We start from the raw sequence: 288,358 nt of genomic DNA, 5'->3' as shown, positions 1-288,358 counted from the left end.
CTTCTATTTCTGTCAACAAGCCCAGGGTTACACAGATGAGTAGGACCCCTGCTCAGATGGGCTGCCTTTCTGGATACACTGCTAAGAAGTCCTTTATGGTACGCATCTGGAATTCCTAACACAGCCAGAGAAAACCAGTTACAGAATGTTTGTCCTGAGCGGGGAATGCAATGACTCTGTTTATGCCTAGGCCTAGCAGTGTCTGTAATTATTAAATCTCCCCGCCAGGTTCCATCCAAACTGTATAACCAGCTTCTTCTGTGTGTACTGGTTTAAGAAATCCCTCCTTCAGTTGAGATCATGAAGATATTCTACATTATGTTAGAAAAGCATCAAAATTTTGACTTCTATATTTAAGGTCTTAATACACATGAAATTCATTTTGTAACATGTTATGTGATAGAGATCAGCCAACTATCTCAGCACAATTCATTCCTCACTTACCTCTGATAACCATTTCTGTTTCAAATCAAGCATCCATTTATGTGAAGATCTGTTTCTTAATTCCTCACAGTTTATTAAAGGATGGTGAGATCACCACTTACCATAAAATAAATAGACAATGCTGTTATTTATTGTTTACTAGAATAAGGGAGAAGTCTGCTCATCAAGACCTGTCTCTGAAAAGAATAGGTGATCTTCTGTAAGGTTTTAGAAAGCACACATTTTGAGAAATTTGAATGATATTATCTGGAAATGTGGTTAATTCAGATAAAACAGTTATTCATTGATTGGCACTCAGAATTAGAACTGTGTTTATTGAAATGAGTCTAGCATGGATTAGCTGACTTTCAGAAAAGAGGGAAGATACCGATTGATTGGTTTGCAAAATTGTGTTTGCTGCAGCCAGTTACTGTTGATTATTTGAGCAAACTTAAAACTGGCTCAGATGACAATTTGTTACCAGGGCTGTAGAACAATCAATCTTTTCCTAGTTCCTTTGTGGGAATTCCCAACACGTTGGTTCCATTGGTCTACTTGTCTAACCAGGTACCACTATCACACTGTGTTAATTACTATAGCTTTCTGATTTAATTTTTCTGATATTAAGACTTTAATATCTGGTACAACAAGTTCACCCACTTTATTCTTTGTTTTTTAAGAGTGTCATAGGTATTCTTGTCTCTTCTACTTCTATATAAATTTTAGAAATTGCTTTTTAAGCTCTATATGTGTAAACTTGTAATTTTGTCTATATCCCATTAAAGCTCCAGATCAGTTTTAGAGAATTCACTCTCTATAATATTGAGTGTTTTAATCCAAGGGTATGGTGTATTATTCCTTTTGTGGAGGTCTTCTTTCATGTCTCTCAACAATTTTTGAAATTTTCTTCATAGAGATTTTGTATGTCTTTTGCTACCTTTATTCTTAGGTTTATCATATTATTTTATAGTATTAGTAGGTATTTTCTAGTTATCTTTTAAGGTAATTATTCCTAGATTAATTATGTTGTGTTCATATATCATGTATTTAATCCTTCAACAATTGTTAAAACCTGCTACCAAAATTCAGATCAACTTTCATAAAGAGATATATCGGGGAGCCTGGGTGGCTCAGCGGGTTAAGCCACTGCCTTCGGCTCAGGTCATGATCTCAGGGTCCTGGGATCGAGCCCCATGTCGGGCTCTCTGCCCAGCGGGGAGTCTGCGTCCCCCTCTCTCTCTGCCTGCCTCTGCCTGCTTATGATCTCTCTCTCTCTCTCTCTGTCAAATAAATAAATAAATAAATCTTTAAAAAAAAATAAAATAAAGAGATATATCTATATGTAGTCAGAAAGAGTGAGTATTGAGCAGTTATTGGAATGCAATATTCTATATGTACCTTAGGTCTAGTTTGTAATAATATTGGTTAGCTATACTCTATCCTTACTGAGTTTTGATCTGCTTGATCTACCAATTACACAAAGAAATATGTTAAAATCTCCTATTGTCATTGTGTAACTTTTTTTATTTCTCTTGCAATTCTGTTGAATTTTTGCTTTACATATTTTGAAACTGTGTTATTAGCTGCATATGAATAACAAATTATAACTTCCTAGTGAATAAAAGGCTTATCATTATAAGGTGACTCCATTTGCTCTAATAATCATTTTTGCCTTATACATTGTCTGATATTAGTATCATTGTCTTTCATTTGGTAATTTTACAGTATATCTTTTTCCATTCTTTTAGTTTTAACCCATCTATATTATTATGTTATATGCATAGCTTTCAAATAATATTAGTTAGTTGTCTAGTATGACAACCTTTGTTTGTAATTTCATAATTTCACCCAGTTACATTTTAATATTTTTACTAATCCACTTTAATATCTTCCTTCATCCTTTCTATTTGTAAACTTCTGTTTACTCTTCTAAATTCTTTGCCTCTCATTCTTTATTTTCGTTTGGAATTTTGTTAATTTATCTTCACCATTTACTTGTCTAGGGGTAATGTATTATTTTTCTGTTCTTTTGAAATATGTATAACACAATTAACATATCAAAGTCTACATTTAATTAATACCCTTACCTTACCTTCTTCCTGAATAGTCTAGGACCTTAACATTTTTCTTTCACCATACCCTTGACGTTTATGCTACTGTTTTAGTAATTCTTATTGTCTTTTTGTAACTCCACAACTTATCTTTCCAAACCTCACTCTTCTAATACTTCTAGAGCCTGGCAAAGATGGGATGCCTGAGCACACAGCATCATGTGATTATACAGCCAGAGCTACCCATGATGAACAAGGTTCCATCAGACTCACCAAATCATATGGCCTGCTAGATTCAGTAATGACCCATCGTCACATAGAGATTTTGTACTTGTGACTAGACACAAGCAGGGCTAGAGGACATGAATAAGGTGCATTGGCAAGTATCTCAGAGGTCCATGCCGTTTACCACTCTTGCACTAATACTTTTCTCTCCACTCTTACCTCTGGTTGCACAGGAGTCTTATATGACCATTTGATGGAAAAGAGAAAAAGCTGAGCTTAGGTTATGGATAGGTTGGCTCCATATGTGGATACAAGCTGAAAATGGAAAGCAACTGCACTAAAGCTCCAATCAGGAGTAGCCCTGAAAGACAGTTGTAAGGAAAAGTTTTTCTTTTCTTTTCTTTTTTTTTTTTTTAAGATTTTATTTATTTATTTGCAAGAGAGAGATCACAAAGAGGCAGAGAGGCAGGCAGAGAGAGAGAGAGGAGGAAGCAGGCTCCCCGCCAAGCAGAGAGCCCGATTCAGGACTCGATTCCAGGACCCTGAGATCATGACCTGAGTCGAAGGCAGAGACTTAACCCACTGAGCCACCCAGATGCCCGGAAAAGTCTTTCTAAAGGACAAATCTTAGGGCTAGAAAGTGGTCTGAAGTAAGAACAAACAGAGATTCATGGTCAGTGGCAAAAGTTTGTCTGGTTGGGCAAAGGCCTAGAAGGAGACAGAATAGAAGATCGAGGAGGTCTAGAGAAGAAGCTTATAGATAGGCATAGGGGAAAGGGCAAGAAGTGTAAAGAATTCTGTATTGTATGTTAATTCCAGGGAGCACCTATAACAAAAGAGTCAGTAAACAACCAAGTAGATAAAATTACCTGGCCAGTTGATGTAGGTCACTGTCATTCATTGTACCCTCCCAATTCTGCCCAGTGGCATAAAAGGATTCTGGGGGGAAAAGGAACAACAACAAAAAAAAAACTGTGGAAGTAATCTTGAAGGCAATGGATAAACCCAATACCATGGTCTCTCCCTCACCAAGACTGATCTAACTACTGTCACTGTCTAGTACCTAACATCGTAGAAAAAAAGACCAAAGCTAAACCCAAATATAACTGCATCTCCTTGAGAAGACCAAATCATCGCTTGGTGATAACTTGATTCCATTATACCCCTTCCATCTTGGAAAAGGCAAAAATTGATATTGGTTGGAACTGACACATTTTTTAGGTATGTTTTTCTTTCCTGTAGGCCACATCACTAACCAAGGACTAAATAGAGCATTTGATGCACAGATGCAGGATCCCAGATAGCATCAAACTATTAAAGAACCAAGAATCCAAATCTGCAGCAAATGAAAAGCAGTAATGGTCACATAATCTGTGGTCTTCTGACATACTGCATGACCTAAACACTGCTAGCATAGAAGAGTCGTAAAGTGGTTTTTTTGAAGTCAGAGCTAATGTACCAGGTTAGAAATGGTATCTGTGAGATTGGAATGGCATCCTTGAGGAAGCAGTGTGTACCTAAATGAATGACCATTATACAGAACTGTCACCAGTAGGTAAAATACTAGGGTATAGGAACCAAGGAGTGGAAGTAAAAATGGTCTAGCTCTTTGATCATTGCCAGTGAAACACTTTGGGAATATGGGCTTAATACTTCCACAATGTTAGTCTTTGTAAGTCTAGAGCTAGTGTCAGACAAGATGCTACCTGGAAGAAATGGTAAACAAAGAAAGTGCCATCTCTCACTCTTTACAATGATTGAGACAAAAAGAAAAGTTAAATAGTAATAATAAAGGGCGCCTGGGTGGCTCAGTGGGTTAAGCCGCTGCCTTCGGCTCAGGTCATGATCTCAGGGTCCTGGGATCGAGTCCCACATCGGGCTCTCTGCTCAGCAGGGAGCCTGCTTCCCTCTCTCTCTCTGCCTGCCTCTCTGTCTACTTGTGATCTCTGTCTGTCAAATAAATAAAATCTTTAAAAAAAAATAGTAATAATAATAGTAGTAAGGGTCGGGACACCTGGGAGGCTCAGTCGTTTAAGTGTCTGTCTTTGCCTCAGGTAGTGATCCCAGGGTTCTGGGATCAAGCCCCACATAGGGTTCCCTGCTCGGCGGGAAGTCTGTTCTCCCTCCCCAACTCCTGCTTGTGTTCCCTCTCTCTCTGTGCCTCTCTCTGTCAAATAAATAAAATCTTTTAAAAAAATAATAATAGTAGTAAGGGTCTTATGAAGGCACAGAGAAGGGGTCCTAAGTCAAATAGATGTGTTTTGTTTGTTTGTTTGTTTTTTGGGCATGGGGGAAGGTAAGGATTAAAAGAGAATTAGAAAAGGCAGGAAAGAATTCCAGGAAGAGATAATGACTGAATTGGATTTTGTAGGAAAGAGTGCAATCAATCATGCAGATGTGAAGGTGAAAGTCATTCAGGCAAAAGGCAGAGAAACTTACATGAAGACAAGGAGATGTACAGATTTCAGTAAGTGAAATGGAGTTTGAGAGGGAAAGGAATGTGCCAAAAGGTTAGGCTGCAGAGGCAGACAGAGGACAAAGCAGAAACCTTTAATCCTAAGGATGCCTGGGGGCAATAGGAAGTCATCAAAGGGTGCTAATCAGGAGAAAGAGGTGATTCCTTGTCCACTGAGCAAATTGAACTGAGAATGCTCATTCTTGCATACCTTGTCCTCACCTCATTCAGGAAAGAAACACCAGCCTTTTGACAACAAACCCATACCTTCAAAAGATTTATAGACTTCTGGAGAAATTCCAGTGTAATACTCCAAGTTCAGAACCAACTTTTTTTGAGAGAAACAGAGAGAATCTTTACTTTTGAGAGTGTGAAAATGTTTTTTACTTTTTTTTTTTTTTCCGGGGAGGGGAGATTTTTGGAAAACCAGGCCCTGATTACAAAGGCAGAGGGTATAATTATTTCAATAATAAGTTGTCTCAGGAACCAGAATTTCCATTAAGAAAAGAGGACAAGGAAAGCTACAAGAAAATCCTCCTGAGGTGGAACACTGAGTTTTAGTTCTGCAAAAAATCACAAATTCATGAAATCCAGGGCAATACTTTGCTAAGAGAGTCCTCTCCGGAAATAATGAAATCAGATCACAAACAAGCACTTGCTAGTTGGCCCCAGGTTAAAAGTGACTCAATTTTCCTGGCCATTAAGGAACATTATTAGCCCATGGGCAATACTTTCCCATTTCCTTTGAGACTTTGGAGTTAAAGCCCAGGATGCACTAGAAACGTTGCGTTGAATAAATTCTCCTCTGCGCGTGCCACCTTCCCTTTGGACTTGATATTTATCGCTAACTGCTCCTTTCTCAGTGCTCATGCAGCACTTTCTGACAGTCAATCCCTGTACCCGTCTTAATTCACAGGACTGTGATTGCACAAATCAGTAAGCTTTTCTGTGAATTGCAAGAAACAGGGCATTTTAGTCAGAGGGACTTTGAATTGCAAACTTGCCACTTGCTAGTGGCCTGAGCCAACGGAACCTCACCAGGTCTCAGTTTGCTAATCCATGAATTGGAGACGCAAGACCTCTCATAAAATCTGATAGCTGTGCTCCTTTAATAAGGTTCTCAGCCCAAGCCACCCATTGCAAGCACTTGGGGAAGCTTTCAGAAAGACCCTTGATGGGGTCTCAACTTGGAGATGCTGATCTAGTGGACCAGGGCATTAGTATGTCTTAAAAGCTCCTCAAGAGATTCTAGTGCGTAGTCATGTTACCTGCCACCTTGAACCGAGCCATCCCAGCCAGGAAACAAGTACAAAGTAAGGTGGGCATCCGGCCTCAGGGCACTGCCCTTCACCTTGACCTAGTGAACAGAGTATCGGCTCTCTTTCCTCTGCATGTCGGTGTCCTTTGTCTTCTCTAGCCGCAGGGAGGAGGGGCAATCTCTATTTCAGACTAGCAAACCTTGATTAACCTGAAAAGAAAAAAAATGAGTAGAAGAGTAGGGAAGGAGCCTGATGCCTTTGCTTCTTCTGTGGTGGTAGGACCGTGTGAAGAGGAGACCAAAAGGCGAGAACTGTTCCCTTGCAAACATCCCCAGACCTTCTGCAGACAGTAACCCCTGGCAGGAAGCTTTTTCTCTTGCCTGGAGGCCTGGAGAAACATCTCGTGATAAGCATAGGAACTAATACTCTGTGATCGTTTGCCAAACATGGAGAATTCTGCAAACACATGCACAACATTGAGGCCTCTGGTGTCAGTCTGTAAAGGTGGGGGGGGGGGTCTGCCAGCTCTCAGGGGGATTGAGAGGTCTGGAAGGTTAAGCAGGACCTCCCCTCAGGACCACAGACAGTCCTGTCTGCTACACACTGAGATTTCTCAGCTGCTGGGTTACTCTAGGACAGTTGGTTCTCAAACGTTAGCATGCATCCGTTACACATAGGGATTCATAATTAACTATATACAAAGATGCAAGGATGAGCTTAATCAGTTTTAAAAGGCAGGCGACAAAAAGATAATGTTAAAATAAAAAAATATAAGCATGTAGAAATATACAAATGCAAACTAAACAGAGACTCCTGAGTGTCTCCTCAGAATTCCTGACTTGGTAGATCTGCGTCTCTAACTAGTTCCCAGGGGAGGCTGCTGCTGGCACTTAGAGACCCTCTCCTAGGGCACCAGCATGGAGCAGCTCCCTCCAGTGGGGTTAGCAATTAGATATGTTTGCTCCTCAATGTGTTGATGATTCTCTTCTTTTCAGTGTAATTTAAATAATAGGTAACTAATGAAATACAAGTGTAAACAAAAGAGTTTGTTCTGTTTCTCTCTGAAAATTAAATGGAATATTTTGGAAATATCCCATAGGAATTTTGCTTTAAAAAATTCATCCAGGAATACCTGGGTGGCTCAGTGGGTTAAGCAGTCTGCCTTTGGCTCAGGTCATGATCCCAGGGTCCTGGGATCGAGTCCCGCATTGGCCTCCTTGCTCACCAAGAAGCCTGTTTCTCCCTTCTCCCTCTGCCTGCTGCTCTGCCTACTTGTGCTCTCTCTCTCTCTGTCAAATAAGTAAATAAAATAAAATAAAAAAATCATCCAGTTAGTGGCCTCTCAGGTGAGAATACTGAGTGTTGGGGTGGGAGGTGGGGAAGCAGAATGTTATAACTTTTGAACTCATCTATTCAGGGTACTTCACATGGGTTTTATACTGTCTTTGCTCCACTTTGAAGCTCAATGTGTATATACACACTTTAAAATATAGAAAAATGTTTCTGAGAAATCTTCCCCCAAAGTTGTTTGATATTTTTATTCTCATCCATTCATATATTTTCTTCATTCTTACTCATATATATTGACTCCATAAATCAACCAACCAATTACTGATGTTTGCAACTACTAAATTCAAATCATACTTTTTTTTTTTTTTTTTTTTTGCCCACATATTAACTACCTTGTTTCTCTTAACCACAGAAGTTTCTCTTTGTCTTAAGGACTGGCAAATAGAAAAATAAATTCACTTAGGAGTTATGAAAGTATTCTGTCACAAAAGGGAAAAAAGGAATCTTGTTTTAAGGACTTGGAAGTAAAGACTTTCACACATATACACCCACACCCATGCTCCCACACCCATACACACAGAGCTGGCGGTGTGACTGAGTACCTTGGGTTACATCACAAATATTGTTATGTAGGATTTCATTTTTTATAAATCGCTTCTTTCTCCTTTACCTAATATTGAATTATGTAAGAGTTTTATGCTATTTTTTAGAAAAGATTTCATTTATTTATTTGAGAGACCCTACCCGCGGCCTGAGTAGGGGGAATGGGGATAGAAACAGACGCCCCCTGAGCTGGGACCCCAGCAATGGGGCTCAATCCTAGGATCCCAAGATCATGACCTGAGCCGAAGGCAGGTGCTTAACTGATTAAGCCACCCAGGCATCTCTCTATGTGCTATTATTTTAGATTTGCTTAATATAATACAATTTCTCTTTTAAAAAAATTATTATTTTTATTATTATTGTAAATTATTATTGGAGACATCATAAAGCATTTTAATTCTTGCATCAAAGTTGGCTATATATCTAAGAACGCTGCCTAATTAATTGCATTTTATCATTGTTTTTGATACCTTACTGTTCTGGAGACTTACATGCTATGTTAAAGACTTTCATTAAAACTGTGTCCTAGGGGCGCCTGGGTGGCTCAGTGGGTTAAGCCGCTGCCTTCGGCTCAGGTCATGATCCCAGGTCCTGGGTTCGAGCCCCACATTGGGCTTTCTGCTCAGCGGGGAGCCTGCTTCCTCCTCTCTCTCTGCCTGCCTCTCTGCCTACTTGTGATTTCTCTCTGTCAAATAAATAAATAAAATATTTAAAAAAAAAAAAAAAACAAACAAAACTGTGTCCTATTCTGCCTGGGAAACTCCTGGTAATTCTTAAAGTTGCAAATGATACTTTACTCTTTGAGTCTCTCTAACTAGAGCTTACTTCTACTTATTTTCTCTCTAACTAGAGCTTACTTCTACTTCTATTTATATTGCATAGGTTTGTTTATTACTTATGGTAAACCAAACCCCATATCTTATTTGGGCAAATTTTTTCCTTAAGCTTGTTTAGAAGAAAAAAAAATCAGAAATAGTTTTTAAAACTATGAATAATTAAACCAATGAGAGAGGAAAAATCCCTACCAATTATTAGAATACATTATAAAGCCACAATATGATATCAGCATAAGAACGCGTAGTTCAGGGCGCCTGAGTGGCTCAGTGGGTTAAGTGACTGCCTTCGGCTCAGTTCATGATCCTGGAGTCCCAGAATCGAGTCCCACATTGGGCTCCCAGCTCCATGGAGAGTCTGCTTCTCCCTCTGACCTTCTCCCCTCTCAAGCTCTCTGTCTCTCTCAAATAAATAAATAAAATCTTAAAAAAAAAATACGTAGTTCAGTAAAAATAATATGTTACCCAGCAGTAGAACCCTTTATAGACAGAGAGAGGGGCACTAAAAATCAAAAGTAGAGACAGTACCAATCAATATAGAGAGTAGGGATTAATGGTTACAATTTGGATTAAAAATAACTTAGAACCTTATCTCATCCTGTACATTCTTTACTTCTAGACTCAAACCATTTAAAAAAATTGTAAAAAAAGTAATCATGGTCAAGTATATGGACAGGAGAGCATGTTCCAAAATTATCAGTGATAAAATATGTGCTTTCATGAATATAGATGGCGATAGATGATAGCTGATAGACAATTACAGATCTTTTTTTTTTAAGATATATTTATTTATTTATTTGACAGATAGAGATCATAAGTAGGCAAAGAGGCAGGCAGAGAGAGAGGGGGAAGCAGGCTCCCTGCCAAGCAGAGAGCCTGATGCGGGGCTCGATCCAGTACCCTGGGATCATGACCTGAGCCGAAGGCAGAGGCTTAACCCACTGAGCCACCCAGGCACTCCCTCAGATCTTTTTTTGATCGACCATTTTCACATGGTTAAAATGAAAAACTGACAGCAGCAAAAAAAGATAATCTGTCAAAATCAGATTCTGAAAATTGGATAAAAACATATACTTGCTGATAAAGAATTATGAAAATTAATGTGAAAAATAATGAAATTCTAAAATAAATACAGAGGAAAATAAACTTTAAAGAGGAAGCAAAGTTAGCTCATAAAGACGGAAATGTGTTCATCTCACAGGTACTCAAAAAAGGCAAATTAAAAATCATGAGATACGATTTTCCACTACCAAACTTAAAACCATTTGAATGGTAATACGTAATGCCATCCAGTGTGCAGGGCAATGGGCACTCTTATCAATTATTGCTTAAACTCCTTGGAAAGTAAATTACAATTATGTATAAAATATTCATTCATAGTTCTTAACATTTTGGGAAAATTATCCTAAATAATTTTCTAATAAATGTGTATTTTTAAAGAGAAACTTAACCTTGCACCTAATATTCATATTCCTTTTCCATTGGGTACGGTTGTTTCTGGGACGTGACTGCCCAGCCCCTTTTGTGTTAGATAGAGCCATATGGCTAACTTCCAGTGAATGGATTGGGGGGAAAATTAATCTAAGCCAACCCCCCCCCACATACTGGTCAGATTCTCTAGGTTCAAAGCCTAGATTTCTATTATTGATATATAGCCTTAAACAAGTTACCTAACTCACACTTTGTGCCTCAGTTTCCTCATCTGTGTTAAAAATTTTATAAGAGTTAAAAATGATTTAATACATAGTAAATTCTTAGGCCAATGTCAGGAGACCAGTAGTGCTGGAAGGCATAAGCATGGCTAGAACCATCAAGAATGGATGGCAACATAAGGTTTCACCCCAGAACAGATGTTGTCTGCCTTGGTCCATAGGGTGGGTCATGGATCCCAAACTGAAGGATACTCAGGTGGCCCAGGGCATGCCCTCCTTTCTCTTGAAAATTCTGGACAGCTCTGTTGAGATCATTAGGCAGTGTTCACAGTGGCGTGGAACTATATTGAGATCTAGCAGACCCTGTCAAGACCATCTCATCACCACACATCTGGGAACACAATCACCCTGACCTCTCCAGAGAATGAAAAGAAGGGTTATCTGCTTGAAGCTTTCCAGGGAGTTTGGGTATGAATCCACTTAATGTCCCTGAAGGTGACATTTTACTTATATAAGTAAAGGTCTGTGGCTAGAAACTGTGATAGGAACACAGCTAAACTAGAGTCTCAAGAAAACACCTCTATTGCCCTGAGCATCTATTGACCTGGAAATAACCAATGTCTTTTAAAACTTTATTTATTTAACAACCACTTATATAGCACTTAGTATGCAAAAGGCATTGATTTAAGAAGCACAGCCATTAATTCATTTAATCCTCATAACAAACCAGCAAGGAATATTCATTTATTACCCATATTTTGCTGATGAGCTTAAGTAGCTTGCCCAAGGTCACACAGAGAGTAAGTGATAAAACCACAATTCAAGCCCAGACAGTACGACTCCCCAGTCTGTTCTCTGAGCTGCTAAGCTCTCTCGCCTCTCTCGCCATACCAAAGGAGATACCCATTAATGCTATTTTTAATACTATTTTATATTAGTATAGTATAATGTAAATTTGCATAAAGCAGTCACAGTGATTAGCCACAGATTCTCGCCATAGTCCCAGGGAGCAGATAAGATTGTTACTGATTCTCATTTTCCATAAGAAAAATTCAGGTTCAGAAAATCAAAGTCATGTTCAGAGGAACACATATCTGAAATTCAGATCCTAGTTATTTGACTACTGATCCATTTTTCTTCTCTTCACTCCACACTGGTTTTCTCAATTCTCTATTTTCCCTTAGGGAGAATTGAAAATAAGATTTTTTTTTTCTTTCTTCCAATTCTCTTCAATGTTAGGAGAGTGATTATATCAAAGAAATGAATTTTTCTTTAACCCAGAAAGTTAAGCAATTCTTAAAATTACTAGGAATGTTTGATTTCAATCTTTTCAGGTAACCCATTTACTTATTAAGAGCCAGAAGGGCTTTTGAAGCTTGACACAATTGTACAGGATGACTGGGTAGAACATGGCAGTCCCTTTCCCCCTTCATCTTCAGCCAGCACACTGGATTGCTCCTTTGCCAGCTAGTGAGGCAGGCATGTTGGGACAGTGCATGAGCAGGAACTGAAAGATGGGTAGAGAAAACACTGAGGCTTCAAGAAGGGGACCTGGGTTCCAGTTCAATAGGCACTCACGACCCACTGCGGAGACCTCAGCAAATCCCTCACCCTTCAGACTCAGTCTCCCATCTGTTGAGTGTGGGGTTTGGACAAGGTCATTGCTGAAGTTTCTCCCCACTTCCCACTCCTCTAGTGGTTCTAGCCTTTCCTCTGTCTTTCCACGCGACTTTGAAAATGGTGGGTCGCAGTTGCCTCATCTGTAAACCAGGAGTATCTCCCTGGATTGATGAATGCATCAAAAAGGACACTAAATAAAAATGCCTTGAAATAAAAAATGTGCTTTATCACAGGCAAATAACTTACTATCCTTAAATAAACAGTAGAAGAAAGGCAATTAATATTTCAGCAAGGGAAGGCGTCATTACAGATCTTCATAAAGCTCTTAATGGGTTAAATGCTCGGGCATCTGGTGAAATACTAGCCTCAGCTGTGTAAGTGACATCTTCTTGGGTCAAATTTCTCTCCTCTCTCCAGTCCATCTGCTCACAGCTTGTCATGATAAACACTTCTGAGTTACAAAGCAAAGAGTACACAGCAACAAGAGAGGGACAGCATCTTGGATCTTAACTAGACAATAATATCAGAGCAAAAACAGTGCCCAGTCATCTATTTTTCATTCGTCCCCCCTCCCCACACTGACTGCCCACCTCTGCCCCATCCATCTACGTCTCATGTGTCACAGGCGCATGTCAGGCAATAGACAAGCTGAAGGGAAGAAATCAAAGCCATCCATAAGTAACTGAAAGGCAGACAGGCCTAATGGGTAAGAATAATGCCAGGTGGAAAATCTAAGTGTCATTTGCCCTTGGTTCAATGAAAGTAGAATGTGTTATGTGATTGATACTCCCTAGAATAGAATTATGTCAGTGTGGTGTCCTAGGGGTCTAAGGCATTTGGCTCATAAAAGGCATTTGTTCTGAGACCCGGGCCAAAAATCGCTGAATGGTCAGCCTCAGTTTCCTTACTTGCAAAAGCAGGGGGTGTTTGGTGTTAGCAAAAAAGAGCTATGCCAGTGCTGTCATTAGGCTGACATAAAAAAGTCTCCGACAGAGCGTGGCACGTAGTGGGTGGTAAACATTTTTTATTGACTCTGAATCTGGTATACTGGGAAGAGCACTGGACTAAGAAGTCCTTGCACTCCCAACCAAGGACTTCAGCCTTGTAACTCCTCAGGAGCAAACCAAAGTTTCAGAGCAAGGGAGTACAATCTTCAGAGTCAGGATTAATATTCTTGATTCTATTGTTTCCTCTCATGGAAAATGACTGAATTATGTAAGCATAATTTCTCTCCCGGCTTTGGTGTTGGGAAAGTCCATGCTGCTGCCTTGAATGTCTGATTTCTTTTAAAACCCAGAAGTTGTACCATTCCGAATGCATTTTATATGAATAAGCACACCCTAAAAAAGCTACTTCCTCCAAGCTTTAAGTCACTAACATCAAAATGACCTCAGTAACCATTAAATAGATTATGGGACATCCATACAATGGAAATAATGGTTATTTCATAATGGTGCAATTTCAGATGATAATTTTTAAAAATTTTCCTTGACTGTAATTTCTTATTCATCTCTCATAAACATGCATTCCTTATGTACTGAAAATGATAAAAGAGAGAGTTGTCCAAGCCAGGAGGAAAGAAAGAGTCAGCTGTAAATTGACTCAGCACTTATTATGTTAGGTGCAAAAAAATGTAATTTTGCCTACAAATGCATTCTTTATCAATAAGGTCATTCGTTCCCTCCCACAGGAAGAAAAAAATACGTATGTTCTGTAAGTCCCTAAAAGAAACTGCCTTCTTTTCCCCTAGCTTTGCATCAGCATCCAATCTCCTTATTCATCCATCTGACTTACCAGTGCTCTCCATGTGGCTAGTGTGTTGTGGGATCAGGACACATAAATGAATGAAATCACTTCTGCTTTCAGAGATATGAAATCATGGAAATTGTCACACTGCTGGCAGGAGAATGAACTGGCACATGCATTTGGGAAAAGCAGTTTGAGCTGTTGTTACAATTAAAGATGTGATTTCTTATTTCAGGACCCAGCATTTCCATACCTCGACGAAGTTCTTGAATATATGCACGTATGGTGTGTGTGTAACTAGCAGTCCCACATAAACATGTGTGTAGCAGCACTGTAAGGAATAGAAGTGAACAAACCAGAAACAGCCCAAACATACATGTGCGTGAACTACAGCTGTGTGGTTCACTATTGGTGAATATCAAACACACAATGTGGAATAGAAAAGAAGCCCTGAAGACCATATATAATATGGTTTCATTAGAAAAAGATCAAAAGAGTCAAAATGAAACAATATATAATTAGGACCACATATGTCTGTGGAAACTACAAGGAGCAAGAGAACAAAGGACAACATTCGGCAGAGTGGTTACTTCTGAGAGTAGGGAACAAAATTATTTAAGAGATGAAGAGCACTGGGAGAATTTCAAAGGTGTTAAAAATGTAATTGATATATGAATCATAATTGTATTATTACTCTTTAAACTATATAAATACAATATAGAGCCTTTGTATGTATAACATTTCAATTAAAAATGAAATAAAATGTGAAAAAAATGGGACAAAATACACACACACACACACATACAGAAAAGAAAAGAAAAGGAAAATAAAGAAAAGTAATCAATCTTGCCTTTAATGTACAAATCAAACATTTTCTGCTACATGGAGTCTCTCCTGACCTCCCTGATATTTCCCCCCTCTTTTGATTGCTTTTCATATTTTTTTTTATTATACTTTCTTCCTAGAGCTTTTAATTTCTACTTTATGTGAGCTTGATTTAGGTAAAGATCTTATCACCTGGGTACCTGGATGGCTCAATCGGTTAAGGTCTTCCCTGGGCTCAGGTCATGATCCAGGGGTCCTGGGATCGAGTCCAGTGTCAAGCTCCCTGTTCAGTGGGGAATCTACTTGTCCGTCTGCCCTTCCCCACCACTTGTGCTCTCTCTCTCTTTCTCTCTCTCCCTCCCTCTCTCTCAAGTAAGTAAGCAAATAAATGAATCTTTAAAAAAAAAAAAAAAGATCTTATCACCTACAGTCTGCAAACATCTTGAGTGCAGGATCTTTGTGACATAATCTCTGCTTCACCCACAGCAAATCTCTTGGGAATCACTTGTACCAGATACACAGATACTGGAATTGCCCTCAAAACTCGAGTTAAAATCCTGGTTTTATGACTTAAAGCCTACAAGATGTTGGCATTAGCTTCTACTATGAAATGCTAGCAATGTCCACTTATCAGAATCAGAAATTGAGAATTTTTGAGAACTCATTGAGATACGGTTTGCTAAACTGCACTATGAAGCATTACAAAGATGTTTATCTAGGCCCTTGACATACAAATAATTTTGGTACAGTGTTACTGTATCGTGTTCCGGGCCCCTAATCAATGTGCAAGAGAGAGACATGCCTTATAAAGGGTGAATGTCTTAAGTGAAGGAAGGTAACAAGGTGGGTCAGGAATGAGCCATGTAGCAATACAGAGTTCTCTAGAAGAAGTGAATGAAAATTTCTCAACGTTGCACATTCTGAGCTATTGATCACTTGGCTTCCCAACTCTCTGTGAGAGGACAGCACATTTTGGGGTCATGGAGCAATGTAAAGTTTGCTCAAAGATGTAAAGAGAAGCAGCTAGGAAGCACATGTGTGACAGATCTGATAACAACTAAAATAACAGAACCTGCTTTTACCATGAAATGAAGTCATTATTTGTCAACACTTTTCTTAAAATATAAAATTGGAATTTTTTAGACTCGCTATTCTAGACAGTGTTAAAAAACTCAAAAATTGACTTCCAGTTTGTTTAAAATACTTTAAAATATGTTCTAAAGGTGTTTACCAATGTTTTTATGAAAAAAGTGTTTAAAGAGAATAAACAGGGGAGATTGGATTTACTTTATATTCAATACGTATATTAAAATGTCATCCTTGATTTGCATTTTCTTATTTCTACAATGCTTTAGGACATATTGTTTTATCTGTGAACTGAATATTATAAGCCCCATTCAGTAGAAGACAGGTCTGAGGTGTAGACAGTAAGTGACAGAGACAGTTTCAAAACATAAGTTTACTGAGTTTGGACTTCTGGCAATTTTGACCCATTTGTCATCCATTTACCTTGGATAAATCACCTCCCCTCTCTGACTCTCATGTACTTTATTCAAATTAAGCTATGCTTAGCACATAGTAGGCATGCATTACATGCTTATTGAATAAATGAATTCATTTTTTTTCATTCAATATCTTTAAAGACCTACTGTACATAAGACATTTTTAAACACTCAATACTATGCTCCCTTAGTCCAGTATTGCCACAAAATAAAGACATTTTCAGATATGTCAACCCCCAAATTTGTCTCCCATATACCTTAGCTGAAAAAGTCAACTGATAACGTATTCTAGAAAACCACAAAATAATGAAGAAGAAAACATGGAATCCAAGAAACGTTCCAATCCAGGATTACAGGGAAACCCCACAACGATGCCCTTTCAGGAAGACATAGAGACAAGAGTTCTTTCTGACTGTAGTGAAGTGTCAGAAAGCCTGGGAGAGAGAATTTCAAGAGCGGAAAAAAAAAGAAGAAAAAGGGAATTTCCTATAACTGACTGTGATCAAGAGCCCAAAACTGTGGGGAAACAGTAAAGCCGTGCTACTTGATTTTCAAGATTAAAAGGATATTAATAAAAAAAGAAATTATACGGTGTCATGGTACAAATATAAGTGAACTAAAATGGAGCATAATATTGAATGATTGATGGGATATAAGAAAAGTGAATCCAGTTCACACAGATTCTAGGAACATTATCCGCCGAATAACACAAAACAATTTTATTAGACTTTTTAGAGAAGGAAATTAACCCTAAAACACTAGCATATTTAGTCCTGAAATGAATAAGATTTATAGAACCATATTAATGCTATCTGCTTAGTGCTATTCAACTTGTACTGTCAAAGCTTATATACCAAGTACAAAACTCAGTATCATAGGTTTCAGAAGATAATACAAATGTGAACCTTGAACATGCATATGAAGAGGTATGGCTGACAGAAACTGGAGTTGAAAGGGAAAAGTGGTGTGAAAATCAGGATGGGGGTACCAACAGGGTACCAACACTTTACATAGTGAGGGGCCGTGCAGTGCTGTCTCAAGTTGGTAGAATAAGAAACAGAAGCACAAGTATTATATGATCTTAAGTAGTATACCTAATATTTAAAGTGACAAATATTATTAATAGAAGAACTGAAAATAATAATGAAACTGTTTAAATATTGGGAAGAAATGGGAAACAGTGTAGTAATGTTAAATCCTCATCTTTAAAAGAGTGATAAGGTGTCATATAACACTTACAAATAAAAATGATAGAGATATGAACACATCATTTTGGGTTTTCGAGGCAACCAGCAGATGAACTAAAGCCATAATTGGGTAAATGTCCTGGAGAGTGTGAAAGGATAAGCCAGAGGACTTATGATTTTCATTGGAAGACTTTCTGGTATTTTACTTTCCTTGGTGTGCATTTAACTCTAAAAATATATCAATAATATTAATGGCAAAAATTTTAAAAAATGAAAGTCACTAGAAATGCATCCCTAACATTTACACAAGTATGTTAGCTGCAGTATGTTCATTTTCTTTTTTTTTAATTAAGTTTTAAATTGGATTGAAAACATACATCAATCAATAAGAGAATGTTGTATATCTTGTATTGAGTTTAATGCAGCCTTTGAGTAATGATGTTGGGAGAATTATTCTGACATTGGTGGATTTCTAACAAATATTGGTGAGGGGAGGAAAGCTGTAGAATGTGTTCAATGTGATAACGTATAAACACATACGTTTTTATTTCCACAGTGCAAATGCATACAGGACTTCAGGGAATGGGGACAACAGTGTTAAATGGAATGATGAAGGGAAATTTAAACTGTATTCTACCGTTTGTTTGTTTTCCTCCTTCAAGTTTTTTTTAAATCAATATATTTTTTCCACTTTTTGTTTTGGGAGAGTGGAGAGACAAGCATAATAAACCCTTATGTATGCATCTCCTAGCTTCAAAAATTATCATTTTAAAGCCAGTCTTATTGTATCTATACCCCTACACATTTCTATCCTCCATAGATAATTTTGAAGAAAATCTCTGACATCATCATATATGTGAATATTTTAGTATATACAGCTATCTAGAGTTAAAAAATAATTATGAAATGTCACCAAATATCCACTCAGTATTCAATATCCCGATAAATTCATGAGAAGTACTTTTTCTACACTTTGTTAGTTTAAGTCATTGTACAATATACCTTCATTTTCTAATGTTTTAATTTGTGTCATGAAATATTTAAGATACACAAAAATACAGATAATAATTAACATATGTGCATCTAAATATCAGCCAGATTTATACATTGTTTATAAATGTTTTGCCATATTGACCTCAGAATTCAAAAGAAACAAAAACATTATTTTTGGGAGAAAAGGTATAATCATTTTTTAAGAAATACAACATGTTTTAGAAACATAAAAAAATAAGAAATAGAAAGTTCATGTTACAAATTTGCCCTACATCTCCCTTAAACTCAATTCCCCTATTTCTTCCCCAAAGATCATGTCTGTCCTAGCATTAATATATATCTTTCCCATCTGTTTTATGAGCTTAGTATACTTTATATATTTTTTTTAGTTTTAAATGGTACTATGTTGTGTGTACACAATTATAACTTTTTTTAACCTCAACACTATGTTTCTGAAATTTATCTTTATTAATACATGAAGATTAAGTTCATTTATTTATTTATTTATTTTAATACTGCCTCTAATTTTGATGTTTATATATTCACTCTCCTATTGATGGACATTTAAATTATCCCAACTTTAGTTTTACATTTTCTTTTTTTTTTTTTTAAAGATTTTATTTATTTATTTGACAGAGAGAAATCACAAGTAAGCAGAGAGGCAGGCAGAGAGAGAGGAGGAAGCAGGCTCCCTGCTGAGCAGAAAGCCCGATGTGGGGCTCGAACCCAGGACCTGGGATCATGACCTGAGCCGAAGGCAGCGGCTTAACCCACTGAGCCACCCAGGCGCCCCAGTTTTACATTTTCTATCATAATGATTATTCTCGAACAGATATCTTCATGTAGATATGTGAGAGTTTACCTAATAAGTATACTTAGAAATGGGGTGCCTGGGTGGCTCAGTGGGTTAAAGCCTCTGTCTTCGGCTAGGTGGTGATCCCAGCGTTCTGGAATCGAGCCCCGCATCAGGCTCTCTGCTTGTCAGGGAGCCTGCTTCCCCATCTCTCTCTCTGCCTGCCTCTCTGCTACTTGTGATTTCTGTTGTCAAATAAAGAAATAAAAATCTTAAAAAAAAAAAAAAAGAAAAAGAAAAGAAATGGATTTCCCAGTCATAGGATATCTCATTTTCAGTCTTACCTGAACTGTCCACAGTTGTGCTCCTTAGTGATTTTCGCAATTTACCCTATTGCTAATTGTATAGGAGATTCTTTCTATCAGAGTCTCATCAATCTTGGTATTTTTCAAGTTTTTAATTTGCTAATCTGATGAGTGTGAATGGTAATTCATTGTGATTTTGATGACCATTTCTCTGATTGATTCTTATATTTAGGGGCCTCTCAGATTTCCCTTTCTTTGAAATTCTTTTATTTAATATCTGTCCCTAGTTCTACTGGGTTATCTGACATTTTCTCATTGGTTTTAGGAGTTCTTTATGAATTCTGAACACAATTATCATCATTCATTATCATTTGAGTTACAAGAATCTTCTTCCAGTGTTTAACTTGCTCTTAAATTCACAGTGTTCAATCATAAAGAAGTTTTAAATTTTAATGAAGTCAAAATTAATATTTTTCTTTTATGGTTTGTGCCCCTGGAGACGTGTTTATGACATTCTTCCTAATTCCAATATCACTAAAATATTCTACATTTTCTTCTAAAGTTTTATAGTTCCAAGTTTCATATCTGAATTTGTATAGTAAAAATATTTTTATTTCATTGTTAATTAAAACTTAGTGCCATTATTTTAAAAATAGAGCAGAAATGTGAAGATTACTCATGATTTTAGACCTCAGAAACCAAGTGTTATTAACATTTACCCTATTTACTTCCAGTTTTATTTTATACAAATATGTACCCTTTTGTTATATGAGATGATATAATATTTATATATTTATACTGTTTTATACTTTTTTAGTTTTACATTTTCTTTTTTTTTTTTAAGATTTTATTTATTTATTTGACAGAGAGAAATCACAAGTAAGCAGAGAGGCAGACAGATAGAGAGAGAGGTGGAAGCAGGCTCCCTGCAGAGCAGAGAGCCCGATGTGGGGCTCGATCCCAGGACCCTGGGATCATGACCTGAGCCAAAGGCAGAGGCTTTAAACCCACTGAGCCACCCAGGTGCCCCAGCTCCCTTGTTTTTATGTAGCTTCTACGTGGCCCCCACTGTAGAAACTTACTTACTCTTCCTAGTAATTGTCATTCATATTTCTGCCTCTTCCATAAAACCATTGACTTCTTTAAGCAGGGAAAGATCTCAATCTTCACATCACTAATTGCTCCAGAAAGTAGTAGGTGCTCAAGAAATGTGGAAAGGAAGGTGGTGAAGTGATACTAAATTAAGAGTGAGGAGATGTAGGTTCTAGTTCAGTAGGTAGCTACCAAAGTAATGTTGTTGGACAAATTTCTTCTAAGACTCAGCCTCCTTGTGTACAAATAGATAGGAGGGGACTAGATGACCTATAAGTTTGCTACGTCCTCTGACATTCTGGCTCTCCCATTGTGGAAAAAGAGAGGCATTTAGGGGATCCATTAATATTCTTTAAAATATTTATATTTCATGATCCTATTAAGTAGCACAGTCTTTCAACAACCTATGACATCTAATACTAACAGGTGCTTACTTAAACACAGATGGAAATCGTGGTCCCTTAAGACTGCCAATTTTTCAGTAGAGATGTCCTTGCAGGTTTGGATGGATGAGCTGTTTTCTGGTAAGTAGCCATCAGAATACCAGAGAGTGAGCTTAACATAAGATACCCATTGGAGCTCTCTTACCACTGAGATTTCTGGCAGAACACAGGACTATGTCATTTCCTGGCTAGTTTGCCTTTGCATCTGTCCTCTGGACTCCAACTTGATAAAGAGAGTTTGTGATTACATCTCCCTCTAGCGACTAAAATCTTGGCATAGTGCAAAGTCTCGTGTGGCACATGAAAAAAAAAATTGGCTAGAAAAAATGTAAATAAAAAAGATAATATACAAGTCCTTTGATAATTCAAGGAATAGTCTCTCACTGTTGCTCTGTAGGAGGAGCAAAGTTCATCATGTATTCCAATTCTACTGGGGGAACTAATGCTCCGGAGGCATTTTCTTGGTGTGTCTGAGGACTTAATAGTCAGCTGTCTCACCCATCAATATAATGCACCAGACTGACCATCAACCAAAGTCTCATATAAATATGTGATTGGATAATCTCCAGTGCAAATATACATGAAAATAACCCCTCTTCTATTCATTCTATGTATAATTATCCTCAAAACTGGTTCTAGTTGAAACAGCCATGGAATATTTTTTTTTTATTCTAAGGAAATAAAAATATCAGGAATTCAATTTTCAACCCAATAGTGCACATTTGTAAGAGAAAGTAGCATAATTAACTCAAAATCAATAGTGAGCCGAGTGAAGGCACTTCATCTCTTAGGATTATGATTACCTCCAGGAAAGCTGGTAGCAATGGCATCATATGCATCTACACCATCCCTTCAGCAATAGTCCATTGTAGTTCAGGGAAAAATATTTGGCAAACAAATAGCTACCTTGTTTTCTCCTTCTTCTGTTTGTCGCACGTACTGTTGTGATTGACCAGTTCTTATCACAGACAAAATAAGCAGAAAATCTCCCCTGCATTGGCATAGAAGTTGCTAGAGGTCTCATGAGTAAGGAGCCAAACCAGTCCTATCACTTTACAACTTGAACCTCAGGACATCTCACCTTTCACATCAAATACCCTAATCCCTCCATTCAGTACAACTTCAGGTCAAGGGATTAGAATGTCCTGGATCCTAAAGAAAATATTTGCCATCACAAACAGGTTCATTTCAGGAAACTTCTTTTCATTAAAACTCTTCTCTCTGAAATGGAAGCTAGGAAATGGACTCTGGAGAAGAAGGGATTTTCACCAGCTCACTGGGAAGTCCCTCTGATTTCTAAGTTCCATTTCTCAGTTCATTTTACCAAGCTCTTAATACAGCTGGCCCTGTCATTTTAGACTGACAAAGCTAGCCTTTTTTTTTTTTTTTTAAGTTGACCTTGCAGATGGGCAATTGAAGAAGTCAAGTTTGTGATTTCTATAGAATTGTCATTGGATCAACCTAGACTTTACAGACCAATCTGGCAAACTTCTTAATTTTATAACAAGGAAAACTAAGTTAGAACTAAGTTAGGTCCACAGTGGGAGAAGAATTCCCTTGGTCACACAGAAGGGTAGGACTAGAAGGCAGACCTCAAGATCCCATGGTCTTCTGTGCCATGTTAAACTGTTTTTATCTTTTATTTTTCTAAAACAGACCATCGATCACATACCCTGAAATAGGTAGATTTATTTTTGTCCAGTCACAATAGTCTTAGAAACTTATAAATATGTCAATAATGCTACTAGGATTCAAAACATATTTAGCATTTCTCTTTAGGCATGATGTCCAATCTATGGCACATTATTAGTGATTTCCTTAGCCACTGAACTGTTAGCTCATTAAAGGTCTAGTCTGTGCTTAATTTTGCCTCTATCTCTAGCACTTAGATGCTGTTTTATACATAGTAGGTCATCACAAACATTTTTTAAATAAAATTTGTCAATATTAAAAGGAAAATGATCAAGTTCACAAAATCAATACTGGAGCTCGGTAATCTGCAGCATATGATTCAGGTTCCCTATCTGGAGTTAAGTCTGGTCCCCAAAGGTGCAGAGTAATTTGAGTGCCAAGACTACATCTTATTCAACTCAAAATATCACAGTCCTAACTCCCAATTCTTGCACAGGAGGACAGTTATCATAGATATTCAATAAATGTCTGATAAATATTGGAGTAGTACATAGGAATTTGGATGAAGTCAGGGACTACTTTTTACAGGTTGCTGAAATAAGAAGGTAATGATAATATTTCTTGATTGGAAAATAAAAATCACCTGGGGCTCCTATCGAAGCTATAGCCCTCAACTAGCCACTGTGAACCCTGGCCTGAAATGGGAAGGCATTGAATGGACAAGATAGTACCAGGAGCTGACATCAAATTTCTTTAGCTGCCAACATCCTGATTCCAGAGTGTTGTTAAAGAGACTTTTCTCTTGTCCCAGCATTTCCTCTTTTGCAAAGATCTCATCTTGCTTGTTCCAAGGTGCCACATACACTCATCACCAGCAGATTTTCCATACTAAATAAGGAGAATTTATGCCTATAGTAAGTTCTCTGAATACTTATTGGTGCCGATTGTGATTCGTGTTTGGAATTGCATGTATTTTTGCTTACCTGGGGTATCAAGATATTAGAAAATGTGAATAATGTACCATGGGATATTTTCTGAAAACACACATACACACAATCAAAAGCTGTTAGATAAATGTGCTTGGGCAAAACCAGTGAGACCTAGCTACCTGTGGTGTCCCTCTTGAAGTCCATGATTAAATAATGAGACTCAGACTCATATTTCCATCTGATCCCATATTCTACTGGGGAGAAGAGTTAATGAACCTTAACTTTTGCCACACATTGTTCTGGGAAAGGGTGGAAATGAATCAGCCCTGGACTAATAAATTTCTGGATTTTGAGATCCCATGTAGTGTAATTAAAAGTATAAACAATAAGGGCACCTGAGTGGCTCAGTGAGTTAAGTGTCAACTCTTATTTTCCTCTCAGGTCATAATGTCAGGGTTTTGAGATCAGCCCCAAGTCAGGGCTCCATGCTGTGTAAGGAGCTTGCTTAAGATTATCTCTCTCCCTCTGCCCTCCCTGCTTGCACACGCTCTCTAGCATGCTCTCTCTCTCTCTCTCTAGAAGGAAAGAAAATGAAGAAAGAAAGAAAGAAAGAAAGAAAGAAAGAAAGAAAGAAAGAAAGAAAGAAAGAAAGAAAAGACAGTTATAAATAATAAATTCAGTCTTGGAGGTAACTACCAGGGTAGTCAACAGTACCTTGGGAGTTTTCTCACCATCTCAAATTATATTTCTTTATGGAGAAATATGCTTGAAATATTTTATCTCATTCCATAATGAGAATTTTCCCTACTTGTTTAATTTATTCTAGTTTAGCACACATGACTTATTTTTTACGAGATGTGTTTTATCACTGAACTGGTTTTGTGGAAGAGACCAAGAATTGGTTGCATTCAGTCCCATCCATATACAAATATGGGTGTTTGGTTGGGAAGGGAAGGAACTTTGTTTTCCACACTGTTCTGCCCTTCTAGTTGCCTTGACATAACTTGCCATCTAGAGTGTGTATAACTATTTGACACATTAAAATGAGTGTCCCCATATGGAACAAGTCAGATGGGGATTGGGCAAAGTGTTAGGTTGTGATGAATAACACTTCTGCTGGAAAGCCAAAGAGGCAACTTACTGGTTATAGTCTTGTCAGTTAGATGCCAACAGGGAAGACAAGGGGAAAAAATCCCTCAGCCCAGGCAATGTGCATTCCTCATTCCAGTGAAAACTGAGTGAGAGGCTGTGACTCTGATTCTACTCCCACATAGTTCCTAAGCCCTAGCCAGCAAAGTCTCTATGTTAAGTGTGTGCACCAGTCAGAGTTGGAGGTCTTCAGCTGCTAATGCTGCTACTCTGCAGCACTCAAAGTAGACTGCTCTCTTCCCACATCCTCCTGAGCTCCCACTCACCATTAACACCAGCTTTCTTCCCCCACAACCCAAGACTTCTATTCAGGTCTCCCAAACAGAAGCATTTTTTGTCCCCTTCCCACACTACAACCTCTCAAATCTGATTTGAAGCATATGAATCCTACCCAGACCCCTGAAATTAAGGCTTTCAAAACTCAAAAACTAAGGGTTAATTCTATTTTTCTTTCCATTTCTTCTATGTCATCTTTTCTTTGACACCATACAAATAATGCCTCCCTAGCTGAATGGAAGAGGAGGACAAGAAGGAGGTGGAGAAAGAGGAGGAGAAAATAATAAGACTAATGTTCACATCACACAACTTCAAAAGTATTATCTTACTATGACTTGTATATGCATGAAGAGGGAAAAAAAGGTATATAACTCAGAGCTGTGCTCTAGTAGTTTGTTATTTTAAGACTATAGAGATGGAACATTTATAGTGGGAATGACCAAAATCCAGAGGATAGAAGTGCCTTGTTCAATCTGACAGTGTAAGTTATTGGGGAAAATCCATAGTCTTATCAATTTAGTTTACAGAAGAGAGTAGACACTTTCATGTTAGTCAAATTCATGTTTTCACTCATATTGGAAAGCAATTTTTATTAATTAGAAATGAAATTAGTAAATTGTGTCATTTACCAGCATGTGCAATCTTCGTTAAATATCTCAACAGGTTACCTATAAGTCAGTATAACGTTACACTGTATAAACTTAAACTGTATGTGAAATACCTAAGTATTTGGCACATACTAGATTCTCAATAATTCATAGCTTTGGCTTGTAGTATGATGTTATACTGTAAATACTATATTTCTAGTTGCATCTTATCATATGGATGTTCAGTGAAAGATGCTAGCTACATGTTTAAATAAATGAACATTTGATAATATGATATTTTGAAGGACAGAATATCCCTTAAGAGCCAAGTCTAACCCAAAGTACTCTCAAACTCCTATTATTTACTTCCAAAATGTATGCCTTAAGTTAGGAGCACTGAAATATTTACAAATAGAATTTTTTGACATATTCATTAGGATAATTCAACCAATCAGAATATTTGCCAGGGAAAAGTAGTAGAAGAGCAAAGATAGATAAAATGTCTAGTACCTTCCCTGCCCCCATACACAAGAAAACTGAGCTTTACAGAGGGGAAATGACTTTCCTAAGGTGGCAGATGAAGGCTTGTAGAGCAAGGCTTAGAATCTCAAAAGCAAAGGTCACTTAAATGGGTCTCTGTCCCATTTGTAATTTAAGAGCTAGGAGACCTAAACCTCAAACTTAGAAGTAATCCAGACTCTTCATCTGCCTTCATATTACACCTGATATCAACTGTCAAATGTACTGTAAATTGCCTTATATAACTCCTTAGACTCACTCCACGCCAACGAAGCATAAATTACAAGAGACAGGCTGACCGTCCCAAACTTCTTTTCAGTAGATTCCTTGTTTCCATCAGGTATTTTTTTTTCTTATTTCTAGTGCATTCTAAAACTATCTAGTTATTTACATGTTATTTTTAAATATTTTTAAAGCTATTCTTTGCTGTTTTTTTTTTAATTTTTACAATTCCTTGTCATTTGTTCATTTTTATTTGTTCATATCTTCACTCAAGAGGAGGGAAAAAAAACCTGGTTGCTTTGCCAGAGTTTCAACATATTCTTAAATAAAGGAAAAAGACTCATTTTCTCATCACTTCCTTTACTTAAGTAGGTTAAAAAGATAAAAACAAACAAATGCAGGAGTGATTCAAGAATAACAAAGGAATTTTCCCTAAACAGTCCCAATTACAAAGACACAAAAATGCTTAGTTAAATAGATGGAACAAAGGAAGGACAGTGAGAACTGGCTCTATCATAGACACACCTGAAATATGTTCTCAACCCAGTCATATTCGACTTAATAATAAGATGCTAATGCTAGAGTATTTTTGTAAAGATTTTTCTCTAATTAGACCTCACCCATTTATAATCCATGATGTAGAGACGAAACACAACATTCTCAGCATCAGTACTTGGTAAACGTACCGTAAAAGTGTGAGTGAAAATAACAACAGTGAAACTCAGGAACAGGTTCAAACACCATGAGCTTGGCTCCTGAGAAAACAAGAGTTGTATCCCCATGGTTGGGAACAGGGGATTTTTCTTCTATATGAATAAGAACATTCTTCCATCAGCATGAAGCACAGTCAAAAATTATTATAACAAATGTTTTTGACATGACACTACAGAAAAGAATTCACAGGGCAGGAAGGAAACTATGTGACCAATTATTTTCCAGTTTCCATATTCTAACTTTTCAGAATACATTTTTGCTCCATGAATTTGGCCCTTGTATCCCTCAGTCCCAGAATAAAATTGAAACAATAATATCTGCCTCACCTGTCATTTGGTGTAAAATTTGGAGAAAAATAAATAGTATTTCTTACAGAATAGGACCCAATGGTAAGAGAAAGAGAGGTATTAGGAATAACATCAAGGTCTGGAAGGATGGTGTTGCCATAATTGAATTGGAGAAGCCTGTGGAGGAAGTAGGTCTGAGATCAATTCTCTTCCAACAGAGAGTGCCTAGCTCACTGAGCACACGCACTGGAATTTGAAGGAGTCAGAATTTTATTCAATCCGTTATTTAGCCCAGGCCTGGTACGTGTACACTATACTTTGTTGGATTCTTTGGAACCCTGTATTTCTATGTGTGGCCTCTTGAGATATTTCATTATGAGCCAAGTCTATTTATAAGAAAGTTTTTTATCTCACAATAAGATTACCAGCAGAAAGGTGGGTCATAGTTACCTAAAAGTTACCTAAATGATAGACTCTACTCCATAGGGTACTTGCATTTCCTGATTATTTTATTGTTTAATATATTTTTCTTGATGGAAAATATCTTTTTTAAAAATTTTTAAATATAGTACTAAAGATTTTTGAGAGAGAGAGAGAGCACGAGCAGGGTGAAGGGCAGAGGGAGAAGCAGACTTCTTTCTCAGCAGGGAGCCCGATGCGGGACTTGATCCTGGGACTTCAGGATCATGACCTGAGACGAAGGCAGATACTTAACCGATTAAGCCACCCAGACACTCCCAGAATACTATTTTTTAAATATCATAGACTTCTATAAATAATCAGAAGATGAAATGGAGGATACAGTGATCAAAGGACCAAGGTCAAAAGCAGTTTTAACATGTCATTTTTCTATTAATAATTCTAAGAATTCACGACTCCTTTCTGGTTGACAGATTCCCTCCCTTAGGAACTGTAGGAGTGTTAAATTATTCATCTTTCTTATTAGGAAGTTAATAGATAGCTAAAATGTATAAAGAAATAGAAATTGTAAAATATTTTTTAGAGTTACAAAGGTATCTAGCAGTGCAATAAAAAAATGAAGATCTGTTCCCCTGAGTCAATGTTGAGAGCAAGTATATAATCTTTATAGGAGGGAATCATTAGATACTATGTGAGTTGAAGACGAGGAGAAAACAGATGGCATACCGTTTTTGAAAAGAGTTTCATGAAAAACAGTTTACAAATCTGTGGACCATGTTTAGGTAAAACAATGAAGGATGACAAAGCACCCAGATTCTACCAAGAGACAGGAGAAAGAAGTAATTAGCTGTACCTGGTGTGACCTATAGCTGTGGAGGAGGGACTGACAGGAGCTGTGACTGTAAGGAGATACAGTCATAGATAGGAGATATTGCCCCCGACATGGTCCAACAGAAAGGTTGCCCGCAGGACAAAGGTCTCCCATTGGGCAAACCTATTTGGGAAATGCAAGGCATGGGGGTCTAGAGAGTGACTTTCAAGGTCAGCCCTGTAGGTCACAGTGCAGGGTAAAGAATAGTAGGGTATGGACTTGGAGAAGCACAGAGAATTTCAGCACAGATATTCTGTTTAAGACAGGAAGCTTAAACATATTAAAGCCTGGGAAAGCACATAGATGTCTACAGAAAAATATGATTATTTTTACAAATGTTATCTTTTTAAAAATGATACTAATAAAGATTGCAGTAGAGAAACATGTAAATTTTGAACTTCACTTACACTTTAAATATCTTAGATTTAACTTCCATTGTGCTCAAGTAGTAGTATATTTTTTTTAAAAATTTGTAATGTAATATCACTAAAATGTCTTCTATCTTTCTGCTCAGCCACATAACTATTTTGATTATCTCTCTACCGACCCACCTACCTACCTATCTGTCTCTCTTGTGTTCCAAGACTGAAAAGTTGACAATGGGGATAGTGGTTAAGATCAATTACTGGAAAAAATCACTGTTAGATGCTGTGAGATAAATAGGAAAAGTCCCAAAACATACATTGAAGAGACTGAGTTAAGGAACAGACACAGAAGATAGCCAAGATACCTGAGAAACAAGAACAGAGGGAATGGTCACTAAGAAAATCCAAGTTATGTCAGATTGAGATCACCACCTTCTAGAATAATTGTCATGGGTTCCTATTATACTTTCTGGCTGTCCCTACATTATTCTAACAGGGCTACCTAGCTCCAGATGCCAATTCACTTTCCATAGTGTTTTATTTACATTTTCATCATATTCCTTCAACATATTTTGCCTACTTTTAAAATTTATACTTTATGTCACTCATTAAATGCTCCATTTAATCATTTTTAAAGTATTTACATGCATTCACAGATTTGTGTTTTATTCTATTCTTATCATTATTAATTTGGGAGCTTAAGTTATCCCAGATTTGCCCAGTAGGAACCCCTTTAAGATGGCTTTTCTGTCCTTTTGACATGTTCCCCATCATTCTAAGAGTACTTCCTTACTTTCCAGAAGTAAGTAAACTTCACTTATTTCCTGGAACAAAATATTCCAAGCTTATCTTGAGCTTTCCCTGCCCAACCTCTGGAAATAGCTATCACTTCAAGTCTCTGGTTCCTTTTACTGGAGAATTCTATTTCAAAACTAATATCTAAGTGATAATTATACTCATTGATATGGCATATCACTTCTTCCCTCTTAGTACAGAGCTAGGAAGTGTACACACATGTACACAATCACATTTATATCTTTATTTATATGTCTATCTATTAGTCAAACTACGTATATATCTATCTATATTGAAAATCATGAGTTCACATTCATATGAGTTTTCAATTTGCTTTTTCCCTTTCCATATTTATAAGTTCCTCTCTAATAGTGAGACACTTGACTCCCATTATACTTACTAGTTGTTTTTTTTTTTTTTATTAATCATCTTTTATGTTAAAAATCTTCCTTCCATTCCTGCTGCCCACACTCACCTCCCTCTTCCAAAGCTCCAATATTTCACATTGAGCTATGTCTCTCCAGATACACAGAAACTCTCCTTGCTCTTATAGGGTTCCAACAACCTACATTGGGCTCCAGACTCTCTGCACTGGGACACCTCTCTCACACCAGTTAGGCTATGAAATCTCCCTTGGGGTCACCATAGTTTTTCCTTGTTCCTGACATGGACATCAAACTATCTTTGGACTGAATTGTTCAAGAAGCAAAGGAAGGGAAAGAGGAATAACAGAAAAAATTATTTATTATTTTAAATGCCTATATCAGAAAAAGATAAGCATAAAATTAAAAGCATTAATTAAGCATGAATTAAAATTCCATCATAAAGAAAATTTTTTAAAAAGAATAACAGATTAGAAGAATGGAAATACTTAAAAATATGTGGAAATTAATAAGATAGAAATTGGATAAATAGGAAAAAATTCAACAAAAGCAAAAGTTAGTTCTTTGGTAAATAATTTAGCAAGAGAGCTCAGAGAGAGAGAGGGAAAGAGAGAGAAGTAATTAGCAATATCAGTGATAAAAGAGGGGATACCACTATAGTTAGTAAAAGGGTAATTATATAACATTATAAATAATATTATGCCAGTAATTTTGACAACGTAGATGAAAAGGACAATTCCTTGATAAACACAAGTTACTAATATGATCATAAGATGAAATAGAAGATCTGAATGTCTGTTACATCTATTAAGGAAATTGAGTTCTTGATCAAAAACCTTCCCACAAACAAAGGTCTGGTCACAGGTAGCTTCATGGTGAATTCTAGCAAACAACTAAGGAAGAAATAATATCAATATTGCAGAACATAAAGTATGGGAAAACACCTCCCAGATTATTTTATGAGATCAGCATAAGCCTGATACCAAAATCTGACAAAAATGTGATAAGAAAATAAAATTATAGACCAATATAACTTATGATCAAAAATCTCTAACAGAATATTAGCTAATTGAACTAGAAATATTTTTAAAAGACAATATATCATGACTAAGTGGTTTATAACCTAGGACTACAGCCTAGTCAATCAATGTAACTCACCATATAAGTAGGACAAAGGAGAAAATCATAAAATTATCTCAATAGGTACAAAAAATCATTCAGGATAAAATTCTGAATAAACCAGTAACAAAGGAAAATTTCTTCAATCTGACCATGGATATCTACAAAATAATCTATTGTTAGCATTATCCTTAATTGTGAAGGACTGAATGCTTGTTCTCTAAGAGTAGGAACAAAGTTATAGTGTCCCTCCTCAAGCTTCCCTAGAACTTTTTAGTGGGAGTCTTAAGCAGGGCAATAAAGGGGAAAAAAAGAAAAAAGAGAGAGAGATAGAGGGAGATAAAGATTAAAAATGGGAAGTAAAACTATTACTATTCATAGATGACATAAATATCAACTTTTTAAAAAAAACTTTTTAAAGATTTTATTTATTTATTTGACAGACAGAGATCACAAGTAGGCAGAGAGGCGGCAGAGAGAGAGGAGGAAGCAGACTCCCGGCTGAGCAGAGAGCCTGATGCGGGGACTCAATCCCAGAACCCTGAGATCATGACCTGAGCTGAAGGCAGAGGCCCAACCCACTGAATCATCCAGGTGCCCCGACATAGGTATTAACTTTAAGACCCAATTAAATTCACAAAAAATACTCCTAGAATAAATGCATTTACTGAGTTCACAGGACACAACCTTAGAGTCAAAATCAACTTTCATTCTATATACAATGAATACTTAAAAAATGAAACTTTTAAAATACTATTTAATATATCATCAAGCATAACAAGTATCTTGGAATAAAGCTAACAAAAGATGAGGAAGATATCATTGCTGAAAACTTGAAATATTGCTAAAATAAATGAACCTAAAAATACTGGAGAGATATACAACATATGTGGTTTGGAAGACAATATTGTTCATACCCTCCCTCCCCAAACTGATCTCTAAATTCACTGCAAGTTCAATCAAAATCTCAGCAGGCTCTTTGAGGAAACTGACATGACAATTCTAAACTTTGGAGAGGAATGTCAAGGATCCGGATCACCTGAATAATTTTATATTTGTACCTTGTTGCATTTGTAAAATTCCTGAATCAGAAAGGGACAATTACCACAATAACAGAGTGACTCAGATTAAGGAAGGCCGAAAAGAGAAAATAAAAAATTAGGATTAGTAGCTGTTTCCTGTGATCTAGGCATTATTTAGGGTTTTGGAGTGTATTATATCCCTTAGTCCTCACCATCACCCTATGAGGCCAGTGTAATTAGGACTTCTACTTTACAGGTAAAGACACTGTGTTAAGTAACTTGTGTGAACTCATACATCCATTAGACGACTGAGCCAGAATACAAAGTAAGGGTTTTCATATAGCACCCATAATTGAAAAGGAACAGATAAAAATGGCATTTACATTCCATACCCTTACCAACAAGCCAAAACATGTTCACCTTTCCAATGTATTATCAGGATCTCTAAATAAGAGCTGATGTTTCTTTATAAAGTGACACCTTGCTCTTTAGAATTCAGACTAAAAATATTTCCAAAATCTTTCAAAATGGTTGCATGAACAATCCTTTAATGGGAAGATTGAACAACAATGCGAACGTAGAAATAAAATATTCTGCCAGGGATAGACTAAATGCCAAGTGATTATGCCCAGCAGTGAATGCAGTAAAGAGGATAGACATGGACATTCTCAGACATCCATTCATTCCAGCAAGGTGGGTCCACACATTTATATTAAAGAATTACATTTAATTTACATTAAAGAATTTTGAGAGAATTTAATTTACATTAAAGAATTTTGAGAGAATCAACTTTTATTGCTGTGTAAGGATCATTCTCAGAAAATAGACTAGTCCATAGGCTTTCCTGTATTAGTAAGAAAAAAAAAACTAAAAAGAAAAAGATTAATTTCCTTGTTTGCTCTGGGAAACAATTAAATGTGTTATTAAATATTCATTCTAATAACATTGTTGAGTCTTCCCATAGGGAGAGAAGACCATGAAAGCACAGCTATTGCATTTAAGGAATTCACAGTTTAGAGAGTGAAAAAATGTATATGCCCAAAACTGAAATCACAGTGAATAAGGACTAAGAGAAGGCTGTAAATTGCCAAGGGATAAATGGACTGTGGAGGGCTGGGGAAGAGCACAGTCAAGAGATGGATGCAAGCATAAGACGGTTAGGAAGGAAATATGGTAAATCAACCGCAGGGCAAGGAGAATAAATGTATTCTGGATCAGGGATTGCTATCATCAGAGACACGGTGGCTTACAAGGATACAGCATGTTCAGGGAATTGCAAGTAATTCAATATGGCTAAAGAAATATATGTGGTAGCTGGACAGGTGATGAGGTTCCGGAGGCAGAAAGTGCAGGATCTAGAGTTTTGTCCCGAAGGCAAGGAACCATTGGGGTGATCTATTAGTAGCAGATCACAGTCAGGCCCAGGTTGGGGTCTGGGTGATAATTTAGAAACCTATCGCAGCAGTTCATGGGAAATATGATGTGGACCAAATCTGCAATGAGATTGCAACGTGAATTGGAGGATACTTAGGAGACAGAGTGAACAAACTGAGTAGGAACGTGCAGGAACTGCAGAAGGGAGAGACAGAGCTGACAGGGACAGGGGCACTGTAGCTAGATGACCGTAAGCCTTGCTGAAGGATGACTGATTTGATCTTCCCTCAAATTACAGACTTCCACGAGTAAGTTAAGAGAGTCCAGAGCCCAAGAGAAGTCAAACCCCTAGTTTCTTAATGGGGCTTTCACCCACACTTCTTTTGTGAATTAGGCTTTGGTAAAATAGAACAACCCTGGATTTTCCCCAGCTTCGACTTTTACCAAATGGCAGAATGGCCACCACTGAGTGTATTCGGCATTCTTAGTTTTACCCGGACCCTGAGATGTCAGTTTTCTTTGTCATCAAGACTCAGACATGTAATTCCTTTCTAAACATTGCTCATGATTCACTCTGTCTGACTAATGACCTGACAGAAGGCAAAAAAAAAAAAAAAAGAAGAAGAAAAGAAAAGAAACAAAGAAGGAAAGCGAAAGATGAGAAATTGCCACAGAACAGATGAAGGTGAGGCCAAACCAGTGTGTTGAATGTGAACACCTGCCATTCCACCCTTAATAAGTTATTTTAGAAGTTTCAGGTTGAATGAGCTCAAAATCCCCTGCGGAAACAGAAACATCTCCACCCAGAAGGCTCTCTCCCCTTACCGCTCCCTGGGGTTCTTACTGTGTGCTACCCAAAATGAACTAAGCACACCTATGACTGCACACTCTTGGCATTATTAGCACCTAGTCCAGGATATGATGCACAAAGTGATCTTCCCTCACGTGTCTTCCTCCTGTCCCCTACATCTGTTCATCCCCTGACCCCATTCACAATCTCAATTAAGCTCTGGAAATCCAGCTTCACACCCTATGTTGGGCCGCTGCATTTTTGGGAACTCCCTGTCCCTGGGCGTCTGTCCACCTCTGAGGAATACTCTCACAGATAGGTGGTTTATTGGGAATTCCCAGGACTGAGGATCAAGAGACCCAAACCACCATCACCTAACTTCGCCTCACTTCAAGTTTCTGTTCCTTAAAGTGGGAACAGTCATGACTCAGCCCCTAACAACAGTACTACACGCGTAGTGAAAACCAAATAGAATGATTTTATAAAATGGTCTTTGCACACTTAAAATGTGATACAAATGTGAGGGATTATAATTGTGATCTAATCTTTCTCGGCCAGCATATACATCTTGTCTGAATTACATCAAGAACACACTTCAGTGTCTTCTCCTGCATTAGGAGGATAAAAATACTGCCTTAGCAGAAAGGTTACCGGACAAAATGAGTAAACATGTGGAGCATATTGCACAAGTCATGACAGCGCTGAACACTGTATCAAAGATGCTACTCTTGGTAGAAATATGGCTATTATTAGCATTCCTCCTCCTGATCCAGTCCAAGGCAATCAGTATTTGATCCTAGCCCATCTACAGGTTGCAAAGGCAGATGGTGCAGGAAGCTAGTACAACCCCGCATCATGAGTGGTTGCAGTAGTGGGTTGCTTGTTAAGGGGTAGGTGCAGCCCAGGCCATGACTCTTGCTTGGTGCTAGTGCAGCACTACCCACTGCTAGTAATAGGATTTGGTGAAACAGTGAGGCTTAGGTTTTTTTTAGAATTGGGTCACTTGGAAAGAGGGCTGAGCTAGTGTCCTGTGTGCATTTGCGACCTTCAGTGGCAGTGAGCTGGAGCTCTCCCTTCTAACACCTCCCCTGGGGGTGGGGCTGCCAGAGGCAGGTTTCACCGCCCTTTCAGGTGCAGGAACTGCTTCGCCTGCCTTGGAGTTCAGATTCTAGAACCTGAGAATGGGACATGCCCCTGGGTATCATCCAACTTTGCCTATTTACTGCCCAGATGGTGAGATTATGGTATGGAGAGCAGTGACTTCCTAACGTTGTACTGCTTATCATTAGAGAAACCAGGTCGGTCTCCTGACTCTCAGCTAGCATTTGCTTCCTTTCCGTCCTGCACTCAGTTAATTTGGTCTCTGTTGGCCCAGACCACCTTGTTGTTGGCTTTCGGAGGCTGAGCACCTGGGTGGTTTCTTATCTGAGTCTTGGACTGCAGCCAGGCATGCGGATGGGTAGGGGTGGCTGACTCAGACTTGGGAACACTTTGCGCCTAAGGGGCCAAGGTATAGTCTGAAAGGAGGGTGTGGGCTCTGGGCACTTCCCCATAGCTCTGAATTTTGTCAGAGTGGCCGGAGGAGCAGGGGGGAAGAAACACAATCTCACCCTGCAGGGCTCCTGCTAATGAGTTCTGGTACATGGAACGACTTTGATTACTCACCCAAATGAGGATATGTTTGGCCCAGGTAAGCTGAGCAGTAAACTAGGGGAGCATCACCCTATATGAAAGAAGTAGAGGAGAGCTTTGCTGTCACAGGGAAAAATCCTTGTGATTATTCATGCATTCCTTATGCAAGAGATATCTATTGATTACCGGCCGCATGTCAGGAGGTGTACAAATGTTCAGGTGTACAAAGGCAAATAGCATAATCCCTTTTCTCAAAAAATGAGAGATGGCAAGTAGAGAGCCAAATTTTACACAGTGAGGTATGTGTTGGAACAGTGGTAAAGCACTAGGTGTGCAGAAGCCCCAGGGGGGAGGATGTTGCTTGTGTTTGTGTTGGGCATGTGTGCAGTGTTTGGGAAGACTTTCCTGGAAATGATGTTTTGAGATGAGTCCTTAAAAATAGAAGAATATAACATCAGAGGTATGAGACAGGATGGCTGTTGTGGGGAGTTAGTAATTCAGTAAGTGTGGAGCACAGAATCAAAAATAAGGATTGTTAGAAGACGCTTGGCCTGTCGCTATCAACTCATTGTAGAAATGTTCCATCTCCCTTTTTTGTTGAGCAAATGGAAGCTTGTGGAGATGAAGCCACTCTCCCAAGACTCAGGAGATACCAAGCACCAAACCATGATGGGGCCGGACATTCATCTGTCCTGTACCTCTCATCCTAGGCTCTGAAGACTCTAAAGGGCATATTGGAAGAGGGTTATCTTCAAGTCTCCCTCAACTTAGACATGGACAAGTATTTTAGAACTGGAATCTTGTTTTGTTTTGGAAAGCATGGCATATATGTTGGATAGCGATCCAAGTTTATGCCACAAAAAGCTAATTCATCCCTAATGTACCTATACCACTGTACTAAAATAGTAACAGTAACTGACTGTCAAATGCAACCAAGTGTGTGTGGGATGATGTGCTTCAATTTGGAATGCTCAGGAAACCCTCCTCTCCCTCCTGAAGTGGGATATAGAGGTCTCAAATCATACTTAAAAGGGCCAGGAGGACGGGGTGAGAACGCAAAGGAAGAATACAACCACAGGACACTGAGGTCCCCCAAAAGTGTAGGATAGAGCAACTTTTCCAGAAAAAAAATTCCCCAAGCATACCTCTCAGCCCAGCAGTCTCTATAATCATCCTGTCCCTTTCTTTCTTCAGGAAACCCTTCCGTGGTGCCACCTGAAGGATGGCCTTTGATGTTCCATAGTTCCTTTCCCTCCAGAAACAAGCACCTCAAAACTTGAAGTTTTTCCATCGACCTCCCATAGCCCTTACATTTTGTTTTTCCAAGCAGATCCTTTGGAGAAAGCTAAAGAAATTGTGTGATCAGATCCACTTTTATTTGTAGAGAGGCCAGGAGTTCTTTTTTGGCTAAGGATCTTGGGCTCGTCTGAGTTTAATGCCCAGTACAAAAGTGTTTGGTAGGTTTTGTCTCATATTTACTTTGAACTTACTAAAAACAAGCAACAGAGTGAGACAGAGTCTGCACACAGGTGCTTCTCTGTATGTGTATTCCTGAGGAATCCTGTCACCCTAGTCCTGGATGCTCAGGAACAGAAAAAGGGGGTGGGGAAAAAAAACACTACAGACATGATATTGTTATCCTTTCACCAGTTTTATCTTCCTATTCTGACAATAACAAAAACAAATATTTATCCTGAGCTTTAACATTTCCCCAAAATGTTTTAATACTTAAAAAAAAATTAAGATACAGTTCTTTAGGTGTGAATTATGGATTAATTCAATATAAATACTGGGAGAAATCTCAGAGATGAGCCAGTGCAACTTATTTATCTTGCAAATGAGGAAACCAAGACACATGAAGATAAGCCAGTTTGCTCAGGTTCACGAAGGTAACTAGAATTGTATTCAGCATTAGAACCAATAGCCTGCTTGTCCTCACATAAAACCCCAGTGTCGCTTTATACTACCACTGAACTTTGCAGTCATCTGAGCCCTTTCTTACTCATTGTCTTCATGATTTGTTAGTCACAAAATTCTGAGTTTGCCCCACATCAGATTGGTTAAAGTGATTTGCCTAAAGCCACATAATTAAATAAACAGATCCCAGATTGCTTAAAATTCTTATAAATATGGACTTGTAGGATTCCCCAGAAAACATTTAACCCATGGGTTAGGTTGAGAACTTAAAAATAAATGATCACTGCAAAAAATTCCTCCTCCTACCAAATACAAGTTTCCAGATATCTTTCTTAATTTCAATCTGTTCCTCAGTTAAACACATGAATTATAATGAAAAAAATTAAAATGTATCTATTGGCATATATGCCTCTGGACAACAAAGATAAAAACAAAGAGATGATAGAAAAAATATTTTATTTAAAACTCCCCGATTCGTTTATTGTCCCTTTTTAAACTTCTTTTATTATCATTATTCCTTTCCCCTTAGTCAGTGTATGTTTTTTTTTTTAATTTGATATTAAAAAGTCCATGCTTAACTTGATTTAGTTCAGAAAATGATCTTTTCTCCCTGTGGTTCCAATCACGTAAATTTATTCTCTTTCCGGAGCAGATATATCTCTGGACAAGTCCTATATGTCACAGATGAAAGCGCACAGCCCAGCAGTTTTACCTCCCTGGGTCATGTGATGAATCTGATAGCAACTCATTGTTATGTAGCCACCCAAAAAATACGTTACTGATGCTGAACACTGGAGTTCATTTCAGCTGGTGTGACTGAGAGCCAGGCTAGGTTGTTTAATGAGGGTCAACATTTAACTCCATTCTGGAACTGCTCTCAGAATCATGGAACTTCCTTTAACTTTCATAAAACAAAATCAACATACAGGTTTAAAAACATTATTTCTTTAAATGAAAAAGGAAAACTGTATCTTTTTCAGTAACTTAAAAAAATTTTCTTTTTTTTTCTTTTTTTTCTTTTAAAGATTTTATTTATTTATTTGACAGAGAGAGATCACAAGCAGGCAGAGAGGCAGGCAGAGAGAGAGGAGGAAGCAGGCTCCCCGCTGAGCAGAGAGCCCGATGCGGGGCTCGATCCCAGGACTCTGAGATTATGACCTGAGCCGAAGGCAGCGGCTTAACCCACTGAGCCACCCAGGCGCCCCCTTTTTTTTTTTTTTTTGTTAGGACGTTTTTCTTTGCAAATAACAGATGATCCATCAAAAGTACAGATCGTCCTCCGCCCACAATGGGGTTAGGTCTTGATAATCCTACTGAAAGTTGAAAATACCTTAAATCAAAATTGCACTTACTACACTTTACTTACAGAATATCATAACTTAACCTAGTCTACCTGACATGTGCTCAGAACACTTATATTAGCCTGCTAATGGGCAGAATCACCTGACACAAAGCATATTCTATACTCAAGTGTAGCTTGTTGAATACTGTGCTGACAGTGAAAACCAGAATGGTTGTATGGGTACAGAATGGTTGTCAGTGTACTTGGTTGTTTACCCTCATGACTGCCTGGCTGACTGGGAGATGTGGTTCCCTGCCACGAACCAGCATCATAAAGAGTATTGTACCACATAACACTAGCATGGGAAAAGATCAAAATACAAAATTTGAAGTATGGTCTCTCCTCAATAGTGTATCACTTTGTCACCATTGTAAAGTTGAAATATACCAAGTTGAACTACTGTAAGTGGGAGACCATCTGCAATTCAAACAATAAGGGGTTTTCTATCTCCCATAAGAAGTCCTGAGGTCAAGAGTTCAGGGAAATCTAGTGCTTCTATGGGGTAAACCCACATAATCTCCTACTACAGACAACAGTGCCTTTTTAAAAAGCCAGATATAAAGTCAATGGGAAATAGTCAGTAATGTGGTTTAAATAGGTAGTTTAAGGGATGCCTGGGTGACTCAGTTGGTTAAGCACCTGCCTTCAGCTCAGGTTATGATTCCGAGGTCCTGGGATCAAGTCCTGCATTTGGCTCCTTGCTTAGAGGGGAGTCTGCTTCTCCGTCTGCCTGCTGCTCCCCCTGCTTGTGCTCTCTCTCTCTCTGACAGATAAATAAATAAAATCTTTAAAAAATAAGTAAATAGATAATTTAATATTTTAAATTATAAGATGAATCTATGATAATAAGATGTTAAATAGTTTACTTATATCTTTATTAATGTGCATGTCATAAAATATTTATGAAATGTCAAAACTCATAGATTTCTAAAATTAAAAATTGGACTTCTGGGGCGCCTGGGTGGCTCAGTGGGTTAGGCCACTGCCTTCGGCTCAGGTCATGATCTCAGGGTCCTGGGATCGAGCCCCGCGTCGGGCTCTCTGCTCAGCGGGGAGCCTGCTTCCTCCTCTCTCTCTGCCTGCCTCTCTGCCTGCTTGTGATCTATCTGTCAAATAAAAAAAAAAAAATCTTAAAAAAAAAAAAATTGGACTTCTAACAAATTAAATAAGTCTGATTTCAATTATCCTATTATTGATAAAAAGTTATAAGGAGTACATTTCAAAACTTGACTTCCTTAATAAAAAGAGTACTAATTAGTGATATTTATTCTATAAAGATTATTTTAAATATTTAACCCATATACACACATAAGCTTGGTCTGCACTATTTTGAATTCCCCGAATGGCAAATATACAGTCTTTCTTTTTTTTCTGTTAAGTGTAACCTGTATTTTTTTTAAACCAGAAAAGTCATTATGTTCTCAAATTAACTGATTATAGAATAAGAGTGAATCAAATGGGGAACTTAGTGCATGTATACACTTCCTTCTCACATTTTACACCTTTAGAGATCGCTATATGTGTATGTGTGTTTGTGTGTATGCGAAATTTAAACACAGAATTATACACAAAGTACTTACATCTATTACATATATGGACTTTGAATCAATAAATAAAGAAATGGGGAAGATCCACTCTGTTGAACACACAAATATATATATTATACACACAGGATTTGATTGTTGAGAAAATCACAGCTCATTAAACATAAAAGGAGTACTACCATAATAGAAATGGCTCTGGATATGTATTTGCCAAATTTGAAGGTAAGAGATTCTTACGAATGGAAGTATCCTGAGGCAAACTCTAGGATAATATTTAGAGAGATCTCTCCACATCTCTCACTGCCCAGGCAATACATAATGCAATAAAATAGGCTTCTACTCTCAGCAAAGGTAGTAGCTATGAACACTTAATCATGAAGCACGGGGTGTAGGGCATTGGATGTTGGTTACATTTTAAAAGAAGAGGAAATCTTCATATTTTCAATGCCAGATATTGGCATAATCTGACAAATAGCACATTTCCCCCTCTTTTACAATTCTGGAGATAGGCTAGGAAACACAGAATTCAGATTCTAAAAAAGGTTAACATTCTTACATGAAAAAAATGAAGAGACAAGCTAAAAATCAGTATTTGAGAGAAACCAATAACATGAGAGCCACCAACTTCAGTAAACATGAGAACCAACACTCAAGGAAATAGAGTTCTTAGTGCAAAAACATACTCTGAAAATTATAATTAGTATCCTCAGAGTAATTAGTATCTTCAGAGTAACTGATGAGTCAATAACTCTGTTGTGAGAAACTACCACTTAAATGTCTTGAAAATAAAATGTGATTGCCCAAATCAAAATCCCAATAAATGGATTGAATAGTAGAATAGCTATAGATGAAAATAAATCTGATAAATTCTTCTAAAACACAGAAGAAAGATCAATGACAAGGTATATAAGAAAAGTTACAAGATAAAGAGAATAGATACAAAATTTTAATAATCACCTCAAAAGAAATTTAGAAAGAGAGGGGCATCAGTCAGAAGGGCATGCAACTCTTGATCTCAGGGTTGTGAGTTCAAGCTCCACCTTGGGTAGAGATTACTAAAAAGTTAATAATAATAAACAAGCTTTAAAAAAAATTTAGAAAGAGAAAAGGAAGAAAATACAAGGGAGATAATAGCTTGATAACAACACTATTACTACTATTGACAAAATTCCCAGAACTGAAGACATGATTCTTCATATTGAAAAGTCTACCAATCGGGGCGCCTGGGTGGCTCAGCAGGTTAAGCCTCTGCCTTCGGCCAGGGTTATGATCTCAGGGTCCTGGGATCAAGCCCCACATCGGGCTCTCTGCTCAGCAAGAAGCCCGCTTCCCCCTCTCTCTCTCTGCCTGCCTCTCTGCCTACTTGTGATCTCTCTCTCTGTCAAATAAATTAAAATATAAAAAAAAAAAAGAAAAGTCTACCAATCATGTAGCAGGATGAAGAAGGATGTCTCCAATCTAGAAACATGAAAAGCAAGAGTGGGCAAAAACTTTAGAAGCTTCCAGAGAGGAAAAACAGCCATCCTAAAAATAAGAGTCAGATCATCAATCCTGAATATAAGAATACGGTTGAGTAATGTCTTCACAACTTGAGGAAAAGCACTTTGATCTTCTAATTCAATAACTGACCAAACTATTATCTAAGTGTAAGGACAAAATAAATTCACTACCAGCATGTGAGAACTTGGGAGTTTAACATCATGAAACCTCTCTAAAAAGAATTAGTCAATGTAGTCAATGAAGAAAAATAAAACCAAAAGGAAAATGCTAGGTACAAGGAATACGGAAGAGCACAGAAAACAACCTAAACAGCCATTTATTATAATAAAAATTAATGAATATTTGAAAGTAAAACCTGAGATGTTCAATAACAGATGTGAAAGAAAGTTGGGGCAAGGGAAAGGGAAAAAATGGAAAAAAACAAGGGTTCTTGAGTAGCTCAAGGGAAAGGTAGAGATGCTGATCAGGTCTACATCTTAATAAAGATACATTATTTGGGGGCACCTGGGTGACTCAGTCAGTTAAGTCTCCAACTTTTGTGTCAGGCTCCATACTGAATGTAGAGTCTGTTTGAACTCCTCTTACTCCCTCTGCCCATCCCCACTGATGTGCTCTCTAAATAAATAAATAAATAAGTAATGAATGAATGAATGAATGAATGAATAAAATCCTTAAGAATGATGTTGTTTCTGTAAAATTGGTGCAGTTCTATTTTACTTAATTATTCAGAAAACTAGAATAATAACATAATTACCTGAGATCCCATAACTATAGATAACATTGGATGACAGCCATTTCAGACATCTCTTGTATTCACAGATATTGACCAAAAGAAAGAAAAAGATGAACACAACACAGAGAAATATATTTTTAGAAAAAAAATATGGTCTTTAAGTGATTAATTAATATATCATGAATATATAATATGTATTTATAATAATAAAAGGTGATAACAGTAGCAGAGTGCTCTTACTTAAACTTAGCAGAAGGAAGCAAAAGTGAAACAAATCAGAAGTTGCTGATGTTTCTTAGAAATGTTTCTTTGCTATAAGAATTATTTTGTCCAAGATTATTCTAGGTTTAAAAATTTAATTATAAAAAAAGAAGTGAAGTCATTATGTTTTAACTACATACTTTGAATGTAAACAGGATTGTGAGTCCCTTAGCTAAAAAAGATGAGCATATGAGAACTCTGACAATTAGTGCATCATTCCTCTTCCCAGCTTGTGGTTTCTATTAGTTTTACACCACTAATGTTTATAAAATATACGTTCTGTTCTGCTATCATAATTAGCAAAATTGTTTGGCACCCATTCTGTTTTTAAGGGGAGTCACTGCTTACCAGCAGTCACGTTTTGTTTTGTTTTGTTTTAATCATGCCTGTTTCATTTCTGAGCTCTTTGAGTCCTCCTTTAATTGGCTAGATATTGTCAAGAAATGTTTTCCAAAAGGGTTCACATTTCATGTGGGAGAATGTCAGCCTCTTAGTGTCTTTATACATGAATGGTATCTTGGCTAATAGAATATTCTTTTATTTTTAGTATTTATTTATTTATTTTACAGAGAGCGGGGGGAGAGAGAGAGAGAGAGAGAGCAACAGTGGGAAAGACAGAGGGAGAGAAAGAATCTCAAGCAGACTCTATGCTGAGCAGGGAGCCTGAAGCAAGGGTTGATCTCCAGTGACCTGAGCCACAACCAAGAGTAACTGACTTAACAAGAGTAACACTTAACTGACTCTGCTACCTAGGTGCCCCCAGCTAACTGAATATTCTTTAGTCACAGTTTCTTCTCTTAGAAACCTGAAGGCACTAAAATTGAATGTCCAGAATTGAATGTCATTGGAACAATATCTTATTTTGGCCTAGATTTTTATCCCTTGTAGATTTGCTTTCTCTAACTGGATGCGAAACAATCCCATTATTATTATCCTTCAGATTGTTTTCTGTCTTTGTTCTTTTTCAGAGAGATAAAACATTACAGATACAATTACAGGTAAAATATTACCGATAGAATCTGCTTATAATTTCCTTTCTGATTCTATTTCCACCCCGTACCTCTACAGAACCCTTACTTTGACTTTGTGTTTATCACCTCTCTGTAGGCTGCTCTACACTTACTGTCCAAATCCCAAATTTTGAGATGTATCTATAAGACTGTATGTGGCTTTTGTTTATAAGTATTAACTGAACTTAAATTTTATTTTATGTTTTCAGGGTTTCAAGATTCATTGTTTATGCACCACACCCAGTGCTCCATGCAATATATGCTCTCTTTAATACCCACCACCAGGCTCACCCATCCCCCAAACCTCCACTCCTCCAAAACCCTGTGTTTCTCAGAGTCCACAGTCTCTCATGGTTCATCTCCCCCTCAGATTTACCCCAATTCATGTTTCCTTTCCTTCTCCTAACATCCTCCATGTTATTCCTTATGCTCCACAAGTAAGTGAAACCATATGATAATTGACTCTCTCTGCCTGACTTATTTCACTCAGCATAATCTCCTCCTCCCATCCATGTTGATACAAAAGTTGGGTATTCATCCTTTCTGATGGCTGTGTAATATTCCATTATACATATGGACCATATCTTCTTTATCCATTCATCTGTTGAAGGGCATCTTGGCTCTTTCTACAGTTTGGATATTATGTCCATGGCTGCTATGAACACTGGGGTACAGATGGCCCTTCTTTTCACTGCTTCTGTATCTTTGGGGTAAATACCCAGTAGTGCAATTGCAGGGTCATAAGGTAGCTCTATTTTTAATTTCTTAAGGAATCTCCACACTGTTTTCCAAAGTGGCTGCACCAACTTGCATTCCCACCAACAGTGTAAGAGGGTTCCCCTTTCTCCACATCCTCTCCAACACTTGTTGTTTCCTGTCCTATTAATTTTTGGCCATTCTAACTGGTATAAGGTGGTATCTCGATGTGGTTTTGATTTAAATTTCCCTGATGGCTAATGATGATGAACATTTTTTCGTGTGTCTGTTAGCCATTTGTATATCTTCTATGGAGAAGTGTCTGTTCATTTCTTTCGCCCATTTTTTGACATGGTTATCTGTTTTTGGGGTGTTGAGTTTGAGGAATTCGTTATAGACCTTGGATACCAAATCTTTGTCTGTAGTGTCATTTGTGAATATCTTCTTCCATTCCATGGGTTGCCTCTTTGTTTCGTTGACTGTTTCCTTTGCTGTGGAGAAGCTTTAGATCTTGATGAAGTCCCAAAAGTTCATTTTCACTTTTGTTTCCTTTGCCTTTGGAGACATGTCTTGGAAGAAGTTGCTATGACCGAAGTTAAAGAGGTTACTGCTTATGTTCTTCTCCAGGATTTTGATAGATTCCTGTCTCATGTTGAAGTCTTTCATCCATTTTGAGTTTATCTTTGTGTATGGTGTAAGGGAATGGTCAAGTTTCACTCTTCTATACATAGCTGTCTAATTTTCCCAGAACCATTTATTGAAGAGACTGTCTTTTTTCCACTGGATATATTTTCCTCCTTTGTCGAAGATTATTTGACCAAAGAGTTGAGAGTCCATATGTGGGCTCTCTACACTGTTCCATTGGTCTATGTGTCTGTTTTTGTACATTCTTTTGATAGATATTGTGTTGTTTCTAACTCTTCATTGATATCATACTACAATGAACATTCTAGTACCTGTCTCTTAGGGCACAAATACAAGAGCATCTCTTGGGAAGATGCTGACAAGTCAAAAAAAAAAAAAAATGTTTATCTTCAGCCTTATTAGATATCTCTAAAGTAGTTGTATAATCTTATTTTTCCACCAGTAGTTTAAAAAAATTCCTATTTTACCACTTCCTCTTAAAATAGTATGTGCCCTGCAGCAAAGTGTCACATTGGCTTTACTGTTATTGAGATTGAAGTAATATCTACCTCATGGCATGTGGGAGGCACATTTACTATATATTCTGGTTAATATATGTATGACATATTCCTTCAAGTTTTGGAAAAAGTCAGCATAAAAACACACACTTTCTATATTTTGAAGGCGATAAGGAGGTATTTGATTATAAATTGAATTATTATCATTGCTATTAATTCAATTCATGTTTATTCTTTTTTCTTGTTTCATGTTCATTCTTTCTCAAATTTACAATTAACATTTTTCTAGAAAATAGTCATTTATCTGTAACCTTAATATTTGACAATTTAATACTAATTACTTAATGTTTATTATTGAATATTTAGTATGATTCATTTATTATCATCTATTATTCATTCATTATTATTCATTATTTTTAAAGAATTGACTTTTAATTCTATTGTTTACTTTCATATTTAAACTATTTTTGACTTTGGGGCACCTGGGTGACTTAGTTGGTTGAGCATAAGACTCAATTTCAGCTCAGGTCATGATCTCAGCATCTTGAGATCAAACCCTGTTTTGGGCTCCATGCTGGGGGTGGACCCTGCTTAAGATTCTTTCTCTCCCTTCTCCCTCTGCCCCGCCCTACTCCAGGTGCTTGTTTGCACCTGGAGTAAAAAAAGTGGTTTTTTGTTGTTGTTGTTGTTTTTTTACTTTTGCCATTTGTTTTTTTCTTCCTCCATTTTTTTTTTAAGTTTTACATGGCTTCTCTTTTGTCACTTTTTGAATTGAATGTGATTTGCTCATTACTCATAACCTATCTCAGACTGTGTTTCTTCATTTACTGTTGTGTGTGGGCATGGGCTTTTTCTAACCTAAATGATTTCTAATTTAAATCTACTTTGGTTCAAGAAACACGATATTGATTCTGTGAAAGCTGGTGCAGAAATCTGGATTAGCTTCCCTGGTGACCAACTGCTTGGCTAGGAATGAAGAACTAGTCTATATAAACTAGTTAATTTTGTATCCAAATCTGCTATGTTTAGTGCTAAATTTTGATTGCTAAATTTGTTGCTGAGAGATGTGTGATAAAAATCATCCACGGTGGTTATAAACTTGTCCAGCTCCCCTGTGAATGAACTATTTTGAGACAACATTGCTTAGAAACTACAAGTTGATGATTGCACTCTGTTCTTGATCAGTTGTTGCATTTATCACTATCATTATTATTGTTATTACATTGTTGTTGGGCCTTTCTTTTGAAATACGATAATGCATTTTGTCTTTTAGGAAACATCTGCTGAATTATCAGACATATTCTAGTTGCAGATGCATCTGTATTAAAGTTATTCTTATTTTATGTATTTCCCAAAAGTGTTAATAAAGGATTTTATATTGTTCAGCAGTCCCAGTCATGAAAATAATTAACTGGGGGAATCCGTGAGAGAGTGCATTGGATTAATGGAATGGTGGCAGTGGTGTTACTGGTGCAAGTGTGCACCATACACCATACACATGCAAGTGTGCATAAATATAACTTACAGAATTCAGGACTAGATAAGTAACACTTGGTAGACATAAAAACTTTTTTTTTTTTAAGATTTTATTTATTTATCTCTCAGGGAGAGAGAGAGCACAAGCAGGGGGAGTGGCAGGCAGAGGGAGAAACTGGTTCCCCACTGAGCAATGAGCCTGATGTGGGACTGTATCCCAGGACCCTGGGATCATGACCTGAGCCGAAGACAGATACGCAACTTACTGAGCCACCCAGGCATCTGGGTAGAACTAAAAGCTCTTTTTTTTTTTAAAGATTTTATTTATTTATTTGACAGACAGAGATCACAAGTAGGCAGAGAGGCAGGCAGAGAGACAGGAGGAAGCAGGCTCCCTGCTGAGCAGAGAGCCCGATGTGGGGCTCGATCCCAGGACTCTGGGATCATGACCTGAGTGGAAGGCAGCGGCTTAACCCACTGAGCCACCCAGGCGCCCCGAACTAAAAGCGTTTGAAGTATGGTGAGGATATCATACTAAAAATCATCACAATTTTTGGAAAAAAAAATGTTGTGATAGTCGTGGGGGTAAATCATGGAAAAATTGTTTTCATAGTCTGTAACAATTAATGACATTAATTATGATAAAATTCTTGAAAAGCCCCTTTCTTATCCAAGTTACACCTTTTCATTACAATCCCACAATGTGTTATTAGTTTACTTAAATTCTTACTTCTAGAAAGTTCTACAAACTTCAGTGATATCTTTGTTGGAGTTCTCATGATTTCTCATGAATTTACTTTTTTTGATATCTACATGCACAATGACATCTAATTAGTTCAATGACTATACATACAGTATTTATTTGAAACAGGACTCTCTCTAAGGTTCTCCAAAGAGGAGAGTAAAGGGCACTATTTTGTGGACTTAAGAAGCTCACATTTTGGGGCGCCTGGGTGGCTCAGTGGGTTAGGCCGCTGCCTTTGGCCGGGTCATGGTCTCGGGGTCCTGGGATCGAGCCCCGCGTCGGGCTCTCTGCTCAGCAGGGAGCCTGCTTCCTCCTCTCTCTCTGCCTGCCTCTCTGCCTACTTGTGATCTCTGTCTGTCAAATAAAAAAATAAAATCTTTAAAAAAAAAAAAAAGCTCACATTTTAGTAGTAAAGACAAATAAGTAAGGATAATACCATGTGGAAAATGGTACAGAAGCACAGAAGCATTTGGAGTTCATCCCACCAGGTGTTGCTGGAAAAAGGGCTTGGTACGAAAAGACCTCACAAATGAAATGTGACAGGATTCAAACATTAAATAAGAAAAAAATATCAGGGGCGCCTGGGTGGCTCAGTGGGTTAAAGCCTCTGCCTTTAGCTCAGGTCATGATCCCAGGGTCCTGGGATAGAGCCCCGGATTGGACTCTCTGCTCAGCAGGGAGCCTGCTTCCTCCACTCTCTCTCTCTCTGCCTACCTCTCTGCCTACTTGTGATCTCTGTCTGTCAAATAAATAAATAAAATCTTAAAAAAAAAGGGGGGGGCGGAGAAGAACATTTCAGAGAGAGGTTGAGTGAGGGAAGTTTCTTTCATTAGCATGAACTATTTGAGCAGAAGTGAAGAAAGGGGAAAGCGCATCTGTTCAGTTTTGTTGGAGCACGAGGGGCAGAGCAAGAACCACGATTGGTGGAAATAAATACATTAATTAAGAATAATTAATAGTATTTTATCTAACACCTTTTATGATGCTTACTGTCTCCAGGCACTTTTCTAAATTCTTTACATGTAATAATTTGTTTAAGCCTCAAAACAACTCTATGAGACAGGTACTGCTATCTCCGTATTACAGACGAAGGAACTGAAGTACAGAGTAGCTGAACATTTGCCACGGTCCCAGAGCTAGAAAGTAGTGGGAGTGGAATTAAAACTAGGTATTGGGCGTCAAGCCAGAGCTCTTAAAAATCTCCACAGTATTTCAAGTAACTGCATATGGAGGGAATTTTTACAAGATCAGCTGCTACCATAGGAAAGCATACAGATTTCATTATTTTTCCATTTCTTTGGCACAAATGACTCCCCTGGGACAGTAGTAATTTGTAAGAACCATCCAGATACAAAGGCAGAGGCAACCCAGATGGGAACTGACAAGAACCCTAAAACCTGGTAAAATTATTGTCATTTTTTAGAGTAGATTATTGGTTTTCATTATGAAAAGCTAACCCTTACGTGCTGTGAAAGAGAATGTTAAAATAAGCCCTCGAGAGAAAGCCCAGAGTAGGCAACGTCAGCTGCTCCTGTCACTGTGTAAATGCACACTTGTGAATTATTTCAGCCCTTACACAGCCCCAAAGCTCTTCTGGGCAAATGGTTTTATTTAAAACTATTTAAACCACTTTAACTTAATTTACCAGTGTATTCCTGAGTTCTGGCCTGCGGCCAGCCTCTTCCCAGTCCTAATTTGGTCCCTAGTTGAATTCAAATTTTAAATGTTATGTTCCCAGTGAAGCTCATTCCAGTTTCATTTACATCCTTAGGGACTTAGGAAGAGCTCCTCCCTGCAACTTCCCATGCTTGTGTGTGCTTTACTAAAAAATGCAAACGTATCTTTCCAAATAGGGACATAGTTAACCTTGTCAACCTGAAGACTCTTTAAATTCCAAAGTTAATTTTAAGACACTCTGTGTCCCAGAGCTCCCATCATTGCCTGTTTCATTTGGCCACTTTACATATAACTCAAGGACTCCCTCTTCCACAGGAAAGTCCAAACCCAGAGTCTCATTTCCAGCTTTTCCGTGACTCTGGGTCTATCAGTGTACTGGAGATTCTCCCCAGGTACTGTACATTCTCTTTCTTTCAGATTTTATCATGGCTTTTTATTTATTTATTTATTTATTTATTTGGTCCCTTTGAAATATCTTTGCCCATTCTTCCCACCCCAAATTTTCCAAAATTCTACCCAAATTGCAAGGTCCAGCTCAAACACCATTCTCCTGGAACTGTGCTCTTTCTTGGGTTTACATCCAAAATGTCCTTTCAAGACCTCTAAGAAAGTGTTCATTTAAGTCCACTCAAAATGCATTACCTGGTATTAGTACTTAATAGAGGTGCCCCTTACTTTCCCAAATGTGAGCTCCCTAACAGTGACTCACAGAATTTGCACCAAAGCTTTCACAGTGCTCAGTATAGAGAAGATGCTCAGTAATGGTATCTGGAATTGGAAAACAAAATAGATGTGCTGAAATGTACAGCTTTATATTTGAGGCTGGCAGGAATAATGAGAATATAACCAAAACAGCACACACACACACACACACACACACACACACACAGCACCACCACCACAAACAATAACAATGACACTTGGGTTCAAAGCCTGGCTGTGCCACTATTATTTTGTCACTGAGTCACAGTGAGTCTGTGAGTATCTCCTGTGAGTCACAGGATAGTGCTTTAGACCTTTTCTGAGATCCCTTATAATATTTAGGATTTGTTATTTTATCATTTCTTCACTAATACAATGCACATACAATCCTGATTACTTCCAATCCCAACTCCCAATCCAGCTTGAGAATCTCTCAGATTACGATTCATAAAGCCTCATCATACAGGGTCAGCTAGTAGATCTACACAGCACAGTCTGACATTCCCTGGCATTTCTGGCAATCTGAAAACATGCAGCAACACCAAAAACAAGAGACACCCACTTTTTAAAAAAAATTTATTTATTTATTTGAGAGAAAGAAAGATCGCAAGTAGGCAGAGAGGCAGGCAGAGAGAGTGGGGGAAGCAGGCTCCCCGCCGAGCAGAGAGCCCGATGCGAGACTCAATCCCAGGACCCTGAGATCATGACCTGAGCTGAAGGCAGAGGCTTAACCCACTGAGCCACCCAGGCGCCCCCAGACACCCACTTTTAAAGAGACTTTGAAAGCATATTTAGAATGGAAGCCTCCTTTCACTGAAGAAGAAACTCAGGTCCAAAGAGGTAAATTATTTTCTCCCATTACACAAATAGTTACTAGCAGAACACAAGCAGGCTCTAGCTCTGAGCTGTCATCAACCAGGAAGAGTTTTTTCCATTGGAACTAAGAATTAAAATATTTAACTGACTTAAAAGGTTGAGATGAAGTTAATGAAGAGGAAAAACAAAGAAACAAGGATGTGTTTAGAGCTTCATCTGGGGTACTTAAATGTGGTGGAAGTAATCACTGGGTTTTTGAAAGGCACTATAATTGCAGTATATATGAATTGTAGTTCAAACATGCAGGTGGGCAAGACTTTTCATTTTCTTTATTTTTATATAGTTCAACCTATTGTATATGTAGAATTCCCATTCTGCCAGGTGGTGGAAATGTAATCTTGGTCACTTTTCATTTTTTCTCTCCTCTTCTGAGGCTTTCATGTAAGCCCCGAAGGACCCTGTTTATGCTGTGACACCAGGAGGCATCTGGTCCTATCTACCATCTAACCATCCACTGAGACATCCACCAAGATTTGGACTCTTATTCCTGGGGCCACACAGGTCACGCCTGTCATCCCTTATTCTCATAGACAAGAGGTATGATTCTCTCTGTATATCAGATTCCTCCCCTACTCCCTAGCTCCTCCTGGGCCACATGGAGCCATAGAAGACTTGGTGAGGCCAATGTCCTAGTTACATACATGGAGAGAGCAAGATGGGTTCACTCTTGTCAAACAATGGCAACTAAGAAGACTGCAGCTAAGACCAGATATCACTGAAACCAGCACCATCTGATGAGACATTCAGAACTGATAACCAGCAGAAACAGAGGAAGTCTTAAAGCCCAAGACTGATTAAATCCCTCTAAAAAGGGAGGGTTTTTGCCGCAAACTGTCAGACTCTTTAGACACCGACCCCTCTACTTCTGATCACTTCAAAAAGGCAGCTGTCGTGAGAAGCTCTGCCCAATTGATCTTGGAAGAGACCATAGATCCTCTACTGCTTGAACATAATAGACAGTAAGCTCAGGGAGCCGACCCAGACCAAACTGAGGCCTCATCTCAACTGGGCGTCCACAGCCTGACTTTGTGTTTGGTTTGTCATCTTCCTACCCCCTGTTCTAGTTTGTTGTATGACTTGTCTTTTGCTTTGCTTTGTGTGACATGTAAGAAGCCAAGTTAGACACAGGATGAAATGTCATTGAGTTTGAATCCTGAACCTGCTTTATCATTATGCTTACCTTGCTTTATGACTGAATAAATCTGACATGTGGAAAGACATAGCTCATGTGTGAGCCTTCACAGCATGCTAATGACAAAACACCATGCCATTCTTTCTGCATTAGGATTTGCTTCTTGCCCAGGATTTCCTGGAAAGCAAAGCATAGACCTCTCTACTCTCCAATCCCGAGAATCTCTGTGAGGATTCAACTGTCCTCCTCAGGGCTTCAGTCTGGGGCAGAGAGAGCGGCAGAGTGACCCTTTCAGGTCTCATATCTGCATGTTCACTGCTTTGCAACTCAAAAGGAAAAGAAAAGAAATATTTTCTTTTTTCAACTTTTTAGTTATAGAAAATTTCAAACATAGGCAAAAATAGAGAAAATATAATGAACCACATGTATCTGTCACCCAGGTTCCACAGTTAACTACTCAAGCCAAACTTGTTTCATTTATACTCCCACCAGTTCCCACCAGTGGTATTTTGAAGAAAATCCCAGATATCATATCGATTCGTTTGTAAACATTTAGGTAATTTCTCAATGATAGGATTATCTCAAAAAGAAAAACACAATACTATTATTACAGAACACCAGTAATAATTTTTATCATCAAATATCTGTTTAGTGTTCACATATTTTACACTTTGGAATCTGAGAACTATTTTGTTTTTAAACAGCTGGTTTGAATTAGGATCAAAACAAGAACATTGCATTGCTGTTGATTAATATGTCTTATAAATGTATTTTTATCTGCAGGTAATTGCTCCTTAAGTCTCCGTGCCTCTCCCAACAAAAACAAGAAAAAAAGAACAATAAATAAAAAATTCTTTCCTTGAGGAAACCAGATACTTTATCCTATGTATTTTCCTCTTTTTTTTTTTCATTAGTTTTAGACGTAGAATTCAGTGGTTCATCAGTTGCATACAACACCCAGTGCTCATTACATCATGTGCCCTCCATAATGTCCACTACCCAGTCACCCCACCCCTATACCCACCTCCCCTCCATCAACCCTCAATCTATTTCCTGGAGTTCAGGGTCTCTTAAGGTTTGGCTCCCTACCCTGTATACCTTCAAGAAATCCTCATCTGTGCTCTAGGTGGGGCACTCCCCCACACCGACCTCCCACATTCATCAGACATCCTCCTTAATCTCCTCTTCAAACTCCTTACCATTGCCACCTGTATTTATGTATGACACCTAAGCCCGGACTGGCATGTTTTAACACAAAACAAACTCATTTCTTCAAGTACAGCTTAAAACAGGCATTGCTGATCATGTGAACAGTGGTTCTCCTTCATACAGTGATAGATATAAGGACCTAGGATCTTGCGTCCCTCCTTGTGCCATTTGCCTTTTGAGTTTGCCAACTGGACTTCTCATTCTAGCCAGCCAACCAGTGGGAGAGGGAAAAGGAGCATGGTTTATCCTCTGTGGCAGTGGTTTAATTTTTAATGCACCCAGCCTGGATATGCTGTCCCTCATCTCCACTCACACCATATAGCCACTCTGAACTGAGAGAAGCCTGGAACTAAAAATTTTGTTGTGTGCCAGGAGGAAAAAGAAATAGGGTTAGTCTAAAATCAGGTAGTGTCTCTTTTCTCCAAGGGTTATTCTTTAGAAGGGCGAAATCCAAAATAATCACTTTTTATCCCCTTCTCATTCTGCTCTGTTATCTCTTTGCCAATTAATATACTTAGATTTTTACATTTACCTAGTTTGACCAGGTAGCATCATGGTGTCAAAGGAAGTACTGGAGTTGAGGAAAAATAATATCTGTTATAATTTCAAAAAATTTTCCCTCCATGCAATGTTGTTATTTTTTAAGGCAGGCTTGCAGTGTAGCTGGATTGAGTTTGGATCTTTGATCTACCATTTTCTACTTGTGTGAACTTGGTTATTTTAATTTCTCTGAGATTTGCTTCCTACATCTTAACACTAATCCTGTTTTATTTTGTAAAACTGAAGTAAAAGTGAAATAAAATAAGCAAAGGTTTTAATATAATGCCTGATGTAAGGTAGAATATCCATAAATGGTAGGTAGTAATAGTAAAGCAAATAATGAGTTTTCTCAGACTGTTAAGTCATTCCCCTTAACTTTAAGGCTGGTACTAAAGATCAAGCCTCTAATATAGATATCTAATTTCTGAATGTGGTCATCAAAATCCACTTGTAAAGTTTTGAGTACCTCTCTCCTCATCCTAAGTAAGAACAACCACAAAAATCAGAAGCAACAGAGTTAAATGAGCCTCAAAATGATATTAAATTTTGTTATTTTGAATACTATAGGTTGTACCATGCATATCATTCACATTTTTAAATGGATCATTTCCTTTGAAAAAGGAATCGCATTAGAATAGTGTTTACTGTTCTGGTTCTTGTTCTTTCTTTTGTTTTGTTTTGCTTTGAATTTGTCAACTATTTGCCCCAGCAGTCCATGCAGCTGAATCTCCAAATGCCTGGAAGTGAGAATTCATCAAGGTAACTCCTGCTTTGCCCTTCGCCACTGCAGTCTGAGGATCCAGCTGGAAATAAGAGCAGCTGCTCATGGTGCCCTAGTTTAGGACACTTCAAACACAGCTTTAGCTTTATCCTGTTTTAAGTACAGACATTTCAATACCCCATGGAATGGGACACGACCCATCTACTTTATATTTGGATGGTACTTTTACTGAAGTTGGCTGCAGGGGTGGGGGAGGGGAGGGAAGAGCTGGAGTAAGGACCTTCTGATGCCAGGTCCATGATATCTGTATTTTTAGAGTACCTTTCAATTCCAAGAATGTGTCCACTCTCTCTCAGTATTCTCGGTCACATCTGCCCCTCAAAACTTAGGTGGTTTTAAAAAAAACCAAAAAAGTTAGATGTGGTGTTTCACTTGAGTTGAAAGAAGGTGAATCTGGCTGGGAATTGGACCTGTCCAACTTTGAGGGTTACTCTCCTCACAGAGAACCTTTCTTCCTCGGGTAAAAGGGAGTCACCATTCCACTGCTCTGCTAACGGCCTATTTTTATGTTCAGGAAGTAGAGTTATTGCAGAATCATGAGAATTGGATATGGAAAGAATTCACAAAGCGATCCATTCCAACTCAGGCCACTTCAGAAGAATTTTTAGTCTGCTCTCCGATGGTGATTAGGCCACCACTTCCCCTCTCTCTGTGCGTGGAACTGATTTCACCCAAGACTAAAATTCTGTTAATTTTGTAAACAAAAGCAGAGAGGTATGAACAGACTATTTACAATTATATTTAAATAGATTGGCTTCCCATGAAAGAGATCACATTTCTATAGCTATTTTCTTTCATAGGATAGTCACATTTCGGTGAACGAAACCCCAAACCACCAGGTATTGATGAAAATATATACATATTAAAAATTAAATTAAACAGGGGCACCTGGGTGGCTCAGTGGGTTAAAGCCTCTGCCTTCGGCTCAGGTCCTGGTCCCAGGGTCCTGGGATGGAGCCCCACATCGGGCTCTCTGCTCAGCGGGGAGCCTGCTTCTTCCTTTCTCTCTGCCTGCCTCTCTGCCTGCTTGTGATCTCTGTCTGTCAAATAAATAAATAAAATCTTTTAAAAAATTACATTAAACAAAAATTCATTATAAAGTACTTGAATATTAGCAAACAATGAGACTCCAGTCAAAATATGTGTGACACAATACGGGATTTTGATAAGATATTGGAATCTGGTCATTATAACCCCAAATATCTATATGAGAGCCAAAGTTGATTTATTGAGCCAGAATGTCAGGGGGGAAATGAGATCTTTAAACCAGCCTCATCTTAAAGATAAAATGAGGATCTACAGAAATTAAAGGACTGGCTTAAGGGCTCCCAGAAAATTATTAGTAGGATTCTTTAGTGACTAACCTACCAGGGGACTCTGCACCGTAGAATACCACTGCCACTTAATTGCTTAGAAACTCTACAAATATCTGATTAAAGTTTCCAAGCATCATTGTTACCAGATAGCTTCAATGAGATTTGGTGCAACGTCTGGTGAACGAGAAGTCTCTGAAGAACCTATAATTAAATTAAGTTTGTGGTGAAATGGTTGGAATAGGGAAAAGGACCTACTTAAAAATACCTTGACCTTACAGGAAAATGGCATCTGAGGATGGAAATCAACAGTGCAATGTTTTAGTACCATATCTGCCTCTGCATTGTTGGGTGAGGTATGGTAATTACTGAATGTCTCTAAAATGAAAGGCTTTAATGAAGTCATTCCTAAGACCCCTTTGAGATCTCCACTACTTTTCCCAGCATAGCTGTTCTTGCTCAATAAGTACTTATTAGAGGAATTTTGTACATATGTCAGTGTAAGATTCTTTCATTATATAAAGTTCAGAGCATGACTTTCATTAGAAGAAATTAACAAGGAAATGTCAATCAGGCATATTGATTTATTTCACAAACAACTAAACTCTAAACAACCTTTGTGAGGTTATGCCTTAATGTTCTGGATTAATAAATATATGCATTTAGTACTGAAAAAATCAAAGACTTGAAAGACAATATAAAAAAGAAGTAACCCCCTTATTGAAATGGCTTGTATTCATAGTAAAATTTTTAGGCTGGGGATTTACCAACACGGAAAACATAAAAGGAAGGGTAAGAAATAAAAGTAGGCAGAAAACTAAAATGTTGGGGAAATCCTTAAATTGAAAAGTTTCTGCAATGTCCTAAGAAGGAAAGGGGACCTGCCTGTTGTAGACAAGTATGTTAATATTGCACAGAATATCTTGAACAATCCCCTTCCTGACTCATTCTTCAGCAAATTTTTAAAAATATTTTATTTACTTATTTAAGAGAGAGAGTGATCACAAGCAGGCAGAAGGGCAGAGAGAGAGGGACAAACAGATTCCCCAGTGAGCAGAGAGCCCGACGTGGGGCTCGATCCCAGAACCCTGAGATCATGACCTGAGCCGAAGGCTGATGATTAACCAACTGAGCCACCCAGACACCACACCTCAGCAAATTCTTTTCAAAATCATATTTTGAGATATTTATCGCCATGGAAATATGTTTGATTTATAAATTATGAGTCATGATAAGTCATATTTGTTTTACAGAAACGAGCATCACAGTCAGTATTTCTAGATGGTATTTTTTCTACCGTAAATTCTTATTAATATGTACTTTACATATTGAATTGTTTGATGACAAGAAATAGAGTTAGAATAAAATGTGGTTGAAATATATCAGACAGGAAACTTTCATAACTTAGGGATTAACAGAAAAAAGTATGACTTCCTGTCAAACTTTAGGTACTTTAAGTCTTTTATCACAGCCCCTATAACTCATGAGGGTACCCCCTTGTTTACACACTTGACTTTGTCCACTACACTTGCCTTTGATTGCCTTTGAGGACAGAAAATATCTCATCCATCTTCACATACCCCAGGAAGTCCCATTTCCAAGACATATTACATGTTTTTCAATTAACGAATGAAAATTAAGTTATGTATTTTGATGACATTACCACACTTACTATCTGTGAGAAGTTAGCAAAGTCCACCACCCTCTCTGATCCCAGATCTTGAACGTGAAGAATGAGAGTAATGATGATTACTCGGCTACCTCATAGGATTATTGTGTTAATTAAATGAAAGAGGCAGTGTGATTGTGTACCGTAATTGTAACTGGCTCTCTAAAGTGAATTATTAAGTGTGTTTTCTGCATGACTGTGCAATTTATCCTTCAGGCTGGTTTAGCTCAGAACATGATGTGGAGGATAGAAGATAGCAAAGACTCGCAGAGTCTGGTCACTTCCTTCTGTATCACACTGATCCTTCTCTGACATTGACCTTTCCCGTATCTGTTCCAGTTTGGTGCCTCTTCTACCACTAGTGGAATTAGTTTAAATTGCCTCTTTGACATCTCCTTGAGACATATCACTTGCCAAATAAATCCTCATTGGTTGATTTATTAACTTATATTGCTTTCACTGTCCTCATGTCTGCCTCAAAATCCTACCCTTTCTAGTTTTGCAGTTACTATTAGAAGTTCCCTAGAACCCAGACTGGAATCACTGTGTCCAGTATGTGGACCCATCACACTGGATTCAAATGCTCAACAGAGTCAGAGTATGACTTAGAGCCACTGAGGACAGGACTTCGGAAATGATTAGGTCCACTGTTTTCAATGTAAGGATGAGAGAGAAAAGGGAGACAAAGAGAAAGAGGGAGAAAGGGCATTGTTCAAGGTCACTCAGCTTATTAGTGGAAGAGCTGAAATTAGAACTTCAGTTTCTCAGCTCCTAATTTAGAGCTCTTTCCACTGAAACAATTCTGTCTCTTTTTCTAGTGCTAAAGTCTGAAATACTCAGAATTGTTCAATACCTTTAAATGGCCTGGTGTAAATTCCAAGGGCCATTAGGTTCATTCCTCCTGGGGTCACCCTGACACACAACCTTAAGCCAACCACTTCAGACCAACCCAGGGACGAGGAAGGGGACTATGTTATGGAGTGTGTGTACATTGGTTACTACAAGTATCTGCAGTTTTAAGAACTCTCTATGGATCGCATTTCCCTGCAAGTTGCACTGCAGTGACCCAGACACAACACTGACAGCTGTGGAGTAAATAAATAAAAACAGAGTATTTTGATCCTAATGGGAGGGGGAGGGGTGGTGAGAGCCTGGGGACAAGAAGAGAAAAGGGCAGACAGAATGAAAGCGCACAGCTGTGAAAAGAACAGATGCTGGCCAGGAGAGAGGGAGAGAGGGAGAAGGGAGGAGAGAGAAGATTAGGGTTCCGCCAATGTCAGAAATGTTGCAGCACTTGGAAAGGGATGCACATACTTGGGACAGGTGGGAAGTGTTTACATTAAAACCAGAATATCAAATGCCTTCCTGAATGCTAGCCAGATCATTAAAGACCCAAGTTGACCCAAGGGAAAAAGCTGAAGTCCTTGCCCAGGGAGCCCATTAAGAAGAAAGCCTCCTGAATTCTTTATATTCCATTCAAATACTGGCTATCAGCTGTGTGCATCAACACATTATGCTGTAGGCCAGAGGATCTCGAAGTGTGGTCCGGAGGCCAGTATCATCAGCATCACTAAAGAAACTGATAGAAAAACCAATTTCCTGGGACCACTCAGAAAATTGTAGATTTCCTGTCTGGTTCAATAGGTGAGTCAGACTACTGAATCAGAAATACTGGGGGTAGGTCCTCAAATTTGTGTCTTAACAAAGCTTCCAGGTGATTTTGATGCATACTCAAAATTGAGAACCCTTGTTCTCTTCGCATGATTTTGCTTAGCTTTCTCAGGCTTCTCCATAAACCCACCACCCCTAGTCAATAGGTGTCCACTAGACCCCGCACCTTGGTCAGTCTGGGTTCTGCAGGACCCATGCTCTGACATCACCAAGCACCAGTTTCCCCATAGAAGCAATAAAAACCTGAAATCCATGCATTGAGATTCCATCTAGTAAATGGCATCCCAACACACACCGCCCGCCAGAGACTGGCCCAGGGCAAACACAGCAGCCTCAGTCTCAAGGCCATTTTAAACAGACTTCAGCAGGGGCCCCTGGGTGGCTCAGTGGGTTAAAGCCTCTGCCTTCCACTCAGGCCATGATCCCAGGGTCCTGGGATTGAGCCCCGAATCGGGCTCTCTGCTCAGCAGGGAGCCTGCTTCCTCTTCTCTCTCTGCCTGCCTCTCTGCCTACTTGTGATCTCTGTCTGTCAAATAAATAAATAAAATCTTAAGAAAAAAAATAGCCTTCAGCAGCACCTTTCATTTACAGAACACATAATATTTTCCATTAATTAACTGAACTTGAACACATCAGTGTCTAGAGATTTGGAAAATTTAGCAGAAGAAAGTTCGGTTAAACATAAAGAAAAACGTATTCTCTACCCCCTTGGCATTCTTTTTAAGTGTTAACTGATGTAGTAGCTAGGAATCAAGAGATCTAGCTTTTCAGGCTACCTCTTCTACTATCTGTGACCCCTGAACAATAACTGTGACTCTCTTCTGACTTTCCCCTCCTATAAAATGAGAAGCTTGATTAGAAAGGATACTTAAGGTCTTCTTTCAGCTCTCCCAGATAATATCTTTATAGTAGAGCCGGCTGTAGTAGAGCCAATTAGAGCAATTAATTAGGTGAAGGTTCTAAGTTCAGTTCTCTGTGTGGTCTTCAGGGTTTGGCTCTGCATGGCCCTTCCTCCTTTAATAAACATTGCTTTCTAAAGGACTCTGGTGATCGAGTGTATGGCATTGCAACAAAATTTCAGTCACCACTTGGGGGTAAATGACTCATTTTCTGTACATACTGCTTTGTACCCAAGAATGTTATGGGCTCAACTGGAAGAAAACTGCAGAAGTATTATCAAAGAAGCTATCTTAGAGGTAGACTAGAAAAGAGTTTATACGCCCAGGAAACCATCTCCTGACCTTTTCTAGGAGGTTCTGTCCTTATGTCAAATACCTCAACAAGACTAAGTTGCCAAAAAATGTGATTCTAAAATCACAGAATGTTAGAACTAGAAATTCCTTGAAAAAGAGTGGACAAGAATGACTACTTGGTCCTAACCCTGTGTCAGAAACTATGTTACATGCTTTACCAAGACTATTTTACTTTGCTGAAAAATATCTAGGCTTACCCTTCCTAGTTCACTGATGGGAAATCAGAATTCTCAGAAAAGAAAACCAGGGTGACAGGTCACATGATGATGTAGAAGCAGACTCAGGACTAGATTCCCAGTCCAATCTGTTTTGTTCCCTTTCCTGATATACCCCGCCCCTCAACTCACTCACTTCCAAAGGCCTGTTACCCTTCCAGAAAAATTAGAGGTGATGCAGAAGTGAGAAAATTTTAAAAGGGAAAAAAAAAAAAAAAAAAACCTTTTTGATTTCCCACTGCTACTGCCCTCTATAAAAATAACTGCATTTTAAAACTGGGGAATAATAAAATCTTTGAAAATAGTTAAGGATTAGCTCAAAAGAGCACCCAGGCCATCATGTCAGTGGATCTCCAGAAAGGCTTTGCTCTACTAGACTGGGGGATCACAGCAGCCAGAGTTTGGAAACCCAGAATAACAGTGACAGAAAAATGTGCCCGTTGCTTACTATGTGTCAAGCACGGTGACACTGCTTAACTTAACCCTCAAAGTAACCCATTCAAGGGACTGTTATCACGGCCATTTCAGATGGGGGAACCTGGGAGTTAGCAGTTACACAACGCACCCAAATTCAAACAGCTTATACGTGTCCAAAGCAGCATTTGAACAAACTTTAATTGTAGACCCTGAGCTTCTCACCACTATTTTGTACTCCCCTTGGGAACCGGTGATGATAGTTAATACTTATGCTGTCTTTCGGGGTTTATAAATTTTAATACCCCCATCCTATTTAATTTCTGTAAAAATGTGGGAAGATGTCATGGTAGGAATCGTTAAATCCTGTGCAGGAGATAAAAACACTGAAGCCATGTGAGGCTAAGGATCTAGTCTTGGGTTTTAGGTGGAAAGTGCAGAAAGAGAAATTCTGAGCCCTGGGACACTACATTTTCCCTTACACCACAGTGACAGGCTAGGCTAACCAAGCAGGGATCATGGAGATAAGTCACGGTCAAGCCTCAGTCAGTCACTGCACAGGGAGTTACCTGAACACCACCCCCATCTCCCTGACCTTGAGGAAAGAGACGTGGTAGTTCTCTGAGGTCATCGTAGTGTAATACTAAATACATTCTCCTCTCCCCACTGAGTTCCATGCAGGCTGCACAGGCAGAGAGACCCTAGTTATTCCTCTAAATGTAAGAGCGGGAAGGAGAATGGAAATCACAGAAGATGGCTGGTCTTCCTGATAACCTGAATTGGCTTCTTATTTTTCTATCTATAAATGAACCAAGGAATCTTTAAGCTCTGACATCTGCTGGTTGCACTGGCCTTGGGTGGTAGTTTAAGGGGGGAAGTCAGGGCTTCTCTGCTTCTCCCTTATCATAAGCTCCTCCTTTACAAGATGACGACCGCCATCCCTGTTGGTTCCCCTCCACCAAGTGCCACACCTTCTCTCCATCTCTGCTGAATGTGTTCTCATCAGGCTTTCTGGCAAAATATGTCTGGTGGTCTGATGAGTCCTTCACACTCTGAAGTACATTTCCAAGACAGAATATAAATCATTATAGGAAATTTAATCCTTATACAACATTGATTTTTTTTAAATGTCCCCTTTTTATAAGCAAATGTTACAGATGCTAGACTTCTTATTCCTAAAAAAACAAAACAAACACCAAACATTTTAAATGAAGGGGGGAAAAGGTTTATATGAACACAGTTCTTGAATTATTCAAATGCTGATTATTTGGAAAGTCTTCATTGATTTTTAATGGAAAGTAAAATTATTTTGCAATCACTCCACTGCTGCCTTAAAATATCTGGAGTTCATCTTTTCCTTTTTTTTTTTTTTTTTTTTTTTGCTTATGCCTGTACTTACTGGCCATCAAAACTTCATATGATACATACTTGTAAGCATACACACACATTTTGATATGCACACTGTCATAAAATGCTAAGCTGTAAACGCATAAGCACTAATATAAAGCTCCAAATGCAAAGGCTGTTATGAACCTCTTCTCTTTCCTGTTGCTAAGAGCTCAGGCAACATTTTAACATGACGGGCTCTTATTTTCCATGCCTCTCAAATGGCAATAACCATTTTCACCCTGCCTTCTCTAAGATCTCACAGAATTGTTTTAAAGATTAGAGTGAATCACTTATATTAAACAATTTTGAAAACTCTATGGCTCATGTACATGTGAGGCATTTTTACTACATTTATTTCTCTTTTTAACCTCCTCCCCAATCTTTGTTCCACATAATGCGAGTCTGCCATCCTATTATGGATATTCTTCTCTATAACCCTGCTTTATGTCTTATGAATATACAACTATTTAGTTTTACTGCACAAGTCTTTCTATTATTAGCACTTATTCTCTTAGTTACCTTACTGTGTCATTGTTTCAAAAATTAGAGGCTAGGTGCCAAGCTTTATTAAGAAGGTGCAGATGAGGGCGCCTGGGTGGCTCAGTGGGTTAAGCCGCTGCCTTCGGCTCAGGTCATGATCTCAGGGTCCTGGGATCGAGGCCCACATCAGGCTCTCTGCTCAGCGGGGAGCCTGCTTCCCTCTCTCTCTCTCTCTCTCTGCCTGCCTCTCTGTCTACTTGTGATCTCTCTGTCAAATAAACAAATAAATAAAATCTTTAAAAAAAAAAAAGAAGGTGCAGATGATAATATTGTATTTATTTGTTAATGATTAAAAAGAGTTATTTTTCTTTTCATTCACCTTTCTATTAACTTATGGTTTTTATATGTTTTTTATTGAAAATATCCCATTCAATATTTTCGTCTGAATATTTATTCAAGTAGTCTATACTATAAAATCCAGACCCTGATAGTAAATGTGTTGCCACATCAATTATATATATTTTTTTCTTTTTGCAAAGAATAAAGGAGGCAGGAATCACTGGGACCACTTGATATGTCTGCCTGTAACAGCCATCTTAAATGTACTCAATTAGCAATTACACATAGACACACACGAAAAGGAAAACAATATCTAAGGCCAACAAAAATTTTCATTGTTTTACTTAGACAAGGGTGACAGCCATAAGATATTGGGAAAGAAAGACATTTCTTCTCTCTGAGCCTCAGTTTCTTATCACTAAGATGAGGTTAATAATACCTCTTATTATACCTTATGGGTGAGTATGGGGAACAATTGTATAAATGGGTAGGAGTGCGATTGATAAACTGTAGAAAGTGATCCAGAAGGGAAAGAGTGTATTGTGAATTCTTGGGTGCTGGTGGCGTTTGTAGGTAGACCTAAGCCAGGGACCAGGGTGAGCATTCACAGTCCGTGAATCATGCCTCAAGCCCTCAGTCCCAGTGTGCAAGACAAGACTGGGCTATTCCTTCATTTGTTGTGGCTTTATGCCCTTTCAAGACACGCCTACCTATATAAGAATGAAGAACTTATGAGAAATTCATTTGAAATGCTTATTTTATTGGGAATACCAACCTTAGGTCCAACCCTTTCATGATAAGCCCAGGTCGATTTTGTTAAAGGCTTGGAACTGGTTTCCAGACCTGCCCTTACAGAACCCCAGTGAGTCCTAAATCAGCCCCAAACTTTAACAATGACAGCAACCTTGCACATCAGGGCAAAGAGCCCCTGTTCTCACCAACCTTCAATCAGCATAGCTTGGGCCTCCAAAGTGACACAAAAGGGACCAGTGTTTCACCATTTAATAACCAAGCAGACCTCATAACCATTACCCAGTTTAAGGGCACAGAGACCACAAAACTACCACCGTGTATACCGCAGCAGGTAAGGCACTGATTCCCAGCTTCTGGATCATCACAGGGTCAGGGAAATGTTGAAAAGCACAAGGCCTCGGGTAGCCTCCAGGAGAACTACTGGAATGTTGTTTATCTTCAGACCGCAACAACTGGCCCAGTGTTTCACAACAGGAAGGTCTGTCCTGGAGCTCAGACGTTGAAGGCTTAGAGAAGCGAGGCCTGAAATAACCCCCACTTCTCTTCTGCCTCTGTCTCTCTACCCTCCTGGACCCCCTTCCTGGCTCAAGAGTTCAGATTTAAAAAAAAAAAAAAAAAAAAAAGGCACAGCCAGGGCTGTGACCTTGAAATAGATACAGCTTTCCTAGCAGCTTGCCGTGAACCTGATACTCTAGCTGGGATGGGAGACAGCCTGATCCAACAGCACTTGAGATGATGGGGAAACCAAAAACTGTGCCTTCTTTTATTGTCTTGAGCCCTTGGTTCATAAAAATTACCCCCACCTCTTTTTTTTTTTTTTTTTTTTCCCCAGAGTCCGTGTTTTCAGAAGTTGAGATATAATCTCTCAGGTCTCTTGAATAAGAGAAAGAAGAAACTGATTATGATTCAAACTTTAAAATAACTGTCAATGCTTGGTAATATCATTTTAGCTCCATGTGATTTGGGAAAGTTAGTTTTAAAAAGTCCTAGTAAGTAGCTCTGTGATCTTGGACAAATCAGTTAGCCTCTCTAAGCCTGTGTGAATGTCTGGAGGAGAGAGGACGAGGCCTGTGGAGTGGGAAGATTGCGTGAGTCCTGCACGTTCCAGCTCCTGGGATCTCTGCATCTCCCAGGCAGAGAGCACAGAACTAGGAAGAATCTCGGTGGCTTTGTTCTTTAATGTGATAGAAGCAGACTGATTGAGAAAGGAACATTTACACAGCAGGCCCTGAGCAGGCTCCTGAGCAGGCTCCTGAGCCTTCAGACTTGAAGGAGGGACAAACGGATCTGTGGTATTTGTGACCAGGTCTCATCTGGGTTTACACAACTTGCTTCAATGCAGCTCCTCTTCCCTGAAGAGAGAGAAGAAGGAAAGCTAGGTCCAAGGAAAATGTTCTTTTTCCAGACATGCTAGGATGGAGAAGTACTTGACGTAAAGACAAGTGACTCGATCCTAATTATTTCAGAAAAACATAACCACTCCAAGCCCAGCTCCTTCTTCAGGACACTGAAGCCCTCTAGGTGGCCGTAGTATGCCTACTTCTGGACAAACTGAAGTCATTTATTTATTCAGCAAGCAAGTACCATTGCCCTGTCTTAGGCCTAAGGTGAGTCATACATCTTGCACTCAGGAAAGGCACAGAGAAAACAAATTGGTAAAAGAAATCATCTCTCATATCAGGCAAAGTAAAACACAGGTACAACAGGTGATGGAGATGGAAAGCAGAAAAAACACAAACAATTAATTCCAATTGTAGATTTCAAAAAAGGCCTTCATGCACTCAGTGCTCCAGGGGCCTGAACATAAGGGACAGACAGGTTTTGATAGGGGTGATCTTGATAAAGGGGTGATCTTGATAGGGGTGATCTTGATAGAGGGGTGACCTCATTTCAAATTGAAGTCAAAGAAGCAGCAAGACTGTGAAGAAGTGGGAAAATATGTGTGAAACTTGTGGAAAACAGTGACAAACTAGACTTGAGGTCATACGGATTGTTGACCACACCTTTCCAATGCCTCCAGAAGGACTCCCACTTTCAAACTGCCCCGTAGAGCACCTTCTTTATGAGGTTAAAAACACAGTCCCTTGGTCCAGTTGCCTGGGTTTAAGAGCCAGCCCTGCCACTTACTGGTTGTAAGACTTTAAAGAAGTTGGCTGGCGCCTCTAAACCTCAGGCTCCTCTTCCATGAAATGGGAATCCTAATACTACCTGCTGTGAGATGAAATAATGAAGGAAGGTAAAATACTTGGCATAGTGCCGGGCACATAATAAGGATCCAATGGTCTTGTTTTGGTTATTTGTCTCTTTTATTTCCCTTATTAGAAAAGTATCCTAAAAAAACAAAGAACCATCTCTTTCTCATTCTACCCTATAGGCCCAGAATTTAGAATTGTGCTTTTGCACAAAAACAGGATTTCTATAAACACTTAAATGAATGAATGAGTTCATTAATTAATCATAAGTGAAGAGTTCACATGTAGGTTTTCCTATTACTGGGATTCGACTTGGATTCACATCATTGAGCTATATAACTGTCTTAAAGCTTTTTATTTTAAAAATGCTAGCAGACATTCTGGTCGTGGTGAGGTGTGCTCAGGAACACATCTGGAGAGTGCCAAGACATGGGTAGAACATCCTAAGAGCTAGTGCGCTGCACACAGTCTGGCCTTTCTCTCTGGAGGATGTATGTTTGATCTGTGACAAAATTCTAACTGTAAAATAAGAATAATTACAGTGACTGCTTAATAGGGTGAACTTATTAAATGACTCAAAAAACAAAAAACCTTTGAAAAGGCATTTGCCTAAAACCCAGCAGGATAATGAAGGGTCCACAGAGAATTGCAAGACACAGTACCAATCCAAATAAGCCACTTGAACAAACTCCTAGGTGATTTTTTTGCATTCTGTACAGATTCAGAATCAGAGATGAAAAAGAAAGGCCACTATTAGCAGCTAACATGTTAACAAACCTTCCAGATGTTTATCACATGTATTTGAAGACAGAGAATATATAGATAACTAGTCCTTTTGGGTAAGGAATGGGTTGCATAAAAACTCTCACTCCTTTCTAAATTTCCATGCAAGCTAGCTTAAAAAGTTTAATACCAGGAGAGAGTAAAAGGTAAGGACACAAAATATAAACCCTGTACAGAATGGATGGAGATTTTTAGAGGAACAAATGTAGAGAACTACAAAAAAAGAAAAAAATGCTCTGACAAATATCTTTGTACTAATGGCTTTGGAAATAGGTTTGAATATGTTTCTTCCATGGTCCTGGACCTTCCATGATCTGCTTTCTGCTGGACACACTCTTCCATCACGTCTTCTTGCCTAAAACCTAATTACCTCTCAAAGTCACCCCTGAAGGCTACCACTACCGCCACGTCTTCTGCCATTTCTATCACAGCATGTGGCATAACACGCATCTCTGCTGTCCTCGACTTCCCCTTCCATCAAGAGCTCCCTGAGGCCAGGACATTGCTCGTGTTCACTGCTAACCCCACAGCGACAAAAGCAGCCAATACACAGGAAGTACTAACATATCATTTGTGGAATTTCCGAGTAAATGATAATAACAATAACTGCTCAGCTTTGAAACTCTGGGTTGCAAACTCCGAGAAGGATAGCAAGCAAAGCAGATCATGCATCTGAGTTCTACATGAAGTTTTATGCACATCCTAGTGGCTTCACTATAGTCTTTTTGTTTGGCAAAAAAATGTCTGAGGCCAACTGAAGCATGCAGAGACTGTAATTTTGCTGTGTCGATCTTAGCTGAAACCGAAGTGCATTTGCATGAGACGGTAATCACTTAACTGCCTTGCTGCTAAGAACACTAATATTTTGGCCTTTCCAGACAGGCTGGAGAATGTGATTAGGAGCCATTTGAAAACTGACACCCCACAGTCAAATGGAGCTTTGTGGCCTCTTCTTCAATCCCAGCTTCTGATCCTTTAAAACCTCCTTTAGAAACATTTTTTTTTTCCTTTTCTTATGTATGTTTATAAAAAGGCGCGAATAAGAACTCTCTTCTGAAACTACCAGTACCTGCCAAATTATCCACTATTTATTTAGGCAATATTCAAGTCTCTGTATTTAAAATAAACCTAAAATCTTTCTATATCGAACCAGCCAATGAATTCTATGCTAGATTATGTAGCCACTCATTATTCTTCTTTGTCAAATACATATAAACAGAAAATTATGTCATGAGTTTTGTCCTGACTTTTGGTCTTCTGCCTATCTTGCTGAGTCTTTACAGATAACGTTTGTCTCAGGCAGTGTTTTCACAGTGCCATTATTGGCTAATAGAATCTCAGGTTTGGGCAGAAACTCAATGCTGGATCTTCTCTATATAGTTTTCTGCCAAATGGCTGTGGAATTTCTGATGAAGAACTAACCAGCTAACGCACTCATTCATTCCGGGGAGCAGCTCACCCACCTTTGAACAACACTGGCTATTTCACCTTGTGAAATTATTTTTTCTGGAGCTTCTATAACGTTAGTCCTAACTTATCCCTCAGGGCCGCAGAGAGTAAGTACAATCTGTCCTCCCGGCCAGCCCTTCAGAAACCTGAAGATGATAACAATAATTCCATTGAGTCTTCTGCAAGTGACTCCCTCCTGGGAAGTCGTTTGAGTCGTCTGAGGATTCCTCTGACTGTCAGGGTCACTCAAAAGTCTGGTCCCTAGATCCGAAAATGGCCATCCACATCTTTTCTGACAAAGCAAAAGAGCAGGACCATTATGAACGTCCTTTATCCGTTAACGTGAGCCCTACATCTCTTTCATTCATCTTCTATTTTCTATTCAGCTTTCAACTTGACCTTTCAGCTCATTCTTTAAGTTCATACGCTCATCCTATTGCCTTTTCTCACCTGTGCTATTAAAATGTGTAGCACAGAAAACAAACATGCAATGAAATCTGCAAGATGGTCATATAGGATCTTTATGGAGCCTCTGCCTTGCCAGGGGGCAAATAAACAACTTCATATTTGCCATTCTGGGTAACTTTCATCACTTTAAATCTGCCTTCTGCCTTCTTTGCAAGAGTGCATTGAAGCTCTGAGAAGATTGATATCACACCATGCAGAAACATTTGTGGCCTATACTGTATCAGTTGTGGAAGCTGGTATTAACCGAGAGGTGTCTATCTCTACCTGCCAACATCAATGCCCATGTGTTTCTCTACCTTTCCTTCTCTCTCCACCTGTACACAAGATCTCACCTCCACCAGAAAGTAAAATAGACATCCCACCCTTAACATATCTCACATCAATTCCTGATATCCCACAACTTCAGACCTCCTTCTCCAGTCCTTCCAAACTCCAGAAATGGCAACCCTACCCTTCTAGTTGCTCAAGCCAAAAATGGTGGACTTCTCTTTGACTTTTTCTCTTTTTCTCATACTCAATATTTATTCTATCCTAAAACCCTGTTGTTCTTATCTTCTAAATGCATCCAGAGTCCAACCACTTATACTGGTCTACCTTGCAACACCCTGGTCTAAGCCACAATCCTGTTTCACCAGGATTATTGCAGTAGCCTCCTTACTGCTGCCTCTGCCTCCCCTTGAGCACTATGAACTATTTTAATCAGAGTATCTAACGTGATCCTATTAAAAATTAAGTAAGACCATGTCACTCTTTGTGTAAAACAGTAAAAGGCTTCTCACTTCACTGAGAGTAAGAGCCAAAGCTTACAATAAACCACATGGCCCTACGTGATCTGGATACATGTGGTTTGTCTGACCTTGACTTTCCCTACTCACTCCTTACTCAGATATATTGGCCTCTTTGTTCTTCAAAAACTTTAAACCTATGTCTGCCTCAGGGCCTTTGCACTGAGTGCTGCCAGGTGTCCCCTTGGTTCTGTTTCTTGCCCCTTCAGGTCATTGCCCTAATGAGACCTCCCCTGATTACCATATTTAAAATCAACTACCTCCCTCCAGGACCCTTCATCCCACTTTACTTTTTTGTGTTTTTGTTGTTGTTGTTGTTTTTGTTTTTTGTCCATTGCACTTTTCAATTTCTTAAGTATTCCTTTATTGAGTACGTGGGGTGGGCTCAGCCGATTAAGCATCTGCCTTCAGCTCAGGTCATGATCCCAGGATCCTGGGATCAAGTCACACATCAGGTTCCCTGCTCAGCAGAAAGCCTGCTTCTCCCTTTCCTTCTGTTGCTCCCTCTGCTTGTGCTCACTCTCTCTCTCTCTCCTCCTCTGTCAAATAATTAAATAAAATCTTTAAAAATATATTCCTTTATTGTATATATTTTCCCTTCCTTTCCCTCTGGTCGCATCATCAAAATCCTTCATGAAGTCAGAGATTTTAATGTTTTCTTTTCTTTTTTCATTAGTATACCCCAAGTGGCTAGAACAGTGTCTGGCTCTTAGTCAGCACTCAATAAGTATTCACCAGTTGAAATCCCACAAGTCTCTTGCTATGTATTTCACATCACATACTGCTTTGACGTTGCCTTTTGTTGACCGGGTGACTTTTTCAGTGTCTCAGGACCCTCCAAATAGATGCATGGATGATTTCTGGATACTTCCCACACCACACTGGAGCTGTCTTTGGTCTCCTTTGTGCAGACATGACACAGCACCACTCCTTATCAGTGTGATCAGTACTCTGAAACCTGCCAGAATCCATTCAGGAAGTAGGCCCCTGGTCAGCTGTAATCGCAGATCACCTCATCTGAGGGAAGTGGAGTATTTACCCACTCACCTTTCAACTTGTTCAAGTTCACTGCTGAGTGTGGGAGTCACTTCCTCAGAAACCTTCCCTAGCCTCTTACTAGTTTGGCTACCTCTCTTCCTCATCCTCAGATTTTTAACTCCTCCTGGTCGATATGGAGACGATTCTATGCTTAACACTCTGCCAACATCAATCCATGCCAGAACCTTCATTATTGACTTCTAAAAGACTGAGGCTCTTTCAAGTCCCCCAAGGTTTTCTCTGACAAGTTTTTCTTTTTCTCTTTCTTTCTTTCTTCTTCTTCCTTTTTTTTTTTTCCAATCTCTGTCATCGGCTTCAAAAAACCTATTTTGAAACAAAAAAAAATGAGCCTCTTCACCTTCCTGGTATCTGAGCTTCTGCAGTAACAATTCATCCTGAGGGCATGAGACTAAAGTGAATAGCCCCAGGATCCAAGAAATCAGAAGGGGATGAACTCATCAATTAATATTTAAGATCTTATTCAGTGTTCCAGAAAATTGGAAGGTTTGGAATCCTTGCCAGGAAAGAGGGGTTAGCAAGCATTTATAATCTAGAATTCCCATAACCCCAACCTTTAAATCATCTAGGTTCTCCTGTTACAGAATCCCAAGACACATTCTGAGAAGAGCTGGCAGAGTATCTTATTCCTGTACCATTCATCTCCCATCCAGGCGACATCACAGGATTCATTACCCCCTTCTGACTTACCTCCTGTGTGAATGAGTTGAGATACTCACGTATAAGTTATAAGAACTCATTTGGCCCCTAACATCTCAGTAATTACTGGCCCTGCACGGAATTGTATCAGCATATGGATAGAGCATGTCCTAGGGATCCACACTCAGACTGTATCCTGGCAGGTTCAGAGTGGTGAGGAAGAGGGAGGCTGGGTCTGTGTAAAAGGCACTCACTTGTTACAGTGGTCTGAGTAACTGGAAAGTGTTGGCATTCTCCTGGATTAAAAATCAGGATGCTATGAAAAAACACAGGCCAGAGCAGAAGGCTAGTCCACCTCTACCACTGTGTGAGCAAGGCAGATTTCCATTGTAAGAGGACCTTCAAAATATGAAAATATTGAAATTGACCCATCATTATTAGTCATCTCCTTATTGACTGATATTCAAATTATGTGGTATTTGCTAGATCCTGGCCTCAAGATCAGATGAATGAGACAGTGTGTGGCCACTCGGGAAACATCAGCGAGTCCCAGGACTGGGGGCAAGCCAGCGATGAATAGTCAGAATGGAAAAGACAGTATCAGGGCTCCAGTAAGTGGGTGCAACAAAGGAGCTGGTGAAAAAGAAAAATCTCAGTGCCTGGGAGAGACAAAAGGGAGGAAGCCTTAGCCAGTGGTGTTGCTTTTACTGCATTTCTAGCACATTTCTCCTCTGCACCCTGGTTCTACCATAACCCACTCTGAGCTCAGGTAATGCAAACTCATTTTCACATCAGCAAAAGGGATTAGGAAAGTAAATCTTCAGAGGAAAAACATATCCATGGTGTATTTTAAAGTCGCGAGAAGTATAAATGATGTTTTTATCCACTCTTCTGTATTATTCACGCTTCAGTTCCCTGTCATGGCCATGCATAAATGAAATTGAACAAATGCTGTTTGGTCCACAGTGGCCCACAATCACCCTAGAAGCTGAAGATCAGCTGCAGCTGAATCCAAGGACTTACAGAGTGTGAATGGGAAGGCCTTGGAGATAATCAAACTTAAAATCAAAATCAGAAGACTTCCACACTCTTTACAAACTCCCTTTGAGAAATAAAAATTCCCACACCCACACTTAATTGCATTTGAAATTCAAAGTAAATTAAAAATTGTTACAAAAAGGCAATTCAGATCAACAGAACAAAGTGTGCTGTTGTGTATTTATACCAGACATTCCCCTTGACCTATTATAGACCCTCCTTTGAGAACTAAAGTGTAGATCAGGCATCGGCAAACTACGGCTTGCCACCTGCTTTTTAAATGGCCCATGAGCTGAGAATCGTTGTTCTATTTTTAAAAGGTTGAGAAAATCCAAAGAAGAATAATACTTCATGACATACTTCTACCCCCCAAAATGATATGAAATTCTAGTTTCAGCGTCCATGAGCAAAGTTTCATCTGGAGCCCAGCCATGCTCACCTGAACGGTCTGTGCCTTGCTTTTGCACATGGCAACGAGGCAGCATAAGTACAACGTTAGAGCGTATAGCCTGCAAGGTCCGGAATATGCACCAGTGACACCTGACGGAAAAAAATTATCTGTCCCTGGCATAAACCAATGCCCTCTTTTGAGGATAAGGAAACACAAACCCAGAGGCAAGCAGTACCTCGGGCTCCCAGCACTGGCATGTGGCAGTGATGATGCTGGGATCACTTGAATCTCATCATGTAGGGGCTTTTCTCATTATACTCCGTGGCCTGGAATCCCAAGGACCATAGGGTGCAAGTCAGTGACTGAGCGGGCCATGGTCACAAGACCCACTTTTGGGGGTCTTAGCATCAATGAATATTTCCTAGAGAGAGGAGGAAAAAAATAGACAACAAAACCAAAATGCTGGAACTAGTTATGAAGGTGTTGTGGCAAATTTATCGTGTCTTCTCATGTGCCCTATTGGGTGACATGGCCATATATGGAACCTTCTGGTCTGAAGCAGATGCTGCCTGCCCTACAGTCAGAGTACCCATCTGCTGCTTGTACCCATCCCCACCTCGTGGCTGCGATCTAAGAGCCACCAACGCCGGGGTGTGGAGTGCTTCATGTGAAGGAGAGTACTGGGAAAAGACAAAAAAACAAAAGGGAGAATCTGGGAGCTGGGGGGAGTCAAACTTGGTTTTCTGCTGGAGGCTACATTTTTATTTTTATTATTTTTTTTTCTGACTGGCACGCGTCTTCTTTGTTTTGAATAATGGAGATAATTATACATTCAAGGGATCATACTCTAAACCCCTTGAACGATTAAGAAATCTTATTGCAGGCAATCATGAGAAAATGTAAGGGAGGATTACCAGGAGAGACAATGGAAATCATACTTCTTCAAGTCGCTTGCTTAGCAGAGAGACCTAATCACTATTCTCCTCTCTTTCCCATGGTGTGATTGTTGATATTCCAGGTCTGTCTCAGGGAAAGGCCATGCTGTCTCCTAAAGCCTGTTCATGTGAAGTTAGAGGTTTGGATGGCTCCCTCTTGGGAAAGTGCTGCCTCAGTGATTTTGACACTGACCTGTAAGCTCCCACTTAGCAGCCACTAGGAGTACAAGAAAACCTCTCATTATGTTCAGGCTGCAAAGTTCTTTGTGTAGGGAAAGGAATCCTGTGGGTCGTTTGCTTAATTTGACAAATATTTATTGAGCCGCTATCCCATGGCAGACATTATTCTAGAAGCCGGGGATAAACCTGAAAAACTATAGTCCCTGACTTTAAGGGCTATGTCTACTCCAGCCAGACAGATAGACAAGGAAGTCGAAAAATCAAATGTGTGTCATAAAGAAGATGAGAAAAGTAAGGACAGATGATTCAGGAGCTGTTTAGTGGAGCTGAGCGAATTTGAAGAGTAAGTGGAATTAACTTGGAAAAAAGGTTGGAGAAGACATGGGTCATGAAGCCGTGCAGATGAGGGAGATCATGGGTTATTTATAAAACTAGGGTGGGACTGATCCAACCTTGGGGAAGGAAACAAAAGGCTGGTAAATTGGGAGGGAGAAAGACAAAGGATGGGGCTGGGAACATCTGTCAAAACCCAGCACTGAGCCTTATCCCAAGGATAAGGAAAGCATCCTTAGACTCTGAAGGCAATGCAGAGCCTCAAGAGTGTCTTTCTTTTTTTAAAAAATTTTATTTACTTATTTGTTTCTTTGTTTGCTTGAAAGAGAGGGAGAATGGTAGAGAGAGTGGAGCTGGGTGGTGGGGGAGGAGCTGGAGCAGAGGGAGAAGGACAAGCAGACTGGGGAGCTGAGCACAGACCCCTACTCTGGTCTAGTTCTCAGGACCCCAGATCATGACCCTAGCTGAAATCAAGAGTCAGATGCTCAACCAACTGAGCCATCCAGGGGCTCTGCCTCGAGAGTTTCCTCATGACAGTGGGTGATTGAATGACATTTGCCTCTTTTTCATGACCATAAAATACCCCTCTCTCCCCTCATTAGGGACTATATATTTTGACCCACTGTGCCCTCAGTTTCATGGCATAAAAATAATAACAATAATAGCTAGTACATATTGTATTAACATGTGCCTGCCACTGTGTTAAGCACTTTACCTGAATGTATATCATTTAATCCTTACAATAATCCTGTGAAATAAATAGTATTTCTGACAGATAAGGAAATTGAGGCACAGGTGTTAAATAACATGCCCCAAAATGCACAGGTTTGTTTGGTTTTTTTTTTTTAAGATTTTATTTATTCATTTGAGAAAGAGAGATTAAATGAGCATGAGCAGGGGGCCGGGGGGAAGAGGCAGAGGGAGAAGCAGTCTCCCCACTGAGCAGGGCTCCATCTCGGGACACTGAGAATTTGACCTGAACTGAAGGCAGATGCTTCATGGACTGAGCCAACCAGGCACCTCCCAAAATGTACAATTCTTTTTTTTTTTTAAGATTTTATTTATTCATTTGTCACAGACAGAGATCACAAGTAGGCAGAGAGGCAGGCAGAGAGAGGAAGGGAAGCAGGCTCCCTGCTGAGCAGAGCCCGATGCAGGGCTCTATCCCAGGACCCTGAGATCACAACATGAGCTGAAGGCAGAGGTTTTAACCCACTGAGCCATCCAGGCGCCCCCAAAATGTACAATTCTTAAGGCAAGAAGCTGGAATTTAATTTAAATCAATGCAGTCTTCTTCCAAAGCTGAAGCTGAGCATGAGCCTAAGAATTCAAAAAACAAAAACAAAAAACAGAGCTTCCAACTCTGCCTCTCAGAGACTCTGCAATCATGGGCTTTTGCTGGCCGAAGCCTTCCTTTCATTTAAATGAGAAAGGTGGGTTAATAATCCCCTACTTCAAGTCTAATATCAAGATGTTTCATTTATCATGGTGCCTGGGTGGCTCAGTGGGTTGAGCATCTGCCTTCAGCTCACATCATGATCCCAGGGTTCTGGGATCCAGCCCTGAGTCTGGTTCCCCACTGAGTTGCTTCTCCCTCTCCCTCTGCCCCTCCTCCCTGCTCATGTTCTCCTTCTCTCTCTCTCTTTCCAATAAATGAATAAAATCCTTTCTTAAAAAAAAGGTATTTTATTTCTCGTAGATGTCTGCAGAAAAAGAGGAGTTCAGCATAGCAATTTAATTCTTGCTATTCCTAAGGCAACAACCAAATTTATAAGAAATCAATGTTACAGCATACATATGATCTCTCTCAGGGATAATTCCCAATCTCTCCTCCCCTCCCTCACCTTCTCAGTCTTTTTTCTCAAGAGTTGGGTGGGAAATCCAGTGACAGACTGATTTCCATAAACACATCTTGACTGTCAGTGGATCAGAAAATATAATATCTCTGGAACTTCTCCCCCCATGTCACTGTCATCAGGTTTTGTCTTCTTTATGGTCCATCAACAGTGACAATAATCCAGGCTCTGTTTTCTCTGTCAATTACACTTTAAGCTGATCAGAGTGAGATTTTATTAAGGAAAAATGAACAGCTCTGAAAAGGCAGGTGTTAAAAACTAACAAAAGGGGGGGCGCCTGGGTGGCTCATTGGGTTAAAGCCTCTGCCTTTGGCTCAGGTCATGATCCCAGGGTCCTGGGATTGAGCCCTAAATCGGGCTCTCTGCTCAGCAGGGAGCCTGCTTCCTCCTCTCTCTCTCTCTCTCTCTGCCTGCCTCTCTGCCTACTTGTGATTTCTGTCTGTCAAATAAATAAATAAAATCTTAAAAAAAAAAAAAAAGCTCGCAAAAGGATTCAAAGGATTCTATGTTAAGAATGGCTAATATATGGGACGCCTGGGTGGCTCAGTTGGTTAAGCAGCTGCCTTCGGCTCAGGTCATGATCCCAGCGTCCTGGGATCGAGTCCCACATCGGGCTCCTTGCTCGTCAGGGAGCCTGCTTCTCCCTCTGCCTCTGCCTGCCATTCTGTCTGCCTGTGCTCGCTCGCTCTCCCTCTCTCTCTGACAAAATAAATAAATAAAAAAATCTTAAAAAAAAAAAAAAAAGAATGGCTAATATGTTTGGTAAATTTGGAGTGGCCAACAGGTGCCTTTTTCTGAGTTTATACCATGATCCATAATAGAGAATAAAAGTCACGATTGGAAAAGAAGAAGAAGGAGACGGGGAAGGAGAAGGAGGGGGAGGGGGAAGAGAAAGGGGAAAGAAAGGGTATGAAGAAAGAAACATCTAGAAAAGGGTTGAGAACCATCTCGTGTTAGTTTCCTAGGGTTGTCAAGGCAGTATCACCCTTCAGTTGGCTTTTGATGCTGGAAACATAACTCAGTGGTCTCAGCTTCAAAATTCTTAGACTTCCTGGAACCACAGGTTTAAAGTCTTGGCAAGCTTGAGTCATGGCTTCAGTCTCTGTTTCCTTAGAAAAAAATCTGAAGAGCAAGTGATTTATGGTATGTTCTTCTAGAAGAGCTCTCCAACCCCTGGCCACTGAATGGACTTTGAAATATGCCCACAGGGAGCCTTTATCCAAGGACAATCTCTGAGTGCTTATTATTCACTTTACTAGTGTAGAAGCTCTTTAATCATTGTCTCTGCATTTGCTTTAATCTACAAACTGTCAATTTATTAGCTTGTAATGTGCCTGAAGCTTCTCACCATCGTCCTGGAGAAAGACTAGTTTAAATTCAAAAGTTGATTCTAAAAGTCAGATTGATATGAGAGGATAAAAAAGAAAATAATATAACAATTGTAGTAGAAAATTAAATTTTATTTAGGAAAAGAAGCATTCTATACTTTAAGTGGAATAAAACCTCTTTTTAGCTCCAGCCAACACCTGAAGGATTTTCAGCACCAAAACTTTGAAAGATGTATGTTTGAGAGATGCTCCTGAAAACAAAAGTGCTTAGGAGATACCAAACAAATTATTATTACACACACACACACAACACACACGTGCATATGTATATATTACATCATATACAAATTATATGTATATACATATATAAATATATATATTTATGTAACATAAATATATATATATATGAGAACAAGAGAGCATCAAGAAAAATAATATTTAAGATACAGGAGTCAAAATAGTACAAGACCAAAGCAGTAATGGGACAAATGTTAAAGAGAGGATGACATAAACGAGTCCAGGGAAAAAGGACTAAAGAATAGCAATGTCCTTGGCTCCTGGATAACCTACAGACTGGCCACAGATGGTCTCATCACTAGAATCATTGAGCTCTACTTATGGGATTCCTAATTTGTTGCTATTTGTTTCAGATCTCTTCCCAGTGCTGTTTCATTCTTAAGCAAAATGTTCACTCTTTTTTTCCCTTACAGAAGAGACCTTAAAGATTACCTGGTTCAATTCATTCACTTTACAAATGAGGAAACCAGGTCCCTAAGAGCTTAAAATGAATCTTTCAAAGTGGCCAAGGTAGAAAGCACCACAGACAGGACCAAAATCCTGGATCTTCTAATGCCCAAACAACACTTCCTTACAAGGGCTCATTCCTCCTCTCAAATAATCACCACTTTGCTCTTAATCAAAGTGGTGATTTCTGCAAAGGCATAGAAATACCACAGGGAATTGCAAATGTCAGATGTTAAAATGAGCAATTGGAAACTATGTATCTATATAGACTCACCCCAAAGTGAGAAGAAGAAAAAATTATCCTGTTCCTTTTCAAGAGGGTCTCAATACAATCTTCCAGCCTATTGGTTAAAAATCATAGGTTCTTCCTGCCCTGTCAATTAGCCATCCTGTTAGTTTCTTACCAGAAATAGAATTTAGGGATTCAAAAGATCTTAGACATAACCTGGACTTACTTTCTTATCTTATGAATGAGAAAGTTGAGGTTCAAAGAGAGACACAAAATGACAGAACATTAGAATTTGAAGGGGTAATAGATATTTATTCAATCTGAAGTTTAATTTAGAGAAATAGATGTACAAAAAGTACTCAACTATTACAACACCTGTGCTTCCCACCACACCTCTTTGACAACTGTTCATATTTTGCCATATTTATTTCAAACATTTTTATTATAAGAAATAAAACCATGCAGATATTGTCGAAATTCTTTTTCCCCAACCCTAAATCTCCCTGCCCTCCTTGTCAACCCAGGGACAGCCAGTATTAGAAAAATGTTTTAAATCCTTGTAATCTACCATGTATAAAAGTCCATCTGCCCATGTAGATATCAAGGGATCATATATATTCTCTACTAGTTTCGGGGGTTTCAGGATCCTTCAGTCACAATTATTCTGCTTCTGTCCACTTCTATATTATTTTTCCTAGAAATAGTTAGTAGAAAACTACCGTAACATAACAAAACTGTAAACAATTTCAATCTGACACACCCATTTAACAGACACGTCAAAGAGGTTACCAGACTTGCCCCAAGTGATACAGTGTCGTCTTTCAGTTAGAACCCAGACGCCCTCCCCCTCTACCCATGTCTTAAGTTCCCTTTTCACTAGAAAACCCCACCTGGTTGTCTTGTTCCCCCTCTTCTAAGTGCTGTGAATGCTTTCTTCATTTTTTAGAAAGCCACACTTCTCTCTCACACCTCCATTCAAAAAGAAACAATTCTGGGGTTGAGAAATCTCATCCAGAAACAATATACTCTTTAACTTCACACTTCGTTCTCAACAACGAGGCAGCCAGGCTCACAAACCATTATGAATCTGTCAGCAATTAGAATTCTAAACCCTGTTCGGTTTTTACTTGCTTCAATCAACTTGTCACTGCAGCAAGGATTATCTACTTTCTCAACATAAACATCAACAGGAGTGAGTGCAATGGCTTGCGTCCTGGGCCAAGGCACCGCCAAGGAGAATGTTAAAGAGCACATTCTGCAGACAGGAGGGATCTGGGGCCTTAATGGGCCCTAATTAGAGGGGGCAGAGCCACTAGCCTTTGTGAAAGGCTTCAGAATTCTGCTCTCTTTAGGATCCGGAGACATTTGGGGAAATGCAAGGAGACTTTTGTCTGCTTCTCCCTTCTCCATTTCCTGAGCTAAAGAAAGGAACACAAGAGAATGCATCCATGCAGTGTTTGCAGTCAGATTCCAAGGGCCCAGGAGGATCATGCCGCCCAACACCTTCATTTAAAGGATTAGGAAACTGAGCTCCAGAGAGGGGAAGACCAGGCCAAGGTTAAACCTGTGAGAGAACCCAGTGTCCTGACTCCTAACCCTGTGCTCCATCTACCTCACCACACTGCCCTCTGTAGGATGGGGCTGAGGGGTGGAAAGAACCTGAGAAATGAGGTTCATTCTCCTCCCACCCTAAAGGCTCTCACAGATTTCTATTTGTAGTTAACGGTGCAAAAGACAAAGAGAAACAGTACAAGTGTGAAAACAAACCAAGCCCAGGGTTTCAGGGACATCTAGAGGAGGGTCTCATTCTACCTCAAATCCCTTGTGAAAATAGTGTGTAAGGACACAAGGAGAAATTGGTTTAATTCCTTTCAACAAACTATTTTGTAAATCATTGTCTAAGGACATTAGAGTTGGGTGAGTGGAGACAAACAGACTTTGACATCTTCCACTACAAATAATAGCTAACATTATGTAGATCAACTTATTAAATCTTCATAACAATTTTACGAGGTCAGCATTATTATCTTAATCTTTATTTTACAGATGAAGAAACTGAGGCACAGAGTGTTGGGTGACTTGATCAAGATTATGCATTGACAGTGGCAACACTAAGATTTTACCCCAGATGGTCTGGCCCTGGAGCCTCCACTCTTGCATAGAAGAGTGGAGTGACCACCATCCTGATTTGCTTGGGATTATCCCAGGAAAGCCCTTGGCCATGGAGAAACCAGGACACTTGATCACATTACACATAACTGCACTCTTTTATATGTCAACAATTAAACTCAAGCCTTAAGAAGTGATCCAATCAGTCAGGTTGCCATACTTGTCTTCATGCCCTTGGTAGACTGAGGTCAGAGGGAAGAGCGTAAATATTAACACATGCCAGTACCATACTGATTTCCATGATTTGTGTCATTTGAATTCTCACATGCAATTTATATAAGGATCCCCTCCAGTTCTGCATGCCTATAATCCATTAATTCTAATAGTTAGAATTATTCTTCCCTCTAGAGGAATAGTCTACTCCCTACTATAATAGGAAGGAAGGAAGGAAGGAAGGAAGGAAGGAAGGAAGGAAGGAAGGAAGGAAGGAAGGAAAGGGGAGGAGGAGGGAAGGAAGGAAGGGTAAGAGAGGATTGGATCGGTTGCATAAAGTCTCAGAGTTAGCAAGTGGTAGTGCCAGGATTTGAACCTAGGCAAGCCCCATCACATTGACATTTCTTTACAGAGACATGCCTACAATGACAAAGTCTCAAAATATGAAAATTCTGTCTGTTCCCCCCCCCCCCCCCGGATATGGGAATTCACACCTAGAAACTTAGGTATAACTCTTCGAGTAGCATTTGTGCTTCCTCCTCCTTCTTACTCAGCTGTGAGATATAGTATCAGCTGGCCACAGAGTGGTGCCTAAACCCTCAATGCCCACCCCCCGCCCGGTGCTATGTCCACACTATTTCCCCATCTTAGATTCTTGCTCTTCTACTGATGTGCACAGGCACAATTCCTACCCAACTTTTACGACCAGTTCAAAAAATACCTTCCCTAAAAGCCTTCTGTGCATAACCTGGTTTAATCATTCTGTCTCTTTCCCTAAGAATCTTTTACCTTTTTAAAATAAGTATCCTGACCCACCTTATTCTAGAATCTCAGAGTACATAAATAAAAGGAACTTATGCTCTCTTTTTCCTGGGAACCCCACCTAGGCTTTCCCATATCTCCTTTCCCAGCACCCCCACAGTACCAGAAAGAGCACCTGCACAAGCAATAGTCAGTAGTCAGTAGTTCACGGTCAGATGGCTTGTTGAATGAATATGTGAATGCATCAACGCATCTAGTTATGAACCATCATCGATGTACGTGGGCATCTGGATAATGAAAACAAATGTCCTGGATTTTTGTGTATGTCATGGGGTAATTTTTTGGCACTTCTAGACCAGGCTCTATTCTAAAACTAAAGAAAAAGATTAAGACAATCAGCTAGTTGATTGTATTAGGTACCAACTTCTATAAATTTTAAGTACCTTTACAAATTACTTGGTGTTAAGAATGGTGATTTTGAACTGGTTTCATGGAAGTGAATACAAGGCAAGGAATCAGTTTCCACTTTCTTGGTAATAGCACAAACTCACAGTGTGAACTTTGGTTCTCCTTTAGCCCAAGTGATAGGAGAATGGTGGTAGAATTACATGATTTCTAGGATCCCCTCCAGCCCTACGTGCCTACAATCCATTATTTCTAATAATTAGAGCAATTCTTCCCTCCAGAGAGTATTCTGTTCTCTTCTTTTATAACCTTGGCATTCAGAAAATTTAGGATGAATAGTAATATCAATAACAAATTGGGAAAGGACAAGTGGAAGCTACCTGAGGAAGAAAAGGGTGTTCTGTTTAAAGGAAGGAAGCCAGAGATTCTGGAGGGACCTGATGTGTGAAATGTAGGTTGGGGGTTTAATGAGTTTGAGGCGTGAAAAACCTAAGCTTCAGGGCCACATTCTCTGGCAGTGTTGAGCACAGCATGTCTCCATGGCCGTGTGGCCGAGTTCTATTTTAGAATGTACTCACGCCTGAATCCTCTAACACAGCTGTGACCGTCTGTTAACCTTTAGGCATGGTTTTCCATTCAAGCAGATGGCTTTTAGGTTTATTTTGACAGACCTTGGGGAAAAGGCAACTAGAGGAGGTCAAATTCAAAAACCATCAGCAAGTCAACTGATGGCAAAGAGGCGGGCTTTACTGAGATCGAGATGCAGCGAATTTAACCCAATGGACCAGGGAAGAGAGAAGATTATCTAGGAAGGTCAGAAGCAAATGGAATAGGAAGACTCACTGGACAACCCCACCCATGAAGAAATGTTTCATTCAGCCATCGAGGGCCTCTCAAGGCTTTTCTGCCATTAACGTTCCTTTCTAGCTAGGACATACCCCATGAGACCTTAACCCATGGAAAAAATGAGACCACAGATAAGTGGTTTCACCATGCTCCCACCCTTCTCCCTTCTGGAATCCCTTCCAAGGTCCACAGTGCAGAGCTGTCAAGTCCTGCCCTGAATGTTTGGCTTAAGTGGATGCCCAGCCCAACTGAGGAAGCTGTGTCAGGCCTGGATTAAGCTCTCCAGCTGCTGGGAAGGGCTGAAGCAGTCACCATGGAAACAAGCCCCTCATCAATCATTTAGTGACTCACCAGGAGATCATGGGGATGCAAAGGGGACTAGAGTCCCTGAAAGACCACACCTTTCTCCTTAAAAAGGGCTATCAGGGGGCGCCTGTGTGGCTCAGTGGGTTAAGCTGCTGCCTTCGGCTCAGGTCATGATCTCAGGGTCCTGGGATCGAGCCCCACATCGGGCTCTCTGCTCGGCAGGGAGCCTGCTTCCCTCTCTCTCTCTCTCTCTCTGCCTGCCTCTCCGTCTACTTGTGATCTCTGTCTGTCAAATAAATAAAATCTTAAAAAAAAAGCGGGGGGGGCTATCAGAAGGCATTCTTGAAAAACAGGGCAGCCACTTCCAGAACAAGGTGGAATGGATAGGGTTGCTCCTGTCTCTTGAATTTAGGCCTAGATGCTATGTGTCATGAGCCTGTGAAGACAGGAATGCCCCCATCTGTGTGGATTTTGTTACTACAGCCAGTTCTATTTGATAACAATATGACGTCAAAGGGAGAAGAAAACTTCAGGGGTTATCTAGCCAAAACTAACTATTTTAAAGGAATAACTGAGGATCAAGGATTAAATAACTTTTCCAAGGACCATACAGTGGATCAGTAGGAGATCCAGGACTGCAATTAAGGTCATGCACTGCAAATCTGTTACTCCTTCCACCATCCTGCGGTCAGAGTAGATTTTACTGGGAAGCTAGTAAAGATTAAATTCAAAATACTTCCTTTAAGGTATCCCTTCCAAGGCTGTGAGAGGAATCAGCAATGTTTTCCCTTGGCCACTCTTTCTTTTTCTTTCTCTTTCTTTCTTTTTTCTTTCTCTTTCTCTCTTTCTCTTTTTCTTCCTTCCTCCCTTCCTTGCTCCCTCCCTCCCATCCTTCTTCCTTCCTTCCTTCCTTCCTTTCCTTCCTTTCCCTCTTTCAAAAGTAAGATATTCTAACTAAAATGGGCTAAGAATGCTGTTCCTTTCTATTTTGCCTTCCACTGTCACTTTCCCCTCCATATGGAAACTAGAACGGACATGGGAATTTGTGAAATCTGGCTAAGAGAAAGTTGAGGTAGGTTAACATTTAGTTGGGGGACTGGTAAGATATTAGTATGTGGTTCCCAGTCACTTTCATGAAGAGTGAAGTTATTGTTTATCTTGCTTGATAAAGGATGGGCCTCTGAGAACACTTCTACAACTAATACCAGTATTCAAAAGGAGGGCATGGCCAAAGTTCAGTTCCCTGATGATATTAATAGGCCCTAAGGCATCTAACACAGGAAACATGAGGATAATGAAGAAGAACAAGGTTTAAAATACATGGTTTCAGGGGCTCCTGGTGGCTCAGTGGTGAACCATCTGCCTTTGGCTCAGGTCATGATCCCAGGGCCCTGGGATTGAGCCCCCTCTTTGGGCACTCTGCTCAGCCGAGAGCCTTTTGCTCCCCCTCCCTCTGCTGCTCCCCCTGCTTGTGCTTTCCCTGTGCCTGTCTGTCTCTCTCTCTCTCTGTCAAATTAATATATAAATAAATAAAATATTTAAATCAATCAATCAATCAATCAGTCAATAAAACACATGGATTCAGGGGGCTCCTGGGTAGCTCAATCAGTTTGGCTCAGGTCATGATCCCATGGTCCTGGGATCAAGTTCTGCATTGGGCTCCCTGCTCTCCCTGCTTGCACTCTCTTGCTCTCTCTGTCAAATAAATAAAATCTTCAAAAAAAATTTTTTTTCCAAATCTCATGTCTTAAATGTGAAAGAAATTTGATAGTCATTTTTCATTATCAGTGATAATTCATGAAGCTAAATGAAACTTGTCTGCTTAGAAATAACAATTTTGTAAGAATACATTTCAATAAACTGAGGAAAAATAGAATTATCTCCTCTTTTTACAGAAAATAATTTTAAAAATGCATAGTCATAAGAAGAGGCAATCAACCAATATGCAGTCAATACCAGGTTTGAATAAAGTATTAAAGGTGTGGGGTGTTTTAATTGAAGTATAATTGACATAAAATGTTATATTAGTTTCAAGTGTACAACATATGGATAGGTGAGATAATTAATAAAGGTAGTATGCTATTTTCTGGATTTTTTATTTTTTGTAGCATTTGTCAGGTTTGTAATAGCTACAATTTTTTGTAATTGCAATGTATTTTGTCATTCAAAAATATTCATTTCTGTGCCTAATTTTGTATTTATAATATTATATTATTTTTTCTTAAAGAGAGCCCCTATGTCATATAAGCTGAATAAAATTTGGATCTGTCAACAGTCTGTGATACTTCTTTAATAATGTTGCATTCACCACAGGATCACTAAAAATGACAGGACCTGTCCAGTGTGGGGTTTGTGGGTCAGAAGCTCATCCTTACTGTACAATCACTCTAGCACTATCCTCATGGGAATTGAGCAGTTTAGAAGAGTGTTCAGAGTATTTTACTTTGTGCACAGGAACCATCTCCCAGTGCCAGTCTGGATCACCTCCCTTGCTGGTAACAGGAACCAAGCCTTATAACACTTCCCTATTACTCATTGGCATTATCTTTGTATACTGCCTATCTCCCAAGCAACCAAACCACTTAATCTCTTTTGATTTTACCAAATCCAATTCATCTTCCAAATATGCACATCCATGAAATATGTCCAGGAAAGAGGCTATTCCAGCCCATTTTCCAGAAAGAGAAGACTCAATCATAGGGATGAATTATTAAAATTCCAACTACTCAATTCTATCTCTGAAATAGTCCCTACTGAGGGGCTTGCTGTGAGGGTTAAATAAGATAGCATATATGAACTATCCAAGCCCCAATGCTAGGACATGAGTGCTTGGTAAATGTTAGTTTAATGTTAGATGATTCTTTACCAATAGGTAAGCATTTGCCAAGTTGAGTTCATGAAGCACCCAGATGCCTGGAGGCATTTCTACAGTTCCTTGAAAGAAAATGTGGTCACAGTACACAAGCTTCAAATTTCTCTGCTTCAACATGAACCATGGTTTGTAAACCTGAATCAAGAAACCCAACCCATAAACTTTTTTGCAAACTTGACTGGTTAGAAAACCTTACTGAGAACAGATTTGTGTGTGTTCTGTCACCAGAATATCTAATCGATTCTCAATGTACTTACCTCCCAGTTATGTGACCTTGGTCAAGTCATTCTACTTATTTCTATTTGATTTCTTTCTTTGCAAAACAAGGATATTAAAAATTTATGGGCCTGTGAGAGAATCATTAAAATAAAGTACATGGTAAGTTTGAAGACATATAGATAATGAGTTGCCATGTTTGCACCAACAAAGATGGAGGACTGAAGCTAAGGAGCAGATAATTTATTTCACATCCTTCCTTCCACAAGGAAGTGATTCCCATCACCACTTACCTCAGAATTACTAAGTACACGGATAAGGGTGACACACTTAATATGATTCCAGAAAAGAATGTTAACGAACTATGTAGAAGCTAAGATATATTTGACAAGGGGAAAAAAGAGTTAGTGAGATAACTTTAGCCTAGAAAAGCTAAAGTTATCTCACTAACGTCTTTATTGACCTTGAGGGGAGATAAGATAAAAACCAAAGTTGATAGAGAAATCAAAGTGAAAGCATATCATCTAAGTAAGAAATATATTCAAAAGAAAAGAAAATAATGAACATTTAAGACAGCAAGGGAAATGTGAAGTATAGTATATGTGAACTAAGTCTGGTTCTTTCATAGATGAAGTCTATAGATCATCCCTGATGTTGATAAATCAATACACAGAAATAGAAATGTATTTGTCAGAGTATTCAAAGTAACTAACAGCATCACCAGAAAGGTTTAGAAAATAAGTTGCCACTAAGTTGGAAGTTGGCGATGAGTGTGGGAAGCTGTTGGTTTCCAACAGAAGCTCTTCTGTATCATTTGATTTTCTTTAACATTTGACAAAATACAAAAGAAAAAAAATAAATAATTCAGAAAGTCCTGTGTTCTGGTTTGTCTGTGTTCTGGTTATCAAGATAACCTCAGATATTCAACATTTTGTTTTTAAGGATTTGTTTTCAGTCATCTCTTTTCTTCACTCTATATGTGCTGTTCAATAGAACAAGACACATGTGGCTATATGGAATTTAATTAATTGAAATAAAATAAAAATTTGGTTTCTAAGTCTCATCTGTCATATTTCATAGCTCATGGCTACTGTGTCTGACAGCACAGAATTACGGTTTCCATTATTACAGGAAGTCCTACAATCTCATCCACACGTACAATTTTAACTGCCACTCATTCTTGGATGACTCCTTGATCTTTATCTCTAGCCAAAGATCCTCTCTCCTGAACAACACACCTTCATATGCACCTGCTGGTTAGATAGGAATTATTTTCACTTGATGTCCCATAGCCCTCAAATGCAACTTATCCAAATCTGGACACATTGTATTTTCTGTGAAAATCACTTCTACTCTCTATGCTCCCTACCTGTAGTGTTGAAGTCACTCACTTTTAGTGAGAAGTCACTAGAATCAGATGCCTTGTCTCCACAGCTTGCAGGTCAGGTCACTTTCCCTGAAATCAATGGCAGTCTGGGAGACCTTAGCTTATCTCTTCCTTTAGATACACCTCTTCTGGCTGTAGTATCTACCAGGTCATCGCCTTCTGTTTATTCTAGATGTGGCCTATACTCCTACTAACTGAGCTCTGTTCTGAAACCAACAAGCCCCTGACTGGCCCCCTGGGCATCACTCAGCTAGTCTTACGATTTTTTTTTTTTAACTCCGGTGAAATGTCATTCCTCACTTTCCAAAATTATGATACATTCTGAGAATTGCTATGTGTTTTTTATGTAACCACAACGATATCTGGAGCATAAAAAGGGTTTTGCTAAAATCAAAATACTATTTTTTTTCTAACATCAAGGAGAAAGCCTAAGCTGGGCCACTGCTCTGTAAAATCAGACTGCAGAAAGGCAGTGGTTCCATGGCAGCTTAAACATGGACTACTGGAATGGGTTGAACCCCAAATGCCTATGGCATCAGTGTCATAAAAACACATTTACTGATTGCATATTATATAAGGTTCTGTGTTAAAGGAGAAATTGGGGTATCTTCAAGGACTTCACAGTAAATCAGGGGAAAAAACACTTTAGCAGCTCTCTTTAATAAAAGGGAGGATCCAGTAGGATGGCCAGTTCAACAACCAACCTTGCTATAGTAGGCCTTTTGTACTACCGAAGGTAGAAAGCTATAACATTACCTCCAAAATCTAAAGAACTCCATTAGGCACTGTGGCTCTCTCTTTGTAATAAGAGGGTGGAAAATTTGCCATTTGCCTTTGGACATGTATCTTGACATGTCCCAGACCACCGATCCCTTAGAAAAGTCAGCTGTGTGACTTTTGATGACAAAGGCCTCAGAATCTGGGGGTGGTATATTTCCACGCATGTGTCACACAAGTGTTACAATAGTTCCTACTCCCTATTCACCTGGTTAAATCAGTATGATCTCATCAGTGAAACAGACCAGGGTGATGTCTTACAGGATAGCGAGGTAATCAATTTCCCTTTGACTAGATTCTGACATAGGTTTGGAAGGTTGACATAACACTGAGTGTACTAGTGGTCCCAATAGCTGAAAGCAAACTGCCCCTGATGATCTTTAATAACAGGTAAAAAGAAAAACAAAACAAAACAAAACAAAAACCCAGCATACCAGTTGTCAGGGAATGTATTTTTTGCTCAAGCAAAAAAGAAACTTTCACACATCTGCATTCCTGGTAGAGCTGGAGTCAGCACTTGATTAAATGCACAATAGTCCATTCTCACTGTAGACTCATAACCAAATTCAGTTTCTAACAAGTCAGTAAAAAAGTGTGACTCATGAGAAGGCATAATATACCCAAAATAATTGTGAGGTTTTGCAAATTTATATTAGCAAAAAACCGGAGAACATGAATGGGAACCAATCCTAAGGATATTAGAGCAGAGTGGAAGAAATATAATATTGGAGCAGACAAAATTTATTAATTACACTGCACCAAGTTACAATTCTAGTTTTGATGCATATAAGCCACTAAAAACAGCTCAAAGAGTTTGCTTCATAAATTGCCTAAAACATGGGGCCAAAAGAAGTATATGCTGAGTGAAGTTGAAATGCCCAAGGAAGGCATCCAAAGGCCAAAGTGGATTACTATGTATGACTCCACCTCCCTTCTGTGAACGTCCAGAGATGCTTCCTTCACCAAAGCTATGAGAGATATGTTTATGAGGGAAATCTTGACATGCTTAAGAAGTAGCCCCACTGTGGTTATTCTCTGTCGACAGAAATGGCAGTGGGAACTGCTGCCACTGAATTGGGCATTCTGGATTCAGTGAGGAGAAGGGTATCCTGGGGTGGTGTGTTCTGACTCAAGACACACTTCCATTCATTTCTGCTCAGATCAAATAAGACTTGAGTGGGCTGCCCATTTATTTGTGCTCTAGGGACAAAACAATCAATTAACCAATGCCCAATATCTCTAAGGATCCAACCATGCTGACTACTGTTTTGGTTCAGCTCCCATCATGGTAGCCATGCCCACCAAGTCCTCTAGATTGGAGACAGGGGGGAAAAAAAAATCTCACTTAAAAATAATTTTGGGTGCCAGAAACCATAGAAGAGGAAATGTCTTACTAATTTAGGGTTAAATATTAAACAGATTCTTTAACAACAAAATTAAAAAATAAATTTAAAAGTCAGGAAGAAAATCAGTAATTACTAGGAACTAGTACAGGTTTACTATGAGTAATCCATAAAAAATTAGTCTCATTTGTTTGTTTGTTTGCTTTTGAGAGAGAGGAGACTGCACTTGCATGCATGAGCAGGGGCTAGGGGTGGGGATTGCAGAGGGAAGGAGAGAATCTTAAGCAGGCTCCTTGCCCAGTGCAAAGCCTGACTTGGGGCTCGATCTCACGACCCAGAGATCATGACCTGAGCCAAAATCAAGAGTCAGACGTTTAACTGACTGAGCCACCTAGGCGCCCTTCATTTGTTTCTTAAGTGAGATTACTAAATCAGAAAAAAAAGTTATATACAGTGCGAAACTGACCCTAAGTTTCCTGTAAACAAATAGTATGATAAAGAAAACCCAGATTTCCTCAATAGTAGTGTGGTGGCAAGTGAAGAAAAACTACACTCTAATCTGTATATGAACTTCCAGGCCTGTGTTGAATATGATATTTTCAAAGAAAGGTTAACCAAAGTGAATACCACAAGTAAGAGACAAGTTCAGTAAGGGCTCTGTATAACCCATCACATGAAGAACGGTTGTAGGAACTGGGGCTTTCGTGTCAAAAACAAAGAGGAAAACCCCCACACAACTACTTTGTTGGGAGAATACCAGTTAGCTGCCTTTATTTGAGGTGTGACCACGTGGGACACAAAATTGATTTATTTGGGGTAGCTTCAGAGGAAGCTGTTAGGATCAAATAGACAAATCTCTAGAGAGGAAGATTTGGGGGCGATGTTCAGAAAAACTTTCTCCTCACTGCAGCTGCTGAGCCTAGTATTAGCTGCTTTAGAAAGTCAGGGATTCAGGGCGCCTGGGTGGCTCAGTGAGTTAAAGCTTCTGCCTTCAGCTCAGGTCATGGTCCCAGAGTCCTGGGATCTAAGCCCTGCATTGGGCTCTCTGCTCAGCAGGAAGCCTGCTTCCCTTCCTCTCTCTCTGCCTGCTTGTGATCTCTGTCTGTCAAATAAATAAATAAAATCTTGAAAAAAAAAAAAAAAGAAAGCAAGCCAGGGATTCTCGGCCTTGCAAATGTTTTTGCAGAAGCTCAGTCTGCAGCTGCTTCTACATGTTTTGGTAAAGGGAATTCCTGCAATAGGTAGGAGGCTAAAGTAGATGACGTTTAAGGACCCTTCCAGTCTCAGCTTCTAAAGAGTAAGCAGAATGTAAAAGCAAAGAAGAGGAATTTCTGAGATGCATGGTGTGGGCACTGTTGACAGGATGTGAGACAGGAGGGGGCTATTTCAGAGAACTTGATTGTGACATATTTCCCATTCATAATGTAGCATCCTGATCCTTCCTATCTACCTAAAAACATGAGTTCATTACATCGGACCTACATTTTTCTCACCTCAATTTTTTTTTTTTAAAGATTTTATTTATTTGACAGAGAGAGAGCACAAGTAGGCAGACAGGCAGGCAGAGAGAGAGAGGAGAAAGCAGGCTCCCTGCCAAGCAGAGAGGCCGATGCGGGACTCGATCCCAGGACCCTGAGATCATGACCTGAGCCGAAGGCAGAGGCTTAACCCACTGAGCCACCCAGGCGCCCCTTCTCACCTCAATTTAACCCATCAATGGTGATACAGTGATTTAGATGTCATGCCTTTCCCTGGGAATGGAAGATATGTGGAAGAAACAGTGGGCCAGAAACAGGAAATTGGAAGCTGTAGGATCTAATCCTGGTATTACCAAAAAATCACCATCTGTTTTTTGAGCAATTCCTTGCAAATTCCACATGGCTTCACCGGGAGGAGACTTGGGAGATGTTTGCTAAGATCCTTTTAAGACTGAGCACAAATAGCCCATCAGATACAAGATCTAGACTCAGGTGCAACCTCATGACTTTGCCTCTCATTATTCCACATTGGCTGCAGCTCTGAAATGAAATCCAGCTCACGTATTTTTTGTCCCAGGTTTTAAGGCTGAAGCGAGAAGTGAGCAGAAGATTCTGTGATTCCTCTTTGTGGCTACCGCAGTCAAGTGGAATAAGAAAATCATGGATCAAACCTCAGTCACTTCCAAGGCCTCAGAAGGAATCCTTCCCTAGCCTCCAAGGAACAGGTATCTGCCAGGCAGTCGGGAGGCCTGGCCCCCTAACTGCTTAAGGAGCACTTTGTGGGAGGTGCAGACCAAAGGTGAGTTTACACATCAGCGACTAAAGTTTCCTGCCACTAAGCATAAGAAGTCACTCATGAGCAGCGTCCCTAAACCACAGCTACAGGATGTGGGCATAAGCCCTTGTATAATTGTTGGCCAGGAGCCAATGAGCATTCATCCCTGTGCAAATACTTGGGCTTTTTTTTTTTTTTTTTTTTTTTTTTTTTTGCTGTTAACCTTTGAAAACCACAGGCATTAGTCTCTCTTTCTTCCCCTTGGCACGAGTCATCTTCTTTTCTCCAACTTGGTCTCTTGTGTGTAAAGAATTTCTGAGGAACTTTTAAGCCTAAATTTAATACTTTTGCCCTCCCCTCTCTGGCCCCACCAAATGCCAGGCAGAGGTAAAGCTGCCTTACAAAATATCTGCTGGCTCGGCTGGCTTCCGCAGCTTTGTTTGGGCTCTTCGATCAGATAGGAAATCAGAGAGTTCTATGAGTGACCTTAGCCTTTAAGAAAAGACAGGTAATTTCTGGAAATTCCCCTCAAACAACGATGACCTATTGTTTTCTTTACCTCAGAATTGGCCCAGCAACTATGAGGCCCTGATTTAGATGCTATGCCATTCCCTGGGAATAGAGATATATGCAAAGAGCAGTGGGCCAGGAATAGGAAATTGGAAGCTTTAGAGTTTAATCCCAGTACCATCTGCTTTTTGAGCAATTTTTTTTTTCCAGTCTCTATCACTTTGCTTCATTGTGAAACGCATGGGGTTGGATGATTTCCATGCCTCCTTAGCCCCAGGGCTCTGTGCATGGCTTTCTTAGTATTGCTTGAGCAAGGGGACAAGGAGAACAGGCCTCGAGGCAAAAGATCCAAAGCATATCAACTGGTTTCTCTTTTCTGCCTTAGAGAATGGCCAAAGGTCAGGCCTCCTAGGAGGCCCTATTGCCCACTTGAAGGTCAGGCTCAACAATTCTTGACAGCTACCCTTCTTGTAAACATTAGAGAATCCACCAACCTCGCCTCTGTACCCAAGTATCCCACATCCCAGTATCCCAGTGTGAAAACTGAAGCTAAACTCACTCCAGCAAAATAATTTTTTTTTTAATCCCTGAAGTCTCAGCAGGTGGATGTTACAGAGTCTTAATCAAAAGAAGAAGAATATTCTAACCATCAGAATGACCCAAGATATATCAAGAAACCTTGAACTATCTGTCAATAAAGATGTTCAAGCAGTTTTTGAAAGGAGATTTATCAAGGACTTCCTGAATGGGATAAAGATCAGATAAAGAAGATGGCCAACCATGACATTTTTATGATGATGTGCCTGATACTTAATGGCTCTTATAAAAAACCATATTCCCAAATTAATGATGTCCCTTTCAGAAACTTTATTAGTACAGTTCAGATGACACTCTGAATGAACAGTCCAGGCTTATAGTAGGTCCCCTGATCTGTGGTTTGTATCTGAGCTTATGGACATGGAACCCAAGTTAGAACACCAAGAATCAAATGGGAGAATGATGGTCAGTAGGTCCATAGTGACCAAGGAAAAATTCCCAGGGGGAACTAAATATAGTTCCCTAGGATGTTGTCCTACTTTCTGCTTCTAAGTCTTATCACTCTACAGGCAGGTACTCAATGGTTTTTTGGGGTTTTCTTGGTTTGTTTGTTTGTTTGTTTTAATACAATAATTTAACCTCATTTCATTCAGTTCTTACAAGATCTTTATGAAGTGGGCAGAAAAGTTATCACTGTCTCCATTTTACAGATGAAGAAATTAAATCTTAGGAAAGTTGAGATAATTTTCTAGGATCTCATTTGACTGATTCAATTCTTTTCAAAGAAAAAATGATTTAATTGCCTAATCATTAGTAACAATTAGTTGGAGGATCATAGTGAGGTCTCTAGCTTTAAAGTGTAATATCAATCACCCATTTGTCAATCCTGTTCACAATATCCACTTCATCTAGGCCCTACATCAAGTGATGGCAGGCTCCCTCTTCCAAGGGGCAACGATTCCATCTTCGACATCCCTACCTGTAAGAAGTTCTTTTTTACCTTAACGCTCTTTCTAGATTCCTGAATCCTTTCATTCTCTGGTCATAGCCCGCATTTTAGGTCCCACATATCAGTTTATGGGATATCACACTAGACAGTCTTTGTGAAATGTGCAAAGCATTCTCATGTCATCATCCCTGAGTTCATTCTTTTCCATAGCAAACAGTTTCAGTGTTATTAAATGCTTATCCTATTTGTTAGAGGCTAGACCTCAGGGCTAAGAGACATCTCCCTCCTCTCATCTTTTGCATTGATGGGCCTGCACTGTGCTCTTTAGAAAGTCACTTGGGAACAGTCTGTCCTAGGTTACAAGGGGGACAAATGTGCAGAAAGAAGTCTATTGTCAGTCTGATCCTTAAATGGTAACTCAAAAGAATGTGCTGGACATTTCAGATGCTTCTGCCAACAAATGCCACTATCTTGAGGCAAACAGGGATTTTCGGGCAACAGTGTTATAATAATTTGCCAATTATGCCTGCTTCAGAACCACTGCCAAAACAATCCAACGACTTTTCATTCCACTACTGTTGACAGGACAGCTAAGGATTTCAACATTTCCTTTTACAGTCTGAATAGAAGTTCCCTGCCTTGGGGACTATAACAATATTTGCCATCATGGTGGGGGGGTTGCTATTGAGGGGAAGTGGGTGCTGCGAAGAGGAAAGAGAGAGAAAAAGAGAAATGTTAATGGAAGTAAACAATGACAAAGACTAAATAAAATGAAGGTTATTTAAGGTGTGGGTTTTGAATGTCTGCATCAAATTGATGTTTGTTAATGAATCAGAGGACAAATCTTTGAAATTGAAGAAATAAAATTTTAGAAGAAGCGACTTTAAAAATAAACTCTTCACAAGCCACCCCCCCAAAAAAAATAGCTGGAATTTTTAACTTGAATACAAACCAATGTGTCTTAACTTTCAGTCTTGAGACAGACTTGAAAAGCTGATTGTAATAATATTTATGGTGTTCATCGTTCAAAGAAACTTTTCAAAATATATTAAAAAAAATAAATTGTAAAATTGAAAAAAGAAAAACTCAAAGAGATGAGAACAGATGAGATAATCTCCTGAGTTGTTCATCAGGGAAAGGAAGAGAGAAAATATGAGAGAAAAGAGCAAAGGAAACAGAATAAGATAGGACAGTATTTTTGAAAACATGCTCTTCAAAACCTTCTGGGACCCATCAACATTCCACAGGGGGCACCTCTGAGACCCATAAAAAGAGGAATCCGAGGCATTCCCATGTCCACTTCAATCTTAGTGGCCTTACTTCTATCTGTTCTACACATTAAGAGTCTAAAACATATTCCAATAGAAGAAGTGTCTGCTATTGTAAAATAAAATGCAATAAATGTTTGAACAAAAAATTGCAGAAGAAATGAACCATTAAAAGTTCTTAAGCAGGGAGTGATAGGGTCAAATTGTGCTTTAGAAATCTGGCAACCAAATGCAGCCTGGATTAGAACAGAGTCAGCCTCAGATCAAAGATCCCAAGTAAAAGGCAATGGCAAAATTATCCAGGGGAACAGAATTAGAGACTTGATCTAATAATACACACCTATGAAAATGGAAAGGCAAAAGAGTTCATGAACAAGGTTGAAAGAAGAATGAACTTTAAGTTTGATATCTGGGCATTGGGGTACAATGCTAAGCCATACATAAATTTGGTATTGTTATGGTCTGACTGTTTGTGTCACCCCAAAATTCATATGCTGAAATCCTAAAACCCAATGTGATGGTATTAAGAAGTGGCCTCTGGGAGGTGATTCCGTCATGAAAGCAGAGCCCTCATGAATAAGATTAATAAAAGAAGCACAAGAGAACCCTCTTGTCCCTTACTATGTGAGGATATGACAAGAAGTCTGTCACCTGGAAAGAGGGCCCTCACCTGCCTATGATGGCAGCCTGTTCTGAATTCCAGCCCCCCAAAAAATATATTTCCGTTGTTTATAAGTCACCCAGTCTGTGGAATTTTGTAATAACTGTCCAAGCAGACAAAGAAAGATACTATATGAAATTATTTAGCAAGGAATTTAGATATATCAAAACTGATGGCTTTCAGGGATGATGACTGGAACCATAAAAATGCCACAGAGAACTCTAGGATTTTGAAGATGTTGAATGTGAGTGGCTGTTTGAACACTGATATATATGATCAGCAGAAAAAAATACAAAACTGAATCTTGAAGCAATATCAGGGATATAAATATGGACTTGTAATTCATCCTCACAAAAAGAGTAGCTAAAATGATATAGTCAGACCCCAATGAAAGAGGAGGTCAGAATCAAAGCACTCAAGATTAAGATCCAGAAAATGCCTACATTTAGAGGACAGAAGAATAAGAACCCAGAGTCTACCCTCAGTTTATGATCAGGCATTCATTGATAACATTATTTGATGAGCTTAAGAGAATGTATTTTCTGGTTTTAGGAAATTTGGTCATACTTACACGAGGTCTGAAGTGTACACATATCAGTCTAGTCAAGCTTTTAGATTTCCTGAGACACTAAGTATTCAAAATCATGTTATAGTATTAGGAAGTAATGAATTGTTTCAATCCAAAACTATGGTGGCCTGAAACAGAATCTTTGATAAATATGTATCAGTGGATGACATACTTAAACACAAAGAACATCTCAAAAACCAATACTCCCACGGGCAAGGGAATAGCCAAGTTTGTTGCGGTTTCCAATGAATGACATCAGCCCCATGTAGGTTTCAATCAAAATGGGTTCAGTTAGCACCATCAGTCCGTTTCCTCTTTCAGATCCAGTGGAATTCTTGTGGGCATTCTGGATAGCTGGAACAAGCTTAGACGTGAACCCAGACAACTGAAGAGGAAAAAAAGGCACAGTTAGTAAATGTAAAGTAGGTTCAGAGACACTTCCTCCCTAGCCAGTCCCAAAGTGGACAACTCTCCTGAGGCTGCAACTATCCTTATTTATATAGAAATTGTTTCCCAGATTATCAACATTGCTTCTGTTAGTCTTTTATAAATTCATCAGTCAATAGATTATGTACATAATGAAATCATCTGCCTCATCCTGTTTATTTTTCATCCTTCATAATTTGTACAACATTAAGAAGTCAGTTTAATAAATATTTGCTGGTAGTCTATTATGAATCAGATACCTGTTGGGTGCTGCTGAAGATTTAATGACAAGTAAGATAGAGTCTCTGTCTCCAAAGAAGTGATACTATAATAATCTAAAAAATGAAGTTTGTTTTTTTTTTTAAGATTTTATTTATTTATTTGAGAGAGACAGAGAGAGCAGAGTAGGAGTAGAGGGAGAGGGATAATCAGACTTCGGTGCTAAGCATGCAACCCCAGGTGGGGCTCAATCCCATGACCCCAAGAGCATGACCTGAGCCAAAACCAAGAGTCGGGTGCTCAACAGACAGAGATACCCAGGTGCCCCTAAGAAATGAACTTGTAACGATTACACAAAGTTTGTGAAAATAAAAAGCAAAAGAAGCACAAGATGCTAAGGTAACACAAAAGAAGGAGAAATCATATGTAATGAGAGGATCAGAAATGACCTCAAAAGGCAACTCTCGAGACAATCCTTAAAGGGTTCACAGGGTTTCATTAGGTAAAATGGGGTTAGGAAAAGCCTTGTCAACAGCTGTTGTTTTTTTCCAACCCAGCATCCTTTCTATCATGGGAGATACTTCTTCCAACAAGAGTACCTCCTTTGTTCTTTGGAGAACCACCCTATCCCATTTAGCCCACAGAGTTTAAGTGGCTCTGACTTTAGCATATGGTTCAGGCCTAGCCAATCAGAGGACTCCATTTTTCTGGTCACAGAGATTGGTTCAGAATGAGCACATGAACGGTATTGTTATAAAAGTGATAGAATGCAAGCCTGGAGGTATTCATGGTCATTTTGCCACACATAGTAAGAACCTGACTGAGAAATAAGCCCACAAAAGTGAAAGAACTAAGATGTAGAGAAAGATGAATTCTTGACAAAGTCATTCAAGTTATTAGATCAGTCGACCCTGAACTTTTAAGTTAAGTGAGTAAAAGAAAAATTCCTTTTTTTGTTCAAGCCAAGATGAATTGGATTAAGAGGAGGTAATTCAGGGAGCATTCTAAACAGAGCAACAAGCAAGGAAATGAAGTAGGAAAGCTCATATCTTTTCTTTTTTTATCTTATCCAATAAGCTCTTTTTATTTCCATGATCTCTTTCTTATATAAATGTGTTAGGTAAGTCAAAGAATCTATCATGACTTCCATGTTAGAAAACCAAGGTTCATGGAAGGTAAATGACTTACCCACAGTAACTCCACTTTCTGCATCACAGTGAAAAAGAACATGGGGAATAAAATCTTATTCACAGTGAGATACAATCTGTCTCCTAGGCAACTGGCCACTAATCTAAATTAACACTCTTATTAGAGCATATTCCTATATCAATTCAAATTATTAAGCATACTATGTAAAGTGATCATTGTTCTTCCCATTTGCCCATGAGGAGACAAATCTTTGCTTTAAGGGACTAACACAAGATTGATGATTCAATGAAGATAGAGAAGCCTGTAGTCCTTCTCTATAATACAATTTTCCATATAGGTCTTATCCTGTGTTCTTAATTTTATATTGCCCTTGGGCAAACCACTTCTTCATTCTAGTCTTAGTTTCCTTATCAGTAAGAAAAAAAACATTTAAAATTTAGAATGTATCTATTATTGCTAGTTAACCTAACCCATAAGAAAAAAAAAGCCATGCAAATAAAACTTCTATAATTTTCTGTGTAACATTGTAAATTCATTTCCCCTTTTGAGCCTTAGTTCATTCTTTTGAAAAGCATTGAGATCTATGGATTTTAGATAATATCATATCAGAAGTTAAAAAAAAAGGTTATGATGATAAAGCGACATAGTTTTCTGGACTACCTCAATATCTCTAGGTTTTCCAAATAAACAGATATATTTGTCTCTCTACTTTTCTTTCTTTTTTTTTTTTAAGATTTATGTATTTGAGAGACCAAGTGCATGTGCAAGTGGAGGAGGAGCAGAGGGAGAGAGAGAGAATCTCAAGTAGACTCCCTGTTGAGCATGGAGGCTGAGGAGGGGCTCAATCCCACAACCCAGAGATTGTTACCTGAACCAAAATTAAGAGTTGGGCACTTAGGGCACCTGGATGGCTCAGTTGGTTAAGTGACTGCCTTCAGCTTAGGTAATGATCCTGGAGTCCTGAGATTGAGTCCCACATCAGGCTCCCAGCTCCATGGAAAGTTTGCTTCTCCCTCTAACCTTCTCCTCTCTCATGCTCTCTCTCTCTTTCAATTAAATAAATAAATAATTCTTAAAAGAAAAAAAATAAAATAAAAGAGTTGGACACTTAACCATCTGAGCCACTCAGGTGCCCCTGTCTCTCTATTTTTCTTTAAAGTAAGAGTTAAAGTAATTGAGTGATACCAAAACATTAATTTTAAAAAATGGACTCACTTCACTGAGGCTAAAGAATGTAACTAACAAAGAAGTAGGGTTTTGCTTGTTCTCCATGGTAACAGCAATGACAGATAGAAGGTACTTCTTATTACTATTTGCAGTTCCAACATCCTCTTTGAGATCTTAAAATGGATCTAAACATTGCTGCTTCTGAAAGATACAAGCTACAATCACACATCTAAAAGGAAGGACACCCTTTCTTTCAGCACATTCCACCAGTGTTTTAGTTGATTGAATAAGAAAAGCAGAAAGAAGTAATCCTTCTTCAACTTCCAAAGAGGAAGTAGAAAAGAAAGAATAAGTTAATACCATGGACATTTAATCACTATGTTTAATAATCATATATTCTCAAGGTCAGAATTGATCTTAAGCTTATCAAGTCACCATTCATCTGTTGTTATGCCTTGCCACATCCTTACCAAGAAGCCACATCCCTCTCCATGGACATATCCAATGATATGGAACTCACTGCTATCTAACCATGTCTACTTCATCACTGTATAGTAGGAAAATGCTTAGCCTTAGATACACAAGGCCAGGTATGTTTCCTTGTCCTATCAGTTACTGATGGTTAGACCTTGGATAAAACCATATAATCTCACTGAGCCTTACTTTATACATCTGAAAATGGGAAAATAATAATGATGAGGATAATAATACTAAAGGCCAACCTCGTCAGATTGCTTATGAATTTAAGTTAATTATTCAAAAATGTTTTATAAAGCATAGTATTTATAGGTGCAAATATTTTCATTATTTATAGGCAGAGAAGACTTTGACTTCCACAGTCCCATTCCCTTCAATTCCATATTTGGAATACTAATTTCTTTAATATGAATCATAGACTCCAAAATACAATTTTTTAACTCTGATATGAGCTTTTTAAAAGTAACAGAGTTCTCTGGATGCCAAAGGATATATTAAATTCTACTCAGAAAACAGGATTTCAAAAAACATGGCTTGAACATCAAAGTATCTCCCCCAAGTTATTTATCAGTTATAAAGGGAGAAATACAGACTTTGCAGAGGGGAAATCCAGCATACACCATTTTAAACAAGTGATCAAGGTTAACATCACTAGTAATAAGGCATATACGCGTTGTGAGCCTACAGTAAAGACAAACAACATCATCTCTCTAGTATCTGCACCAAAAAAGCAGACCACAATTCAATTATGAGAAAACATCAGGCAAACCCAAATTAAGAGACATTCTACAAAACAACTGACCAGTATTCACCCAAAGTGCTAAGATCATGTAAACAGAGGAGGAGTGAAGGATATGATGAACACTGGGTGTTATACGCTACTAATAAATCATTGAACATTATATCAAAACTAATAATGTACTGTATGTTGGCTAATTCAATTTAAATTTTTAAAAAAAGGAAGAATGAGAGACTGTCACAGTTTGGAGGAGAATAAAGGGACAGAATAGCTCAATATAATATGTTATCCTGATCTGAAGCCTGGGACAAACAGAGGATGTTAGGAAACATAAAACAAACAAATAAACAACAACCAAAAAAAAGTAAAATTTGAATAAGGCCTCTAGTTTACTTAATATTATTGTACCACTGTTGAATTCCCAGGTTTTGATTATTATATTATATTATTTTATATTATATTATTATGTAAGTTGTTAGAAGAATTTTAATGACAGGTTCATGGAAACTTTACCATCTTTGCAATTTCCTGTAAGTCTAAAATTATTTCAAAATAAAAAGACTTTAAACTCTTAATTGAAAGAAAATCCTAAATATTAGTTCCTCAAGATTATTAAAGTTTTCACTTGATCAAGGAGAAAAGTTCCAAAGAAAACCAGGTGCAAGATGACACTTTCACTTTGTTTCTCTTATCTCTGTATTTTTTAATATAAACCTACACCAAAGTTATGCCAGCATTACTGAGTTTTCATTAAGACTGTTTTCTGACATGAATTACATGAAGACAGTTGGGTTCACTGAAGAATTTTCCATCTGAAAGAAATAATTTATAAATTGTTCCATTTTATTTTTCTGAAAAATTTCCATTGGATGAATTCATTTATATACAATTAAATCAAAAAGTTGATTTTTATCCATTTCAAGTTTTGTCATTTTTAAGTTTTCTTCTGAGAAGATTACTTTTAATATTATTATTTTCCTGAGTGTGTTTTTAGTTGTCAATTTAATTTTGTGTTTAACTCTACTAACACTAACTTTCTTCAGGCCAAATTTTGCTTCTTAATGTAAAAACATGCACTTCTTCACTTTATTTATTAACTATGTGAGGTTACCAGCTATCATTTTAGTTTTAACAGCTATAATTTTCTATGCATATATGAATTATTTATATCAGTATTAATACTGTAAACTGACTCTCTATGTCACTAATAGACTAAAAAGCTCTAAAATCATCCAAAAAATATTAATGAAACACCTACACTATTCACCAGGCATTTTCTAAGCACTGTGACTGAAGAGGCAAGATAGTCATCCTGTTCCCATGGATATTACAATCTTGTGCTATGAGAAAAAGTAAATATAGGTGATTTTGATGGTGATAAATTCTAGGAGAAAATAAAATGTGGAAAAGGGTAAAGTAATAGGATTGAGGGTTATTTTAGATATTGAATTCAGGGCACATCTTTCTGAAAAAGTAAAACTTGATCTGAGACCCAAAGGATGAAAAAGAGGCAATCATATGGTAGTCCAGGGAGAAAATAAAAGCACTTGTACAGGCTGTGGGGTAGGGATGAGCTTAGTTTATTCAAGGAACAGGGAAAAAATCCTACACAGCTAGAATATAGTGATTAAACAAAAGAGATTGAGGTGAAATCTTAGGCAGAGAGCATCTTGTGAGCCATATAAAGACTTTGAAGTGATTTTAAAGATTTTTTTTTAATTTATTTATTTGAGAGAGAGAGATCACAAGTAGGCAGAGAGGCAGGCAGAGAGAGAGGGCTCCCCTGCTTCCTGATGTGAGCAGAGAGCCCGGTGTGGGGCTCATCCCAGGACGCTGAGATCATGGGCTGAGCCAAAGGCAGCGGCTTAACCCACTGAGCCACCCAGGTGCCCCGAAGTGATTTTAAAGATAAGTTCAATGATGTATGTTTTTTGGGTTTCGGTGGGGTTTTGTTTGTTTGTTTTTTGTTTTGTTTTGTTTTGTTTTGTTTTGTTTTAAATAATCCTGGCTATTCTATGGAGAATTTACTGTTAGAGTCAAGAATGGAAACAGGAAGATTAAGAGGAATTTGTAGATCACTTCATTAGCCCAGGCAAGAGGTTATGGTGGCTTGGACAAAAAGAGCAGTGGAGAACATGAGAACTGGTTGACTTAGGAATACTACCTGAGGCAGAATCATAGAAATTACCAGTGTAAGGAAATATAGAGGATGAAGAGGCCAGAAGAATCAAAGAAGACACCTAGATTTTTGGTGTGAGAAACTGGATAGAAAGTGATTTCATTATTGGGTTGGGAAAACTCGGTGAGAGAAGAGCTTGCACTTGGTGAGGTACAGGGATCAAGGATTCTGTTTTAGATGTGTGGCTTGAGGTGTCTACCCAGTAAGCCTCTAAGTAATTTCTAATGTCAGCTGGATACATGAGTCTGGGGCATGAAGAAATATAGAGATGATAGATCTGTGTCTATAGTCAATGATTCCAAAATAATAATTATAGATCCTGAGGTCAAGAACAAAGTTCATAAAGTGAAGTTAATAGCCTACACAAGATAGGTTATAGGGCAGAGATTAGGAATCCACAAATTCAGGGGCACCTGGATGGCTCAGTGGGTTGAGCCTCTGCCTTTGGTTCAGGTCATGGTCTCAGGGTTCTGGGATCAAGCCCCATATCGGGCTCTCTGCTCAGAGGTGAGCCTGCTCTCCCCTCCCCTTCTGCCTGCCTCTCTGCCTGCTTGTGATCTCTCTCTCTGTCAAATAAATAAATAAAATCTTAAAAAAAAAAAAAAGAAATCCACAAATTCAGAAAGCTTTGTTGGACAAGATGCTAGGCATTGGGGGTAACACATAGGGGATCTAATAGGTAAACTGAGGGTCCAAGTGTTTCAGAGATTTTTCCAGTAATAAATAATTTGTAAGCAACTGAGCAAAGTCTTGGACCCAAGCCTCCTGACTTAAGTGTTAGAGTCCTCTTTTCTATAACATACTATTATTATGAGCAGTAAAACTCTAATATTTAGCAAAGGATTTATGTTCCTTATTTTTCAGGAAGGACAGAAAAAAAATTATACTCAGAATTTTCACACCATGTTCCTTAGAACACCAGATTTCCTCATAGGTTGGATGACCATATGATTTATCATCCAAACCAAGATTCTTTTGAAAAGAAAGAAAGTGTTCTTATTAACAATGTTGGAACAACAGATATTCCTGATGGTTTGGGGAGAAGATATGGGAAGGCAAGGAAGTAACATACGCCTGTTGCTACAATCACATCAATTAGAGCTGTTCTATTTTTAACAGGTTTATATATTTGGGTTTCAAGTAAGATTTTATTTTTAAAATGTGTTTTGCTTCTAAAAAATTTTTAAAAAACACTATACTATGCTTGCCTAGCAACCTCTAGCTCTGACAGTGTTTTCAAGTCCACAAAGATCTATATTGTCTATGTTCCTATTCATTTTTCAAAACCAAATGCAAATCCTATCTCTCTCACTTGCCTTCCCATCTACTGAAGGTAAAAATTAATATTTTATTCTATCAGATTTCATTTAGATCTCCACTTAAATATTTCATCCAGTTTTCTAAGAATTAGAGTCATAAGTGTGGCTGTTTGTCTATATAAGTAAACCAAGGTTTCTTTACCTTGGGACTATTGTTACTTTGTGCCAAATAATTCCTTGCTGTGAGGGACAATGTCCTCTATATTTTAGGATGTTAAGCATCCTCAATAGCCTCTCCCCACCAGATACCAATAGTATCCCCACCCCAGGTGTGAGAACCAAAAATGTCTTAAGACATTGCTAAATGTCCCCCAGGAGGTAAAAATCATCCCCTGTTGGAAAGCACTGAACTAAAGGAAGTATGCATGATGTAACATGAGTATTCGATCAAAAAGATCCAGTCTTAGGCTGCAAATAAGGCACTCATGAGCTGTGTGACTGTGAGCAAGTTATTCAACCTCTCTGAATTTCATCGTTCCTTTTCCATAAAAAAAGAATATGAATAGGGTCAAAGGCAGAGGGTGGCTGTGAAGATTAAACCAACTTTAATAACTGAAGAGTTTGTGTATAAGCTCTCCATGTACAGATACACATATTCATGTATTTCAGGAAGGGCTGGGGAAATGGAATGAGATGAGGCTGGAATGTGGAGACATATTGCAAGGGTCATTAAGGAAGCCTATTACCAGGAATCAACAAATACTGTCAAAAAATCACTGACAATATCATCATCAAACTATGACTTCTTGAAGACCAAAATGCAATTCACCTCGACATTTCCATTGCAAACACCCTCTGGACTGTCAGGATATCTTTTCCTAGCTCGACAAATGTCTTTAGATTAGATGACCGGATGCTTCTCCAGTCCTCATCATCAGCTTCATTCAGAGAAGCCTCTGTGGCCTCAGCATCTAAGTGCTGGGAAGAAAAAGTTGACACTATTTCATACTCCATGAACGTGGCATTTCATTAGCGTCAGCTGCACTTCGTTTCTAGTCATTTTGGTGAGCCCTCTAAAAGGAGGAGGGACCATAAAGACAAAGTGACAAGTAGCACATTGAAGGAAAGGCAGACAAAAGGCCAAGTCCCCAAGCTGGCTTTTGAGCATCTCAAGCACCTGAACTCAATCTGTGTGACAGGAACGCCGTGTCATCTGATATGAATGCCACCAGCCACATTCTTTTCTCTAAAAGCTTTTATACACCCACCCTTGGCTCCTTCTTTTATTCCAGTCTTAAAAACAGAGGGTCAAGTTTTAACAACTCAAATTACATAGGAGCTGAGTGCTGCTTGGGGTAAAGTATAGCAGTGTGTGTGGGTGGGTGGGTGTATTGGAGGTTGCGGGGGAGGGAGGGTGGTGGGAGCCTGGAACGTTCTTCTTGACTCTATAGCAATTATTTACCAGCTGAGTGACTGGGCTCCTGGGCTGCTTCAGGTGCCGTCTGCTAGCAGTTCACTGCCTAGAGTCTCAGTTTTCCTTATTACAACCATAACTTGCTTCCTGTTTACACTGGGTAAAGAGACCAGGTTTCATGCCTGCAGGCCCACATTCCTCAGCTGAGCAGTTTTCCAAACCTTCAGGCTATAAGTTTCCCTCTGTAGGAAGTGAAGTATGCTGGGATAAAGAGCAAGTCCATCCAACACCCAATCCTGGAAACCAATTGAAAAGCCACACAACTGGATAGAATGTTTCTATCATCCTGGTACATTTCACCTGGAATTATTTTTATGGAGACGCTGTCATTGTGGGTATGTTCAGGTGTGTAGAGAGAAAAAGGAGGCTGAGACAGAAGTTTCTTTCCTCTAAGAGAGGTTCCTCTACATCCTGATTTTCATCCTCTTCCTATTCCATTCCCCCAACTCTTCCCGATCAACACACACTTGTTCTAAATTCTAGCTAAAACGAGCTATTCTTTATTCAAGAACATTTCATATACCTTGGTAATTTGCAGGTTCCAGCCACCTTTCTTTTATTTTAAAATGTTTGTTCTCGCATCCTTTGATGCTTACATCACTCATACTTTGAGTTTCACTTCAAATGTTATCATACTTGTTAACTTTCGGATTTACTTTTTCCCTCTTCTGGGCTACCGTAGAAACTTGTGAGTCCCTCTATTAACCGTCTTAGCATATTAAATTATAATTTGTTAATTACCTTTTTTTTTGCTTTCTCCCTCTACTCTCTAAGTGTCTGGAGGGCAGAATCTGTTTTATTCTTCTCAGTATCCCAGCTTACTAGCACATTGTTTAGCATGTAGTATTCATGCTAAATGCTAAATGGGCAATTCAATGAATATTTGTCAAATTGGTGTGAAGGGAAACTAAGGAACTAAGGATGTAAAGTTACATTTGATTGCCAAAACATGAATTCACTTTCATACTTCCCTTGAAAAGAAGGGTAAATATGCCAGAAAAGAGTAAAAATGATTGGTCTATAGATCCCTTTAATTTGATTATAGATCATTCATGACCCATTCACTATTATTCACCACCTCTGGACTAGGTCATTAGTTCACCCCAGCAAGACTGTCCACACATCCTAAGAACCCAGCAAGGCAATAGTTAAAACAGGGGAAATGAGACTACAAATTACAGATATAGAGTGGATGAAATAATCAAGGATAATTGAGTCTTGTCATAAGTATAATATATCACATTCCATTACATCAATCAATACACACATACACATATGCACAAAGAATTTCTTCAGGTTTATACCCATTTCCTCACTTACTAGTAAATTGATTAGGTTGGCAATAGAGCATTTTATTGTAATACCTTAGTCAATTCATTTAATCACTCTAAGTACACTCATTTTAAAAATAGAGATAGCTATCTTGACCTCACAGGATTTTTGTTAGTGGAATTACATGAAAACATGCAAACTGTAATCAATAAATATCGTCTGATTATACAATATTACATGAGATTGTTTTATATCTTGTAACAAGAAAGTCAATGCCAAAAAATGATTATTTCCTATTTTTACATCTGTTTTAAATGAGTAATGCAAAGTATATGCATACACAGATTGAAACGGGTTGGTGAGGCTCGGAGATAAGCAAGAATGTCTGGAAAGAGGCCATTTGACCATCATATCTGCCAGATGTAGAGTGCTATAGAGTTAGTGAGATGAATACAAGAAAAAAAGGATGTATTTTGAAGCTGTATTGCATAAATTTGATAGTAATTTTTTAGATAAGTGTTAAGAGACTTAGAGATCGTATGAATTTGGATTTAATTAATGTGTCCATTGATGATCTTTCCTGTGGTAACTGCCTGACCAGCAAAGCCCATGACTCAGCTTTGACCCAAAGTTATATGATTTGAGACCTCTATTACCAGTTTTTCTTTCTCTCTTGAGCTTCAGACCTAAATTTCTAGCTGCCTGAAACCAACTAAACTCCATGTTCCATGACGTCCTAAACTCAACAAGTCCTACACTGAACCTCCAAACGTACTCTCCTTTCGGTTTTCCCCATTGAAATTGATGGAATCACCATCTACCCAAACCAGAAACTACATCATCTTCAACCTCTTTCTCTCCTCCACCTACTATATCATGTAAGTTACCTGCTTCCATTAATTCTGTCTTGAATATCTCAAAATTTCTTTATTTTCTCTCCATTCTTACTGACCTTAACTTAAGCCCTTATGCCTATTATTTGAGCCATTATAATTATGATAGGAATATATAAGATAAAATTCCATAAACTCCAGATAAAAATAAATTACCCTGTTTCTACGACTGTTACTTGTACCTTCATGTGCCTCCACTCCTCTTCATTTGATCTAAACTTCTAGTTTAATCAACTTAGTACTCATTTAAAAATCTTTGCATTTTTATCTGCCTCCTCTGTTAAACAATGTCTTCCACAAAGATATGAATCTTGTCTCATTTATGTTTGTATCCTGAACAATAATACCTATACTTTGTAGATGTCAGAAAATACTTGTTGAATAAAGAGATCTCAGGTGCCATACAAGAAAAGATTCTGAGTAAGAATAAATTTGGATTTTTTAACGTATTTCTTAAATAAGTTATTCCATTGGATTGTACATAATTTGAAAATTTTGACTATATGTAACCCAGCTCTATAGGATTCCTTTTTCTCTGCTATAATAGACTTGTTAAATTGAGTTAAATTACTTCAGGTATTCAATTTAGTTATGCAATTTCCCCATATTTTTCCACTTTTTCCCAATTTATTTATAAGGGGAATGGAAAAACTAGTTTATATCATCCTTTTAAAATCTTATGTTATGCCAAAATACTCACATAAAAGGAATTATATGTCCACAGAATCATCTTTCTTCTTATTTACTCATTTACATTAATATAACTGAGTGTTAATCAAGGCCCATCTTGGAAAATATCCTAAACACAAATAATATTGTGACATAAAACCAACAACAAAAGAGAAATTAAGACTCAAAGAACTGGATCAGAGTATTCATCATCTGACATCACAGATGGAGATCATTTGTTTTCATAGAGAATCAGGACTTGGGGTGGCCTTTGAATAAGAAATAGTTTGGCAAATGAAAAATGCCAGACTGTTGCCAGGAAGTAAAAAAAAAAAAAAAAGCTTTGGAAGAGTAGATTAAGAGAAAAACCTTAAAGGAAATACACTTGACAGATCCACAAAATAGTTTGACTGAAAACCAACCAAGTAAACAACCATTCATTATACTCACATCCACACATGGGAGCTCGAGTGCACACACACATACCTGCTATCTTACTCCCATCTAACAAGAGCTTTATAAATATTGAGTTTTCCTTTTAGCCTTGACTAATAAGAAGGCTTGTGTAAAATTAATATTCCATTCTACTAACCACATTCATGGTATTTGGGAGTCAATTATTCTATCCCTCCATTTGACATTTTGCTTCTTATCTTCCTTTTAAAATTATTTTTTTTTTAAGATTTTATTTATTTGTCAGAGAGAGAGGAGAGCGAGCGAGCACAGGCAGACAGAATGGCAGGCAGAGGCAGAGGGAGAAGCAGGCTCCCCGCCAAGCAAGGAGCCCAATGTGGGACTCGATCCCAGGACGCTGGGATCATGACCTGAGCCGAAGGCAGCTGCTTAACCAACTGAGCCACCCAGGCGTCCCACTTTTAAAATTATTTTATTGTATTTATATATATATATATCAGAATAAAACAAAGTACCATCAGAAATTAGAGTAATGCAGTGCCATTTCTCTGCAGTGAATAGAACTTATTCTTTAATCCCTTACCCTGAATGTATTCCAGCAAAGGACACTCCAGGCGTAAGCACTTAATGCATCAGATATGAGGAATAAGAGACTTGGCTCAGAAAGTGATGGATGTAGAAACCAAGGCTGTTGGTATTTATTTTAACTTACAATAAAATACAATTACTATTAATGCAAAATACATATTATTTTAATGACCAGAACTAGACTTTCTTTAAAGGTGGGAGATTACTTTGGAAAAGTACATTATTAAGCATTTGGGGTTGGATTAGCAGGTGTTAGAAAAAAAGAAACAGACAAAATAATCTGAACTGTTAATAAGAAGAAAAGAAGAAGGAGGAGGAGAAGAAGAAGAAGGGGGAAAAAAAGAAAAAGGAGAAAGAAAAAGAAAGGAGAAGAAGGGAAAGAGGAAGAGAAAAGGCAAGCATTTGGGGAGGAGGAAGACAGGATCCAGAGGAGAGGAGAAAGGATTGTGAAGCAATGTATCAGAGTATTATAATTAATAAGAATTTTAAAAACAGGGACACCTGATATTCCCTGTGAAGTTTGGACTCATTATGATATAAATTCCCACTCCATCTCCCTGAAACCCTCAGCAAGTCTACTCTCACATCAATGCCTTTGTGTAATGGTTTTTGTTGTTCTCATTGGTTTTCATTTTGTTCTGTTTTGTTGCTTTTGGGTGGTAGAGTTAGGGGCTGATGTTGATGATGAAGCTTGGGCTTGCAGCATCGTGAAACTGGACTATTAACATGATCCATACAATGTACATACAATGTATGATCCATACAATGAACTAACTCAGTGCCTGCAATTAGCTGGAGGTTCACCTGGAGACCATAAGCCCCTGAGGACGTTTGCATCAATCTTGTAAAGACCATTGATCTTTCTGAGAGCAGAAGGGATTTAAGCCAACTCCATCTATATATGAGGGAGAATGAAGACTCCATCTATCCTATAATCATTACTGCATTACTCCTTTTTAAAATAGGGGGCTTATCAATCAAAAATATTTTTATACATATGCATACTTGCATGAATAGGTGTGTTGGAAACAACATAGGCCATGCAATGCATGCCATCCCTTCACAGAAGGACTTTAGATGTATGTTGCTAATTTTTGAATTTATACCAAATAGAGAGTTGTGATGTTTGGAAGTGAATGACAGCATATAAAAGTAAATGTAGAAAGGACAGAGAAGGCAAGAATTTCTTCATCTATCCCATTTAACCTTACAGTGCTCCAATGAAGTTAGGGGCTTATGGTCTCCAGGTTTATCTCTGGCCTATAAGCACACTCCTATGTGTATATGGATTTTACTGAAAATATAAAAGTCTGATCTTTCTCTGCATTTATAGCTCTAATTGTTTTACTTCCTGCCTACTTAGTGTGCTAGCACTGCCTGAATTTCCCTAGGGGGGATGAAAGAAGAGTAGAAAGACTCTCCCTGCCACTATCCCTCCCTGATAAAATCTATTTGGGGAGGTGAGATGGAAAGACATAAAAATACTCTTAATTAACTCCTGATTGCTTTACCGTGTATGGAGCATTTATATACACATTATCCCATTTACCCTTACAGTGCTCCAATGAAGTTAGGAGGAAGGGCAGTGATCATCATTATGTCCATTTTAGAGAAGAGACTACCAAGGTCCAGAAAGAAAAATGACAAACATGACCAAAGAGCCATATCTGACTTTACTTCATAGTATCCCACACTCCTTCTCTGAATAAAATAATTAGAATTTAATGACATACGTAAAATTATATGTATCCTTTCGGCAATAAACAGAGTCAGACACAAGTATTGTGATTTTTAAATAATATTACACTCTAATTTTTGGTAAGAAATTAGCAAGGAGGAATCAATATGGTTAATATAAGCATTATATATTTTTTATTTTTTTTTTAATTTTTTTTTATTTTTTTCAGCATAACAGTGTTCATTATTTTTGCACCACACCCAGTGCTCCATGCAATCCGTGCCCTCTACAATACCCTCCACCTGGTGCCCCCAACCTCCCACCCCCCACCCCTTCAAAATTCTCAGATCGTTTTTCAGAGTCCATAGTCTCTCATGGTTCACCTCCCCTTCCAATTTCCCTCAACTCCCTTCTCCTCTCCATCTCCCCTTGTCCTCCATGCTATTTGTTATGCTCCACAAATAAGTGAAACCATATGATAATTGACTCTCTCTGCTTGACTTATTTCACTCAGCATAATCTCTTCCAGTCCCGTCCATGTTGCTACAAAACTTGGGGATTCATCCTTTTTATATTTTTTATTTTTTAAAAGATTTTATTTATTTATTTGACAGAGAGAGAGATCGCAAGTAGCAGAGAAGCAAGCAGAGAAGAGAGGGGGAAGCAGGCTCCCTGCTGAACAGGGAGCCCAATGCGGGGCTTGATCCCAGGACCCTGAGATCATGACCTGAGCCGAAGGCAGAGGATTAACCCACTGAGCCACCTAGACACCCTGACACTTTATATTTTTAATAAATAAAACAGCTCCACTGTTTACTAAAAAATACTGCAAAACTTGTAAAGTTTGTATCTGTATAAACCCAGGTTGTATCTTACCTTTTTTTTGTTTGTATTCTGGAACAGTACATGTTTTAGAAGCACATAGCTTCATCATCAAAGGTGATCTAAGAGTGATGCCCAAACTGCCTACCTCACAAATTTCGAGGAACTTCTCATTGGAATACTTCATAGGGTGCTCAGTGAAGGTCGCATAAGGCACCTCAGTGGACCATGGGTTCCAGCGGGAAAAGAGGGACTGCTGTTCCAGACTCCCCCAGTAGATCCTAAGACCTTCTCCTTGTCTCCTACAAGAAAGGAATTTCCTTTAGATTAGCCATTGCCATTAGATTAACACAAAAAGAAAAGGATGGGAAAGTAAGGTAGTGTCTCAGTTAACCTTTATAATGATGCTAAATGACTTGCCTACTAACTTATTGATTATTCCAGGAATTTAGGAGGTGAGAATGAAAGGATAAATTTGGTTCCAAACATGATGAGTTCTGGGTGTTGTTGAGAATCCTATTTGGAAATGCCTTGCTGGAAATGTGACTTGGTGCTGAGGACCAAAGCCAGGGATGGAAATAGGGATATTAATCTCATGCCAATATTCCGATGATAATGGTTAAATGGGAAAGAGACAGGAAGATTCAAGGTGGTCAGACAGGAACTGAAGTGCTAAGGTGGCAGGAAGTTTCAGGAAGGAGGGGAATGACAGCAGTTCCAGTTTCCACAAAAAAGAAAAAAAAAATGCAAGCAGGAAATGACTGAGAAGAGACATGGGACATCAAGAACAGTAGCATATATATGATCCTTAAGAGGGATGATGATCTATTCAAAATATCTGTGACTTCAGCTTTGGTTCTCTGTTCTCTGCACACATTCCATGCAGGAAAGTTGCAGAAACAAACATATCAAAGCTCATAAAGGAATTATGCCTGTCTTTTCACACACTACCTGGTATAACCCAGGCCTGGTCATCTGGTAAACCCAAGTGCGAAAACAAGAGGAAGCTTGGGAGTGATGGGAGGGAAGTTGTGGCAGGAGAGTGTGGCCACGTTGAATAACAAAACTGTAATTCCTGTGGTCTCTTCTTTTACATGTGCCCATCAGAATTTATGGTTTGTGGTTTTAGACATTTCTAAATGCAAGAGATTCCTGGAGGTTAAGCTAAGCTCAGGTGCTTTGCATTCAACAAGCTTTAAAACTAAGTTGCCTGTAATTCTAAACAGCCCCATGGAACATCATAGAGCTCTCATTTCTTCTAGAAATTAAATCCTGGGATCTAGAATAAAAACCCAGAGCTTAATTGTGGTACCTTCACAAAGCTGTCACTTCCTGTATTAAGGAAGAATACCTTTGGGAATGCTATTGTGGCTTCTGGGTGTTTATCCAAGTAGAGATGTGTATAAACACAATCTCACACATAGACATATACCACCCCACTTTCCCATTGGCTGATCTCTGAGATTCTATTTTCAAAAGGAAATAAGAAAAGAGTCTGGTTCATTCTACTGCCCACTTCTCAGATTTTTGATCATTATGTTTGAAAGCTGACACTGAACCATTTTTTTAAATTTAATCCTTCCCCCACAAAGAAAAAAAAAGAAAAGAAAAGAGGAAAAGAAACATATTGTACATACCTCTAAAGTTCCTTTTCTAATCTCTCACCTTCCCAGCTGCTATGCTGACATTTATCATCCCTCACCCCCATACGTTCCTTCATTCTGTTTCTTTTCTTTCTTTCTCTCTCTCTCTCTTTTTTTCCCCCTGGCCTGGTAATAAGCTCTAAGCTCAGTGAATATTCTATGCATGCTGGTTAATGGAGCACTCTGGCTATAGTCCATTCAAACAACTTGTACAATGGAATTATTATGGAATTATTTACTGCTTCATGTGTCAATTTATGTGCTTGGTGCAATTTTGCTTTTATCCAAAGGCAATGAAATATGTCAAGATAGCTTCTCTAATAAGTACACTTTATATTCTTTTACCTTAGGGAAACCTCAAATGAAGTTTAAGCGTGAAATTCAAGAGGGACCCTATTTCTAAATAACCAATCAATTTGAGCATGACAATGACATTTCTCAGAAATGTAGCATACTTCTAAATATACAAGTTCATACTCAGCCATCAGAAAGGATGAATACTTACTATTTACATCGACCTGGATGGAACTGGAAGTATTAGGCTGAGTGAAATAAGTCAATCAGAGAAAGACAATTATCATATGGTTTCACTCATACATGGAATATAAGAAATAGAAAAGAGGATAATAGGGGAAGGGAGGGAAAACTCAATAGGAAGTCATCAGAGAGTGAGAAAAACCATGAGACACGACTATAGGAAACAGAGAGTTGCTAAAGGGGTGGTGGGTGAGGGGATGGGGTAATTGGGTAATGGGCATTAAGGAGGGCATGTGATGTGATGAACACTGGGTGTTATAAGCAACTGACGAATTATTGAACACTACATCTGAAACTAGCGATACACTATATGTTGGCTAATTGAATTTAAATTTAAAAAGAAAATAAATAAATAAATAAGTATACAAATTCAGCCAACCTTCTCTCTTAAGCTCCACTGGTGATATCTTAAGAAGATAAATCTGCAACTAAGAAGTCTCTCCAAAGGTAGAACTAAGGCAGTGCTTCTCAGCAAAGACTTTAGTATGAGAGACCTATGAAAATCTGTCATCTTCTGTTCTGTCAAATGTCATTAGAATAATTATGGAGAATATAGATGCCTTTATGACCAGGAGCATTCTATTAGTTACTTAGGCTCACCACGAAAGATAGCATATGATGTAACAGAATATAGTGAAAAATGCAAAGAATAGGATGTCATGTATAATTTTATTAGAGTCTTTGTTCTGACGCTTAATGCTGTGTGACTATGAATGAGCTAGTTTCATTTTCTAAATCTCAGTTTTACCTTATGCTCTTTGCATGTTTCCATGTGACACCTTATGACCTCAGTAACTATATAAATGGTGTAGACAGCTACGGTCATGATGCTACTGACATTCATCCAGTCAAGGACATACAAGATCTGAAAGAAACCTCTGGGTTATGGCTTCAGTTTAGAGGCATCAAATTAGCCCCCTGAACACATCTTCTGGTGCAAAGACTATACCAAGCATTGTCCCATGATTCCTAGGGAACTTCAGCACCTACCATGATACCTCACAAACATGTAAAAGCACAAATCCGCACCGGTGATGGAATAGCATTTTAGTGTTTATAAACTAGAGAACTTCATAGCTAGAAGGGCTCTTGGAAGGTAAAACCCAGTGCCTTCTTTCTGGATATGAGAAAACTGATACAGAAGGATAAGAGCTTCCTTGAAGCATCATTACACACACAGCTGAGCTGTTGAGAGCCCTGGTATCCCAAGACTTCATTTAGGGGTCTTTTCACCATGCTGGGCTATCATCACAAAATGCATTCCAAGTTAAGGTCCTGCTATTGCACAACATAGCCTTATTTCCAACTGACATATAGTTAAAAGATTTGCCCTGAGGAGACCATCATCATCTGTAGGCAAAAGGCCTGCCCAGAGATCATAGCTAAAGGTGAAAAAGGAAATCGCAATCACAAAAGGAACTCTGTGTGTGTGTGTATGTGTGTGTGTGTGTGTGTGTGTATACACACACACACACACACATATAAATATTTATATAATAATAGTATATATATTTATTATATATTAAATATATAATAATAATTTATATATATAAATTATATATATACACACATACGTAAACATGTGTGTGTGTGTGTGTGTGTGTGTATACTATTTATGAGATTGCAGGAAAATAAAGTAGCCATGGGAGTGAAGAGAGAAATTAAGAAATTACAAACAAGTTATGTCTTCAGGGTAAGAAGACTGATCTTTCTCACCGAGCTGCTATAGTCAAGTTTATCAAAGTGGGGGTACAGTTCTGGATAAAGAATGTCAACACCAAATTATTATTATTTTTTTTTTAAAGAGAGAATCTTTTTTTTTTTAAGATTTTATTTATTTATTTGACAGACAGAGATCACATGTAGGCAGAGAGGCAGGCAGAGAGAGAGGAGGAAACAGGCTGCCTACGGAGCAGAGAGCCCAATGCGGGGCTCGATTCCAGGACCCTGGGATCATGACCTGAGCTGAAGGCAGAGGCTTTAACCCACTGAGCCACCCAGGTGCCCCCCAAATTATTAAGTAAAGAAAAATTTGCCAGCTTTCTGCTCCAAATCATACTTTGAGTGTAAACCCTGGCTTTGAGCGTTATATACCATCTTTTCAATCTTTAGGTAACAACAACTTCATGAGGAACAAGAGGATAACAGGTGAGAAAGTGTTTTGTATGCTGTAAGGCATTGTCCCACTAGCAAATCTTGAGTTCTTAGTGTGTACCATAACACTTACTGTGTACTATTAGAAACTTTATATTTTTAAATTTTATTTAACTGTTACAGAATTTTTCTAAACATCTTTGATATAAATAAATGAATTTAACAAGAAATATGATAAAGAATATGACCAGGCTTAATCAGATCAGCAAGTCAAGAACCACTAAAGGAATAGACTAAGAAGGGGGAGGAGAAATACCAGGATCCCTACATAGACAAAAGCAGAAAAACAAATCTCTAGAACAGAGAAAAACAGAAGGTTCTGGAATATTCTACATTTTTCTTCACCTATTGATCTCTTCCTCCACCTGACTCTGAGTCTCTGAAAACTTATGAGTTTAGCTTCTGCTTTATCAGTGTTTTGATGTGTATAACTTCCTACTTACATTAAATCTATCAGAAACTTCCATTTAGCTGAAAACATCCCTATAGCTCTTTTTTCTTCAGACTGAATCAGCATGGTTCCGTAAAACTTTTCTAACAATTTAAAAATAATCTTTTAAATCGCTTCAGAGGCATTCCCTGAAACAGTCCCAAGAAGTTTAACTTCACTCCCACAATGTAATTAGCATATTCTCTGTACAGTACAGTGTATTGTTGCAGGTAGAGAAATGAATAAGACTCAGCCTCTGAAATCCAGAAGCCCATCACCCGTTTTACCATCATCTCTTTCTCATACCTCAAACAGGTACAAATAGAAACCCACAGATCTCTTTATAGAAGCAGAAGTTCACCCATTACAATTTACTTCATTCCCGTTTTCTATCATCAGGGAAACCATCTGGATGTGGCCTCCATTCCCACAGTAGTAGCAGCAAGAAAGTCAATGTACCCTTCACTTCTGATAAATTTCAAAACCTTCTAGAAAGATATAGAATTAGAGGAAATTCTCCATAAGGATTCATAAGAACTTGGTGGAAGAAGAGGGCTTATAACAGTTGGAGATTTTTAGGATCCTGGACTGTCTGAGTTAGAGGCCTTTTAAGAGATATGTTTCTAATTCTTTCATTTTATAGATGTATAAACTGAGGACCAGAATTTTCAAAGATCAGAGTTCTTCCTTTAGTCTTGTTAATTACATGTTCCACTCAGTGACTCAGACTAGAATTCTACTCAAACACAGTTGTTGTCAGGGTAGAAACCTAAGCAATTACTACTTTAAACCATCATAGCAGCTGAAGAGATTTGCCTTCTACACCACAAAAAACAAAGGCATTTTGAAGAGATGAGGTTTAAGGTTTATACAGAAGAAACTATCATCCAAGTGCCAAAGGACCAATCATGAAAAATAAATGAACACCACAAAAAAAGGAGCTCCAAGTTGAATGGAGGGAAAACTTTCTTTGATAACAATTTTCGTAAGAATACATTATTTTTGACAGGAAAGACTCCTCTCCTTGAAGTCATTTTTAGCTGAACCAGGAAACTATGCCAGCCAGTCACCAGACTGAGTTAATTTGCTCATTCCACACATTCTACTACCTTCAGAAAGAAGCCATGCATCCTTCAGCATAGTACAACATAGCGGTCGTACAACATAGCTATTCTTTCTCTTGACTTCCCACTCTCCTTCCACCCTGGCCTTCACAGAGGCTGAGCTAAGCCTTTCAACCACCTGAGAGAAGACATGAATGAGGAGGCAAGTCCCCAGAAGGAGAGATGGCAGCTTCCATTATTACCTCCATCAGTTGCCCCTCCTTTCTACTCATCTCAGATCTCAAAGCTCCACCACAGAATTAAAAACATAGCTCCAGGCACCAAGCCGAGATTTATGAGGAAGCACAGACATTAAGTCCTGCTCTAAACGCAGGGCGTGTGCTTGTAAGTATGTGAGCAAACAGAGGGAGGCCGCAGGGGAGGAGGGCGGGCTGCCCAGGGGAGAGAGCTGTTCAGAACAACACAATATATTTTCTTAATGTCTCCTTTTTCCCTACCTTACAGCCTGTACTGTTGAAAAGCAGACCTTCTAGAACCATGAAATGTTAGTCCCTTGCTTATTTAATCTGGACAAAAGGTGGGGGGGTTGGCACCCTGGAGGGTATTCAATGCTTCTTTTTGCTCATTGAATGACCTCAGATGAAATATTTTCCATGACAAGAACCCCAAAGACGCTGGCACTGTGTCAGACAATAAGATTTGCAGAATGTGTTTACATTCTCTCTGTGTCCCCAGGCTGTTCTAACCCATCGGCAGGTGGTGCCTTTATCTGCTCTCTTTGCTCACCTGGCTCCCTCCCAGAAGTTTCCAGGCCCTTGGGCTCAGTGAGATTAACCATTTCCTGGCATGGGAAACCAAGAAATTTGTGGGTTATTTTACATGAGAGAGAAGTAAGTGATAAAGTAAAACAGACCAGACCTAAAGAAAGAACTCTGGGGCAATGTGGTGTCATAGCAAAAACCTTGGATGACAGGTAGGACCTGGGTTCAAAGACTAAACCTGCTACTGACTTGCTGGATAATTTGAACCATTTCTTCTCTCTGGGTTCCAGGGGACCATCTATAAAACTAGTAGTTGAACTAGATCACCTCTAATCTCCTTTTATGCCCTGATAAATTAATATCTATTATGAAAAAATAATTTATATCCTACCAGTTAGACAAAAGCCAAAGGATAAATTAGTGACTGAGAAATTCCTAGAGGGCTGCTGAGACTTTTTCTTCTTCTAGAGGAAGAATGGATCTTAAACTACAGAATAAAAGATGTACAGTTAAACCAAAAGCAGAACCCAGAGAAAGTGAGATGAATTAGAAAAAGAGCTACAGAAAAAGGCTATGGAATCTCTCAGGATGAAAATCCTTAAAAGAAATGTTTATTTGCTTGGGAAACTTAAATGTGCTTATCCTCGAGGGCGCCATGTTCAGGGCTAAGGTGAAGAAGACTAAGATCTGAACCAGAGGTCCAACCTAAGATCTTGTGACTCACAGTGTTAGTGTATATGTCTGTGTGTGTGCGTGTGCACACATGTGCATGCCTACGTACATACACACACAGCAAATGTTTAGGCTAAAGTTACAGTATGCAAGGTACATAGTAATCACTCCATAAATCCATGTTTAATAAAGATGAATGAATGAATAAATTCACAGAATTCATAGGCCAGTTAGGATGCCTGTGAATGCAAATGCCATATCATTCCATTCTTAGAATCTTACATGTTGTGGTAGTAAGAGCTTTGAATTTGTATTCAGTAAAATGTGGGTCTAAGCTTATTACTGATGCTAACTTTCTTTGTGGCTTAGAGCTGGGCACAACATCTCTGAGCCTCCATTTCCATTTGCGACAGTCTGATTATTTGTGTCCTAACAAAATGTATATATTGAGATCCTAATGACCAAGATGATGAAATCAGGAGGTGATGACTTTGGGAGGTGATTAGGTCACAAGGTAGAGTCCTCATGAATGGGATGAATGCCTTTATAAAGGAGCCCCCAGGGAGCTCCCTCACCACTTCCCTTATATGAGGACACAGGGAGAAGGTGCCACATGTGAACCAGAAAGCAGACACTTCCTAGAGGCTGAATCTGCTAGTATGTTGATCATGGACTTCCCAGCCTCCAGAAGTATGATGAAGGAATTTCTACTATTTATAAGCTACACAGTCTCTAGTATTTTATTATAGCAGCCCCAGAAGACCAAGACATCCCTCTTATAAAATAATTGTAGAGAGCAAAATGGAGTCGCTCGTGTCAAGCAGGAGCCTGTGTCAAGCAGTGACGCAAGCATTTAAGATATTGCAGCCAGGAGATCTCACCAGGACCAAGGTCAGCTGACCTCCCCACAGGACTGATAACAAGCAGAACCCAAGGAGGTCTGCAGAGACCCGAAACTGACTGAATCCCTTAAAAAAGAGAAGGATTTTGTCAGCAAACTGTGAGACTCTTCAGACATGACCCCTCTATGTCTGACCAGTTAAAAAGGAAACTGCCACAATCTGCCCAATCAATCACCTAACAGAACAGAGATCCTTCCCTCCATGAACATCAGAAGCAGTTAAGTGCCCAGAGCTGACCCCGACCAGCCCTAGGCCTTATCTCAACTGTGCACCCACAGACCGAGTTCGCATTCGTTTGTTTTCTTCCTACACCCTTCTGTTACCTTGTTTGTTGTGTGGCTTGTCTTCTCTCCTGCTCTGTGGGCTGTGTAAGAAGCCAAATTTAATCACATGATGAACTGTCATTGAGTTTGGAATTCTGAACCTGCTTTAGAATTGTGATATAACTTTGCTTTCTGATTGAACAAAGCTGACATTGCGGAAAGACACAACTCCTGTGTGTGCCTTCGCTGTGTGCTCATGACAATGACGGAGGCTTTGGATCAGATATTCTCTAGAGGACACTCCAAGTATGTGCCAGTGGAACACTCCTGACTCACCAGACTTAATCATTACCTACCTCTGGGTTTCACTTAAATAACATACAGAGATATTTTATTTTCCAGAACTAACATGAATGGATTATTTAGATAGAAATCATTCTAAAACATACATACTTATTTTCTCAAGCAAATTATATTAAATATAATGAGTATTTTTATGGCTTAATAAAAATCATCACAAACCAAATTTTAAGATCTAAAAGGGATTTATTATTAACCATTTGTGTCCTATGTTCCTGTTCCCTTAATTTTACTAAAACAAAGACTGAAATCTAAAAGATTACCTGGATTCATACTTGATCTCCTCCTAATATTTTCCTACACTTCAATGCTTCTCATTATGAAAGCCAACTGCTGTACATGAAGAATAAGGCTATTTACCCAAACTCTAAAAGATTCTTGACTGCCAAGTTTTTTAGTTCTTATATCAGCCCTCTCTTCCTCTATCTGTCTTATTTCTTGCTGCTATCAACATTCCTGACTCCTTCTAATTTGCTTTTTCTGAACTTTCTACTGAGGGGGAATCTAGGAATGCATTACTTTTGGGGTCATGGGCAAATAATTAAACAAAATGACACTCTTTTCTATGCCCTTTCCTGTAAGGGAAATTTATAGCAAAAGCTTTGTTTTCATAGATGATATTTAAATGGAGAGCTAACCCAGTAGTGTTGATGGAGAATAATTTTTAGATGGGGATCTGAATGGCTCGAGTTTTAGAAAGTCCCTTGGGAGTTCCATGTCTATGAGAATGAAATCTGATCTCAGAATTAATAATGCCAACCACCTTTCCACCAATGGGGTTGACATGAAATTTTGTCATCCTTCAGGTCATACTCTGGTAGACTGGCACTGTCATATTCTGTATAAGAAGTCCTATACTCGGGGCTCCTGTGTGGCTCAGTGGGTTGGAGCCTCTGCCTTTGGCTCAGGTCATGGTCCCAGTGTCCTGGGATGGAACCCCGAGTCGGGCTCTCTGCTCAGCAGGGAACCTGCCTCCTCCTCTCTCTCTCTACCTGCCTCTCTGCCTACTTGTGATCTCTATCTGTCAAATAAATAAATAAAATCTTAAAAAAAAAAAAAAAGAAGTCCTATACTCTGACCCATCTTTCAAACTGTTTAGAGTATAGCTCCCATAATACTTAATGATCAATCTGAGTAGCAACATTATCAGCATATCTCTGCTAGTATTATTCAATATAGTCCAGAGAAAATGCTCTAAATAAAATGTAATGGGGACTTAGCTGCAGGAACAGTCCCTTATATTTGAAGGTATCAAATAGGGCCTCATTCATTCCGTACATGTTTAGGAGATCTGAGGGTTGATTGACAAAGAGGATATTTTGTGGCATTGCTGGAAGTCTGCCTACTCCTAGCAGTGCTGGGAGTAAAGGTCTAGATCAGAACTGTGTCTACAGTGATGAAAGAGAAAGGCAGTTAGAACCTATCTGGTCCAGGTCCTGTTCTTGTAAACAGCAAAGCAAATAAGGAAGCAGTTAAATCTCAAGAAGAACAATAGTAAGCTTGTTTCCCTTCTGGTTAAAGGATTGAAAGAGACATTCTAGAGTATTAACAATATTGATGCAATAGGATTACTTTCCTCCTTTTAAAATTCCCTACTTTTGGGGCTCCTGGGTGACTCAGTGGGTTAAGGCTTTGGCTTAGCCTTTGGCTAAGGTTATGATCTCAGGGTCCTGAGATCGAGCCCTGCATCGGGATCTCTGCTCAGCAGGGAGCTTGCTTCCCCCTCCCCCTCTGCCTGCCTCTCTGCCTATTTGGGATCTCTCTCTCTCTCTCTCTGTCAAATAAATAAATAAAATTTTTAAAAAATTCCCTACTTTCTGTAATAAGCATGTATTATTTTTACATGGAAATGAACAATTGCATATTTAAGATGATGTCATCCATCACAACCAGAGCCACGACTAATTAGTACCAGCAGTGGGCTAAGACCTCTGCATCTATTACCTCTAGTCCTTACCACAAAAAAGTTTGGTTTATAATCTCTACTTCACAGAGAGATCCAAAGCCATCAAGTGGTAAGTGGTAGAACTGGGATTCAGATTTAGATCTCCCTGGTTCCACACCCCCCCCACAACGGCATGGAACCCATTGGATATACAAGACAGAGACGAAAATGAACATTGGTGCCAACCAGCTGCGTGTTCCCCTCACAAACCTAAATAAAGCCCATCAATGCAGAGCTCACATTTTTATTTGTAGTTTCTGTTCACCTCAACTAATCCACCTTCTTCCACCTTTCTCCAGAATGCTGATTCCGACACCTAAAGGGGTTTCCAGTTGCCTTTAAAATTCAGAAACAGGGGGAGGAGTCAAGATGGCGGAGAAGTAGCAGGCTGAGACTACTTCGGGTAGCGGGAGATCAGCTAAATAGCTTATCTAAAGATTGCAAACACCTACAAATCCAACGGGAGATTGAAGAGAAGAAGAACAGCAATTCCAGAAACAGAAAATCAACCACTTTCTGCAAGGTAGGACTGGCGGAGAAGTGAATCCAAAGCGACGGGAAGATAGACCGCGGGGGGAGGGGCCGGCTCCCGGCGAGCGGCGGAGCAACGGAGCAAAATCAGGACTTTTAAAAGTCTGTTCCGCTGAGGGACATCGCTCCAGAGGCTTAACTGGGGTGAAGCCCAGGTGGGGTCAGCGCGGCCTCAAGTCCCGCAGGGTCGCAGAAGGATTGGGGGTGTCTCAGTGTCGCAGAGCTTACCGGTATTAGAACGGGGAAGCCGGCTGCAGAGACAGAGCCGAGGAGTGACTCTCAGCTCAGGGTTGCCTTGAACCGGTCGCAGGCTCGGTCAGCTCGGAGCGCGGCCAGAGGCCAGGGTGACGGGAGTCATTTGGCGCTGTTCTCTGAGGGCGCACTGAGGAGTGGGGCCCCGGGCTCTCGGCTCCTCCGGGCCGGAGACCGGGAGGCCGCCATCTTTATTCCCGTCCTCCGGACTCTACGGAAAGCGCTCAGGGAACAAAAGCTCCCGAAAGCAAACCGGAGCGGATGACTCAGCGCGGCCCCGGGTAAGGGCGGTGCAACTCCGCCTGGGGCAAAGACGCTTGAGAATCACTACAACGGGCCCCTCCCCCAGAAGATCTACGGGAAACCCAGCCAGGACCAAGTTCACCTACCAAGGAGAGGGGCGGAATTCCAGAGGAGAAGAAAGCAAAGCACGGAACTCATGGCTTTCTCCCCATGATTTTTTAGCCTTGCAGTTAATTTAATTTTTTTTTCTTTTTCAATTTTTTTTCTTTTTCTCTTCTTCTGCTAAATTTTTTTTAACTTTTACCGTTTTCTTTTTTTAACGTTTTTTAAATAGTTTATCTAATATATATATATTTTTTCCTCTTTTTATATTTTTTCTTTATCGGCTTTCTTTTTTTTAATAGTTTTTTTTTTCTTTCTTTCTTTCTGAACCCCTTTTTATCCCCTTTCTCCCCCCTCACAATGTGGGATCTCTTCTGATTTGGCTAAAGCATATTTTCCTGGGGTTGTTGCCACCCTTTTAGTATTTTACTTGCTCCTTCATAAACTCTTATCTGGACAAAATGACAAGGCGGAAAAATTCAAAACAAAAAAAAGAACAAGAGGCAATACCAAAGGCTAGGGACCTAATCAATACAGACATTGGTAATATGTCAGATATAGAGTTCAGAATGATGATTCTCAAGGTTCTAGCCGGGCTTGAAAAAGGCATGGAAGATATTAAAGCAACCCTCTCAGGAGATATAAAAGCCCTTTCTGGAGAAATAAAAGAACTAAAATCTAACCAAGTTGAAATCAAAAAAGCTATTAATGAGGTGCAATAAAAAATGGAGGCTCTCACTGCTAGGATAAATGAGGCAGAAGAAAGAATTAGCGATATAGAAGACCAAATGACAGAGAATAAAGAAGCTGAGCAAAAGAGGGACAAACAGCTACTGGACCACGAGGGGAGAATTCGAGAGATAAGTGACACCATAAGACGAAACAACATTAGAATAATTGGGATTCCAGAAGAAGAGGAAACAGAGAGGGGAGCAGAAGGTATATTGGAGAGAATTATTGGAGAGAATTTCCCCAATATGGCAAAGGGAACAAGCATCAAAATCCAGGAGGTTCAGAGAACCCCCCTCAAAATCAATAAGAATAGGTCTACACCCCGTCACCTAATAGTAAAATTGACAAGTCTTAGTGACAAAGATAAGATCCTGAAAGCAGCCCGGGAAAAGAAGTCTGTAACGTACAATGGTAAAAATATTAGATTGGCAGCAGACTTATCCACAGAGACCTGGCAGGCCAGAAAGAGCTGGCATGATATATTCAGAGTACTAAATGAGAAAAACATGCAGCCAAGAATACTATATCCAGCTAGGCTATCATTGAAAATAGACGGAGAGATTAAAAGCTTCCAGGACAAACAAAAACTGAAAGAATTTGCAAATACCAAACCAGCTCTACAGGAAATATTGAAAGGGGTCCTCTAAGCAAAGAGAGACCCTCAAAGTAGTAGATCAGAAAGAAACAGAGACAATATACAATAACAGTCACCTTACAGGCAATACAATGGCACTAAATTCATATCTCTCAATACTTACCCTGAATGTTAATGGGCTAAATGCCCCAATCAAAAGACACAGGGTATCAGAATGGATAAAAAAACAAAAATCATCTATATGTTGCCTACAAGAAACTCATCTTACACCCGAAGACACCTCCAGGTTTAAAGTGAGGGGGTGGAAAAGAATTTACCATGCTAATGGACATCAGAAGAAAGCAGGAGTGGCAATCCTTATATCAGATCAATTAGATTTTAAGCCAAAGATTATAATAAGAGATGAGGAGGGACACTATATCATACTCAAAGGAACTGTCCAACAAGAAGATCTAACAATTTTAAATATCTATGCCCCTAACGTGGGAGCAGCCAACTATATAAACCAATTAATAACAAAATCAAAGAAACACATCGACAAGAATACAATAATAGTAGGGGATTTTAACACTCCCCTCACTGAAATGGACAGATCATCCAAGCAAAAGATCAACAAGGAAATCAAGGCCTTAAATGACACACTGGACCAGATGGACATCACAGATATATTCAGAACATTTCATCCCAAAGCAACAGAATACACATTCTTCTCTAGTGCACATGGAACATTCTCCAGAATAGATCACATTCTTGGTCCTAAATCAAGTCTCAACCGGTATCAAAAGATTGGGATCATTCCCTGCATATTTTCAGACCACAATGCTCTAAAGCTAGAACTCAATAACAAGAGGAAATTTGGAAAGAACCCAAATACATGGAGACTAAACAGCATCCTTCTAAAGAATGAATGGGTCAACCAGGAAATCAAAGAAGAATTGAAAAAATTTATGGAAACAAATGATAATGAAAACACAACAGTTCAGAATCTGTGGGACACAACAAAGGCAGTCCTGAGAGGAAAATATATAGCAGTACAAGCCTTTCTCAAGAAACAAGAAAGGTCTCAGGTACACAACCTAACCCTACACCTAAAGGAGCTGGAGAAAGAACAAGAAAGAAACCCTAAACCCAGCAGGAGAAGAGAAATCATAAAGATCAGAGCAGAAATCAATGAAATAGAAACCAAAAAAAACAATAGAACAAATCAACGAAACTAGGAGCTGGTTCTTTGAAAGAATTAATAAGATCGATAAACCCCTGGCCAGACTTATCAAAAAGAAAAGAGAGAGGACCCAAATAAATAAAATCATAAATGAAAGAGGAGAGATCAAAACGAACACCAAAGAAATACAGACAATTATAAGAACATACTATGAGCAACTCTACGCCAACAAATTTGACAATCTGGAAGAAATGGATGCATTCCTAGAGACATATAAACTACCACAACTGAACCAGGAAGAAATAGAAAGCCTGAACAGACCCATAACCAGTAAGGAGATTGAAACAGTCATCAAAAATCTCCAAACAAACAAAAGCCCAGGGCCAGACGGCTTCCCGGGGGAATTCTACCAAACATTTAAAGAAGAACTAATTCCTATTCTCCTGAAACTGTTCCAAAAAATAGCAATAGAAGGAAAACTTCCAAACTCATTTTATGAGGCCAGCATCACCTTGATCCCAAAACCAGACAAGGATCCCAACAAAAAAGAGAACTACAGACCAATATCCTTGATGAACACAGATGCAAAAATTCTCGCCAAAATACTAGCCAATAGGATTCAACAGTACGTTAAAAGGATTATTCACCACGACCAAGTGGGATTTATTCCAGGGCTGCAAGGCTGGTTCAACATCCGCAAATCAATCAATGTGATACAACACATTAATAAAAGAAAGAACAAGAACCATATGATACTCTCCATAGATGCTGAAAAAGCATTTGACAAAGTACAGCATCCCTTCCTGATCAAAACTCTTCAAAGTGTAGGGATAGACGGCACATACCTCAATATTATCAAAGCCATCTATGAAAAACCCACTGCAAATATCATTCTCAATGGAGAAAAACTGAAAGCTTTTCCGCTAAGGTCAGGAACACGGCAGGGATGTCCGTTATCACCACTGCTATTCAACATACTACTAGAAGTCCTAGCCTCAGCAATCAGACAACAAAAGGAAATTAAAGGCATCCAAATCGGCAAAGAAGAAGTCAAACTATCACTCTTCGCAGATGATATGATACTCTATGTGGAAAACCCAAAAGACTCCACTCCAAAACTGCTAGAACTTGTACAGGAATTCAGTAAAGTGTCAGGATATAAAATCAATGCACAGAAATCAGTTGCATTTCTCTACACCAACAACAAGACAGAAGAAAGAGAAATTAAGGAGTCCATCCCATTTACAATTGCACCCTAAACTATAAGATACCTAGGAATAAACCTAACCAAAGAGACTAAGAATCTATACTCAGAAAACTATAAAGTACTCATGAAAGAAATTGAGGAAGACACAAAGAAATGGAAAAATGTTCCATGCTCCTGGATTGGAAGAATAAATATTGTGAAAATGTCTATGCTACCTAAAGCAATCTACACATTTAATGCAATTCCTATCAAAATACCATCCATTTTTTTCAAAGAAATGGAACAAAGAATCCTAAAATTTATATGGAACCAGAAAAGACCTCAAATCGCCAAAGGAATATTGAAAAAGAAAGCCAAAGTTGGTGGCATCACAATTCCGGACTTCAAGCTCTATTACAAAGCTGTCATCATCAAGACAGCATGGTACTGGCACAAAAACAGACACATAGATCAATGGAACAGAATAGAGAGCCCAGAAATGGACCCTCAACTCTATGGTCAACTCATCTTCGACAAAGCAGGAAAGAATGTCCAATGGAACAAAGACAGCCTCTTCAATAAATGGTGTTGGGAAAACTGGACAGCCACATGCAGAAAAATGAAATTGGATCATTTCCTTACACCACACACGAAAATAGACTCAAAATGGATGAAGGATCTCAATGTGAGAAAGGAATCCATCAAAATCCTCGAGGAGAACACAGGCAGCAACCTCTTCGACCTCAGCCGCAGCAACATCTTCCTAGGAACATCACCAAAGGCAAGGGAAGCAAGGGCAAAAATGAACTTTTGGGATTTTATCAAGATCAAAAGCTTTTGCACAGCAAAGGAAACAGTGAACAAAACCAAAAGACAACTGACAGAATGGGAGAAGATATTTGCAAATGACATATCAGATAAAGGGCTAGTGTCCAAAATCTATAAAGAACTTAGCAAACTCAACACCCAAAGAACAAATAATCCAATCAAGAAATGGGCAGAGGACATGAACAGACATTTCTGCAAAGAAGACATCCAGATGGCCAACAGACACATGAAAAAGTGCTCCATATCACTCGGCATCAGGGAAATACAAATCAAAACCACCATGAGATATCACCTCACACCAGTCAGAATGGCTAAAATTAACATGTCAGGAAATGACAGATGCTGGCGAGGATGCGGAGAAAGGGGAACCCTCCTACACTGTTGGTGGGAATGCAAGCTGGTGCAACCACTCTGGAAAACAGCATGGAGGTTCCTCAAAATGTTGAAAATAGAACTACCCTATGACCCAGCAATTGCACTGCTGGGTATTTACCCTAAAGATACAAACATAGTGATCCGAAGGGGCACGTGCACCCGAATGTTTATAGCAGCAATGTCTACAATAGCCAAACTATGGAAAGAACCTAGATGTCCATCTACAGACGAATGGATAAAGAAGATGTGGTATATATACACAATGGAATACTATGCAGCCATCAAAAGAAATGAAATCTTGCCATTTGCGACGACGTGGATGGAACTAGAGGGTATCATGCTTAGCGAAATAAGTCAATCGGAGAAAGACAACTATCATATGATCTCCCTGATATGAGGGAGAGGAGATGCAACATGGGGGGTCAAGGGGGTAGGAGAAGAGTAAATGAAACAAGATGGGATTGGGAGGGAGACAAACCATAAGTGACTCTTAATCTCACAAAACAAACTGAGGGTTGATGGGGGGAGGGGGTTGGGAGAGGGGGTGGGGTTATGGATATCGGGGAGGGTATGTGCTATGGTGAGTGTTGTGAAGTGTGTAAACCTGGTGATTCGCAGACCTGTACCCCTGGGGATAAAAATATATGTTTATAAAGCTGTAAAAAAAAAAAAAAAAAGAAAGAAAGGATGAATCCCCAAGTTTTGTAGCAACATGGACGGGACTGGAAGAGATTATGCTGAGCGAAATAAGTCAAGCAGAGAGAGTCAATTATCATATGGTTTCACTTATTTGTGGAGCATAACAAATAGCATGGAGGACAAGGGGAGATGGAGAGGAGAAGGGAGTTGAGGGAAATTGGAAGGGGAGGTGAACCATGAGAGACTATGGACTCTGAAAAACGATCTGAGAATTTTGAAGGGGTGGGGGGTGGGAGGTTGGGGGCACCAGGTGGTGGGTATTGTAGAGGGCACGGATTGCATGGAGCACTGGGTGTGGTGCAAAAATAATGAATACTGTTATGCTGAAAAAAATAAAAAATAAAAAATAAAAAAAATTAAAAAATGGTAAAATTCAGAAACAATCTCTCAGCCTCACAGTTGAGACTTTTTGCACTATGGTTCCAGCATTTTTTCATTTCCAAAACTCAAAGCCACAACTCTTCAATGATCCAACCAAACAATGCGACTTGCTGAGCCCAGCTTACAGCATTTGTGAGCATTTCACCAACATGATATTATTCTGTGTATTTGTCTCATATCATCAAATGAACCGCGAGCTGTCCAAGACGAGGGTCCATGCATAAATCATATACATCCCCCGACAAGATCTTATATAAGATATACTTATATAATATAATAATATATTATTATATTTTATTATTATATATAATAATATATAATAATATAAGATATACTTATATATAAGATATATGATATCTTATATAAGATATACTATCTTACAGTAAATGATTTTTTAAAAATAAGTAGACCCATAGTCTTTACTGTAAAAAATACACATCAAAACAGAACAAAAATACTCTCCCTCAAGCCAGATAGATCAAGCTGCTGCTTTTGTCTTTCATTAGTCTACATTTCTGAATTGCACTCTTTAAAACTGAGCTCTCCCATTGTTTTCTGTTTTTTAAGCGGGCGGGGGGGGGGGGGGGGGGAGGTGTACCTCAAAGGACATGCTTAGAGAAAGGCCCAGGATGGAAGGGGCTGTACCTTTGCCTGCAGGTCGTCTAGGACCCTGCTCTAAGAGCACTGGCTGCAGGGGCTGGCATGTCAGGCCTGCGCTGAGGTTTCTGTGTGTACAGAGGAGAGGGCAACTTTTACAATCCAGGAAAACTCCACACAATAAAGGAAACGATTCGGAGGCATCTCCCTCTATTATGAATGGGGATATTTGGCAAATCACATTAGCCTTGGGTTTGTGTAAGTTTTGGTCTCCTCTCTCAACAGGAAGTTGCTTTTAAGCACCCCAAACAGCCAAGTTTCAACAGGCACGGAGTAGCTAAGTTAAAGGAAAGAAAAGCATCTGAGAAAAACATTTTTTTTTTTTAATCTCCTGTTTCCACTTCCTCTTAAAGGGAGATGGAGATTAGATTGTCTGGAATACACACACAGACAATGAGAGAGACCGGTTACCAGAAACTTGTGGTCCAGTTCTCCTGTGTCCTTTGGGAAGCAGACGGGGCCACCCAGGAAGGCAATGGGCATATGAGAGCTCTGAATGAGAGAAGAAACTCAGCTCTGCCCACCAATGCTTCACCTTGATCCTACTCCTGAGTCAGCAAGCATTTTGCCTTTTCCCACTTTGGAGGAATTTGGAATGAAACAAATCTCAAGAGAATATATGTGATATACCTATTTATTTTCCCCTTGATGCTTAAGAAAACATTTTATGGGGAAGTTTATTTATGGTATTCCCTACAGTATGCTATGTCGGCCAATAAACAATAAAAACCCGTCCATCTCTAACTTCTATGCACAGACATGGTCCACCATCAGCATCACATTCTTCCCTGGTCACGGTTGACATGAGCCATTCAAACTGTTCAGCAAGAAAGGTGTGCTCAGTGCCCACCCCCATCCCTGCCCAAAATGGTTATACTCTATCACAGGTAAAATTCAGACAACATAAGTATACATATTATTTATGAGATACTTTGATATAATAAAGAAGTCCTAGATTTTAGAGAGAGGATGCAGACCTGGGTTCGAATCTATGCCTTCATTCATTATGTAGCCTTGGAAAAAGCACTTAAATCCTCATAGTCTGTTTTCTCTTTTGCAAAATGAAGAGACAGTTGCCTATTTAGCAGAACCGTTGCTGGCTGGGTATAGTATGCATGTCACCTCTCATCAGAGGTTTCAAGCCCTCCTTTAGCAGACCTCTGAAAAGTCAATCAGAAGGCAAGGTATTTCTGAATTCTCTTGCACTCTTGCTAGTTTCTTTTCCATCCACCAAAAACTGCCAAATCATAAATATGGGGGGTGGGTGGTAGAGGAGGACAAAAAAGGAACAAGGGGTGAAATAAAGGCTATGTACAAAGTTAAGAAATCCAGACATTTCATGAAACAGAACTGATTTACCTACATTCCACAGTGCATATTTGCTTTGCGGTATGTGAGCAAATGTGTGTGTGGTTTTTTTGTGTGTATGCATTTTTTTTAATCTTCATGTTGCAATTGTATTGCTTTGCATAATATGAGGTTGGAGTCTTATGATTTTGTTTTCACTTAAGATTTACTTCTACCACAGAGCTTTATTTTACTATCCAGGCCCAGAGCAACAATACAGATAGAAACCGGGGATCTTCTCTCTTATTTTTTAGGCCTGGTATCCAGTCCCTCAGTGGGGGGCATTGCTTACATAAGTGAGAACAATCAGCCCATATCTCCAAGTTCCACCCCCAAATGTCACCTTTTAGTTACCCCTCAGACTTAAGGCTATGTCTCTGGGCAGCACAGTATGCTCTGGGAAGGACAGGCCCTGAAGGCCAATGTAGGACATTTTGGGCAGCAAATTCTAGGGTCTGTGGTATCCAGAGCATGGTCTAGAATAATTTCTGACAAGCTTTAATATGTGTTTGAATCACATGGGGACCCTGTTAAAATACAGATTCTGATTCACTTGGTGGAGTATATCCTGAGAATCTAGAAAACTCTGGTCTTCTAACAAGCTCCCAGGTGATCATGATGTCACCAATCCCAATAACAAGTAGCTCAGTGGGGGAAGGGTGCAGGGGGTGGGTTAGACATAGCCCCAAGGCCCTGTGGCCTCCTTAGTCTGTGGGAATGGTCACAGCTGGATAAGGATCAAAGGAGGGCTATCTACCACGTGGGACTAGGGCAGGAGTCATGGTTGACCAAGGGAAGGCCCAATGGTTTGTACCTGATTGCAAGGCAAGAATCTAAGAGAAGAGGGTTCTATTGATAATCTGTGGTTAAAGGCAAAATCCAAAGCCTGCAGTCAAGATAGTTTTCCTATCATACAATGGGATTATCTAACAGAAGTCCTGAAAAAAATTTATTTTTCATCAAGAGACTAGTGTTAAATTTGTTTAAAGATTACTCAAATGTTCAGTGATACAAGTTTTTTTTTATCATAGAATCTCTTCCCAGATAGATAGATAGATAGATAGTATAGATATAGATATAAATAAAGATATATAGGTATAGATATAATGTTCCAGCTTTCCAGTGTCCTATTTAAAGTATATGGCCAAGAAAGGAAAACAATACTCCAGTAGTGATCCAATCAGTGTGGAATACCATGACAACTCCGTCTCTCCTTCTAGAGGCTATACATCAGTGAATTTAGCCAACAATAACATTGGCTGTGCAGGTGACTTACCACACTGCTGACTCACCTAGAGTTCACCATAAAATACAATTTCTAATTTCCAGGTCTTTTTCATGCCTGCTGCTGCTAAATTACATTGTGAAGAGTTGATTTTTCAAATTGACTTTGGAGAAAGTAGACCTGGAAAATACAGCTCATACTTAAATCCCACCTTTGGCACCTGATCTTTCATAAGGAAGCTTTTGATCAGAAACTATAAGGCAGAACAAACAAACTCTCCTGTTGACTTATTTAGGCTAAATGCTCAAGGCAAAAACAAAAGGAATTTAATGTGTTATATTCTGGTAGGGCAGGCATTAAATTACCAGCTCATCATAAATTGTTATCTCCATTTTAGATTAGTTCTTGAATTAAGGGAGGTAGAGCTAAAACAAATAATGGATTGATGGATGGATGGATGGACAGACGGATGGATGGATGGATTGTTGGATGTATGGATAGATAGGTAGGTAGGTAGATAGATAGATAGATAGATCAACCTCCTCTCTTGGCCAAAGCTTAAAAATGGTTTAAGTGTTTAAAAAAATAAGGAAAAAAAAATCATTTAAAAATGAAATCAAATAAATAATTTTTCCACAATATAATTAAGAGGTGGTAGGACATTTCAGTAACCACAACTACTTTTTCATTATAAGCATTATCCAAAAGGCTGTAGGAGCCACAAAGACAAAAGCTGAGCACAGTCTCAAATTAATCCTGCATCAGGCTGACTACAGCAGCATGCACTCTTGGGAACTTCTGATCACTGAAATTAAAATTCGCACATACAAACAATCCCCCAAAGATACTTGGAGTACAACTACAGTCTTCTTCTACCATATCCACTCATATTTCTACAGAGAGCTGATAAGAGTCTCAGAATATCCAAATAGCATCTTCATAACAATTTAAAGGTCAAGGAGATTAAGATCTTTTTTTGCAATTTGAGTTATGCCCAATAGAATATACCTAACTCCTGAACACAAACAAAAATGAATTATCATTTAAAACCACAGAAACAATATCATTTAAAGATGTAGTCCTTTTTCCACTGGATTTTTTTTTCCTGCTTTGTCAAAGATTAATTGACCATAGAGCTGAGGGTCCATATCTGGGCTATTCTGTTCCATTGATCTATGTGTGTTTTTGTGCCACTACCATGCTGTCCTGGTGATCATAGTTTCGTAACATAGCTTGAAATCAGGCAATGTGATGTCCTCAGCTTTGTTTTTCTTTTTCAATATTTCCTTGGTGATTTGGGGTCTTTTCTGATTTCATACTAATTTTAGTATTGTTTGTTCTAGCACTTTGAAAAATGCCATTAGTATTTTCACTGGGATGGTGCTTAAAATGGAAAAAAGACAGTCTCTTCAATAAAATTGGACGGCTATATACAGAAGAATATACACCATACACAAAGATAAACTCCAAATTGATGAAAGACCTCAATGTGAAACACGAATCCATCAAAATTCTAGAGGAGAACGTAGGCAGTAATGTTCTCGACATTGGCCACAGCAAATTCTTTCAAAACACATTTCCAAAGGCAAGGGAAACAAAAGCAAAAATGAACTTCTGGGACTTCAACAAGATAAAAGCCTTCTGCACAGTAAAGGAAACAGTCAACAAAACAAAGAGACAACCCATGGAATGGGAGAAGATATTTGCAAATGACACTACAGATAAAGGGCTGATATCCAAGATCTATAAAAAACTTCTCAAACTCAACACCAAAAAACAAATAATCAAGTCAAAAAACAGGCAGAAGACATGAACAGACACTTGTCCAAAGAAGACATACAAATGGCTAACAGACACATGGAAAAATGTGACACATCACTAGCCATCAGGCAAATTCAAATCAAAACGACACTGAGATACCACATTATACCGGTTAGAATGGCAAAACTTGACAAGACAAGAAACAACAAATGTTGGAGAGGTTGTGGAGGAAGGGGAACCCTCTTACGCTGTTGGTGGGAATGCAAGGTGGTGAGGGCACTTTGGAAAACAGTGTGGAGGTTCCTCAAAACTTAAAAGGAGAGCTACCCTATGACTCAGCAATTGCACTACTGGGCATTTACCCCAAAGATACAGATGCAGTGAAAAGAACCCAACGCTCATAGCAGCAATGACCACAATAGCCAAACTGTGGAAGGAGCCAAGATGCCCTTCAACAGATGAATGGATAAAGAAGAGGTGGTCCATATATACAATGGAATATTACTCAGTCCTCAGGATGAATACCCAACTTTGGCATCAACATGGATGGAACTGGAGGAGATTATGCCGAGTGAAATAAGTCAAGCAGAGAAAATCAATTATCATATGGTTTCACTTCTCTGTGAAACATAAGGAATAGCATGGAGGACATTAAGAGAAGGAAGGGGAAAATGAAGGGTGGCGGGGGAGAATAATGAGAGTCTGTGGACTCAGAGAATCAAACTGAGGGTTTTGGAGGGGAGAATAGGTGAGCCCAGTGATGGGTATTAAGGAGGGCATGTATTGCATGAAGCACTGAGTGTTATACACAAACAATGAATCATGGAACATCAAAAACTAATGATGTACTATATGACTAACATAACATAATAAAAAATAAAAAAAATAAAGATGTAAAGTATTGAAATTTATCTTAGAAGCAATACTCATTCAAGAGATGTGTGCTCAGTGGAACTCTGTTCAAAACACTGCCCTGGCAGTATTTATCTGAGATAAACAACGAAATTCATCTTCATACAGGTTGCTCACAGTCAATAGTAAAGACGTAACTGTCCTGAGAAGGAAAGATAGGAGGAGAGAACTGTGAAGAGAAGCTATCGTTACATACAGGAAGATTCCACACCTGATTTGAGGATCAGCGAATCCAGAAAGCTGTGACAATCAGAACATGGAGGTATAAAATGCAGTGGGCATTCAACGATGAGGAAGATACTCCAAATGGAAGAACATAACATAAAGTCATGAATGTGGGAAAGTATTGGAGTTTTTCTACTTCTCACCCTGGGTCAGGTAAATTCTGAGTATTATCCTTGAGCTTAATGTCTTTAACCAGTTCTTTCCTGTTCTAGAACGAGGGAGAAATTCTCTCCCCTCACCACCATCCCCTCCATGTGTGCATGCACATTGAGAAATTGAGGATGACGCAGAAAAGGGGAGCATTCATGTTCCACATGGCAGCACATAGTTTGCAGGTAGCAGACCCTCTTTGGTAAGTCACAGCCTGGTATAATAAGAAACCTAGTTCCTATGTATTAATCAGATGCTTTAGGGGTTCCTGGGTGGCTCAGTCTGTTAAGCCTTTCTTCAGCTCTGGTCATGATCCCAGGGTCCTGGGATGGAGCCCCGAGTCTGGCTCCCTGCTCACTGGGGAGTCTGCTGATTGGGCAGTCTGCTTCTCCCTCTCCCTCTGTGCATCCACCCCGTCCCACATGCTCATACTGTCGCTCTCTCTCAAGTAAATAAATAAAATCTTTATTTTAAAAAATCAGACATTTTACATTCCTCAACCACACATCTCATAGCAATTTTGTGGCAGATATTATTTTCTATATTTATGAAGAAATTAAAACTCAAATTATTCAAAAACCCTACTTAGAAGTATTGAAGTATTTTCTGCAGTTTTGTTTGACCTTGGGGCCTATGTGTTTCCTCCTATGATAAACAAGTCCACTCTCCATCTCTCCAAAGAGGATGCAGGTGGGCTAGTAGTATGTTTTTCTCAGTCAAAGTCCTCACAAAAATCTTCGAAGATACAGAGTGTTTTAATAATGTTAGTTTATCATTTCACTTCTGCCTTTGCTCATTCTCTTATACCTAAAAAGAAAATTGGGCAGGAACACAAATTTTATTACATTATGGGGTGATATTATGCTATCAACCTGGTTATTACATAATTTAGAACAGATTCCAAGAAATAGCTTGTTTTTGTTATTGCTTTGCTTTGTTTTTGTTTGTTTACTTTTTCTCTTTCTTCCCATCTATGGGTTCTTACATATCACCATAGAGGTAACATAGTTTCTGAATACTGGATTCCAAATCTTGACTTTTATCCTTCTCTTTAAACTTAAATTTCAGTCTTCAAAATCACCAGTCAGTCCCCCATAGACAAAACTACCCGGTGGGAAAGGTGAACTGATCAGGAGACATTCACATTGTTTTATGTACCCAATTAATTCTTAATCTTAAAGCTTCATATAGTATTCCCAAAAGAAATTGTAAAGCACATACAAAAGCTGTTGAATTTGCCAGTGTGACTTAAACCTAACATACGTAAAAGAAGAAGTCAACAGAGGGGCTGGACAAATAGATTGGAGTCGGGTAACAAAAGATAAGGAAAACTCAACCACGGAGTCTATCTTTATGCTGTAACAACTGGGGGCTGAGGAAAGCTTTTAATAAGGGAAGAGATATGAACTTGAACATAACTTTGACTTTAAAGATTAATGGTCAGAACCTGAGGGGTAGGATGAATTTGGAAGGTACAGAGTAAGGGAGACCAGTTAGGAGTCTCAGTGTGGATAAATCGTGAGACCTAGAGCAGAGTGTTACCAAGGAGAATAAAAAAGGAGACTGAGGGAGACTTCAGGGTTAAAGATAATAGAATCTCGATCTCCACCTGGAAATTTCTTTGAAAAATTGTTCAGTGTGTGTTTCTTGCAATGATCCTATGGTCCTGAGGTTTTCATCCCTAGTGAGAAGACAGTGGTGCCTTTGACTAGAGCAGTCCCTGTGGGTATGGGATGGGAGAGAAGTCTATTCCTGGGCCTGCTGGTTTTGAGGGGTCTGTGGTATAGCAAAGTCATTCTTGACATTTCCCTGCTCCCTTTCCTGACACATCTTTCCCCACCTTCCCTGTGCCAAACCCTCTCCAGAAGTGAAGAGCTCTTTAATTATCCACACCCCAGATCAGGAGGCCTTCAGTGTGCAGCAGGAAAGAAGAGAGTACCTACACCCCCCACCCACCCCCACCCCCTACAAGGCAGGTTGCCACCAGGGCCTTGCCCAGTTTGTGAAGGGGGAGGTGCAAGGTGAGGTCTTCCCATCCAAACAGACCAGGCCTCCAACTCTAGAAACTGGGAGCTAAGGACACTGCCAGAGGAGCCCCCACATCACCTCATTTATAACCTGGGGAATAACAAAACAGATATGGGTGGTATGAACTCTCTCCTCACAATCTGGCTTCAAGTCGCCAACTTTAAAGAAAAGAAATTCCTAATGAATGACATAAACCAATTAGAGAGCTGCCTAAACCAAGCCCAAACCCTGCAACAGAGGCAGCAGGCTCTTAATAGGTGCAGTGATCTGAACAAGGGCCAACGCAAGCAGATGTAGGACCCTGGGATGCCTGAATTCTGGCCTGTCCTGGAAGACAGCCCAATACTTCAGGCTATAGAAGCTGCTCTCATCCATCTCCTCACATTTAAGGATGTCTTTACAAACATGCTACCCAATCTCCCTTCCGTGATCATCTGTCCTGGCTTCTTTGCTCATTGCCATGTGGCATTTAATTACAATATTCTGTAAGAGCCCATCACCAAAGGACATGTGGGAAAGCGTTAAGACATGGGATAACTTCTCACCCTAAAGTTTTCACCTGCTTGTTTTCGCAAATGAGTATGTTTAATTCATAAAGAATTTAGAGTTATCACTTAGATTTTTTTCTAACCTGAAACTAATATAAGTTTGAAAGGAGGGAAGAAGATGTACAGGTGGTGGTAGACATATATTAGCTGATCAGTCGCACACCAGGTTCCTTATAGTATATTAGTTTTTAATCCTCCCACAACCCTGTGAGTTGTGTATGATTATGATTATGATTATTTCTATTTTATACAAAGGAAATTGAGAAACAGGGAGGTGAAAGAGGTTTTCCAGGTGGTAAAGGTAGCAAGTTGGGGAGATACACCAGCTCCAAAGTGTGGCACTGTAGCCAAGCTAATATAATTGCTATTTTTACATAAAATTTAGTGGGGAGAGAAAACAGCTAGCAAGTAAGGATAAGCAAAAAAAAAAAAAAAAAAAAGACAAGAAAAGAAAAATTGCATCTAATCCCACCACCCAGAGATAATCACTCTTAATATTCTGCTGTAAATCCTGCAATTGCAAAAGTTTTAACTCCCTTTTTGGAGTTCCTACACTGATGCTACAGAAAGCTTTTGAACAAATTACATCTTCTTGTCATATTCAGAATCATCAAGAAAAAACAGGAAAGATATTTTCATGCTTTAAAAAAGTGAATGTGAGAAGTAGTCATCAAGTCTGGAGAATTAGAAGGTATTCCTATTCTGTTGGTACCTGTCCTCCACAAGCTCCCCTAAAATGGCAGCCATGGATAAACAGAGGCATGGCCAGAGCTCTGGGGGGTCTCCAAAGTCGCAGTCAGAGGGGTCCACGGTTTTTTCCATAAGCTTGTTCTGTGACCATGGACAAAAACTGAAGACCCCAGATTCAGTCTGTCCAACTCCCAAGTGGTGTTTATCACTCTTACCCTGCCTAGTGATCATGATTGTTTTCAGGAGTTAATGAGATAAATATTTATGAAAGCACTTGGAAATAAAGCAGTATGCAAATGAAAGATAACTGCTCAAATCTCTAATAATTAGGGACCCAACTTCAGAAATAAAGATTTTGCCACAAAGTAAAGGGAATCATGATGCTATCCGTTTATAACCCTAAACCATAAATTAGTTGCCAAACCATAATCAAAATGCTACTGTAATAAAAATCCATTTTCATAGATGTAGTATATGAAGAGTAATAATTGATGATGATGATGATGATAGCTAATATTTATTTCTTTGGCACCTTATTTTCAACACTTTGGAAGGGATTTGCATGGTTTTCTCATCTGAATCCTCACACTGATCCAGTGTGGAGCCATATTATCTCCATTTCACAGATAAGGAGGCTCCATTGAAGTTTACAAAGTGTTTTTACATATAAACCAATTGCCTCATTTGATTCTTATATCCCCAATAGTTTTTCTATTTTGTTGGATGATAGAATTATGAATCAGAAAGTCAATTTGCCAAGTTCACAAAATTTTCACAGGGCAGATTTGGTCTAGAACTTGGTCTACCTTGGGTTTTTTTCAACTAAACTGCTGTTGGCTCTGTATTCAAATAATCACAGAGCTTCACCACCAAGTTAACTCCTCAAATAACCCAAGGTCCATACATATGATCCCTGTTTTGAGAGGGAGTTTACCTGGCTTCATTCTAGCCTATGTAACTCAAAAGATACCTGCAGAGGTTCTCCAGCATGAGCCTCATGCCAAACCTCCTCCTCTTCATCATTTTCTTCTTCTTCTTCTTCTTCTTCTTATTTCCTTATTCCTACTTAATTTTAATTTTTAAAATTTTTTTTGTTATGCTATGTTAGTCACCATAATTAGTTTTTCATATAGTGTTCCATGATTCATTGTTTGTGTACAATACTCAGTGCTTCATGCAATACATGCCCTCCTTAATACCCATCACTGGGCTCACCTATTCCCAACTCCCCCAAACCCTCAATTTGATTCCTGGAATCCATAGACTCTCATGATTTGTCTCTCTCTCTGATTTCCCTGCCTTCATTTTCCCCTTCCTTCTCTTAATGTCCTCCATGCTATTCCTTATGTTTCACAGAGAAGTGAAACCATATGATAATTGATTTTCTCTGCTTGACTTATTTCACTCGGCATAATCTCCTCCAGTTCCATCCATGTTGATGCCAAAGTTGGGTATTCATCCTGAGGACTGAGTAATATTCCATTGTATATATGGACCACCTCTTCTTTATCCATTCATCTGTTGAAGGGCATCTTGGCTCCTTCCACAGTTTGGCTATTGTGGTCATTGCTGCTATGAGCGTTGGGTTCTTTTCACTGCATCTGTATCTTTGGGGTAAATGCCCAGTAGTGCAATTGCTGAGTCATAGGGTAGCTCTCCTTTTAAGTTTTGAGGAACCTCCACACTGTTTTCCAAAGTGCCCTCACCACCTTGCATTCCCACCAACAGCGTAAGAGGGTTCCCCTTCCTCCACAACCTCTCCAACATTTGTTGTTTCTTGTCTTGTCAAGTTTTGCCATTCTAACCGGTATAATGTGGTATCTCAGTGTCGTTTTGATTTGAATTTGCCTGATGGCTAGTGATGTGTCACATTTTTCCATGTGTCTGTTAGCCATTTGTATGTCTTCTTTGGACAAGTGTCTGTTCATGTCTTCTGCCTGTTTTTTGACTTGATTATTTGTTTTTTGGTGTTGAGTTTGAGAAGTTTTTTATAGATCTTGGATATCAGCCCTTTATCTGTAGTGTCATTTGCAAATATCTTCTCCCATTCCATGGGTTGTCTCTTTGTTTTGTTGACTGTTTCCTTTACTGTGCAGAAGGCTTTTATCTTGTTGAAGTCCCAGAAGTTCATTTTTGCTTTTGTTTCCCTTGCCTTTGGAGACATGTTTTGAACTACGACAGTCTACACTCAAACATAGCCAAGCCTCTCTGTTCTGGAAGCATTCAGAGATTTTTTTCCTCCACAAAATCTTATTCCTTCCAAAGAGATCCAACAGCTCTCTAATAAATGCTCATCCTGAATTTCTGATTTCATTGATGACAAACAGTATCTGTTTTATTTATCTCTAACAGACTTAAGAGACAGCTTTCTGTGTGAGGGTACTCCATGGACAAGACTTTCAAGTCATCTTTAACATTTCTCTTTACCTCATCAGTTCTATCAATTCATCACCAAGACTTGGGCTTTAGGATATGGATGAATTTAGAACAAAGGAAAGTAAATACAGTATGCATGAGAGGTGTCATAGTTGGATAGCTTAGAGAAGCCCAAGAGGAAGAGATTATGTGAGAACATTCAGTGGCAGTAGAATGATGGTACCTGTATGGCAAACACTGATATGTCTGAATTTATGAGGTTTTGAGTTATATAAAGAGATTATAAGAATGGACAGGCTAAAAAAGTAGGTTGGGATCATACTGCAAAAGTTTTGTAAGCCAAGCTATGAAACTGTATGTTACTGCTTCTCATATTTGCTTATGGAATATTCCTAAGGCTGTAAGAGCAAGGCCACTTGCTTTAAACACTAAATTTATTTGCAATCTCTTGTTTTATCCTTAAAACCATATGATTAGTTTCCTGCTATATTTCATTTACATGGATTGGTTTTAATTTAAAAAAAATAGTATTTTAAAATCCAAACCATTTAACACTGGTCAAAATTTAGACTTCAGATGGATAAGGCATATTTATCCTGTGGCTTCTCAGAGACCCCAGCATATCTCTGTTACTTGAGATTTTCTGTAATACAGCGTGTGAAGCATAAGGAGATAATGGAGCATCACTAATGGAATTTTGAGGAAATAGATGAATCAATCAAAGTGATAAATTAAGAAGATAATCCTAGAGTGTTAAATTGGATGAATTTGAGGACTGGTGGACATTGGAGGTGGGAAGATGCAATAACTTCATAATGTTCAGTATTTATTTAGTGCTATAGCAGACCCTTAAGATAAATAGTCTTAGCTAATCCCAATAATCCTATGAAGTGCAAACTATCATCATCTCCATTTCACAGATTTAAAGAAACCAAAGGAAAGGGAACATAAGAGACATTCTGAAGAGTTGGTAAGTTGGTAAGTGGCTGAACCTGAACTTAAACCAGCACAAGTCTAGAGAGTCCAGGCTCTTAAACACTACATTGAAGTGCTTTGGGAACCACCATATTCATTGAAATGAGAGGTAATAAAGACCCAAAGTAACATCATGACAGTAGCCATGGAAAGGGTTAGGTTTGAGTAATGTGGCAAAGATAGACTTGACAGAATTTGACAACCTGGTTAGATTTTGGGGAAAATAAGGAGTCAGAGATGACTGATTTGTGAAACCTGGATAATTGGGACGATAATGAGGCCATCCTCATAAATAAAGGCCTACAGAAAAGAAGCAGGTTTGTTGGGGAAGCACGAGATAGGAGGAAGATGATGTGTTGAGTTGGAGATGCCTGTGGGGCATACAGGTGGAGACAGCCAAGGGGAAGGAGTGCAGGTGTGGAGTGCTTCCCATCACTGGGCCCCCAGACTTGCTAAAGTTTCAATCAGCTATTTGCAGCCTATTTTCAGTCTTAGACTCACCCTGAAAATTGGTGAGTGACAGGATAGAATTTTCCATAAATGCTCAGAGTTGGAAAAGAAAAAAAACAAAAAACTATAAATCCCCTATAAATTCAGCCACCTCGTAATAAGCTGGACCTTTTGCAAAATCACCTTACACTGCTTATATTCCAAACTCAAAATATTAGGCACACAAATCAGTGGCTTGGGGATAGATCCAGTAACAGTGGAGTAATTCCTTCCTTCCCTGAAGCAAACTGCCCTTATGAAGGTGAATTTGCTCCTGCATGATAACGAAGTCTATTTGGAAGTTTCAGAAGTGCAATTTAGCTCAAAATTATTTTCTTTGTCTGGAGTGAGGTCTAAGAGAGCCCCTAATCAGGTTGAGGAAGTAAAAGAAAAAAAGAAAGAAGGGGAAATTGGGGAAGAGTCCAAAGTTGGCAGAGGAAAGAAGACTTGGAACACAGAAGCCACTGGGTCCTTTAAAATGCTGATGTGGGGGACACCTAACTGGCTCAGCCAGAAGAACATGGGACTCTTGATCTCAGGATTGTGAGTTCAAGTCCATACTGGGTACAGAGATTACTAAAAAAAAAAAAAATAATAATAAGTAAACTTAAAAAGAGAAGTGGATTTTGCGTTTCAGTTAGTAGGGACTTCGGATCACAGGACAAATTGGGATTGGTCTTTCTAAAAAATAAGCATATCACCCCAAAAGTAACAGTGAGTAATAGAGGGCTTTTCATAGTAGTTCTGTCTGCCATACCAGCCTTTCCTTTCCTCCTGCAATATATGTTGACCTCTGGAGCTTGTTCTTACTTTGCACTGCAATCTCACTACAGATTCCAGAAAGACCAAACAGAATATGTAAACTTTGCTCTCACAGTTTTTCACAGATAGCAGCATCTGCTGGTTATAGACAATATATTATTCATTTTTTTAACAAGTGAAGGGAATACATTATTGGTCTGAATTTTTAAAATTTTGAAAATGAATTTTATTACTTTAGGCTGAACTTTGGTTGTGGTCACACATACACACACATTCTCTCACTCTCTCTTACTGTGCTGTTTTTGATTCAACCTTTCTGTTAAAAATCAAAATGCTAATTTCCATGATTATAGTATTGGGTGAAAAAGTCCTATCACTACAGATTCAGTTCTCTAAATCTGTTCCCACACTGCCACCTCAGAAGTTTTTTCTTCTAAAAATTTATCAAACCATAAAATTTTCTTTTAAAAATTTATCAAACCATAACATTTATCAAACCATAAAACATACAACGATAAATGCATTTATGTTATGCTTTTAGAGTTGACTTTTCACTGAAAAATTTTAATAGTCATTAAATATTTTCACATATAATAGTTATTAAATATTTTAAATAGTCATCACCAGTGATTTTTCTGGGCAACATTAACTTAGCATCCTGAACCCAAATAACATTTGTACTGACAGATATTGTGATGCCCCGTAGCACTTAGAACATTAAGCAACAGCAGCATCTCTCAATACTTCCTCTCTGAAATTATCAGCACCAGAGCAAATTGCTCAGATATTAGAGGCACTTTCTAGAAATAATCACAATGCCCTTTGAACTGCCTGGGGCTCTCAGGTATTTCTTGTGTCTTTTCTCATTTTTTTTTTCAGTGTTCCAAAATTCATTGTTTATGCACCACACCCAATGCTCCATGCAATACGTGCCCTCCTTAATACCAGGCTCACCCAACCACGCAACCCTCTCCCCTCCAAAACCCTCACTTTGTTTCTCAGAGTCCACAGTCTCTCATGGTTTGTCTCCTCCTCCAATTTCCCTCAACTCATTTCTCCTCTCCATCTCCCACTGTCCTCTGTTATCTATTAGCTTCTACTTCCCCTCTCCTTTGGGCTCATATCCGAGGCTCATATCCATCACAACACTTGCAGATTACAACTTAAAACAAGCATTTTAATAGTTCTCAGCAAAGTTTATAGTTTTTGTTCTTTTTTAGACAATTGTAAGTGTCCAGTAGTATTTATAGGGGAACTATACACATTACTTCTATTTGAGTTCTATAAAATATGCAGACAAATGAAATATTACCAATAAATCAGTAAATAACACCTTCTGACACAGAATTCTGAGATGTAGTATTCAATGACACGTAGATTCACTTATTATGGATTCACTGAGTCCTGACTATGAAGACAATTTGTGTTAAGAGTTTAATGGGAAAGTTAAGGCCCAGCCCAACCAGCAAGTGCTTACAGTGGAGATGTGGAATCTTTAAGACATGCAGTTGTGCAAAAAATGCTACTGGAGTCAAAAAAGTTGGCCATTGATATTGGTTAGGAGATGAAACTTCTTTGGTAGAAAATAAGATGCTTAGGGGTTCCTGGGTGGCTCAGTTGGTTAAGCACCTGCCTTCGGTTCAGGTCATGATCCTGGTGTCCTGGGATCAAGACCAACATTGGGGCTGCTTCTCCCTCTCCCTCTGCCCCTCCCCACCACCAATTGTGCTATCTTTCTCATTCACTCTCTCTCTAAGATAAGTAAATGAAATCTTAAAAAAAGAAAAAAAAAAAAGAAGATTCTCAAAGACCAAATTAAAGCCCATAATCAGCATCTACATATGATGGAGGCTGTATGTTCAGCATGTTCTGAAGCCCACAGCATTAGACAGGTCCCCCTTTTAAATGTAGTACATTCAAACTAGAAAGAGAAAACAATTGAGAATGAGTAGAGCTAAACTCTGGGATATGTAGCAGGTTCTTTTGGCTGCTGTTTACAATAAATTCTGTTTGAACTAGCCAACCAAGAGCCATTTGCAGCCTTCTTTTCTTTTGCCATCCTCATATAGAAATATCAAAAAAGCTAAAATACTTGATTACTCAAAGTCAGGACACTGTTCTAGACAGTGAGGTATAGGAAGACAACCTCTCTGAAATAAAAAGGTAAAGAAAGATCCACCAGGAAAACCTCTTAACCTTGGTCTCCTTCCCCTTTCTTCCTGTTTGATGTACAGAAGTGATGTTAGGGGAGGTATGGCACCATCTCGTAACCATGAAGTGACAGCATGAATACCACGGTCTTCAGGAGAAGGGCAGCAGAATAGGAAGATGAAAGGAGGCTGAATTCCTGATGGCTTCAGGAGCCATCACTGGATGCCAGTGCTGAACTTTTTCATAAACAAGTGTTAAACCACTATTTGTCTTAACAGCTGTCTACAATCCTTACAACTAAACCACTCAAGCTCCTGCTCTGGTCTGGTACTGTTCTAGAAACCAGGGACACAGCAGTGAACCAAATCAAACCCCAGCTCTTATGGAGTTCTGCTTTTGGTTCATGGACACAGGCAAGAAACAAGCCAACATATAATATGTGGTGGAAATATGTAGTACAGAGAAAGATAAAACAGGGTAAAGCAAAAGGCTGATATGACAGGGAAAATTACTATTTTCCATAGGGTGGTCAGGGTTCTAGGAAGGTGACATTTAAACAGAGATCTGTAGAAAATGAGAGAGCATTTTATGTGATATCTGGGGAATGACATTCTAGGCAGAAAGAAGAGCAGATGTGAAGACCCTGAAACTAGAGAATTTATTTACTTGACAATTGTCTAAGAAACACCATGGAACCAACACATCTTTAGCAGTCTGAACGAAGGGGCAAGTTGTAGCAGATAAGTCAAGTGAGGGGTCAGACTGCATCTTCTTGGTGTCTACCTTTGAGAGTAGGCCCCTGATCAAACAAGACTAAAATGGGCTGGGAAATATTTCTCAAAAATGCCTACTACACATTGATATAAGGGGGCTAGAGTACATAGTTGGAAAAGAGAAATAATCATGTGCGGAAAGTCACAGAAGTCTGTATGGAGAAAGTACGAGGCAGGATTGCATAAGGGAAGATCATGGGTTTGGAGTCAGAAAGACCCAAGTTCAGATCCTACCAGGACCATTAGGACAGCCGGCTCTTGGACAAGAGATCAGCCTCTTTAATTCCCAAGTAAAAGAGATTTAATGTCTGCCTTCAAAGATTGTTGTGAGAAAGAACTAAATTAAATTATGCAGTGCCTGGCTTATTTATACGCAGAAAGGTGCTGTGAGAAAAGAGTTCTTATGATCAAAGAACTTGTGGGAAAACCACTCTTTTAGACATTCACAATGCACATTAGTCTACCAGCATTCTAGAAGGGCCTTTTTAGGAGACCTATTTAACTCCTGCATTCTGATACTTCTTCATTTACTTGGAGCACTGAACAACTTTTTGATGTGTGTGATTCCATGGAGAACTTTAGACCTGATGTCCTCAAAGGGCCCGGCTCTCTCTGATCCAGAAAGGCCACAGTACTTTCTCTCGGTGAGCCCTACAGCACTGTCGGCCCAATTTCCAGAGGTCTGGCAGGCCCTGGCAAGAAAGACTCACAAGTCAAGTCCACCGACACTTTGCAAACTGCGTGTGACACCTTTCCTCTCCCAACAAGGCAGCATCCTGTACTGTAGGAAAATAACCAAGGGCATTCCTAAGAAAATGTGGGGAATTTGAAAGCTCAAGTTAAAATGGGGCAGGGGACTGGCAGGAAGTTTTCTTCCTGAAGTTAGTGGAGAAACATTGACGAAGAGTCAGGGAACATGAGCAGAGCTACATTGGATGCCTGTCTCTAGTACATCTGTGCATCCATTTTTTATTAGCTGTCCTTGATCTGCCCCCACTTTTAATATAATTCTGATCACAGGAGAAGAGGGAGAAGTCTCTAGTCATCTTGTCTGTTGCCAAACACAAAAACAGCAAAGTAAATTTGAAGGGTTCACCCCTCTGTCCATATCTTTAGTTTATTTAACTTGAGATTCAGGTTTGGGTCCTGGCCCTGCTAGTTACTAGCTCTGTGATCTAAACAAGTGACTTACTTTCCCCATGACTTAATTTTTCTGTTTTTAAAAAGAAGAAAATAATTTTTACCTTTCAAGATTATCATAAATATTAAATGAAACAATGAGTAGGACAATCCCTTGCCACGCTCAGTTTTACCAAATATTTGTAGAATGATGGCTCGTTGTGCTGACCATTCCCCCATCATAAAAATATCCTCTCCTTGGCTTCTATGACTCCATCCAATTTTATTTTTTTATTTTTTTTAAGATTTTATTTATTTATTTGTCAGGGACAGAGGGAGAGAGAGCGAGCGAGCACAGGCAGAGGGAGAGAGAGCGAGCGAGCACAGGCAGACAGAGAGGCAGGCAGAGGCAGAGGGAGAAGTAGGCTCCCTGCTGAGCAAGTAGCCCGATGTGGGACTCGATCCCAGGATGCTGGGATCATGACCTGAGCCGAAGGCAGCCGCTTAACCAACTGAGCCACCCAGGTGTCCCCCATCCAATTTTATTTTTAAGGACATTGTTAAAAACAACGATCTCGTAGTAAGCAAATCCAACAGCATTCAGATACATTCTATTAAGACATATTCATAAAAAAAACAAAGCACTGAGAATTTCTAACAAATCGTATTATAAGAAAATTGTATTTTGTTTTTGAATTTGATCTAAAAGAAATGATTACTGATCTAAAAGAAATGATTATTTGGCTTGCTGAAAAAAAAATCAGAATAAAGCCTGGGAGTCACAAAGGAGACATTCCCAGTCCGCAATTCTGAAAGTTGAGTACCAGTTTAATGAATCTGAAAATCATTATCAGTCCATCAGATCTTAGGTGTCTCATTACTTTAAAAAATAGGTACAAACATGATGCACAAATAACTGAGGTTTGATACAAAAATGAAAATGAACAATGGAGGAACTCCAAAGCCTTTAATAATTAATACATAAAACTTCTGGTAATTTAAATTATGGGTGAGGTAACTCAGACCCAATACATTAATTCACCTTGAGAGAAGTTGACTTAAAATTTCCTTTTTAGATATGCATGGTTTATTCAGTAATCATAATAAAAGAGAACCACAAAATTCCACTTCTACAGCATCACTCCCTCTCGACCAGCCCCAGCACGCCAGGCTACAGAGCACTTAAACCCACACACCAAGAGTTTAACTTGAGCTTGGCTGGGGGGCTTGGACGAGACTTTCACTATTCAGACACAGAAAATATTAATTATCATCAAATCTGTCATTATCTTCCCATCCCCCCCTCCACATCCTCATCTTGCCTATCTGATCCTTTCTCCCTCCAGCCAGCAAAATGAAAAGCAGTGATTTGCCGAGTGGATTGTGGTTTTACTCGAAAAGGGGCCAGCTGTGTATGCCTGCTCCGAGTAATCAAAACAAGGAGTTGGGAAAGGTATTCCTTGAACCGCCCCAAGGCATTTTTATAGAAAACTCCAGAAAATACGATTCCATTAAATCAGCTACAAAAGAAAGTCAGAGAGGAAGAGGGGAGAGGGAGAGAAGAAGACAGACACTGACTGAGCTTGGGAGCCGGGGGACTAACAGAGAGGACTGCAGGGAAAAAACAAGAAAGCGGAGGGAGAAGGAAGGAGAAATGAGACCGAATAGAATGAGACACAAAACCACGTGTTTCATGCCCTCTCCCCAAGTTTCTCTGCCTTCCAAACTGTGTGTCTGGGCAGATAAAGGTGTTAGAAGAGTGTGCAGAAGCAGCCCCCAGAGCCAGCCTGGCATACTGAAGAGAACAGACGGAACGCCTACAAGATATGACTTCAGGTGCACCTAGATGACCCACTGCCCAAAATAACAGCACTTTATGCATTGGCTGATGCCAAAGATTCCACACTTCCTGCTTCATTTATTTTGGAAAGAGCTATGATGCCCACTGACATTGCCTTGGGCTAGGAAACTCTTTCAGCCTTTTGCAACCATTTATAATCTTCTCGTGGTTGCCTTTCAAGAGCTTTCCTGGGAGCTGGTTTGGACCCAGGGTAAGAGGAGAAAATATGAAACTCAGAGGTACCGAAGCCGGAAAGAGTCAAACCGGAAAGCTAAGGTCACTGAGGACAAAACTTACCTACTCGGCTAGAACTCAAACCTGTGAACCCCAGGAATGACAGTGATCATCTAGTCTATATTTAAAAATTCAAGAAGATGAAAAATATCAATTATATTTTGATGTTGAATTTATAAAGTTATATGTGTCACATAAGTAGATAACAAAAAATAGTCCCAATCACATAAACACTCATGCATACACATACAGATCTGCTCTGATACAGTTCCAGGGTTGTTTGGTTCAGGAGCTAAGTGTCATTTTTAAAAAACAGGCTCTAACAATCTTTTTGCTTTGCAGTCCTATATATTTCACGTTAGTTTCTTTCGTGGTAGTAAGGTGGCTAGAACTATGCCAGGTCTCACATGCAGACCTAACAATGCAGAGCTCTTTTTTTAAATCAATGAAGGAAACTTTTCAATGAAGAAAACTTTTCCCTGAAGTTCCTTAACAGAATTTCACTTATGTGAGAAGATATTTTGCTTAATGAGGAGGATCAGACTTTGGGGACAGGTTCCTGGGTTTGAACACAGTTCTACCACTGATTAGCTGTGTTTCTGTGGACCAGTTACTTAACCTCTCTGATCTTCAGTTTCATTTGTGAAATGAAGTTAATAATATTTACCTCATAGGAGGTTAACTGAATTAATGTATATAAAGACTTTATGACAGCATCTGGTTCATAGTAAATCCTATTACATGTTAGCTAATGAGCTTGAACTGGGTTACACTCATGCCTGAAGCATTAACTGACAAGGGAAAGAGCTTAACCAATCACTCATCTCCTGGGAATGGAAATCCACCTTCCCCGAATCACATGACTTTCTCCAAGGACAGCTGGATCTGGTTAGAATGGAGGGAGGGGGTAAGGGGTTGTTAGGTAGGCAATCAACATTGGTTACTACCTGTATTATAGACGTGAATCCTGATTATAGTCCTGAGATGCAGATAGCATTATCCTCATATTACAGAGAAAAATTTAAGACTCAAAAGTGTGAACTTGCCGAAGGTAATGGAAATAGCAATGGTAGTGTTGGTCCTTGAAACCAGAAACCAGAATGTTTGCTAGTCATATGTTCTCTCCATAATGGCAATCAGCTTCACTTTAATGGAGGATGCAAGGCTTCTCTGGGTCTCTATTAGCAGAGTTTTCCTTTAGCCTTATGGAGGCATATGCAGGAAGGATTCATGCTTGTCTCTGTGCTATAGCTTAGGGAAGGAAAAAATGGAAGAGGAAGTGGTTAAGAAGATCTACAGGTTCTTTAGTTCGCATTACTAATACATGCATTTATTTTTTTTATTTTTTTTAAGATTTTATGTATTTATTTATTTATTTGACAGAGAGAGAGAGAGAGGAGAGGGGGAACACAAGCAAGAGGAGTGGGAGAGGAAGAGGCAGGCTTCCTGCTGAGCAGGGAGCCCAATGCAGGGCTCTATCCCAGGACCCTGGGATCATGACCAGAGACGAAGGCAGATGCTTAAGGACTGAGCCATCCAGGCACCCCTAATACATGTATTTATTTAAATGAACTACATCTCCTATCACTCATGAGACTCCTACTTTAAAAACAAAAAAAAATCTTCTACACTCTGTTAGGCTGGAGGGACAAAGACCCTGTTCATCATCTGAAATACCTTCTAGTGTAGCATGGTGATGGTCTATGAAGGGCTGATGCTGATATGGGATTCATGCTAACAGCAAAATCTCTGAGTAGCAGAGAGAAGATGTAATAGTATTACTACTGCTCCTGTCCTCCACAATAGGAATTTTACCTAACCCCAGATAACTGAAAGTGGTTACAGAGTTAGCTCAGAGATCTTCCAGATAAATACCCATGGTCTACCAGAATATTCTCACTCCGTGTTGAGAGACCCTTTCCTCTAATTCCTCTGCCTATCTGAAGGACTAGACCCAGTTTACCTTTCATTCATCCATCCCCCTCTGTAACTTTCCTTAAAGACCTTGCTAGAGAGGGAATCACCTCTCTGTACTGTTCCATCCAAAGTCACAATCCACAAGTTGATAATGATACTCCAGATACAATATGGAACAGTCATCAGGGGAATCAGTTTATGTGAGTTCTCCAAATCAGGTGATTTTCTTCATTTTGGTTGTGACCCAGAGAGGTTTTTCATACTACCTTGTACTGAGGACTTACTGTGTGTCAGACATTGGATTAAATACTTCATGTATGTTATCTAGTTTAATCTTCGCAATAAACTGAGACAAGGAAAATTATGCTCATTTTACGGATGAAGAAAATACAACTCAGAGAGGCTGAATACAAGTTCTACAAGTTACTAAGAATTGTTCTAAACAGAAAATGGTAGAATTGCAGTTAGAATGTAGATCTATTTAACTCTAAAGGCAGTGTTTTTGGCCACTGGGCTATATCTGGTTCTTCCTGCACCCTAATCATGTTGCAAAATATATTAAAGGACAATCTAGATTTCTGAAATCCACAGATTTACCAGGCGTGCCCTCTGCCTTTGACTGAATCATGCACAGGAATGCTGAACAGGACAGAACAGGGCCCTTTCTATAAGCTGCCAAGCTCTGTCCTCCAGTTTGTTAGCTGTCCACCCTCTGGGGCAGGGATTGGCAAATGAGGGTGTGTGGCCAGATCTGGTCCACTGCCTATTATTAAAAACAACAACAACAACAACAACAAAAACAAACCTGTATTGGAACAGAGCTGTGTCCAGTCATTTACATATTTTCTATGGTTGCTTTTACTCTAAAAGAGCAGAATTGAGAAGTTGTGACACTTACCATATCATCCATAAAGTCTAATGTATTTACCATCTATTCCTTTACAGAAAAGTTTGTTGACCTCTAGTCTAGAATATCCCTGACCTCAAATACAGCCTAAAAAGTCTTGACTTCTGACGTTTTATGATTTTATGTTCTGTAAAACCTTCCTAAGTACCGGGGCGCCTGGGTGGCTCAGTGGGTTAAAGCCTCTGCCTTCGGCTCAGGTCATGATCCCAGGGTCCTGGGATTGAGCCCCGCATCGGGCTCTCTGCTCAGCAGGGAGCCTGCATCCCCTTCTCTCTGTGCCTGCCTCTCTGCCTACTTGTGATTTCTGTCTGTCAAATAAATAAATTAAATCTGTAAACAAAACAAAACGAAAAACTTCCTAAGAACACTGAGCATAGACGCTAAGCACGTTTGTCCCTCCATGATGAGATCCATAGCCAACCTTATTTAATGAGCACATGGACTAGGTAGATGGGGAAAAAGAGGCATTTCTCATAGCATCATTTACCATGGTACTGAGATGAGATATTATGGATCTGGATGAGCAACCTGCTCCCTCTGTAAGCCAGTCTGTTTCCCAGCACCAGCTTCTGGCAACCCACACTGGCCTACAAGACCTACATATCAGGGCTATGATAGTCCAGACTTCTACTGACCTCTGGACCCTTACTGTTCTTCCCTGACCCAGGGAAATTCTCACCATTATCTAAATGTTCATCTTGGGAACAGCCAAACAGATGAACCAAGTGGTAGGTTCCCCATGTCCTTCACTGCTCCTGAGCCTTGGAAGTCACAGTACATTTTTTTCTTAAGATTTTACTTATTTCTTTTTATTTGAGAGAGAGTGATCAGGGGAAGGGGCAGAGGGAGAGGGAGAGAATACCAAACAGGCTCCTCACTGAGCACAGAGCCTAACTCAAGGCTGAACTTAGGGTTTGATCCCACGATCATGAGATCACAACCAGAGTCAAAACCAAGAGTCAGATGCTCAACTGCCTGAGCCACCAAGGCACCCCTCACAGCACCATTTTAAATCCATTAAGACTCAATGTCATAATGATGCCTGGGTGTCTCAGTAGGTTAAGCAACTGCCTTTAGCTGAGGTCATGATCCCCAGGGCCCTGAGATCCAGCTCCGTTCTGGGCTCCCTGCTTGGTGGGGAGCCTGCTTCTCCCTCTTCCTCCACTACTCTGCCTGTTCCTCCTCTCTTTCTGTCAAATAAATAAATAAAATACTTAAAAAAAAAAAGAATGTCATGAAAATAAAAGTTACCAAACCTAAATCAAGCAACCAAGGTATGAGTAGGCATATATGATAAAGGTCTTAAATATGAATGGATGTCCTCTGTGAGGAGGGTCCATTAGCCAGGAGACACATAGCCCGAGAAAGCACATGTTCCCAGATCTGAAGCCTGTGACTAGACAGGAAGAATTAGACTTTTCTGTGGCTCTTGATGCAAAGAAAGCACAGAGGGGGGCAGATTGGGCAAAACAGAAGAAGCTTCTAAGAGTTGTAGCTCAATAAAGAGCAGAACATTTGCCCGAGGAGGTAATGAGTTCCCCATCTCGGAGCATGTTGGAGCAGACACCACTCTCCCCTTCAGTAGAGAATACAATAGTGATTCCAACACAGAATGTGGAATTGGACAAGCAGAGCTGAAAAATAGTTCTAATTCAGGGACTGATGCTACCACTGCTGCTCATAGGGGTGTTTTGAAGTGGCCTTTACTGTGCATAATTTTCTACAACTGACCTCCCTACTTGAATCATTGGCATTCAGGACTTCAAGGCCATAAATTTTCATTTAATCTGTTCTATTCTGTACACTGATCAAACACTGCTGACTGCAAAGTCCTACTGAGTGACGCATTTTGATTTGGGGAGACTTGAGTCACAAATGGAAAAAAAAACCATTTAAAAAGAACTGTTTCAAATAGAATAGAACTGTGTCATAGTCCCATTTTTTAAAATTTTATGTATTTATTTGAGAGAGAGAGAGAGAAAAATGAGCAGGAGGAGGGGCAGATGGGAAGGGAGATGCAGCTCAGTGAGGAGCCTGATTCAGGACTCAATCCCAGGACCCTGAGTTTTTGACCTGAACTTAACTGAGCCACCCAAGTGCCCCTGTTATAGTCCCATTTTTTTTTTTTTTTTTTTTTTTTTTTTTTTTTTTTTTTGGTCAGAGAGAGAGAGAGCAGCACACAAGCAGGAGGAGTAATAAGCATAGGGAGAAGCAGACTCCCTCCTGGGCAAGGAGCCCAAAGTGGGACTTGATCCCAGGACCCTGGGATCATGACCTGAGCTGAAGGCAAATGCTTAACTGATGGAGCCACTCAGGTGCCCTTATATTCCCATTCTTAACTCATCCTACCATCTATATTCTTTTCTCCACTGAACTATTAGATTGCTCAAATCAATAATCCTTACCTCAAATGTACTGTTTTCTGATACCTAATGTGGTCTTGAAATTCCCCTGGTATCTCGGGGTATGAGGTGTTGTGTGTGTGCATGTTGCGTTTACGGTCCCCCCTCTGTAGCTGGAGAATTATATCTGGGGCAAATGCAGCATAGAGACCTACCCCCATCTCATACTCCATGCTTTCAGAGTGCTAGGAGGGCTGGAGATTATAGAGGAAGCCGCCTTGGTTGGGCAGAATGCCACAAGGCTACATGTTTCACACAGGCCTCCTGTTCCATGTTATTTCCTCTCTACCCTTCTGTTGCCAAACCACCACAGTTCAGCTAATTCCTCCCCAAGCAGCGTCTCACCCAGTGCTGCAATTACAGTGGAGACAGAAATGGAGCTGGAAGTGAAGTAATGAGGAGGCAAAGAGAAGAGACCACCATGATTCATGCTGATAGCATGTGGGGTCAATAAATACAAATATATTTATTTATTTATTTATAGTATTTATATTTATTTTACATACTATATATTTATATTTATATATAATATATTTATATATTTATATGTATAAATATATATAATGTATACAGTTTTATATTATATATATATTTATTTCCATAATCATCATGCATATATGGTCCATTAATCACCAATTTTATCTGCTAATTAAAAGAAAGAAGAAAGAAATGAAAATTAAGTGTTTTGACAAAACCATGCCCCTGTTAGTCTCTTCCCAAGGAAGCAGCTTGCTGAAGGGGCATGTGTAAGTTCCAGAGGAATGCCAAAGCAGTAATCCTATGTAATTTTAACATATTATTTAGAATGTCCGTAGCCAAGCCAAGGGAGTCTAAGAATTCTTAACAATGTCCGGTGTTACACTTTATAGTTCATATACATGATCTTTTTGTCTTAGACATCAATACTTTAAAGTGTGCTTGAGGCAATGTTTGGGCAACAGTCCTGTGGCCTTGATTTTTGGGAGGAGAGAAATTATGACATCATAGCTTAAGAAATTTTGTTCATTGCCCAGTTTTATGGTGATTAGCTTATTTTGCTCTCTAACAATGACCCAACATTGAATTCCACACATTTCCCTGGAAACCAACTTCTCCCGACCGCTGCATCCTTACCAATGGGAGGAACCCTCTCCTTGCCTCCCAGACCACCAGTGGTACTCTTTCAGCTCCTGTTCTATTCTCCACTTCTGCAAACCCCTTTCCAGCAACTAATCGATTCTGCTGATGCTGCCTCTTCTATAGATAAGGTCACCCTCTCTTCATCTTTACCACCATTTTAGCTCGTGCTCCCTTCCTCTTTCCCATGCTGCTTCAGCAGCCACGTAACTGGTCTCCCCTAACACCATCTTCCTGCCGAATCTCCCCTCCCTGTGTGCATTGTGTTAGCAATCACACAAACTGTGACAGGGTCTTCTGGGCCAGCATTTCTCATTCTCGCCCACTCGACAGACTCTACCCCATGCTTGAGGGCCAATTAAGCAAATTTCCACAATAGCCTAGTTATCCAAGCAAGATGCCCCCACAATATTTGTTAAATATATTAAAATAATTGTATTTGCCTCTCTTCCCACCCAGAAATGAAGACTTCGTAGTATGAGATTATCTGTTTTTTTCCTTTGAATTCTCAACAGTTCACAAGTCCAACTTGGAGAGAGTATGTCAAAAACAAACAAACAAAATCTGTTTATGGACGCACTTCCACATTTAAAATTCAACAGTAGCTTCATAGGGACCAAGAAGGCACAAGCATTATACAATGAAATTTAAAGCCTCCTTCTTCATTTGGTCCCATTCTAGCCTTATCATCCACTCTGCCTTCATGATACTCAAGCAAAACTGCACCTACTCACTTTTGTCTCTGTTTCCCTGCTCTTTTCCTGACCATATGGCTTTATTTTTGCTATACCTTCTACGTGGAGCACCCTTTACCCCTAACTAGCTCTTTACATCCTAACTCCCACCAATATCCTAGCTCCATCCTTCAAAGACCATGTTACATGCAACCTTTTTTATGTTCCTCAGGAGTAGCTACAGTTGTATAAATATTCTCTCTCATGTCAACTCCTCATAAACATATGGTTATGTATAACCAATGGCATAACCAATGGCATAACCTTACTGCACCTTAAAACAAAGCTCTCCAGATGCTTGACTTAAATTTTCTCTGCTATTAGAATGTGCACTATTTCCAGCAGGGACTGTGTCACTTAGCTCTGTATCACTACGACACGTAACACAGTGATGTGTGCATTTTTGTACCCAGCGCATGCTTCCTGCATTTGAACTGATTGTTTGAACCTGGCTTGAAATAGTGCCTTTATGCATGTTCCTTGGTGCTTGAGCCAAACTGTCAAGTACAAGCTTGATCTTAGAAGAGCTCGGTCAAAGAGGAAAAGGCCTCAGACCTCCCTAAAGGCAATGCATTTTCTATTCTCTTCTTCTTAGAGCAATCAAAAGACACAAATATGAGTAGTGCCTAACCTTAATAAATATTTCATAAATGAGTGGTTTTGTAGTTTATAATTATTACAGTCAATTATGACTTTACTTTTACCCATCCCTCAAAATTCACAAAATTGCTAAGGTATGCTCTTGGGAAAACTCAGTGGGTATTATTTGTTTTAGAAAAAGCACAGATCAAAATTAAAGCAAGAATTGAGACCTATTCATATGCTTTCAGATATGATCAAAATCGCCAACTCTCCAGAATTTTTTAAATTGTTGATGAATTTCTATTGTCAAGTTGAGGGACAAGCCTCATTTCTTTTAGCCTAGAGAAAAGAGAGGAGGTGGCAAATCCTGGGAATTTCTTTGCAAAAATCTGAATCAATGATGAAAGCTTACTGAAATTAGAAAAATCTTTACTCTGACATCACAGTCTTAGAGAATTCTCAGAGCTATTATGTGGGCCCCATGCCTCAATTACTAGTCTCTCCACCATTCACATGAGAGTCATTCAGAGTCCAAAAATCAGTGAGTCCCCTGTCTTCTCGAGTCCACATACTGATTTAAGTTCTGTATAATATAAAAACTCCCAAGAGAGATTGGCATTGACCCTGAAATTTATCCAGACAGGATAAACAAATGGCAATTACATTTTTTCCTATTCCAAGAAAAAGAATATTTCATGTAACAGCACTTGGAGACTGGATTCTATATCCCATCATTAAGGTCTTTCCTTCCAGTGATTGTGAGATGCCCCTTTGACCCAATATTTTCCCTTCACTCTAGCTCCAAAAAAATCATCAGAGCTTGGCTGAAGCAGGTGGGAGTAATGCCTACTTCAGTTCTCACAGACTCCTTAGACCTCTGGGTCAGAGTCATTAGCTCTTTCCCTCAAAATCTCTCCAAGGATCAGTGAAAAAAAAAAAAAAAATGAAGTGCACAAATTTTAAAAATAAAGGATTTAAGGTATCAAGGCACTTAGGGTACAAAATAACCTGTCATCAGGCCATTTTCAACATACATTTTTTTCACTGGCTTCCAGACAAACACAACATTATTTCCACATAGGAGTGGGCAGACACTGCCTTAGTCATCTTTTTTGTGCTGGTCAATGGAAAGATCCCAGGGGCAACTTCCAATTTGCCTGGGCATGTCCAAAATTTCTGTGGGTTTTTCTAAGTGTGCTTTCAATTTTAATGATTGATGAAAACATCTCAATTACAAGTTAAGGGTCACCCCAATACAGTCCATAGCATGGAAGAGAGAGCTCAGAGGGATTTGATAAGGCCCAGCTGCAGGGAGAAGTAAGTACTGATCATCTACTTTAGGCTGACCAGTGACGAATAGAAATAAAGAGGTGAAAAATAACCTGTCATCCAAAGGCTAGGCCAGACTCATCAGATAAGGACATCAGCTATTTGTCTTAAAACATCAAGGATGAGGGGCACCTGGGTGGCTCAGTGGGTTGAGGCCTCTGCCTTCGGCTCAGGTCATAATCCCAGGGTACTGGGATTGAGCCCCGCATTGGGCTCTCTGCTCTGCAGGGAGCCTGCTTCCTCCCCTCTCTCTCTCTCTGCCTGCCTCTCTGCCTACTTGTGATCTCTCTCTGTCAAATGAATAAAACTAAAAAAAAAAAAAAAAAAAAAAAATCAAGGACGAATAACATGAAAGGATGCCATTTACATCGTCTACTATGGGAAATGAATTGACTTGTTCAGTGTCTCATAAGGATGATGGCGGCAAAACTGGGATTAGAACTCAAGTCTCTTGAGTTCTATGACTTCCAAAATTTCACTGCCTGTCACCTCCTAGAGGTACAGTTAGCCTGAGGAGGATAGAGGTAAAGGAAGACATAAAGACTTTTGTTTCTCATACCCTTTGGGGTATCTCTCCTGCCCCCTTTCCTGATTAAGAAGAACTCCTCTGTGCCCCTCAGTACTCCATGTTGACACACAGCCACACTTGTCACAACATACTGTGACTGGCGTTTTACTTGTCTACCTCTCCAACCACACTGAAGCCCTTGAAAAGAAAGATGACTTATTTTATCTCTCCAGAGCTAGGCACAGTGTTTGACATACAGTAGGAAATAAGTAGTTGTTGAATTAATGAACTGACTCTTGATTCTATGCAGCTGTAGTGAAAAACACTAGGACCAATAGATGACAGCTTCAAGAAGAGCTTATTTCAACTCAATATAGGAAAGGTCATTCTTGCCAGAGCCTCCCAAGAGTGGGACAGGTGAGGCAGGAAACAGTGAATTCTCCTTGTACCAGAAGAAGCTGGACAATCACCTGCCAGGGTTATCGGAGAGAAGAAACCTGCTTTGGGGGGTCTCCAGTTTAGTGATTCTAGGACTATTCCATTCCAGCCCCCAGGTCTCATGACTGATTTGAGAGAAGAGTCTCTAGCGCCACCTTCCTGTAACCTGGGGTACTTTATAAAGATCTGTCCTCCCTAGTGCGGAATAGTGGGGTTGCTGATTCTATTTCATGTGGAGCCTCTGCAGTTAAATAGCAAAATCAAAACCAAACAAAAATGCTGATTTTAGTAGGAGAGGTCTCTGGCTGAGAAGTCAACTTAATCTTCCACTACTGAGTTGATTTGAGTTAGAATGACACATGCTCCTACTCCACAAGAAACATTATGAAAGTCATAATAAACCTGGGTCCCAATATATGCTAGGAGAAGAAAACATAGACAAAGCACTCTAAAAACTGATCAGAACCTCATAAATCACCTGAACTAAAATGCTCACATTCAGGCCTCAAAGGGAGACATCTCTAACCACATTCCTAGTGCCTGGTAGGGTTGGCACAAAACCCCTCTGATTACAAGGCCAGAATTCTTTTCATTACCCAATGCTGTGAAGCCCACTATAATATAACACTAATTATACAGGTTCAGGAATACAAGTCAAAGCAGATCCCAAATGTAATAATAGATGCTAACACTACATATGGGAAAAGCATGCTATAACATGGTTAACCTATGACGTAAATAAATTATAAAGGGATTGATTGCACTGTATTTTTCCCATCAAAGGCTGAGTTGTACTCCTCTATCATGCAGGTCATCTGTGCTGTAAACTCTAAGACACATGATTTCATTAGAATCCAAACCAAATCAGGGTCATTGGGACATCAGGGTGGATAGGAAAGGCAAAGGATATAAGCATTACATGAGATTTTTGAATATACTACCTCATTTAGACTGGCCAACTACCATGCAAAGTAGTTATAATTATCTCTATTTTTAAAGATGAGACTGGAGCTCAGAGACATCGAGTGTTTAACCTGTGGTTATACTACCAGTAAATGACAGAGTCAGGATTCAAATCCACATTTGTTCATTTCCCAAGCCCAAACTCCTCCCCAAGGTATCAGGACACCCAAGCTGTCTGTGGCCCTGTACATGGATTTGACTTTACATAAGTAGCTTTCCTTCTTAGGGTCTTCGGTCATCTTGAAGGTCCATTCTCTGACGCAACCTCAAATGTCTAAGATTTGAAATGAAGATCTAGTATATGTCCTATCCAAAAATAAATAAGGTAAAACGTATAATGCACAATTTCCACAATGTCTAGATTGCTTTCTTTTCTATTTTCTTCTATGGCACATTTAGCTGGATTTGTCTGAGTGTTGGCACCAAATGAAGACCTTCAGTAAATACGCAACGTATTCACAGTTCCTTTATACGCATGATGTGCAAGCTTAAATGAGGCATCTACTGTGTGCAGAGATCTGGAAGCAGCTGCGGCTTAAACAGGCATCATCGTAAACATAGGCAGGAATTAGCTCAGGCTGACAGAAGAGGGCCTTCAAGTTGGGGACAGTCAACTCTGCACTAAGGCTGAAGACTGTCCCTCCACCTTTAAGCCTACAGATCTTAGAGGACTAATCATGTAGAGAAAACAGCCCATCTCTTCAAGCCACTGTGTTGTGGTGAAAATGTCCTAGACTTAGCTATGCATCACATACCCCAAGGACTTTGATAAGATGCCTTATCTTTAAGGGAGCCTCAGTTTCTTCATTCACAAAATTTAAACTTAACCACCCTCCTGCATTTATTATGGAATGGGGTGTGTGTGTGTGTGTGTGTGTGTGTGTGTGTGTGTGTGTGTGTCCAAATAATGAGTGCAGGGCCTTGCAGGTTCTAAGACTCTGAAGTACTGAGAGCTGACATTCTCCTTTCTCCAGCCAAAATTTTGCCTGACACTTTCCTTGATTCCCTCACCTCAAAAACAGAGATGTGATTTTTGTGGTAGGCTTTCTCTTTATTTATTTCTTTATTTTTTAAGCACTCCTATAGTGGGGAAAGCATGGGTTTTAATGTCTTTGGTTTTAAACCAGTTAAACTACCGGCTGGCTTTTTGTTGCCTTAAGTATGTTTATTAATCTTTCTTTTCTTCAGGTTCCCAATCTGTCAAATGGGGAAGCCTAACACACTGTCTGGTCCACAGTGGCTGTTCAATAAATTGTGGTGGGTACTGTAACGATATACTACACTTTTCAAATGGCCAGTGATAAACCAAGGGAAAGGAAAGATATGCACCTCCCCCATCCCGGTTCCCGCTCTCACCTGCCAATCTGAACCCTCACAGACCTTCCGGCTTTGTCACTGACTTGCTGTGGGGGCCACTCAGTGCTAAAGGAACATGGCCAGTTGTCTTCTCCCGTGGGCTAATACTTCAGTACGTCTGCTGCCACCCAGCAACTGCCCAGGAGAACTGCATGCATTTCATACGTGCCGAATTGAAAGCGGTAGTTATTTGAAAAGTCTAAGAAGCAATGAGGGGAAACCTATTTTGAAAACCCCTTCCCCAGCAATGATAATTTATAAATGCGGGAGAGGTTCCATGCTAGGACTGGGTCAAATTTCACACTCCTGACAGGTATAATTTCTTTCTTTTTTTTTTTTTTAATATTTATTTATTTGACAGAGAGACACAGCGAGAGAGGGAACACAAGCAGGGGGAGTGAGAGAGGGAGAAGCAGGCTTCCCACCAAGCCGGGAGCCCGACGCGGGGCCCGATCCCAGAACCCCGGGATCATGACCCGAGCCGAAGGCAGACGCTTAACGACTGAGCCACCCAGGCGCCCCTGACAGGTATAATTTCTATCGAACCACTTGGAGCTTCTTCTCTCCCCAGCATACTACTACTACTACTACTACTACTACTACTACTACTACTATTATTTAAGAGTACCCAGATAAGAATTTTGAATTATAGAATTTTAGTTCTGAAGGACACCTGGAAGATCAGAGCCTACACTCCCATTGCTCTGCAGATGTTTAAGAAAAAAAAGTCCAGAGAAGAGAAGAGAGAAGATCGTCAAGAGCCAGGGTCAGGGAGCTCATTTATAGAAAGTCAAAACTCTAATTCCACATCTACTATCTGATGCTGATGCTCCACTCCCTAGATGTTTCTAAAGAGTAGATTCCCTGTTTTCTGATGATGTAAAGAGAACAACACTAAAGATTTAGTCAATGAACAACCTTCTTAGTTAATTACCCTTCTGTAGGTTCTCCTCTCAGCCTTGTCCTTGGGGTCCCGAGCACAGTCCCCTAAAACCACAGTTTATATCTCTCCAAAAAGGGAGACTGAACCAGACACTCTAAAATCCCTTCAAGCTCCAAAAGCCTGTGTTTCTCGTCACTCACTCTCATTTACTGAATTATCATAATGGCACCTTGAAAGAATTTAAACACATCAAAGTTAACAGGTTTTTTTTTTTCTTCCCCTGCAATAAATTAAAAGAAACAAATCCTGAACTCTGACTCTCTGCCAAGCATCCCTAAGTTTCCATGTCCTTCCTCCAGGTGGGTTCTCTCTGAGACATACCCTATGTAGCCCTGGGGCACAGGCCAACCTGGTAATTACTCTTGCTTTTTCTTATTTGTATGTAAGCTTGTACACATGGGTAAGAGCTCTTTTCTGAGGCGATCCATTAGTCAGTAAACATTCATGCCACCCCTAATGAAAAGGAGTTCGGGGGGTTAAAAAAAAAACAAAATAACATATGTTTGGTGATCAAGATATGATTTGGAAAATCATGGGGAGAGTCAGCATGTGACCTTGAGGTCACACGTTCTTACAGCAATTAGATGTTAAAGATGGATCTTGACAGAAGGATCAGAAACACTGAATTTGAGTCAGAAAGTTAGAATAACAGGATTTTTATTTCTGTTTTTGCCTTATGCCCTGCTTTTTGCTGTGTGTTTTTATTCATGTTTTGTTCTGTGTTCTTTCCTTTGGGGGGAAAAAAAATGAGGATGTTAACTGGGGTATTTCTAAAGATAGATGATCCAAATACCAGTTCTAAGATTTAATTGCTGATTCTTCAGAGTCTCATTTGGTGAAAAGGAAGGAAAATACATAATATAAAAGCACTTTCCCCACAGAAAGAATAGAAAAGATAAATTGATGGGGCCTGAAAAGCTAACATCTAAATATGGATTACAAGTAAGAACAACAAAGTCAAGAGTGTCCTGTGTGTGAAAGATCCACATTCTCCAGCTTCCCAGACTCTGTGCTTTGGATTCCAGCAACGATCATGCTCTGTTTCAGAGAACTGATTTGTCTCTATTTATTTATTTATTTATTTATTTATTTATTTACTATTTTATTAACATATAATGTATTACTATTTGTCTCTTTAACACCGAATCCCTGACTTGGATTCCAAATGTGCTTCAGAATTCGGCCATTATGCCACTGAAGACCATAAACGATTCTCTGAAGAAACACAGTGCCTCTAACACTGATGGGTTTTCTTGTTATTTAGAGCAACAGACTTTAATAGAACCCCAAACTGGATGCCCTAACATCCTACATGTACACAATAAGTACATGCAGAGTAAGTTTTGGGGTAGTTTTCAAGCATATCCCAGCAGGGATGGGATCCTGCCCTCTGCAGGAATTCCTAGGTAACTACTTCCCAAGGAGGTATTGCTCATTTAAATATAACCTCCTGGCAACCAAATATTTATCTAGAAGAAATTGGGAGTGGCCCTGTCCAATCAGGCACCTGGGTTCAGCCAATTACTCAAAAATAACAGGATTGTGGCATCCAAGGCACGCCTCCTCCCAGGGCTTTGCCAAGAAATAGCTCAGCCAACCCCCACCATCCACCCATCCTTGTCAACACGCCTCCCTGGGCATTATAAGTGAGTGGACAACACCGCACCCAAGATCCAATCCAGGGCATTCTTGGCACAGACCACCCCCCCCCCCCGAAGGCAAAGTGGCGAGCATGCGTGACAAAATCCTTGCCTGCTGCCCAGTTCATCATAGAATGCCACGTAATGCGATCCTTACTGAGGATGGTAGCTCCATAAACCTCAAGGCAATATTTTCAGACTTTATTTCCATCCAAGCGAATCTCAAGCAACTTGGTTCCTATGGAATCTGGAGCCATTAATCAGTGTTGCCCACAAGAAGATGATACTCAGACTCTCATATATAACTTCTTCTTTCCACACCTAGGTTAAGTATCCAACATCTCTCATCAAGACTGACTCGAAGATCTGATCAAACTTTTCTCAGTGCTCTAACCCATGCCACACACCACCACCTGTCCTAATCATTTATTTACCACCCATTGAATACACATGGAATATTGTGTTACCAGCTGTAGAAACACCAAGATGCATAAAAGCCTTTCTGCTCTATAACTTTTATGACTCCCTTTGGCCAATCAAAATATAGAAAACCTCCTTATCCTGCCTTTTAACACCATCGATGAACAGGTTTTCCTTCCTCCCCTCTCTCCCTCCCTCCCTCTATCCTTCTTGTCCTCCAGTGGCCTAGGAGGCTAGTCATGGCTTCTGAAACAACTTTCCACACTTTGTATCATGTCTTTTGATAATACTCTTTCCCTAGCCCATGGGGCACTTACTGTTCTCTACCAAAATTCATTAGTCTGTTATATCTTTAGCAATAATTTTCATGCTTAGGAAAACAGTTGCCTAATCAGTGCTCCTATAGCGCACTGTCTCTGTCAGTCATTCAGGGTTTGTCATGTATGTGTGTTATATGAGGATTAGTTTTCTAGTTATATACTCTCCCAGTCCCAAATTAGATCTCAGGTTTTTGAGAGTAAGGCCAATGTGTAATTCATCTCCTTTCCCCTGTAGAAACTACGACACCATTGTTCTCATTGGTTGAATCACCACATTAATCCTATAAAAACTAAATCTCTCTTCCAGGATCTGGGTACAGCAATATCTAATTTACCATGAAAGAAAACAAAAAACACACAAGGAAAATGCACAATGATGGTAACTATATGAAACAGCTGAAATAATTTTTAACTAAAAAAAAAAAAATCAAGGAATATTTAAAACCAAGGTAATATTAATATTAATCAAGGTAATATTAATTACCTATCTTTCTTAATTATAAGTTGGGTTTTGCGCCAGAACCAACTTCCTCTACCTGCCGCGCCTTCAGCAAATGGGACAAAATGCAACACAAGGTGTTTTAGGTAGGCACACCCTGGATTTCGGTTCACTTCTCTGTGCATACCTATAAAGTCATTCCTTCCTATACATACCTTCTGCTTGGTCTGAACTGGAAGCTACATTCTCATTCCTAGGAGCATTTTAACAAGTGCTTCCCCTACTCACAGAAATAGATCCCTTATCTCCTGTTAATATGGCTCAGACTCTCCCAAACCAACTCATGAAGTTGCTATTCCCCCCAGAAAACAGGCCCCAGCTTTCTGTTAGCTTGACATGGAGGGACAGGCCTAGAGCTGAGTGAACAATTAACACTCCTTTCCTGTTGAACTTACAGTGCAGACCTGTAGTCCCACCTGCCCCACTTGGTGACTCAGCAGCTTCTTGGGGGATAGCTGTCTACGAGCATTTCCAATATCTTGAAGAACACATGTAGCGTGTCATCTCCCTAATAAAAGCAGAGTTAAGTGGAAAGCGAGAGGGAACTAATATGTTTGGAGCACGCCTATAGCGGTCACCAGCCCGGCATCTCTCAAGTGTCCTTCCCTAATCCTCACAACTCCATGAGGTGGGTATAACTAACCCCATTTCAGAGATAAGAACACTAACCTGAGAAAAGTCATGTATCCAAGATAACAAGTGACAGATCTGGGATTGGAACCATGGTCTGTGGAATCCTGAACATTCTACCACATGAAATTGCCATCTCTGTCACCACCAGCCTTCAGGAGTTGGCAGAACTGCCTATGCTCTGTTAGGAGGAGGTTTGGTTGTATGTAACAGAAAAAATACCAGCTAATGATGAAACGCATGTTCTCTCTTGGTAAAAGAAGATCAGAGGTGGGCAGTGTAAGAGGGGCAGGGAAGTTCCACAGAGTCATTCAGAAGCCAGGCTCCTTTCAGCTGCCCCCCCGACCCTTAAGTTTGATCCTTGGATCCACCATCAGGATTGGGGCCAGAGTGTTACATCCCTGTTATAGATAGAAAGAGGGGGAAGTGGAAAAAGACAGAGAAGAGTGTGTCCTTGCCTTTTGAGGAATCTTCCCAAAAGGCCCTCCCATTTCTTCTGGTTACAATTCATTGGCCAGAACCTCATCAAATGGACATACTTAGCTTCCAGAGAGTCTGAGAAATGTAATTTCTCAGTTAGAGCTATGGCTGCCCCCAATAACTTAGGGATTCTGTCAGATGAGGAGAGAGGAGAACTTTACTGAGAACTGGCATAATGACATTTTTACTTCGCAGACATTGCTCCTACACTGAAGGTTAATTTAAGGTTTTAAAGACAGAATGTGCCAGATTCTAATGCAGTTGGGAAAAGGTAGAAAAAAGAAAATTGGGTCATTTTTATTCATGCTTAGAGATACTCTAAAGAGAAGGTAAAAATTGTTGCTTTTTTTTTTTGCCATAGTTCGAGGATCAGATGAACCAACCACGTCAGGCCTCTCAGTGCAATGTCCTTTTCAGAAGAGAGGACTCCCTTGGCTTCCAGGGCCTCCACTCACACTGAAAGCAATACTAAAGATTTTGTGACCCTAAGCACTGTAAAGATTATGGCCTTCTCTACTCCTGTGTAAGTCAGAATACAAGCAACACAGAATCAAAAAGTAGAATATGTTCATAAACACTGAAATTGAAGTAGTTTCTTTCAAGCTTTGCAGATTTACAATGGCAAGTGAATACATCAGGATTAAGCGCCTGTCACCATTTGGTGACTGTACCCTATTACTGCCATACGCCCAGGGCTTGTCTGCCTGTTGTGTAATCTGATGCTATTTATAATTTTTCTGGGATTTCAGTTGTTCCCCAGTCTTCTTATCCTGAGTCCTGTGGAGTGCAGAACTACCTCGGTAAACAAGGATTAATTTGGGGAGGAAAGTACTGTTCTACAGTATCTTAGTCACTTAGGGAGTATTTGGGGAAGAAGAGGATGAGAAGCCAGGCAGTTACTTCTCAGGAAAACAACAGACTAGACTTTGGTCCAATCACCTCTTACCTCACTCACACCTAGTGAGGAGAATTTGCTTTGTGAGTTTTTTAAAATACCCTCCTTGTGAGATAAACGCTCTGTTGGATAGATAATCTAATATTCACTCATATTTAAATGAAGAAGAACTTAACCTGTTTCACGCTTGACTGGGTGTTTTTAATAAAGAGAGAAACAAGGGATGACAAAATGAAAGCATGAACCATATGAGTGGGTCGAGGGACTCTGGACTAAGAAAAACAGGGACTGGGACGCCTGGGTGGCTCAGTTGGTTGGACGACTGCCTTCGGCTCAGGTCATGATCCCGGAGTCCCGGGATCGAGTCCCGCATCGGGCTCCCAGCTCCACGGGGAGTCTGCTTCTCTCTCTGACCTTCTCCTCGCTCATGATCTCTCTCACTGTCTCTCTCTCAAATAAATAAAAATAAAATCTTTAAAAAAAAAAAAAGAAAAAAGAAAAACAGGGACTGAGAGAGAGAGGGAGGAGGGAGGAGAAGAATGCATCTGCACAAGCTGGAAATAAGTGGACCAAATACCAACTTGGAACTATTTTCTCTTCACCTGTTCCATCCTTCTCATAGGTCAGCAAAATAAATGCACAGATGTTTAGCTTCTGCCACCAACATTCAGCTTTCCCAAAGCAAAAAAAAACTGTCATTGGCCAGAGCATTTTTTGACTGCTGACATTAAAGTAGTTCTTATTTTCTCATTTCATGGAAGCAAAACTGGAAAGAATGTTACAAAAACTTGGTTAATCCCTGGCCCAAGAAATGGCAGAGACTCTAAAGATCATCTAGTTTAACCCCTTTCATGTTACACGTGCATAAATTAGGGCCCTGAGAGGGGAAACAGGTATCTTTTAAGGATATACAGCAAACTGAAGACAGAATATGGATGAAGAATTCAGACTTTTCTTTTTCCCAGAAGCAGAGACATCATATTGCATTTTTAAAGTCTCCTTTAACTAGGATTAATAAGAGCCATGCTCTTATTAATGTGAATGGGTTAAAAGGAGCTCACCCCACCCCCAACCTGCCTCTCCCTGCTACACCCATGGCAATCAATCTCTGATTACCCTGCTGCCTCCATTTCTGGACCTAAAACCCTTCCCAAGAACTCTGGAAAACTTCACAGATCTCTTGGTTTGGAGTAAAATGCCATAGCATCACCATGCACATCTGATTTTAATCCCCCAAATCCATTTCCATCATCACTGATAAAGCCTTATGTTTATATAACACCTTCCCCCAAAAAGCCCAGGGAGATTTATGAACATTATCTCATTACATAATAAGTAATTATCCTAAGAGATAAGTGGGCAATTTTATTCATTTCATACACTGAATCAGACCCATTTCCCAGCAGTCCAGAGACAGTCCTGCAGTTCAGAGCGAGGGCTTTCAAACTCGTTTTAACTCTGAGCCCCCTCACTCTCTAGTGAATGCCAGCGCAAATGACAGATAAAAGCAGAATTACTCTAACTCCTCCAAAATAACATAGCTCATCCACAGCTAAACACAGAACTCATCTCCATGTTGGCGTCCCTCTGAACCTTCCTAGCGAGTGGGCCATGCTGGCCTGTTCATAGTTCTTCAGAGGTACTAAATTCTCTCCTCCTTTGCACACATTTATTCTTCTCTCTGCCTGGAACACTCTCTCCATAACCCCCTTCATTTTGTCAACACCTATCCATCCTTTTCCAACCTCGGCTCCAGAATCCATTCCTCAGAGAAGCCTTCCCTGCTCTTCCCTCTCCAATGTTAGGTCCAAATCTTGTCATAAATGCTCTGGTATCCTTCAGATAATAGGCTACCTGTCTTTCGGATGGCCTCCAAAAATGTCTGCTTCCTATTACGCAAGCCTTTGTGCGACAGCCTCCCCTGGAGTGTGAGCTGGATTCACTTGCCTCCAATGAGCAGAATGTGGTACAGATAATCACATAATGGTAATAGATGTCCCCTCCAAGATTAGGTTACTTAAAGATGGTGGCTTCCATCTTGCTCAACCTCTCTTGCTCTCTCTCACTTTCTCCCTTGCTCTCTCTGACAGAAGCAAGCAGCCATGTTGTCAGTAGCCTTAGGGAAAGGCTCACAAGGCAGGAACTGATTTCTCTAGCCAATGGCCAGCTAGGACCTGAGCCTGTTGACATGAGCAATCTTGAGACTCATCCTCTCCCATTGAGCCTTGAGATGATGTGGCCCAAGTGATCTTGACTGAAGCATTGGAGAGATCCTGAATGAGAGGATCCAGCTAAGCCTCACCCACATCCCTGACCCAGAATAAATGTTTTTTATTTTACACTACTAAGGTCTGAAATAAATCATTACATGGCAATAGATAATTCACACATCCCATATATGTCCTTCAGAGCATATCCCTGTTGTAAATTTAATCTTATTGCTATGATGATTTCATTACTGTCTGATGGGACAGAAACTCTCTTTATCACAATAGCATCACAGTACACAGCACAGCAACCAGCATGACAAGTGCTTAATAAATGTCAGTTATGTGAACACTTTATCCAAACATAGCCCCATAGCCAGTCAGTCTCCCCAGGAACAAACATGAAGAGCACCTTCCACCTGGAGGCTCATGGTCACCATCTCCCTCTGCCACTTCAAGAAAACCCAATCCAGTCACCATGTATCAGAGTCTATTTCAACTGAGTCTTCTCATACCCATGCCCTCCTTTTGCCACTCACTGGTCTAGTTCAGGTCTCTCCATCAGAGAATCTCTCCCCTAGCCAGCCCCTTTCTCCAGTTTCTGTCTCTTCCAAACCATCTCTTACATGGTTGCCACCTTTAACTTCCTGAGAAGAATGTCAATGGTTTCAGGCTTCTCCCCACCCCCAAAAATTCATCCCTTTACATGTTAATATGACTAAATCCCAAACTCCTCATGTTATTATTCAAAATCATTCAGAAGCTTCCACTATACTTTCCCAACAGCCAGGACCAAGCCCCATGGAAGACTTGGCGTGATCTCAGCGGTTGGGCATTCACCTATCTATGCCTGGACCACAGTGCTCCTCTCCATCTCTCTGCCCAAATTTGACTTATCCTACAAAGTTCTGCCCAGATTCCACCTCCTCCATTAGACCTCCCCATACCTCATAGTAGAAATTCTTTTCCCCTCTCCTGTGCCCACGACACTGTTGCCTCTCCACCAAAGCATTAAATAATGCCTGCTTAAAGCATGAGTGTGTATGGGTCTGCCTTCTTGTGAGACTGTGAACATCTTGGGGACAGAGTCCATGTCTCATTATTTTGTCATGCTCAATGCCTGCCACCTGGCCAGGGCTCAGGAAACACTCACTGAATGTAATTGAATTACTACTTAGAAAGAGCATACCTTTAGGGGGCCGCTTCTATTTGCAACATGCTGTTGGGAGAGCAGATTATTAAATCAGTGTTTTCTTGTTTTTTGTTTTTTGTTTTTTTAAAGCAAAGACCACAAACCACCTCTGAAGCCAAGAAAAAGATGCAATTGGAGGGAAATAAATCGGTACCTTTAATCCTCCACTGACTTTGGAAAAACAACAAAATGCCAGCTTCCACCAGATCATTTCTTTTTAATTAAAAGTTAGCCAGATTCTTCTGGAGCACTCAATTTTCTGGTCAGGTCAACAAAAAGCAACCAATACCTTTCACTGCCCCCCATCCTCCACCCCCTCTCCTGGGAGTTAGGCAACCCTTGGGGGCGGAATAGACTTCAGCTGTTTGCTCTGTGCTCGTAATTAGATTGTCTAGACAGGAGATGTTGCTGGAGCAATAGGAAAATATTTTACAAGGTGTTCCCCAGAACCACACTTATAACAGTGATTAGAACACACTGACAGACGCAGAGACAGCAGAATTGGCCTGGGCCACGAGCCGGTTTCACCCAGAGTGGAGCAGAGGCACTTTGAAGCTCTTGTCTGGGAAAAAGAAGCCCAATTAGACCTCTGGGGGTACAGAGCAGCTCACTGGCCTTTGGATCCAGGGGAACACTGCTGAGCTGATGGAGTCATGTCTGGGATCCCCTCCTGCCGTCCCCTGCATGTGCTGACACTAAGTCAACAGGGCGCAGTTTCTATCTCCTGCTTCCACCAGCATCTCTACAGACAGAATGAGTGGTGGTGACCTCCACAGGAAGTTTCCCAAGCCTCACTTCTGCAGCACAGTCTATCCCTTCTATTATGCCAAATGCAAATTTTAAACAGCATGGAGAGATCAATATGTGATGCCTACTCTTGCAGGAAGACATTTCTAGGCATGACCTTCCTGCTCAGCTTTTGTTGGCATATCAATGTGACAGAAATAGTATTTTCCAGCATAAAACCTCTTTAGAGACATTTTTCACAGGAGTAATTGACTAGGTAAAGCCCTCCAAGATGAATGACTTTTGAAAACTCGCTATACCAATAGAGTACCATAAAGGTATAGAATTTCAATATCAAAAACACACACAAACCAAAAACAAAACAAAAACCCAAAACCAAAAAACGAAAAATCCTTACAGATCTTATCAATGAAGAAAATGAGACTCCGCAAAGGGCAGAGACACATCAGGAAAGCCATCAGGACCCAGGTCTCTGAATCCTAAGCTAGTATCTTCCCACCAAACCTACTAGAGAAGCAATAGGTTTGCTTCTGCTGCATCACATACTGGAGTGCTCACTCATACCAGATATTTTTCTGAGTATTGGAAATGTATTATCTCATTTAATTCTCCACACATACCAATGAGATAGATACTATTACTCTCTTCAGTTTATAAATGAGGAGACTGAAGCACAGGCAGCTATGGGACTTGCCCTATATGTTACTCGTAAGCAGATCTAGGATCGGTTCCCTGGGCAGCCTGACTTCAGAACCTGCTAAGTCCTAGAGTTCTCTACCTCCCCATTACAAAGTTCAGACAGGAATGGAGGCAAAGAAATGGGGACCATTTATCCTCAAAAAGGACAATGCAATTGAGGACTAGTAGGAATCAGGAGCTTGACAAACGGAGGATTTGAAGTCAGAGGACCTCAAGTTTTCAGCCCCACCACTGTCTACTTACATACAAGTCACTAGACCACTCAAGATCACAGCTTCCTCACCATTAACTCTTGTGTGCATATTTTTTTTTAATGAGAGAGTTAACAAGTAAGTATGGATTTCTAGAATTCTGTGACAAGTTATTTTATATTAGCAGCTTTCAATTTACAAAACACTCTCACATTCATCATTAAAATTGACAGTAATCTATGAGTTAGCCTGGTAAGAATTTTTATTATTGACATTTTATAGATTAGAAATTGAAAGCCCAGGAATTAAAGTGCATTGTCCAAAGTTGAACAGCAAGAAAATCGGTATGATTAAGATTAGTCATAGCTTTGGGGCACCTGGGTGGCTGAGTGGGTTAAAGCCTCTGCCTTCTGCTCAGGTCATGATCTCAGGGTCCTGGAATAGAGCCCTGCATCAGGCTTTCTGCTCAGCAGGGAGCCTGCTTCCTCCCTCTCTCTCTGCCTGCCCCTCTACCTGCTTGTGATCTCTCTCTCTCTCTGTCAAATAAATAAATAAAATATTTAAAAAAAAAGATTGGTCATAGTTTTAATCTGTGGTTAATCTCACAGAAGCCTAGTCCTCTCTCCTCTACTTTTTTTCTTTTTTTTAAGATTTATTTATTTATTTGAGAGACAGAGAGAGGTAAGGGATAGGAACAAAGAGAGAGGGAGAGAGACTTTTCAAGCAGACTCCCAGCTGTGCATAGAGCCTGACATGCAGTTCCATCTCACGACCCTGAGTTCATGACCTGAGCCAAAATGGAGCCAGATAGACACTTAACCAACCAAGCCACTGAGAGGTGTCCCTCTCCTCTACTTTTCCAAAAGGTTACAGATACAACAGAATCATGAAAATGGGTTTCTAATTAAAATCTGAAAATAAATCCAATAATGATAGAAATAAGGTGTAGGGTTCCATTTGAGACAAGAAATAGTAACAAACACTATGTACTAGCAACTAGTTGACCTAGAGCATAAACCAGGTCTTGTACCATTTCTTGACTTTGTCTCTGGTTAATGTTCTGATCCAAAGAGATCTGGCCTTCATCTCACAAATACCTAACCCACAGCCTCTAGTCCTCTCTGGCTATTGCTCTCTCCTTCACATGAAGCCAAAAGGCAAGCAGGAGATAAAACAAAACAACTTTGTTTTGTAAGCCCCAGTATGTGGGATTCGTTGGCACACATTCCACTAAGTTCCAATAGTCCTCTTAGTGGCTTCTTAAGAGAAGCAGAGCTACATTAACAGGGGGAGATTACCTTTACCCAGAGGGATGGAGAAGAGGAAAGGAGAAGGGACAGGATGAAAAACACAGAGGCAAGATCATAAGAAGAGGAGGGGGAAGGAAGAGAAAGGACTGGACCAGAAGGGAAGGAGGACGAAAGGAAAGAGAGAAAGAAGCAAATAAAATAGTATTTATCCAAAAATAACACTGGACAGGGAGTTGGAAGAATTGATTTCGAAACCCAGCTCTGATACTAAACAGCGGAGGGTGCCCCAAACCCAGAGCCTCTTTTGTCTTGCCTCAACTCTAAACTGTATTCACTCAGCCTATTTCTTCTTGGGGGTTGAAGGGCAAATGGCACAGGGTGGGAGGGTGGGTAAAGCTGTTTGGTAAACAAAGTCAGCATTACCACCTACAGCCAGAGGAGGCTAATATTAAATCACTGCATTTTCTTATGAGAAGGGAATTTTCTCTGACTCTGTCCAAGCTTTCCTCTGGGATGGGCTTATGATTATTTAGCAGCTGGTTTTCCCTTGCCTCTTCTCCTTCTCTGCCAGCTGCTGCCTGACCTCCGACCTTATAATGGTGACTTAATGCCCAACCAAGGAGGGCCAACTGACTTGGAAACAAAGACAACAATCAAATCAACCTACTTAGTTCCACATTAACAAAAGCTCTTATCTGGGAGAAAAATCAGAACTCGTTAACAGCTGATATCTATGAGGCATATTACAAAATGCTTTCAAGCTATCTCATTAGAACCTTACAGTATGACTATTAATGAAGCAGAATGATGATCAATGTCACCTTTTTTGAGAGATGAGGAAACAAAGTTAACAACTATAAGATCAGGGCTGAAACCCAGGCTCCACTCCTAGTCCAGCAATCTGCTATGGAGGTTTGCTAGAGAACTGAGGGGAACTTAGAACACCACACGCCTTCCTCTCACTGTGTTCCTACTATCTGGGGCCCAGGAAAGCCCTTTACATTTACCAACATGCCAGCTGCTGGCACAGGCTTTCTCTCCCTAACCCCAGAATGCAAATCTGGAGAAAGCCACACAAGTTAATTAGGAGGGCTGGAATTACATCAACTCTCTGTGGTAATAATTGGGTGCCTCGTGGGAAATAAAATAAAATATGCCATAAAAAAATGAAATTTGTCTGGTAAAACTAATGAAAGAAGGGAGATGAAAGATGAGAGAATGTGAGAATAGTATGAATATGCAGATTTCTTGGAGGTTCAATGTAAGCTATTTAAGATAACACATCGAGTGGAAACACATTAATTAAATAACCACTGAAGTAACTAAAAATGATCAGTATAGGCATTTTTTTTTAAAGTGAATGACAGAGAAGTACAAAAAGAAGATGAAAGAAATGAGTTCTTATTTGTTAATGTGAATGGGTTTATATTAGGAAGTCACTAGATATTAGTCAAAAAGGCTAGGATAAAAATACTGTGCTAAGTTACAACTCTAGTCACCACAGAAAAAGATAGACTATAAACCTTCTTGTTAAAAGAAAAATACACTCAGAACACCTAAGTGGCTCATATAGTTAAGCATCCAACTCTTCATTTCCGTTAAGGTTATGATCTCAGGATCAGAAGATTAAGCCTTTGACAGGCCCTGTCAGCATGGAGTCTGCTTGGGATTCTTTCCCTCTCCATCTCCCTACCCCTCTTCCCCTCCCCCTGCTCAGGCATGGGGGTTTTCTCTCTCTCTAAAATAAATAAATAAATAAAATCTTTTTTAAAAAGAGAGAAAAAATACACTCAATGGAAAGCAAAGGAAATCTAGAAAATATGGCAATATATTTAAAATAATATAACAATACAAAAATCAAGATGGCAGAATAAAGATTATCATTGTCATATCATTATATGTAAGTAGGTTCATCCTATCAATTTAAAGAAAAGACACCCAGGTTGGATCACAAAGCAAAATTCAATCATATGTTATGTATATGAACATATGAAAAACACAGAGACTCGGGTTTATAGTATGACCTAGGCAAATATATATGAAGAAGATGCAAAGAAAACCAATGTAAGTTTTACAATATTCACCAGACAAGAACAAAAACAGGCAAGGCACTAAAGAAGATAAAATTTATAAGGAAAAGATTATAATCTAAAATAAATATCAAATTCTGTAAGTGTTCCTATACTTACAGATTGAAATATACTAATCATCTGTCTTAAATAAGACAGTATCAATATTCATAATGTAAAGTCATGAAAGAAAAAAAAGGCATAGTAATTAAAGAAAATTTAATTTTTGACTCTCAGTCTATGACAGATCAAGTAGCCAAAAAATAATAATAATTGGTTAATTAATTAATAGGCAAAGAGAGAGAAGACATATATAACATAATGATAGTGGATCAAAGTACCAGTTATCAGGTTCTATACACAGAAACAGAGACTGCACATTCAAGTATTTATGAAATGTGGATAAAAATTAACTATCTAAGTGTAAAAATATTCAGTAAATCCCAAAACACAGAAATAGAGAAGACAGTCTCTAAAAGCAATGTATACATCTAGAAATTAATAATATATCACAAAGGAGTAAAAACCCTTCTAACTTAAAAAAAAGTTACCTTAGTCATATCCTTGAATCAAAGATAAAACAAATGAAAACAAAAGGGCATTTGAAATATAATAAAACATTATAGCTAGAAAAGCATAAGTAAAGAAAATTTAACATTCATAGAATTTATGCATTTAATACAAAATAACTCTAAATAAACTTTAAGTGAAAAAGTTACAAAATGCACAACAGAATTTACACAAATAGAGCAACAGGAAATACAAATAAATATAAAAAATAATAAATGGGAAAATGAACAAGTAAACTCAAGAGGTGGTATTTTGAAATCAACTATTAGCTACTCAATTACCTACGTAAGGAAAAAAGCATTACATACAAAATAATCTTTTATTATTACTTTAATCATCTGTCTTCTTACTTCTCTCAGTTCAATGAAAATTTAGAAACTTGAATGAAATGGAATGATTTTCTAGTAAAAAATAAAGAAAATAGCTATAAATAGAATATCTAAACATGCCAATATGATAGAGAGAATTGAGAAAGTTATAATGCTACTTCCCCTTAAAAAGCACCAGGTCCAGTCATGTTCATAGGTGAAATATACCAATTATCTTAGTAGAAGATAAAGCCATTTCTTTATTTGGTAAAAATCAAGAAGGGGAGGGGAAACATTGTCTTTTAATATAATTACCAAAATCTGCAAAGATAGCCCAATAGAAGATAATTAAATATCAATCAAATTTATGAATATTGATATGAAAAACACTTTCAAAAGTTGCAATGAATATTCAATAGAATATTTATACCTTGAATATATAAAAATGTTTCAATATTAAGAAATGTGTGACAGTACTCATGATATTAATCAGATCTAAGGAGAAAAATAGTATCTCCAAAGATGCTTTCTATAAAAGCGTTTGTAGAAATTCAATATCTAGGCATAGATGCCCAGCAGACTAGCTCTTCTGAAGACAACAACTAGAAATTCTAAACAAAATACCAAAAAGCAAAACAAAATAAAACCCAAAAGACCCATCTTCCTCCCCATAAATATTCTACCTATGGCATTAGAGAGTAAATAAAGGAAGTCTCCACAATGCCAGGAGGAATAAATTTGAAAGTAATCAGTATATAAATAATCAACAAAGTATGACCTATCCTTAAAAAGACCATCAATGGGGGCGCCTAGGTGGCTCAGTGGATTAAAGCCTCTGCCTTCGGCTCAGGTCATGATCCCAGGGTCCTGGGATTGAGCCCCGCATCGGGCTCTCTGCTCAGCAGGGAACCTGCTTCCTCCTCTCTCCTCTCTCTCTGCCTGCCTCTTTGCCTACTTGTGATCTCTGTCTGTCAAATAAATAAATAAAATCTTTAAAAAAAAAAAAAAGACCATCAATGGAAGCAATCCATTGATGACCCATAAGCTTGAAATGACCCTTAAGTTGGAATTATCAGGAAGAACTTTAAAGTAATTATTGTAATTATGCTAAGTAAGATAAAGGAAAATATATCCATAAAGAAAGGAAAATATATGAAGTATTTTAAAAGAAATAGAAAATATAAAAGAGAGCTAAATGGATGTTTTAAAACAAAAAGAACAATTGAAGTAAAAAAAAATACTTGATAGACTTATAGCAGAATGGAATGAAAAAGAAAAATGTCAGTAAATGTGAAGTTAAATTAATAGAAATTGCCAATATGAAGATGAGATAGAGGAGAGACTCGGAAAAAATAGACACTCAGATACCTGTAGGATAATACCAAAATTTCTATTATACATGTAATTGAAATATCAGGGAGAAAAAACACAGAGAATGGGACCAAAAAAATTTTAAAAGGTAATAAGCCCAAATTTTCCAAATTTGTTGAAAGATACAAATTTTAAATTCAAGAAGCTCAGGGAATCCCAAATACATACATGCCCACACACATAACTAGGCACATCACAGTCAAACTTCTGAAAAGTAAAAATGAAAGTAATGTGAAAGCAGCTTAAGAATACACAGAATAGCAGTTTAAATAACTATGAACTTCTCTTCAGAAATTATGGAGGCCAGAAGACAGTGGAACAACATCGCAAGAGTACTGAAAGAAAAGAAAATGTCAAGTCAGAATTCTCTAACTAGAGAAAATATCATTCAAGAATGAAGGCTAAATAAAGATGTTTAATATATATATATATATATATAACCAGATTGCAGTACAAGGAATAAAAAATGAATTTTTTCATATGGAAAGCATATGGCATCAAAAAGAAATCTAAGTCCTCTGGAACAAATGAAGAGTATCAGAAATGAAAATATCTATTTAAATACAAGATACAGGGGCGCCTGGGTGGCTCAGTGGGTTAAGCCGCTGCCTTCGGCTCGGGTCATGATCTCAGAGCCCTGGGATCGAGCCCCGCATCGGGCTCTCTGCTCAGCAGGGAGCCTGCTTCCTCCTCTCTCTCTGTCTGCCTCTCTGCCTGCTTGTGATCTCTCTGTCAAATAAATAAATAAAATCTTTTAAAATAAATAAATAAATAAATACAAGATACAATTATATATCCTAATCTCTTTGAAATACATGTAATTTCTTTAAAAAATATTTATTTATTTGAGAGGAGAGAGCAAGCACAGGTGTGGGGGGGGATGGGGGAGGGCAGAAGGAGAGGTAGAAGCAGACCCATCCCTGCTGAACAGAAAGCCTGATGTGGGGCTCTATCTCAGGACCCTGAGATCATGACCTGACCCAAAGGCAGATGCTTAACCAACTGAGCCACCCATGTGCCCCACATATAATTTCTTAAAGCAAAGTTTATAACATTATTGTGGGGGGTTTAAAATGCACATAAAAGTAATATGGACGACAACAGCACCATGAAGTTCAGTGCAGAGGGGGTGTAAATAGTGCTACGTGCATATTGTATATGTGTATGTATGAAGGTAGGTATATATTTTAATGTATATTATGATGTTTTTACATATTAAGGGAGACTTTCTGTCTGGGGAGAGATAGCCCCTCTTGGGCAATAAACTCTTGAAGAAGTTAACTTTTAGAGATAGTCCAACCCAGAGTACACCATTGATATGCATATAAAACAACCCAAAGTCATACCTCTTCTATCTGGTTCATATACCCCATGAGGCAACATTCTTCTGCCTTAATTAATCCAGGGTCAGGTACTAAGAAACAATGGATTACTCCTATGGCTTAAAGTCCACGAAAATTATTAAAACTAGCCAATCCCCAAATTAATTACCCTGTCATGCCTTGCCCTTCCTGTAGAAACTCCAGTAAAGGCCATGGTCAAATTTCTCTCATAGCTCCTGCCCTTTCAGCCTCCTGACAGACACTGGTGAATTCCCCTGTGGCCCAATGTGGCATACGGTGACCTCCTATCTTGGACCTGTGAGTATAATAAACTTCTTTCTTCTAAGCTGCTTTCTCATTTTCACCTGTGACCACACCAACTTTATCATACCATATCCAACACTTACATTCCTAGAACAAAATGTTAACAAGGTTTCTATGTTTGAAGTACAGCATTAAAAATTTAACTCTAAGTAGACTGTGAAAAATTAAATACATTATAATTCCTTCAGGAACAGTTCTCAATATGGAATGATTTTGCCCTTAGGGTACATTGGCAATGTCTGGGGACATTTTTTGATTGTCATAACAGAAGCAGGGTACTACTGTCATCTAGTGGGTATAAGCCAGAGTTACTGCTAAACATCCTACAATGCACAGAACAGCTTTCCACACCAAAGAATTGTCCTGTCCAAAATGTAAATAGTGCTGATGTTAGGAAATTCTGCCTAAAATAATCACAAAATGACATAAATGTTATAGCTAAAAAGCCAACAGAAATATTAAAATTGAATTAGGAAGATTTAAATAATTAAAAAGACTGTTGAAAAGAGGATAAAGGAATAAAAACTAGAAAGGGGAAACAAAACAAGTAATAGGTAGATTCAACTTCAATCAAATTAAAATTATATAAAATGTAAAAGGATTAATACTCCAATTAAAAGGCAGAGATTATCAGAATGGATTAAAAGCATGATTCAATTATGTGATCTCTATAAGAAATGAGGTTTGGGGACACCTGGGTGGCTCAGTCAATTAAGCAGCTGCCTTCAGCTTAGGTCATGATCCTGAGATCCTGAGGTCCTGAGATCAAGTCCCTCATCGGGCTCCTTGCCGGGTGGGGAGCCTGCTTCTCCCTCTTCCTGCTCTGCCTGCTATTCCCCCTGCTTGTGCTCTCTCTCTCTCCTCCCTCTGTGTTAAATAAATAAATAAAATCTTTAAAAAAAAAAAGAAATGTAGCTAGAATACAAAGATGTAGAGAGTAAGTGGATTTTAAAAAGATTTACTATGCAAAAAAAGTATTAAAATGATGGAGTGGATATAATAAAATTAAATACAAAAATAAACTTGAACACATAGAATGCTGGTAGAGATAAAGAAGAACAAATATTTCATAATAAAAAAGCTCAATTTTTCAGGAAGTCATATTAATTATAAATGTATATGTACTTAATAAAAGACTCTCAAAATACATGAAGCAAAGAATAATAAAATTAAAGAAGCATCAAGAAAACCCCATGATGATAGATTTCACCATTCCTTTCTCAATAACCAATAAAAAGCCTGACAAAAATCTGTAAAAATATAGATAACCTAAACAATGCTGTCAAATATAATGAACTAAATGATATTTATAGAAAACTACATACAGAATTTTTTTCCAATGAACAAGATCATTCACAAAGATATACTACTGTTCAGTCAGTAAAAGAAGTCTCAATATATTTATAAAGATTAAAGTCAAAGCCATATGTTCTCTAAGTTAAAATTAAATATATTAAAATCTTAAGAAAACTCAAAATATTTGGAAAATGCCAAAACAATTTCTAAAGTAGTCATGGTTCAAAGAAGAAATCACAAGAAAATTTAGAGACTACTTCTTGCTGAATGATAATAGAAGCACAATATGTCAAAATCTATGAGGTCCAGTGTAGGCAGTCCTTTGAAAAAAATCTAGACCTTTAACCACTCATATCAGAAAAGAAGAAAGGGCTAAAATTGATACCCTTGGGTTTCAAATTAAGAAGTTTAAAAAAAAAAAAAAAAGGAAAGAAAAGGTAAGCCAAAAAGAAAGTATGAGAATGGGGAAAAAAAATAAATCAAAGAGCAGAAATCAACAAGATAAAAATCAAATGAGAGTGAAAATTAACAAAATTAAAAGCAAGTTCTTATAAACCAAAAAAAATTGAAAGGTCCAAAGGGGAGATGGAGAGGAGAAGGGAGTTGAGGGAAATTGGAAGGGGAGGTGAACCATGAGAGACTATCGACTCTGAAAAACGATCTGAGAATTTTGAAGGGGTGGGGGGTGGGAGGTTGGGGGCACCAGGTGGTGGGTATTGTAGAGGGCACGGATTGCATGGAGCACTGGGTGTGGTGCAAAAATAATGAATACTGTTATGCTGAAAAAAATAAAAAAATTAAAAAAAAAAAAAATTGAAAGGTCCATTGGAAAAAAAGAAAAAAAAAACCCACAAATCATCAAAATCAGGAAAGAAAAGGGATGTCACTAAATATCTTATACACATTAATGTGGTAAAAAAAAGAATGTTATTAACATGTTTAAAGACTTTTTTTTTTTAAAGATTTTATTTATTTATTTGACAGAGAGAAATCACAAGTAGGCAGAGAGGCAGGCAGAGAGAGAGGAGGAAGCAGGCTCCCCGCCGAGCAGAAAGCCCGATGCGGGGCTTGAACCCAGGACCTGGGATCATGACCTGAGCCGAAGGCAGCGGCTTAACCCACTGAGACACCCAGGTGCCCCTATTAACATGTTTATATTTTCAAATACCACGATGTTGGTAAGTGTAACAAATTCCTTGAAAAATAAAATTTACAAAAATTAACACAAAATCAAAGAATTATGATGTTACCCAATATTTACAAAATATTGCAAATGTGAAATAATAGACCAATATCTCTCATGAACATAGACACAAAACTCCTTAATAAAATATTAGCACACTGAAACCAACAATGTGTAAAAAGAACAAAACATCATGACTAAATGTGTTTATCTTAAGAATTCAAAGTTGATTTAATATTTGAGAATCCTAGTATAAATAGGATTTTTTAATTAAGCAAGCAGACAAAAATAAATATGCATAAATAAACATAAATTCTTTAAAAAGTCTTAAAAAGAACAGAGAATTAACTCTATCAGATATAAAAACATAATGAAATATTATAATAATGGAAACCACTTTGTACCTTAATAAACAGATAAATGGAATGGAGATTCCAGAAATAAAGAGAAATACACATGATAAAGGTTATATGTTAGAGAGGACAAGATGGAGTATTGAACAAATTGTGCTGAGAAATCTAACCTGCCATTTAGGTTAAAAAAAAAAAATAAAGCTGACTGCATATCTTTTTCCTCACTTAAGGTAAATGCTAGATGAAATGCAAATTTAACTATTTAAAAAAATGAAATTATAAAAACACTGGAAGAAAATTTGGAATATATTTTAAAAGTTCAATGTGGAGAAAGGCTTCGCAAAAAGAAATAAATGTAGAAAGTTGATTTGAAAGACTGATACATTTGACAACCCAAAATTCAAAGAAAGTAAAAAAAAAAAATAGCCTATAAAGAGAGCTATGACAAGCTGAAAAAAATATTTGTAAAATATAAGGCAGAACAGAGGACAAATTCTTTTATAGATGAAGAACTTTACAAATCAATAAGAAAAAAATCAATGTCCCAATAGAAAAAAATATAGGTCAGTGTCGTGAATAGGCAGGTCACAGAAAAATAAATAAAAAGGCTTTCTAACAAGAAAAACATCCTCAGCTTCCTTCAATTTCTAGCGATGGAAATTAAAACAAAAATGAGTTGTTTTTCTTTATCTCACTGGCAAAGCAAGAGAAGATTCATAGTGTGTGATATTGGTGAAGATCTGTGGAAAAGGATACTTGTATACTTTGTATAAAGTGTAAATACTGTAATACACTCTATAATACACTTCAAAATAACGTATAGAGTATAAATTGGTGTTATCTGTGTAGAAGGCAATTTGACAACATCTATTAGTTAAAATTCACAAGACTTTTGACCTAATAGGAATTTACATTAAATGAATATTTTCACATCTGTGACAAGTCCTTTACACAAGAATAGTTATAGTAGCATTGTGTGTAATAGCAAAGGTAAAAATAAATATCCATTAATGAAGGGCTGAATAAATAAATTAGCTTTCAAATAAAATATTCTGTACTATTAAAAAGATTGAGGTTGATCTATAGATGATTATATAATAAAATCTCCAAGGCATATCATTGAGTAAAATATCTTAAGGGAAAACAATTTATGACATGTGTTCCCATTGTGTAAAGTAATTTATGACAAATGTACATGTGCAGATATTTACTTATAAATATGTATAAACACACATAAATGCATACAAAAACATTTGTATTCTTTTATGTTTGCACACTATTTCTTTAAAACAACAACAACAATGTGTAACTATTGGCTATTACCTAGGGAGATAATGCTTGAGAACTGAGAGTCTGGGGTGAGGGAGAGATTTCCTGAAAATAAACATTTTAAGATGTTTAAAAACATATTTACAACTGCTTATATTATTGAAAAATCCAAAAGTTTGAAAACTTAGCAAAAAATCAATTTGTTGCATCTTACATCTATGAAAAGGAAATTAAAAAACAGATCTTTGATATGGTGTGCTTTTTGTAAAGAAACCAACCACTTGACTGAATTGCACTTTTTTTTCTCTGCTCTTACTATTTGTTAGGCCCAAGGCCAGGTGTTTAGAGAAACAAAACTAAACGAACAAACAAAAACAATGTACTTGCCCTCAAGGAGCTCACCATTCATTGGGAGCAGCTCACATTCAAAGACTCAGAGGAAGACTGCTGTCCTTCTGGCTTAGATATAAGATATATAGAAAAAACAGTTCCTTCCAAAACCATAGCAAGAGCTTAGTACAGCAACTTTCTACAGATCTCACCAGGTATCATGGTGAATGCCAACACATCACTGAGATGGTTGATGTCATCTCCACTAAGCTGCCAGGGCAGAGCTAAAAGAGACTTCTTTTAAGAAGAGCTATTAAGGGTGCCTGGGTGGCTTAGTGGGTTAAAGCCTCTGCCTTTGGCTCAGGTCATGATCTCAGGGTCCTGGGATCCAGCCCCGCATCAGGCTCTCTGCTCAGCAGGGAGCCTGGTTCTCCATCTCTCTCTGCCTGCCTCTCTGCCTGCTTGTGATCTCTGTCTGTCAAATAAATAAATAAATAAAATCTTTAAAAAAAAAAAAAGAAGAAGAAGAAGAAGAGCTATTAACCATCATAGATTCTGTCTGCTCAACTTACTGAATAATTTCAATTTCCAAAGGCATTATACTCTTCCCACCTCTACTCCTTTGGCTGTGCTGTTCCTTCAGCTTGGAATGTTAAATTTTTGTTCTTCTTTGGCTAACTCCACCCAACATCAAATGTAGGCTCAAATACTTCTCCAGAAAAGCCTTTCTGATTCTCGTCACACAAATTAGGTTGAGAATCTTTCCTCCATGCTCCCACAGCTCCATCCACTTTTACATTCAACCACTTGTTTCTCATGCTCTCATATTAAAGTACAAATTTACTTAAAGATGTGTCCCTGGTGTTTGACACACAGTAGAAACTCAATAATTGATTAAATCAACTGTAGAGCTTCACTTTTTCCCTATGGATTCACGAAGCTTACCATATTAACCTGAACTTTGCGATTGACTCCCTATGTGACACGCCCCCACTGAACCACTATTCCAAATCTAAGACATCACACTCACTTGTCCAGTGACATTCCAGGGAAGACAAACTTGCCCAGGCAGATTCTGTAGACGGAGCTCAGGGGAATCCGCTGCAACTGCACACAGCTGAGCATGATAAAGTCATATTTACAGATCAAGAGAGTCTTGTCTGTGACCAGCAAAATCCTCTCCTTCTCATTGTTCCAGTGGTCTATCCTGTAGGAATCATCACAGAGGATACGAGTTAATGGCATGGTCTTCCAAGTTAAAGATAATGGCACTCCCTGAAATGCCTCTACTAACACGGAAAATAGGGAGGTTTGATCACCTCAGAAGAGGGGTTGAGGGATACCTAATGCCATCCTCTCTCTCTCAGTCCAGTTCCATGACCAAGGGAGGAGGGAAGATGGAAGATTGCAGAAAGAATATGATTTCAGAGATGAATACCCATGAAGAGATCCATGAGGGGAATGACAAGCTTGTAGTGTGTTGACAGACACCTGATTCATGTTCCTTCATATCTTCCCTGTTCGCTAGAAAACCTTCATCTTCCTCCAAGGACACCAAAACATTGGTTTTTTCCCCAACTCAGTTCTTACTACAAACTTTACTCACCACACACTAGTTTTTTCTAATCCCCAAAAGTTATGTTGCTGAGTGAAGATAAAATGGAGACAAGTGTTCTGACCCCCTCCCCCACAAGCTATCTGCTCATCCTATCATATCCTTGAACAAGTGAACTGATGTTCTTTTGAGCCAAGGACAAAGTAGACACTAGATAAGTGTTTACTAAATTGATTTGCTTTGGCTTTGAGAGCCTTTCAGGGCATGAATGGAAAATTCTGACTCCAACAGAATCTCCACCAGAGAAAACAAGAAGAAATCCAAGCAATGCTGTCTGGTTAGAAGAAAATGCACATGGTCTGGAAATCCTCTCACTCACAGCAATTTTGCTGTCTATCTACTATAGTCTTTAGGATATAACACTCACGATTTTTATTAGATTTATTTCAGTACATGTTTTGTTTTCCTTAGGTAACTTGAAAATTGTGATCTGTGACTGATTCATACCTGAATCCTCACTACACAAAATCAGTCTAATGTAAAGACAGAAAGGACACCCTACTCCCATCCATTCTCACACAGTAACTACAGTGCTATTTTTAAAATACAAACAGAATGACATCACTCCCCTATTTATTTTATTAAATAGCATCTCTTTGATCTTAGGAGTGAATCCAAGTTAGGAGCAAATCCCACAGACTGTAGCATTATCTCATAACAGGTTAAGAACCCTAACTGTCCTATGATTTATAGGTCAAATGCCTCATGCAAGAGGATTTCTTCAGTTTCTATATAAACGTGGCACACCATTATGTTCTCTCAAAGCATCCTGATCCTCCTCCTTTTTTGGACCCATTGCTTTTTGTAAGGAGGAATGATCAGTAAAACGTTTAGGAATAAGTACCATGTGGACACTGACTGATCAGAATGGATGCCAAAATACAGAGGGAAGACAGTGGCAATCAGCGTGAGCTCAGTATTGTGTGTGCATATGTGTGTGTGTGTGTGTGTGTGTGTGTGTGTGTTTCAAAAAGGTAGAGACTCTATCCAGCTCCTGTCAAATAGCCTACAATAAATAAATTCCTGTTGAGTGAATAAATGAGTGCTAATCAAAAATTTTGAAGGTTGTTGGGCTAGATGAGGGTAGAGCTAAAACTTCCAGCTCTATAACTTACTGACTCTGTAGGATTGGATATTTAACCTGTCTTTGGCTCCTGCTCCTTACCTGCGAAATGGAGACAATACTAGCACTCATCTCCTAAGTTTGGGGAGAGGATTAGGGGAAATGATTCTCAATCAGTGCTCTATAAAATCAGCTGTTATGATCAGGGGCAGGGACCTCAGTCACTAAGGAATTTTGGGCAACCCAGATATATGCCTTTCCTCAGTACAGCATAACCTAAACCCAGACAGGCAAGACAAGCCAAGAATTAAATCAGTGCAAGGAAAAGTAGACATGTAAAAAAGAGGAAAAAAAGATAGAAGAGAAGAAAAGAGAGAAAAGCAGAAAAAGGAAAAACAAGAAGACTGGGATCATTGATAGAGGTCCTGTTGTAAGGTAACCATAATGTGGTAAGAATATTAGCTCTACATCCCCCACAACCCTTTGAAGAAAGTCACATCTGAAGTCAGTCAACTAGAATATGGTAATAGGATCAGTGGTGCAGAGTCTGAGAGATTTGGTTTAAATCCTGTTCCGCCAGTGTCCCTCCACTTCAACGACACTGCCATACTCAACTCCTGACGCACTGGGAAAAGGAAGGAATTCTGGATGATCTGTTTAACACTCTCAGTCTTAATCAGAAAGAGACTGGGGACTCTGAAATGTCTTATCGGATATCTACATAAATTTCTCTAAATAGCTTGCATCTACTTAGCAGCAAGTTAAAAGCTGCTGCCTAATAAACCAGACTTGGTTTTAGTCTAAAAAAACCACAGCTTTTGGTTGAATGGTTTTACTGAAAATGTCAGCACTCCATAATGAGATTTATTTTAAAAGGTAAAGGATTTGGGAAAAAAGAGAATTCTTTTTAGGAACACAGAGTGCTCTGCTGTGACACAGATTTTGCATAATTTACATGTCGGGGAAGTCTGAATTCAAGTAAACACACAGATTTATAAATAGTTTGGGGCCACATCTCTAGCTCCTGGGTGGTATATGTATTTATTTAGACTTCAATCGCACCTTTTTCCCCAAATAACTCATGGAAAAAACATTGAATTTCATATCCCCAATATTAACATAATTAAAGTTGGGTTGGCAACAGTATCCACCACAAATATAGGGATAGGAGTAACAGTGAAATATTGTGGAGATTTACAAAGTCCTTGGATATTGATGGTCCTATTAATCCTCACAACAACTCTTTGGACTGGTTGTTATTACCTTCATTTTAAAGACAAAGTAGAGACATAAAACCCAGCCATGGTATTGGCTTTCTTCCCAGTACCATACACCTCCAAAGAGAGGGTCCTTCAGGTGGTATGAGAATGTGGTAAAACCCACTTCTGGAAGAAGCTGACATGATGATATATACCACTCCTGGGACTATTCTCTCTGGGAAACCTTTCTCCTGAGAAAACACACATTACTGTCCCTTTCAAACGTTGTCCTCTTCCAGTGTCCCCAATCGTGGTGAAGAACCCTCCTTCCAGTTATGCAAGCCAGAGACATAGGAGGGAGTCATTCTGGACTCTCCCTTTCCTTACCTCATCTGCCAGGTCCTAAAAATTTGATGCCCAAAATATATCTCAACGCCACCCACTTATCTCCACCTTGACCTTGACCTCCTCTTGACTGGATCAAGTCTTCCCTCATCTCCTGCTTAGACTATCACAGTCATCCTCTTACTAGGTCTGGCTACTAGTCACCGAGACCCATTTTGCCTACATCTACTCTTGTTCCCTCCTAACCTCTCCACCTTTTGAGGGAGACCTTTTGAAAAAAAAACAAATTTGGCCCTCACCTCTCCAGTTTGGCTTCAGACATTTCAATAGTTCTCCAGAGTTCTCATAAGAAATGACAAAAGTTCTTCACCAGGTCTGAAATGCTCTCCATAGTCGAGCCCTACCTACTTCTTCAGCCTCATCCCAGGTCAAGTCTCTGCACTCATTCTTCTCCATCTTTCAGTTTCTTGTCTTCAACATCCCCACTCCTACTAAAGTGACTTTGCATTTGCTGCCTCCACCTGGGATTCTTTGCTTAACTTCTATAGTGCTGAGCTCAATTACTCCTTACTCAGGCAAGCCTTCCCAGACCTCTGTGACTACTCTGCTCTTTCTAATGTACACTTACATAATGCCGCACACTTCTCCTTCATAGTACTTACCCCAGATGCAATTTTAGTTATTTCTATGATGACCTAATTAACATCTGCCTCCTCTCCTATACTATGAACACAACAAAGACAGAGTTAGTTCTGCACATTGTGTCTCCGAAGTTGCATGTGTCCAAAAAATATTTCTGAAATGAATTAGTAAAGAATGAACAATCCTTGTGCTGCACAAGCCATATGCCTTGGCTCATGCTGTTTGGGAATCCTATCCTCACGTTTACACATTGAGATACTCCCCCATAAAATAGCACAGTTTCAAAAACTAATCAGTAACATTGGGAAAATGTTCATGCAGTGTAAAAATCAGAAAGAGAGGATACAAAATATTATTTTCAGTATACTTCCAACTTTGTAACAACAAATCCATAGATCAAAATGGTAACTGATTATTTCTGAGTGCTGGGGTTTTTCATGTTTTTATTAGCCAGTATTTAATTTCTTTTGGCAATGAACATATTCTACTTTCATGATAAAAAGATTTTTTTTTTTTAAATAATCTCACCTATCCTTCAAGTCCCCAGTTTAAATGCTATCTATTTCATGGAGACTCACTCTCACCAGTCTCCAGCCTACCTCTTGCGAAGCAGATGTCATCTTTCTTTGCATTAAAGACACACAAGCTTGGGGTGCCTGGGTGGCTCAGTGGGTTAAGCCTCTGCCTCCGGCTCAGGTCCTGATCTCAGGGTCCTGGGATGGAGCCCCGCATTAGGCTCTCTGCTCAGCAGGGAGTCTGCTTCCCCCTCCCCCTCTGCCTGCCTCTCTGACTACTTGTGATCTCTCTCTGTGTGTCAAATAAATAAATAAAATGTTAAAAAAAAAAAAAAACCACAAGCTTTTTAATCAGAACCTCAGCTGTGGCCCAGGTCACAATCTGCTCTATATTACAGTGATGTCTACCTCCAGAATATCCTCTTGTTCCCCACATTTGATGAGAGACCCCCCCCAGTATAGAGAGGTGTTTTAGTCCTGTCTGGGTCCCCTCATTATGCCCAACACAAAGCTGAGAGAGAAATCATAGCAAGTGAGCAGAGCATGAAAGTCGAAAACCATAAGATTCATCCTCTTAGTTGTGAGACTCAGTGTCTCCTGGCAGAGGCTTTGCTGTATCTCCTGTTGCCACTGTTGTTCCTCAGCACTAGTGCCATTTCCCAATTCGATGAAGGGCCTGGACACCCCAGTGTGAAAGGGAATCTAGGAACTCCAGATTTGTGGTTTCCTGGGATGACAACAGTTTTGCCAGCAGAGGGCAACAGCGAACCAGCAATGACAGGCAACCGGGCAGAGCAAGTTTCCAGGGCCCCTACCCGGTCACTCAAACCATCCAGATGCTGTCCTAGTGGCCCCAGCCCTACCCCAACAATACTTTCAGTTGCTCTTTTAAGGCTGTGTCACATCAATTCGTGGTTTAGAAATGATTTTCATCCAAAAATATTTTTTCTAACATTATTCCTTCACACTTACACACGTATGCATGCGCGCACGCGCGCGCGCGCACACACACACACACACACACACACACACACACACACACCATTCAGTAGAAACATCTTTCCTAATACTGAATAGGCTGACTATACCTCGTTTACAAATTCATCTTCCTTCGTGTGTCCCTCCAGCCTCTTAGCATAGCCCAGACCTTAAAAGAGGAAGACAGTTTCTTGGCTAGCCAGAAATCAGCAGCCCAGGAGGAAAACACTGAATCATTCATTCCACACATATTCCCTGAGCACCCACTGGGTTCCAGGCCCTGAAGAGAATCCAATTTGGGTTTGCTCTTGAAACATAAACAGATGAAAAATGCATGGCATTGAAGCAAAGCAATTTTCCTCCCCCTGGGTTAAGTGAAGTCTTAAAAAACTTGTAGCTAAATAATTCACATTAAATTCTTTCAATCATTTGGTTTTTCTTTCCTGGGCACTCTCCAATTTGTTTAAAATAGGGGACCCTCCAAGTAAACATGGTATTCTAATAAAAACCCGATGCCCACAAACCTTCTTTGTTCTCAGATCCCCTGACCTTACTTCCTGTGGTTCGGTTTTCTCCCCACTACGCCACAGAGCTAGGCATGTTCCAAGCTCCATGGTAGCAATTGGGAATAGTGAGAAGAATATTCTGCTTTTAAGGAATACACAATTTTCTAAGACATGAGATGAAATCATCTATGGAAGAACTAATATGGCACCCAAAGTTGTGACGAGATTTTATAATATTAACACAAGTCCACAGACTCAGGTCTCCAGATTCCCAGCCCCTGTTCACAGGGCTGAGGAAAAGGAACCCCAGGAATCTACGTATTTCATGCCCTCGAAGAACATTCTTTTATCAACACTTCATTTCCTGCTGTTAGGTGTAAGATCTTTGTGCTGAAAAAACATACGTTGCAAAGCAGGAATGATTCTTGGGAATAAACACATGCAAAAAGTTTTTAGGAGTATTAAATTGTGTGTGTGTGTGTGTGTGTGTGTGTTTAACACTTCCTTAATGTATACCACTGTAGGATAGACAAAGTGTCCCCATAAAACATAGACAGGATGGACCTGGAAACATCCTTTCACGTACCCACAAACACTGTTTTTTTCCTGAGTAAGAAAAAACAATGGCCATTTTTTCCCTCAGAAAACAACGGAGTCTTTGAATTCTAAAAGATATAATGAAACTCTAAACAATCAGTTTTTACTTAGGAAATTATACACATATATAATTTATATGTGTGTGTATGTGTATATGCAAATATATATATATATATATATATATATATATATATGTATATATACACACATGTATATGCCAATTCTAAAGCTCCTGAGATCTATATGCATATGAATAATTCTGCCATGCATTTTTCTTAGGTTATAATCAAAACCCTTCATTTATCGGGGGTCTTCTCTGGATCAGGTAGTGTGCCAGATATTACACAAATATTACCTGTTTTAATCTGCATCAAACAGTCTGGATGAGTACAGGTGAGGAAATGGAGACTCAGGGAGGTATAACAGACTGAATATTTATTTCCCCTCAAAATTCTGATGTTGAAGCCCTAACTTCTAAAATGACGGTACTAAGTAGTGAGGCCATTCAGAGGGGATTAGGTGTAGATGAGGTCATAGAGATGGAGCTCCCCCCATGAGATTATGGGCCTTATAAAAAGAGGAAGAGCCTCTGCCTTCGGGTCAGGTCATGATCCCAAGGTCCTGGAATCGAGCCCCGCATCAGGCTCTCTGCTCAGCGGCGAGCCTGCTTTGCCTTCTCTCTCTGCCTGCCTCTCTGCCTACTTGTGATCTCTCTCTCTGTCAAATAAATAAATAAAATCTTAAAAAAAAAAAAAAGAAGAGGACGAGACAGAATTTTCTCCCTCCAGGATGTGAGGATACAATGAGAAGGCAAGCCAGGAAAAAAGCTCTCACTGAGAACCAAATCTGTGGGCATCTTGATCTTAGACTTCCCAGTCTCCAGAACTGTGAGAAATAAATGTCTGTCATTAACAGACTCTATGGGCATTTTGTCACAGCAACCCACATTGGCTAATAAAGGAAGCTAAATTTTTCCAAATAACATAGCCTGGATTCATCCAAGGTATGTTCCACCTTAAACCCTTATGCTCTCCTGTCTACAAAAACACCACTTATTAGGAAGGTAATGAAATCTCATCATGTAATCAATTAATATTGCTGCGTGTTTATACACTTGATACTTGAACAACATAGGTTTGAACTGTGTGGGTTCACTTATATGCAGATTTTTTGGTAAACAGTGTATAGTAGTGTAAGTGTATTTTGATTTTCTTAATAGCATTTTCTTTTCTCTAGCCTACTTTATTGTAAGAACACATATAACTTTCAAAATAGGTGTTCATTGACTGTGTTATTGGTAAGCTTTCTAGTCAACAGTGGGCTCTTGGTAAAGTTTGGGGAGCCAAAAGTTATAGATGGATTTTTGACTCAGTACCCATAATCCCTTCATTGTTTTAGGGTCAGTTGTGTTTTATTAAAGACATTATGTAGGTGTTCACACTGTAAAATCCTCTACAAATTTCCCTGTTCTTAAAAGCTTATACTCTGGGGCACCTGGGTGGCTCAGTGGGTTAAAGCCTCTGCCTTCGGCTCAGGTCATGATCCCAGGGTCCTGGGATCGAGCCCCACATCAGGCTCTCTGCTCGCGGGGAGCCTGCTTCCTCCTCTCTCTCTGCCTGCCTCTCTGTCTACTTGTGATCTCTATCTGTCAAATAAATAAATAAATAAATCTTAAAAAAAAAAAAAGATTCTCTTTCTCTAAAAAAGAAAAAAAAAGCTTATACTCACGTGGGAGAACATAAATCAGTACTATGGTATTGAGTGATAAATAATAACATGGAAGTTTGTATACTTGTATACGCTATGGAAATCCCAGCTGTCTACTATTGATTTAATGTTTACTTTGAATAAGATTTTGGACTAAGTTCTTTGTATAAATTACTTCATTTATGCTCGCAGAAAACCCGTGAGGATGTATCATTATCCCCATTTTATAGATGAGGAATGAAAACATAAAGAGGTGAAATAACTTGCCCAATTCTGGAACTACAATTCACACTGAGGGTGTCTGTCTCTAGAAAACATAGTTTTGATTAACCACTCTGCTACTGTAAGGCATTTAAAACTCCCAAGGAAATGAGGCAAGGCTCTAGATAAAGTGTGCTTGAAGAATTTTTTTGAAATAACTTGATGCAGAAGGTGGATTAATTAATTTTAGATAGAGGGAACAGTATGTGCAAAGACAAATAATGACATGTACAGAATGACTTGTTAGAAGACACATGTTTGCACAGTATATAAAGGAAATTCATGAAAACAGATTTACCATAAAAAGGGAAGGTAGAACCCAGGAGGATTCTGATTCAGGGTTGCTGAGATGGAATCCTGGGCCTCTATCTTTTTTTTTTTTTTTTAAAGATTTTATTTATTTATTTATTTGAGAGAGAGAGCATGAGAGAGGAGAAGGTCAGAGGAAGAAGCAGACTTCCCGTGGAGCTGGAGCCTGATGCAGGGCTCAATCCCAGGACTCTGGGATAATGACCTGAGCTGAAGGCAGTGGCTTAACCAACTAAGCCACCTAGAAGCCCTGGGCATCTATCCTTTGAAAAGATATCCAGAGGCAGAACCAAGGTTTTGAAAGGGCAAGACATTGTCAGGAGCTGATCTCTCAGGCACTGAGGTGGAACCATTTTGAGCCTAAACCCAAAGAATTTAAAGGTGGTACTGGAAGATGTGTGGATTTACCCAACTTTTCAGAGTGGAATGCTACAGAGTATTTCTAAAGATTACTTTACCAGTGCAAATAATTAATCATGACCACCCTCACTTTATCAAAAGTTCTTTAACCACCAGGAGTGAACCTCTTCTGCTTCTTAGTCTCCCAGCCAAAATAACTAACCAGAAGGGATCATTGTATTATGTCATAGTCCCAACCTAGTCCTGGTGTACCAGAAATTGCTTTGTGAATGTTAATTTCTTTTCTTATATCCCTGTCCTGAAGACAAACAGCCCTTGATCAGTAGTTTTGCCAATACTCCTGTGAGCTTTAGACTCATTTTAACCACAAATGGGTCTTCATTTCATGGTACATTTCAAGTGCTAGATTCCTGAACAATGGTGGGTTTCCTGTCACACAGACCAGAGTTAGAGATGCAGTTCTGACCCTTACTAGCTGTGAGATCTTACAGAAGTTACTTATCTTTTCTAAAATCCATTTTCCACGTCTCTAAAATGAAAATAATAATAATACAGATATACTTCATAGGGTTGTTGTGAATTTTTAAAATAGTGTTACAGAGCATTTAGTAGCATGCAAAGCACACATAATGCACTTAGTTTTCATTGACTATTAATATGATGGTGATGGTGATGATGATGGTGATGATCAAGGAGGAGGAGGAGAAAATGATGATAAAGAATTCTTTTAAATTCCCTTTAAACACTTTTGCAGCAGGGGTGCCTGGGTAGCTTAGTTGGTTTAGAATCAGACTCTTGATTTCATCTCCAGGCATGATCCCAGAGTCATGAGATGCGGCCCCAAGTAGAGCTTTGCCCCATGTGTGAAGCCTGCTTAAGATTCTATTTATTTGAGGGCGCCTGGGTGGCTCAGTGGGTTAAGCCGCTGCCTTCGGCTCAGGTCATGATCTCAGGGTCCTGGGATCGAGTCCCGCATCGGGCTCTCTGCTCAGCAGGGAGCCTGCTTCCCTCTCTCTCTCTCTGCCTGCCTCTCTGTCTACTTGTGATCTCTCTCTGTCAAATAAATAAAAATAAAATCTTTAAAAAAAAAAAAAGATTCTATTTATTTGAGAGAGAGAGAGAGTGCACAGGCAGGGATGAGGGGCAGAGGGAGAAGGAGAGAATCTCAGTCAGACCACACTGAGTGTGGAATCCAATGCAGGACTGGATCTCATGATGCTGAGGTCATGACCTGAGCCAAAATCAAGAGTCAGACACTTAACCAAATGAGACACCCAGATGCCCCAAGGAAGGTATTTCTTTAGAGAAGCAATACTAGATATCCAGTCCAGACATAATCCCCTTTAATGATCCAACAAATATTTACTGAGCCATAATTATGCTCCAGGCTCTACTGGTATAGTGGTGAGCCAAACAAGCCCCTGTTCCTCTTGTGCTTACATTCTAGGAAGGCACACAGACAAAAGGAAATGGACACGTAAATGTGGGGACCTAGGTAAAAGAGAGATGAGAGTATCTGTGGAAATTATATCTAGGTGAAATGAAGAGCTAGTGCAAAAGCCCAGAGACAGGCTCCATCACATTTCATAAAACAGCAAGGAAGCTGGCATGACCAAGGTGAAGGGAGCAAAGAGGAGAGTGGAGGGAGATGTAAATGGAAGCCACATCCCATGCTGGAACAACTACAGTTTCTTTGTGATTTATGAATGTTTTTCATATTAAATGGTTGTTATCCTCCACTTTTCAGATGGAGAAACTAAGCCCCAATAAAGCGACATGCACCTAGTACTGAGTAACAGAGGTAAGACCAGAATCCAGCTCTTTGGACACCCCTAGCTCAGGCAATATACATCCCATCCAGCTGCTTCTCCCACTTATTTTTCATACAAAGCCAGGCAACTTTGCTCTCCCTGTCACAGTACCATCAGTAAGAGGATATTTTAAAAGCTACACAGAAGAAAAGACTCTGGGCACACCCCATCCTTCTCTCTTTTCCACAAAACGACTGAATAGCTGTTGAATAGCTCAAGTCCCCCCAGCGCACCAGGGGCTAACAGGAGGCCCACCCCCTGAGGAGCTCTCTCCTCCCCTGAATTGACTTTGGGGGTATTCACTTGATCAGAAGCCAAAAAAGCTGGCAGGAGAACAAGGCCTAATTTTGAGAAGGCGGCAGAGAAGAAAGAACAGTGGGACAAGATACAGCAAATGCTCACTTCGTGCCACCTCCATTGTATTATTCTTTTTAACTGGGAGAGATGTCTATTTACTGCACCATGTCAGTTCAGCTCTTCGGGTACAGAAGACACAGCCCAGATTGGGCGAGCCCAGAAAGAGGAGATATATAAATACTCTGAGGAGTCCCACAGAAATCCAAGATCAGGAACCCTTGCGCAGTTGGGCTTTATGAAAGCTGGAAAGCCACAAGGATCAAAAGCTATTCCCTCGGGGGCTATCTCTATCATGATTTCTGGGTCTGTCTGCACACTTCATGTTTCCTCTTGATTGCCATGCTCCCTTGCTTACTACCAGTGTTTGTTCCTCTTTAATTTCACCTTGCCTATGACCTTTGTTTTCTTCATCCTAACTGGACAGACCCACTTTCATAGCCATGATAGCTGTTCCTCCCTGTTCAAATGCTCAAGATCTGGAATTCTTTTGGTCCTGAGCTTTCCTTTGAGCTGTCTTTTTGGATCATGGGCCAGTTAATGGATCAGCTCCTCTTTGTCCAATCAGCTATGGCCAGGGGCTGAAGTCAAAGAGCAGAACATAGGAGCAGTCACTGAAATGCACTTTAGTCTTCATTTTCAGAACTGTTCCAGCTATTCTGATTCCTAGGTCTCTATAAAAATTTTAGAAGTGTATTATTTATAGCTGTAAAAAACCTTGCCAAGATTTTTAAAGGAATCATATTAAACCTACAGGTCAAACATTGGAGAATTGATATCTTGACTATACTGCATCTTCAGATCTATGAATATGGTATGTCTCTCACTTATTGAGGTCTTTGATTTCTTTCATCAGCATTTGATAGTTTTCAGCATGCCAAATCCTATACATATTTTATTAGATTTACACTTAAGTATTTCTTTCTTTGGATGATTATAAATGTTACTGTATTTTTAATTTGTATTCACTTCTTGAATGCTACCCTATAGAAATACAGCTGATTTCATATGATTCTGTACCCTGCAACTTCACTAAAGTAATTTATTACTTCTGGGAATTTTGTTGTAGATTTCTTGGGTTTTTCTACAAAGATTTTCATGCCATCTACAATTAAGGACAATTTTTATTTCTTCCTTTTTTATCTGTGTGGCTTTTATTTCCTTTTCTTGCCTTATTGTGCTGGCTACAGCTTCCACTACCAAGTTAAATACTGGTAGTTAAGAGTTGACTCTTTTGCCTTCTTCCCAGTCTTAAGGAGAAAGAAAGCACTAGTCTTTTCCCACTAGCATGCTGTTAATTACAGGTGTTAATAAATATTCTTCATCGAATCAAAAAAGTTCCTGCTGCATTTTTTGAGAGTTTTTATCAGAAATGTGTGTGTTTAATTTTGCCAAATGCTTTCTCAGCATCAATTGATCTGATCATGTAATTTTTCTTCTTTAGCCAGTTAATATGGTAGATTATACTGATTAATTTTCCAATACTGAACCAGTTTTATATCCCTCGAATAAACCCTACTTGGTCATGATATATAATTATTTTTATATATTAATTTCTATTTGCTAACATTTTAATAAGAATTTTTGCATTTATATTCATGACGGATATAGGTTTGTAGTTTTATTTGTGACTGTCTTTGTCTGGATTTAGTATCAGGTTAATACTGTCTTCATAGAATGAGCTGGGAATTGTTTCTTCCTCTTCTATTTTCTGAAGAAGATTATGGTAAATTGGTGCTCATTCATCTCTAAACATTTCATAGAATTGTCCAGTGAAACCACCAGTGCTGGGGGATTTCTTTTTTGGGAACATCTTTAATTATAAATTCAATTTCCTAATTGTTGTAGAGCTATTGAAGTTATCTGCTTCATATTGAGTGAGTTGTGGTCATTAGAGTATTTTGAGGAATTGATCCATTTCTTCTAAATTGGCAAATTTATGTGTGTAGAGTTTTTAGCTATAATCACTTATTATTTCTTTCACTTATTATTTTGTTGTTTGCAGGGTCTGTAGGGATATTCAATTTCATTTCTGATATTAATAATCTGTATCCTCTCTCTTTTTTTCTTTGTCAGCCTTGTTAAAAGTTTCTCAATTTTATTGAACTTTTCAGAAAACCAACCCTTTCCTTCATTAATTTTCTCTATTTTAAAAAATTATTATTGACTTCTACTCTTATCCTTATTATTTCCTTCCTTCTGTTACTATTAAGTTTGTTTTCTTATTGTTGTTGTTTTCTAGTTTCTTGATGCAGGAGTTTGGGTTATTGGTTTGAGACTTTTCCTCAGTTGCCTTTAGCATTCTTCCATTAGTGCTACAAATTTCTCAGGACTGCTTTATCTGAATCTCACACATTTTGATATGTTATATTTTTATTTGAACTCAGCTTCAATATACTTTTGATTTCCTTTGAAACTTCCTCTTTGACTCCTGGATTGTTTAGAAATATGTTGTGCTCTTTCTAACGGTTTGGAGATTTTCCTGTTCTCTTCCGGTTATTAATTTGTTGTTTCATTCCATTGTAGTGGAAGAACACTTTCTGAATGATTTCAATTATTTTAAATTTGGTGAGGTATGTCTTGTGGCTCAGAATATGTTGGATCTTGGTAGATATTCTTTGGGTGCTTAAAAAGAACATTAATTCTGCTTTTTCTGGGTGCAGTGTTCTATAAGTGCCTATTGGGTTCTATTGGTATGGTGAGTTCTTCTAAATCCTTGCCGACTTTCAGAGTATTTGTCATATTGTTTATTAAGGGAATGGCACTGAAGTCTCTAACTAGAATCATGGATTTGTCTATTTCTCCTTCCCATGCTATTAGTTTTCATTTCACATATTTTACATTTTTCTTGTTTAGTGCAGGCACATTTAGGGTTGCTCTGTCTTCTTGGTAGATTGACCCTTTTATCATTATATAAGTCTTTCTTTGCCCTGGGTAATTGTCTTTGCTCAGATGTCTTATTAATTCAAAAAGCACAGCATTTCATTTCTTAAACTTTTTTGTTCTTCCTACTAAAGAGACCAGTGGAAGCAGAAGTTCCCACTTCTTCACACAGATTACTCTTCTTAGACTCACCCTATGTTCCCTAAAACAGGGCATTTGAGGACAGCCTAGGTACCTCATAGAGTAAACACAATTTACTGTTTGTGAATCAGGCAGCATGTTTATTCATAAGACTCTTTAATAGTTGTTTGTATAACAGCTGTAGAGGCCCAAATGCGTTGATAGCCTCAATATTAAGGTTGAGGTCTTATTTGTTTTCTTTACTGAAACACACATTGGCAGGCCCCAAAATAATCAAGATTAAGTTTAGATTATTGGTAAGTCATTTTCAGAACCTATTACCTTTCTAAAAATGTCAAAACCTTGTTTGATATCTTTCAGTAACTCAAGAAAGAAATGCCTATGGTGGTCACGAGGGAAACATAATGGCAGTGGCGTGTTGTAAACTGTAAACTCTTTCTAAAATAATAGTAATGATAATGATGATGCCCCCATTTCATTTCTTTGGTATAAATTTTCCTACTACTCTGATTTCAAGATGCCAAGCTAAGTTCACTGATCAGGACAGGCCTACAGCTGGCGCTCATGACTGGGAGAGAGCACCACCCACCACTGCAACAAGGGAATAAAGAGGAGCCAGTATAAGGTAATGAGGAGTGATGTGATGTTGGCAAACTAGAAATACATAATCAATTTAAAGCATTTGAATGATCCATGGATCTCCAATTTGTGGCTGCAGGAAAAAAAATGCAATCCAAACTCCTTAGCCTGGCGTTCAAAATTCCTGACTTTCTGCTTCCTTTTTACCTTCCTAGCTTGTTTCTAGCTCTCTTACTCTGGATCACTATAACCCAGATACACTGAACTGTTTGTGGTTCCCGGAGCCTATGTCTGCTATCAGACTTTTTCACCTCTTGGCTCTTTCTGACTCCTCCCTAATTGGTAGCAGTCTTGGGAAAACAAACATTTCCAAGTACATCTGTGACTGCAGTAACTAAATGCCCTCGCTGTCCTATAATTCAGGTCACTCCGGGACCATTAGCTATCTGGATGCGTCTGCTGCCATGGGGAATTTATAGAGAAAGGCAATGTGTTTAATTAAGTGGTTGTCGAAAACACCCACCCAGTATAAATGGTTTTTGGCAACAGAGGTGCTGTTGTTGCTGCCAGAGTCCTGCCACAGGTCATTAACATCTTAATGGATTTGAGGCACTTTCTGGCTTGAGTGCTTTCATGGGACGATGCAAAGGGTCTCTTGGAGGCCCAGGGAAACGGAGGCAGGACTCAATGGATGGACTGTGTTAGTGTCAGTGGAGGGCTTCAAACAGGAGATGACTCTATCAGAATTAAATTCAAGTCAAGTTCCTGATGGGCTCTGAGCCCCAACATGCCAGACACCACTGGGAGGTGGACAGAGATGGGCTTGGACAAATGTGAATCAGAATCAGGCTCTGCCTCAAGGAATGAATCCCTCACAGTATGTAACCTATGCTATGGGGTATAATGTGACCAGAAAGAAGAAAGGGAGCATTCTGAGAGAATTATATGGACAAGCTTGATAGACATATCACCTCTGAAGATCCAGAAAGTTCTGAACAAACAGAATGGAGGGAACGGCATAGGAAATAAAATGAGGGAGTACAATCATGGGTATGATGCCAAAGCACTGTGTCAGAAACTTTAGGAAACCAGTGTGCTTTGAGTTTACTTTGAGAATTTGTTCACTTTGAGAATTTGTAAAGGGACATCATAGTAAATAGGGCTAGAGAGCCAAATTCATTCCATAATACACAGGGTTTTAAAGATACAACAGAAGAGTATGTAGGCAGTGGGGAGCCACAAAATTCCTCAGACGATAAGCACAAGAGTGACCTGAACAAGAACTTCTTAAATTTTAATGTACAAACAAGTCAACTGGGGAACCTGTGAAAACAGATTCAGGTTCATGTTCCGTAGGTCTGGGGTGGGTCCCAAGCATGAGCCCTGTTAATAAATCCCTAGGTGGTGTTGATGCTACTCATTCCAAGACCATTCTTTCAGTACAAAGGTCTAAAAGAGAATGCATGTAAAAATAGATGGGGATGGGTAGGAGATACACTTCAGAATGTCAACTCAATTTGCACAGTAAGTTTATTATTCAGGACTAAAAAGATCAGAAATCCATGGTTCCAGAGTTCTTTGAGGTCTTTCTACTTTTCCGAAGTTATCAGTAGCAGTATTTTTCATTAAAAAAGTAGTTCAATACTCCTTACAATTAGACTGGAACAAGATAAAAGATGATGGGCCTTAGCCCATGTGAGGCATCCACCCACCCCTATAGGTATTGTACTTTTTAGCTGATTCAGTGAAAACACTAAGTAAAGTCAAATGAACAATAGGAGCAGAATAAGATCTGGAGAGGAAAACAGGAAAATGTCTCTGAACCTGCTCAGTGAGTCTCTGTCCTCCTCCCTTCAGACAGCAGACAATCAACAAAGAAACTGGACCCAGGCACAAAAAGTATTCAGGTAATTTAAACTATGGTGATCACTGTCTCAGGAGATGAAAATTCACAAAAAGCAGCATGAGCCACATAATGAGAAGACAAGGAGGCTGGGCGAGGGGCCCTGTGAAGTTAAGCCCTACTGTGACCTTAATAAGTGGTTGCCCTTAGGCAGGACATTTAATGTCTGGGTTTCTTCATCCGTAAAATAAAGCCAATAGTTCCTTCTGTCCTCCCTGCATTGGTCTGTTTGAGGATCAAATGGGAGCGCAGCTGAGAAAGTGATCACCCACAGTGCTGCTTTGGGGATCCATTAGTGCCTGGGGCACCCTGTGCCTGGGAAATACTTTCCAGTAGTCTGTTCCTCAACATCCCGTTCTCTCTCAGGATGTATCTCTTTTTATTTAAGCTTCCAGGATAGCTCTTTCTTCTGGGAAATCTAAGTTAAGCACCCTTCCATTTACCCCACCCAGCCCAAGAAACAGAATTCTGATTTTATCCAACCTGTTCCTGCTAGAAGAACGACAGACCACAACCCAGTAAGGGCCGCAAATGGAATCTGGGCACAATAGCAAAAGGATCATTTTAGCAAAAGTCAGGGCCGCAGAATGCGCTAGAGCCCCAGCTCTGTTACCCTCTGAGCCTTGATTTCCTCACCTCCAAACTGGAGGTAATGTTTCCTATCTCAGAGAACTGCTATGAAGATTGGATTAAATGAAGAAGAGCACTTTTTAACTACAAAGTGCTATAGAACATGACTTTAAAAAAAAATCAAAACATAAACAGAGAATGCCTTATATATTTTCATTTCTCTTTCCAACTGTGGAGTCTCATTCTGCCCTACTGGTAAATATCTCTTACTGAGGGCTTCAACGTAAACGAAATTATATCAATCCTTAAATTTGCATAGCCACTGATAGTTTGGAATTAATCACCCAGTAATAAATGAATGGTCACGTAACTTTATAAAAGCTACATGGAAAAATATAAGGAAGAGCCCAAGGGAAGTGCCATTTAGAGATCATCTAAATCATGTGTATTATAACAGTATAATGGCAAGTGCAGGGAAATCACTTATCAGAACACGTGGTACAATTTAAATGTTCAATAAGTCATTTATTAATATTATTTCTGATCTTTGGCAAAGATGCATGAAGAAAAGCTGGAATAAAATACACCAAAAATTAAAAGTAGTTGTCCTTCTGTCAAGAACATTGAATTTCTAATGGACTAAAGACTATATTAAAACAAGATAAACTCAAAATGGATGAAAAACCTCAATGTGAGGCAGGAATTCATCAATGTCCTAGAGGAGAACACAGGCAGCAACCTCTTCGACATGGGCCACAGCAACTTTTTTAAAGATACATCTCCATAGGCAAGGGAAACAAAGGCAAAAATGAACTTTTGGGACTTTATCAAGATAAAAGATTTCTGCATAGCAAAGGAAACAGTCAAAAAAACAAAGAGGCAACCCAGAGAATGGGAGAAGATTTTTGCAAATGACACTACAGACAAAAGGCTGATATCCAAGATCTATAAAGAACTTCTCAAACTCAACACCCAAAAAAAAACAAATAATCAAGTCAAAAAATGGGCAAAAGACATGAATAGTCAGTTCTCAAAAGAAAACATACAAATGGCTAACAGACACATGAAAAAATGTTCATCATCATTAGCCATCAGGGAAATTCAAATCAAAACCACACTGAGATACTACCTTACACTAGTTAGAATGGCAAAAATTGATAAGACAAGAAGCAACAAATGTTGGAGAGGTTGTGGAGAAAGGGGAACCCTCTTACACTGTTGGTGAGAATGCCAGTTGGTGCAGCAGTTTGGAAAACAATGTGGAGGTTCCTCAAAAACTTAAAAATAGAGGTATCCTATGACTTAGCAATTGCACTACTGGGTATTTACCCCAAAGATACAGATGAGTGAAAAGAAGGGCCATATGCACCCCAATGTTCATAGCAGCAATGTCCACAACAGCCAAACTGGAAGGAGCCAAGATGTCCTTCAACAGATGAATGGATAAAGAAGATATGGTCCGTATATACAATGGAATATTACTTAGCCATCAGGAAGGATGAATACCCAACTTTTGCATCAACATAGATGGGACTGGAGGAGATTATGCTAAGTGAATTAAGTCAAGCAGAGAAAGTCAATTATTATATGGTTTCACCTATTTGTGGAACATAAGGAATAGAATGGAGGACATTAGGAAAAGGAAGGAAAAAACGAAAGCAGGAAAATCAGAGGGGTAGGCAAACCATGAGAGACTATGGACACCAAGAAACAAACTGGGGGTTTTAGAGGGGAGCAGGTAGGGGGATGAGTTAGCCCAGTGATGGGTACTAAGGAAGGCACGTATTGCATGGAGCATTGGGTGTTATACGCAAATAATGAGTCATGGAACACTACATCAAAAACTAATGATGTACCATATGGTGAGTAACATAACATAATAAAAAAAATACCCTAATTAAAAAAACAAATGCCAAAACCTACTTAAGTTTACTTCACTGCACTGATAGTGAGTAGCAGAAGAAGGATTCAAACCCAAGTCTTCTGACTGCAAATCCAAGACTCTTTCTATGACACTAGATGGCCACCTTGATTTCACTTCTTTTGTATTGTCTGTATGTTCAACATAGATAGAGAATTGGATTTCATATATTTATTATGCCAAAGTGCTAAGATAGAAACTTTGGTGGGTTTAGGGGAAGGCAGACAATAAAACACACTGTATTTTCCACAAAAATGAAGAGTGGGAGTTACGTGACCCCCAGCCACCGGAGGCAAGACTTCTCATTTAAGAATAAGAGGAATGAGAACATCCGCCCCACCACTTCAGACTAATGTGTTGGAGAGAAAGATCCCATCTCCTCCTGCCTCCTTAAGTATCATATACAAAGACATCTTGAGTACATTCTACTGAAGAGCTACTTCATTGCCATTATAACACAATTTTTGAGACTTAACAGAGTGTCAAAATGTTCTCCTTGGTGCTGCCTTAATGGATCACTTCTGAAATGATACACACAATTTCTTCAATAAGTTCTTTCCCAGTAGGGCCAAGAAGGACAGTGAGAGGAGGAGATAAAGTTAAGATAAATACCATCCTGTCTTTATAGCTATAGAGGCATATAAAAGCTCCAGGATGGGCTGGGCTGAAGGCCTGGGTCCTAACTAGAGTCTTCTTAGGGTTCTATTCTTAATGGTTTCAGCTAACTGGGAACTAGCTGGAGTTGATGGTTGCATCTCTCCAGTTCTTCATTTGGCATCTCTGTCCATCCTCCTCATATCCTCCACGCAAGTGCCTTCAAACTAATTTTTCTAGTTTTGCTGAATAATCTACCTGTATACATTTAGAACATCACAAAGCAGCTCCTCTGAACTGGGGTGATAGCCCTTGAAAAATGCCTTTACTGACTTGATGCTATTTAATGCCCTTAGAGACTATAGAAGACAAGACTATAAGAAACAAATGTGTGAGGATCACTGTCGCTTTTGAAAACACTACTTAAGAAGATAGTACCTGGATCCCTATGTAAAGCCATCCACTCAACATCTCCATGCAGATGCTCTATGGACACCTCACACACATTTTTCCCAAAAACTGTACTCAGCGAGTTCTAAAAAAAGCAAATGACAAGATTGTTGGGATAATTAAATGAGATTACATGCACCAAGTTCTTTCTGCAACATTCAGGATATGGCATGTCCTTGATAAAGGAGAGTTATCTTTTCCTTCTAAACCAGGGATGGCGGTAGAGTAAACCCATCTGTTTCCCAGGCCAAAGACCACCAGCTGCCCTGAACTCCTTCCTCACAGATGGTTAAACACAGGGATCCATAAAGTCCGGCTCTGTAGGTTATTAGTTCACCTCTCAATCCCAAACGCACCCTTCAGCACATGCTCTATGCTGAACAGAATTCTGTGAAGCATTTCTTCTTTAATGTGTGCCCAATGTTACACTTTTGCAGTAGAGAGCACAAGAGGGATGAAATAGAAAAAAGAGGATTTTTATAATTTCCACCTCATACTGGGGGTCAGCAGTGCAGGTGTGAGAGCAGCAATGGCCTAGACCCTAGCCTCAGGCCCAGAACACGGACCCTCAGCAGCCTTGCAGCCTCTGCATGGCAGTAAGCTTTCCTCAGCTGCCTGTTCAGGGTTCACCCCCTTTTCTGTGAAAAAAGTGACTTTCATGGAACTGGATAATAGTTTTTGTTTGTTTGTTTGTTTGTTTTCCTAAACGCTGGAAAAATATTTCAATATTTTGGTATATTATTATAGTATCACAGCCACAGACATGACATACTTTTGAATTTCATTGGCTTTTTAAAGACATTCTCTCTTGCTTTCTGGGGTTCAGACAGTCCACAGAGCCATACATTGAACTCTAATCTCTCATATTTGCTAACTTCCATGGTTTACTCGCTGCCACCAGGGCTGATTCCAAGTGACCAATATGGTGGCATGGAAGGTATAGATGAGAAGAGGTGTGCGGTAACACCCCTTCCTGTAGCATTTCCATGATACAAATACCAGAGGCATGAAGAGCAAATGGAACAACAAAGTGAAATCAAGAACGTCAGAAAGTAAGGAGGCTTGATTGAGTTCATTATCTTTGCTTTAAATTGAATTTACTTGGTGTGGAATTTTATGTTTTAATAATTAACAATCAGCTCTCAACATTGCTGAAATGGTAACATTCACTGGTCATAAGCCAGCATGAACAGGTACAGGCCGCCACTGGACTGGACTCCGCTGACACTGCGTGGTTTCTAGTCCATCAGCCAGACTTCTTGCCCCTACACCCCTGTACGCTGATCCTTCACATGTCAAAGATGTACACACCCTACTCCGTCAGCCATGATTTCAAATTAAATAAAGCCCTGAAAATGGCGACTGTGATGCAAGCCAGATCTGAACCCTCATGCAGCCTATCACTCTACTTTTAATGTCACGTATTTTCCTGAAAAAATGTTCATGTGTTTGATTATGGGGAGCTGTCCCAGACCTCTCCTGGGGACACCAGATAAAACACATATGCATTGTTTTCCCTTTCAAACATCTGAAAAAATCTCAATCTGATTCACATCTGGTTCCAAAAGTTTTATATAAGAGATTGTGGGCCTTTAGTGATCCTTATAAAGTAGAAATAGAGTCACACTTTGGTTACCCATCAGTGCCTCCCCGTAGCCTACGGGGCAGAATCTAAGTTCTTAAACATGATACTCAAGGCCCTTTAGCCCTCACGATTGTACCCACTCACCCTCCTGTATCAAACCACTTCTGGGACTCTCCCACTTAAAGGTTGAGCTGAGCTCATTAGTCACCCCACATCTACACATCACATCCTTTGGGCAAGAATCAGAACCCAGCTAGGGCAGGAATGCAGTCTGCCTTCTTTGCTTTATCTGTTATATGATCTTCATCTGCCTACTTCCTCCTCCTTCACCTCCAGTTCTCACCTGTCAAATGGCAGTCACAAAACCAGCAAGGGTGTCACACACATAAAGCAAGTTCATTGACACCAAGTTAGTTTGTCATGTGCCCTATAGTTTAGAGGAGTCTTCACTCTAATATTATGAAACTGAAAAAGTTGTTTGAAAGCAAACATTCTTTAAAAATTGCTGGATAGTAGCTAGAGACTTCTCATTTCCATAAAAGGAGCTAACCATTGATGTGCATAAAGCCCAGTCATTTCTACCACACACAGAAAAGCCTTACACTTGACAAGAGCCTTGTGTGGTTGGTGCAGTTGGGGAAGCTGACCTATAGAACAGTCTCTGTAACTCATAAGAACTGAATGGATGGGTCTCATCCCATTAGAAAAAAGAGAAAAGGAGGGCAAGAGTAGCCCCAGGCTCTCACCTTTCTGGGCCTGAATATTTATAGGTTTGTTTAGGTGTGTTGTTTTGTTTTGTTTTGTTTTGCTTTGCTGTTGTTATTTTGGGGATTTGGGGTTTTGTTTGATTGTTTTTATTGTTGTGTTTGCCTTCCCTACATTGGTGCACTACAAAAACTTAAGTGTGAAAGGTCACTCAGAACCTCTAGGCATGCCCTTCCTTTGACAAATGCCTCCCATCTTCTGCTTGAACAGTCACAGTGACTCGAGCCTATTCATTTAGCCCAGATGCCTGACCCATCATAGTTACAACTGGCAACTCGTTCTATGACAAGAAGGTGGTCTCAACCAACTTTAAGGCTTAATAGGCAAAGAAAAGCAAACAGCAAATTCTTACTATGGTAGAAATGACTTAATTGCATAAGACTGATGAATCAAAGACCTGTACCCCTGAAACAAATAATTCATGTTAATAAAAACAAATAAATAATTTTTTTTAAAGTAGCTTTTGATGGAGCGTAGGAAGAGGTGTAAAAGGATTTTGGCAGAGAGGAAGACCAAAGAGAATACAAAGGAACTACCATTTACAGAGGAGAAATGAGGAGCACCTGGCTGGCTCAGCTGGTTAAGCATCTGACACTTGGTTTCAGCTAAGGTCATGATCATGGGGTCTTGGGATTGAGCCCCATCTCAGCTCCATGCCCAGCATGCAGTCTGCTTTGGATTTTCTCTCCCTCTTCTTCCCCCTCTGTCCCTGCCCTCTGCTTTCTTGCACTCTCTCTCTAAAAATAAATAAATAAAATCCTTAAAAAAATAATAATAAAAGAGGAGAAATGGTTCCAAACTGCAAATGGAAGAAAGTCTGACAGGGAACAATGATTGCTTAAAATTCCTTATGAACAAGATACATCCCTCATTACTGTCTATGATATAAAGAAATAACACAACGCAAAAGAGAAGCAGTTGCCAGATAGTCCTTACCAACTCTTTGAACTTCCCATTATGTTCAGAGCTAAGTGTAAAACGGGTCTTTGGGGCATAACTGTCCATATTTATCTGAAAACTCCTGGATTTATTAATCATCCTAGTTGATGTTAAATCAAACAGAATTATGATGCTAAGTCTCAATGCAGATCACATAGTTTCATTTATCTTTGGACAAATGATATATCTAGGCCTTTATAATCACTGAACAAAGACATTTAAACAAACAAACATAAAGCCAAATTTCTATACAATAAGACAATTCAAACATGTATTATTAAAGAAATTACTGATTCTATTATTTGAGAATTCAAAATGCCACCCCTGATTTTGAAAGACTGGGTTTGTATATTTTTTTCTAATCAATGAAATGCACTGTAGAAAAAAATAGGTGTCTATTTCTGATTAGACCTTCAGATTTTAAGTAGACATCAGTCCTAATCAAGGTAGATGTTTTATTTGCACAAATCAAATTTTACTTTGCAGATGGAAGGTGGGTATGAAATGTGCATTGGTAAAAGTCAATCAGTAAAAAACCTGAATTATAGATTTTTCTTTTCATTAGAGATAACCCAGAGATGAAGGAGATAGAGATGGATGGGACAGAAATAAAGGCAGGGGCAACCAAACAAACAAAAACAAAAGGCCTTTACCAATAGTTAGAACTTGTGAACAGAGGAGAGACACTGACATCTGTTGAAAATCCACTATGGGGTGGGGACTTTGCTAAGATTTTTACCATGCAATCTCATTTAGCTCTTGTAACAATTCCTCAGATGCATATTATTATCTCCAGGGTACATGAAGAAACAAATGCTCAGAAATGGTCGCGTTGGTTTTCCAAACTGATTTTCACTCAATTCTTAGAACCCATTTGAAACAATAATGTAATATGGTGGTCAGTCAGATGGATCCACAGGTGATCTGATTCTACATTCCACTGACTGAGGGAGTTTTGTTGGCTTAGAAGGATGAACATTCAAGTGTTATCCATCCCCCACTTATCCCAACCCCTCCCCTCCAAAAAACTTCGTTAAAGAAGATGTCCTGCCCAGGGGTGAAAGATTAAATGATCCTCTACTCAAAGTATACAAATTACTGAGCTTTTCTTCTGGATTCTTTGAAGCCGGAAACCTTACTGAGCCAACTGAGTATCCAAAATGGAGTTCTAAGTACAGTCTCCATTTAATATTCTGGATCCTGTAGGAGGAAAGAGGTGCTTCTTTCTGTTATTATGTAAATTCTAGGGGGAGGAGTCAAGATGGCGGAGAAGTAGCAGGCTGAGACTACTTCAGGTAGCAGGAGATCAGCTAGATAGCTCATCCAAAGATTGCAAACACCTACAAATCCAACGGGAGATCAAAGAGAAGAAGAACAGCAACTCTAGAAACAGAAAATCAACCACTCTCTGAAAGGTAGGACTGGCGAAGAAGTGAATCCAAAGCGACGGGAAGATAGACCGCAGGGGGAGGGGCCAGCTCCCAGCAAGCGGCGGAGCAACGGAACACAAAATCAGGACTTTTAAAAGTCTGTTCCGCTGAGGGACATCACTCCAGAGGCTTAAACGGGGTGAAGCTCACGCAGGGTCAGCATGGCCTCAGGTCCCGCAGGGTCACAGAAGGATCGGGGGTGTCTGAGTGTCGCAGAACTTACAGGTATTAGAACGGGGAAGCCGGCTACAGAGACAGAGCCGAGGAGTAAGCTCTAAGCTCGGGGTTACCTTGAACCGGTCACAGGCTCGGTCAGCTCGGAGCGCAGCGGGAGGCCAGGGTGACGGGAGTCATTGGGTGCTGTTCTCTGAAGGCGCACTGAGGAGTGGGGCCCCGGGTTCTCGGCTCCTCTGGGCCGGAGACCGGGAGGCCGCCATCTTCATTCCCATCCTCCGGAACTCTACAGAAAGCGCTCAGGGAACAAAAGCTCCCGAAAGCGAACCCGAGCGGATTACTCAGACCGGCCCCGGGTAAGGGCCTGGCAACTCCGCCTGGGGCAAAGACACTTGAGAATCACTACAACAGGGCCCTCCCCCAGAAGAGCAACAAGAAACCCAGCCAGGACCAAGTTCACCTACCAAGGAGTACAGTTTCAATACCAAGGAGAGCATCGGAATTCCAGAGAAGGAGAAAGAAAAGCACGGAACTCATAGCTTTCTCCCCATGATTCTTTAGCCTTGCAGTTAATTTTTTTTTCTTATGTTTTTCAATTTTTTTTTCTTCTTCTGCTAATTTTTTTTAACTTTTACCCTTTCTTTTTTAACGTTTTCTAACTAGTTTATCTAATATATATATATTTTTTCCTTTTTATATTTTTTCTTTATTGGTTTTCTTTTTTTAATTGTTTCTTTTTTTCTTTCTTTTTTTTTCTTTTTTTTTTTCTTTCTGAACCTCTTTTTATCCCCATTCTCTCCCCTCACGATTTGGGATCTCTTCTGATTTGGCTAAAGCATATTTTCCTGGGGTTGTTGCCATCCTTCTAGTATTTTACTTGCTCCTTCATATACTCTTATCTGGACAAAATGACAAGGCGGAAAAATTCACCACAAAAAAAAGAACAAGAGGCAGTACCAAAGGCTAGGGACCTAATCAACACAGACATTGGTAATATGTCAGATCTAGAGTTCAGAATGACGATTCTCAAGGTTCTAGCCGGGCTCGAAAAAGGCATGGAAGATATTAGAGAAACCCTCTCGGGAGATATAAAAGCCCTTTCTGGAGAAATAAAAGAACTAAAATCTAACCAAGTGGAAATCAAAAAAGCTATTAATGAGGTGCAATCAAAAATGGAGGCTCTCACTGCTAGGATAAATGAGGCAGAAGAAAGAATTAGCGATATAGAAGACCAAATGACAGAGAATAAAGAAGCTGAGCAAAAGAGGGACAAACAGCTACTGGACCATGAGGGGAGAATTTGAGAGATAAGTGACACCATAAGACGAAACAACATTAGAATAATTGGGATTCCAGAAGAAGAGGAAACAGAGAGGGGAGCAGAAGGTATATTGGAGAGAATTATTGGAGAGAATTTCCCCAATATGGCAAAGGCAACAAGCATCAAAATCCAGGAGGTTCAGAGAAGCCCTCTCAAGATCAATAAGAATAGGTCCACACCCCGTCACCTAATAGTAAAATTTACAAGTCTTAGTGACAAAGAGAAGATCCTGAAAGCAGCCCGGGAAAAGAAGTCTGTAACGTACAATGGTAAAAATATTAGATTGGCAGCAGACTTATCCACAGAGACCTGGCAGGCCAGAAAGAGCTGGCATGATATATTCAGAGTATTAAACGAGAAAAACATGCAGCCAAGAATACTATATCCAGCTAGGCTATCATTGAAAATAGAAAGAGAGATTAAAAGCTTCCAGGACAAACAAAACCTGAAAGAATTTGCAAATACCAAACCAGCTCTACAGGAAATATTGAAAGGGGTCCTCTAAGCAAAGAGAGACCCTAAAAGTAGTAGATCATAAAGGAACAGAGACAATATACAATAACAGTCACCTTACAGGCAATACAATGGCACTAAATTCATATCTCTCAATACTTACCCTGAATGTTAATGGGCTAAATGCCCCAATCAAAAGACACAGGGTATCAGAATGGATAAAAAAAAAAAAACCATCTATTTGTTGCCTACAAGAAACTCATCTTAAACCCGAAGACACCTCCAGATTTAAAGTGAGGGGGTGGAAAATAATTTACCATGCTAATGGACATCAGAAGAAAGCAGGAGTGGCAATCCTTATATAAGATCAATTAGATTTTAAGCCAAAGACTATAATAAGAGATGAGGAAGGACACTATATCATACTCAAAGGAACTGTCCAACAAGAAGATCTAACAATTTTAAATATCTATGCCCCTAACGTGGGAGCAGCCAACTATATAAACCAATTAATAACAAAATCAAAGAAACACATAGACAATAATACAATAATAGTAGGGAACATTAACACTCCCCTCACTGAAATGGACAGATCATCCAAGCAAAAGATCAACAAGGAAATAAAGGCCTTAAATGACACACTGGACCAGATGGACATCACAGATATATTCAGAACATTTCATCCCAAAGCAACAGAATACACATTCTTCTCTAGTGCACATGGAACATTCTCCAGAATAGATCACAACCTCGGTCCTAAATCAGGTCTCAACCAGTATCAAAAAATTGGGATCATTCCCTGCATATTTTCAGACCACAACGCTCTGAAGCTAGAACTCAATCACAAGAGGAAATTTGGAAAGAACCCAAATACATGGAGGCTAAACAGCATCCTTCTAAAGAATGAATGGGTCAACCATGAAATTAAAGAAGAATTGAAAAAATTCATGGAAACAAATGATAATGAAAACACAATGGTTCAAAATCTGTGGGACACAACAAAGGCAGTCCTGAGAGGAAAATATATAGCGGTACAAGCCTTTCTCACGGAACAAGAAAGGTCTCAGGTACACAACCTAACCCTACACCTAAAGGAGCTGGAGAAAGAACAAGAAAGAAACCCTAAACCCAGCAGGAGAAGAGAAATCATAAAAATCAGAGCAGAAATCAATGAAATAGAAACCAAAAAAACAATAGAACAAATCAACGAAACTAGGAGCTGGTTCTTTGAAAGAATTAATAAGATCGATAAACCCCTGGCCAGACTTATCAAAAAGAAAAGAGAAAGGACCCAAATAAATAAAATCATGAATGAAAGAGGAGAGATCACAACGAACACCAAAGAAGTACAGACAGTTATAAGAACATACTATGAGCAACTCTACGCCAACAAATTTGACAATCTGGAAGAAATGGATGCATTCCTAGAGACATATAAACTACCACAACTGAACCAGGAAGAAATAGAAAGCCTGAACAGACCCATAACCAGTAAGGAGATTGAAACAGTCATCAAAAATCTCCAAACAAACAAAAGCCCAGGGCCAGACGGCTTCCCAGGGGAATTCTACCAAACATTTAAAGAGGAACTAATTCCTATTCTCCTGAAACTGTTCCAAAAAATAGAAATGGAAGGAAGACTTCCACACTCATTTTATGAGGCCAGCATCACCTTGATCCCAAAACCAGACAAGGATCCCATCAAAAAAGAGAACTACAGACCAATATCCTTGATGAACACAGATGCAAAAATTCTCGCCAAAATACTAGCCAATAGGATTCAACAGGACATTAAAAGGATTATTCACCACGACCAAGTGGGATTTATTCCAGGGGTGCAAGGTTGGTTCAACATCCGCAAATCAATCAATGTGATACAACACATTAATAAAAGAAAGAACAAGAACCATATGATACTCTCCATAGATGCTGAAAAAGCATTTGACAAAGTACAGCATCCCTTCCTGATCAAAACTCTTCAAAGTGTAGGGATAGAGGGCACATACCTCAATATTATCAAAGCCATCTATGAAAAACCCACCGCAAATATCATTCTCAATGGAGAAAAACTGAAAGCTTTTCCGCTAAGGCCAGGAACACGACAGGGATGTCCGTTATCACCACTGCTATTCAACATAGTACTAGAAGTCCTAGCCTCAGCAATCAGACAACAAAAGGAAATTAAAGGCATCTGAATCGGCAAAGAAGAAGTCAAACTATCACTCTTTGCAGATGATATGATACTATATGTGGAAAACCCAAGACTCCACTCCAAAACTGCTAGAACTTGTACAGGAATTCAGTAAAGTGTCAGGATATAAAATCAATGCACAGAAATCAGTTGCATTTCTCTGCACCAACAACAAGACAGAAGAAAGAGAAATTAAGGAGTCCATCCCATTTACAATTGCACCCAAAACTATAAGATACCTAGGAATAAACCTAACCAAAGAGACTAAGAATCTATACACAGAAAACTATAAAGTACTCATGAAAGAAATTGAGGAAGACACAAAGAAATGGAAAAATGTTCCATGCTCCTGGGTTGGAAGAATAAATATAGTGAAAATGTCTATGCTACCTAAAGCAATCTACACATTTAATGCAATTCCTATCAAAGTACCATCCATTTTTTTTTCAAAGAAATGGAACAAAGAATCCTAAAATTTATATGGAACCAGAAAAGACCTCGAATAGCCAAAGCAATATTGAAAAAGAAAGCCAAAGTTGGTGGCATCACAATTCCGGACTTCAAGCTCTATTACAAAGCTGTCATCATCAAGACAGCATGGTACTGGCACAAAAACAGACACATAGATCAATGGAACAGAATAGAGAGCCCAGAAATAGACCCTCAACTCTATGGGCAACTCATCTTCGACAAAGCAGGAAAGAATGTCCAATGGAACAAAGACAGCCTCTTCAATAAATGGTGTTGGGAAAATTGGACAGCCACATGCAGAAAAATGAAATTGGATCATTTCCTTACACCACACACGAAAATAGACTCAAGGTGGATGAAGGACCTCAATGTGAGAAAGGAATCCATCAAAATCCTTGAGGAGAACACAGGCAGCAACCTCTTCGACCTCAGCCGCAGCAACATTTTCCTAGGAACATCGCCAAAGGCAAGGGAAGCAAGGGCAAAAATGAACTTTTGGGATTTTATCAAGATCAAAAGCTTTTGCACAGCAAAGGAAACAGTGAACAAAACCAAAAGACAACTGACAGAATGGGAGAAGATATTTGCAAATGACATATCAGATAGAGGGCTAGTGTCCAAAATCTATAAAGAACTTAGCAAACTCAACACCCAAAGAACAAATAATCCAATCAAGAAATGGGCAGAGGACATGAACAGACATTTCTGCAAAGACGACATCCAGATGGCCAACAGACACATGAAAAAGTGCTCCACATCACTCGGCATCAGGGAAATACAAATCAAAACCACAATGAGATATCACCTCACACCAGTCAGAATGGCTAAAATTAACAAGTCAGGAAATGACAGATGCTGGCGAGGATGCGGAGAAAAGGGAACCCTCCTACACTCTTGGTGGGAATGCAAGCTGGTGCAACCACTCTGGAAAACAGCATGGAGGTTCCTCAAAATGTTGAAAATAGAACTACCCTATGACCCAGCAATTGCACTGCTGGGTATTTATCCTAAAGATACAAACGTAGTGATCCGAAGGGGCACGTGCACCCGAATGTTTATAGCAGCAATGTCTACAATAGCCAAACTATGGAAAGAACCTAGATGTCCATCAACAGACGAATGGATAAAGAAGATGTGGTATATATACACAATGGAATACTACGCAGCCATCAAAAGAAATGAAGTCTTGCCATTTGCGACGACGTGGATGGAACTAGAGGGTATCATGCTTAGCAAAATAAGTCAATCGGAGAAAGACAACTATCATATGATCTCCCTGATATGAGGGAGAGGAGATGCAACATGGGGAGTTAAGGGGGTAGGAGAAGAGTAAATGAAACAAGATGGAATTGGGAGGGAAACAAACCATAAGTGACTCTTAATCTCACAAAACAAACTGAGTGTTGATGGGGGGAGGGAGGTTGGGAGAGGGGGGTGGGATTATGGACATTGGGGAGGGTATGTGCTATGGTGAGTGCTGTGAAGTGTGTAAACCTGGCGATTCGCAGACCTGTACACCTGCGGATAAAAATATATTATATGTTTATAAATTCTATTATATGAATATATTACTGCTATTCTGTAGCAGAAAAGAGATGCCTCTTTCTCTTATTATATGAATATATTATTATGTGAATATATGTGAATATATTCCTTTATCATTGTAAAGACCATGGCATTCCTAATAGTCTGCTGGTAAAAGTCACAGATTCTAGAATCTCAGGGTAAGACACAAAGATAACCATCTTCTTGTTGTCATTTGCAATTAAAGCCCTTAGAACTAAGATAGGCCTTAGGATGAATAGAGCACTTATTAAAGGAAAGGAATCAAGTGTTAGACTTGTTTTTTTTTTTTTTTTTACAGATTTTGACTATTTTTTTTTAAAGATTTTATTTATTTGTCAGAGAGAGAGGAGAGCGAGCGAGCACAGGCAGACAGAATGGCAGGCAGAGGCAGAGGGAGAAGCAGGCTCCGCGCCAAGCAAGGAGCCCGATGTGGGATTCGATCCCAGGACGCTGGGATCATGACCTGAGCCGAAGGCAGCTGCTTAACCAACTGAGCCACCCAGGTGTCCCTAGACTTGGTTTTTATACTAATTCTGGACTGGTGGCCTGTCTTCTCTATCCTGCATGATTTCCCTGGTTTCATGGCCCAGGTTATTACACAAAAGATAAAATTCAAACTGTATACATTGACCTCATTCATCTTTTTAACCTTCTTTTCCACTGTCCCCAGAGTGTGATGGGTTAGTAGCCTGATGTGCTGGAAGGAGAGTATTTATAAGAGACAGATTAGAACCAAAGAGGTGGGTGAGGAGGCCCCTGCAATAGTCCTTGAGAGCCATGATGAGGGCCTGTAAGGGAGTCAGAGTGATAGCTGAGTGAAGCGACTAGCCAAGAGTCCAACCTAGCCATGCATCAGCCATAGGGCACCATGAAACTTTACTCTCTCTAACTGGGGGATATGTCAAGCAATGATCTTACCTGACATCCAGAATAAATTCTTCCACATGTCTGTCTCCTATTTTGTTACAGTGGTCTTAAGGAAAATGCCAGATTTCCACTGCTCTTCACTTAGCCACAACTACTCACTCTGTCAAGAGCCAGAAGCCTTGAATTTTCTCTCCAGAAGTCTCGGCTATGTGCCCTTTCAAGTCTTCCATGGCAGTCTCAATGGCCCCTGGCTGGATGGAAAAAAGAAAACACCTAGTTTAGAGAAAACTGAGCCCTCTTTGTGCTTATGATTAGTGAGTATAACCCAGAGCCTCCTCCAGAAAGTCAATGGGAAAGATAGCTCTTGCATTTGTCTGTTTGTTCTAGGCACAGCCTGCCAGGGAGCTGAGTCTTGAACTCTGGTATTTACAAAGCTGTTCTCCTTGAATGGGACCAAAGTGATCCAAGTGCTGTCTCCCATGATCGAACTCATACTTTCTCACAGAAATGAAGACAGCCATTTTCAGAGGGCCAGTTTTCTTCAATAAACATGTTTAACAGAAATTTCAAAACATTTAGCAATATATACATTTTTAAAATCAAACGTTTCTCTCTTCAAAGAGCACATGGCAATAAAACACCTAAGAGAAATCCTTTTCTAATATTTTGACCATAATTGTAGCTGGCTCTGGGCAATTAGCTTTTTTGTCTCATTATCTTGCATTCTTTACTCTTCTCCAAACAGGTGCTCCCACGCATGGGCCTACCTCTAGTTAAAAGTTGATTAACCCTTTTCCTGATAAGATACTCAGAGATCTCTAGCTCAGTGATCCCTAAACTTTCAGTGCACATCAGAATCAGAAACACAGATGTCTGGGCACTGTTTCCAGCTTTTCTGTTTAGTAGGTCTGGAATGGGCCCGAGAATTTACATTTCCAGCAAGTTCCCAGGTGGTGCTGTTGGTGTGGGCTATACTGTGAGAACTATTGCTCTCTAGACCGTTATCCTCAACCTTGGCTACACATCAAAATCACTAGGGGATCTTTTAAAAATCCTAATGCCCAAGCTGCACACCAGGGCAATGATATCCAGATTCTCAGTGGATGGGACTCACATATCAGTACACCAGGATTTTTTAAAGTGTCCCAGATAACTCTAATGTGTAGACAAGTCTGAGAACCACTACAGCCCAGAGATTATCTAGCCTGAGCAATTTCATTTTATAGGTGTGGAAATGGGGGCCATTGTGGGGAAGTAAGTTGTCAAGTTCATTCAGCTAAGAAGTGGTAGAGACAAGATAAGAAAACAGACATTTCATTGCCCCGCCTACAAGGCAATGCTGGCCTCATCCTCATTCCTGAGCTACTGACAAGTAGGTTGTCAGTTCTTGAATATTCTCTGTGTAACAGGACTTTGATACTAATCACCTAATCTTTTCTAAATATTAACATTCCTAATCCCCCAGCCTGAGACCCTTCGCTCATGAAAGGAAACCAGGACACTAGTCTGGCCTAGGACCCATTCAAATGCCTTTTCCTCTTGGAGGTAGAGAGGTGGTAGATTTGGGTTTGCTCGGTTTCTCAGTCCTGTGATGAAAGGCTTGGAACATTTTGGCCACAGAGTCCATTGGTCAAGAAAAAGACCTTAGAATAGGAGAATCCATATACAAAAAAACAAACAAACAAAAAAACCAGGAAAAGAATGGCACTGTTTCAGATGAAGTGATAGGAATGGCACAGAGCTTTCCCAACTTAGCTCTGCCCCTCCCCCTCCAACTCACTGGACAGAGCCCAAGTCATCCAGGAAATGTCCATTAAACAGTGTCAAGTGACCTGGGCTCCTGTTCCAGATCTGTCGTAAATCAGTTCTGTGATCTGTAGCTAATGGTTTGAGCTTCCTTAGCCTACATTTCCTTATCTACAAAGACAAATGAGGAGACTGAACCAATGCTTTCCAAGCCAAACTGATGATGGAAGCCTCCTGGAAGTCTTTAAGAAAATATGATCATAGCCCTGATGCTGAGACATTCTGAGTTCCTCATTTTAACACATTTCCTGCTGAATGGAACAGTCAGCCAGTGGACTGAATGATTTCTGACTCCTTTGTCATCCTCAGCTGTTGGTTCATGGGTTGTCAGGGAGCTAACATGGCTGCCTATGTCTGCTAGAAACTATAAGTCATAAAATCAGTTAGTTCTGGAGGATTAATCAAGTAGGCCTTGAGCCTCTGAGGACAGAGAAGGTTGTCCCAACATCACTGTTCTACCCACTGGCAGGACCAAACTAGGCTGGAGAGAAATCCCTTATGATCCCATGACCATGCTCCCATCTCCCAACCTGAGCTCCCCGGGGTACAGCCTGACTGCACCAGACCTACTGCTCAAAATTATCCTTTCTTTGATGACTCATCAGGCTATTTTTCCTATCTCTCCTCTTATATCCACATAATTTCTTCCTCTAGCTAACATAGCTCAGTAGTGAAACTAATACTTTTCAGAAGAAGAAAAAAAAAACTGTAAGTGAAATTGGAGAATAATGAAATAATACTAAAATAAGCATTTTGTTGAATGCTTTTGCACCAGGCACTTTGCCAGAACATGTGAAGATGAATATAAAATTGTAGAGTTTCTCAAAACCTTACTTGTCTTTCCTATGGAAAGCAATTGGCAAAATCTATCAAAATGATCTATCCTTTGATCTACACATTCCACTTCTGTGAAGTCATACCATGGCTGCTCTTGCATATGTGAAAAATTACAGATGTATAGACAGCGTTCTCCACAGACTTATTTGTGAATAGCAAAATTTTGGAAACAAGGCAAATATCTATCTATAGGGGACTTGTTAGATATAATAGGGGACACATCCATACAATGGAACATGATGAATATGCAAAAACAATTAGAAAATCTGTGTTAATATGGAAAGATTTCAAAATGTATTACTAAGTGAATGAAAAAATGTTCAGAAGAAAGGGAAAATATGCCACATTTTTTTATAAAAGAGAGGAGAACAGATAAGGATAAATATTTGCACGTGCTTATCTATGCTAAGGCAACTCTAGAAGGATACCTAGAAAATGTTAATTGTGGTCCCCATAATGGGGGAGGCACTTGATGGGACAGTGGCTAGAGGTGACGTTCTACTGTACACCTTTTCCAAAACCTAAACATTGGACATCACTGTGGTTTTTATGAAATGGCTGGGAAGTCTCTAGAGTTCTGTCAGTGAGTGTCCTCACTGAGTGTGGTGTCATCACACCTCTAGCAGAAATAGTCATTGAGCATTTATGAAACAGTTAGTTAATCACTGTATCTTAATATTTTACTCTCTTCTGGGGCGCCTGGGTGGCTCAGTGGGTTAAGCCGCTGCCTTCGGCTCAGGTCATGATCTCAGGGTCCTGGGATCGAGTCCTGCATCGGGCTCTCTGCTCAGCAAGAAGCCTGCTTCCCTCTCTCTCTCTCTCTCTCTCTGCCTTCCTCTCCGTCTACTTGTGACCTCTCTCTGTCAAATAAATAAATAAAAAAAATCTTTAATAAAAAAAAATATTTTACTCTCTTCTGTTTGCCATTGTTAGTTAACTGGAATAAATTAACTGCTGCCATTTGATGTAGAAAATGAGATAGTGTGTGAACACTCTGACTTGTGTCCAGGACAAGGTTTAGATCTCAAACTTTCTGCTCACCTTGAGACCCATATTATGTCCTTATTATTCCAGATATCAGTTTACTCATTTGCTGGGTGGGTAAGATAATATTAACTGTAACAGAGCTGTTGGGAAATGCCAAAAACATATGGGAACATTGAATAATAGAACACTGTATTTTCATTCTTATTGTTATTATTAAATGCAGGGAAAATAGTTGTGCCAGGATTTGGGGGTCGAATGGTCACGGCAATGGAACAATTAGCTCGAAGACGCCATGCTGCCTAAGACTAATAGGAAAGTACAATGGAATAATAAGTACCCATCATTCAATATGTATATATTTCTAATGTTAAATTTGAAGAAAAATTATGAGGGGAATCCTTATTTATAAGTTATTACACAGCTGAGTAGGCAATATCTGTTCTAATATTTCAGCGCTAAGTATCATCAGTCAAAACAAACCTATTAAGGGAATTTCAAAGACGTGTGTATGTGTGTGTGTGTGTGTTTCCCTATCTTTCCTGAAACTAGACTAGCCAGGGGCCAGTTGTCACACAAATAATACTCCCATCTGCTGGTAATAGTTTACCATGTACTAGATCCTTAGACCATAAGAGGAGAGGGCAGCACAGAAAGGAGTGCTCCCAGGGACTCACACACAGTAAGATCTCTCTTATGGATACCATCATGCCCAGATAGAAATCACTCCGTGGTAAACACATACGGGAAGAAAAACAGCTCTAAATTGGATGCAATTTGTGAAGTCCAGGGCAAATTTGTCTCTCTTTGAAAATAAAGGAAATGTTTCTTATTTTATTATTGGTAAGTGCCTGCCCTCAGAAAGAAACACCACTTTTATTACAATCTTCAAGGGATTTCACTGTAAGGAGGGGAATCAAGAAACCTTTTGCCCAGTGAGATGTGTAATTTCTAGACCAGGAAGGAGCTCACACAGATAATAACAATACAACTAATATATTTAGTTGTTCCCAATGCAAGAGCAAGACACAGGGAACCCTATAGTAAGAGAAGAGGGGAAGGGAGAGAGTATGAAAGCCAAATTAGTGTCATGAAAGCAATGACATCTTGCTACACAATGGGAAGTCCCAAACCTGCTTATTAAAGTCTTGTTCCTCACAATAGACCACAGGCTATAAAAAGGCCATGGGGAACCATTAATTAAATATTAAAAGATCAAATAGTTTTAGTCCCATTAGTTTGTATGTAATTTACATTCTCAAGTATAAATTTAGAGATAATTCCCCATCCCTAATCGCTTTCAACTTTCTGATAAGGTATCTGCAAATATAGAATCCTACAGGGAGTTTAAAAATATCTTTCCCCATGCGTATCAAGAATTGTTCCTTTCATAAGAAGTTGCTTTTGAATATCAGTCTCCACAACTAAAGGGATTATCATAATATACCTCGAGTTATTAGCCTTGAGTGGTACTTTTGTTCAGAAAAGGCACTAGGCCTTTTTTAGATATGTCTAAGCAATAAAATAGCAAATGAACAAAAACAGGAGGAAAAAATTATCCAAGCAGAGTGATGGCAAGTGCTTCAGACATAAATTCCTATGAACTCTCATTCATTGTCCAAGGTCAGAGGCTCTGGAGGGGTGGTAAAAAAGTGTCAGGGGTCCTGGCTCTTAGTCTTGGCATGGCTCTTAGCTGCTGGTTGACTTTGGACAAGTCACATCTTCTTTGTGTGTTTCAGGGGTTGGACTGGATATTCCTCTAAGGCCCCTTCTGGCTCTGAGCAAGGATGTCTCTATGTTGGAAGGCCACATTTCAGGAAATAAATAATGGTCTGGAAGTCTGTGGATAGGAAGCAATATCCCAGATACCCCATGAAATAACATGAGAGGTTTAAGGAACCAGATTGACTTATTTTATGATCTGGTATGATCTAATGCATTAGAGGTATGACCTAATGCATGAGGCTATGATGCTTAAAAAATGACTCTTGGGGACATCTATGTGGCTGGTTCAGTTGGCTATGTGTCTGACTCTTGATTTGGCTCAGGTCATGATCTCAGGGTCATGAGGTAGAGCCTCTTGTTTGCCTTGGATTAATTTAAACTTCCAAAGCAGTCACATCTTTGCATATGCAGTTTGACATTCATATAATTGACTTTATAATTGACTTCTTTCTTATCATAACATTGGGTATCTGCTCTTGGTACCTAAGAAACTCCATGCCATTCTGCCACAGCAAGCCAAAGACTAACTTTCCTTTCTGGGTTAAAAGATTTAAGTAGGAAGGGACATCTGGGTGGCTCAGTGGTTAAGCATCTGCCTTCGGCTCAGGTCATGATCCCATGATCTCAGGTCAATGCCCCAGCATTGGGCTCCCTGCTCAGCAAAGAGCCTTCTCCCTCTCCCTCTGTCTCCCAGCTTGTGCTGTCACTCTTTCTCTCTGTCAAACAAATAAATAAAATAAAATCTTAAATATGTGTGTATATATATATATATATTTTTTTTTTTACATTTCAATAACCATTTTATTAGTTACAGAAAAATCTCCACTAGTATTTACACAGTGCAAAAAAGCTGTTACTACCCCTAAAATGTGAAATAACAATTATCCTTCAAACAACAAAAGAACAAGATGAAAATCTTTTCATGTTATAATTCACTAATTTTGCTAGTTTTTTTTATTAGAGTGTTACAATTAAGACATTAAATTATAAATTCATGTGGTATATTTAGAAATTAAATTACAAAATAACACAAATACTTTTAAGGTTGTGTTGTGCCAACAAAGTTTAAATTTTTATCATTAATTAGGATTCAGCTTTCGGATTAGGTAAACAGTTTGGCTTATTCTGTGATGTGTATAAAGGCTGGAAGGGGCAAGAGAGGAGGAAGATGTCTTTAAATAAATTATGTCACAGAAAAATTTTAAAAGCAAAAAAATGATTACATTTTTAAATGGAATAAGTTAATTTTAAACTGTTGGCACAACGTACAGAAAATACTTAAATGACAGGTTTTTTTCTTTTTGTTTTTAAAGCAAACAGCAGCTTTACAAATAGTAATACTTCTTTATACATATATTAAAGTAACAATGTGTTAAGATTTAACAGTATTATGTTAAAGAGTTGGAAAATGAATGTAGAGTTCACTACTCATTTGCACATTACAATCCCCACCCCACCCACCTCCCCCAGCTTATTAAGAAATCAGACAAGTACATTATTTGGATATTAATTTTTCAATATTTAAACTATGTGAATTCCTTTTGACTAATTCTTTTCCAAATACTGCAAGCATATAAAATACCCTCTCTGCAAAAATGACCTCCAATCAAAGCCTTTAAAAACTTTTCAATGTATAACACACATTATTTTTCCCATGTTTAGTCAAAAGAAATATATTACATCATTTACAAACATATTTAAGCCAAAAATTAAGCTAGTATGAACATTTGTCTTTTGAGAAGTAATCTTCACAGCAAACAACTTAACATGTCCATCAAAAGTTAAATAAATTCGGGGCGCCTGGGTGGCTCAGTGGGTTAAAGCCTCTGCCTTCGGCTCAGGTCATGATCCCAGGGTCCTGGGATCGAGCCCCACATCAGGCTCTCTGCTCAGCAGGGAGCCTGCTTCCTCCTCTCTCTCTCTGCCTGCCTCTCTGCCTACTTGTAATCTCTGTCGGTCAAATAAATAAATAAAATCTTTAAAAAAAAAAGTTAAATAAATTAAATCATATCTCTATAGTGGAATGTTATTGAATGGTGAAAAATGATTTTATGGAAGTTTAGCTATTGACATAGGAAATATTTTTATGCAACCAATTGTACATGTGAGGAGGAAAGTATGAGAGAATATACACCAAAATGTATAAGCACACACTCAATATACTTTAGTTAAAGTTGGGCAGGAAGATTATGGTGACTTTTACTTTGCTTATTGACATTTTTCTTTTTTTTTTTTTTCAATAAACCACCTTCTGTGAAATGGTCTTAAAACATTTAATAAAATAAAATACTTGATCAAGTAATTCCTCAACTCATTTACTTACTGTTCTTCTGAATTTACAACCTATATGCTTTAAATTCTTGTACTGTAATAAACTTATTTTTTTTCAACTTGGATCTGTAATTTTTTAAATTTTTTTTATTTCTTTTCAGTGTAACAGTATTCATTGTTTTTGCACCACACCCAGTGCTCCATGCAATTCGTGCCCTCTCTAATACCCACCACCTGGCTCCCCCAACCTCCCACCCCCCACCCCTTCAAACCCCTCAGATTGTTTTTCAGAGTCCATAGTCTCTCATGGTTCACCTCCCCTTCCAATTTCCCTCAACTCCCTTCTCCTCTCCATCTCCCCTTGTCCTCCATGCTATTTGTTATGCTCCACAAATAAGTGAAACCATATGAAAATTGACTCTCTCTGCTTGACTTATTTCACTCAGCATAATCTCTTCCAGTCCCGTCCATGTTGCTACAAAAGTTGGGTATTCATCCTTCCTGATGGAGGCATAATACTCCATAGTGTATATGGACCACATCTTCCTTATCCATTCGTCCATTGAAGGGCATCTTGGTTCTTTCCACAATTTGGCAACCGTGGCCATTGCTGCTATAAACACTGGGGTACAGATGGACCTTCTTTTCACTACATCTGTATCTTTGGGGTAAATACCCAGTAGTGCAATTGCAGAGTCATAGGGAAGCTCTATTTTTAATTTCTCGAGGAATCTCCACACTGTTTTCCAAAGTGGCTGCACCAACTTGCATTCCCACCAACAGTGTGAGAGGTTTTCCCTTTCTCCACATCCTTTCCAACACATGTTGTTTCCTGTCTTGCTAATTTTGGCCATTCTAAGTGGTGTAAGGTGGTATCTCAATGTGGTTTTAATTTGAATCTCCCTGATAGCTAGTGATGATGAACATTTTTTCATTTGTCTGATAGCCATTTGTATGTTTTCATTGGAGAAGTGTCTGTTCATATCTTCTGCCCATTTTTTATATGATTGTCTGTTTTGTGTGTGTTGAGCTAAAGACCACCTTGCTTAAGAATGCTTGGATCAACCAGGAGATCAAAGAAGAACTTAAACAATTCATGGAAACCAATAAGAATGAAGACACTTCAGTCCAAAACCTATGGGATACAGCAAAGGAGGTCCTGAGGGGGAAATACATAGCCATCCAAGCCTCCTTCAAAAAAATTGAAAAATCCAGAATACACCAGCTGTCTCTACACCTTAAAGAACTGGAGAATCAACAACAAAACAAACCAACTCCACACATAAGAAGGGAAATAATCAAGATTAGAGCAGAGATCAATGATGTAGAAACCAGAGATACAGTAGAACGTATCAATGAAACTAGAAGTTGGTTTTTTGAAAGAATCAATAAGATCAATAAACCATTGGCCACACTAATCCAAAAGAAAAGAGAGAAAGCCCAAATTAATAAAATTATGAATGAAAATGGAGAGATCACAACTAACACCAACAAAGTAGAAACAATCATCAGAAGTTATTATCAACAGTTATATGCCAATAAGCTAAGCAACCTAGATGAATGGATGCATTCCTGGAAAACTTATTTCTTTTTAGTTGCTTCATGGGATCACAGAACTATGAATTGGGAATTGGAAAACTTGGGTTCTAACCCTAGCTTTAGCACTTGTTACTAGCCTCTTAGGGAAGTTGGTGCTCACTAATGGTTATGACACTGGACAAGCATCCCTCTCTAAGCCTTAATGTTGACTAGCTCATTGGTGCTCCAGGTGTGGTCAGTGGACAGATTGCATCTTATTGCCAGGAGATATGGATAAGGCTTTCCTCTAGGCCTACTGAGTCAGACGAGCATTATCACAAGATTTCCAGGTCATTTGTCTGCATGATGAAGATGGAGAACCCAGGGGACCAGATCATCTGTCGATCTTGTTTCAGCTCTAAAAAGTGATACTTTATGATGAATCTTTCATAGATCTGAATCATTCAGAGCCAGGGTCTTATTGAATTATTCCCTGAGAAGTGAATTAGTTTCCTTCACTCAAACCTCTTTACTACTATAGATGCTATACATCTACATTTGTGTCTCCCTCTGGAAGTCATGGTGAGGTCACAGGCATCTTAATGTCATTCCCTATGACCAAATACAGAAATGGGAATGTCAAATCAACAGGAAAGGAAGAAAGCATTCATTATAGCAATGAGATGCTGCTTATGAAACATTAATAGACGTGCCATGCATTGTACTAAGAATATTTAGAAAATCAGCCTATTTAAACCTCTGTATAAAACTGATATTTTATCCACTCATTACAAATGAGGAAATTTATAGATAGATAAAGATAGAGATAAAAAATATAAAAATACATATAAAGCACATTCATTACACTCACATGCTCACAGAATATTATATATATATAAATACACACACACACACACACACACACACTGTCTCTTAGTCTGAAGGAGAGCAAATGCTGAGTGCCTTGAGCATGTAGCCCTCTCAGCCCCTAAAGAGTCCTCAAGTCTACTTTAAATTCAATAACAAGATTAGAAGCTTTCCCTCCCAACCTCGTGAGAGTTTAGGGCTTGTTTCTGTATACGCAAGGGAGAAGATATTCTTCACATGGACTGGAGTCAGTCACTGGCTCCCTTAGGAAAGGGCCGTAAGTGCAATTGTACCCGATGGTGGGAAGAGCACTGGGCTTACAGACAGGAGATACGGATTCTAGCTATAGGCATTCCACTAATATCGTGCAACTTGGCCAGGTCACTTCACTCCCCTGAAGCTGTAATATGTCCACAATGAAACAAAAATGATAAGCCTTCCCCGGCCTCCCTTACAGTGTCACTCCAGGAGACTTCACTGAATAAGTTACATAGAGCCACACAAATAGAAGCATCACTCAAACAAATTCCATGGTGGCTTTACACTGTCGATTTAGCTAAGCTAGAACTGCATTTTCTAGAATTTCCTTTCCTATCTGTTTCCTAGTTAGAGTTGGCCACGAGAGACATTAGTGTCAGGCCTGCAAGGCAGAAGTGACACCTCGGTCATTTCCGGCAGACCAGTGCAGACCAGCAGCCACTGTGGCAGCTCGTGTTCTCGGCTGCTTCACTTGACAGCATGGAGCAATTCAGGCCCATCAGCAGGGGCAAAGACAACAGCTTTGCAGAGCCCCCCCCCCCCACAGCCAGCCCTCATAACTGCACCCTCTTCTGAGCACGATGCCTCTCTTATTCCGTACCACTCATGGTTGTTATCTCATCAAGCTGTGACTGATACATCATCATTACCAAAGAGGAGATGACTTTAAGGGGGTGCTTTGATTTCCTTCCCAGATATACCTTATAACTTAATTTTGCTTATTCAATAAAGTTCACAGGCTTTGGAAAACAAACCATATGCTCCACATATGTTAACACACACACACACACACACACACCCCACACACACTGAGTCAACTTAGTTAAACTTTTATCTTAACCAAAGATGTTCTAAAAACTACCAAATCAGGATTTGTTAAAGCTTTATATATTGTCACATCTTAGCCACAATTTATTCATAAGATTGTGTTGAAAAAAAATTTTTTTTCAAAATGTGTCCCATGTATTGCTTCAAAAATGAGATGGTCTCCATTGCCACACTGTGCAATCCCATTTATCGACCGACTGATTGTGGCCTGTGAGCCAGCAATTACTGTATTAACAAGAACCCTGAAGGATTGGGAAAGAACACTGATAGGTAGGAAGGACAGTTTGAGAGAGAAAAAGTACTCAAACCCAATCCCTCTCCACTTGATCTAAATGCTAGAGGTTCAAAATTTCTTTTTTTTTTTTTTTAAGAGAAAGAGTGAGCAGGGAGGGGCAGAGGGAAAAGGAGAGAGACTCTCCTGTAGACTCGATGCCCAGGGCAGAGCCTGACATGGGGCCCAATCCCAAATCCCCCAGATCATGACCTGAGCCAAAATCAAGAGTCAGATGCTCAACAGAATGAACCACCCAGGCGCCCCATTCTTTTTTATATCTAGACGTACAAACTCCATATCCATTACTCATTCTTCCATTTGCTCTCTCAGCTCCAATGCTCAGGAGAAAGAGCTCAGGTCCAGACAGCAGGCAAGGGTTTGAGATTTCGAAGTGCTACTCCCACACTATAATCCCACTATCCCAGTGTAGACCCTGAGGTTCAACCTATTCTCAGCAAGGCTTTCTACTCCATCACCCCGTCTTTTTCAAACATGCAGCAAATACCCACTCTGCACACACAGATTTATATTCCAGCTGTTTGGATTTTCTCTCCACAGGTCATTAATCTGTGGAGATCAAGGTTAACATGAACACAGGACTGAGGAGCCAAAGATCCATGGAAACCGGATAACCAGCTTCTCCTCAACACTACATGGTTATCAAAAATAGACACAACTTCTCTGAAGTTCAGCTCCTTCACCTATAAAATGCGACAAGGATAGCTACTTCATGGTTATTATGACTGTTAGGTAACAAATGTGAAAATACTTGGTAAAACTTGCAGCATGTATAATGATATTAGAATATTTTAAAGAGTAGTCTTGTGTAGTATTTTAGAACGTCAAACTGTAGCCTCAAAAATTTTACCCGTGTAGCAAAGTACTTCCGTGAGACAAAAGGTCGGTGATAAGGATTGGGGTAGAGTGTTGATTCAGTCACACTTGGCTGCCTTGAAATCTGTCTTGACTCAGGGTCCTTGCCTGGGTCCCTCTCCTCCATGGACAGCTGGTCAGTCTCAGAGGGTTGGTCATCTCCCTCTTGCTTCAGAGACACAGGGTGGAATCCCTCAAAACTCCTAATTGTTGACATTTCTTCTACCTAAAACAAGAGAAAAAAACAATCTTCTCAGTAGAAAAAAAGGAGGGGAAAGAAGTCACCTCTGTCCTTTGCTCCGGCAAAAAGTTGGCAGTGTGCAAATGATGTTCCTGAAACTGACAAAAGCACCCACACGTTCACTAAACAAAGGCACTAATGAATCAGTTCAATAACACAGACACCACCACCCTGTTAGGCCATTTGGTGCGGGGGTGTAGGTGGGGTGGGAAGCAGAGACCCTCTAGACAGACAAAAGGTGGCTGTAAGTAGATCCTTCCCCCGCACCCCCCCCCCCGCCTTGAATCCCAGAGGACAGGAAGCGGAGTATGGAGATGGGAGTATAATAATTACCAAGGAATCGATCTTCAAGATTTCTTTTTTTTTTTCTTTAAAGATTTTATTTATTTATTTGACAGAGATCACAAGTAGGCAGAGAGGCAGGCAGAGAGAGAGGAAGGGAAGCAGACTCCCTGCTGAGCAGAGAGCCCGATGTGGGACTCGATCCCAGGACCCTGAGATCATGACCTGAGCTGTAGGCAGCGGCTTAGCCCACTGAGCCACCCAGGCGCCCGATCTTCAAGATTTCATAGAATTTTTGCTTAAAAACCCATCAGCCTGGAGGAGTCAAGATGGCGGAGAAGTAGCAGGCTGAGACTACTTCAGGTAGCGGGAGATCAGCTAGATAGCTTATCTAAAGATTGCAAACACCTACAAATCCAACGGGAGTCGAAGAGAAGAAGAACAGCAATTCTAGAAACAGAAAATCAACCACTTTCTGCAAGGTAGGACTGGCATAGAAGTGAATCCAAAGTGACTGGAAGATAGACCGCGGGGGGAGGGGCCGGCTCCCGGCAAGCGGCGGAGCAACGGAGCACAAAATCAGGACTTTTAAAAGTCTGTTCCGCTGAGGGACATTGCTCCAGAGGCTTAACCGAGGTGAAGCCCGCGCAGGGTCAGCGTGGCCTCGTGTCCCGCAGGGTCACAGAAGGATCGGGGGTGTCTGAGTGTCGCAGAGCTTACAGATATTAGAACGGGGAAGCCGGCTACAGAGAGCTGAGGAGTAAGCGCTAAGCTCGGGGTTACCTTGAACCGGTCGTAGGCTCGGTCAGCTCGGAGCGCGGCCGGAGGCCAGGGTGACGGGAGTAATTGGGCGCTGTTCTCTGAGAGCGCACTGAGGAGAGGGGCCCCGGGTTCTCGGCTCCTCCGGGCCAGAGACCGGGAGGCCGCATTCTTCATTCCCGTATTCCAGAACTCTATGGAAAGCGCTCAGGGAACAAAAGCTCCCGAAAGCGAACCCGAGCAGATTACTCAGCCCGGCCCGGGTAAGGGCGGTGCAACTCCGCCTGGGGCAAAGACGCTTGAGAATCACTACGACAGGCCCCTCCCCCAGAAGAGCAACAAGAAATCCAGCCAGGAACAAGTTCACCTACTAAGGAGTGTAGTTTTAATACCAAGGAGAGCAGCAGAATTCCAGAGGAGGAGAAAGCAAAGCCGGAGCTCATGGCTTTCTCCCCATGATTCTTTAGCCTTGCAGTTAATTTTTTTTTCCTTTTTCAATTTTTTTCCTCTTCTTCTGCTAAATTTTTTTAAACTTTTACCCTTTTATTTTTTAACGTTTTTTAACTAGTTTATCTAATATATTTTTTCTTTTTATATTTTTTCTTTATTCATTTTCTTCTTTTAATTGTTTCTTTTTTCTTTTTCTTTTTTTTTTTTTTTTTTTTTTTTTTTGTCTTTCTGAACCTCTTTTTAATCCCCTTTCTACCCCCTCATGATTTGGGATCTCTTCTGATTTGGTTAAAGCATATTTTCCTGGGGTTGTTGCCATCCTTCTAGTATTTTACTCGCTCCTTCATATACTCTAATCTGGACAAAATGACAAGGCGGAAAAATTCACCACAAAGAAAAGAACAAGAGGTAGTACCAAAGGCTAGAGACCTAATCAATACAGACATTGGTAATATGTCAGATCAAGAGTTCAGAATGACGATTCTCAAGGTTCTAGCCGGGCTCAAAAAAGGCATGGAAGATATTAGAGAAACCCTCTCGGGAGATATAAAAGCCCTTTCTGGAGAAATAAAAGAACTAAAATCTAACCAAGTGGAAATCAAAAAAGCTATTAATGAGGTGCAATCAAAAATGGAGGCTCTCACTGCTAGGATAAATGAGGCAGAAGAAAGAATTAGCGATATAGAAGACCAAATGACAGAAAATAAAGAAGCTGAGCAAAAGAGGGACAAACAGCTACTGGACCATGAGGGGAGAATTTGAGAGATAAGTGACACCATAAGACAAAACAACATTAGAATAATTGGGATTCCAGAAGAAGAGGAAACAGAGAGGGGAGCAGAAGGTATATTGGAGAGAATTATTGGAGAGAATTTCCCCAATATGGCAAAGGCAACAAGCATCAAAATCCAGGAAGTTCAGAGAACCCCCCTCAAAATCAATAAGAATAGGTCCACACCCCATCACCTAATAGTAAAATTTACAAGTCTTAGTGACAAAGAGAAGATCCTGAAAGCAGCCCGGGAAAAGAAGTCTGTAACGTACAATGGTAAAAATATTAGATTGGCAGCAGACTTATCCACAGAGACCTGGCAGGCCAGAAAGAGCTGGCATGATATATTCCGAGTACTAAATGAGAAAAACATGCAGCCAAGAATACTATATCCAGCGAGGCTATCATTGAAAATAGAAGGAGAGATTAAAAGCTTCCAGGACAAACAAAAACTGAAAGAATTTGCAAACACCAAACCAGCTCTACAGGAAATATTGAAAGGGGTCCTCTAAGCAAAGACAGACCCTAAAAGTAGTAGATCATAAAGGAACAGAGACAATATACAATAACAGTCACCTTACAGGCAATACAATGGCACTAAATTCATATCTCTCAATACTTACCCTGAATGTTAATGGGCTAAATGCCCCAATCAAAAGACACAGGGTATCAGAATGGATAAAAAAACAAAACCCATCTAAATGTTGCCTAGAAGAAACTCATTTTAAACCTGAAGACACCTCGAGATTTAAAGTGAGGGGGTGGAAAAGAATTTACCATGCTAATGGACATCAGAAGAAAGCAGGAGTGGCAATCCTTATATCAGATCAATTAGATTTTAAGCCAAAGACTATAACAAGAGATGAGGAAGGACACTATATCATACTCAAAGGATCTGTCCAACAAGAAGATCTAACAATTTTAAATATCTATGCCCCTAACGTGGGAGCAGCCAACTATATAAACCAATTAATAACAAAATCAAAGAAACACATAGACAATAATACAATAATAGTAGGGAACATTAACACTCCCCTCACTGAAATGGACAGATCATCCAAGCAAAAGATCAACAAGGAAATAAAGGCCTTAAATGACACAGTGGACCAGATGGACATCACAGATATATTCAGAACATTTCATCCCAAAGCAACAGAATACACATTCTTCTCTAGTGCACATGGAACATTCTCCAGAATAGATCACAACCTCGGTCCTAAATCAGGTCTCAACCAGTATCAAAAAATTGGGATCATTCCCTGCATATTTTCAGACCACAACGCTCTGAAGCTAGAACTCAATCACAAGAGGAAATTTGGAAAGAACCCAAATACATGGAGGCTAAACAGCATCCTTCTAAAGAATGAATGGGTCAACCATGAAATTAAAGAAGAATTGAAAAAATTCATGGAAACAAATGATAATGAAAACACAATGGTTCAAAATCTGTGGGACACAACAAAGGCAGTCCTGAGAGGAAAATATATAGCGGTACAAGCCTTTCTCACGGAACAAGAAAGGTCTCAGGTACACAACCTAACCCTACACCTAAAGGAGCTGGAGAAAGAACAAGAAAGAAACCCTAAACCCAGCAGGAGAAGAGAAATCATAAAAATCAGAGCAGAAATCAATGAAATAGAAACCAAAAAAACAATAGAACAAATCAACGAAACTAGGAGCTGGTTCTTTGAAAGAATTAATAAGATCGATAAACCCCTGGCCAGACTTATCAAAAAGAAAAGAGAAAGGACCCAAATAAATAAAATCATGAATGAAAGAGGAGAGATCACAACGAACACCAAAGAAGTACAGACAGTTATAAGAACATACTATGAGCAACTCTACGCCAACAAATTTGACAATCTGGAAGAAATGGATGCATTCCTAGAGACATATAAACTACCACAACTGAACCAGGAAGAAATAGAAAGCCTGAACAGACCCATAACCAGTAAGGAGATTGAAACAGTCATCAAAAATCTCCAAACAAACAAAAGCCCAGGGCCAGACGGCTTCCCAGGGGAATTCTACCAAACATTTAAAGAGGAACTAATTCCTATTCTCCTGAAACTGTTCCAAAAAATAGAAATGGAAGGAAGACTTCCACACTCATTTTATGAGGCCAGCATCACCTTGATCCCAAAACCAGACAAGGATCCCATCAAAAAAGAGAACTACAGACCAATATCCTTGATGAACACAGATGCAAAAATTCTCGCCAAAATACTAGCCAATAGGATTCAACAGGACATTAAAAGGATTATTCACCACGACCAAGTGGGATTTATTCCAGGGGTGCAAGGTTGGTTCAACATCCGCAAATCAATCAATGTGATACAACACATTAATAAAAGAAAGAACAAGAACCATATGATACTCTCCATAGATGCTGAAAAAGCATTTGACAAAGTACAGCATCCCTTCCTGATCAAAACTCTTCAAAGTGTAGGGATAGAGGGCACATACCTCAATATTATCAAAGCCATCTATGAAAAACCCACCGCAAATATCATTCTCAATGGAGAAAAACTGAAAGCTTTTCCGCTAAGGCCAGGAACACGACAGGGATGTCCGTTATCACCACTGCTATTCAACATAGTACTAGAAGTCCTAGCCTCAGCAATCAGACAACAAAAGGAAATTAAAGGCATCTGAATCGGCAAAGAAGAAGTCAAACTATCACTCTTTGCAGATGATATGATACTATATGTGGAAAACCCAAAAGACTCCACTCCAAAACTGCTAGAACTTGTACAGGAATTCAGTAAAGTGTCAGGATATAAAATCAATGCACAGAAATCAGTTGCATTTCTCTGCACCAACAACAAGACAGAAGAAAGAGAAATTAAGGAGTCCATCCCATTTACAATTGCACCCAAAACTATAAGATACCTAGGAATAAACCTAACCAAAGAGACTAAGAATCTATACACAGAAAACTATAAAGTACTCATGAAAGAAATTGAGGAAGACACAAAGAAATGGAAAAATGTTCCATGCTCCTGGATTGGAAGAATAAATATAGTGAAAATGTCTATGCTACCTAAAGCAATCTACACATTTAATGCAATTCCTATCAAAGTACCATCCATTTTTTTTTCAAAGAAATGGAACAAAGAATCCTAAAATTTATATGGAACCAGAAAAGACCTCGAATAGCCAAAGCAATATTGAAAAAGAAAGCCAAAGTTGGTGGCATCACAATTCCGGACTTCAAGCTCTATTACAAAGCTGTCATCATCAAGACAGCATGGTACTGGCACAAAAACAGACACATAGATCAATGGAACAGAATAGAGAGCCCAGAAATAGACCCTCAACTCTATGGGCAACTCATCTTCGACAAAGCAGGAAAGAATGTCCAATGGAACAAAGACAGCCTCTTCAATAAATGGTGTTGGGAAAATTGGACAGCCACATGCAGAAAAATGAAATTGGATCATTTCCTTACACCACACACGAAAATAGACTCAAGGTGGATGAAGGACCTCAATGTGAGAAAGGAATCCATCAAAATCCTTGAGGAGAACACAGGCAGCCATCTCTTTGACCTCAGCCGCAGCAACATTTTCCTAGGAACATCGCCAAAGGCAAGGGAAGCAAGGGCAAAAATGAACTATTGGGATTTTATCAAGATCAAAAGCTTTTGCACAGCAAAGGAAACAGTTAATAAAACCAAAAGACAACTGACAGAATGGGAGAAGATATTTGCAAACGACATATCAGATAGAGGGCTAGTGTCCAAAATCTATAAAGAACTTAGCAAACTCAACACCCAAAGAACAAATAATCCAATCAAGAAATGGGCAGAGGACATGAACAGACATTTCTGCAAAGACGACATCCAGATGGCCAACAGACACATGAAAAAGTGCTCCACATCACTCGGCATCAGGGAAATACAAATCAAAACCACAATGAGATATCACCTCACACCAGTCAGAATGGCTAAAATTAACAAGTCAGGAAATGACAGATGCTGGCGAGGATGCGGAGAAAGGGGAACCCTCCTACACTCTTGGTGGGAATGCAAGTTGGTGCAACCACTCTGGAAAACAGCATGGAGGTTCCTCAAAATGTTGAAAATAGAGCTACCCGATGACCCAGCAATTGCACTGCTGGGTATTTATCCTAAAGATACAAACGTAGTGATCCGAAGGGGCACGTGCACCCAAATGTTTATAGCAGCAATGTCTACAATAGCCAAACTATGGAAAGAACCTAGATGTCCATCAACAGACGAATGGATAAAGAAGATGTGGTATATATACACAATGGAATACTACGCAGCCATCAAAAGAAATGAAATCTTGCCATTTGTGATGATGTGGATGGAACTAGAGGGTATCATGCTTAGCGAAATAAGTCAATCGGAGAAAGACAACTATCATATGATCTCCCTGATATGAGGGAGAGGAGATGCAACATGGGGGGTTAAGGGGTAGGAGAAGAGTAAATGAAACAAGATGGGATTGGGAGGGAAACAAACCATAAGTGACTCTTAATCTCACAAAACAAACTGAGGGTTGATGGGGGGAGAGGGTTGGGAGAGGGGGGTGGGGTTATGGACATTGGGGAGGGTATGTGCTATGGTGAGTGCTGTGAAGTGTGTAAACCTGGCAATTCGCAGACCTGTACCCCTGGGGATAAAAATATATTATATGTTTAAAAAAAATAATAATAAAATTTAAATTAAAAAAAAAAAAAAACATCAGCCTGACAACTTATTTACCACTTAAAAGGAATGATAATGCACCTTTTCCTATGCTGCTTGGGTAGTAATAGGGCACAAAAGCACTTAGAACTGAGCATATTTTAACTCAAAAAACAATTCCAAAATTTTATCCTACGGAAATAATGTAGACAAATGCCCAAAGACATCAATATAGAAGGTAGTTCATCACATGTGTCTAATAGCAGAAAAATACACAACTTTATGTCTAATAGCAAAACATTGTGTGTAACAGTCACATTAGACACTCATGCAATACTGTTTCTTTTTTTTTTATATTTTTATTTATTTGACAGATCACTTTGGCAGAGAGGCAGGCAGAGAGAGAGAGGAGGAAGCAGGCTCCCCGCTGAGCAGAGAGCCCGATGTGAGGCTCGATCCCAGGACCCTGGGATCATGACTTGAGCCGAAGGCAGAGGCTTTAACCACTGAGCCACCCAGGCGCCCCTGCAATACTGTTTCTAATACCAAAAGAATATAGTAAAACGAAGAACCAGTCAGTAGGGAATTGGTTAAATACATTATATCATAAAGTGAAATATAATGTAGTCATTAAAAATGTAAGTGCATATTTTTATCATGGAAATCTATCCAAAATATATTGTTAATGAAAAAAGATTATGAATAACTATGAATTATTAGATTCAAATGGGTTAAAAATAATTCAAAAAGACAAAAAAAAAGAAGAAAGGAAACTGGAAGTTGAATATGTATATACATGTATTATGTGGCAGGGTTAGAAAATATCAAAAAAGAAATAAAATAGAATATTCATGGTTATTTCTGGATGATAGGTGATTTTCATTTTTTGTTTTTATAAGTCTCTGGATGCTTGCAATGATTATATAGGACTCAAATAAAAACACAATAAACTTAATCTATTTTATAAATATACAGCACTATTGAAGAAAATAAATAGAAAGCACACACCACTCTAGTAAAAAGCGCCCCCACATCAGGTCACCATTTCCAAGCTGAGACCAGATAGTCTGGCCTGCAGTAAGTACACTGTCCAGGCTACACAGAAGGTGGGTTTTGTGCCCTGCTTCACTGTGACTGGGAACTCCATCTTATTCTCAAAGCTGCTTCAGTGTTCCTAATCAGATAAATCCCATCTCCTCAATTCCTGTGAAACACTAGACCATGAGAAATAGCCCCAACCCCAGCAAGTGTACATTCTTAACATTGGAATTAGAGTATTCAAGAGAGGTAAAAATAGTATGAGCATATAACCTATTGCCTAAAGCTGGACACTTTGGAGCATGAAAAGCGCACTATTAACAATATTGTCAGAATGAGAGGAGTAAACAGGGATTCTCTCAGACAGAGGTGGACGTACCCAGTCACCCTGCGATGTTTGAATGCAAGAGAAAACACAGCTGGTCAGGGGACTCTGCAGGTCACATGACGGGTCCCCCGTTGGATCCTCCCAGCAACCCTACATGATGGTTTTACCTGTATCTCTCTGGGAATCACAGCATTTAGGGACCCACCCAGGGCACACTCAGATAGCTGTGGGGACATCCGGATGCCCACTCTGGGCTCCCAACTGGGCTTCCAGACCAGTCCAGCACGCCCATCCTGAGGCACGCTGTGTTACAGCAGGATGGCTTTGCTGAGTCTTCAGTAATTTTTTTAAGTTAAATGCACAAAATGCAGCGATTGGCCTGTAGGAGATACAAGGCACACCCATAGAAGCAGGAGAAATCACGTGTGCGTGCACTTTGTGTGTGTGTGTGTGTGTGTGTGTGTGAGAGAGAGAGAGAGAGAGAGAGAGAGAGAGACAGAGACAGAGACAGAGACAGAACAATCAGTGAAGTACTTCAGCCTCCCTGGCAGGTCTGCCGCCTCAACCACCCAGCGGGCTGTTAGCAGGAAGAGTGTTTCTGGAGTTCCCTGTAACCTGTTAAGGAAGGTTTGTGCCTTTGGGGGAAGGAAAGCCTGCTTCTGTATTTGCCACACTCTGCGAACGCATGCCTCACAACAGACATCTGCAGAAGGCTCCTGTGCCTGGAAAACAGGGGGAGGACTTAATTTGCACCACTTCCTCTCCCTCAGGCTGTCTTCTCTGGAAACACTCTGGGAAGAGAATTCAGAGCACTTTGAGACCAAGCTGTTTGAGATCCAGGAAAGAGGGAAACTCAGCTCCAGTTCAATTCTTAACAGCCATGAGTGGTAGAAAATGGAGTCTGGCCACCTTAATCCAGGATGATTCCAGTTCGGCCCTGGTCACAGGGACATCTTTGCGAGGACAGCAAATGTAACTTCCTCTACAACCTCCCCAATAAGAGAGGAGCGCCCACATCGAAGGGGCCAGCTCCACTCCTCATCACCCTCCGCCCAGACAATATATCTCCCCAACTCAACAGATAAGCTCTTCTACCTCTGCCTGAATAGTGGACATTGAAATATTAAAAGCATATTAATACTGAAAACAAATCCAGACAAATTCAAATGTTTTTGCTGCTTCACATGGATAAAGCATGCCTTGCAACAGACCCACTCAGGGCCACTTATAATTTAAAAAGATCATTATTCTCTAACACTCCATGGAATCCTAAGTATTAGCATTTAGTACTCAAGTCGCACAATTTCTAAGGGAAGTAAGGTCAAAGCTTAGAAAAGATGTCCATGCTTTTTGACCTGATCTCATTCCAGAAAATTCTAAAGAAGCAAAAGGGAGTCACATTAATTGCTTATTGTGGGAGGTAATGAAAAACTAGAAATCAAGTAAACACCGAACAGCCAAGGAGTTGCAAAGTCTGTCCAATTGATAGCCTGCAGACATTTAAAATAACATGCATAACTGCTGTCAGAGCAAGGAAGTGAAGGATGTATCTTCCCAGGTTAAAAAAAAAAAAAAAATCAAAAGCAAAAAAAGATTTTCTCTAGATAGGATGATTGGAATAATTTTTTACATTGATAAAGACCATAAGGAAAATACTTAGATTTATTGAGGTAGTTGGATTGAAAGTGATTTTTTTGCCTTAAAAAAAATTAAATTGTGTTAGTGCTGCTTTTGTAATAAAACATACAACGTTTAGTAAATATGTTGATTTGCGAACTCTGGAGACTTTCTGATATAATATGAAACTGGCCCCTGACACAGAGGGCAAGGAGAGATCAGACAAAGAGCAGTAAGTGGCCAGTTTAACAGGCAAGAGAACTTAATGTGAGTTGTCTTCGGTGCTTCAAAACAGGCACCTCTCTGCATATGCTAGCTAGAACCATAAAAGTTTATTTAGTTTTTAAAGATAGATTTATTTATTTGCTTGCTTATTTATTTATTTGTCAAAGAGAGAGCACAAGCAGGGAGAGCAGCAGGCAGAGGGAAAGGGTTAGAAGAAGGCTCCCCACTGAGCAGAGAACCCGATGTGGGACTCGATTCCAGGAACCTGAGATCATGACCTGAGCTGAAGGCAGACACTTAACCAACTGAGCCACCCAGGTATCCTGCTTTTTTTTTTTTTTTTTTTTTTTAGATTTTCATAGTCTTAAAAGTTTATAGACATGGCATACTTGGATTCCATCATATATAAGGTCAATATGGTCTCAGCAACACCTCCACTCTCTTTTTCTCTCTCTCTCTCTCTCTCAGCTGTGTCCTTTCTCTACTCAGCTGTGGCTCCCACTGTGGGAATAGTGGGTGGAATGTACATTTCAAGGGCAGGGGATGGGGGAGAATTTTCCAACTGCCCTGGGGCTAGCTAGCTCGAAGGTCAACTAGTGGTCATATCTTCTGCATGACCTTCAATGTAATGCCAAGTAAATATCTAAAGGAGCTGATTCTTCCTTCAATCAGATGATAAGTCTTCTATATTTTTCAGCTGCCAGCAAATTCAGAGCTAAATTTAATACAGTATTGCAGTAAATAACTTATTTCTGGGTCCTCATCTAAGTATACCTGCCTCACCGTATACATGCTTTCATCTATCTCTCTACGATCTTTTCTGATAGTATTTCAGAAGCACATGGGGCATAAATTGTGGCTGGAAAATCAATGTCTAGTGCAACTCCTTCATTTTGCAAACTTTGGAACCCTCAGGTGAGGGCCTCACCCAAGGAGCTAAATAGAATCAAAACAAGACTTCGGATTCTTGTTCACTGCTTCAAGTTAGAGCACTTAGAAGAGAAGCCGAGAAACAGCTACCAAATTTACATGTTGATCAATTGGAAACACTTTTGCGGAAGGTCTCAGTCAGTCAGCTCTGCTTTGCTCTGGGCTGGGAGATAAAACTCCCAGGAAGCAACTTCTCCCGCATCCCCAGCAGGTACCCAGCACTCAACCCCAGGAGCTAAAGCTTTCTCCTCTACCTCACATCAGGTTGACTTATCTGTTAAGTATGACAGGTACAGTGCCTATGTTCCACAAACCTTTTAGGGGCTCAGGAAACGTGTCAATTTATTATAATATCTGAAAAGACAGTTTTTATGGTCAAAAGAAATGTTTTGACTTAACCACACTATTTGATGACATAGAAATGTAAGTTTTAATATTGACAATGTTATGGTGGAGAGGCCCATAAAGACAAAAGAGTTTTAGTCTCATGGAAATGATAATGTGACCCCTAATCAAAGCTCCATCCTACTACTGACACTGGCTCCTTAATATTCCATTCTGGGAATATTCCATTCCATTCTAATAAACCATCAGATCTAGAAACATTCCCCACCCCTTCCAGTGCCTCCAAACTCCTTATTCTGGAAGATTCTCCTCCACTATGTATTGAAAGATTTTTGTCTTTCTGTCCTGTGGACAAATTGTGCAATCTTAAGATAATTATTTTTTGCTTTATTAAAATCAAAGAGACATCCTGAAGAGTTGACCCCAATAAATATTTGTTTTCTAGAAAAGTGTATAAAGAACTATGCTGAAAAGTTCTGGTCAGCTTGAAAGAAGTAGCTGGCCACACTGAGTGGCCACAACTCCAACCAGAGGCAAAGAAAGGGGGAGTTTGGGGACTTTTTCCTTCTCACAAGAGTTTAATAAAGAATAGGACAGATATGACAAAAAGTATCACAGAGATACCAGTAAAATAAATAGCAGTAAAACTCAGGCTGTTTCATGGTGGACCTCTTTTTCAAGGCCCATCCATGCCACTCTCCAGCACTATCTTTCCCATTTTTCCATCTTCTTTTAGGAAGTCTTGGCTCCTCACCTTCTCTGCCTCCCTGGCAAGTCTGCACAGCTGTTTCTCCCTTACTTTCTTTACTTTCCTTGGCTTCTCCCATGTAACTCCATAAGTCTCCATGGGATTGTTTTTAACCCTATGTAACCCTATTGCAGGTGCCTTGTGATTTCTGTAAAGCTTTTGAAATTTTAATAGTTATTTAAGTATCCCCCTTACCACCTTTCTGGATCTTTGGGCAGACAATGCCTAGCTAGGAAACACTCATCTGTGCTAGCCTCCACATTTTGTCAATGAGGAAACTGAGGCCCAGGTGGGTTCTGTGTCTCCTCTGAACTTGACCAGTCAATTAAGAAGAAGTGATAAAGAATAAAGTTATGGCCACCACCAGATTAAAAATACTATTTCCAGAGGATTATCTGTGGGCCAGCCAGGAGCTTAGGAAAGTCCATGGTTTTCTGACAAGAGCTGCTACCTCTTGCCAACGAGGTAGCGCGGGGCTGGGGAGGGAGCGTGGGCATAAGTTCCTGTGGCTTACCTTGCTTTTGAAGAAGTCAGCTGCTTTTCTGATGGTGACACATGTACCCACGAGAAGGGGTTAACAATCTCGAGGCACATCCCCAAAATAAAAATCCACTTTTAATTCTGACATTTTGTAAAGGTAATTTATGTGAATTTATATGCACAGCCTTTCCTGAGTCTCTGTGAGAACAGCCAAGGGATGTGAGGTGGAGAAGTAATACTCTAACACCGCAGAACTCCAACGAGCCCTTCTCTGTGCCAGCTGAGATAAGAGAATTGGCAAACAAGCCTTCACAATTTCACATTTTGTACATTAGTGATAACATGCCAGCCGGCTGCTCTGTATCCTGGGGGAAGTTGAATGGATGCAGGGTCTCTTTGATCCCAGCTGGGCCCCCCTTGGCAGGCAGGACCTTGTGCTCATTCAGGACCAAGGTGGGGGGAACACAGGTCCGGCATGAAGAAGTCATCCCCACTCACTCACTGGGTAACCCTAGGGAAGTCCTTCTTCTTTCTGTACCATAGATTCCTTGTCAATAAAAATGAGAGGCCAGACTTCATGGTTTGCATAAATGAGTAACTCATTTCAATCAAAACTTTTCCACTTCTCCGGTTTTGGACCTTTTCTGAAGCTTTCATGTGGAGAGAACACTATGTGAAAGTTTGAAAACTGTTCGAGTGATTGTACCCAAGTTTCCTTCTAGCTCAACAGTGCTACAAGATTTGGACTTTTCTCCAGTACCCACAATATTCTAGATCTAAGTTTGGAGAGGTTGCTCATGTATGGTTTTCCCCCACCTCATCTTCACTCTGTGACTCCCACGAACATGGTAGTTCCCCTGTGATGCACAGTCTGTAGGGTCAGAGGAAGAGAATTGCCATGTCATGAATTTGGGTGCCCATTGTGAAGACTCTGGGGTGTTTGGCCTCTGACTTCCCTCTAGTGCAAATGGCTATCTACATTGACCAGAGCTACTAGGGACATCCCCTGGGCACCTCACTCAAGCCAGGGCTGGAGACACACTAGGGCCCCAATAAGTCTTCTTGCATATAAGAAGGAAAACATGCAGAGATTTGCTGAGCCCCTCACACCAGGTACTAATTTTTAAAGGGGGTTCTTCAAAAATGTATATGGGAAAGAATTGATAAAGACAAAGATATTGGCTAGAAAATTTTGTGAGGTTACAGATCCCTTGTGACTCCCTGAGATTAATTTTCTTACACATTCCACAAACACTTCCACCAGTCTCCAAGGTGGGGTTATGGTAGGGCTTGGGTCCCTGACTTGTAGCACTTATCTTGCTATTGTGTCATCTCCACAACATCCCTGTCTTCACTCCTGGGCCATGAGCAACTCAAAGCACTCATCTTTATAGCCCATACTTGGCATGGGCATGACAGAGAGCAGGGACCAAGTACAAGTTCTCAAATGGACGCCCTGCTTGTTTCTCTGTCAGGTCTAAGTTCGAAAGGCAAGGCCTCTGTCGATCTATTGTTGCTGGCACACGACCTCATACTTCATACAGGAGTACTCAGTAAATGTTGGTGGGCTGAGTAATGAAGCCCTGTGCACAACATGAATGGAAACATCTTCTGGACAGGCACAGACACAGACACACATAGAAGCACATTGCACAGTCTTTCCTCAGAGAAGCTCGCAATCTAGCAGATAATTACAGACTGGTGAGCAAGTCACACTAGGAGAATGCACACAAACACTGTGGAAAGAGAAGGCAGGATTAACAGGGGTGAGTGGAGGAAGGGCTGAGAGTGTGGAAAGTTAAAGTTGTAGAGAAAGGCGCCATAGAGCCAACAGCATGTTGGAGATGGGCAAGGCCAGTCCTTGCACAGCTGTGAGGTGTGAAGAGCATTGTGTTCAAAAGATGGCAGGTAATATGGTGTGTGTGACTGAAATGCCAGCTGCCCACCTCCAGCCCACACCCCTTGAGGATTGGTAACACTTGCTTAAAATTGCCACTCTCTGGCAGGATGAGAGTCTGAAGTCCTCCTCACACCTCCTCTCTGCTGTCACCACACCTCCATCCCTGCTGGAACAGCTCCCTCACAGGCAACCCAAATGCAGCATCAGGGCTGGCACTGGAGTGGTTTCACTCGCCCCAGATGCTTTGTGAGATTAACAACATCACCAAGGACTGAGAGAAGTCCTGGAGGGGTGAGTTACATTGGATACGGTCCAACTTTGCACCATTCATCTGTGTCTTCTTTCTTTCCAGGGTAACAATTTCTTCCTTGTGTGTTTATTATTTGAAGGACATATCTGTTTCTTTTTTTTTTTAAGATTTTTATTTATTTATTTGTCACAGAAAGAGAGCACAAGCACACAAGCTGGCAGAGACAGAGAGAGAAGCAGGCTCCTGCTGAGCGGAGGGCCTGATGCGGGACTTGATCCCAGGACACTGGGATCATGACCTGAGCCGAAGGCAGTGGCTTAACCAACTGAGCCACCCAGGCATCCCAGGACATATCTGTTTCATCCACATAGCCAAGTCACTCAGGTTCTCCCCTTCAGCACCCCAAATAAATGGAGTTCCCCCACAAAGATAAATTCTGGAGGTAGCTATTAATATAAACCTGTACAAGGATTTGTGAGTTGGGGAGGAGGTGGCTGGGGATGTGCTTAAAAAAGCAGAAGGAAGCCAACGTATAAGCCAACCGGTAAGCCAGGAATCACATGTAATGACTTATCTCACACAGTAGAGAGGTGTCCTAAATTTGCAATTGACCTGACGGTGAAGAGCTTAGGACAGGGAGGGGACAGAAAGTGGTGGAATTCTCCTCCTGGGAAGAAGAATAATTAAGGCTAAATCACCAACCTTCCAATCCCCTCCAGAAGACCAGAATCTTTATTCTTTGACCAGAATAAAGATGCTGGGTCTGGATGATGTGCTTCAAGGGGACTATAAGACCTCAAATATGGTTGCCACATACAAGTGAAAAAGGGAGGAGCAGAGAACTCAAAAGAATCAACAAAGGGCAACAATTCAGCCTACTGCAGCCTTTTTTTCCCTCTCCAAAGTAAATAGGTTCCCTGATTTTGAAGCCACTGATTCAGAAACTAGATGGTGATGAGGCTTAGAAATGAGAACAAGTCTCTTTCCCAGTTATTGGGATATCCCAAGGAAGTGTGTGGATTATGTCACCAGGATTACTACCTGCCCAACATTAGTCTCAGTGCCAGGGAGCAGTGCTAGCACACATTCCACAACCAGATGTTCCTGGCTGGGAGCTTTGTTGAAGGAAGTCGTCCCCAAGCCTGGGTTTCCTGCTGGGCCAACTGTAACTTCTCACATATTTTGTGAAATTTGGGGAAAGACATTTATCCAAATGCTGACAACAGTATTCTCTCCAACCACCCCCCCCCAAAAAAAAACTGCATCCTTTATTATTTTAATGACATTTTTATTAGAAACATTTTTTACTGAAGTATGACATGCATTCAAAAAATCATAAATGGGGACGCCTGGGTGGCTCAGTTGGTTAAGCAGCTGCCTTCGGCTCAGGTCATGATTCCAGCATCCTGGGATCGAGTCCCGCATCGGGCTCCTTGCTCAGCAGGAGCCTGCTTCTCCCTCTGCCTCTGCCTGCCATTCTGTCTGCCTGTGCTTGCTCTTTCTCCCTCTCTCTCTGACAAATAAATAAAGTCTTTAAAAAAAAAAATCATAAATGAAGGATCATAAAATAAACACACCCAGGTAACTACCACATAGGTCCAGAAATACCATAGTAATGGCACATTGACAGGATTTATTTTTCTCAAAGTAAATATTCAGTTGGTTTCAAATGATGGAATCCAAGAGCACTGCCAGACATTTTAGATATCTGACAACACCCTCATTTTACAAATAAGAAACCAGATGCTCAAAGGAGTGTCTTAGTTCAGGTCACAAAGCAAATTAGAGGAACAGCAGGGTTTCAGGCTCCTCTTTCCTGTTCTTATTGCCCCCAACTCCTAGGAAGGCTTAGCTGGCCTACGAAGAAGAGAAACCTACTCCTTGTGATGACTCCTTTCTCCAAGAGTCTGAGATTCACTCTCTCTTGGCTCCATAAAACTCATCTCTGAGGAGCTGTCCTGGAGACACTCCTCTAAAGCCCACACAAATGATTGTTTCCTCTCTGATGGGCTCCTGGTGTCTATCTGACACATGGTAAAATATTTGTTAAATGAAATAATAAAAGGACACTTCAGATGTCAACTGATGCTTCTCAAATTCTCCCTCTTCTATTTCCATGATCAGACTGGTCATCTTGACCCATGGCCTGTGAGACAACCTTCCCCTTTATTCTGAAGAGGGTGAGGGACCACCAACTGTGGTCCCCAACATGAGGAACAGTAAAAAGAACCGGAGAATTTTAGTTGAGATGAAAGAAAATATGGAGGACACTGAAGCAGTCTCTTCAGATATCTAACAGATTGCCAGGCGAAAAAGAGCACATTTATTCCATTTGACCTTGGAAGCATAAAGAAGGTGAAGAGTCTTGTTTTTCATGACCAAGCTTCTAAAAAAAATGGTCCACCCATTTAATGGGTGGATTTATTTAATCTATTTAATTTTATCTCATTCTATTTAATTTTATCTCTATTTAATTTTATCTCATTCACATCTGAACCCATAGAAATCTGTTTCTCAGATTTTGTGACAATCCAATAGATACTTTCCATTCCTTATCCTTCTTGATCTTCTTTAGCACAGTTGATTGATGACATTATCCTTCTAGAAATTCTGTGTCCTTCTGACCCTTGGAACTGCACATTCCCAGTGGTCTTTCTACTTGCTTGTTCACTGCATATATTTCTTTCAGGGAGACCCCACCACAAACGCAAGCACACACCCATGTCTCACATGCTGGTGCTTGTCAGAGCCCACTCTGGACGTTCTTTCTAAGCAAGCTCCATCATTCTTACTGCTTAGACATAATCTGTACGTCTATGACTCCCAAATCTGTATCTCCAGTCATATCTCTCTCCCAAGCTCAAATCCATCTAAACAACTGCTTAATACATACGTCACCTTTGTTGACCCACAGGTACTGCAAACTCATTTTTAAAGTTTTTATTTATTTATTTATTTTTATTTAGTTACTTGACAGAGATCACAAGTAGACAGAGAGGCAGGCAGAGACAGAGAAAGGGAGAAGCAGGCTCCCCACTGAGCAGAAAGCCCGATGCAGGGCCCAATCCCAGGACCCTGGGATCATGACCTGAGCCAAAGGCAGAGGCTTTAACCCACTGAGCCACCCAGGTACCCCAAACTCATTTTATCCAAAGAGGAACTCACCACCTTCATATCTCCCCTGTAAACTTGTTCCTCCTTTTCAGTCCAATCTCAGTGAATGAGGTCACAGCTATACAGTTGGCCAGGCCAGAAGTCCGTCTGATTATCTCTTCTTCCCCAATACTTAGCCAATCAGGCCCCTAGTCCTATAGCTCTTAATTCCTCAACATTTACTGAATTCTCTATTAGGCTCCACTGCTATTGCCATGGCCTGATGGTCACCTCTTGTGGATCATTTTAAAGGTCCTCTAAGTACTCTCTCTCTCTAATACTTCCCTCTCAAATTCATGCAGCATATAGCAGGAAGACTACTCTTTCTAAAATACAAATCAGATTGTGTCACTGGCCAATTAACTTTCAATGAATCTTCATGGCACTCCAAATAAAGTAGGAGCTCCTGAGTATGGCAGGCATGATCTGAACTCCTACTTACCTATAGAGGCTCATGTCTCACCAAGTGTTTTCCCTCCATTTTCTTTTCCATCTTCTTCTCCCATCTTCCCTGCTATATCCCAGCATTCACAACCTGTGCTTCGGCCACACTCCTCTACCTTTAGACTCATAAATTCACCATGCTCCTTCTCAGTTCCTTTACCTGATAACTCCCGTTGCCTTTCTTGTCTCAACTTAGAAAGCAGCTAGAGGCTTCCCTTACCAATCTTGCCTCATACCTTACGTGCTTTTCCATTGTTTCTCCTTGTAGACTGTGTTTATCATTATGACAATACTTGACACACTATATCACAGCTATCTCTTAACTCTCCTTAATGTTCATATTATCCTCATTAGTACATAAAATAGTTGATGGGGACAGAGTTTTCTTACTGCGATATGCTTAGCACCAAGTAGAGCACATAATCAACATTCATTATGTGTTAGCTGAACAAATGGATCAGTCATAGATATCTTTATTCCATGGAGCACCCATGACAGAAAAGCAAAGAAGGTTCAGCTAAGAGAGTCTCTCTTCTCGATGTGATGGAATCAGACCTGAAAAGAGAAGATTTGAAACCCTTTACTCTGAACCAGGCTCCAAACTGCCAGTTCCCATAAATTTCACAGGAATAGCAATTTGGAAATGCAATTTTTCCTGTGCTCTCCTGTGACCATGATCTTTTAGCAACCAGTTCTTTAGTCATTGCCTGTAATTGGTCTCCCTGAGTAGTTTGTGAGCTCTGGGAGGGAATGAACAATGGCCTCATTTGTCCTCTTGGATGCCCACAGGATACTTAACCCTATATTCAGGAGAGTTTGCTCAGTCACAGTGGATGTTGCAGAAGACATCTGCACCACCAGAGACAGAGCAAGGAGAAAGTCACTTCTGCCTCAAACTACCCTAATGGGTAGATGACAAATATGACCACCTTTCCTGAAAGCAGGTCTAGGAATGGAAGGAGTAGAGGAGATCTTTTCCTGAAACCAAAGGGCAATATTTGGAAACAGACACTTGAAAGGGATAGAACAAGACCAGATAGGGAAGTCTGGTCTTAAAAACCTGGTCTTAAAAACAGATACTGTTAACTTCTTATCTTGTTGGTCACCATAACTGAAAGACAATCCATGGTTTTTTGTTGTTTTTTCTTTTTTTAAAGATTTTATTTATTGGACAGACAGAGATTACAAGTAGACAGAGAGGCAGGCAGAGAGAGAGGGAAGCAGACTCCCTGCTGAGCAGACAGCCCGATGCAGGGCTCCATCCCAGGACCCTGGGATCATGACCTGAGCCAAAGGCAGAGGCTTTAACCCACTAAGCCACCCAGGCACCCTGACAATCCATGTTTTAATAGTGAAATATACATTGAAGTCCAATGATGAATACTAAACAAGACATCAAATGGCACAATATTTTTTAGCTAGAAGAAAGTGTTAGAGTAATATCATCCTAAGGCAATTTTGACCCAATTCCACTCCTCTTAGGGAAGAATGTTAACACCTGGGATTCAGCTTGTTCTACAAGATGCCAAGAAGATCCAAGTAGGTCCAGAGAACACCGCCCAGAGAGGGAAAAGGTAAGAGAACTAAAGCAAAGCATTATTCTCCCATCCAAATAATGAAGGCCAGCATACAGGTATAGAGAAATGAGGACAGTTTTGTTTCAAGAAGGACATTCACATTCATTATAAAATGATTTAAGAAGAGTGGACAGGTCAGAATTCTAATGAATAAGAAGTAAAAAAAATATATACTGGGGCACCTGGGTGGCTCAGTAGGTTAAGCCGCTGCCTTTGGCTCAGGTCATGATCTCAGGGTCCTGGGATCGAGCCCCTCATCAGGCTCTCTGCTCAGTGGGGAGCCTGCTTCTCTCTCTCTCTCTCTCTCTCTCTCTCTCTCTGCCTGCCTCTCTGCCTACTTGTGATCTCTCTCTGTCAAAAAATAAAATAAAATAAAATCTTTAAAATAAAAGAAGTAAAATATATATATATATTAGCTTGCTGTAGTTAGATAACAGTCGGAGATGAGGAATAATAACATCTGTCACAAAAGGCCTTTTTGTTTTCTGTATTTCAGTAAGAAAACAGAATATGTTAGTACCTATGAGAATATAATTATATATGTACATAACTAAATAACATGCACATAAATAAGTCCAGAATATTAGAAAGTAAGGGTCAGTGTATGTTTATGTGCGGCCTCTGTTACAGCTACTGTTAAAGCAATAAGCAGCATGACATAGAATAGTTCGTAAATGACTGAGAAAATTAAAATGCTGCTGGTGATATGCACGGTTCCTTAGTTCTAGGAAGGCTCATATCAAGGCTGGCTTCCTGGAGGAGAATGCTGTTTGGTTATGCTCAGCCTTCTGCAAATGTATGACTTCACTCACAAAGCAATCAAGGGGGTGTAGGAACATGGACCAGAGAAGGATCAATCCAGTCATGTGTAAGTGTCGTCAGCAATGCCATCTTCATATGTTAAGTGTACATATATGTTGTAATAATGCCTCTCAATTTCTTTATCTGTGAAAATCTGCCTGCGGATGCCTGCCCTGCTTACTCTATGAGATTGTTCGTGAAGATCAAATGAAAAAGTTTTGAAAGTCCTTTGCAAATGATAGAGAGCACCTTGATCTTGCATCTTTTGAAGAGCCATTAGTATATTATCCTAAAAGAAAGAGGAGTTAATAAAATAATGTCTGAGCAGTAGCTTTCCCATTCCCTGGAAGATGCGAAGGGGAAAGTGGTCATGTCCAAAGCCTTTAGGGAAAGCAACTCCTATCTTGCTGAAGGCAGTTACTGGCGAAATGCGGGGGATGATAGTGAGGAGACACTGTGTTTAGACGAGGGATGTGCCAGGTCTTCTCAGGAGGCAACCATTCCAACTAGGCCAGGAGACCAGATAGAAAATGAAGCCCAATTTGATGCCAATGCTTGCCAGAGTCATCCATATATACACTTCCTGCCTCTAGAGTATCTCTTCGGAATATCAACTTGGTAAAAGAACATCTGGGGCTTATATAATATGTCCTATTTGTGAATGGAGAAATTCAAGTCAATGGAAAAGTGTGGCCACTCTTTGAGAGCTTCTCTTTTGAGGTAAGTATTACCTAGTGTAGGTTGGAGTACAGTGTTATTGTTTAGCAGTATCTCTGCATCTAAGAACTTCAATCATGACCCTGCATGGTGTTTAAAGAGATCACTGAACTGTTTGACATTTTCCAAAATAAATATAAATTTAAATATAATATCCATGGAGGATATCCTATCTTCCCTTCTTTTTATTTTAATGTAAATTTACTTAGTTAACATGCAATGCAATATTGGTTGCTGGAGTAGTTGTCTTCCCTTCTTATTGAGCTAGGGCCAATCTCATACCCAGTACCATCCCTGGTTAATATTATTCATCACTTCTTCTCTTGCATCCCACCCAAAATAAGGAAAGTCAGGCTTCAAATGCCATTAATGTTGGACTGTGAAATTCTGTTAAGAAACAGTAATTTTCCCACCAAACCCTAGGCAGTGGATAAAATTATTCGAAAATACTAGAGAGTAGTTGAAATCAACTCTTTCTTTGGAAGTGATTGGATGTAGACTCTTCAATGTAGGAGGCAGCTTATTTAATGCTAGTTCAGTATCATACCCAGTATAGATGTCTCTAAGACTGTTACTTTGTTTCACTAATAATGGTATGTATCTAGAGATTTAGATTGCATGGTAAAGAAAGTGAGATTAAACAATACATTTTTAGATGCTGTGCTGACATATCTGAACAAAGAAAGATATTATTTAAAAATAACTGATATCTCTAGCATATTTTAAATTCATCATGTTCTAGTGGCAATGCCAACTCCTTTTTAAAATAGCACTACTATTTAATTTATAATTTGTTTATAATATCTAATATAGTTTAGATAGAATATTATATAACTAATATAATAAACATAGTACAAATATAATAGAAAGACATCTAGGTATTTTTTTAAAAAAAGACTACAGAATAGGACAGAGCATGATCTTAGTTTTTATACAAATAAAATATGGCTATGTATAAAGTAAAGTTTTACAAAGATAACCACAAAAATGTTAACATTGGTTTTCTCTAATACTGGGATTATAGATATTTTTCCTTAATTATATTTTCTAATTTTCTACAATAAAAATATTTTAAAGAGGATAAAGTGAAAAAGAAGTATTAGTTCTAGCCAAAACATTTGAAAACTTAATGGTTTTTTTAAGCACACACATTTTTTAAACTTTATTTTATTTTTTCAGTGCATCAAGATTCATTAAGCACACACATTTTCATCACAGATCTCTTATTCTCCAGCACTCAGTGGCAGAGATAAAATAAATTCTGTTTTTTTACAGAAAATGCATCAAAATTTGGCCCTCAGAAATTCCCCCAAAATTAAAGTCAGAAGAAGGCTAAAAATCATACACAGATAAAGACTATTTTCTGTACACAGATAGTTGGGCTATTGGGCAATGACTTTTGTCTGCCCACTGATATGCAAAGGCTGTATTCAGGAAATAAAATCAAAAGAAAGTGAGAGATGGACAAAGATACTGTCTCTTAGGCAAGTTTTATCACAAAGAGTTATGAAATCACTATGTGGACCACAAGTTACGAACCAGTTATGTAAATTCTGTAAGGGAAAAAGGTGGGGGAAACATTTGTCTTAGAGAGATAAGTCCAATACACTTCCAATAAGCAGATCCTCTGAGAACAAAGCCCTTATTTACAAGTGGACTGGACAGAGTAATTTGGCAGAAGATGCAGGTTTCCAGCAAAAGGTCACAGCATGGGATGTGGAGTTGGAGAAGAGGTAGCAGGCCCCTCATTTTGAAGAGAGTCCTGGGGAAGTGGCAGGGAGGGGGCCTGTTGAAGGGAACCCTTCCACACCAACCTGACCTTGACATAGGTCAGATTCAAAAACATCAATTTGAAACAAACTAGCATAAAATACTTTCCTTTATACCCGCTGCATTGTGCCAAACAGACTTAGAAGTCATACTATAACCTATCTTTCTTGAGAAGAGGTCAAGAGAAAATGCCTGGCCAAGGGAATCCACATTCCAAAACACAGCCCTGAATTTCCTTCACACCTGCTAACTCTTCAATGATTCTTTGTGCGTCTCTCTGAAATACATCCTTTCTTTTAGCAAAGATGACTTCACTTATGTGGTATTGAACAGGTTCTTATTTTCTTTTCCTTTTATGCTTTTTATTCTCCCCCAACTTTTGTAAAACTTTCATTTTTGTTTGTTTTCAGTTGTCAAGCTGCAATCCTGTTTGGGAGCTGGGCCCATCATTAGGAGTGGCTAAGTTACACAACTTAGCTTCCTCTCCTAGAGCCTGGAAGATGTCTTTGCTTTTGATTTAAGTGCTGCTTTGTGGGGGATGTGTCAAAATCACTGACCCGCAACTCAAAGGCACAAATGTTTGGAGAGTTAATTAAACCAGCTCTTCCACAAGACAATAGACAAGAAATAGTAGAGACATAAATTGATTCATTTCATGCAATCAATTCCTGTATCAGGACAGAGACTGGCACAGTAGAGAAATCTTTGGAGTCAGACAGGTTTGGGCTTCAATCCAGACCCCACAACTTACCAGCTGCCTGAGGTTGGGTAGCAATTTAAAAATCCTTAGCTTCCATTTTTTTCAAATGTGTATAGATTCAATATTTACCTTGCAGGACAGGATAGGAATGAGAGGAACTAATGGTTTAAAAACCTAACAAAGTACCTAAACTATAATAGAGTGTTACTGAAAGATTTCCAGGAAAAGGAAGCTAGAAGTCTAATGATCAACAGAATCTATGTTAGAGACACTTGAACGGTTGGGATCAGAGCATGTAGTAACTCGTGATGGTGGGGAAGTCTTGTAGGCTTTCATACAAGCCTCAGATTTGTAAGTCACTGGGTACATTGACTCAGATGTGAGTCATCTCTTCTCTCTGGGCACTGTCTTTTTCACATAGAGGAGGGGACCTGAACTACTTGGCCCCCACATTTCCTTCTAGTTCTCTTAGTCTGGGACTCAACACAGGCCTGGTTTGGAGCCCTCATTCTAAACTGAAGTAGAGAGCTAAAAGGCCATTTTCAAAGCAGATGAAATACCAAAAATAACAAGATGGAATACATTTGTTTTTACCACCTTCATCCCAGTACAAATCAAAACTTACGAGTCCTTGGTTATAGATTTACAGAGTCACATCTTTAAGAGAACCAGGGATACGAAATCAATAAGAAGAACAAGTTACTAGTTTGTTTTGGTTTTGGGTTGTTTTTTTTTTTTTTAATCTTTTTTTTTTTTAAAGATTTTATTTATTCACTTGACAGACAGAGATCACAAGTAGGCAGAGAGAGAGGAAGAAGCAGGCTCCCTGCCGAGCAGAGACCCCGATGCGGGGCTCAATCCCAGGACCCTGGGATCATGACCTGAGCTGAAGGCAGAGGCTTTAACCCACTGAGGCACCCAGGCGCCCCTTGGTTTTGGTTTTTAATTCAACAAGCAAGAAACACCAAATATTGGGAACTTCTTGCCTGGTTTCATTAGCTGTTCCCTCCAATTAGTGAGGGTGGCACTTTGGAGAGGATGCCCTTCCTAGGCATTCATCCTTCCCTCCATCCTGCCCACCTGCCCCATTCAAGGTCAAGTTGTTCTCCTACCACAACCAACCACAATGTTGTGGGTCATGGCCTCCTTTCCAATCTCTGAAGTGACCTAGCCATAACTTCTTGGATCCATTCACATAGTGGAAGCTTCCATTGAGAGGATTTAATCTTAGAATAAAGGATTTCATCTTTTTCAGCTGGCTATATAACTACAATTCAAAGATGAAACAAAACTAGATCTTCTTGTATGAAGTTGAGAGCCTCATGGAAGGGGTAATGATTTAAGCATCAATCCTAAATTAGATAGGTTTAAAATTAAAGATATTTATTGTATCAACTATGTGTACACACCCCTAGTGGAATATAATGGAACCATTAGAAATCATATATTTTTTTTTAGAAATCATATTTTAAGACAGTTACATGATGTATAAAAATTCACACAATAACGTTAAGTAAAAAAGCAGGTCCAATGCTACACATAACCTAGGTTTTATTTTTAAAACCTAAAGTATACATAAATAAGCACAGAAAAGTCCTAGAAACTAACATACAGAAGCGTTGAAGTGAGCTTCTCTCTAGGAGGGGGAGGTTGTAAAAGATGTCACAGCATAAGCCTGTAGTCAAATATTAATTGACATGAAAAAATATATTATTATGAAACAGAAATGCAGATTAAAAATATTATATTAAAAATCACCCACACATGTATTAGAAACACATGCACCAAAATGTTATGAATGATTATCTCTGCATGACTGGTTTATGGATGATTTTTACTTTCTTCTTTACATTTTTCTAACTTTTCTAAATTTTATTTTTGCATTAGACATACATTATAGTTATGCTCGAGGACCCCCAAAGTGTGAAAACTAATGTTTCAAGGATGTGTATCAAATGAGTATGTCAGAGTCATGGGGGTGTGGGCACAAAAGGAATTGATTGAAATATAAGAATAAACATCTAAGACCTCAGAAAACAGGTGGAGAAAGAGGCAATCACACAAGAAATCTTACCAAAGGTAGTGGTGACACAAGGAGCTTAGAAGGGCTCCATCCTAGTCAGAGATCATTCTACCTGTAGGCTATGGAAATACACTTGTTTTTAATGCCCCTCTTGTAGCCCCACCCTACCACCTTAAGACAGCTTTCTCTCGCTCTCCAAACTCATTTGAGACAGATGGATTTTCTCAACAAGATAAGCATTACCTGCACATAAGATAAGTGTGCTTCCCTTTGGAGGCACTAGAGATTCCTCTAGGTCAGAAACCATCCTTTGTGCTGCTTTGTATCCTCCCCCCTCCCCTCAGTATCAACCCCCAGTGCTCCCAACAGAAGGATGCTTACTAAATGTTTACTAGATACACTACATGGGGTACGGCAGAGGACAAGGGTAGAGTAGCGATGGGAACCCATGGGTAATCTGCCTAGCACTACCAACCACAGCCGTATGGCTTCCATGACAATAATTTGAAGAGATTTTGGTGACTTGACAGTGAGGCGAACAGTGGTAACACAGGCAAAGAAGTCCTGTGTTGAGAGATTTTCATTTATAGGGATTGATACTGATGACCATTTGGAGCCATTTAACATTTCTTATTACACTGTAGGTCATACATAAAAGCAAAAGGAAAAGGAATCTTCCCCTAAATCTACCATGCAGAGAAAATGAAAGTAAATTTTCATGTGTGTCTTTTAAGATTTCCATTTATATCTGTATATAATATCATTTTTTACTTCCAAAATGAAGTTATGCTGTAAATATTGTTTCAAAAGCTGCCTTTTACACTTCAGATATTGAGGCATATATTGTACATATACTTGCTATGTTGAATATTACACTGGGTGCCAAACACTTGGCTTTAACTGCATTGGCTGATTTCAAACTCATCACAGCCCTGTGGTCCAAGTATTGGAGTTACCCTCATTTTACAGATTAGGACTCTGAATCTCAGAAAAGTTGAGGAATTTGCTCAGGGTCACACAGTTAGTGATAAGAGCTCTAAGTTGATCAAAATTCTCTCAAACCTCAAGGCTCTGTTTTCTGTCAGTGCACTAAACTATTCAGTTAATAAATAATTTCCTACAGTAGCATATTGGGGGCCATAAAGGCTTTGTTATGCCATCATCACTATTTATTTAACTCAACCCTTATTGTTTCTTATTCCTGTTGCTGCTTCTTTACCTTGCTTTTTTAATGACTATGCACTGAAGATCCTTGCAGGTAAAACTTTTCAAGATCCTTACATTTTTCCTTTGTATAAATTGCAGAAATGGAAATGCTGGGTCAAAGAGTTTGTAGATTTCAGGTGTTTGATAGATATGGCCACATTACCCCTCCCAGAAATGTTGTAAAATTTAAGTCTCTGTAGAATCTGAAGACAATTTATATGTGAAATCTAAGAAAGAGAAAGAGAGAAAGAAATCAACCAACCAATCAATCTAAAGCGAAAACAAAAAAAACAAGCTCATAGATAGAGATTGGTAGCTGCCAGAGGTAGAGATTGGCAGATGCGCAAAATGGTGGAAGGGATTAAAAGGTAAAGATTTCCAGTTATAAGATAAATAAGTCTTGGGATGTAATATACAGCATGGTGACTACAATTAATAATATTGTGTTGCATATTTGAAAGGTGCTGAGAGGGTAGATCTTAAAAGTTCTCATCACAAGGAAAGAAAGACTCTTGTAATGATGTACATTACATCATTGATGTAACGTAATAGACATTAACTAGATGCATTACGGTGATCATTTCACAATATATGCAAGTACCAGTTCATTACACTGTGACCTGAAACTAATATAATGCTACATGTCAATTATATTTCAATAAAAAATTAAAAAAATATATAGTCAATTTTCCTGTATGTCAGGAGAGAATTTTGTAATTTTAAAAAATACGCGTTTTGCAATTAATGGTTTAAATGAGTCCAGTATTTGCTTTATCTTGCAATTTTTTTTTAAATTATGAGTTTGAAAGGTTGGGGGGATGTGTGTGTTTGGACTTTTATTAGTTTCATTGTTTGGTCTTACTGATCCACAAGAATTCTTCATTTTACTAAATGCATAAACAAACAAATGTTCATAATGTCAACAGCTCTTAATGATTATAGTAACACTACTAAAAGTTACAGGTGTGTGTAATGATGGTATAACATTTTCAGTATAGGCTTATCAGTTATACAGGCTTAGGTATGTCTGACTAAAAGGCACAATGAACCACACCAGTTGGCTTCTAAAGTTGTAAGTTTGACTTGCCTAACTTACTAACTGCATATAAGAATATCTTGAACTTGGGGACTCTACTTTTTTTTCCTGTGTGATATAAATTAGTCTTCACAGTGCAACGCTATATGGTACAAAATATTTCTTTTTAATTTATCAATTCAAACATATTTTGGGGAGCCATTTCTGTGCCAACCATGGTGCTCGGGAGGACAGAGAAATGGAGAGTAGAAGAAAACCTGCAAATAAAATTTCTGCCCTTAAGGAGTAAATTGTCTATAAAAGAATCAGTCTGCCAAAAGATAATTATAAGATGGCTGGATAAAGATCTAGATAGGCATCTGCTCAAAGTGCAAAGAAGAATTCTAGGGGCCGTGCAGAGTCATACTGAGCTGTCTGAAGCTATATGGATCTAAGAGTTCTTATACGAAGCAAAACACCAAACAGACATGTGCTTTTCTGGGCTGGGTCAAATAATATAGGTTTCAATGTATCCCTGATAACAGAGTAGTAATATCCCAGTTGGAACCTACGTAGGGTTGAAGACCCAGAAATTTGTGGTTGGAGCTCCATGTAAACAGGAGGAGCTTTAATCATGTATGGACTTCAAGTGGAAAGAAAGCAGCAGACGCCATTAAGGATGTATTATATATTGAATTCTTAAAAAAAAAAGAAAAAAGAAAAAGACAAGAAATTGTATTCTTGTGATCCAGCATGGAAATGGTTCAACACGAAGTCCTGTGTTGACCATCCTTGGAAGATTCTTTCCAAATATGACAAGTTTGCTCTGATGCAGATGCTGAGTTCCCTCCCAAGGCCCCAGACATCCCGCATCTGGTTAAATCGCACTTACAGTTCAGGAAGCACTGCTGTGAAGTCCAGATTCCCTGGGATGTATGAAAGGGGCTTAAACAATGACAAAGTCAAAGCTTCGTAAAGCTTTATAGAGCATTCTAAGGCTCCGAAATTATCTTTGTAGTTTGAGGCTGTGGCAGAGAAGAGAACAATGAATTTGACTTTCAGAGCCCAGATTTGAGTCCCATCTCTCATTAGATTGCTGTGAGGTTTGGGACAGATGACTTCAACCCCCTGAGCCTTATTTTCCTTCCCTGAAAAAAGGTAAGATGATTACCTTTACCAAGACTACTTCACAGAGGTAGAAAAAAGAAAATACTTTATGTGTATCAGTTAGTTTATAAGCTCTCTAAAAGTATTTTTTGATCATTGCCTCCTACCCTAAGGGGGGGGGGAATGCTTCCCTCTTTCCCCCTCCACTTTGTGTCCATTTTCTCTGGGTCCTTCTACAAATGAGCTCCTTGGAAAGAACATCTGTATTCATCAGCTCCAATTCCTCTTATTCCATTCTCTTCAGAACCCACCCAGCCATACTGCTTTCTGTGCATTCAGATCTCTGACCTCATCTCCCTCCACCTGTGCCATCTGGCCTCCCTCTTCTCCTCAGAAATATTCTGCACTTGGATCTCAGAAAGCATGGCACTCACCTAGTGTGGGCCACCACTCCAGCTGCTGCTTCTCCATCTTTTGTCTTGGTTCCCATGGAACCAGAGAGAAGTAGTGGGTGGTGGGAGTAGAAGGAGTAGTCTGCTCCAGATACAGATGGTAAAGGGACACACTGACTATAGAAAATGTAAATGAAAAATACTCTTCATTATTACCATGTGCTGAGGATTCTAAACAATTTCAGTGAAGATCTCTCTACTGGTATAGAACTGCCCCCACCATGCCCCTTTCCCTTTAGTACACTGTTGACTGGGTTCTTCTCACCTCCCTAACCCAAAATCTTGCAGTATCCAGGTCAGCCCTTCAATCTCTCACTTACTTTGTTTCTTTCTTTCCTTCTTTCTTTCTTCTTCTTCTTCTTTTTTTTTTTTTTTTTTTTTTTGGTGTATACTAACTCCTTTGATAATCTTATTTAATTTCATTGATGTAAATATCATGTATATATTGGTGACTTTTTGTCTTCAGTTCAGATATCCTCATTGAATCTCAGATTTTTATATAAACTCACTAATCCACATCTCCAACTTAACCTGTCTAAAAGTAATCTAATGTTCCTTCAAAACTTGTCCCTGCCATGGTCTTCTCCATCTCAGACAGAAGACAGTAGTAGTACTGGTACTGGTAGAAAGCCAGTTGCTCATCAAAAGCCTTGGAGCCATCCTTGGCTCCTTCTTGTCCCATTATTCACCATTCAATCCATCTCAACCATAAGATGCAAACACATGTCCTCATCTCTGCCACTACCAAACTGTCTAAGCTTCCACATCACTTATCCAGATTATAGCAGTAACTCCTTTATGAACCCCCCTGTTTCTGCCTGGCTTCTCCCTACCCCACCCTCATCTATTCTCAACACACAGACCAAGGACTTCCTTTGAAATGTAAGTTAGACCATGTCATTCGTCTGTCCAAAAATCTGCAAATGGCTCTCATTTTACTCAGAGTGAAAGTCCAAGTCCTTATTTTGTCTTACAGGGCCTGCATTTCACTGTCCCCTTCCCCACCCTGCCATCATCCTTCTAGCTTTATTTCTAAGGATTTTTCTGCTCAGTCTACTCTCTGCGATATACTTTAAAGGGACAGGCAGATATGCTTCTGTTTGGGGACCTTTACCCTTGCTACTCTAGATGTGTGGACCATAATTTGTCCAGTTATTTACATAACACATTCCCTTGTATCATTAGGATCTTTACTCAAATAACAACTTATTTCTCCTCAAGCACCCTCTCCAAGATCTCAACTCTCCAAGACTTCCTGTATCTTTCCCTATTTTTTCTCTATATCTTATATATTCTATATTTTACTGATTGATTTGTTTATTTTTCATCTGTCTCATGAGACATGGAAGCTACTTGGGGGTAGAGATTATTTCTTTTTGTTCATTGTAGAGGTTTTCCCAAACCCTAGAATCCATATTCAATAAATAGTTTTGAAAGAATGAAACTTGAAGTGATGTTTGTATTGAACAGATATTCAATGGATACCTTTAAATGAATCTCTGTGCCATGTCACCTGCGTACTTCCTTCAAGCACAGGCCTTTGAGATGTGGGTACAATGCTGATCCAATCTCACAGACAAACATGTGCATGAAAATTAGAACAGTTTGGTCAATTACACAAACACCTTGTGGTATGTGTGGAAACATTGTTCTGGTGACTGGTGGAGTCCTTCACAAGACCAGAATCTTCCATTTGGCCCATCAGGAATGCTATAAACCACAGTGAAGCCTTCAAATATTTGCAGAATTCTCCAGCAGTGTTTTAAGGAAAGAGCTGAGGACTAGGACATCCAAGAACCTTCTATAACTATTCCTTTGGTGGGGGTGACTGCTTTCCAGACCAAAGGAAAAAGCTTATCAGCTAAAAATAACACTCTATATATCACAAGAACTTATGCACATCACTTTTACAACTTTCAGATAACCCAGAAGAATAAACTTTCTCTAAAAAAAAAAATCAAAAAATCTTAACCTTTTCCCCCCACCAAGTATTCCTTACAAGTTCTCAAGATATTTTAAAAAATATTTTAGTCCATCTTTGTAATTCTTCTGCATATTACCACTTTGCCTCAGTCCCTAAGCAGCTGATACTGTCTACCATGTTTAGAAGTGTTCAGTTCTCTTTTTTTCCTCTTAATTTTTTTCGGAAAACCTAAAGCTAAACTTAGTGGTACCTACATGGATGTTCTGTCACTGCCAAGGTATGGACTTGGGTAGCCATGAACTTGGATTAAATGTCTGGTCAATAGTTTTAATGTTCCTTGAATCCACCACGTTGTGCCTCCTCTGAAGCCCTTAGCTTGTCACTCAGCACCCGAGATCTGGTACAGACCCACCTTTCTAGTTTCAATCCCACTGGCCCTATATGTACCCACAACAAATACTCTCTCTCTCAAGTACACTTCAGATAGCACTGAATGAGTTTATTTAAATTCTTCTTTTGCTAGAAACTCTTCCTACCTCTATCTGTCCAAAGCCCAGGTCAAATACAATTTCTTCCTTACAGCCATCCTGGTGACAACCTACATAGTTTCCATGAATACCTCTTTACTCAGAAAAACCAACAACATTGGCTTTCTTCTTGTAGCATTTATTATTTTTTAATCCTGTATTGTGGTTATTTGTGTAAGCCCCTTTGGGGAAGTGCCTTTGCTCTTCATCCCTAAATCCCCCAGCTTAGAATGATGCACACTATAAGTGATCAAGAAATGATTATTTTATTAGTGAATGGATTACAGAAAATGTATTATTGGACTCGTGTCCGGAATTTCAGCAATTTGTTCTGTATTCTTTGGGAATGTGGAGCATTGTGTTGTATTCTATGTGCAATCACACATCATAATTTCTTTTCTTATTTTTGTGACATTGATCTATTGAGTAGAGAGTATTACCCTGTGCTTTTCATTTTTTCTCTTGTGGGCACCCAGAGATTGTACTGCAACTGTGTCAGTAGCTGAATACTTAAGCTTCCTAGTCACTGAGCTTTGACATTTGGTTTAATATCCTGGGTTGGTATCAGGGCCAATGGCATGTTCTGCTAAGTCATCATTTCTCTTCCTACCTCGCAAATAATAAGAGGTTAGGACTAAAGAATTAATTTCACCTCCTCCCTGGTGACATTGATCTGTGGCCTGGCCTATCACTGTGTGGAACTAGGTTTCCCCTGACACAGAATGATTTGAGCCCATGACAGATTAGAAGAGACCAGCACTGACAAATGAAAATATATGGTAGCCGAAATCAGGTCCCACAGACATGTGAATGACTGAGGAATGCATGGTCTGTCTACAAGAAGCACATGCTGCCCAGACCCACCTGATATGTTTTCCATGTGGGTATTTGTACCCACTATAGCCAGATCTTCTGGTCTTCCTTAAAAATGATATATCTGAACTTTTACAAGAAATTCCCTGGATGTTAGATACTTGCAACCGGTTCAATTTGGTTTACCACTGCACCACAAACAAAACAAATCTGAATGCTGGACTCACCTGTGGCCACTGTCTGCAGCCCCTGGATTAAAGGAACTCTAGACCTCAACCCTGCCATTGAACTCCATAATTCTGAATTCAAGATCAATCAGCATGACAACCAGTTAAACTGGGTGACACCTTTCGTATCTAAAAGATACAAAGATGTAGATTGGCTGAACAAAATGAAGATGCTGCCACTGCTTGCACGTCTCCTAATCCTACATGTAAGAAGAAGTTCCGGAATTTGGTTGAAACAAATATTGCACAAGAACCAAGCTAATAAGGAAAGCATCTTCTCTAGCAAACTCCCCTACTCTCTACAGAGAGTAATATTTCCATAATATTTCCATCAAATGCTAAGAAAAGTCCAAAGTGCTGTAACATGTTTCATTGAAAGGAATCTTAAAGGACATCTGGGTCCAATCCCCCAAATGACACAGCTCCTGCTTCTGCTGAGGGATCCCAGCACTATTCACTATGCATCATGGGCAGTGAAAGAGTAGGAATGTGTGTTTGACTGACACCTTTAATGATTGTTGGCCTTGTGGCCTTGTGCACATCATGTCATCTTTCTGGGCTTCAGTTTCTCCATTTTGAATACGGTAATTGATTAAGTGACTTCTTCAAGATGCTTACAGCCAGGCACTAAGAATATACAGAAGTCTGCCAAAGATGGTGTAGCATGGCAACCCACTGCTTTGTGGTGGGCTCATGGGGATGAATATTAGCACTGTCATAACAAACTCAAGCACACGCACATACACACACACAAACTTGCACAAAATATTTCCTTCCACAACTAAGAATGATACAACCTTTTGAGCATGAAGGGAAAATGATAGCTAAAATTAGCATCTTAAAAAATAAACTACATAATCACTGAAGATGAGATTTTCTTAAAACTATAGAACAATGAGATATAATGATAGCTGTCATAAGAGAGGAAATTGCAGGAGTCAACTTGAAAAGGATTTGGGGGTGTTCCCTCCCCCCTCATTGAGATCTGTTTTCCACATACCACAGGAAGATGGAAAAGCTAAATATTTCCCCAGGGCTTTTGTGAGCTGTGCCTCATAAGGCTCCTGCTGACATTAGGAGAGTGTCATACAGCCCCAGATGCAAGCCTTCTCATACAGAGAGTGAGAGCATATTTCGGGCTCCACGGAGCCATTTTCCCACATTTGCATATCACTTTTTGGTTTGCAAGGCCTCTTTATATACATATTCTCATTTATTCTCTAGAAGCAGCCCTATCTGATGGAGCCTATATAGCATTATAAGATCTGTCTCAGATGAGTTCAAAAATATCCCTCCCAACCTGCCTATAAGGAAATAATACCTTTTGTTTCTCATTGGACAGTGCAGGAAGCTCTTTCACTTTTCGTGGCTTTTTGAGATAAAGTATGACCTGCTGGGTCGTACAAAAGAGGAAGAGAGGGACGCCTGGGTGGCTCAGTGGGTTAAAGCCTCTCTTCCTTCGGCTCAGGTCGTGATCCCAGCATCCTGGGATCAAGCCCCATGTAGGACTCTCCGCTCAGTGGGGAGCCTGCTTCCCCCCCCAACTCTGCCTGCCTCTCTGCCTGCTTGTGATCTCTGTCTGTCAAATAAATAAAATCTTAAAAAAAAAAAAAGAGGAAGAGAGAAGGAGGAATCAAATCTAATCTTGGCCTTAGCCTGCTGATCTTCCTAGAACAAATCACTTCCAATCACCAAGCCTCTGTTCACTAAGCCATTGAATAGAGAAAATTATACCTATCCTACTGCTTTTATAAGGCAGTTGAGATCAAAATCAATATATAGATAAGTATGTCAAGTAATTTTATAGGCTGAGGAATGCTGGTCTACAAACCTCATCAATCCTGGGCAGTAAGGACGAAGGGAGGACTTTCCTGTGGGCGAGGTGAGCTGCAAGCCTAGACGAACAGCCTGTCCATGGTGGAAGTGACCAGAAAGCCAGGCGAGGGGCTAGGAGCAATTGACACAGAGAGAGACCCCATCTCCTTGCAGAACCCGGGACAAGCCAGCTGGTCTTACCTGACAAGGCTGTGGCTGACCCTCAAGGCTCTTCTTTCTCTTCTTTGATGAGGGGGACAGAGCACAGAGAGTGGTTGGCTCAGCTGAAGCCCAACACAAGGGTGCCCTTGGGTTGTCACCCCCTGAGTCTGAACCCTACCTCACCGAGTGGACTGCAAGTTAGGAGCCCAGTCTCAAACAAAGGGTCCGATGAAAGGATTGAGGATGTTTACAGGGCAGAACTCCACCTGTCAGGGACAGGTTTGTGGGTGGGGCCTTTCTCGTTCTAGTGACACACCTCTCTCTCCTCCTCTTCTTCAAGAAGACCTGGATTTTCCTGTCAACTTCCTCTCTGACTGAAATCTTCTCATGAGGTGAGCAGGGGAAGCCTCCTGTCCTTTCCCCCATGTCATCTGCAGGCTCCCAATTAGCTACAAGGAAGCTTAAGCCTGAAGCTTTCGTTCTATTGTTAGTATTCTCCTCCGAGGACTTGATTTATTGGCTATCTGGGATCCCAAGCATCATTTCCACATTCCATCAGAGATATAGAGGACATGCAGAGCAGTCTGTCTCTGTGAGAAGACAGACCCACATGCAACACCATCTCTGGTCAGTATTTCTTCTGGAGTGTTTGCCACATGGCATGGTTTTCCGTTCAAGTGTATGTCCCTCTCATTAGACTGTGAACCACTGTAGGGAGGTGACCACATCTTATTCTCCCATACATTCCCCACAATGTCCAGCATGTGGCAAGGACCAAATAAATACATACTGAACGAATGATGATTAAAGAGTATCTGCTTAATGAGTCCTAATCTGCCATGGAAAGGCTTTGTAACCAATGGGAGAGAACCACCAGCTCCTGAGCTGATATTTTTGGTCATCTGTAAACTGGGGATATCATTCCACCTTCAGAGATGTTGCATTTGAAAGGATAAGCATAGGAAGTGAACCTAGGATAAGAGTTGACACAGTAACCACTGCTAGAAAATATAATTCCATCATAATTAATTGATCTTGAAACCCAAATAAGACTTTTCTACATAGAGAGTCAGTATATGAAGTATGAGCAGTAAAAAGACATCACATGTCTGCCAGTCTTTTTACATGCCTCCATAATGTCTAGGACATAATCAATGAGTAGTTAAGTGAGTTATTCAATGAGTAATTAACTGAGCAACCCCCTTGGCCATTCTCAGTTCTCAGTGTAGACAAGGATAGAAAAATGAACTAGATACCATGTCTGGCATGAAGACTCCAGAAAATAAAATATGTAGAAAGTGATGAGCACCTGAGCACCACAGATAGGATCAGAACCACTGCCGAGGGAAACCCTGAGGAGGGAGAATTCCAGAAAGGCTTCAAGAGGGAGGAGACAGCCTTAGCTCTGGGTTGGTAGGAAGAGTTGGCATTCGACAAGTACAGACGATGCAGTCAACTGTGAGATGGACTGTCCCCTCATGTAACTGATTTAAGCCTTCCGCACTACCGACCCCAGGATGAAAAGAGGGCTTCACATAAGCAGTATCTAGGTCACTCCACTTCTACACCACAGAACTACAGGGCCATGAGACATGATTTCAAGACAAATATTATTTCCACTCAGCCATGGTATCTTTCTGGTACTTAGCCGGGGACGGAGGGGAAAGTGGCTGAGAGGTGCAGGATCCCAGCCTGGGACCAAGTCATGCATCGCTGTTTGAAACACGTTGTTTTAAAGGGCAAGAGATTCTGAAAAGACATCTATGTCCACGGGGCAGCTGAGGATCACCAGGCTTCCAGTGGCCACAAGATGCTTCTCCCAGCCCGCGCTGTGCTCCAGCCACCCTGCAGCCTGCAGTAATGGGAGGCGGCAACTCTATAGCCAGGGAGGAGGGCACAGCCATTGAAGATTGTCCCATAAAAATCCTAGGCTCTGGACCCTCTTTGCCACTCCCTGGAACTAACTGGCAAGTAGCTATGTTCTTCCCTGGCCTCAGGTGGCTCTTCTGTGCAATGGGAATTCTAACACAGAACCCACACACCTGCCCAGGTTGGAGAGGGAGAGCATGAGATTCTGGAGGTGAGATGAGCTTTGTTAATGCTAAGTCCTGCTGTGAATGTGCAGCACTGTCACGATGGGACATATGATGACATGCGGGATTCACCTCGCCTCTGCTGGCTTCAGGGATAGCGAAGGCTGTGTGCAGGTGTCCTGGTGGCTGACAAATTCCACCACCAAGGAACCGAGAATCACAGAACCATTTTTACCAGAGAAGCACTTAGCCATCATTTCTTTTGGTACCTGGTCCCTTCTCTCTCTTCTGTGATGGCCTTTACAGTTCCCTCTTTACTTTAATCCTGCTGTCACTGGCAGAAAATGTAAGCTGTTGCTTATTTGGGTCAGGAAACATGGGTTTATTAGATCTCCCCTCCAGCCATTTTGCAGGGGGGACAGGGTGATCCTGATGACCCCTAGCCGCCCTCTCCCTGACTTCGGCAGGGTGGGAGAAAGGACAGGTCAGCATGGATCCTCACCAGGTCTGAACCAGAACCCAGGGCTTCCTCCTCATGCTGAGAAGGACTGACACATAGGCATACACCCCAGAGGGTAAATGGGTTGTGTCTGTAGCAATCCCGCATCCCTGCTCCCCAGCCCTGCCTCCTCCCTAGGAGTCTTTTCATAAAGAGGAGCACAGGGATGATATGCAGACACTGAAAGACACTGCTGTCAGAGCCAACAGGAACCTGCAGACAGGTTACCTGCTGAGGAATGTAGGCAACATGAATTTCCCTTTCTCTTGGGTCCCACAGCACACAGCAGGCTTCACTAGCGTCACTCTCCACCGTGGTTAGTCTTTTCCCCTGATCCTTATCTGTCTGCTCTCTTTACAAGGAAGGAGCCTTGTCTAAAACATTGTTTTTGGGACCTAGTACAGGACAAAGGCAATAGGGGTGCTCAAGAGATGTCGGACAGAGGGAAGAATGGATGGACAGACCGATGGATGGATGGATAGATGGACAGACGGACAGACAAACACACAGGTGTATGAACTACTCTGCTCCCCTGTGTGGCCCAACAAGGCCCGGCCACTGGAGAAACGACAAGCAGGAGGAGAAGCACAACGCTCCCCTGTGATTTTGACAGGGGACTAAATTCAGCCCAAAGCATCTTTCTTCCTCTCTCTATTTACTCTGGACAATCTGTCCCTTATCAGATGAGCTCAAGGCTGGTTGGAAATATGCGTATTTTATTTGACAATATCTTCTTCTTCCAGTTTTGTTTTGCCGCACAGACATTTGTCTGTTTTGCTGTATGTTGTGTATCAGATAGGACTCAGACAAACTGCTCTGGCTTTCTCAACTGTTTTGTTTTCTCCATTCAGTTATCATTGATCACATTTCCCTTCCTGCATCTCACTCTCGTTCCCCAATTCCAATTTCACCCACAGTGAGAGAGAACAATTCCACAGATACCCAGCTCTATCAAGGGCTACAGAGGGCACCGACGTTACAAGGCCGGAGAACCAGTCCCCAGGCCGCACAACCTTCCATGGATCACCTTTCCCAGCTTCGCCCGCTTCTTTGCAAAATAAAGTCTGCTCTTGACTGCCGCGGCATCTGCGTAGAAAAGCTTGAAACTCTCTGGCCACCAAGCCGCACTAAGGCTTGTGCCATTTTTCACATTCACTGCAACGGGGGAAGATTTTTCATCTTTAGCTTTGGTTCAAGGCAATGGTCTGGTGTCTGATAGACTAATGAAGCCCCCCCACTAACTCTCGCCTCCAGATCCCCATCCTACTCCCTCCCACCCAGGGTGGCTTCCTGGGCAAAGAGCCCACGCAGGAGCCCAGAGCCCTGTAGATAGAAAGCCCCATGCTGGGTTGTGTTCAGCTCTCACTGTGTTAAAAATCGTAATTTTTGGACAAGGGGTCTGCATTTTCACTTTGCACTGAGGCTTGCAAACAGTGTGACCAGTCTTACAAACCCGGTCCCCCAAAGCAATATAGAAGGAAAACATCAGAAGAAGAGAACAACAGAGCAGACTTGCCAGCCACTGATGGAGGCACGAAGGGCTCCCCACATGGCAGAGCCTGGCCATGGAACGCCCTTCACTGTAAATAGTTAACCAAAGAGAAGACAAGGTGGGAGAACATGAAACTTGCCACAGGCCCCACCCCTATCAAGCTTCCCGATCTGGGGTGGATTGGGGGCCTGACTCATGCCCAAGGTGTGGCTCACCATTCCTGTCAGCACACTGAGCTCCTCCCTGCTCATGGAGCTCAGGAGGAAGTGTGGGTTGCCCTGGAGTGAAAACCATCCAGTCACCACCTGACATCACAGAGCTAGACAGGGTTTCAGAGCAGCCCTCACAGGCCACCCTTTATCAGGGAAAAAATCCGCTCCAAGTTTGAGAACAGACTGAACTACATATACACTGGGAGTCCATTTCCTGTGCTGCTCTCGGCATTAATTCCCTTTTGACTGACTTCTCTTTTCTATCTGTTTGGGATCCACAGGAACAGACCCTACTTGTCTGTCACACAAGTAACATAATCCCACCCCAGGTACAGTGACCAGCAGGTTCCACTGCTTAACATATAGATGTCAGATTAAATGGAGGGTGAGCCTGGTATTTTAAATCTGCAGTACAATGAAACTATTACCACTGGCTTTTCTCTCCTACCAAAGTTCTTCTAATAACCCAAGTCAGATCATATGTCTCAGTAGAGACGAAATCAAAGGAGTCAGGCAAAACTTGACCAAACTTAAACATGTAAATAAAGAACCTATCATAAACAACATGCAAGTAAGACAAGGTTTTGAAACACGGAGACTCTAGCCCCAAGGGCACCTGGGGGGGCTCAGTCGCTTAAGCCTCTGCCTTTGCCTAGGTCATGATCCCACGGTCCTGGGATCAAGTCCCACATCAGACTCCCTGCTCAGTGGAGAGCCTACTTCTCCCTCTGCCACTTTCTATAGCACTCATGCTCTCTCTATCTCCCTCTCTCTCTCAAATAAATAAAGAATATTTAAAAAAAGAAGAAGAAGAAACATCGAGACTCCAAGGGAAGCCCGAAGGGCACTAGTTAAGATGAAAGGAATGACACACCTCTGTATGTACGGAGAGTCACTGCTGAGGGCTGGCTCACTAACGTTCTGGTTGTACTTGGGCAAGCATACACTTCGGAAAGTTTCCCTCTCTGGACTTAGGCTTCCTGACCAACAGCACAAGGAGGGTTGGACATGCTCAGAGCAAGGGTGCTTCCAGGGCTGGCCTTCGGTGCTTCTAAGAACCAAAAGGCTATCAGGGCACCTGCATGGCTCAGTGGGCTAAGGCCTCTGCCTTTGACTCAGGTCATGATCCCAGGGTCCTGGGATCAAGCCCCACATCGGGCTCTCTGCTCAGCGGGGAGCCTGCTTCCCCCTCTCTCTCTCTGCCTGCCTCTCTGCCTACTTGTGATCTCTGTCTGTCAAATAAATAAATAAAATCTTTAAAAAAAAAAAAAAAAGAACCAAAATGCTATCATCTTCATTTCAGTGTCATGACTTAGGAACTGATTTCCAGAGTAAAATTATACTCTAGAACCTAAGTTAGCATGACAAAATAAGGAAAGCAACAAAATAATACAGTTCAAAAGTTGAGTGCTGACCACAGGAGGTGACCCAGAGAGGAAGCTGCTAGAGAATTTTTCTGATGCTAGGGTTACAACCCAGGTGATGGAGACACATCAGGGTGGTGTATCCCTGTAAACTCCATGGATAGAAGGGGGGGCCATGGGGCCTCACTGCCCAGTGATGTGATTTAGACTGAGCCCTGCCCTCATGCACAGTTGCTAGAACAGTCCCCCTGCTCTGATGGGATGTGTGAGAATGAGGGGGATGGTGAGCTGGAGACCAAGACCATACTACTGAGGGTCTGGAAATCTAGGCCAGGAAGCTTATACTTTATTTTTATCATTATTATGTGTTGGGGACTCTGTTGAGGGATTCTATCTTGTCATTTGATGAGTTCCTGTGGGCTGTGACCAGATTGCAAGCAGACAGCCTCACATGTTGCCCAGATCACATGGGGAAGGGCCTGTTCTAGTTCCTGTCCTGGCCACACTCCCACAACATAAGGAATTTTGCACACAGGGAATGCTCTGTAACCACCTGAACCAAAGCCGGCTCCACAGTTTGGGTTTCATGACTCCAATCTCAGCATGGACCTTTAGGCCACGGCGTCCTTTAGTGTGAGGCCCAGAAAGGACAACCCTAAAGACAGCATTTGATGTGCAAGCAGTTCTGGGACTACCTGCCTGAGAATCTCCTGTAAAAAGTGTATATTCTCAGCCTTCATTCTTGATTTACTGGATTAGCACCCCTGGGGTGGGCCCAGGAATCCCCACGTTAAGAAGTCCTGCAGCGTGGTTGGTGTGCCCCTAAGAGTTTGAGACCAGAGCACGGCACTTTCTCAGTCTCCCGACAGAGAGCTCCAACCTGGAGCAGGCTGCACAGAAACCCAGGATGGGAGCTCGTGGGGCGAGGCAGTCTCTGCCTCACAGAAGCAGTGGCAGAACCTGTGTGGCCAGAGCACTGGGTGGTAGAACAGGTGAGGAGTGCGATCAAGTCAGAAGACCGGTGATTGTCCCTAAGAGACCCACGAGCCTTTTATCGCGGTCCCAAATTCTGGGATGGATCCCTAGGCCCTCACTGACTTACTAGACATGAAAGACCTAACAACGATATGCCAGGGGAGAAGGGAAAAGAAGATGCCAAGGGACGGGGTCACGACAAGTTGTATGACACCAAGGCCCACAGAAAAGAGAATGGGAAGGGTTTTGTGAAGTGAAGGAGTTCCCCGAAGGGCACCCCCACTTCCAGGAAGACTCTATACCACATGAAGGGTGTGAGGCCAGTGAGGACAAGCTCCCACTCCCTAGAGTTTTCTTCAGGCGCGTTTGGGACCCCAGGTGACGTGAGAACTGCAGAGGGAACAACATGCCATATCCATTTTCAGAGGGTGTCAACACCCTCCTTCCCACACCTGCTGTTCCCAAATATCACAACCTGATTTTTTCTCTCCAACCTCCTGTCTTGATAATGATTAAATATTCATGGATTGCTGTGATGCCAGCATACTTTGTGAAATTTCAGATACCTTTTTTTAAACGGAAGCTTTTTTTTTTTTTTTCCCCCTGAGATTATCCCACTTTTGAAGAGAGGTAAAAGGAATGACAAATGCCAGGGACTCAAAAAAGAGAAACTGAACAGAAAGCTAATGATATCCTAAGTTTTCACAACAGCTCTTCCGGCCAAAAGTATCCCATTCTAAGAAGGAGAGAGCACAGAATTTTGAAAACAGAGACTTCGAAGAGCAATTGTTCATATTACAAAAGAATTTTTCATTTTAGCACAGGGCCCATTTATACAGCGAAGTCCCATGTTCTGTGGAAAATACAAGCAAATGCACATATGCATTATTATGCAAAAATAAGTTCACCTTATTTGAAAAAAAATGTGTAATTTTAGAATCATAGACTATTAGCTAAAAGTTAACAGTCTCATCTTACCCAGTAGTTTCCAGAATGAGTTTCAGGGGGCCCTGGGAGTCCCACTAAGGTGCCTTGGGGACTACCAGGAGAGACAGACTGATCCCCAGGGGAGAGTGAGGAGGTGCCATCCCAATTCAACCAGAGCAACTCCCCTGCTCCCTGGGTATCCATTAGAGGTCCCTGTGACTTATAGTTTTTTTAAGAAGTTGTGGGGGAGGCTCCAGTAATATCCATAGAAACCTAATTCCTAAGCTAACATTTTGGGAAACCAGAACACAGTGAGGAATGACTGTCCTGAAGTCTTACCTTTCGTTTTAGTGTCAGAGCACTTATTTTCCCTTTCACTCTCCTTTATTACCCCACAGAAGTCTTCGGAATTTATTAAAGTCACCTGTTTAGTTCCTAGAAATACTATGGCTTGAGCCTCATCCTAATAATTCATTAAAATATCCAGAACAATGGGTTATGAAGTCATCATAAACTGAAGGTAAGATGCAAACTTTTTGCTTCCTGAACAAGTCTGACATTCTTAAAGGTCTCCAGATTAGCTGAATATGTCAGTGTGGATCACAGCTCTGTCTTGAATCATAACACAGATAACTTGGGCTAGCACATTCCCAAATTTTACTTAAAATATCAACTAAAGCAAGGTGTCATCAAATTGAATCAATGCCTCAGTGAGATTAGTCATTCAGAGGAAAAACACTAAGAACCTTATGTTGGATCAGCTTGTATCCTATATTTATTTATCTCTAGTGGTTTAACAAATACCTATAGAGTACTTAATTATGTGCCAGAAAGTGCTATAAGGGCCTTATGAATATTAAGCATGTGTCCCCCACAACAGCCATGTGGGGAAAGTCCTACATGTCACTGCCATCTCACAGGGAGGGGGACTGGGCACTATGACTAACTTGGCCAGTCTCACATCGCTACTCAGTGTGACAAGTACAAAATGTGCTCTCCTAGGTCACAGTCAACATAAAGGGTGCTGCATCACCTCAGGATTATTGCACCAGACCCTCCCCCCACGAATGTACTTCAAGACCTCCAAAGAGCAGAACCAGGTAGAATCTGCACCATTAGTTTCTTTTTTTAAAAGAAGATTGGTTTGTTTATTTGAGAGAGAGAATAAGTGAGTGGAGGAAGAGGCAGAGGCAGAGAACCTCCAAGGATATAGGGCTCAGTCTCACAACCCATGAGATCATGACCTGAGTGGAAACCAAGAGCCCAATGCTCAACCGACTGGGCCACCCATGGGCCCCTGCACCATTAGTTTCATTATCACCAATCAGCTGATAATATTATCTCATCTTAGTGTCTTGTACTTTGCCAAAACTGTATTAATGCTTAATGGACATGACAATTCTGTTAGGGAGTGATGGTCATTAGACTTATTTTGTAAATGAGGGAAGAGACTCAAAAGTTAAGGAATATGCTGAAAATCATACCCTTAAAGGACAAAGCCGGAGTTCAGCACCAGATTCATCTAACGATATTATGTATGTTCTAGCACAGCTCCTCAATGGATTCCTGCTGGTTGGTTTATTTTATCCACAGTGTTTTCATAATTTTTGCAACAAGATGCTAAAATCTAGTAATCGGGAGACTTTAATGAAAAAAATCTAGCACTGATTGTGTCATGAACCCCTGAAACTTATCAGCAAACTTCCAAAAGTTTGCAGAGCCCTAGTCAAAAGTCACTAAGCTACAGTGTAATTGCTGTGACCTGTGAAAATATTTTCTACTGCAAAGTATCACTGCAGAGCATAAAGACTAAGATTACAACTGGTAATTGTTGATTAACATTGAATTAAAAACAAAATGTAACTTACATAGCGTGATGCTTTCAAGGTTCACCCACCTTGGAACTTATATCATACTTCATTTCTTTTTATGGCTAAATGATATTCCATTGTCTGGCTACCCCACATTTTGTTTATCCGTTCAGGCATTCGTGTTTGCCAGGAGCCAGGAGGAGCAGGGAATGGAGAGTGACAGCTTCATAGTTAGGGCTTCCTTTTGGGGTGGTGAAAAGTTCTGGAACTAAATAGTGGTGATGATTGCACAACATACAGTTATACTTAATAGTTAGAATGGTAATTTTACTTTATGGGTATTTTACCACAATAAAGAAAAAAGGCTTTAATAGTTCACAGATCTTCCAAGAAGCCTGACTTCAAAGAAACAGTAAACTCATTTGGATTCTTTGTTTGATAGCCTTATGTGTACTCTGATCTCCTCTGAAAGAGAAACCAGCATCACTGATAGGAGCTTTAAGATCCTGTCATGATACCTGAAGTCATCTCTCCAAATTTCCCAACTTGTATTTTATACAAGCAGCCTAGATTCATCCATTTTCAAATGATTTCTGAGGCTGTCCACATTCCGTGTCCTTATTTTCCTTTTGACTGAGAATCTAGAACACCATCACCTTTTCTCTCCCATATCAGCTATCAAAGACCAAGATAAATGTCATGATCTGGCTGTTGATAGAGCCAGATGCAAACACCACTTCTGATACAACTTATTGTATCTTCCTTGTCATATTGCTTACCCTCTTGCTCAAAAAAGCTCTCCATGTTTTCTCATTGCAAATCAAACTGAGTACAATATTATTGTCCTGTCATTAAAAACTCTTAACAATAATGCCTTACCCTTATTCCCCATTTGTTTCCTTCACAGATCACACACTCCATCCAAACTAAACAATTGCCATTTCCCCAAATATGTCTCACACACTGATACACCCTTGCCTTTTCTTGGGATGTGTCCTCTGCCGGGAGGCCCTCGCCATTCCCCTCCACTTAGAGTGAATCTTGACAGCTCCCACGACCATGCCAGACTCACCTCTTCCATGGAGCTTGCACCAGATCGTGTCGTTCCTTCCACCTTTCAGATGCCACCCACGGTTGACTTTGAACCCCTTCCCCAGCTTGACACTATCTGTCTCATGTCATGATTTCTAGACTGTGCCTTTCCCCGACTGATCTGTGAGCTCCTTAAGAGCAGGAACCGTCCTATTAATCGCTGTAAGTCCATCATCCCTGTATCATAACAGGGACTCGGTTAAAATGTTTCTCATGGAATGGAATGAAATAAAATAGAATGAACAAAGGAAAAAAAGATAATAAAGACCCAGACATAATCATTGCATTTAGACCAACCACCAGGTTTCTCCTGAGCCTAGACAATGGAATATTTTGTGTAGTCTTGGCACCTGAGAAAAGTAGTTGGTGAAGGGAGGCAGGCAGACGTTGATAAGAAGAACAAGAAAGCAAGATTTACTAAGCTGGGGTGAGGGGGGCAGCACTCTATTAAATACTTAAAATATTTGTATCATTTGGTTCTTACCCTAGCTCTTCATTTTATGGCTGGAGAAATTGGGGAGAAACAAGAGTGAATAACTTGGGGCGCCTGGATGGCTCAGTCAGTTAAGCATCTGACTCTTGATTTTGGCTTAGATTGTGATTTTAGGGTCATGGGATGGAGCTCCACATGAGCCCTGCCTCAGCAGGGGGTCTGCTTCTCTCTCTCTCTCTCTCTGCCCCTACCCCTGCTCTCTCTGTCTCAAATAAATAAAAATCTTAAAAAAAAAAAAAAGAGAGAGAGAGCCAATAACTTGCCAAAGCTTCCATGAGTGGTCTGGTCTACAGGCTGTGCTGTTGTCTCATGGCAAACTATTTCTCTTAACAAATGAAAAGTGAGAGAGGCCATGCCTAGCCTCTCTAACCCTAGCCCCCAGGGAGCTCTTACACCAGATTACTTCAGTTTATATGTAATTTAAAAAGCAATAACAATAAAAGCCAATACCTCCTAAATGTCTATCATGTACAAGTTAATAGGTACTTTTAACACATTGTCCCAAATTCACTAACCATCCCCTGAAGGGAATGTTATAAATCTTTTTACAGAGAAGGAAATGAAGTCTGGTGATTTGTCCAAAGTCATGTCACAGTGAAAAGCCAAAACTCCAACAAGATCTTTTAAAGGTCCCCTTTCAGTTACGTTTCATTGTCTCTACAGAGTCTAGCCATAAGTAGTATATTAAAAGGAGTTTCCACCAAAAACAAAAACAAAACAAGAGGCCATCAGGGCAGGAACTGCTATCTTGAATATGAAGAACACAGTAAGAATTTTCCATTTGGTGGTTGAGATCTTTATCCCTCAGAGAGGAATACGCATGGAAACAGGTCTAGCAGGTGAAGAGGGTGCGGCAGTGCCAGCATCTCACCACTTCCTCTGAGCTTTTATCTTTCCCAAGAGTTGTTTTATTTTGATTCCTGTTGCCACCACCAAGGGAAGTCCCCATCTCCCAGGGCTGGGGAGGGGGAGAAGATGAGAGAGGTACTTTCCCTTTTTTCTTCGCAGCTTAAGGTAAACATGATCTTTCTTCTTGTTTTCCTTAGCACAACTGAGACAGGCTGACATATTCAACATGAAATTTACCAAACACTGAGAAAAACTCGAATGGAAATAAAGAAAATAAGAAGCACACAAAATAGATGACTGATTACAAGACTTCTAACTAGAGAGGAGGGTTACAGAGCACCAAGTTCTATCATATTCCCCTAGCCAAAGATAACCTTGAGTGGGTTCATCCTTCCACCAAGAAGAAATCACCCAGTCAAATCCCCAGAGTTAACTTGCTGACTGCCTTGGGTTCTTCCACTAATTCTGGTTTCTTTTCATGAAATTCAACTCACAGATCAATTGCCAAAGGATACTGATATCCGCGAGTCTTAAAGAGCACTGCCACCCACCTCAGTTCAGGCTAACGATTCTGCCCACCTCCTTAGCAACCAGACGACCCCTGCACCCATCCACTCACCCATCCACCCTAGAAGCATTCCTTCGGAACTTGAATTTTAGGATTTATCATGACATTAAATAGAAAGACATTAAACACTCTCTTCCAATGCTCACCAAAACTGATGACAGTGGATGTTTACAGCTCATGAACCCCACAGAAAAACACTTCATCAAAGCATCACCTACCACAACAGAGTTTACCCCAGGGCTGTGGGTATGAATCTGCAGTACCTGAGAAAAATAGGTGTCCTATCTCGCATTTCTCATCCCATATTGCCCTCCTAGGACCAAGAATAACATACAAGATAATTAAACCACACCAGCCACTGAATCAGATCATTCGTGTCCAAGATCCACGGCTGACTTCAGATTGTTGGTAATAACAGTACGAACACATAAATAGCAACATCAACGTGAACCAACACCGCTTGCCTTATATTCCTGCAGTGCTCTCAAATTTATGAGAGTTTCCCATCTCTCATCTCTACTGGGCCTCCCATCAGTTTTAAGAAATCGCCAGGACAGTGGGGGATAGCTTTGCCCGTCCCTCTTCCCAGCCTACTCCTCCAGAATCACTTCTCACCTTTCCCTCTGTGTCACCTTGACTCGCCAAGCTTGTTTATGCTTCTCTCCTTTTGTCTGTCTTATTCCCTCTGCCTGAAACACCACGGCCACATCTAAAGGAGTATGCCGTCCTCCAGAGATCCATTCTTTGGGAAACCTTTGGTCATTCTCAGAGTTGGGTCTACCCTTATCTCTTCATTGAAGAGACTGGAAAGAAACTTTGTTACCTTTTTTTTTTAAAGTACATTTCTCAGATTAATTACCATTTTGAATGTTTTTTAAAGAGTATACCACGATTTCGTGTTGAAACGAAAAGCTGTGAGCCCAGAATGGCACAGAACCAGGGCAGCAGGGTGTAAATGTGGTATGAGAGGAGTGCATTTTTATCATTATAGGAATAACTGCCAGCTCCTCAGAAGAAAATCCTGGAGACAATAAACTTTATTATCTTAACAGCTTTCACAATCATTCTTTTTAAGGAGAAAATTGCCTTTGTCTAGGACTAAAAAAGAAAAAAATACCTTGATAAGTTCTTGGGATAGAAAATGTGCTTTTTTGAAGGCAGCTTCAGAGAAGTGGGCAAACATCTATGGTGAAAATGAGAGTAATTTGGTTTCATTCCTCAGAAGAGGGAGTGTAAAAGGAAGACAACAGAGCTATAAAGTGGAGGAAAGAGGCAGAACCACCAAAATGGAGACAAAGTGAACAAAATGGGGTGAGGCCCTTGAAACCCCATGTCTCCAGGGAACAGGAAAGGGGATGCCTGTTCTTCCCCTGTGAAGGTAGTAAAAGGCCCTAGATCCCCTCAGCGCCTCAGAGCCTCAGTTCTCCCATCTGAACAAGGAGAATAATGATGAAACCTAGCTCCTGGGGCTGTTTTAGAAAGTGAGTAATAAAAATGAGTGGGAGAACATTTTGAAAACCATAATGATGGTGACTACTTCCTACAGAATACTGTTTGAAGGACCCTTCCGTGTTGACAGTGAATGACTATGGTGTTGATATTCAATATCTTTTTTCATGATAAATAGTTTGGCTAGAGTTTTTGTTTTATAAATGTGGCCCCCGAAAACCAAAATGTGACATAACATTTATAAAGTAGCACAGTAAATAGATAATACCCCTGGTATTTTTCCAACCTTTATCAGTCTATGTAATACACATTGCACAATACATGGCAACCATCATTCAGCCTTTATTGCTATACAGGCTGGGTTCTCTACCGCCAGAATGGAGAGAAGTGGCAGAACTTATGAGGACTCCTGTCACAGAAACTGCGTGTTCCAAGTCAGCAGGCTGGCCCAGGGAGGACAATGGGGAGCATGTTCACATGGCAGATCTGCCGTTCCTCCTGGGAGGCAGTAGTATGCTGATGTTTTGCTTTGTGTTTTATTTTCATGGAAACTTCCTCCCAACGGGTAAAGGATGCCTGCCACACTCACTTAACAGACTACTCTCTTCCTTCTCCGCTTTTCCTGCTCTCCCTCGTCTTTTGCCAAAAGCATCATTAGACAAACCGGAACAGAAGGTGGCCGGAACCTGGCCTGTGTGTCCGCCTCGCAGAGCTCCAAGCCAGAAGGAGGTGCCCCTCACTGAGTCCCTGGCATTTGATGTTCAGTCTGGAAAGGAAGCATGGCCATCTGCCTTGGACTCTATCAAACAGAGCCTGTTCTGGCTGCTAAGTCCCATGGACATGTGAATCGTGGACCAGGTGGAATAGAAGCAAGCTCTCCAACATGGGCTGGGCAGGGACAGTTCTAGAGTCAGAATAATCCCCAACAGGATGGCAGGGAAGAGAAGATGAGAGAAGTAGGTCAGTGCCTACTCTCCAGGACCCAAGACAGAATGGGGGCGGGTGTTGAGACCTTGGCTGGATGAACACTTGTTCAGGCCTCCCTCCAAGACACACAACTGAGGTCGGTAAGAACCAGAGAACCAGGTCCAAGGAGGCTTGTAGGGATAATTGGCTCCTGCACCTGCAGATCCCAGGTGAAGAAACTGAGATTTACAGCAGCTGAGTAGCAGAGCCAGAGTCATGGTCGGGTAGCCTATCTCCTTGACTGAGAGCTCTCTCCCACACCAGCATGACAGGCATCACTGGCTGAGCTTAGCCAAGTGTAGTGAGGACAGAAGCACAGTGGTTGTAAGTGACTGTCTCAGTGATGCTCGGTGTAAGGAATCTGTCCCACAGCCTGAGAACCCCATCAGCAGACCATCAACAGGCCTCCAGATAATACAGTTTACATCAAAACAACTTTTATTTCCTGAGTGTTTTCTCAGCTGTGCCTTAAAATAAAATGTATGTGTCTAATCTCATCCCGCTCTGTGCTGCTTCTGCCATCAGAGAGGCGGGAGAGGGGGGTTGATGGAGAGGTTGCAGAGAGCGGGGGACTCTGCGGAGTGAACCCGGGGGACTCTGCGGAGTGAACCCGGGAGAAGGGTGGTACCACCGCAGCCACCCCCAGCCCAGCTGAGCCGGCTATACGCATCCTCCTGGCTGGGCCTCTCAGCCACATCAGAGCAGAAAGGGCCTGGCCATACAGCCCCTCAGCGTCACCCTAGCAGGTCATCCCCATCTCACCATAGGACACCCTATCCTTCCAGCGGTTCCACCACAAATTCTCAGAGTTATCCCTGCCTCTCTTTCCCACGTTCTTGGCATCCAGTCCATCAGTAAACTGTTGACTCTAACCCCACCCCCCGCCTGTATTTGTTTCTTATCGCTGCTCTTGGTGCATTGCCACAAATGCAGTAGATTAAAAGCCACTTTTTTTTTTTCTTGTAGTTCTGGAGGTCAGAAGTCTGCCAGGCTGCATTTCTTCTGGAGGCTATAGGAGAGAACGTTTCCCTTGGCTTCTCTGGCATCTAGAAGCCAGCTACGTTCCTTGACTCATGACCCCATACCCTATGTGATGTCAAAGCCAGCAACATCGCCCCTTCTCTTCTCTCTCTGCTTCTTCATCACTGCATACTTTCTAACACCACCGCATCTCTCTTAGAAGGACCTTTGTGAGCACACTGGGATCACATGAATCACCCAGAATAATCTCCCCATCTCAGGATCTTTAATTTAACCATGTTTGAAAAGGCCCGTTGGCTAGAAGGTTCCAGGTATTAGGATGGGGACATGTTTGGAGCCTTTTTCAGTCTACTACATAGCCAAATGCTGATTATTTTCCCGGGACCTTTCCCAACTACTACTTTCATCCCAGCCTCCATTATCCCTCACTTGGGTTATGGAAGCAACCTCCTGACCAGTTCTCCTGCTTCTGCCATCCCTCTACCAACACCACCTCCCCCAACACCTGGTCTTTTTTTTTTTTTTTTTTTTTGCATTATGAACATGAATGTGATAACTTTATTTATTTTTTATGTTTTTATTCTCTAATCTTACTTTTTTAAATTTTATTTTATTTTTTCAGTGTTCCAAGATTCATTGTTTATGCACTACACCCAGAGCTTCATGCAATACGTGTCGTCCTTAATCCCACCACCAGGCTCACCAAACCCTCACCCCTCTCCCCTCCAAAACCCTGTTTGTTTCTCAGAGTCCACAGTCTCTCATGGTTCGTCTCCCCCTCCCATTTCCCCCAACTCACTTCTCTCCATCTCCCAATGTCCTCCAGGTTATTCCTTATGCTCCGCAAGTAAGTGAAACCATATGATAATTGACTCTCTCTGCTTGACTTATTTCACTCAGCATAATCTCCTCTAGTCCCATCTATGTTGATACAAAAGTTGGGTATTCATCCTCTCTGATGGAGGCATAATACTCCATTGTATACATTGACCATATCTTCTTTATCCATTCATCCGTTGAAGGGAATCTTGGCTCTTTCCACAGTTTGGCGACTGTGGCCATTGCTGCTATAAAGATTGGGGTACAGATCATCCTTCTGTTCACTACATCTGTATCTTTGGAGTAAATACACTTCTCCAAAGAAGACATACAAATGGCTAACAGACACATGAAAAAATGTTCATCATCACTAGCCATCAGGGTGATTCAAATCAAAACCACACTGAGATACCACCTTACACCAGTTAGGATGGCCAAAACCAACAAGACAGGAAACAACGTGTGTTGGAGAGGAGGTAGAGAAAGGGGAACCCTCTTACACTGTTGGTGGGAATGCAAGTTGGTGCAGCCACTTTGGAAAATGGTGTGGAGACTCCTTAAGAAATTAAAAATAGAGCTATCCTAAGACCTGGTCTTCAAGACACAGGACTCAGAATGGTTTATTAGAAATGTAAGTCAGATCCTGTCCATCCTCTTCTCAGATGTTTTACGGCCTTCAAAACCCCCATGATACAGCCCCAGTAATTCCAGCCCTTCCCTCCTCTGGCTGCTCTTGCTCTTGCTCTGACCCTAACACACCAGCCTCTAGACAGACCCTTGGATGTGCCAGGTCCACTGGCGCCTCAGAGCATGTAGCCCGTGCTGTTCCCCCTGCCTGGACACCCTTCTCCAGAGGCTCACAGGACTCATTCCCTCATCTCCTTCAGGTCTTCGATCAAATATCACTGTCTTAGCAAGACCGACCTTGTCTGCCTGTCTGAAAAGGACATCTCCATAATACAACCACCCTCCCACTCTCTTTCCCTGATGTAGTTTTCTTTCGAGCATTGACCCCCATCTGTGATACTATATGTTTTACTGATCAGTTACTCTGTCTCGTGCCTTCCCCCCCGCAGAAGTGCACATGTGTGGAGGCACGTGTTTTTACTTATTTTGCTCATGGCCTCAGCACCTGGCACAGAGCAGTTAATAGGCTCTCAACAACGGTTTGAGGAATCAGGGAGTCAGTGAGTGAAGTTCCTTCTCTGAGGCTGTTTCCAAAACAATGAAACGGGTAACAATGTCTACTCTGCAAGCTTTGCAAAAGGTATTCTGGCCATCCCTCGGGTTTTCCTGCACAGCATCCAAACTTTCTTCCTACTTCTGAAGCAGATCCCACGCTGAGAGTTATTGGTAAGATATAGTACATTCTTTCCACCTGAGAAAAAGCTTTCCTCACCTTCCCTGCCCTTCCCGGCATGCAGATGGACACGTGATCTCAATTAAGGATCCTTTGTCTTATAGCTCTCTTCTAGAGCAATCTAAAATACACCTGTTACCCCTTTCATACAGTAGCTGTTGGCCCTTCAACAACATGGGCGTGAACGCCACGGGTCCACTTACAAGTGGATTATTTTCCATAAATACAATATAATTCTGTAAACGTATTTTCTCTTCCTTAGGCCTGTCTTAACATGTTCTTCTCTCCAGCTTACTTTGCTGTAAGAATACATATATATGATACATGAACAAAATATGGCAGTTGTCTGCTCATGTTATCATTAAGTCTTCTGGTCAATAGTAGGCTATTAGCAGTTCAGTATTTGGGGTGTCAAAATTTTACATGGATTTTCAACTGTGCAGGGGTCAGTCTCCTTAACCCCCGCATTGTTCAAGGTCAACTATGAGAGAGCACAGCAATCCTACTCCTTCTTAGGCTTTCCCTTCACCAAACAAATGAGTCGAGGGAGCAGACAGGATTGTCTTCTATCACACATCACTCTGTAGAGGAAACCGCGCAGGCACAGACTTCACTGGGTGCCGGGCTTTCCTCCAGCTTAGGAGCAGCTATGTTCATGGCTGTGGCATGACTTGAAAGAGGGGCTGTGGCACTGAACCACAGCAACCGGATTACATCTCTCCAGATGTTACAATGTGGAGTACACAGTGCAGCCTGGCAGCAGGAAGAGAAAAGATTCTGAGAAGCAGAAACTGGCAGAGGTGCTGAGTTGTGCTGAAGGAGAAACACAGAATGAGGCTCATGTCCTCTGATATCTGTGGTCCCTAGAGCAGACCCAGGGACCCCTGCTGGATCCAGACCACATTCCCATTCTAGGCACCGAGGTTCGACAGTTAAGTCAGAGACGCCTGTTTCCACATGTGTGTACCCTCCATGACTCGATTTAACTTGGGTTTCCCTTTCTCACATCCAAGATTGCTTAACACCCTGCAAATTAAGGACAAGCTAATATCCCATTCCCAAGCCCTCTGCACTGCCATGGTTTCAGCTCTACCCGGGGTCAAATTTGTCTCTGCAGGATACATCTCCAAAGCGCTTAGACGTGAAGTCAGAAGACTGTTCCTGGCACATCAGCTCTACCTCTCAACTCAGATCCACTCTTTCTCTACCAGGGAGTCCCTAACAACAGTGTGCCCGGAAAACGCAAAACCCACTTGCTTTCCTGAATGCCTGTGCTTATGGAACCCCAAGGACAAGTAGTGCAAAGAGACTCACTTTGGAGATATGCTTGCCATTTTAATTATGTGTGCAGATCATTGCACAGACGTCTTTAGAAGAGAATGGGAGCCAAAGCTGGACTTTTACTAATTGAAAATTACTCAGCAGTTTTTTTTTTTTGTTTTTTGTTTTTTTGTTTTTTAAAAGAGACCCAGAGAGATGAACCTTGCATAGTATCCTGACTACCTGACTATGACAGGGAGAAAGCAGTACTTTTTTTTTTTAAGATTTTATTTATTTATTTGACAGACAGAGATCACAAGTAGGCAGAGAGGCAGGCAGAGAGAGAGGGGGGAAGCAGGCTCCCTGCTGAGCAGAGAGCTCGATGTGGGGCTCGATCCCAGGACCCTGGGATCATGACCTGAGCTGAAGGCAGAGGCTTTAACCCACTGAGCCACCCAGGTGCCCCATACTCAGCAGTTTTAATCAAAAGATTAGGGCTTTTTTGGTAACAGAGACAAAAACTAAAGAAATCCAAGCCATTGTCAGAGATGGGAGGTCCTGGGGAGTCAATTCTTTTATTTCACAGGTGGGAAAACTGAGGCCCAGAGAAGAATGTCTTGCCTAGGGTCACATTTGTAGGACCTAGGACCATCAGGGCTACATTTCAGATGTCATAACACCCAGCCCCAACTCTCTCCGTTAATAGCCACTCATTCCTGCCTTCGAGGAGCTAAGGAGCTCGCTGGACAAGCCCACACATACATGGGGAGCACTGCATTCCCTCCACCACTCTGTTGATTTTTATTCAAAATGACTCCAAGAAAAAAAAAAAAAAATGTGACCACCAGGTATTAGGGAAACTTTACTGAGGTCCCAAATATCTTCAGTATCCTGATGGGTCCCTATAATTACATTGAAAATCCATTGAAAAAAATTTGTTATTGATTCTGTACTCTAAGCCAGGTCCCAGACCAAACACGGAAGGTTTCTTTTAAGGGGTTCATGCCTTAACGAAGGGAGAGAAGGTGAGAAACCAAGAGTTACAACTGAATGAGGTAAGTGAACAGGAGATGGCCACACGGTGTCTAAAAACTGTGCAAAGATGTTCCTGCCTTGCTGCTCTTTATTACAAGACAGTAGGCTAGGTTGCATTTCCATTTTGTCTAATAAAACACAGAACAGCCCCAACCCATTCATTCTAAAGTGTGATATCCGTTCAGTTAATGTTTATTGAACTTGGCACTGGGAACATAAAAGGACACTGGTCAGCGTGCCCTCAGGAAAATAACAATTAACCTAAGTCATGAAGGGAAGAATCGATGCTAAAGTAGTTGTCCAAGCGTGTGGAAATGTGGTGTACATAATCAAGTACTGGGCAAGTCTCTGAGTGAAAGTTAACATCATTTTGTGAAGGTCTCAAAGAAAAGGTGGGGGCCCGCCTTGGAAATATCTGACAGATGTCAGCTGCCAGATGGCAAGAAGGAGGCAGTTCCGGACACAGGCTTGCAACAGAGAAGTTAGTGTGGGCAAGTGAGAGCAAATTGACCCCATCATGCAGAGAGAGTGGGCAAGGCGTGAGGGAAGACAGGGGGCACAAGAAGGAGTTAGAAGAAATGCTGTTGGGTGGGTGGAATTTCTGTTTTGCTTCAGAAAGAGCGGATCTGAAAGGGCAGGAAGATAACCACGTTGGTGGAACAAAACAGCTTTAGTCATCAGGGACCAGCCCCTCTTGACCTGTTCTTGGACTGAAATCTCTCTCCCTGTGGCAAATTCCATCTAGAGGCTACATGTCTTCACAGAACAGAAAGACCTGTGCATCTTGAATATTCAGACGCTTATAAGAAGGCTAGTGAATGCTTTTCCAGAGTGCTCTTCTTGGAATGAAAGCAACAAATTGTATGCCGTTAATAAATGTCAGAGGGTTCCTTCTACAAACTCCGTCATAGATGATCTGTGGGCTGAGAACGGCGTGTATGCTGTAGACGCTGAATGTGAATTAATGCAGTAGGCAGCAGGCAAGTGATGCTCACTGGACCCTGCAGGGGTGGCTGGTGTCTAGCCACCAACCTGTATTTGGCCTCTGGCAATCTAAAGTTGCTTGAGACTGGGTGACATGGGGATATACATCGCATGTTTAGGAAAGTCAATGTATCCATAAAATGGAGTCACCATAAAATGGAGCCTCCAGGGCTGCAAGTGGTTCTACCAACAGGGGTAAAAAGATGTTAATTTAAAAAGATCACATCCATTGGGTTTCCAACAAATGACATTTTTAGAAAAGGCAAAATTATGGAGAGAGTAAAAAGATCCATTGTTGCCAGGGAGTACAGGAAAGGGATGAAAAGATGGGATGCAGAGGAGTTTTAGGGCAGTGAAAAGAGTATGATACCATGATGATGGATGTCTGCCATTACACACATGCCCAAACCTATAGAATGTGCAACGCCAAGAGTCAGCCCTAATGTGAACTATGAACCGTGGGTGCTAACGATGTGTCATGTAAGGTTCCTCCACTGCAACCAACGCACTCCTCTGGCGGGGGGTGCGGGTCATGAGGGAGGCTGTGCACATGTGGGAGGGGAATGTGTGCAGTATCTCTCACCTTCCTCTTAATTTTGCTGTGAAAAAAACTGCTC

At 39.9% G+C, this 288,358-nt stretch overlaps 1 protein-coding gene across 1 annotated transcript; it reads right to left on the bottom strand.

Moving 5' to 3' along the window:
* Positions 1-94,703: 94,703 nt before the first annotated feature.
* TPRG1 (tumor protein p63 regulated 1) lies at positions 94,704-266,767 on the bottom strand. Its single transcript, XM_047732816.1, has 6 exons — positions 266,612-266,767; positions 231,116-231,346; positions 219,039-219,130; positions 186,845-187,021; positions 113,124-113,277; positions 94,704-97,935 (listed from the first exon to the last, which is right to left on the bottom strand). Exons 2-6 carry the CDS (start codon positions 231,335-231,337, stop codon positions 97,741-97,743), a joined length of 840 nt encoding a protein of 279 aa, XP_047588772.1. The 5' UTR covers positions 231,338-231,346; positions 266,612-266,767; the 3' UTR covers positions 94,704-97,740.
* Between the last annotated feature and the right edge of the window lie 21,591 nt (positions 266,768-288,358).

The sequence above is a fragment of the Lutra lutra genome, chromosome 1, assembly GCF_902655055.1.
Source record: "Lutra lutra chromosome 1, mLutLut1.2, whole genome shotgun sequence".
NCBI lineage: Eukaryota > Metazoa > Chordata > Mammalia > Carnivora > Mustelidae > Lutra > Lutra lutra.
The sequence above is the reverse complement of the archived record's forward strand: the minus strand, read 5'-3'. Positions and strand labels throughout refer to the sequence as shown.

Coding starts and splice junctions, on each gene's coding strand:
- TPRG1 (XM_047732816.1), bottom strand. CDS start 231,337: ATGTCAACAATTAGGAGTTTTGAGGGATTCCACCCTGTGTCTCTGAAG. Junction 219,131..231,115: donor GGAAGTACTTTGCTACACGG/GTAAAATTTTTG, acceptor TTTTCCATCCAG/CCAGGGGCCATTGAGACTGC. Junction 187,022..219,038: donor GGCTTCTGGCTCTTGACAGA/GTGAGTAGTTGT, acceptor TGATTCCTACAG/GATAGACCACTGGAACAATG.